The sequence below is a fragment of the Lontra canadensis genome, unplaced genomic scaffold (genome assembly GCF_010015895.1).
Source record: "Lontra canadensis isolate GAN:19392208 unplaced genomic scaffold, GSC_riverotter_1.0 scaffold13, whole genome shotgun sequence".
In the NCBI taxonomy this organism is placed as follows: domain Eukaryota; kingdom Metazoa; phylum Chordata; class Mammalia; order Carnivora; family Mustelidae; genus Lontra; species Lontra canadensis.
Window position 1 is genome coordinate 11,903,939 of NW_022631007.1, and position 287,324 is coordinate 12,191,262.

Below are 287,324 nucleotides of genomic sequence, written 5' to 3' on the forward strand. Positions count from 1 at the left end.
GACATGGGCTCAGTAATCAGCCTGGGCTAGAATGTCCTGGCTGGAATTTAGAGGAAGTAAGGACTTCTTCCAGGTGCCTGGTTGGCTTTCTTAGTGCACCAAAGTGCCATCCTCAGGATTACAAGAGAGAATGAAAGTCAAGCCCTTAATAGGGTGGTTAGCACTTAACGAACATTAGTATTGCTTTCTTTTTTCTTTTTCTTCCTTTCTTTTTAACGATTTTTGTTTATCTATTTGACAGAGAGAGACACAGCGAGAGAAGGAACACAAGCAGGGCAAGTGGGAGAGGGAGAAGCAGGCTTCCAGATGAGCAGAGAGCCTGATGCAGGGCTCAGTCCCAGGACCCTGGGATTATGACCTGAGCCGAAGGCAGACACTTAAGGACTGAGCCACCCAGGTGCCCCAGTATTGCTTTTTTTTTTTTTTTTTCCTTTTTCTTAAAAATAACAGCTCAAGGGGCAAGGTCGGTGGTCTAAGGGAGGGGATTAAAAAAAGCTTCACAGAGGCAATAACATATGATTTAGGCTTTTAAAGATGAGCAGGAATTATGCAGATTGGCAGCAAGCGGGGTAAGTGTTGGGAAAATCATTGTAACAAGAGGGAATAACACAAGCAAAGGTTAAAACAAAATGGCTTGAGGACCTTTTTTTAATTTTTAATTTTTTTGCTTTTTTATACCACTTTATTCCAACCTGAGCACCTCAGTATAAAACTAAACACTGGTGAACTGTTTTCCTTACTAATTCTGAATTACTGTAAATGTACAAGTTCTGCTAGCGGTTCAACACTTAAATAGATTAAATCATTTCTGACACATGGTAGATTTCATATAATGAAAATACCTAAAACAATTAGTGCAATATACTGAACTGATCAAAATAAAATGAACTTTGGAAAACAAGCCTGCAAGATTGTTACTAACATACTGCAATACTTATGTTACAAATTACTGGTACATTGTTTATTATAGTTCTAGCCATGTAGGAACAACTGAAGCCCCTTCCTTTCAAAGGGAGAGAAAAGGAAAAATTGGCTGTTTTAGTAACTGTACATTTTTTATACTTTTAACTAACTCTTAAATATTACAGGAAAGTAATAAACATATATGGAGACTACAGTGCAGTACCCTATTTACAGTACAGCTGAAGATTGAATTTAAAATAATCAAGTTTGAATGTACATAATTGTTAGTGCATTGACTATATTATAGGACCTTTATTTTTAAAAATATTTTATTTATTTATTTGTTTAATTTATTAGAGAGAGAGAGAGCCTGTGAGCGTGGGGGTGAGGGGAAGGAGCAGAGGGACAAACAGATTCAATGCTGGTTTTTTTATACCACTTTATTCCAACCTGAGCACCTCAGTATAAAACTAAACACTGGTGAACTGTTTTCCTTACTAATTCTGAATTACTGTAAATGTACAAGTTCTGCTAGCAGTTCAACACTTAAATAGATTAAATCATTTCTGACACATGGTAGATTTCATATAATGAAAATACCTGAAACAATTAGTGCAATATACTGAACTGATCAAAATAAAATGAACTTTGGAAAACAAGCCAATTGTTGGGTGTCAATCCCATGACCTGAGCTGAAATCAAGAGTGGGATGCCTAGGGCTCCTGGGTGGCTCAGTCAGTTAAGCATCTGCCTTCGGCTCAGGTCATGACCTCAGGGTCCTGGGATGGAGCCCCATGTTGGGCTCCCTGCTTAGCAGGGAGTCTGCTTCTCACTCTCCCTTTGCCCCTCCCCCTGCTCATGTGCTCTCTCTATTTAAATAAATAAATAAAATCTTAAAAGAAAAAAAAAAAAAGAGCAGGACGCCTAACTGACTGAGCCACCCAAGCATCCTTGAGGACCTTTAGATATGGGCATATCTGAAGCAGTAAGTTCAGGAGAAAAAGGAAGGGAAGAGGGGGTGATATGGGTCTAGAGTTCAGCAGAATGAGATTGTGAAGGGTCCTTTTGAGATTCTGCATTTCTAACAAGCTTCCAAGTGATGCTAATGCTACTGGCTTATTGACCACATTTTAAGCATCAAGGACATAAAGATCAAGGGAATAAAGTATTGCAGAAAATAGGGAGTGGCCAGTCACATTGAAGATGGGATAGTACTGTATCATGGTCAGGACTGAAAAACTCCAGAGATCAACTTGTAGGTTGAGGTATCTGAGAGCAAGCAAGAGAATAGAAGCCACAGTGGTGTAGTTGATGATTGCTTGCCGGATATCGAAATTGGGTGAGTATAAACAACTCTTTTTCGGAGTTTGGGTTTGAAAGGGAACAGAGAGGTAGGGAGGCCATTGGTGGGGGAATTGTAGTTTTTACTATTAACTTTCAAGATGGGAGACATTTGAATATTTTATTTTTTACTTTTTTTTAAGATTTTTTTTTTTTTAATTTGAAAGAGAGATCACAAGTAGGCAGAGAGGCAGGCAGAGAGAGTGGGAACCAGGTTCCCTGCTGAGCAGAGAGCCCAACGTGTGGCTTCATCCCAGGACCCTGAGATCATGACCTGAGCAAAAGGCAGAAGCTTAACCCACTGAGTCACACAGGTGCCCCTATTTTCAACTTTTTAGAGTAAGTTCTGTGTCCAAAATGGAGGTTGCATTTACAACCCCAAGATCAAGAGTGGCATGCTCTACCAATTGAGCCAGCCAGGCACCCCAACTTTTGAGTATTTAAAAAAACTGAGCCTAAGGGTGCCTGGGTGGCTCAGTGGTTTAAAGCCTCTGCCTTCCACCGGGGTCATGATCCCAGGGTCCTGGGATGGAGCCCCATATCGGGCTCTCTGCTCAGTGGGGAACCTGGTTCCTCCTCTCTCTCTGCCTACCCGTGATCTGTGTCTGCCAAATAAATAAAATCTTAAAAAAAAAAAAAAAAAGACAAAAACAAAACCGAGCCTGGGTGGCTAAATCAGTTAAGCGAGGGACTCTTGATCTTAGTTAGCTCAGGTCTCAATCCGAGGGTCATGAGTTCAATCACCTTCTTGGGCTCCAATGTGGAGCCTACTTAAAAAAAAAAAAAAAAAGCTGTTGAGAAGGATCCTGTGAAAAAGGGAGAGGGTTGGATACACAAGGAAGAATAGGACAAACTGAGAAAGGTTGTGTTGTCAGATATAGAAGTAAAAATATACGATGCCCAGTTAAATCCGAATTTCAGAAAAACAACGAATTTCTGGTGTCTTGTATCTTATCTGGCAGCCCTCAGAAGGGAGATTTTTAGGCAAAAGGGTTATAGCCCCTAATACAGTACCAGAAGGGGGTTGGAGCTGTATGGTCCTTCTCAGCTGTCATATTTCAAGACTCTAGAATGAGATCCCAGTTCTACCAGAACCGTTAACAAGTAGAGACACTGCTTTCAATTTCAGCTTTCGTCGTTTCCCCCTTTTCCCTATTGGATGGTAAACGGGTAGGAAAATGCTGGGTGAAAAAGCTGTGAAAAAGTTCTAGTGTTGAATATCAGCTCGTAAATGATGAAGAGCTTTTTGAACAGCGAAAGGGCTCTGGATTGGGTGCATAGGCCGGTGAGTCACAGGGCCTCTGGCCTGACTCCAACTCTGGACACCAACTCTACTCAACTCAAGGGCAGGCAGGGAGCCCCATCCCAGGGACCCGCAGGCGCCTGCGCCCTGCCACGGCCCCGCCCTCTCCCAGCCTGGCATCCGGGGCTCGGGCAGGGGCGTGTCCGGGGAATAGGGGCGGGAGGCAGCGGAAAGGAAGGATGTCGTGGGAGGCTGGAAGAGCGGGTAGGGAGGCGAGGCGAGGCGGGGCGGGGGCGGAGCAAGGGGCGTGACGGAACGGGCGCGCTGTCACGTGATGTGCGTGGCGACGTGTCGGCCATCTTGTGTTGTTGAGGCTGAGGACTGACTTGGGTTCTGAGAGACTCCCTGTCCCGGACCGCAGGTAATCAGGCACTCCGTCTTACTCCCTTGCCCGGCTCTGCTCCGCTCCCCAACTCCGCGGTCTCCCGCCACCCCACACGGAGCCGCCAGGGCCTCCCGCCCGCGCTCGCGTCCTCGCCGCTCCGGCCTGACCCGGCCCAGCCGCATGGACACCCACAGGCCGCCCCGGCAGTGGCCGCGGTCGGCTCGGGCGTCAGGCGAGGGGACAGGTCAGGTGCGGGGCCGGAGGGAGCCTCCTCCCTGGCGGGGGACACGCCGGGCCCGGGCGCGTCTCGGCCGTCGAGCCGGGGAGCCCCCTCCTCCTGGGCCCGTTGGCATCGCAGGGGGAGTCGAGGAGGGGAAGAGGGTGGTGGGGTGGGCAGTGTCAGGCCGATTTGCTCAGGGCCAGAGGGTTTGCCTTCTGCTACCTGCTTCTCGGGCCGGCCTCCCGCGCAGCCGGGGGTGTCCGGGGTAACAGCTGTTTCAGCCGGACAGCTGCTTCGGCCGGCCCTCCTCCCCACACCTGGCCTCCGGGAGGTGCGCCTTTGCCTTCCTGACCGAGCGTCTGCACTGGGGAGACTCCTTCCATGGCGAAAAGACTGGGTCTGGACCAGGCCTGAGTTAAGGTGGAGTCATGATCTGAACCTGGGACCGAGGTCGGGAAAGTCGAGCCCGAGGCAGCTTTGGGACTCGAACATTCACGTCAGGTTGAAATGGACATTAGTCTTTACGTATCAGCAGTTTCCCACGAAGCACTTTGAATACTTCAGTTCTGTGACTGAAACATAAATCAGATTTATGTTTTCGACCACAGAAGGGTGTATGAAAGAAGCAGCTTGTATGATCGTGTTGGGAAGCAGTAACGTTGATCTGCATTTATGTAGCACTCTGTTTTTTGTTTTTTTTTTTCCTTTCCCTTAAAGTCAGCGCACTTAAGCACACCTAGTTTTTCTGTAAGGAAGGTAAGTATTCCAATTAAACTTAGAAGAAATTGAGGATGGGGTGAAAAGCTGTGAACAAGTTTCTTATCCAGTGTTCCATATCTTGAATTTTAGGCGGTTTGGATTCCCAGTATTGTGTGCAGGGAAGACATTCTCTCCTGTCGTGTTTCCTTTTTAGAATCTAATGACTTCTTAGATTTAAAACAGTTTTCTCATGTCTTTCGTTTTGGTACATTAACTTTCATCCATCTAATATTTGCAGTTCTAGCCTTACAGAGTTTGTCCATTTTGGTTAGAGCATAAATGTGTTCTGTCATTCATTGATGATTTTATGTGTTTTACCATTTAGTGTACCAGATTTTGGAGTGCTCAAACTGGATGGAATATGTACTTTTCTGTTGCATCAGATGTTGACATCAGTAGAGGACACCAGGAAAAAAATTTAGAAGTTGCGGGTATCTGAAAAAATGTCACACAGTTCTTCCTTTACATTTAACACCAAGAAGTACACTGGTAATGGTGGTGATTTATAGGAAAAGAAATGGTTTTACACCTTATCTATACTTGACAGAGTGTTCTAGAGTTTCGAGGCTGAGGATGCGGAAGGGACTATGTATTTCCATGCATTCATTCATTCATTTATGTATTCATTTATGTGACAACTGTTGAAACTTACACGGTTGGGTGCTGGTAGCAAAACAGACCAAAAATTCCTTTCTCAGTGGAACTGATTTCTACACAAATAAATAAAAGCTTAGGTGAAATATATAGTGTTGTGGTAAATGATGTGGGAAAAAAATGAGACAGGGAAATAAGATTATAGGGATTTGGGGGTTAATTTGGGGGTGGTGGTGTTAATTTTAAGTAGAGTGCTCTGGGAAGGCTGTATAGAGAAGCTTATGTTTGAGGAAGGACCTGATACTGGTTAAGGAGCAATTCCTGTAGCTATATGGAGAAGGAATGCTCCAGGGTAGGAAAGCTAGGGCAAAGATACTGAGGCAAAAACTGAGGTGGGAGCAGGTCAGGTGCTGGGAAGAATATGGAGGCTAGCTTGGCCAGAGAGGCACAAGGGAGAGGGAGGCTAGTAGAATATGTGTACCGTACTCATGGGAACTAAGATGAGAGGGGTTATTCAGTTATTCAGTCAGTGACTTAGAAATTTTTTCTGCACCTCTTGTGACTGTTAGAAAGGGAGATCAGATTCTGGAGATTTAGGCCAGTATGCCCAAATCCTCTTCTTTCTGTATGACACACACTCCACCCCAGTTTGGAAAAATTCGGGCTGCTCATATAACATATCTCAGGAAATTGTCTTGAAATATCTTTGTTAAACCTTTTAAATGAGATGGATGATAAACTGCCTAAAAGAATTGTTTTTAAAGAAGGGACTCTGGAATACTTCTGAATATTTGAAAATGTAGGGAAATTAATTTGCTTTGAAGTTTAGACACACCATTAAGAAATATAACCTGGAAGAATGATTGAATCAGCATATTAATTTACAATAAGAATTGAGAATTTCTCTTAATTCTCTTCTGTCCAGCCTAGTTTTAAATTTCTCAGGGTCTCTTCCACTAATTTGTTTGTATGTCTTTTGTAACATTTTACATGTGTAGAACTTTTTGTGCTGAGTTACTTCTCCACTTTTACTTTTCAGATTCATACTCCAATTCTTTGATACCTAATAGGCTTTTTTCTATGGAAAGGAATTTTTTTCTGATTCCCCTCCAGCTTATCTCCATATGCTTATTACTGAGCTTTCAAAAATGTTTTCTTTCATTTTAATTCACCTGAGGAATTTAATATCTGGGTTTTGAAATGCTTTTGCTGGTGAGTCAAGTTGCATATATGAAAAATAATTTGTCATAGCTTGCTTGAAACTCATGAGAAGAGAGGAATTACAGCTTCAGGGTGTGAGTGGAGCTCCTTGTCTAAAAGGAGACATAGCAGTGATAGGGATGAAGTGGTATCTTAACGAATTGCCTTTTTCCTTCTTGTTCCTTTGTTGAATTTTTGAAATGACATTTCCGTATTCTTTGATGTCGTATCAGCTCATTCGTTCTCATGACTCTGCATTTTCATACTTCATGTGTCTTTTTGTGTGTGTGTGTATGTGTTGACTTTCACACTGGAAGATGACACTGCTGATAGTGATTGTTGTCTGGGAGGACCTTTGGGTGAAAAGATTATTCCTGTCCCTTTTACCCTTGCCATTTTAAAAAAGATCTTTGATTTGTGCAGTTTTCAAAGGCTGACTTGATTTGTAGTTCTCCATTATCTCTTGCTAATTAAATTTCAGTACTTTATGTTTTATTCTATTTCTTATAGATTATAGTGGGACCAGTCTCATTAGGTTGAATCTACAGCCTATGTTGGTGTTAATCCGGGTATCTTAGAGGCAAGTTAAATGTACATTTTCCTTTAGCAGTTTGAATTGCCTTAACGTTATTTGGTCATCGTTGTAAAACTCTGAATCCAAACCTTTTTTTCGCCTTTTGACCCTCCTAGGATTTTATGGTGATAAAGTTCTAGGATTTTCACTCATTTTTAATGTCCTGAAAAGCTACATATTTTTAAATTTAAAAGTAGATTTTCACTCCATAGGCAAGCTTACTTACAGAGTCCTAATATTTCTTTTTTTTTTTTTTTAAGATTTTATTTATTTATTTGACAGAGAGATCACAAGTAGATGGAGAGGCAGGCAGAGAGAGAGAGAGAGAGAGAGAGAGAGAGAAGCAGGCTCCCTGCTGAGCAGAGAGCCCGATGCGGGACTCGATCCCAGGACCCCGAGATCACGACCTGAGCCGAAGGCAGCGGCTTAACCCACTGAGCCACCCAGGCGCCTAAGTCCTAATATTTCTTGACCTGATTAGCATTTTTTCATTTTTTATGAAAAATTTTCATTCTATATGAAGACAACAGAGAAATATAGTAGATGAATTAATTATACAGAAATGCAGAATGATACCTTTGTTGAATTGCCCATGTATATGTGTATACACACACACACGTATATGTGTATACACACACACACACGCATATATATATGCGTGTGTGTGTGTGTATATATATATTTTAAAGATTTTATTTATTTATTTGACAGAGAGAGACACACACACAGAGAGGGAACACAAGTAGGAGGAGTGTGAGAGGGAGAAGCAGACGCCCTACCGAGCAGGGAGCCGGATGTGGGGCTCCATCCCAGGACCCTGAGATCATGACTTGGGCTGAAGGCAGATGCTTAACCGACTAAGCCACCCAGGTGCCCCGTGTGTGTGTATATATTTTTAAGTAAGCTCTGTGCCCAACTTGGGGCTTGAACTCATGACCCCAAGATCAAGAGTCACAGTGTGTTCTACCAGCCAGGCACCCTGAATTGCTCATAATTTTTTGTGTGAGGTTGAGGGAGGAGATGGAGGAGGTTAGAAAAACCTTCCTCAAGTGGCCACAATTAAGTTTATAAAAATATTTTCAATCTGTTATGTACCTATCTGCTTCAAGTAATTAAAGTACACAATATTATATTTTCTTGTTAACCACAGAGTTTCATTAACTACAAAGAATTTGAACTTAATTTATATGTGTAGTAGGGCATACTCTAGAGCTTGTTCTCTTGAGTTAGGCCCAGAGAACTTTATTACCTAGTTCTTACCCTCTTTTCCTTCTGCTTGCCCTTATAAGAATAAACTTAAGTACATAAAGTTGATTGACCTTTTGGACATTATAATAACATGGCTACTTTTTTGCAAAATTAAATCAAAAAGCAGACTCGGCTTACAATGCTTTTTTGCTGTTAATAAAATTATCAACTTTAATTTGTAATTATTGTTTTTTGACTCATAGCAGCATTCAAAGCATTATTTGATTTTATGTGAGAAACCACTTGAAGCTGCTGTTTCAATCCACTCCTTGTCACTTGAAATATCAACGTCCAGTGGATTTTTAAGATGCTGTCTCAGTAGAGCCTTAAAAGAAGTTGTGATTTTTGCATCTGAAAGCACACCTGGAGCTTTCCTCCTTGGGCATTTTGGCAGTGGTTATATTTCTTGGGGTCCCTGATTATTTGCATAAGATACATCCTGTATTACTGTGTTGCTGGCTGTCATTTTTTCTATCAGGTATGCTTAAAAATTAATACCAAAGTCCTGTAATGTGGTTTTGAATGAAAACCCTAAGTAATCACTTTCCTAAACCCTGTATTTCCTAAACCCTCATTTGTTAGCTTCATCCGAATCACAGAACTTTTGTTAAAAACATGTGTTTTTTAGTCCCATTCCAGAGCTACTGAGAGAAACCCTTTAAAAATGTTAGGAAAGTGGCAGTTAGTTTATAAGCACATAATGTTGATTCTAATATTATAACCAGGTTTGGAACTTTTCCTGTAAAACTATTCATGATAAGAAATTATGTTCTTAAAGTTTCCTAAGAGATTGATTCTTGGGTCAATTATTTTAATACTTTTGTTATTTACAGTGTTAAAAGGACCTGACCGAAATCTGCTCACACCTCCTGCTGTGAACCAGCAGAACTTTTGAACAGGTGAGTGTTGAAGGGAAGCACAGAGCTGAGGGCTTATGTAAACATAATTTTTGCATTTAACATTTCAGGGGTTTTTGCCCTATGTATTTTCCTGAGGTTATAGATAGTGATAAAAACAACTTGTCAGGTACTGCTCAGATTTCTTATGAACCGTAAGAATAATCATGCCCTTTCTGCATTGATCCTGGTATGGAATTTTTGTCTTAAACTGTTGTAAGGATTTTCTGATGGCGTGAAACAGGAAAAAGAATCCTTTGGGGTCAGGAATAAGGAGGTATCTTAAAGAACCCTAGGACTGTTGGCTTTCATGAAGGACACAAACCAGAAACTGGAAAACATTGAGGAACCAAGACAGTCCAGATAGTACTTAACTCTGCTGGCTAGTCATTGTCCTCTCTTGTCTCTTTTTAGCCTGCTTTTAATTGTCTTTTCACAAATTGGCCTTTTTCTGCTTTAACACATGGGAAGAAAATCACCACTTTATTCCTGGAGCCACATATGAACTCAAGCTCTAGTGCCACTAGCAAGCTGGTTACTAGTTCATTGCCCATGTTTCAGATTCCTGGGAGAGAAAATTTGATTGGTTGAAGTTTGTTCAATTCTCTGTCATTGGTCCAGTTAGTATGGTCTTAGGGTTGGAGTCTAGAGATACAAATGTAGTTGAAAAATCTCACTTCTATGAGTGGGTGCAGGTCTCAGAGAAGGTGTAGTGCTGGCTCTTCTAGGTAGAAACCCACAAAACCTTCTAGATGTTTTTCCTTTCCTAGAAAAATTTCCTGTAGTTAGGTTGGCAGTTTCAGTTAATATGTCCTGAAGAGTTAAAGTATATGCTTATCTTTTGGTCAATGAGGCCCAGTAGGTCTCACTGAGTATCCTTGTTTGAACTTTCTAGTGCAATATTTTTACAAATGTTCTTGATTTAGGGGGTTCAGAGGAGTGTTTGTGATAAAAGTTTAGCAAATGAACATAAGAAAGTGAGAGGCTTGGTTTGTGGAAAAATTCATTGGTTATTTTTTATTGATTGCTTTTATAAATTTTAATTTCTGGGTACTTTTTATAGTATTAAGCACCCTGGAGTATTAGGAAGCCATGGAGAGTTTGAAGAGTGGGTTTTTCTTTCTTTCCTTCCTTCTTTCCTTTTTCCTTCCTTCCTTCCTTCCCTCCTTCCTTTCTTCTTCCTTGATTCCATTTGTTTATTTGAGAGAGAGAGCATAAGCAGGGGGAACAGCAGAGGGAGAGGGAGAAGCAGACTCCCTGCTGATCAGGGAGCCCGATGTGGGGCTTGATCCCAGGACCCTAGGATCATGACCTGAGTGGAAGGCAGATGCCCAACTGTCTAAGCCATCCAGGCATCCAAGGGTGGGACTTCCTACATGTGAACATGTATTCACATTATTTGAATTATAGCAGGGATTTTTCACTGTTGAGAAAGAATCAGTGAGATACAGTATAAACTTTTGTATTGACATGTTTTTTATTCTAGAATTACTAGGTAATACTGAAGTTTTTTTTAAATGGAGCATTTTGAAGCCCTGTTTTGTTTATAGCTTGTATGTACTTGGTGATACCTAATTTTTTTTATGACTTAAATCTTGTTGGTATATTGGTATATTGAGATTTTTGATGCAAAGCCTAGGGATTACTAATGAAAGTTATGTATTATAGAGTATGTATCCAATGACAGGCCACGGATGTGACTTCCTCTGATACATTTTTTCAGCCAGGGTTTCTTTAGCAGATTGCACCTGAGTTCATTTTTAAGGTAGAATAGTCTTCTCTTATATTGTATGTTTTCTTTAATTTGGATTTTGAGGTAAGGTATATTCAGGCTAATTGAGTTAAGGCTTTGTGAGGTTTAAAAAGATTTCCACACATTCTGTGTAAAACTTCCACAGGCTCTGGGGATCCCTCTCTGAAAAACATTGGCTTGTTGATGAGATTATCATATGACATGGTAATGTTTGTGGCGTTGTAATTTTTTCCAGAATAGTTTACCAGTTGCTAATTTTGTTCTTCTTTCACTAAAAGGGGAAAAACTAGAAATGTTTACATATTGTTCAGAAGCTATGGGGAGAATGACAGTTACAGCTTTTCTTCTTATAGTGATATTGTGGCCAGTATGTTCTTTGGGAACAAAGCTCCTTTTATTCAAGTTGTCCTGGCCCTGGAGAAAGTCTTGGGGACTCTGGTCTCTTCTGTATTGGTTCTTTGGTTGTGGTTACTGACAGGAATTGGCAGAGGTACTGTCCTGGAACTTTCTAATTGGTAAATCATGGCTCAGGCCTTGAAGGCATGGTCACATCCAGGGGCTCTCATGATTAGCTCCTTGAGATTTGAGGTGATACCGTCCAAACCATGGTCAGTTGAGGGACTGGATATGAGGCCATCCTGTAGATCAGTGGGTCAGAGAGCTTTGATTTATGTTTTGTAATCTGACACTATTCTTTAGTCTTTTAAACTATTTCTACCATTTTTTTTTTTTTTTAAGATTTTATTTATTTGACAAAGAGAAAGAGAGAGCGTGTACAAGCAGGGGGAGTGGCAGGCAGAAGGAGAAACTGGCTCCCTGCTGAGCAGGAAGCCCTATACAGGACTCTGTCCATCCCAGAACCCTGGGATCATGAACTGGGCTAGAGGCAGACGCTTAAGGGACTGAGCCATCTCAGGGGTCCCTCCGCCATTGTTAATGAAGTTTCTGATAGTATTTTAGGAGAATCTGTTCTCTTCCCTACCCAGAGGGCTTACTGTATTGCTTAATTGAGTGATGCAGAGGGTTAGAAGTTGAAGGATAGTGGAACAGAGTGGGAGATTGGGAAAAGGAGAAAAAGTGACTTCCACAAAATAAATTCCTCTGAAACTTGAAAATAGAGGAAAAAGGAAAATGTAATTAAGCAGTATCGAGCACTGTATCATTACTTAGTCAAAAGTCTGTGACCTTTTAAAGCAGTGCAATGGGGACGCCTGGGTGGCTCAGTCATTAACATCTGCCTTCAACTACCGTCATGATCCCAGGTGCCTGAGATCAAGCCCCACATCAAAACCCCACATCTGGGTCCCTGTTCAGCGGGAAGCCTGCTTTCTCTCTCTCCCACTCCTCCTGCTTCTGTTCCCTCTCTCGCTGTCTCTCTCTGTCAAATAAATAAATAAAATCTTAAAAAGGGCAGTGAAATGTAGGTTTAATTTTCTGTTAATTATTACTTGTAACTTGAGGTAAATAAGGTAACCTCTTGTAGCCTTATTTCCCTTACCTGTAAAGTATATCCTATAGTGGTTGTGAATTAAGAGTCTAAATGCCCTGTGTAATGCCTGGCACCCAGTAAATGGGCTCTCAATAGATGGTAGCTTTTATGATTGTTATTGCTATGTAAATAGGTACATTTTGATTATAAAATTTCATCTTTGTAATCTGAATAGAGACATCAGCGAGTTTTCTTTGTAAGTCTTTTTTGTTTTGTTCTCCAGCCAACAAATATTTGAATAGCTGCTTTGTGATGAGTCCTGGGCTAGCCATAGTGGTGAGCAAAACGCACGAGGACCTATCTTCATGGAGCTTATAGCCCAGTGGCAGAGTCAATCAGAAAATGATATAAGTAAATTTCAAAATGTGAAAAGTCTCTCTGTCCTTGGAAAAGATACATTTATTTTTATTTTTGGGAGGGGATACATTTTTGAGACCTAGATACTTTTTAAGTAAGTGTTGCATTTTGAATCTTGGTGTTCTTGTTGTCAGTGGTATTTTATGCCCCTTGATAATGCTTTTCAGGATGTGTATGTTTGTCCTAAGTTATGTATTTCTTTTGTCATTTTTTTTTTTTTCTTTTTCTCTGAGATAGGGATTCTCAACTTTTTGCTCTTAGGTCTTCTTTATCCTTTTATTTTTTTATTTTATTTATTTATTTTAAAAAAGATTTTATTTATTTATTTGACAGAGATCACAAGTAGGCAGAGAGGTAGGCAGCGAGAGGAGGAAGCAGGCTCCCCATGGAGCAGAGAGCCCGATTCGGGGCTCAATCCCAGGACCCTGGGATCATGACCTGAGCCGAAGGCAGAGGCTTTAACCCACTGAGCCACCCAGGTGCCCCTCCTTTATCCTTTTAAAAGGTAGAGGACCCCAAAGAGCTTTTCACTTTAGTTTTGCGTGTCTGTATTATATTGAAAAATTTAAAATGATTTCTTCATTTAAAAGTAACGGTAATCTTCTTACATGTTAACATAAATATATATATATATATATTTTTAAAGATTTTATTTATTTATTTGACAGACAGAAATCACAAGTAGACAGAGAGGCAGACAGAGAGAGGAGAAAGCAGGCTTCCCGCTGAGCAGAGAGCCCGACGCGGGGCTCGATCCGAGGACCCTGAGATCACGACTTGAGCTGAAGGCAGAGGCTTTAACCCACTGAGCCACCCAGGCGCCCCAATATATTTTTATTTTTATTAAAGATTTTATTTATTTATTTGACAGAGGGAGACACAGCGAGAGCGGGAACACAAGCAGGGCGTAGAGGCAGAGGGAGAAGCAGGCTTCCTGCCTAGCAGGGAGCCCAGTGTGGGGCTCTAGCTCTATCCCCCTGGGATCACAACCTGAGCTGAAGGCAGGCGCTTAACTGAGCTACCCAGGCGCCCCTATAAATATATTTTTAATGAAAAACACCCATTTTTTTAAAAGAGTATTTATTTATCAGAGAGAGAGAGCGAGAGCGAGCGAGCGCGCGCATGCGCGCGCACAGGCAGGCAGAGTGGCAGGCAGAGGGAGAAGCAGGCTCCCTTAGAGCTAAGAGCCTGATGTGGGACTCTATCCCAGGGCGCTGGGATCATGACCTGAGCTGAAGGCAGCCGCTTAACCGACTGAGCCACTCAGGCATCCCCAAAACACCCATTTTCTAAAATATTTTTTTAAGTTTGGTGAAAAGAGTATCATGGCTTTACAAACTTTTCGCAAAATGCTTTTATGTCTTCATGGAAGGCAGCTGAATTCTTGTATCTGCTTCTGTATTCAGTCAGTTGCTGTTTATTACTTTGGTTGAAGTAGAGGAAGGACATTCATCCTCACAGAAATATGTATTTAGTTGGAAAAGGGGGGAATATTTTAGGAGCTTTTCCAGTAATTGCAGATATTCTTTGTACACCAAAATTGGACAGGTAGTAGTTTTTAAAGGTTAGTTGCAACATGAAATTTGAATTATATCAATGCACCTTTTATATTTTGTTACATTAAAAAGCATTGGTCTGTTTCCCACCTTAAAGGAATATTTTATATAACACAGTATCAAAAAATGCATTCATATAAATCATTACCCATCAGGAAAGCCTTTAATTATTGGGAAAGTCTTCAGTACTGGAAAACCCATCAAACTCATGGTGGTGAATAGTTTTCCAAAATTCTGATTTTGATTGAAAGCTCAAATTTTATTATCGGCAACAAGTACAATTGTTTCTGTTTTTGTTTTGTTTTTGAAGTGATAGTGTCAATTTGTTCATTTTTGAAAAAATACCTGCTAAATACTTGGGTCTGGGTGTCATTTTCTCTTCGACTGCTTTGCATGATCAGTGCAGTGCCAACACTGAAAAGTGCAAATAATATCTTAGTATTGTTAAAATAATAGTTTTGACATCATGAATACCTTGAAAGAGTTTCGGAAGACCTTACCTTGAATTGCTACTCTTAGAAATGGAACAGTTTTCAATGTCCTATTTACATATGTTACATAGGGTTTATTGTTTTTTTTTTTTAATTTTTTTTTTTTTTTTAATTTATTTGACAGAGAGAGTGGGGAAGCAGGCTCCCTGCCAAGCAGAGAGCCTGACTCGGGGCTCGATCCCAGGAACCTGAGATCATGACCTGAGCCGAAGGCAGAGGCCCAACCCAGGCGCCCCTGGTTTTTGTTTTTTAAAGCATTAGAAAAATAAGTAATAGTTTGAAATAGAAACTGGAGTAAACATATCATTGAAGTTTTTTTTAGGAAAGTGAGGGTTTTTCGTGCTGAATAGATAGGGATTTGTTCATAAGTTGTGATTAGTTATAAAATAGCTCTCTGTAGTAGTTCTGTAAAATCAGTCTTCTGTGTCAGCGCTGTCTTAACAACTTTCTACTATGATGGCAATGTTCTGTAAATCTGTACTATCAAATACTTGGAGACATTAGCTGCTTACGACTTTTGAGCACCTGAAATGTGGTTAGTGTGATTGAGGAACAAAGTTGCATTTTTTTAAGACCACAAAACTCTTGAGTTATTACCTTATTTTTATAGTAGTCTTTTAAAAAAAATGATAGTCTTTATTTTATTTTGTAAGTATTTAGGGATGCCTGGGTGGTTAAGTTGGTTAAGCATCTGTCTTTGGCTCAGGTCATGATCCCAGCGTCCTGGGATCAAGTCCCACATCAAATTCCGTAGCCTGCTTCTCCCTCTTCTCTGGCCTTCCCCTTGCTTGTCCCCACCTCTCTCTATCTCTTTCTGACAAATAAAATCTTTATTTTTATTTTATTTTATTTTATTTTTTAAATATATTTTACTTATTTGACAGAGAGAGATCACAAGTAGGCAGAGAGGCAGGCAGAGAGAGAAGGGGAGGCAGGCAGAGAGAGAGGGGGAAGCAGGCTCCCCGCTGAGCAGAGAGCCCGATGTATCCATAGGGTCCTCTTGGCTGTGAAAAATTTTCAGATTTCCCTTTTTTTAACAGTATTGACAGTTTTGAGGTGTTACTGGTTAAGTCTGTTTGTAGAATGCCTCTCCATTGGAATTTAGATGTTTTTTTCATGATAAGAGTGGGGTTAAGGATCTTGGGGAAGAAGACCATAGAAGTAGAATGCCATTTTCTTTTTTTAAAAAAGATTTTATTTATTTATTTGACAGAGAGAGATCACAAGTAGGCAGAGAGGCAGGCAGAGAGAGAGGGGGAAGCCAGCTCCCTGCTGAGCAGAGAGCTTGATGTGGGGCTTGATCCCAGAACCCTGAGATGATAACCTGAGCTGTAGGGAGAGGCTTTACCCACTGAGCCACCCAGGTGCCCCGTAAAGTGCCATTTTCATTGAGTCATTTAAGGGTACATACTATCAGTGTGATTTATCACTGTTAATGTTACCTTGATGTATGGTTGACTTTGATTTCTTGTCAGGTTTGTCCACTATAAAGTCACTCTTTTCTCTTCCCCCTTGAGGAGCTGAATTAAATTTTACTAATTTTATTAAATATAGCCACCTGCAGTGAAAAGGTGCTATGTAAGATAGCACATTTCTAGACATTGTTCCTTAGTTTTAAATTTTTTCCAAAATTTTACTTTATTTTTTTAAGATCTTATTTTTAAGTAATCTCTACACCCAGTGTGGGGCTTGAACTCACAACCCTGGGATCAAGAGTTGCGTGCTCCACTGACTGAGCCAACTAGGTGTCCCTAATGTTTATTTCAATCAATTTAAAGAAGGATGATTTTGGGGGCACCTGGGTGGCTCAGTGGATTAAGCCTCTGCCTTCGGCTCAGGTCATGATCTCAGGGTTCTGGGATCGAGCCCCACATTGGGCTCTCTGCTCAGCAGGGAGCCTGCTTCCCACTCTCCCTCTGCCTGCCTCTCTGCCTACTTGTGATCTCTGACTGTCAAATAAATAAATAAAATCTTTAAAAAAAAAAAAGGATGATTTAATGTAAAAGAAATATAAAATGTTAGTCATGGAATGTATTACTCTCTGAGGGAGGCAGTCTATTTTTAATAAGCTTATTAGTCTTTTTAAAATTCACCTTTTTTTTTTGAAGTATAACTTACGTAGAATAAAATGCCTTCATTTTAAGTATGCTCCATATTAAATGTACATTTTGATGAATATTGATAAACGTATATACCTGTGTAGCCATCACCACAATTAAGATATATAACATTTCCATCACCTGTAGAAGTCTCCTTCTTTTTATAGTCATTTTTCCTCCCCCACTACTGAATCTGTTTTCTGTGACTGTAGATTAATTTTGGTTCTTCTAGGATTTTACATAAATGGAATTATTCAGTATGTATTCTTTTTGGGTCTGGCTTCTTTTGCTCAGCGTAATGTCTGGTTCATTCATGTTGCTGCATGTATGAGTAATTAGCTTTTTGTTGCTGAGGATATTGGGTGTGACTACTACAGGATTTGTTTATCCATTCATCTTTGGATAAACATTTGGGTTGTTTTTGCTTTGGGGCTGTTAGGCATAAAGCTGACTTTAGTTTCATGGCATGGGTAGTGAGTGATTCAGATTGTGCTGGATAACAGTGCTTATCACAACACTGTGTATCAGGAATTTAAATTTCTTTTAGGGTGAGGAGAAAAGTCAGTAGAACATATATAATTTTTTTTGAAGGTGTGCCATAAAAAGAGTAAGAGAAATAAATAGTATTTTGCAAGGTCTCATATATACTGTGTGCTCCAGATAGATGTAGATAATTCTTTTGATTTTTGATGATTTTCTCAGAAAAAAGTTCTTTGTTCCTTTTCCTAGGGTTAACTGTCTAGTAATAAAATGAATAACTGAAATCTAATTTTGCTTCATGAAGTTTTGTCATCAGTAAATGTATTTATACATCAGTAAATGTATATATTTATTTGTTTGTTTATTTATTTGACAGAGATCACAAGTAGTCAGAGAGGCAGGCAGAGAGAGAGAGAGGAGGAAGCAGGATCTCTGCGGAGTAGAGAGTGTGACGTGGAGCTCGATCCCAGGACCCTGGGATCATGACCCAAGCCAAAGGCAGAGGCTTTAACCCACTGAGCCACCCAGGCACCCCAGTAAATGTATATTTTTAAAAAGTTCAAAAATGTTTGCAATTTGGGGTTCCTTGGTGGCTCAGTTAGGTAATAAGCATTTGACTTCAGCTCAGTTTATGATCTTGGGGGCCTGGAATCAGGCCGGGCATTGGGCTCTGTGCTCATCGGGGAGTCTGCTTGTCCCTCTCCCCCTGCTTGTGCTCTCTTGCTATCTCTCTCTCAAATAACTAAATAAGATCTTAAAATGTTTGCATGTTAGGGTACCTGCTGGCTCAATCAGTAGAGCATTTGACTATAGATCTCAGAGTTGTGAATTCAAGCCCATGTTGGGCATGGAGTCCACTTAAAAAAAATTTTGCATGTTTAAAAATGAAGATCAGATGGGTGCAAAAGGAAAAAGTGTTTTCTGTTATAATAGTTGGGAGTAGAGTTTCCTTTTATTTTTGTACCTTAAAAAAATTTTTTTTAAGAAGATTTTATTTATTTGACAGAGACACAGTGAGAGTGGGAACACAAGCAGGGGGAGTGGGAGAGGGAGAAGCAGGCTTCCCGCTGAGCAGAGAGCCTGATGCAGGGCTTGATCCCAGGACCCTGGGATCGTGACCTGAGCTAAAGGCAGACACTTAACGACTGAGCAACCCAGGTGCTCCTAAAATATTTTTTAGGTTTTTTTTTTTTTTAGTAGTGTCTACACCCAACGTGAGGCTTGAATTCACAACCCTGAGATTGAGTTGCATACTTCACTGACTGAGCCCGTCAGGTAGTCCCTTAAAAAAAATTTTTTTTTTTAAGATTTTATTTATTTATTTGACAGAGAGACACGGCGAGAGAGAGGGAACAGAAGCAAGGGGTGTGGGTGAGGGAGAAGCAGTCTTTGCGTTGGGCAGGGAGCCAGATACAGGGCTCAGTTCCAGGGTCCTGGGATTGAGCCCCATGTTGGGCTTTCTGCTTGGCAGGGAGCCTGCTTCTCTATCTCCCCCCCCCACCTCTTTCTCAAATAAATAAAAATCTTAAAGAAAATTAACTTAAAAAAATTGTTTTTGGGGGGCGCCTGGGTGGCTCAGTGGGTTAAAGCCTCTGCCTTTGGCTCAGGTCATGGTCCCAGGGTCCTGGGATCAAGCCCCACATCCGGCTCTCTGCTCCATAGGGATCCTGCTTCCTCCTCTCTGTCTCTGCCTGCTTGTGATCTCTGTCAAATAAATTAAAAAAAAATTTTTTTTTTAATTTAAAGATTTAAAAATTAAAGATTTTATTTACTTATTTGAGAGTGAGAGAATGCATGTGTGAGCATGAACAGGGGAAGAGGGTGAACAGAGGAGAACAGAGAGGGTGAGGGGAGGGCTCCATCCCAGCACACTGGGATCATGCATGATCTGAGCTGAAGGCGTTCAGTGTTATTTTCTGTTTTTCTTTTTTTTTTCTTTTTTAAGATTTTATTTATTTGACAGACAGAGATCACAAGTAGGCAGAGAGGCAGGCAGAGAGAGGAGGAAGCAGGCTCCCCACTGAGCAGAGAGCCTGACATGGGGCTCTATCCCAGGACCCTGAGATCATGACCTGAGCTGAAGGCAGAGGCTTTAACCCACTGAGCCACCCAGGTGCCCTCTGTTTTTCTTTTTAAGATTTTATTTATTTGAGAGAGAGAGCACATGCTCAGGTACGTGCCCAAGTGGTGGGGAGCAAGAGGGAGTGGAAGAAGCAGACTCCCCACTGAGCAGGGAGCCCAGTGTGGTGCTCAACCCCAGGACCCTGCAGTTGCCCCTGAGCCGAAGGCAGACACTGAACCAAGTGAGCCATGCAGGTGCCCCTTCAATGTTATTTTCTAGGAATAAGAATATTTTCCTACATAATCACAGTAAAAATTTCAGAGTCATAATTAACATTAATACAGTACTATTACCTAACCCATGACTCTTATTCAAGTTAATAGTTGTCTCTTTAATGTTTCTTATAGCATAATTTTTCTTGTTTCAAGATGAAGTTAAGAATCATACAGGCACTTGGTCTTTATATCTCTAAGTCTCCCTTAATCTGGGATGATTCTTCAGGGTTTTTTTTTGTTTGCTTTTTTTGTTTTGTTTTGTTTTTTTAAAGATTTTATTTATTTATTTGACAGAGAGAGAGCAAGATCACAAGTAGGCAGAGAGAAATGGGGAAGCAGGCTCCCCGCTGAGCAGAGAGCCCGATGCCGGACTTGATCCCAGGACCCCAAGACCATGACCTGAGCTGAAGGCAGAGGCATAACCCACTGAGCTACCCAGGCGCCCCGTGTTTTTTGGTTTTTTTTTTTGACTCTTATGACTGATATTTTTGGAGAGTATAGTTGATTGATTTTGTGTCTATCAGGTTGGGTATATCTGATGTTTTTTCAAGATGAGCTTCAGTTTATGCATTATTGTCAGGAATGTAACAGATACTGCTGTGTTCTTCTCAGTTGCATCACGTCAGGAGGCACATGGCGTCCATTTGTCTCAGTGTTAATGATGTTACCTAACTTAGTAACAATCAGATGGAAGAGATGCAGAGGGCAGGTATGTGGGAGTGGGTGCAGAGCTTCAGTGCTCCCTTTGCATACCACCTTCTCCTTGAAGCTCCACTGTAGTTTGTTTATTCGTTCATCTGTGGATGATCACTTGTGGTGATGAACATAGTAGCCAAATGTCAGTTTTTAGTAATTATGAATAAGGCTACTGTGAATATCTTATCTTTGTCTTTTGGTAAAAATTTCCCTTGAATATATATCTAGCAGTGGATTATGGGATTATGGGGTAGGCATATATTGAGATTTTATAGATATTGCCAAACTGTGTTCTGAAGTGGTTGAACTAATTTGCACTAATGGAGTTATTAATCTTGTGTTATCTTAATCCAGATCTGAGTAAGGTAAAAATAGCTTGCTGCTGGAATGGGGGTAGAACTATTCATTTATTTGAGACTGTGTGTGAGGAGTGCTAGAAGAGTAGCTCTTTTTTCTGCCTTTGGGAAAATGGAGGTAAGGAAGTATGGGGGGAGTTTTAGTTTCCCATGTGTTCATTCTGGTAGGCTTTATCAGACTGTGGATAGTACTGCCTGGACTTCATCCCAGATTTGCCATAATTTTGGGGGGGCTAAATTTTACATCCAGGAGATGGAGATTTGTAGCAGTGGACAATTTTTATAAGAAAGATTCAGGAGATTTTAAAGGAGTACATGTTTTGAATTGTTAGTAGTGGTAGCTAATCAGGTTTCACGACCTCCAGAAGCGGTATCAGGGAATACTTTCAGAGTCGAGCTGTCAGATGCTATGCTGGGTTCTGATTCTGATTTGACTTCTCCTTGCTCTGTTTCTCCAGTTAGAACTTAAACTACATAGATCTGCAGCTCCTTCATGTTAGTAGTTGTGTGTGCCTAGAAGTTGTCTGGCTTCTTGACACTTTGCCAAATTGTGAGAAAATGGTAGACTTAAGAGCTGAGAGGCCAAGGTCTCCCTTTTCTTTGTTGCATACCCAACAATAAAAAGAGCTGGGTTGATGTCTTCTCTCTCTCCTCTTTTATCTTTTTTTTTTTTTTTAATTTTTAAAGGTTTTTTTTTTTAACATATTTATTTGACAGAGAGATCACAAGTAGGCAGAGAGGCAGGCAGAGAGAGAGTGGGGAAGCAGGCTCCCCGCTGAGCAGAGAGCCCAATGCGGGGCTCAATCCCAGGACCCCGGGATTACGACCTGAACTGAAGGCACAGGCTTTAACCCACTGAGCCACCCAGGCGCCCCTCTCCTCTTTTAAAAATGCACTCACATGCACATAGAGTGATAGATGTCCCAAAGAGGAGCTGAGGAACCCAGGAAAACTAGAAAAATTCATAGAGAAAAAGGAAAATAATTATACTAGTAATCAGAGATAAAATAATTGCTAGTGGGGACTAATTTAGTATAGAGTTGTTAAGATGTTGACAAAAAGGCCAGGTTATATTGTATTGGTTGTTAAGTATAGGATGCGATTTATCAAAGAAGACCAATTTCCTGGTGTTAATCATAGAGGGAGTATATTAGTTGAATTCACTTATAAAGAATTTTGAGTAATGGACAAGGTCTGAAAGAGTGGTTATGTAGGTTATGTAGCTATTTTTAAGTCAACTCTCAAAAATTTGAGGGTAGACCTATGTCTGAGGTCCTTATCCCAGAATTGGAGTAGCTAAAGGAGAGAAAAGGTCAGAGGAGGGAGATGAGAACCTTACCTTCTGTTCTGTCATAGTTGCTTAGGTATGAGAAAGGTATGCTAATTGGGTGGTCTTTGAGCTAACAGTATTTTGCATGCATTCTATCTGAAACACTTTATACCATTATGTCCACTTTATGTCTTTTTCCAGCTCCTTCCTCAAAGGTTTGGGTGCTTCTATATTTCAGAGATGCTAGGACCAGGACTTGTCTCAGAATTCTTGAGGCCTGCTAACTCCACTGTGTCATGTGTTACTGTTATCACTGGTCATGAGAGGAATGAAAATCCCATCTGGTTATTCATCCTTTTTGTTGTTTCATCTCCATAACCACTGAGTTTTTTCCCCCGTTGACCTAGTCTCATGGTTTAATTTCTTTCTAAGAACTTTTATTGAAGTTTCTGAAGTGTCATTTTTGGGGTCGCCTGGGTGGTTCAATTGGTTAAGCGTCTGCCTTCGGCTCAGGTCATGATCCTAGGGTCCCAGGATAGAGTCCCACATCGGATAGAGTCCCACATCAGGCTCAGCGGGGAGTCTGCTTCTTCCTCTGCCTTTCCCCTTGGCTTGTGCATTCTCTTTCTCTCTTAAATAAATAAAATCTTAAAAAAAAAAGTGTCATTTTTGTGTGTTAAACCTTTTCATATGTTAAACTGTTCATAGGCTCTTTTTCAGCTTTATTAAGGTAACTGAAGCCCATCCTGCCTTGATAATTTTGCCTTCTCTTTAGCCCTCTGAGGTTACCAGTACATTCCCCTGCACAGTGGTAGCTGTGTTAGTAGGCACAATCAGGAACTTTATTCTCTTCCATTCATTACCTGTTCTTTTCCTTTGCAAGGGTGACCATTCAGCCTGGTTTACTCTTGTTGTCTCTATATAATTATTAATACCCTGCTTGTACACATGTTTTCTGGTATATGTATGTACATAAACTGTACCCCTCACGTGGGGCTTGAACTCACAACCCTGACATCCAGAGTCCCATGCTCAACCCACTGAGCCAGCTAAGTGCCTCCCCTCACCACATGTCTGTAACTACTCTTCAGATCACCAATGACTTCATTATGGAAGCTAGTGAAGACTTTTCAGTCTTTGTCTTTTTTTGATTTCAGTGTTTGAAACTTTTGAACTTTAGAAACTTTAGAAAAAAAATTGTGTCAGTACTATCTTTGTTGTATAAACAAATTAGAAAGTTACTAGGAGAATTATTATCTATAATTCTACCATTCAGAAGCAAATATTAACATTTTGGGACATCCTTATGTATACCCACTAAGAATATATTTTAGAATGTGTCGAATGTTATATTGTCTGTACTCTATAGCCTGCCTTGAACACTTAATACATTGTTGACATCTTTTTATGTCAGTGAATGTAGTTATTATTTGTTATTATCACCTCTCTATAGGTATGTAAGTCTGGCTTCCACAGTATCTGCTGAATTTCTAACACCCCTCCTTTCCTTTTAGCTCTTGCTAATTCGTTCTCCTCCTGGTATCTTGAATGATCTTCCTAAAGTGCCAGTTTCAAGAAAACAAAAACAACAAAAAAATGAAATACCAGCTTCATCCTAGACATTTTCTTGCCCTAATCTTTTATAGCCTTTCATTGCCCTTGGGATATAGTATACAAAGTCTTCTATGATATGGCCACGAATTTGCCAATCTTCACTTTAGTTTTTAGCTGTATTGAACAAATGGATAATCTCCCCAAAGATCCTGGCTCTTTCTCCTATCTGTTATAAATTCAGTGAATGTAGAGAAAGTGAGAGTCCATGAAATGGTGCAAAGTTAGTGCTAGAGATCTCTAATCTTTCTCTTCTTGCCAGTATTCTCCTGCATTATGTTTGCTGAGCTTTGTTCTTGTCGCAGCTTGTCCCTGCTTGACTTCCGCTTTGGGGTAGTTTCATTCAATTTTTGGTTATAGTTATGTATTTACTTCCAAATTTGTTTTCTCATTCCCCCTGACTCTTTAGTGGAATAAAGTCTATATTAATGGTCTTTTGGGGTGTTTCCCCAGGTGCATTCATTTTGACCAAAATCACTATTGTCTTTCCTCCCAGATTTTATTTTTCTAATTTCTGTTTACTTTCAAGTCTTACATGAAGATTGAAAAAGCATTCCACCTCAGTATGGAATCCTGTAGGTCCCATTCCATTTCTGCATCCTCTGTTTAGATTTTCCTTTCCAAAGGGACCAGTGCTTCTGCTGCTGAGGAAATGGAGTAGAATCTTAAATAGACCTTGGTTTTATGCATGCCATTGTAAGAGAGGGAGGACAAGGCAGTCCTCCTGGGGTGAAGGAATGGCATGAAGAGAAGCATAGATGAAAGAGAATGCTGTGGAGAGTAGAAGGTTCTCATTTGGCCTTGAGTTTGGAGGTGAAACAGTAGGAGATTGAATTGAGGAGGTATGGGTTATCAGATTGCTGGGGACCTAAAATACCAGGAGTTTTGCTATACATGGTAGGTTTATTTACTTACTTATTTTAATTTTAATTTAATTTTATTTTTTAAAGATTTTATTTATTTATTTGACAGAGAGATTACAAGTTGGCAGAGAGGCAGGCAGAGGGGGAGGGGGAAGCCGGCTCCTTGCCAAGCAAGGAGTCCGATGCGGGACTGCATCCCAGGACCCTGGGATCATGACCTGAGCTGAAGGCAGTGGCTTAACCGACTGAGCCACCCAGGTGCCCAATTTATTTATTTTTAAAGCTTTTATTTATTTGAGAGGGAGAAAGAGCCAGAAAGAGAACATAGGCAGGGAGCGAGGCCGGGGGAGAGGGAGAAGCAGGCTTCCCGCTGAGCAGGGAGCCGATGCGGGGCTCCATGCAGGGCTCGATGCAGGGCGCAGATCCCAGGACCTTGGAATTATGACCTGAGCGAAAAGCAGAGGCTTAACTGACTGAGCCACACAGGTGCCGCATACCCACACAGGCGTCAACCATATTGACCGTTTTACAGGGGGGTAGGCATGACCAGAATGGTGCTTTAGGAATAATGATCTTGTTGGTTGTGAGTAGTTAGTGATCAGGAATTAAATTAGAAATTTTATTGTAATAATCCAAACATGAGTTAACAAAGGCTTAACTATAATGAAAGGAGAGTGCAAGAGGAATCTTGAAGGAGGAACTGACCAAATTTGAGACAAAATGACAGGGTATAAGGAAGCAGGGAGGAAGAAGTTGCAGATGATTTTGTGCTTTTAAGTCTAGCTGACTACTGAATTCTGAGAACTAGGGTACCTTGATCAGTTGTTGATGAGGTAGATATCTAGGAGGAGCAGGCAACTGAAAATGCCTTCTAGGTCATGGGAGAAAAAAATCAGATCTGTAATTCACAGCAGGGCGAGGGTGGGGGGGCCCTTCCCAGGGGAAACAATCTGGAAATTTCCTTGCTCTTGTTATGATGACAACCCCAATCTCCATGTGTTCCTTATTCTGTGACTTAGTAGGCAGATTTCTACCATTGTGGTAGAGAATACCATCGTAGATTAAAAAAAGGTTCAAGACAGTATCTAAACAAAATTTATAGTTAAACCATAGGTATGCTGAGGGAAGTCAGAAAAGAGAAACTTTTGGGGAATGGCAACTAAATAGGAAGGAAACACAGGTAGAAAAACAATACCAGTACAGTATTGGTCATGGAAGGAAAAGGAGAAGAGTTTTGAGAAAAGTCAATCTAGAAAGGCAGAAGAGCACAGCATCCAGAGTCTGGTTCAGATCCTGACTTGCTGTAAAAATTCAGGGCTGTTTTCTGATGGTCAAAAGTCTCCTGGGGCTTTGAGTTGACCACATTTAGCTCAAGGTGGAACCTGTGCATTTCAGGACCTCCTTGCATCCTTAGAAAGGACAGTTGAGAAATAGGCCCAGTTTCCATTCTGACTAATTTATAATTCAGAGGCATTGGGTAAGACAATCTCTCTAGTACATATATGAACACATTAGAACTGGGGTCATTTAAATGAATGTGGAAGGAGCAGTCTGAAGTGGGGAATTCAGAATTAAAGATTATAATACTGTAAGCATTTAAATGAGATTTCTTCAATAGTCATGACTCTTAAGATTTCCTGTTCTAATTAATAAAACAGAGCAAGTAGAACACCATTCTGAGTAATATAGGTCTCTTTAGTGATAATTAAATCGCAGATTATTATTCTTGGTTCTTAAGAGTTTTTGAGAAATTTTTACATTAGGAAATAATCTTATGGAAACCATGTTATAAGTGGTAGTTAGGTTTCCAGCTCAGGACTTTAAAAAAATAGCTTTTTTTTTTTTTTTTTTTTTAAGATTTTATTTATTTATTTGACAGAGAGAGATCACAAGTAGGCAGAGAGGCAGGCAGAGAGGAAGGGGAAAGCAGGCTCCCTGCCAAGCAGAGAGCCCGATGTGGGGCTCTATCTCAGGACCCTGAGATCATGACCCAAGCTGAAGGCAGAGGCTTACTCCACTCAGCCACCCAGGCACCCCTAAAAAAATAGCTTTTAATATTTGTGTAGTATGATTAGTTTGGCACTACCTGAAAGGTTTATAGGTGGAATGGTAAAGAGGACCAGAACAGGATTTCCTTGCTTGTTCCTTAGATGCTGCCTAAGTCTAGGGCTTCTCCTGTAATTCAGGACTGCTTTCTGCAGTTGGGAAGGTTAGGCATTACACAGCTCTAGGGACTCCATTTGCATCCTTTATGGTATTAGTGGCCATGGAGCTTTGTGCTTCTGAGGCCTGCGTCTCCTTAAAGTAATAAAGGGGGAATATTTTTTTAAATCTCTTAAGTGATTTTAATATTTTCACAACTATCAAATCAGTTTTTATTTTTTTTAAATATTTTATTAGCGTGTGTGAGAAAGCACAAGTGGTGGGGGGGAGCTGCAGAGGGAGAGGGAGAAACAGGTTTCTGGTGAGTAGGGAGCCCAGTGTGGGGCTTGATGCAGAGCTTGATCCCAGGACCTTGGAGTCATGACCTGAGCTGAAAGCAGACGCTTAACCAACTGAGCCACCCAGGTGCCCCCAAATAATTCAGTTTTTAATGGAGAGTCATTTGCCTTGTAAATTCAGTCTGGTTCAAATCTGACTTGCTTTGTAAATTCAGAGCCGTTTTCCGATGGTCAAAGTCTCACAGGGGTTTGAGTATAAAACATTTGGCTGGGTGGGGTGTAAAATGGTAGTAAAAACACTCCCTCAGGATGTTTTGTCTTACATTGAAGTCTTATGGTTGGTGTAGTCTCTGCAGGTCTTTAAAAGCCAAGTAGGTCCACTTACTTTTTTAAAAGCACACTGAATTGATTTATGCCAAATATGGCCACAGGACTGATGTATAAGCAGAATGCCTGTATTGATTTACAGTGGGCATCTTCTTGGGGTCTGATCATCACTACCTTGGCAAGTCATTTCAGTTGGAATGTACCATAATTTAATTGAATCCAAGTGTGCATCAGTTCTGAGATTCTTTATTACTGAAGAAGAAATCCTCATACTATGACGTAAGCTCTGCCACAGAGTTTTTTAATTACTTAGATATATTTTTTTAAGATTTTATTTATTTGACAGAGATAGAGAGCACAAGTAGGCGGAGCAACAAGCAGAAGGAGAGGGAGAAGCAGGTTTCCTGTTTCGCAGGGAGCCGGTGTGGGACTCAGTCCCAAGACCCTGGGATCATGACCTGTGCTGAAGGCAGATGCTTAACCGACTGAGCCACCCAGGTGCCCCCCCCCTTTAAAAAAGATTTTAATTACTTAAAAATTTTTAATTTTAATTTAATTTAATTTTTTTAAGGTTTTATTTATTTATTTGACAGACAGATCACAAGTAGGCAGAAAGGCAGGCAGAGAGAGGAGGAAGCAGGCTCCCTGCTGAGCAGAGGCTGGACTCTATCCCATGACCTTGGGATCATGACCTGAGCTGAAGGCAGAGACTTTAACCCACTGAGCCACTCAGGTCTGCCTAATTACTTAAAATTTTTATTTTCATTTTTTTCCCTTCAGTTGTCTGCAATGGCTCGCTTATTTTACATTTTCAGATTCAAAAGACATTTTAAAATTAATATTTTTTAAGTTATCTCTACACCCAACGTGGGGCTCCAATGCATGACCAAGATCAGGAGTTAGATGTTCTTTTTTTTTTTTTTTTTTTTTTAAGATTGTATTTATGAGACGGAGCAAGTGTGTGGCACACAAACACGCATGCATGTGGTCATGCATGAGTGAGCAAGCATGAGCTGGGGGTGAGAGGGGTGGTGGGCAGAGAGAGAGGGAGAAGCAGACTTCCTGCTAAGCAGGGAGCCTGACTCAGGGCTGATATCAGGACCCTCAGATCATGACCTGAGCTGAAGTCAGAGCTTCAGGGAGTGAACCACCCAGGAGCTCCAAAACTTGCATGCATGCTCTTCTAACTGAGCCATCCAGGTGTCCATTAGTTTACATTTTTTTAAAAAAAGATTTTATTTATTTATTTGACAGAGATCACAAGTAGGCACTGAAGCAGGCAGAGAGAGAGGCAGGGTCGGGGGGGGGACAGGCTCCCCGCTGAGCAGATAGCCCGATGCGGGACTTGATCCCAGGACCCTGAGATCATGACCTGAGCTGAGGCAGAGGCTTCACCCACTGAGCCACTCAGGCACCCCATTATTTTACATTTTTAAAAAAGTTCTTTTAAATTTATTTAAGTGTAATAGATTATTATTAGATGGTATATATTTTGTGTATATTTTAAAGAGACAATAGAAGTGAAATATATTGGTTAAGGTACTCCTCAAATTTCTGCATGTTATGTCTGACTCTTCTAAATAATGAAAAATTTAGGATTATTGAAGTTTTCTTCCTCCCCTCTCCCCACTATTATAGTGTCTTGTTATTAAGGGTATTAATAATGAAATGTTTCTTAGGGACTGCTCCGTTGTTTTCTCATCAATGTAAAATTCAGTGATTTCTTGCTTCTGAAGTTCTTAAAACCAGTCCAAGTTGTTTAATTTCCCCCTTTAAGTACTTTTGCAGCCGGTGCAGATGGCCGTATGTGGGTTGTGTGTTGTCCAGTCTCTGCAGCAAACCATAACAAGCTTTATCTGTGTGTGGTTTTTTTGGTTCTTTTCCTCAGGTTCTGTAAAGCACTTACAATCACTTCTCTGATGGTGAAAAGTTATTTCACTAATATCCCATTGCTGTGTTTGCTTTCTTTTATATACTACATTTCATTTCAATTTAGAACCATATTATAATCTTTTGGGAGACATTTTAAGCAGCAGTTTAAAATTGGGTACTAACAACAATGCAGTTGAAAGGATGCTAGTGAACAGCTATGACTAAGTTTACTACGGGCAGACAGTGACACCTGTGGCACAACTTTCTTTGGGCTGAGAGCAGTGGTAACAGGACACTGAGATGTATTCCAGTTTTGGAGAAGTTAAAATGTGGGAAACCGTGTGTCTTGTGTTGTTGTTACTGGTTGTTTTTTGTTTTTTGTTTTTTGTTTTTTTTAATAGAATCACCAGTTGCTTTAAGAGATGGGGGAGGGCACTAAATTGATGTCAAGCTTGAGTCTGGTGTGCAAGCTTTTGGGGCCATGTAGCAGTTCAGAGTTAAGTTAGAATATGGGTGACTCCATGGAACCCTCAGGGTTGAACTAGAGGTAGAAATACCTTCCAGAGAAGGGCAGATAAATTATTTTTTATTTACTTTTATGTTTTTCCCCACCCACTGAGCTTTTCCCCCTTTTTCTTTTCTTCCCAGAAGGCAAATAAATTAATAGCTGATTATGGATGTTAACATACTTTTACTTCACCTTTTCTTCATTTTTGACCAATTTCTAGTTAATATATATATATATATATACATATATATATATATATATTATATTTTTATTTATTTATTTATTTGACAGAGATCACAAGTAGGCAGAGAGGCAGGCAGAGAGAGAGGAAGAAGCAGGCTCCCTGCTGAGCAGAGAGCCCAATGCAGGGCTTGATCCCGGGACTCCGGGATCATGACCTGAGCTGAAGGCAGAGGTTTTAACCCACTGAGCCACCCAGGTGCCTCTCAAGATAATTTTTTTAAAGAATCACTAGTGTATAAAATGCTAAGCAGAAAGTGGGTAGAGTTGTGGAAGCTGTGAGATAGGAAGGGGGGATGCTTATTTTAAGAATCTTTAACATACCTCATAGTAATGGGAGAACTGTTGCAAGGGAGTAATATATATTAAAATGTAAATCTGTTACCTTCATTCACTCCCTGTTGCTCAGTGGCTAATGAAGAAGGTCCTTAGTTTGGTCCCTGATGTCCTACCTGGTCTGTTCCCACCTATCTCATTGGGTTCATCTTATACCGTGCCTCCTTTCCCCAGATAAACGTAAGAAGATGGTGAATTGAAATGTAAGGGGATTTATGAATTTTACTTTTCCTGTTATACTGTTACAAATCGGGATTAAAAAATCTTATTCTATTGGCTCTGGTTAAGTGGAGCCAGGGAATAAGTAAAACACCTTAGATAGAGTTTCTGGGCTGGAATTCTGCATTTCCTCTTGATTAACTGAATAGAGATATTTTTCTCATTAACAGGTTTCTCCACATATAAAAATCTATTGTAAAGATACCGGAAAATAATGGCAGCGGAAACGCAGACACTGAACTTTGGGCCTGAATGGTGAGTTTTCAAAATCTCATCCTATCTGATATTGGATGTACAACTAGTATAGTAGTAAGGTATTTGTACAGATACTGGGTGGTTTATAAATGTATATGTTTTTGAGACTTTGATTTTTGTGCCTAATTGAAAACAATGTAGCTTCTCTAGGAATAAATTATGTTTGGTTAGTGACTGCATTCTGTATTTAAGAAAAGCTTTCTTGGTCTGGTTTTGTAATGATAACAAGATTTTCTTGGTCTGGTTTTGCACTGGTGATGGTTATGTGATGATAATGGACTTCTTGCGACCCCACCACTCTAGCAAATTATTTGCCCTTTTTTTTGAGCCCTTGTCTAAGTGCATATAAAATTTTACATATAATCGTAACATTTTTATCTGTATATGTTTTCTGCTACAGTGCTATTTCGTGAGTGCTATTCATAGACTTTTTTGAAAACATAGTTTTTATTGAATTATTATTTGAATTTTATTTTATTGATGGGCTAGGCAGGTGGTCCAGAATTATACTGGCTGTTAACTGTAGCTCATCTAAGATTGGGATAGCATTTGCCATAGTAACAATTAATTGACCTTTGAGTCTCTTACAGATGTGTTTGGACCCTGAATATGGAATTCTCATGGAATTTTGAGATCCATCACATTGTAGTGTGATTCCCCCCCCCTTCCTCCTTTCCCCCCAATGTTGGTGATTGAAGATCCTCTCGTCAGTGGCATGAGTAGTTGCTTTTTCTATTCAAATCTTGGGCCAGAAGCAGTATATAAAATAGATAAATTGGAATAGTGTCTTAAACATTCTTGATTGTTTAGGTGAAAAATGGTGCAGACTTCTGTAGTAACTCTCTGTTTGAAGACACTTATTAACTTATTTTATGCATTTCTTTTTATATGTAATTCCTAAATTTGTTTGGCCCTTATAGCTAGCGTTTGGAAACCGAGGAGAAATCACTACTTGAAGTTCTAAGAACTGAAGCAGCTTTTCTACTTTGAGAATTATTTTGGAAATGTTGACCTAAGTAAGGCTGTACCTGTTTTAGTTCTTAGTTTGTGTTTTAAAAATAGTTTTATTGCCATATCAATATATGTTTCTGAAGAAATTGGAGATTACAAGTAAGCCAGAGGAAGATCTAATCACCATAATTTTACCATCCATGATATAACTACTGTAAATAGGTTAGTTTATCTCTGTGGGTGGTTTTATGTATGCTTATTTGTGTATATGTACATTTATTTTCACAAAAATGTGATCATACTGTACATTCAGCTTTGTAACCTGCTTTTAAAAAATAGCCACATCAAAAGTATCTTTTTTTAAATAAATGTTTTCTTTATCTTAAATGGTTGCATTGTATGATGTACCATCATTTATTTAGCCTTCTAGAATATAGTAGCGTATATAGTCTGTTTTCAGGTTTTCATTATAAAAATATTTTTGATGAACATTCTTGTAGCTAAATCTTAATTCACATCTTATTAGCTTTATAAGGTGGTTTAAATCTATATAGCTCACTTGTTGAACCGTTTTGTGTGTAACTCTTCTGCCTTTGTCCAGAATTTGTAACTGCTTCTCTTTTGTAATTACACACTTTTCTTTGTAAAAACATGATTAAACTTGTCAGCTAATTTAAGGAAGTTGTCTCTCCCGCCTTTTAAGAAAGAGAGACAACACTAGGAATTCAACCTAAAGAAAAAACTGCTGGAGATGTTCTAGACTTAAGTTAGTACACATTTAGCTTGATGCCCTATATCATGGATTGACAGACTATGGCCTGTGAGACTATAAATACAGTTTTTATGAATAAATTTTATTGGAACATAAAACATACCCATTTGTTTCCGTGTTATCTGGCTGCTTTCATACCATAGTGGCAAGGTTGAGTAGTCATAGGTGAGGCCATCTGGCTCTAAAAGCTTACATATTTACTCTCTGGCCTTCTACAGAGAAAAGTTATTTGGCCTCTGCCCTAAACCATGGGTTTCCGGAGTCATTTCAGTGTGTCACTGACCGAGTCTACCAGTAGCACTATACATATTTTTTCATTGGTACTCTGAAGTTTTGTTTGATCAGTCCAGGTTTTATACAAAATTTGAACTGAAGTAGCTTTAGTAGAAGTCCCATGCTTAAACAGTAGTTTTACCGAATTTTTACCGTGCAGGCATTATTAGAGCTTAGGGTCCTTCCCTTAACTCACCTGGAATGCTTTTAAACTGAGGACTGGAGGTCTAAGTAGGCACATTGCCTTTTTGGTACCATATATCAACCTTTCTTTTGGGAAGGGGAATATATGAGACCCTTAAGTAACTCAGATAACCCTGAGCTTAGAAGCTGCAGTATGAGTAGAAGCTGCTGCTGTGTTTCCATGCATGTAACATTGCATTCATTGTGGAACCTGAAGTAAGGAGCTGTGTCCGGAACACTTGAGAATCAAAATTTAGAGTGATTGCATTCCATTAGAGTGTCTCTCTGAACCATACAGAAATGAATTCAGTGATGCTTTATTCTGTTTACTAAGATCATTATTTCTATTATGTAAAAACAAATGTTCAGTAAGAAATGGATGAAATGAGCAGATTTACTGATACTTGGGGAAGTAGTAAAGATGGGAGAATGTTGAAAATTTTGATAGAGACAGACCATGAATGACCATATACATGGACTTTTTAAGGTAGGGATGTGGGGTCATTAAGTCTTAGCTTATCTCTATATTTAGAATAAAAATATGTACTATATAACACTAAAGCAATTTAAAAAGGTGTGATAGATATAATGGAGGAGTAAATAGTTTCTAGGAATAAAACAATAGTCTTTACTCAAATGTTACTGTCTTAGACCTGTTCTGACCCATCTGTATATAATACCTTCTCCTTATTTCCTATCTCCCTACTCTGCTTAATTTTTTCTTAATGGTCTATATCTAAATAGAACATGGCAATTTTACTCACTTATTCTCTTTATTATTTAAATCCCATCCTCCAGCTCCCACTAGACTGTGAGCTCCACAGAGGGCAGGTACTTTGGTCTCAGTTTTTGTACAGTTTGTTCATTGCTGTATCTCTAGTGCCTGCATTATATAGTAGGTGCTCAATAAATATTTGTTCATTGAGTGAATGAGTTGTTGGAAAGTAAAGTTGATTTTAATGTTTTGCTATTATAAATATGTGTGTGTATATATCCTTGAACAGTTTTGTTGGTATTGCTGATTATTTTGGAGTAATTCCTTGGAAGTGGAATTATTAAAACAAAAATTGCAGTTTTAAGGCTTTGGATGATGTGTGGACAGATGGACCACCAGAAGGGTTGTGCGAATTTAATTCCCATCCCATGCCTGTTTACTTCACCCTTGACAAAACACTAAGTACTACCTTATAAAAAAATGAAAAAAAAATTTTGTTTTAAATCTGGTAGATTTAGGGTTTTTGGATTTTTTTTTTTAAATTTTTTGTTTGGTTCAGTAACAAAGTAATTCATGCTTATTCTAGAAAACCTTGGAGGAAATGGTAGTACAAAAAGAAAAAGGAAATATATAAGTTATCCTTAATCCTACCATCTAAAGAACCATTGTGAACATTTTGGTTTGTATCCTATTTTTTTTCCTGCAAATGTTTGTATATATACTTAAAGACATTTAAAAAAAAAAAAAACAAATTCATTATTTACTTGTTTTGGGGGGATTAGTTTTTTTTTTATGTTGAGGATTGTAAATAGATAAATATAGATAATAAAGGAATCTATAGTAGGGGGAATAAGGGCAGATAGTTACCTGGCTTTATGGGGAAGAAGCCAAGGAATCTCCTTCTGGTTTTCTCCTATCTCATCTCCTTGGTCTTAAGGAAATTTTTTCCAGGTCTTTCCTTGCAAGAAAGTGAGGCACTTATTTCCCCCAAAGCATTTTGTTTATACCTGTATTAAAATAGTTACATCTTTGTGTTGTGTCTCTGTGTTTACCTTACTCAGAAAAGAACATAAGAAAGGCACTGTATTTCTCAATTTTGGTAAGCCCATTGTTTACCCTTGTATACTAAACATAGGCACTTAGTAAATATTGGACTCAAGTCTCATGGGGGTGGGGAGAAATGAGGGCAAAGAAGAAAAACTTGTTATTGTTGGGTTACTAAGTATCATCTTATGGGCTTGGGGGGAAAATGAGAGAATTTCTGAAGAATGGGATGCATTAATCATCCCAGTTTTCCAAAAAGAGTGAAAGATATCTGTGTGGTCTGAAGGGATAAGTAATTTGGTATTATCCAGGGGTGTAATTTATTTATTTATTTATTTATATTTTATTTTTATTTATCTGAGAGAGGGTGGGAAAAAGAGGGTGCACACACATGTGAACAGGCACAGGTAAAGAAGGAGAAGCAGATTGCTGTTGCAGGGAGCCTGACGTGGGGCTTGATCCCAGGACCCTGGTATCATGACCTAGGCTGAAGGCAGATGCCTAACTGACTGAGTCTCCCAGGCAACCCCAGGATATATTTTAGAAGAGAATATTAAGATTTGTTTAGAAAACATTTCTCACATGCCTCCTACGTTCTGCGTCTTGTGTTAGGTGCTGAGGCAAAAAGGTTGAAAGGACATGGTACCTGCCTTTGAATTATGTAGTGGGGAAGCTGACAGTAATTTCACTATAATGTTGACGTGTGAAGGAAGTGTAGAGAAGTATAGTGTATTCATCTGCTTATTTGATGCCTATAGACATCTCATCATTCATACTTTTCTGAAACCGAGCTCATGAGTTTTTCTGTTTTAGATTTATTTAATCTTAAATACCACAGTATGCCCATTTGCTTAGTCCCAAAGTCTTGGAGTTATTCTGGATATTTCTTTTACTTCTGTATCTCTACATCTAGTCGATTCCAGTGCCATTTCCGTTTCATCTCCAACGTATCTCAAATCTGTTCATTTCTCTCCACCTGCATTGCTGTCACCCTATTATAAGTCACCACCATCTCTGACATAAACAATTGCAAGAGTGGCGTGATGTTTTCTGGCTTTCATTCTTCTCATTGTTCAGCAGCCAGAGCAGTCTTAAGATATAAATTGGGTCAGGTTTTCTCCAAAATCCTTCAATAGCTTTATGTCTATTTGCATGACTTTTTATTGGCTTTTTCTTCCACTAGCCAGTTAGTTCCATGAAGGCTGAGCTGGTACTTGTGTCTAGCCCAGGTCTTGAGGATTTTTTTTTTTTTCTTTTCTTTAAATACTTTATCTATTTATTCGACACAGACATCACAAGTAGGCAGAGAGGCAGGCAGAGAGAGGAAGGGGGAAGCAGGCTCCCCCTCGAGCAGAGAGCCCGATGTGGGGCTCGATCCCAGGAACCTGAGACCATGACCTGAGCCGAAGGCAGAGGCTTAACCCACTGAGCCACCCAGGCGCCCCCAGGTCTTGAGGATTTTGAGCTCTCTTCCAACTCCTCATCCTCCTCATTCTGACTTGACTCTTCCTTTTCCTCCTTGCACTTATCCTCTCTGTTTCCCCAGCAGTCTTCCCTCCCTACAAGTGAAAATGGCTTGAAAAAATAAAATTTTCCTGATAGCAGAAAAGGCATGTGTAAAGACAAGGGGGCAGGAAACAGCAAGTTTAAGAGAGGAATTCTGAGACACTGTCTTTACTATACTGTGAAGTGTGGGAGAGATGAGCTTGGAGGCATCATTTCTATGTTAAGAAACTCGATTTTATTCGATCATTGTGTGCCAATGAAGAGTTGTTAATCAGGGAACATTTTTATTTGGGTTTGCATTTGAGATATATTTGTAGTAGTGTGGAGGATGAACGATGACTAGTTATATCACTTAGGATGCTGTTGTAGCAGTCCAGGTAAGAAAGAGAAGTGTGGATAGTAAGATTGATAGGATGGCTTGAGAGATTTAGGATCTAAACCTGGTAGGATGTGGTAATTGGATATGGGACATGGTAGAAGGTGAGGAGTAAAGGATGACTCCCAGACTCTTAATCCAGTGGTTGAGTAGATGGTGATGTCCTTACCTGTCTTAAGGTGATGAAGGGGTTTGGGATGAGTAAGCTGATGAGTAGGGTTTGGGGGATATTAAAGCAAAAGCTGAGAGGCTCATATGGAAGACTTAAAAACTCTAGGGAAGAGGTCAGAGCTGGAGTTGAGAATCAGGAGCTTACCCAGAAATGTTTTTTGACTCCTACACACATCTACATGGATACTCCAGATTGCCTTCATAAACTGAAGTTTGGATTTGGAACAATAATAAGTGAAGATTTGGGGATGTCATGGGGTTTTAGAAGGTCTTCTAATGCTACCCATCAGTTACTACTACTCATATTAGAACTGGGCCTTTTGTGTTAAACAGATCTCAGTATGACCAGAAAGAAGAAGGTGACTGATGGGAAATTGTCCCTTGGATTTGTGTGAGGTTATTGATGAACTTCACTGGAGCAGTGGAGTTGTAGGGGAGAAGTCAGATTATGCCAGGGTGTTTTTTTGTTTCTTTTTTGCGCTGGGTTTTGAAGTGACCACAAGTATGGATGTGGAGATGTTTCTGAAATGAAGAGGAATGATGAGCAATAGTGCATAGCTAGAGGGGATGCTGCATTAAAGGGGTTTTAAACAACTCACTGTCAGAAGAGAGGTTAAAAGATCATTGGTGGGTTTTTAGGGAGGGATGTTACCCAGGTGTGTTTTTAGCTTTTACAAATATCTGTAGGTGAAGAGGGACTTGGAACAGGATTTGCCGATTATTGAGTAGAGCACAGATCTCCTCATTGAGGCTACTATCTCAGTTTGAATTACTCTCAGTTTGCCTTAGTTCATTCTCTTCACAGTCCTGGAGGAATCTCTAGAGAATGCACTCTGGTTATGTTACTCTTAGATCTGGGGCTTATAAGAAATACTCAGTCCTCGACATTGGACATTCAGTCCTTGGGCAGTGGGCGTAGGGTCCACTGGAAGGGCCCAGGGTGGTAAGTGGATTTGAAACCTTGTGAGGAGCAAATGAAGAAATTAATGTTGAGCCAGGAGAAGGAAAGTCTCTAAAGAGACATTGTGACTATTTGCTAGTACGGGAATGTTCTTCACTTGAAAGAGCGTCTAAGATGTGCCCTCTAGTGGTTGGAACGAGTGGCAAACATATTGGTTTAGTATAAGAAAGATATTTTAACATAGTTTCTTTAAAAAAAAAAAAGATTTTATTTATTTTAGAGAGTGTGAGTGTATGTGTGTGGGGGGGGAGAGGGAGAAGGAGAATTTCAGGCCAGCTCCCTGCTGAGCATCAGCCTGCCGTGAGGGGCCTGCCCCGAACCCGAGTTCATGACCTGAGCCTAAATCAAGAGTTGGACGCTCAATTGACTGAGCACTCAGGCGCCCCTAAAATAATTTATGATAAAATATATATGTTTTAAAATTAATGTTTGGCAAAGTAAACCTTGCCTATTTGATTGATTGATTTTTTTAAAAGTTTTATTTATTTGAGAGATAGCACAGGCAGAGGGAGAAACAGGCTTCCCACTGAGCAAGGAGCCTGACATTATGACTGGAGCTGAAGGCAGATGCTTAACCAACTGAGCCACTCCCAAACCTTGCCTATTTTAAATAAAGTTTGGGAGTTTTGATCTTTTTAGTCATGAAAACCTAGGTTTGAGACTTTGTTTTGCTGGCTGAGTGTGGGCAAGTTGTTTAACCCTCGTCTGTTCCTGGAGTTGTTGTGAAGCTGAAATGAAATGAAGTGAAGTAATCCATATGTAAAATTCCCAGCTTCAGTTCTCAGTGGCTATTAATTCTACTTTTTCAGGAAAAAGCCCAGCTATACATGAATTTGATGGAGAGCAGTTCGTGGAGGGCCCTCCAGCAGTGGTTCTTCATGTGCATGTTGTTTTCTTCCCTGGTTGTTCCAACCTGTCTTACAGGAGTTGGACTAAATGACCGCTATGTCCAATATTTGGAAAGAAAACAAAAGACCAGCCTAGTAGCAATAAGCACTCCTAGCACCCAGTTTGCATTTTTAATATGCACTAAGGAGAATCAGGCTCCCAGGAGAAATGGTTGATTCTAGGCCTGAGGCAAGAAATACAAGCTATGCCTAGAACATAGAACATATTGACATAACGAAAGAAGCTGTTAAAGACTGCTAGGGTGTGTCAGAAGGATTTAGGAGCATACCTGAAGAGTCTCTCACTGGTCAAAGACTTTTGAGGGGCACCTGGCTGGCTCAGTCAGTGGAACATGTGGCTCTTGATCTCAGGGTCATGAGTTTAAGCCCCTCATTAGGTGTGCAGCCTGCTTGAAAGATGAGAATTTGAATACTGTTAATAATTGCAGTGAAATAACTTAATTAAAATTATTTGTTATCATTGGAAGATGCTAGGGAATTAAGTCCCTATTTGAAAACTAATTAGAAGAATCAAGACTTTTTTCTTTCCTATATGAACTATACTATTGGGTAACAATACTAAATAGTGTAAGAGAGAAATTTCTCCTTCTAGAAATACTCCAGCTAATAAAGAAGGAATAATAGGATAAAATCACTTTGTAACCTTAGTGAATGAACTTAGGCACCTTGGCATTGGTCTTCAGGGACTACTAGACTCAAAAAACGAACCAGGCAGTAAGTGCTTCCAAATGTCCTAACACACCACTACGTGGAAGTAGTCTTTCCAGATCAGATCAGGTCTTTACATCCAGTCACCAATGTACATGAAATGCATAGAACAGAGAAACGTGTTAAGGTATATATATCACAGAGATAAAAATCAGCAAAATCCAGACTAGAATAAATTCTTTTGGAGAGAACATTTCAGAGTATTTACTGATGACAAAACTTGCCTTCAAAAATTTCCCCCAGGGGCGCCTGGGTGGCTCAGTCGAGTTAAGCATCTGCTTTCAGGTCAGGTCACGATCCCTGGGGGCCTAGGATCGAGTCCCGCATGGGGCTCCCTGCTCAGCAGGAAGCCTGCTTCTCCCCCATCCACACTGCCCCTGCTGTGTTTCCTCTCTCCCTGTGTTTCTGTCAAATAAATAAAATCTTAAAAAAAAAGTCCCCCCAAAATCTTGGAAAATTTCCTTCAAAAAGATTTTTGAAAGCATATGATTTCCTTGAAAACGGTATCAGAGGAGGGTTAGATGGAGTGGTACAAGGAGCAGGGTCAGCCTGGTTATTGATTTGGGGGCTGGGTGAATGGTATGTAGGAGTTCATTATGTAATTCTTGGTGTTCTTACGTATGTTCAAAATCGTCCATAAATGTTAAAAAAAGGTAAGTAGAAAGAGAAGATAGAAACATTGAAAAAAGACCCTAGCAATCTTGAGTTTACTAATATATCCCCCCTTTTTTCCTTATTGTACATATAAAGACATTTTTATATTTGTGCACATATAATTTTTGACAAATATACAAGTAATGTTCTGCTTTCCTTCGTATTTTTTTTTAAATGTGTGGATCATTCCCTTTTTTGCGTATGTGAATAAAGCTTAACAATTTGGGGAATATATTTTAATGCTTCAGTTGAATTTTCCTTTAGGCTAACCTACTGAAGTAAAGTACCTTGGTCCCCTTTACCCTTGATAATTAACTGCTTTATAGAATTTCAGGCAGCCCTCAGATAAGGAGCTCCTGCTGGTAGTGGTTTTGCTGCTTGCTGTTTGACACAGTGCTGCAGTGAGATTTTATTATGGCCATTTTTTGCTGAGCTTCACCCACCTTTTTTTTCCCTCTCTAAATAAAAGCATCTTATAAAAATGTTCCTTCTAACCCCAGTTCCATTTCTCTTGGAGTATATTTTTATTTTTTCCTAGAAGGAAATATGGCTTAAAATTTTTTTTTCTTGTATTAACTCTTCAGTGCATTTTCACATTCAACATACTGATCATTGCTTCCAGTAAAAATGAATTGTGAAATACTATAGACATATAAAAGTATAAAATTGTAACAAACATTTCTGTATAGCATGAATGAGAAAATAAATCATTGCAGGTATAATTAAAACAGCCTTTACATTTTCCTTCCCTTTGCAGATAGAACCTTATCTTGAATTTTGTATTGTCAATTCATGTTTGTTTTTATACTTACTATATTTTATATGTATTCTTAAACAGTATAAATTTATTTTCCGGTTTGCTTGTATATCTTTGTTGTAAGCTTCTATGTTTTGCTTTTTCTTTTGTATAGCATACGTTCTTATTTAACAAATATTAATGTTTTGTTAAACATTAGCAGATCATTCTTTGAAGTGGTGGTTCCACTGTAATCCCACAAATACTGCTTGATAATTTCCATTGTTTTACATGCTTACCAACAACTGGTATTCCAGATTTATTAATTGGTATTGTCAGATTTATTAATTCTTACTAATCTAATAGGTTTAAGGTGATATTTCACTTCTGTTTTAATCCTGTTCCTTTTATGATTTGAAATAGTCACCTCTTCACCACCAGACTTCTCAGGGACATGCCATGATAACCTTTTAAGTAAGGAGTTACCACATGGTCGTCTGGTTATTTCTCAATGAACTGTTCTCTTAATGTGCTATGACAACAGGTTGTATTAAAGCTAAAATCTTGGATACCTTGAGAAAATGGGATTTCTTTCTGCTCTTTTAAAGAACTAAAATGAACACTTTTGTAGTATATAAAAATAGAAGTTCTTAGTGCCAGAATATTTGACATTTCATTTTTTATGTCTCTCCTATTCTAGGCTCCGGGCTCTGTCCAGTGGTGGGAGTATCACGTCCCCTCCTCTTTCTCCAGCTTTGCCGAAGTATAAGTTAGCAGACTATCGTTATGGTCGAGAAGAAATGTTAGCACTTTTCCTTAAAGATAACAAGGTAAGAGAAAAGTAAAGAGTTCAGAATTATGAATGAGATTTTAGGGTATGTATAGTGATATATTGATAGATGAAGTACCCATGGTTTTTCTGTTTTTTTTTTCCTGCTTTGATACCTGCAATCATTGACAGAGAATCTTCTAAGTGTAAGGAGCTCAGTATTTTTTAGAGAAGACTTAAGATTTTGTTACAGGAGTAGAAAACTTCATGGAAACAGGGAATATTCAGCACTTAATACTTTGTTTAATTTCCTTTTAATGCCTCCTTCATGTCCATTTCTATCCCAATTTGATGGCTGCACCTCTCTTAGTTGCACCTCTTACTCTTCATTTAGAAGTTAGGAGTGAGGGGCACCTGGGTGGCTCAGTGGGTTAAAGCCTCTGCCTTCGGCTCAGGTCATGATCCCAGGGTCCTGGGATCGAGCCCCGCATCGGGCTCTCTGCTCAGCGGGGAGCCTGCTTCTCCCTCTCTCTCTGTCTGCCTCTCTGCCTACTTGTGATCTCTGTCTGTCAAATAAATAAAAAAAATAAAAAAAAAAAGTTAGGAATGAGAAGAGGAGCATTCTCTTCTTTCCCTTTTTGTATTAAATGTAGACAGTTTTCATTTGAGAAAATGTCTTAAAATATATCATGTTTGTGTCACTTATGAATGATCAAAACTCAAACAGTGTAAAGTACTTACTGTCTGACTAGTGAGAGCTAATATTTTCTATTTTTTAAATATACTTTGTTTTTACTTTTACTAATGGTTTGCAGAATCTCAACTTTTTTTTTTTTAAGATTTTATTTATTTATTTGACAGAGATCACAAGTAGGCAGAGAGAGAGGGGGAAGGAGGCTCCCCGTTGATCAGGGAGCCCGATGCGGGGCTCGATCCCAGGACCCTGGGATTATGACCTGAGCTGAAGGCAGAGACTTGAACCCACTGAGCCACTCAGGCACCCCTGGAATCTCAAATTTTAATGTTGGTTGCTAAGGACAGATAAAATTGTTTATGAAACTCTCATTAGTACCTTGTGGTAAACGTAAGGATTTTTATTCTTCCACTTTGTACTCTGGAATACCAGAGTTAGTGCTATATATCATATCTGAAAGTGGTGGTCTGATGGGAGGAAGAAGAAGGTGACTGGGGTTTTTAATATTTGACCCTCTCAGAATATGTAAGTACTACTGAAGGTAATTGTGGTTGAATAAGCTTTACTCCATATTTATTATAATCACCAAGATGTAGACAAAAGGGTATTTTTTCTTATTTTATAATTTTTGTAGTTGGAGGGATAGCATTAATTTCATGGTCATGTGTTTGGTCATACAGATACCTTCAGACCTACTGGATAAAGAATTTCTGCCTATCCTACAGGAGGAGCCCCTGCCTCCCTTGGCTCTTGTACCCTTTACAGAAGAAGAACAGGTTTGTGCTTACCTTTGAGCCTTAGGTCAAACCCTTGTTCCTTTCCACTGAGTCATGAGAATTGGAAGTTACTACTTACGCCCTAAGGCCTTCTATCCCCACAGATCTATTTTCTTCTTTCTTTTCACTTGAAGTATGGATGCCTCTTATAGTTGGAGAGATTCTGCTTTAGTCCTGAAGCTTTTTGAGTGTTATATAGAGCAAGGAAATGTTTCTAGATCTTTAAGGACAATGGGAATCATCCATTATAATTTATTTGAGTAGAGAGGTATTTTTTGGGAAGTAGGGCCTTCTTTTCAGAATAATAATAGTTTTTCAGAAGTAATTGGTAACCTGAATTCTCACCAATGCATTCTTTTTTTTTTTTTTTTTAAGATTTTATTTATTTACTTGACAAAGAACATAAGCAGGGGGGAGCGGCAGGCAAATGAAGAGGGAGGAAGGAGCCCACTGTGGGGCTCGATCCCAGGACCCTGGGATCATGACCTGAACCAAAGGCAGTTGCTTAACCCACTGAGCCACCTAGGTGCCCCCATTCTTCTTCTTCTTCTTTTTTTTTAATTGAATTAATTAACATGATGCATTACTAGTTTAAGAGGTAGAGTTCAGTAATTCAGTAGTCGTCTAGTGCTCATTACATCGTATGCCCTCCTTAATGTCTGTCCATTACCCAGTTACCCCATCTCCCCACCCCTCTCCCCTCTAGCAGTCCTGTTTGTTTCCTATGATAGAGTCTTATGGTTTATCTCCCTCTCTGATTTCATCTTGTTTTATTTTTTCCTCTCTTCCCCAGGACCCTCTGTTTTGTTTCTTAAATTCCACGCATGAGATCATATGATAATCATCTTTTTTTGATTGACTTATTTTGCTTTGCACAAATACACTCTAGTTCCATCCATGTTGTTGGAAATGGCAAAATTTCTTTTCTTTTCTTTTCTTTTCTTTTTTTTTTTTTGGTAGCTGAGTAGTATTCCATTTTATATACATACCACATCTTTTTTACCCATCTATCTGTTGATGGACAGCTGGGCTCTCTTTCCATACTTTGTCTGCTGTGGACTTTGCTGCTGTAAACATTGGGGTGCAGGTACCCCTTCAGATCATTACATTTGTATCTTTTAAGTAAATACCCAGTAGTGCAATTGCTGGGTTGTAGGGTAGCTCTGTTTTCAACTTTTTGAGGAACCTCCATGCTGTTTTCCAGAGTGGTTGCACCAGCTTGTACTCCCACCAACAGTGTAAAGAGGGTTCCCTTTTCTCCACATCCTCACCAATATTTGTTGTCTCCTAACTTGTTAATTTTAGCCATTCTGATCAGTGTAAGGTGATATCTAATTGTGGTGTTGATTTGTATTTCCCTGATGCCGAGTGATGTTGAGCTTTTTTTCATGTTTCTGTTGGCCATTGGTTGTCTTCCTTTTGGGGGGGGGGAATTATTTATTTATTTATTTATTTATTTATGTTACAGAGAGAGAGACACACACACAGTGAGAGGGAACACAAGCAGGGGGAGTGGGAGAGGTAGAAGCAGGCTTCCCTCTGAGCAGGGAGGCCAGGACCCTGGGATCATGACCTGAGCCACCCAGGCACCCCATTGGTTGTCGTCTTCAGAGAAATGTCTGTTCATGTCTTCTGGCCATTTCTTTTTTTCTTTTTTCTTTTTTTTTTTTTTTTTTTTTAAAGATTTTATTTATTTATTTGACAGAGAGATCACAAGTAGGCAGAGAGGCAGGCAGAGAGAGATAGGGAAACAAGGCTCTGGGCTGAGCAGAGAGCCAGATGTGGGGCATGATCCCAGGACCCTGAGATCATGACCTGAGCCGAAGGCAGAGACTTAACCCACTGAGCCACCCAGGCACCCCTTCGGCCCATTTCTTGATTGGATTATTCATTCTTTGGGTGTTGAGTTTGATAAGTTCTTTGTACATTTTGGATACTAGGCCTTTTCTGATACAACATTTGCAAATATCTCCTCCCACGCTGTTGGTTGTCTTTTGGTTTTGTCAGCTGTTTTCTTTGCTGTGCAAAAGATGTTTATCTTGACGAAGTTCCAGTAGTACATTTCTGCCTTTGTTTCCCTTTGGAGATGTGTCTAGCAAGAAGTTGCTGCAGCCAAGGTGAAGAGGTTACTAGCTATATTCTCTTCTAGGATTTTGATGGATTCCTGTCTCACATTTAGGTCTTTCATTATTTTGAGTCTATTTTTGTGTATGGTGTAAGGAAATGGTCCAGTTTCATTTTTATGCATGTGGTTTAATTTTCCCAACACCGTTTGTTGAAGAGACTGTCTTTTTTCCATTGGATATGCTTTTCCTGCTTTGTGGAAGATTAGTTGACCATGCAGTTGAGGGTCCTTTCTGGGATCTGTCTTCTGTTCCATTCATTGACCTATGTGTCTCTTTGTGTCTGTTTTTGTGCCAGTACCGTACAGTCTTGATTACAGCTTTGTTTGTAATAGAGCTTGAAGTCCGAAATTGTGGTGCCGCCAGTTTTTGTTTTCTTTTTCAATATTCCTTTGGGTATTTGGGGTCTTTTCTGGTCCATACAAATTTTAGGATTATTTGTCCCAGTTCTGTGAAAAAAGTTGATGGTATTTTAATATGGTTTGCATTAAATGTGTAGATTGCTCTAGGTGGCATAGACATTTTCACAATATTTATTTCTCCAGTCCATGAGTATGGAATGTTTTTCCATTTCTTTATGTCTTCCCCAGTTTCTTTCATGAGCATTCTGTAGTTCTCTGAACACAGATCCTTTGCCTCTTTGGTTAGTTTTATTCCTAGGTATCTCATGGTTTTGGATGCAATTGTAAATAAGATTGGCTCTTTAATTCCTCTTTCTTCTGTCTCATTGTTAGTATATAGAAATGCACATGATTTTTGCTCATTGATTTTATATCCTGCCACTTTACTGAATTGCTGTATGAGTTCTAGCAATTTTGGGGTGGAGATTTTGGGTTTTCCACAGAGTATCACGTCTTCTGCGAAGAGTGAGAGTTTGATTTCTTCTTTTCCAATTCAGATGCCTTTTATTTCTTTTTGTTGTCTGATTGCTGAGGCTAGGACTTCTAGTCCTGTGTTGAACAACAGTGGTGATAGTGGACATCCCTGCCATGTTCCTGACCTTAAGGGAAAAGCTCTCAGTTTTTCCCCATTGAGAATGATACTCTCTTTTCATATATGGTGGGCTTTTCATATATGGCTTTTATGATATTGAGGTATGTTCCCTCTATCTTTACACTGTGAGGTGTTTTCATCAAAAAAGGGTGCTGTTCTTTGTCAGATGCTTTTTCTGCATTTATTGAAATGATCTTAGCGTTCTTGTCCTTTCTTTTAGTAGTGTAGTATATCACATTGATTTACAGGTATTGAACTACCCTTGCATCCCAGGAATAAATCCCACTTGGTTGTGCTTACAAATGCATTCTACCACTAAGGGAAAAAATATAGATCTTCAGCTCGAAATGTACTCTTCTGTCACCAATTTTTGTTTGTGATATTGTGAGAAACTTAGATTTTTGGCCGAAAAGTAGGTTTTGTGTTGTCTTTATTTATTCTGATGTGCTATTTCCAAAGATAAATACGAGTTTCTGATTTCAAGAAATGTGTTTATTTTTTATTTATTTATTTTTAAAGATTTAATTTATTTATTTGACAGACTGAGATCACAAGTAGGGAGAGGCAGGCAGAGAGAGAGAGGGGGAAGCAGGCTCCCTGCTGAGCAGAGAGCCCGATGCTGGGCTTGATCCCAGGACCCTGGGATCATGACCTGAGCCAATGGCAGAGGCTTTAACCCACTAAGCCACCCAGGCACCTCTGATTTCAAGAAATTTTAAAGTAATTGTAGTAAAATGGAAAAAATAAGAACTTTTTAGAATGTTCGAATGACACTTTCTTGATTCATTTATATTTTGAGATTTATTCATTTTAAAGAGAGAATGTACGTGCACAAGAGTGGGGGGGGGTCAGAGGGAGAGAGAGAGAATCCCAAGCAGACTCCGCAGAGTGTGGAGCCTCATGTGAGGCTCAATCCTGTGATGGTGAGATTATGACCTGAGCCGAAACCAAGAATCTGATGTTCAACTAACTGATCACTCTGGTGCCTATGGAATGCCACTTTAATAGGAGAATCATCATTGCTTATTTTTTTTTTTTTTGAAGATTTTATTTATTTATTTGTCAGAGAGAGAGAAAGAGCAAGTGAGCACAAGGTGGGAGAGCAGCAGGCAGAGGGAGAAGCAATCTCACTGCTGAGCTGGAAGCCTGATGTGGGACTCAGTCCCAGGACCCTGGGATCATGACCTGAGCCAAAGGCAGCTGTTTAACTGACTGAGCCACCCAGGCGCCCCTGTTTTTGTTTTTTAAAGCAGTTTTTTTGAGACATAATTCATGTCATAATATTCACTCTTTCAAAGTATACAGTTTGGCCGGTTGTATAACCGTCATAACTGTCTAATTCCAGAACATTTCACCATTACTTTTATGACAACCCTCTGCCATTATTTTGCATGAGGAAATCACTCTGTTTAGAAAGAGACGCTTATTAGAAGATCTCTGTTAAAACTGTGTTAAGTTCTAAGAAAGGTGTGATATTAATCCCTTGTGATTTTCATTGCCATAGTATCATAAACGTTTTTTGTTTTGTTTATGATTTCTTCTGAACCAGGCTATTCTGTCTTTATTCATGAAATCCAGTATCATCCAGGATTTTCAGCAGATATTTTCATGGCCAGGAGGTATTTTTTGATATAAAAAGCATGAAATAAAGAAAGGGTACTGTCTCCAGTGATGGCTGAAAAGTTTCTTTTCATAATTTGCCAATTTCCTTTTCAAATAGGTTTGATGTATGGCAGTAGTTTGGTTTAATTTTTCTTTTTCTTTTTTTTTTAAAGATTCTATTTATTTATTTATTTATTTATTTGACAGATGGAGATCATAAGCAGGCAGAGAGCTCTCTGCTGAGCAGAGAGCCTGATTTGGGGCTTGATTCCAGGACCCTGGGATCATGACCTGAGCCGAAGGCAGAGGCTTTAACCCACTGAGCCACCCAGGCGCCCCTGGTTTAATTTTTCTTAAAAATATTTTTACTATGAAGTCTTTCGAATAGACAAGTATATAGAATATTATTATAAATACCAATATATTTATAATTGAGATACATGAATCTTAAAATTATTACACATTTGTGTGGTTTTTTGTTTTAAGAAATAAGACTTCTTTTTTTTTTTTAATTTTTCCATTTTATTTTATTTATTTATTTGACAGACAGAGATCACAAGTAGGCCTAAAGGCAGGCAGAGAGAGAGGAAGGGAAGCAGGTTCCCTACTGAGCAGGGAGCCTGATGCGGGGCTTGATCCCAGGACCCTGGGATCATGACCTGAGCCTAAGGCAGAGGCTTTAACCCATTGAGCCACCCAGGTGCCCCAAGAAATAAGACTTCTCATATTGTGCGTGTACCCCTCCCTTCTTTCCTTCCCAGAGATTACTTTGAATTGGATTATTTTTCTCATTTGTGTTTTAATATTTCCATTATGTGTTTATGTATCCATATGTCATGAAAGTTTCATTTTATAAATTTTTTTTTTAAGGATTGTATTTTATTTGAGAGAGGGAGATAGCACAAGAGACCATAAGCAAGGGGAGCAGCAGAGGCAGAGGGAGAAGCAGACTCCCCACTGAGCAAGGAGCCCGATGTGGGACTTGATCCCAGGACCCTGGGGTTATGACCTGAGCCGAAGGCAGACGCCCAACCTACTGAGCCACTCAGGTGCCTGGGTTTTAAATTTTTTAAAAAATATTTTATTTTATCATTGTTATTTTTTAAAGACTATTTTATTTTTAAAGATTTTATTTATTTATGACAGAGAGATAGCGAGAGAGGGAACCCAAGCACAGGGGAGCTGGAGAGGGAGAAATAGGCTCCCCGCTGAGCAGGGAGCCTGATAAAGGGCTCGATCCCAGGAGCTGGGATCATGACCTGAGCTGAAAGTAGACGTTTAACGACTGAACCGCCCAGGAGCCCCTAAAGATATTTTTTTGAGTAATCTCTACATCCAGTGTGGGACTCAAACCTATAGCCTGGGATCATGAGTCACATGCTCTATTGGCTGAGTCAGCCATGTGCCCCTAAAGATTTTATTTTTAAGTAACTGTGCACCCAACATGAGGCTTGAATCTATAAGCCTGAGATGGAGAGTCATTCACTCTACCTACTGAGCCAGCCAGGTATCCTTGTAGGGTTATGAATTTTATATTGAAGATGGCATACTATAGTTTTTATTCTGCAGCATGTTTTTTTCTTTCAGTAATGATTTTTATTTTTCTAAAGATTTATTTATTTGTCAGAGAGGGGGAGAGAGAGTGAGTATGCACGTGCACGAGCAGGGGGAGCAGCAGGCAGAGGGAGAAGCAGTTTCCCTGCTGAGCAAGAAACCCAATGTGGGACTCTATCCCAGGACCCAGGCATCATGACCTGACCTAGAGGCAGAAGCTCAACTGAGTGAGCCACACAGATGTCCATCAATAATGATTTTTAGATTTATCTGTTTTGATACACATAGCTTTTTTTGTTTTTTGTTCATCCCTGCTGTATAGTATTCCATATGTGAGAAAATCCCTAGATTTTCTACTCTCCTCTGGTTATATATTTAGGTTGTCTTGAAATTTTGCTGTTGCCAATTATGCTGCAATAATCATTCTTAGACCTGTGTTTTGAAATTGAATTTGTTGGATTTGGTTCTTTGTGGGTTTTTTTTTGTTTTTTGATTTTTTAAAAGATTTTATTTAGAGTATGTGTGACTGTGGGGAGTGATAGAGGGAGAGGGAGAGAGAATTTTGAGCAGACCCCACACTGAGCCTGACATGGGGCTTGATCCCACATCCTGAGATCACAACCTGAGCTAAAATCAAGGAACAGAGGCTCAACCAACTGAGCCACCCAGGCACCCCAGTTCTTGGTGTTTTTTTAAATGCACAGATACAGATAATGTAATGTGGGTTTTTTTTTTTTATGATTTTATTTATTTATTTGAGAGAGAGACAGTGAGAGAGAGCATGAGAGGAGAGAAGGTCAGAGGGAGAGGCAGACTCCCCATGGAGCTGGGAACCTGATGTGGGACTTCATCCCAGGACTGTGGGATCATGACCCGAGCCGAAGGCAGTCACTCAACGAACTGAGCCACCCAGACGCCCTGTAACGTGGGTATTGCTACATTTATTTCTATAGTGATTTAAGCCATTTTGCATTCTTACCAGCCACATATGAGAGGTCTCATTTTTTTCCTGTTTTACAGATTTTATTTATTTATTTGGCAGAGACACAGTGAGCGAGGGAACACAAGCTGGGGGAGTGGGAGAGGGAGAAGCTGGCTTCCTGCTGAGCAGGGAGCCTGATGCGGGGCTCAATCCCAGGATCCTGGGATCGTGACCTCAGCCAAAGGCATCCGCTTAACAACTGAGCCACCCCAGGTGCCCCAGGAGGTCTCATTTTTATGCAGCATTCCAGCTCTTGGTTTTTAAAGTTTGGCTGAAACAGTGGTTGTGATAATTGTTTTTTATATTTCACTAGTCACTAGCAGCTTGAGCACCTTTTCATATCCTTATTGCCGTTATGGTTTTTGATTTGCCAATGTTCTTTGTCCATTGTTTTATTGGATTGTTTGACTTTCATGTTGATTTTATGATTTCTTTATATTTCCCTTAACATCAATAAAAATCTTACTGTTATTTTTAATGAAAGGTACTCAGGGGCACCTGGGTTGCATAGGGTACTGGGATTGAGCTCTGCATTGGGCTCCATGCTCAATGTGGAGTCTGCTTGAGATTCATTCTCCCTCTCTCTCTGCCCCTCCCACTCATACTCTCTGTCTCTCAAATAAATTTTTTTTTTTAAAAGACTTTAGTCACTGACAGAGCACAAACAGGCACAGTGGCAGGCAGAAGCAGGCTCCCCACTGAGCAGAGAGCTGGACATGGGGCTTGATCCTAAGGTCCCGGGATCATGACCAGAGCTGAAGGCAGATGCTTAACCAACTGAGCTACCCAGTCGACCCTCAAGTAAATAAATCTTTTATTTTAGAAATCTTTATATTTTGTATAATTATAGAAATCTTTAAAATAAAGATTTATTTCTAAAATAAAAGTACTTGTAGGAAATACAGAAAGGTATAAAGGAGAAAATCTTACCCATAAACTCACCATGTAGGGATAATTACTTGTTAACGTTTAGTATGTTTTATTGCAGTCTGTTTTCCTTGTGTATCTCTAGTTGTGAAAATACAGTAATATAGACTGAGTCCAGTAGCATATTGAAAGGATTATACACCGTGACCAACTGAAATTTATCCCCAGGATGCAAGGGTGGTAGAACATAAATTCATTGTAATAAACCACTTAATAGAATGAAGGAAAAAACCACTTGATCATCTCAGTTGATACAGAAAAAGTATTTGAAAAATGATAAAGAGTGAACTGAGACCTCAGGGACTTCAGTGTACTGAGAACTGAGGGACCTTCATCTGTATGATTAAGGGCATTTATGAAAAACCCACAGCTATTATCATTCTTAGTTGTGGAAGACTGAAAGCTTTTCCCCTAAAATTGAGAACAAGAAAAGGTTACTTGCCTTTACTGATTCCCAGCATTGTGTTGGAAGTTCTAGGCAGAGCAGTTAGGCGAGAAAAAGACATAAAAGGTATCCAAATAGGAAGAGAAGTAGAAATTATTTCTATTTTTGGGTGACATGACCCTACATTTAGAAAATCCAAAACATAAAATCCCACACATAAAAAACTGTTAGCACTGGTAGATGAATTTAGCACAGTTGTAGGGTACAGACAGCATCAACACTCCAAAATCAGTTGTATTTCTATATGCTAAAAATAACAATCCTCAAAGGGAATAAGACAGTTTCATTTACAGTATAATAAAAAATAATAAATTACATAGTAATAAATTTAACCAAAGAGATGCAAGAGTTTTTTTTTTAAGATTTTATTTAATTTTTTGACAGAGGGAGGGAGATCACAAGTAGAGAGGCAGGCAGAGAGAGGGGGGAAGCAGGCTCCCCGCTCAGCAGAGAGCCCGATGTGGGGCTCAATCCCAGGACCCTGAGATCATGACCTGAGCCAAAGGCAGGGACTTAACCCACTGAGCCACCCAGGCGCCCTCATCATATATTTTTGCAAGGAAATATTAAATATGTCTTCCCCCTTTTAAACCATTTTTAAGTTTTTTTTTTTTTTTTTAAGATTTTTCTTTATTTATTTGACAGATCACAGGTAGGCAGAGAGGTAGGTAGGGAGAGAGGGGAAAGTAGGCTCCCTGGAGAGCAGAGAACCCAACTTGGGCTCAATTATAGGACCGAGCTGAAGGCAGAGGCCCAACCCACTGAGCCACCCAGGCTACCCCGTTTTCCCCCTTTTATACAAGTGATAATGTACGTTAAAAGCATTGTTCTGCACTTCCAACATTGAATAATTTTATTGAAAAAATTCTCTGCAAATTTGGCAAAATGTTCTTCTATTGTTTTAGTTTGCATTTCTTTCCCCAGTGTGTAGTGACATTTTTCAGATGTTTGCATTTGTATTTTTTTGTTCTTGTCTTTGTTGATTTTTCTTTGGATATTAGTCTTTTTCTAGTCTATGTATGCATTTATATAAGCTAACCCTAATCCTAGCCTGTTTCCCAATTTTTTAAATTGCACTTAATGCCTTAGTATACCAGTTTCTAATCTTTCGTGATTATCTCGCAACTTTTTAAGGTATTTATATATATTTTTAATAATTTCTCTTTAGTTTCCTTTTAATTATTTCCTAGACTTCTTAGAGATTAAATGGGCCAGAAAAGCTTTTTAATATGTAGGAAGGACTTGCTTCTAGTTACCAAAACGTGATAGATATTTTAATCAATAGAATGAGTAATTGATTCATCCAGAAACATCCTGTAACACTTCTAAGAAATTAGAATTAGTAAGTGCCAAATTTTTTGTAAAATCAGAGATTATTCAGCAGAGTGCTGCTGGGAACTCTTATTTAACAATTTGAAGAAGAGTCAAGTTAGGTTTGCCCTAATACCTACACAACTAAAGTAGCTTTGGAATGACTAAGGAAGTAAAGCTTCATTCTGCTTTTATAATGGAAAGGTTTATTTCAAAGGACTAATAAGGTCTGGATAGATACTGTGATTATGGTAGTTACAGAAGATCATGAGGTCCATTTTTGGACTCATTAAAAATGTATCATTTTGGACTTCTTGACACTTGGTGTTCTTTGTTTATAAAATATGCTGGAATAGGGGCACCTGGGTGGTTCAGTCGATTAAGTTTCAGACTTCGTGATGGTGGGTTAGGTTATGGTCTCATGGGAGGTGTGATTTGCTCTGTGCTCAGTGAGGAATCCTCTTGAGATTATCTCCCTCTCCAGCTGCCCCTCCCCCCACTTGCATGCATGTACCTACTTTCTCTCTCAAATAGATGTTTTTTAAAAAAAAATGCTAAAGTAGAGCAGTGTTTGAAGCTGGCAAAAGATTCATTAACATTTTGATGTTTGTCCTTTGGATGACCAGGCAACCCCATTAGGGATTGTTTCAATATTTGAAGACTAGAATTTTGCATATTTTTTCACCCCATGACCCTTATGGGGGAGGTGAATATTTCTCATAACCTAAAATAGCTTCTTGCTGCATATACTAAGTTTCCTGAAGGAGATATTTTCTCTTTAAAATGCAAGTTAATTTTGTGCTCTTTCTATATATGTGTGTGCTTGCATGTATGTATAAAATAGAACTAAGAAAAACAGGAATTTTTCAAAGTTTATTTGGGTGATCTCTATACCCAACTGGAGGCTCGAACTCACAACCCTGAGATCAAGAGTCATGTGCTCTTTTTTCTGAGCCAGCCAAGCACCCTGGAAAAAAGTTTTCTTAAAATAAAATTGATGCTTAAACATTTTGTCACTGTTTTGGTTTGGCATTTCCCTTGAATATATTTCTCAGTTTGAGAATCATGACATAGCTGCTACCTTATTTAGATGTTGTATTTTATTTATTTGACATCAAAGAAAATTACTTATTTTTTGGATAGATGATACATGTATGTATATAAAAAATTCAAAAAGCGCACATAGTGAAAAGCAATTGTGTGAATCACCCTGATTCTACCTACCTACTGTTCCTCAGGAGTAGCCACTGTTTCAATTTTTTTGTGTTTCCTCCCAGGGATAGTTAATAATTCTGCAACTACTTACATATTTATTCCTATACATGCATAAACATAAATGACAGTATGCTGTGCACATAGTTCTACATTTCACTGTTTTCACCTAAACATGTATTGAGGAGATGATAGCAAATACTTGTTCAGCTTTTAATGTGTCAGACACTGTTGTAAGCCCTTGTCACATCATGTGTTAAGTGCTGGCACCAACCCATGAAGTAGATGTAAATATTTTTCCTATTCACTTTATCTAGATGAGGAAAATAAGCACAGAGAAGTGGAGTAAAGGAACCACAATTCAGTTTCAGACAATCTGGCCTTTCTGTGATCCTTACTACTGCTATGCTTTATAACTTTGTGCATTTGGTTGACCATATGAAATTGCAGTTTTCGTGGATGAGAATTTGGTTGAATATTAGGAATATTAGTGAGTTCAACCCAGTAAATAGAGTTGCCTCATTTTTTAAACAACTGCATAGAATTCCACATGTAGATGGCCTTTTTTTTTTTTTTTTTTTTTTGAAAGTCAGGCGTGTGCCCAAGGTGGGGCGTGAACTCATGACCCCAAGATCAAGAGCAGCATGCTCTTATGGACTGACCAGCCAAGTGCCCCATGATTTTTAAATTAGCTCCCATTGATTGATACTTAGGTGGTTCCTAAATTTGATTTTACAAATCGTTCTGCAGTTTAAGATCGTTCTGCTTTTGTGATTTTTCACATGTGTTACAAGAGAATTGTGTCAAAGGGTATAGACATTTGAATACACTTTGAGAAATTGTCTTCCAGAAATGATAGAAGTTTGCACTTTGAGCTACTTTGTGTGAGGGTATAGGAAAGCATATGCAAGTTTCCCTGCATCCTATTGATAAGTACATTTGAATTTTGTACATGTTTGGTAGTATGTTCACCTGCATGGGATCCTGGCATACATAATGCGGTTAGCTCTGGACTCTTTTTTTCCAGTGTTAGAATATATCAGTCTAGATTTTGGGACTTTGCTTATGACCCTGAGATCATGACATGCGCTGAAATCAAGAATCGATGCTTAACCAGCTGAGCCACGCAGCTGCCCTTCCATCCAACTTTTAAGCCTCACTTCTTGCCCCTCTGCCACGAGGACCCTTAGCTCTAGCCATGCATAAGTTGCATTTTCTTCATGTACTACAGCTCTGCATTTTTACACAGATGGCTGTGAGATCCTAAGGGTACAGAAAGTGTTCAAATAAGCATATATTCCAACATTCTCTGAGTTTAAAATGCTACTGCAGATTTTTCCTTCAAATAGCCAGGATTTTTATATTTTTATAAATCATATTTAAGATTTTAAAAATCACTTCTTACTCTTCTTTTCCTAAGACCTTTGTATTCCATTTATTCAGAAGTGTCAGCTAAACATTTTTGGCTCCCAGGCTTCCTGTGTTCTTGTGTCTTCCTCTTCATATTTGAAGGTTTCCCACTCACTACTGTCTTACTGCATTTGGCCCTATCCAGATTGGCTCTGGATGCAAGTTCAGGCTTATGACTGAGAGATTAGGGTTTTGTTCATTTTTTTCAAGCATTCATTTCCCCGCTCCGTTAAGATGGTTGATCTTATTTATGTAGATTCTTATTTGGCCCTTATTTATTTATGATTCTTGTCATTCTGTTAAATACTACTTGGAGTAGCTAATTCATGTTAGTGAGCAGAATAATGCAAAAATGATGATTTTTCTCCTTACCGTGCTACTCTTGATTCATATTTCTTGTGATCATCTCTTGTTTCCACCTTTCACTAGTTAAAGAATCCTTTCAAACTGGATTTCTTTTACTAAGTTTTCTCTATTGCAGTGCATATTTACCCCATTTGTTTCTAGATACATAGAGCATTTAGAGATTATTTAGTATTTCCTCACAGAATCTAGTATAGTACAATGCATTGGTGGCTTGTGTTTGTTGATCTAAAATGTTAATTTGAGATTTACAGGTAAAATCAGGTTTTGGATCATCTTAGGATGTTTCCCATTGCCTGTATTAATGAGATGCCATTTTATAGTTGAAGTGGGAGATGGGGAAGAGCAACATATGGTTTGATATGTTTCATCCATTTTTTCTTTCTTTTTTCTTTTCTTTCTTCTTTTTTTTTGGCAGAGAAACTTTTCCATGTCTGTAAATAGTGCTGCTGTCCTGCGATTGACAGGACGAGGAGGAGGAGGAACAGTGGTGGGGGCTCCTAGAGGTCGAAGTTCTTCAAGAGGGCGAGGTGAGCTTATTCATGTGGAAAACGTGATAACAGAGGGAGAGAGAAGTCACTTTAAACGTATTTTAATACTTGATTTTTAAAAAACTGTTCTTTGACATTAACTGTATACTAAGTGTCCTGAACATTTGTTTTCTGAACCATTTTTCAGGGTATCTGTTCCACAACCCCTGATTTGGAGGAGAGAAGGGTAATTCTTGAGTGTGAAGGATTTGAGATGGTCCTAGTTAACTTTGGCAGAACTTTATCTGTATTCCTCATGCCCAGGGAACCTTGCACTTTGCCATAGCTCCCAGAAGTGTCTTGGCTGCTGGTGAGGCACTGAAGTCCCTGTTGGCCTCTATGACACAGGATTTCTGTATAAGGCGGTGTGCCAGGAGTATCCCCATCCAGAAGGGAGACTTTAGGAAAAGCTGCCTCATCAGTACTTGGGCTCTTTTAGAGGTAGAGCAGGAAATAATAAGCATTCACTTATTTAACCTATGGTTTTATAGGTTTGTCTCAGAAGAATTATTATTTTGATATTACTTGTTTTTTTTGCTGTCTTGTTCTGTTTCGTGTTCACTGATTTTCTGTAACATAAAGATGTTTGTAATAAAAATATTTAGCATTTTTCTCTTAAGGTGGTTAAGTCATAGCAGTAGCCTAAACGTATCCTGTTAAGTTTTTGAAGAGGTGCTTTAGAAGTGGAAAAATTGGGTACCTACCAAATTAGATGCCATTGTCTCCACATACCACACCACCTAGATTGACATGATCAAGAGTGTGGAATATTTAAATTATTTTTTTTAAGATTTTATTTATTTGACAGAGACACAGCCAAAGAGAGAACACTAGTGGTGGCAGGGAGCGGGGAATGCAGTGGGAGAGGGAGAAGCAGGGAGCTAGCACAGGGCTTGATCCCAGGACTCCGGGATCATGACCTGAACTGAAGGCAGATACTCAGCGACTGAGCCACCCAGGCACCCCTCTAAATTCTTTTTTCTTAAAGTTGTGCCTTATGAGTAGAGTCATTTACATCTAGTCTTTACAGAGACTATATGAGATTATGCATTCCTGTGAAGAGTTTGCTTTCAGTCATCCATTCAGAATGTGGGATTGCAGGTGTGGTGAATAATGAAGAGGCTAATTAAAGTTCTGCACCTGTAGGCCAGGTACTATTACCAAGGTGTCATGGTTTTTCCTTCTGAATTTGTCAGTCTCTAGAACACCAGTTTTTAACCTGAGGAGTTGTTAGAAAATACCTGTACAACAGAATACGGGGTGGTGAGATTTAGGCGTGTGTGTACTTCAGAAGCTCTACATGCAGATTTCCACATATAGTTAGGTTCCATTGGTCCAGAATTCATCTGAGATCTGCATCTTAGTGGTGCGGTGGTGTTTTGGAGATGGCTCTGGCCTGCTACTTTGTCCGGTGGGCTGGCAGCAGAAAGAGAGGTCACACTCAGGCAGTTTTGCCTCTTATGCTCTTTAGGGTCATCAGTCCTACTGAGATGATTACTCAAGAAGTGTGCCCCACAAACCCGCTGTTTTTTTTGATCCTGTATATTTAAAAAAAATTTTTTTTAAGAATTTATTTATTTGAGAGAGAGCATGAGAGGGGAGAAGGTCAGAGGGAGAAGCAGACTCCCTGTGGAGCTGGGAGCCTGATGTGGGACTCCATCCCGGGACTCTGGGATCATGACCTTATCCGAAGGCAGTTACTTAACAAACAGCTACCCAGGAACCCACGCCAGCTGTGGTATGAACTTCAAGGTATCACCAACTTTGTGGGCTGCGAATACTAACCACTCTCTCCAAACAGTCTTTAAAAAGTTCTGTGTTGAGAAACAAAGATTGATACATTTCTCCCTGTTTTGTGATTTCTTTGAAGTAGGGGGCTATCACATATTATCCTGCAATCAGAATTTAAACAGGGCATGTGCAAGATAGATACTGTGACAAAAGTAGTGACTTAATTGACATTGATGTGAACACATGGCATGAAACTAGCTGAATGAATGAACTGACTTTGGGAAAAACAGTTTTTTTTAAAAGATTTTATTTATTTATTTGACAGAGGGATCACAAGTAGGCAGAGAGGCAGGCATAGAGAGGGGGGGAAGCAGGCTGAGCAGAGAGCCGGATGTGGGGCTTGATCCCAGGACCCTGAGATCATGACCTGAGCCACCCAGGCGCCCCCAGGGAAAAACAGTTCTATACCATTGTCCGAACTGTGATTTCTTTTTCTAATGATTGCATAAGACCATTATCTGGTTTTGTTTTTTTCACTTAGTACTTAATTTTAATTTGTTGGTTAAGTAATGATTATTATGGCTTTGTTTAGCATGGGCAGAGCTAAAATTAGATGATTATTTTGGCTCTTTTTAATTTGAGGAACTTTGTGAAAATTCACTGACTTCTAGACTTCTAAATATCATGAACTACTAAAATTTAAACAGACAAATGAGTGAGGAAACAAAGTTGTCATCTTTGTATTTTATCTGGTTAAGATGTTTAATAATACAGCAGATCTACATAGCTGTCAGCCGCTTGTTTTCATCAGCATTAAAATGAAGTGGTGTGTGTATGTGTGTTTATATATTTTTAGAGGAAGAATATTTTATTCTCCCAAAGTAATCTGATAAAATCTTAGACAATAGGGCAGTTCTTTAAATACTTAGCTGTGTGAAAGATTCATCATGTTATGTATACTTGCTTTTTCTTTATCAGAACTTTATTTATAGATGATTTTGGTCCTTGTACTTTGGAGATTTTCTTTATGTTGTACAAACTGGAGAGCTCTAGAATCTGATTATTTTTGTGTGCCCACTCATAAAACTTTAGTCTGATACCTTGAGGACCAGTACCGATGCTAGTTAAAACTGGCAGAAAATATTTTGTCTGTGGTTTGCTTGTTTTTCTGGCAACCTGAAGGCTGTTTTTCCTATTCAAATTTCCAAAATAAAACTTGTTTTCAGGATGTCATGTACTTAATGGTTTACCTGAGAAAATTGTTCTCTTTAGAAGAGGGGACTTTCACCCTAAAAAAATCATCATTGTGGGAGTTCACCACAGTGTTATGTTTGCGTTGTACTGTTTCAGGATTTTAGATAAAATGTATACATATCCTAAGGAGAGAGGTACCGGAACTGGGAGTCAACCTTAAGTTGATGTATATTTAGATTGACAAAACTGGAAGATAACTTTAAGATTATTATAGGTCAAGCCTAGTCCTCACTTCCATTTTATAGATGAAAAAATGGATTATCTGGATTAGTTAAAAGGGTGCCCATTGTTCCTAAGATTACCCACATACAATTGTGTGTGTTTCGTAATAAGGTTGTGTAAAGTACAACTATATTCTGAGGTTTTGATAAACTTTAAGGAAGAAATAGAAATTCTACTGGATATTTGCAATAATTATTTAACTCCATTGTTTTTAGCTTTGGAATGCATTCATGCTTTTGTTCAAGATTCGTCATCATATTTCTTCTTTTTTTTTAAAGATTTTATTTACTTGTTTGACGGAGAGAGACACAGCGAGAGAGTGAACACAAGCAGGGGGAGTGGGAGAGGGAGAAGCAGGCTTCCCACTGAGTAGGAAGCCTGTTGTGGGGCTTGATCCCAGGACCCTGGGATCATGACCTGAGCCGAAGGCAGACGATTAAAGACTGAGCCACCCAGGTGCCCCCATCATCATTTTTCTTTGGGTGGGTTTACACTGTTAAAGAAGTCACGCTACAGATGATGGCTAAGATTTGCTCTAAGTACAGCCCTGAACTCCCCACCCTTTCCCAGTTTTCTGACCTGTGTGTTGAATACAAATGGTGCATGTTAGTTGAGAAAACCTCACATTGCACAGAAAGTATAAAGCTAAAAGTTCATATTTGCTTTCTGTCCCCAGATCAGCAATTGGATGTACATTCTTCCAGACTCTAACTGCAGCTCTATCATTTGTATAAGTGGAGTTATTTATTTATTTATTTTTAAAGATTTTATTTTATTTATTTGATAGAGATTACAAGTAGAGAAGCAGGCAGAGAGAGAGGTGGAAGCAGGTTCCCTGCTGAGCAGAGAGCCCGATGCGGGGCTCCATCCCAGGACCCTGAGACCATGACCTGAGCCGAAGGCAGAGGCTTCAACCCACTGAGCCAACCAGGCGCCCCAAGTGGAGTTATTTATTTAAGTATTGGTCTTTGGCATGCTTTTGTCATTCAACAGGATCGTTGTAGATTTCTTTCAGTGTCAGCGTTTTATCTTCTGTGGCTTCATAGTGTTCTCCCAATTTATTTTATCAGAATTAATTTTTGATTAGGTCGTTTCTGGTGTTTTACATTGCAACAAACTCCTTAATATATATTTATTTGCATATTTGTGTATTTCTGTTAGGATAAGTTGTAGTTAGAATTGTTGAGTTAAATTTTGATAGCTCTAACCACATTGCCTTCAGTAAAAGCCAGTTTGCCCTTGAACACCTAGAGCCTCTCAGTCCCTGCCTTTGGCACATTCTCACCAGCCCTCTGGTTCATATTTGGTCCTGATACTTTTCCTATTTGAAGATTTGAGCAAAGGGGAAAGAGTGCCTTTGTTGCTGTGGAATATCCTTTATGGGTTAGTTCACAAAGTAACAAACCCTATGAAATTAGACTTTCTGTGGAGTTAGATAAATTATTTTAACATTTATGCTTGGCTTTTATACTTTTATCTGCTCTCTTCGCAAGCTCTCTAAATCTTTTAATTTTGTTGAAAACAATCCAATAAATATCCAGTTTGTAGTAATAGTTTATTGATCTTTTTAGAATTTTACTGTTGAACTTTTATGTTAAAGAACTAAATGTTGATACTGTTTCTTGTTCAGGCCTGGGACTGGGACTCTTATATATCCTTTTCTAACTTGTTTCTTTCAACCTCCTGTGTTGTAGCCTCTTCCATGCCATTATTGGTTTCTCAGGTAAAGATCCATCAGGCCTTGATAAATGTTTAAATATAGACCTTCTCTTTGTGTAGAGACAGAACTTCAGAGATTAATATTTGGTGTTGAATATGTTCCAAAGTTGACATCTGAGTATCATTTTTTCTGTTTTCTTATTTTCAGGCAGAGGCAGAGGTGAATGTGGTTTCTACCAAAGAAGCTTTGATGAAGTAGAGGGTGTTTTTGGTCGAGGAGGTGGCAGGGAAATGCATAGGTCACAGAGCTGGGAGGAAAGGTAACTAAAAGATCCAGATCTTGGTATAAAGGTTTCTTTGGTGTAAAAAAACCATGTTTTTCTGCTTTCTACAGAGGAGGTACTTCTGTGTATAGTTACACAGTTTCATTTAAAAAATGCTGTTAATTGAGTATCAAGCTGTATAAATGATCCTTATTTAAAGGAGGAAACATTCTAGGTAAATAGGTTCATGTGTTAGTGCCAGCATGGATATTTCATAGCTAATCAGATTTGCTGTTTGCTTAGCATTCAGTTGGAGGCATTGACAATTGACATTTTATTGTTCATTGCTGTTAGTCAAAGCATCTTCTCTGTTCTTTATGACTTTATGTGATGTCTATTGGATGAGGGAGGGCAGTTGCACAAAGTTATGTATACAAAGATGTCTACTGTGATGATGTTTATAATGTAGTTAGAAACAAGCCAGAGAGCTTAAGAAACCACCAGTGTGGTTTCTTAAATAATGGTACATCCACACAGTGGAATATTTATGTAATCATTAAAGTTAGGATGATTTTGAAAATATTTAATGATATAGGAAAATATATTTTTAAAGCAGTATATAAAACTATGTATAGCGTGTATCTAAAATCATGTATCTAAAAAAATCTCTATAAAAAGAACAGTTCTGGGTCAATAGAAGCTAGCTTTTGGTAAGTGAGATAGTGGATATTTCTGTTTTCATCTTTGTGCTCTTCTGTATTTTCCAAATGTTAGGCAGTAACCATGCATTTGTTCTATAATTTGGAAAAAATAGCAATGCTATTGGACCAAGATAGGGCAGTGGGTGTCATAGATGGGAAATCTATATATTACTCTCAAGTCTTGTTTGAAAACTTATTTTATCTTTTCTAGAGGTGACAGACGTTTTGAAAAACCAGGACGAAAAGATGTAGGTAAGGCTTGCTTACTGTTTTGAAGTATTTTTATCTGGATTTCATTGATAATAGTTGGTAACAAGGCGCAAGGATACATTTATTGAAAATTGACTCTTACCTGCACCTCTCCAGTAGATGGGGTTGTAGCATCACTTGCATTTGTACTTCCATGGTTATTTAAGGGCTTTTCTGTATGAAACCAGGGGTGATGAACATAACCATCAGGATTTACTTGGTTTAACTTTTTAAGTTTGTGTGTTCTTTGTGAGGCATATATTCTTTATTAAGACTATCTTGTGAACTGAAATTCAGTCTCTTAACTCCTCTTTTCCAATGTAGATACATCTCACGGGGTGAGAAGAAAGAAGGAAAATGCTAGAATGCTTGTTTTTGTATCAGAGAGCATTGAAATTCTTACTTTAGTGTTGTTGTTTTTTTTTTTTTTAAGATTATACTTATATGTCAGAGAGAGAGAGAGAGAGAGCGCAAGTAGGGGGAATAGTAGGCAAAGGGAGAACCAGGCTCCCTGCTAAGCAAGGAGTCAGGGTGGGATGTGATCCCAAGACCCTGGGATCATGACCTGAGCCGAAGGCAGAGGCTCAACTGACTGAGCCACCTAGGCATCCCAGTTACTTTCGTTTTTTATTCATCTGATTTTTTTTTTTTATGTATAATCTTTTTGTCTTTTTTTCTTGTTTTGAGATGAGAGCAGTCAAAATAAATTATAGTTAAGGTAGCTGCTGACTTAAAAGATGCATAGTAAGAGAACATGATTTCAGTGATTGTGGTTTATGTTAAAGAATCTAAAGATTAAGACGGGCTTTCTGACTGATTAAAGGTACTACCTTCCAAACTGCCAGTAGGTGTTAATGTCTGAGAGGAAAAAAAAATGCTGATTCACAGTAATGTTGGAGTTATAAAAACCACATGCAAGTTCCAAATTCCCAGAGGTACCAGAAAAGTTCTCCAGAGTATGATTACATCTGACAAGAATAAACATATCTCAAAAATGTGTTAAGTATGTAAATATCACAGAGTGATTTGTGAATTTTTTTAACACTAGTAATTAAAACAGTTAAATTTGCATCCCTGTTTTCATATCAAATTCATTTTAGCATATCAGTAGTTTAAATTCCTCATTAACCTGGCATCGGGAATGGTCAGTTGTATTTACATTGAGTGTAGCACGAAATTTAAAAGTCTGGGTAGATAACTTATTGTTAGTTGAATGGCTTTACATGTATTGTAGACTATTGGATAAATATTATTTTGGGACGGTTTTTAGGACTTCTGCTCCCATCCATGTCTGATACAGTACTTTTGCCAGTGAATAGGAGAGATAATGAGGGGTTGTTTAAAGAGTATAGGGTTTCAGGTCAGAAGATCACCAGTAATCTAAGTTCTCAGATATTCAGTAGTGTCATAATAAATGGAGGTAAGAATGCCTTACAGAATTTTTAGGATTAAGTAAGAGTGTATGGACTCCTCTTTATTTGTTCAACAGTTACTGAATTCCTATTCCTGTGATAGGCCTTGTGCTAGGTGCTATATAAACATTCCTTTTCTTTAGATGACAGTGTTGGTGTGTGATCAGATTTTCAAATCATTCGGTATTTAGAGGGTTAGCTGTAGAGTGGCACAAGTAGCACTTGAGATCAGAATTAAGATGGAACAAGAGATCAGGTCTAATCAAATGACGTTTAGGGGCGCCTGGGTGGCTCAGTGGGTTAAAGCCTCTGCCTTCGGCTCGGGTCATGGTCCCAGGGTCCTGGGATCGAGCACTGCATTGGGCTCTCTGCTTAGCACAGAGCCTGCTTCCCTTCCTCTCTCTCTGCCTGCCTCTCTGCGTACTTGTAATCTCCATTTGTCAAATAAATAAATAAAATCTTAAAAAAATAAAAAACACAAAACAGATGGAAGTTTAACAGCAGAAAATGGCAAGCAGTTCTCGCATAAACTCTAGAAATGAAGATATGGAGTAATGGTGTCATAGCATCCTGATGGCGAAAGGCACAGCCTTCTCAGCTGACTACGGGCTCAGTGTTAAACCAGCAGCAGGATGGTGCCAAGCGCAGCATTTACTAGGACTGAAGTGTCCTCATGAGGCAGGCGCTAGGGACGCCCGCTGTCTTTTATGTTGACACAGGACAGCTTAAGTATTGTGTGCAGTACTGGGGCCACACCTGGAAGGGATCCATATGTTGGAGTAGGATGTTTGGCACATTTGACCTCCTGTGATGGGGGATGCATGAAGGAAGGGGGGGCTGTTTACACAGCAGACAAGACTATGGGCAGGACGGGGTGGGGAGGAGGGTTTTTAGGGCTACTCTCTGCAAATATTTACTTAACAATCATAAAAGAGGAATTAAACTTGATCTGTATGAATATAAAGGGCAGGTTTAAGGAGGCAGAAACTTGACACAATCTTAAGGTCTGATAGAGTTGTCTGAAAATGAATTGCCTGGGAAAGCAGTGTTTTCCCTGTTAAGACAATAGCTTGATTTTAACTGTTTGACACATTGTCATACTTTGGTGGTTTGGATAGAGTATAAAGTTCCTTTTTCATCGTTATTTTAACTATATTTATTCAGTCTGGGTTATTTCCCCAACCACTCTATTAAAAATACAGGTTTTTTTCCTTTCCCTCTGTGGGTGTATCTTTTAAAAGATGAGTTCCATAAAGCCAAGTTGATGTGAAGTGGTTAAGAATATAAAGAAAGTTTTTCTTACTAAAATATCAGGGCGAGTTTCACATACATATATTCAAATAAATCATAGTGGATTTTATTGAATGTTTTTGACAAGATGCTCACTTCAGGTTGTATTAACTGTGCTGATAATTCTGAGACTTTATTTTTATTTTTATTTTATTATATTATTTTATATATAATATAATATATAATTATCTATAATTATATATTATTAAAAAATCTCATAATTGTATTGTGCACTCTTCAAGAATGGCAGTACTAAAGTAATTTGTTGGGACAGGGTGATATATTGGTCATTTGTGAGATGTGCTATGACATCAAATTAAGATAATTTAAGTATTAAATGTTCCAGAATACTAAAGTTTCCAGAATGACTTGTTGGTTTTAAAATTAGAGATGATTCATATTATTTGCTTTTTATTTGGAGAGAAATGGGTGTGTTTACAGACATCTGGGCAAGAATCCTGCATATTTTCTGTGAACACAGTAAGGGAGAATGTGGAGGTGGAGAAGGCCTATAACCTTGGAATTATAATTGCTATTCAGTAGGAATTGATTGCTGGGGAGGGAGACATCAGTTCCGGTGATAATCTTGTAGTATGATTCTGTGAGGATGAAATTGGAAGATCATTAAGAAATAAAAATTGGATCTAGTTGATACCAGTAGGTTCAGCCCAATGTGATACCAATTAGTGCATTTTGGTGTGAAATTCTTTAAAGTAGACATAGCAGCTTTTGGTTATAAGGCTCCTGTTAGCAGTAGGTATTATAGGCTTATACATGCATAGATCTAGGCCTTATGATTTTTAGTAATTACTTGTCTAGTTTGTTGGGATTGTCATGCTATCTATATTGGTTTCCTGAAGCAACCTTTTTTTTTTTTTTTTAAGATTTTATTTATATATTTGACAGAGAGAGAGATCCCAAGTAGGTAGAGAGGCAGGCAGAGAGAGAGAAGGAAGCAGGCTCCCTGCTGAGCAGAGAGCCCGATGCGGGACTCTATCCCAGGACCCTGAGATCATGACCTGAGCTGAAGTCAGAGGCTTAACCCACTAAGCCACCCAGGCGCCCTCCTAAAGCACTTGTAAAGTTAATTCCAACATGGTCTTCCTAGTCATGTGTCCAAGATAGCGTCACTGGGCTCCGAGGTTAGTGAGCTAGAGAACCAGGAGTTAGAGCTGCTGTTCCCACCTCCCAGTACTTACCCCTCTTTGTGTTTGCACTCCCTTCTCCTGAAAGGATAGTGATATCTTAGCAGAAAACTTAATCCTTAATGTAGAAACTGTGATTCTCTGAAGTAAGTGAAAGAATCATGAATAGTGCTTTCAAAAGCTTTCAACTACCTAGACAGAAGTTTTTTATTGCATTTCTTAGTTGTCTACTTGTGAAAAACGTTTATTAAGTAGCATTAGTATATCAACAGAGTTGCTTTGGGTGTGTGTAGAGAAGTCACATCTAATTTTCAGGTGCAGAGCTTATATATACATAGTGTACTTTGGGAGTTCTGTGACTTGGACGGGGAACATGCTGGGTCTGTGGGGAGACTTTTCCTGGTTCTGCTCACTTCCTTCTGTTACTTTGAGCAGCTTCACTTAAGTAGTGGAGTTGTGATCAGTGTAAGTGATGTACAGCTCTTAGGAAAAAACATACCATGTAAATCTTTGATACTACTTTATTTTTACAGGTTAGATGAATCTGGTTCCTTTATTATAGAAATAAGAATTCCTGTTGTCTGTATGTGTTAACGACAGTTCTGGGTTGGAAAAAAAATTCTATTGGTCTGACTAGTGTTTAAGAATGCCTAAAGTTTCTAAACAGCAAAAGTTTACAATTACTAAGTTTCTGTGTTCTTGATTTTTTTTTTTTTTTTTTTTTTTTTTTTTTTTTTTTATTTCTCTTCTTTGTGTCTTCTTGTTTTTTTTTTTTTTTTTTTTTTTTCTGTTACTGCTCTTAGAGCACTCCAGAGTACTTTATTTTCTTTTCCTTTTCGTCAAAGAGTAGAAAAATGTGACTTGCTGCTCTGTCCTACTCTTCACAACTGATTGCCTTTACTAGGCTCGTGTTTATTTCATGGGATGATTCCTGGCTGGATCATTATTAATGGGGAGGGTTAAATCTTTCACTTTTCCTACTAAACCTGAATAAGGGGAATTCAGAAAAGAAGAGCAGCCATGAATCTACTTGAATTCTGATGGGGTAAGCTTTTTTGGTTTTTGTTTACTTTGAGGACAGTCTTTTTTTTTTTTTTTTTTTAAATCAAAATTAGAAGTATGCAGAGAATGGTTATAAATTAAACTGGAGGTAAGGGGAAGAGTTCATCTAACTACATGTAAAATAAAAATTGAAGCAGAGAGAGCATAATTTTCACGGAGTATTAGACTTGGTAAGAAATAATAGAGTTTATCTATTCCAACCTCCTACTGGTGAATAAACACTCATTTTGTGTTTGTAGAAAAAACTATTTGAAGTTGGAAACAGGAATTTGGGTTTGAAAATACTTTGTTGCCCAATTTTTTTGATTTATCTATTGGAGATGTTTTTCCTATTTGATATGTAACTAAACCTTTATAACTACAAAAACTTAAATATATTTGCATTTATGAGTTACTTAGGGTGTCATTTTTTTTATACCATTGTATAGATCATAGGTAAGAAGGGAATGTTTTTACTTAGGTCAGAAGCCATTCAAATGAATTATTGATTATAATTTTTAAATCACTATTTGATTTTTATGCAAGGTTGCTTTACAGTAGATAGAATTTTGCATCTCCTTACAAAAATACCACCTTATTGGTTTCATTCAGGCTGGATCTTTTACTTGATCTGATCAGTTTCTACCACAAATACATGAACATGTGTATGTGTTTGAGTATCATGCTGAAATGCTTTTAGAGCTATGTATAAATCTATACTTTGCTGGGTTTTTTTGTGTGTAAATTTTTGTCCTTAGATGTCAAAAAATTAAGGGGGTAATACTTACTCCAGTTTTGTAGTATGAAGAACCAGAGGAATGATCTTGTTGTCTTGAAAAAATAACAGTTTTAGAAGGATGTTCATTAAATATTGTGAAATCATCATTCTACCCAGGGAGCTAGGTTTAAGACTAGACTGCTGCTTCAACTTGCAGATTTGTGGTTGATTTTAGAGTTTGGCTGTGTTAAACTTAATTGTCCTGTTTTACCTTCATTAGTGGTATCATACCACTTTATTATAAATCCACCAATATTTCTGTATAAATATCTGTCATGTTGAGATGCATCGATTTCAGCAGATAACCACAGATACAAACTTGTAAGGTAGAATGTTATATTTCCAGAATGTGTATTGTTAGCTCAGCCATTTTTATGGGCACAGGCTTGATTACCATGATGTAATCGGAGAGATGTAATCAGCATTGAAAAAAGAGAAAACATGAGATATGAAGGAAAAGTAGCTGCATAACTGGCTGCGTATATTTAATACATTAAAAAATAGGGTGTAATGGAGACATCTTATTCTGTCAGTCCTGTTTCCGAGATCTGAAAATTGTCCATGCTTTGTCCGTTGATACGGATGTCCAGGTCAGTCCTGTTTGGGCTCTTGGAGACTAGAGGAGTTGGAAGTTCAGGAACAGTCTTGTCAAAATTCTCCATCTTGATTTGATATTCACCTTTGGAACCCCGGGTCAACAGAGAGGCAAAACAGTGATGTAACATGATCTCGGAGGGTAGGTAGGACGTCCTCCTTTGGCATATTTCTCCCGTGCCTTCCTGCATTGCTGAGAGGAACACAACTAATTCGAAGTGGGGAGGACTTTCATGCTGGAGCAGAGTAGCCAGAGGACTTGATGGTATAATGGAGTGATAGTAGGTTAGTGGAAAGATAAAGAATGGACATTCCTCAGAACTGATGCCATCAAGATGGAAGTCCACACTGGTCTGGTTGAGTTCACCGTTTTCTCTTTCCTGATAGAGTACAGCTGAGACCCGGACACTGGTCAGAGGGCTAGGTCGAGTGTTGGCCACTTGGAAAATTAGATTAGGTTTGCCATCTATGTGAGCTACTACTGCTAAGTCTGTAAAGCGAATTGAGAAAGCTCGATTTTTTGGCCGGGCAATCTTCGCCACAAAGGCACCTAAATTAGAAATCATTGAGTTTTTTTAGAATGAACACTTAAAATATGAATACCTTTTCTGAGTGAGAAGGATGTATCAAATAGTTATACATTTTTTGATGCCATGCCTTCCAAGTGAGTCAAGAATTGATGAACACATTAATTTGGGTAGTCTCATTTGCCTGAAGAATTTTTCACAGTGTACATACATCCTTATTTAAAAGATGTGATTTCAGAAGGGTTAAGCAGAATTCATTTTGTTACATAGAAGTGTAACTTCGTCTTCTCATTTCTTAAAAAGTGTAAGAATGTTCATTTATTACATTTCTGCCCCCACTTAAAAAAAAGTAACAGAAAATAAATGAAATTCATTTGTAATGAGGTTGTTTCAAATTGAAGTAAAAATTAGATTCAGAATAGGATGATTTTGGGGTAGGGAGGGTACCAGTAGAATGAGTGATACATTTTGAGCAGTTTTTAAACTTTGAAACTTATATAACCTTCCCTCCCCTTTTTATTTTAGAAGGCTCTGGCTCTGTGGTGATTTCAGTGTACTTTTCAAAGTGCATCTTCTGTGTGCCCCCAAGCTGTGGGTCAGGATTTCTTAACTACTTTAGTGCCTCAGATCTTATTGGCAGGCTGGAAAGATCTGTGGACCTCTTCTCAGAATTATGCTTTAAATGCATAAACATAAAATACATACGAAGGTAGCAAAATATACTGAAATTGAGTTGAACATTTAAAAACTTATAGTACTTTATGTGCTTTTTTAATGCATTAAACAATAAAATATAGTGGTGGGTTTAATAGTGTACTTTCAAAAGTACACTATTTTTAAGATTTTAAAAGTACTGTAGTGGGATAGGAAAATATCTGTGATTTCTATTTGTATCAAAGTTACCAGCATTGCTGATACTATTGTTTTTTGTTATCTGTTTATAATAGAAGGACATGACGATTTTCAGTTAGGGGCTAGTGAAAAAAGATTCAAGTTTTTCCTAATTTCATGGATCCCCTAACTATTATCTAATGACTGACCTAGTTTAAGAATTCCTGTAGGGAAGTTAAGTGATTTGTTACAGATTATAGAGCCAGTTGGCAGCACACTGGACTTCATTCCAGATCGCTCTTCATTTGGCCCTTTACTTAACTTTTTCAGAATATTATTGTGCAGTGTGTTAAAGCCAGGTCTTCTTTTTTATTTGTTTTTTGATTTTTAAACTGTATATATATCACTTACAAAAGTGACACTAGCCCCACTTTAATTAGAGGAAAGTCTAATGTGTTATCAGGGTTTATAAATAAGATTTCATAATCTTTGTAACCATATTTCCAGTAAGGATGTGTATACTTACTTGATCTCTAAATATAATGCTGACTATTGTGCTCTGGGATCACTGATGAAGAGTAAATGTTGAACAGATAAACTCAGAGGAGGATATTCTAACCCAGTAAAGGAAAAAAAAAAATCAACATTTCTCTGTTAGGTAAAATGATTGTCAAAATATGCATTTAACATATTTATCCACTTATTTGACAAAGTATTTAGCTTCTCTGAAAAATGCCTTTTAGACCTCTTGTTAATATTTTTTGGTGTAAGATGTTGCTGCAAGTTAGTGTCATAATGGTCCTTTTTTTTTCTTAAGGAGTTCCAACAGGTAAAATTTAAGTGTAGTCAGGTTTCTTATAATGTCACCTCATTTGGCCCTAGACTTTCCTTCTTCAATCTTTGACATTACCTGCTAATAATGCAAATTAAATTATTCTACAACATGGATGCTTATAACTGACGATCCCCTCCCCAAACCACTTGTAATTTTTTTTTTTTTTAAAGAACAAAAACAATTACCTGTGATAAAAGCCTCTAGCATGAGGCCTAGGAGCATTTGTATGGCAAGTAAGGCGATTGCACTTGGACAGTCACCACTGGGGAACATGGTACCATAACCAATTGTGAGTTGTGTCTCCAGGGAGAAGGAGAATGCAGCTGTGAAACTGGTGATGTACTTCACACAGATAGTGTGGTTTTCAGGTGGGGCATCATGATCTAGTTCCAGATCACCATTCATCTCAGCTAGAACATACCAGAGCACTGCAAAAACAAGCCAATGAACAACAAAAGAAGCAGAAAAGACCAACATCATCCAGCGCCAGCGCATGTCCATTAGGATTCCCCAAGCATCTCGCAGATATGCAAGACCTCTTTGAGCACCATCCATTTGAAGTGTGCTATGGCCGTCCTTGGTGACCATCCTCCGGTAGCTCTGAGTTAGAAGAGGAGCAATAACTTTGCAGTTACTGCCATCCATTTCAGGCTGTAATTTTCTGAAACCAAGAATAAATTAGTAAGCTCTTAACTGTTTTACAGTTAATACTAATAAATTCTGAGACCTCATTCACTTTCTGCTCTTTTTGAAATGCTTCCCTGGCTACTGGGCAGACTTTCCCAGTCTGACAGCTCTCTCTCTTTTCTCTTCACGGAAGGGGGCATTTATTGACTAAGCCATTCAGTTGCTACCAAATCATGGCTTGCCTTAGGCTGTCTGTTATTGTTTCCTTAGAATGACTGTTAAAATATTGTTTGGCATTTTAATATTTCCAAGTATATTTCAAAATCACTGAAGGTTGGTGTTATGGTTTGTGTCTCTTTGACATCTTTGTCTCTTTCTTGCGCAATTCCAGACAAAGTATTTATTGGTTTGACTAAACATATTTGTGTAAATAACAATTTTTCATAATTAATAATTATGGATAATTCATGACTAAAAGAAATAAGTTAAACATATGTGCTCTTCTGTGTAAATAACTAGAAATCATTTGAAAATGTAGTGTTAAACTGCCTGCAGATGTTTTGAAGCTGAACTCTGCCCTAGGACAGGACTAAACTTTTAGAGATCCATAGTTCTAATGTATGCTTTTTAATTAGCCTATTCAAAGTTTTATGAATAGGCTTTGTTTTTGTCACTTTGCAGCCATTTTCATGGATTCTTTCCGTGTCTAATGGATTGCCATCCTCTGAATATTCTAGATTCTGATTAGATTGTGGGGTGAGGAGAAAATTATTTTCTTGGAAAAGTACGAGATTCTAGGTGGAGATTCCTAGGTAATACTAGGTTTTTTTGTTGTTTTTTTTTTTTTTTTTAAGATTTTATTTATTTATTTGAGAGAGAGACAGCACAAGCTGGGACAGATTGGGGAGAAAGCAAGCAGACTCCCTGCTGAGCAGGGAGTCTGATGTGGGGCTTGATCCCAGGAGCCTGGGATCATGACCTAAGTGGAAGGCAGATGCTTCACCGATTTAGCCACCCAGATGTCCCAATAACACTAATTTTGAGAGTAAGTAAGCCAGAAAAAAAAGCTTCAAGTTTAATGAACTAAAATAACCATTAAGGCACCAAATGGCAATTTTTAAACATTTTTAAAGATTTTATTTATTCATTGGAGAGAGCAAGAGAGAGAGAGCATGTGCGTGCGTGTGCACACAATAAATGGGGAGGGGCAGAGGGAGAAACAAGCTCCCTGAGCCTGATCTGCGGCTTGATTCCAGGACTCTGGGATTATGACTTGAACCACCCAGGCATCCCCCAGATGGCAAGGTTGTTTGTTTGTTTGTTTAAGATTTTATTTATTTATTTGAGAAAGAAAGGGAGAGTGAGAAGAGAGCATGAGAGGGAAGAAGGTCAGAGGGAGAAGCCGACTCCCCATGGAGCTGGGAGCTCCATACGGGACTTGATCCTGGGACTCCAGGATCAAAACCCAGAGCTGAAGGCAGTCGCTTAACCAGCTGAGCCAACCAGGTGCCCCCAAATGGCAATTTTTTTTTTTTAAGATTTAGTTCATTTATTTGACAGAGTGATCACAAGTAGGCAGAGAGGTAGGCTGAGAGAGAGGGAGAAGCAGGCTCCCTGATGGGGCTCAATCCCAGGACCCTGAGATCATGACCTGAGCCAAAGGCAGAGGCTTAACCCACTGAGCCACCCAGGCACCCCCCCCAAATGGCAATTTTTAAAAGGTAATTAATGTAATTAGTTTTTAGCTGTAAACAGTTAAACTATAAAACAGTAGGTATGCTTTTCTCTGTGTGTTGAGAAGAAGTCTAAGGTATGCTTTCTGTGTGTTGATGCTTGCTTATATCAAAGCTGTCTTAAGACTTTTATGTGGAGCCTCACAGGAACAGAATGGGAGATGCAGCTATGCTTTCCCTTTCTTTTTGCCACAGGACAGTGCTAGGAATTTACATTTGACTCTGCCTAGCTGCTTCTCTCAAAAGTAGATGCTCTGGAGAGTATTGTGTATTCTCTTCCTTACCTTTTGCATGACAATGGCACTTAAAGACTAGAGGCTTTTGGAGCAGCTTGTTGCTTGGGCTTGCTGGGTCCTTCCCATTCTAGAGACTTTGGGGCTGTTGGCCTTCTTGTGATACTGGTATTGGACATTGGCCAGCTGGGTATATACTTTCCCTCCTCCCCTGAGGCTAATTTAACACGTATTGTGATATTAGAGACATTCTCTTGTATTTTCTTCAGATTGTATTACTCATGGAACACTGGGATAATGGTTAAAATTTATTTAGAGTAACCATAGAGATAACCATTTTATTTTCATAAGTTAAAGTCATTAATGCTTTATAATTCATTATTCTAACAAGTGGTCATTATCTTTTGTGTATTTTTTTTCTCAGCACAGCTATTTAATGACTCATTTTGTTAGATTCTTAAGTGTTTTAGGAGACCTTATCTGCTGTTTTGAAAGTAAACAACAATAGCAATAATAAAATTTTCATAGGCACTGTGCTAGGTACCTTCTATATTGCATTATCTCTAATTCTTTGGTATCTTGGCAAGATAGATTTTTTTTTTTTAATATTTATTGAGAGAGGATGAGAGTGGGGGGAGGGATAAAGGGAGATGGAGAGAGAATCCTCAAGCATACCCCACCCCCTCCCCTGCCATGGTTGCAGAGCCCCACACCAGAGGTGAATCTCAGTAGAGAGATCTCATCCTAAGATCATGACCTGAGCCAAAATCAAGATTCAGAAATCTAACTGACTGAGCTACCCAGGTGCCCCAGCAAGATAGACATTATTGTCCCGTTTTCTAGATGATGTCACCAAGGATTGGAAACATACACTAGGCAGATGGGGGCCTTAGATTATTTGTATTATTATCCACATCTGGCTAACTTTACAGGTTAATTTTCTTACTACAAGAAGCTATTTAGAAAGTTTGGTGAAAAAATCTTTCCCAAGATGACTGGCATTGTATTCATAAGATAGTCTTTGACAGCCATGTTTTTAGCACTGCTAGTAGATGTTCTTCTGGTCCCCATAACTATCTCAGGTATCTGTCTTAAATCTTTGTTAACCCCATACATGATTCTTAATGACAGTAATGAGTAAAAATATTAGCCAGTATGTATTACTTATTATGTGGCAGGAATTATACCAATTACTTGTGTTAACTCATGTGAAGCCCATAGGCAATGCCTGGTGCAAAGTAACCTTTCAGTCTTGGTTGCTTTATTATTATGAATGTTCCTTAACTTTTGAAGTAGTAAGTACCGTTTTAATTCCCATTTTACAGATAAAGAAACTGAAGCATAGTGAGTTTCCTAGGATCCCAAAGGTAGTAAGTGTTAATGAATTCCATACCAAGTCCAGAGTTCAGAGTCAGTAGTGTATTGCTTCAAAAATAGACATTTTGATCCTGGTTAGCCTTTGTGAATAATACTACATTCCATTTGACTAGTTAATTGTTTAAGAGTCATTACAGAATATTTGGTCTTTAGGAGTGTTTAGGTTTAGACCTGTGATTTGTAGATGAGAAATGGATTTTCAGTTAAAGAAGACATAAAATTTGAAGATCGGCACAACTACAATTATTACATAGTCTAATCTTTTGGATATTATAAACCAGTACAAATTAAAGCAAAATGTGGAGAGGAGACTTCTTACAAAGCATTTCCAAATTTGTATTTTGCCAGGTGAGAAAGTAATTTTTAGAACGTATCATACTAATTTTATAAAAGAAAATGCATTTTGACACTTGAAGAAGATATAATAAGGATATAATAAGGAATGATAATAGTCTGCGTTCAAAAGATTGTAAACCACTGCACTGTCCTCTATGGTTTTTTTTTTCTTCTTTTGAGGTGAAATTGGTATGTAACATTATATCAGTTTCACCTTTGTTGTTTGTTGCTTCCTGCCTGTGTGAAAATGCCCATCATTTACCTTGTACCCTAGTGCTTACTGCAATTAGGGAACCACTGTCCTGGTGAATGCTACTAATTGCTGATTGTTTCACGGTAGTTTTTTATGGGAGGGAAAGCTCCATGACTCTTGATTTTCAACCTACTTTATTAAGTTCTAAAACTCATTACTCAGGGAGATAGCCTTTCTGTATATATTATAGCTAACATAAGTATTATCATTTGGGCTGTTTGAGGATTATTACTTGTTACCTACAGCTTTGTGTAACAGTCACTCTAGGCTTCAACAATTTCTTTTTTTCTCTTGCAGCTAACTAAATACATGGAAAAGCCTGTGAACAGGAATGTCAAGGCTAATATCAAAACAGTGAAGCAATCTCCTTTTTATGTATATGCCAATCTTGTTCAGGTTGTGTGGTGGGGTGGAGTAGTTGAGAGAATAAGATTTGATCTCCACTTAATGGATTACCCTGAATAAGTCCATCTTTGCATTCATGTAAGCGGTATGGGTTAGTAAATGAACATCATGTGGGGAATCTAGCCGACCCTGCTCTGGCTCTGTTGGTTCCACAGCCATGTCAGCTGGGCAAGCCACCCAATCTCCTTGGCCAGCCTTCTTATATTAAAAAAAGAGAGAGACGAAAGGGAATTAAATAACATGCTCTCTTAAAACTCTGTAAGTTTTAAAATTTATTTCCATTTCCCTCAACTGACAGAGGTCTTTTAGATGATTTTTTTTCTTTTTTCTCCTATGTCGTTTTACATCTGCTTGTATGGTATTTTAAAATTACATTATTGTTGCCTGATACATGTAGATTTTCTCTCCAAGTAATTTTCATATCTTTATAGGTGTACAAATACCCGTTGAATGTGTTTTTGTTTTGGTTTGTATTTATATGGTTCTCACAAACTGATCCCAGTAGAAAATAAAATTGAAGCTTGGGAAGGTTTGTTTGTATCTCTGTGTGTGGGCTGTAAAGTATTTCCTCATTTACAGACTTTGGTGGAAAAAAATAATACTTTATAAAAATGATAGTTTGGCTGCTTCAGTGGCTGTGAAAATTAGGATTCATTTTACTCATTTGGTTTGTAGCACTTAAAATTGCGTATTTTCTATTGCCATGTTGTAAGGTGGTATTGTAGTTCATATTAAACAGTTAAGATAATAGGCTATAAATACAAATGTTAAATGATCACAGTATTACTATGTATTTGCTTATAACTGGTGTAAAAACTGATTGTATAGAGTCTTAGAATCATCTCTCTTACCATCTATAATTGGGGCAAACAGTGTGAGTTCTAACTCTCTTATATAAGCTCAGAGATTCTTTTCTATTTTAATTTCTTCTAGCACTACTAATTTCGGTAGTAGTTCTGGCTTTAAAAAGACATTTAAAATTAAGTATTTATCACTTTTCATGTCTTAAAAATATCTTTTGGGGGGGGCTCATTTGTTCTTGTACACTCATGTTGGTTTTTTTAATCCCTTCCAAAAGAAAGATATCTATATATATATTTAAAAGCCAAGGAAAGTGGATAAAAACAAAAAAGCCACTGAATTTTTTCTGGGGCCTTTCCTTTCTACTGATTTCCATATTATAATGTGGAATTAGTATTCATTTAATAAAACAGGAAAATTTCTAGTAATGCTCTCAAATGGGCTATTATTCCATTTTCAAAATTTAAGGAAAAAGCATAAAGTATCTTAATGTATGACTCTAGAGGTAATATCTTTGTTTTAAAAATCTATTGGCGATGTCTGGCTCTGTCCCTATTTGCCACTCAATTTCTTTCTCTGTTCCCCTTAAGGAAAGAAATAAAAATGAATATTATTTCATGTACTCACCAGTTCTTTTGCTGGGTCAGCCTGTGTTTTGCACAGGTAGGTCTTGAGGAAACTTGCAGAGTCTGTCTTTTTGATAAGGTAACTTTAATCTACAAGTCTAGCTTGTAGGTTCTCTTCTTGGACTGGGTTTACAGTTCACATTCCTCTGTTTATAATGTCGTGGGGGCTAGTTTCAGCTGAAGCTGATGTGATTGGTCACTTAGTCTGCAGGGGGGCCAATTAGCTCTGATCATGTGGAAAAGAATGCTGGTTTGTTAGAAGTCTTTCTTTACCCAACACAAACCTTAACAATTCTGGAGAAAGCCTCCAGAACTGACTTGGAGAAGGGGTGCATTTTTTCCCTCTAATCAGGACCGGTCTTTAGTAAGTTTGCATAATCTTACTTAAGAGTTTATTTGAAAGTTCAAAGGGATAAAATTCCCTGCAAGATTTCCTTTCAGCCGTCTTTCCTTATATAGCATGTTGAAGTGTGAGATACTGCCTTTACTATTCTTTTTTACATTTTTTTCTCCATTTCTTTGGGGAAGATTTCCTTGGGTGAGGACTTCTAGGCATGAATTAATTAATTGATTTTATTAGTTTTCTTTTCATATTCCACCTCACTAGAATGACTGCCATTAATTCTAGAACTGGTAATATATGTAATTTAGTTACCTGAATTTTGGGGAGGAGGGGCAAGGAGGCAGGCTTTTTTTTTTTTTTTAAAGGCTATGTGCAGAGATCTCAAGTAAGAATAAAAATTGTTTTGTGCCTTGCACTTATCTTTGAAAAACACACATATATGAATAATTTTCTTAAGGCATGCTTTAGTAACGTTTAGGGGATGATTTCCTGAGAAGCATATGTTTATGTGCAGTAAGATGAAGTGTTCAGGGTACAGAAAATTTAACTTAACATCTAAATGGTGTTTAGCTAGAAAATGTCTGTGATCCATCTTGTAGCAACCTTGAAATGAGCTGTGGGATGGCTTTGTGTAATGCCTTTACTGAGCAGTACTTTTCTCCACCTCCGTTAGTTGCTGATTTTAAAACTTTGATCAAATGTCACATGTAAGAGGATCTGAGAAACAAAGGCTGTGATTGTTCAAAGTAAAATCATGGAAGAAGGCCTGCTGGGAAAATTATTAATGTAGACCAATATAATGCTACTTAGAAGGTGAAATCCGCCTTTGTAGATTCCTTCCCCTCCCCCACAATTAAGAAAAATATTAATTCCTTCTTTGTTTTATGAATGCCAAACATCTTAGTACAAGTTCAGACATAACATTGGAAACTTTGACCTTCAGAACTAGAGAAGGTAAAAGCATAAAATAGGGACTTGTGATGTGATGCTTATTGCCTACACACACTGTTAGGGAATTATACTTTATATCAATTGACAGTTGATGGATTGCGGGGGTAAAAAAGTCAGAGTGTGACACCGCCTTTAAGAAAGTATGGGAGTGTATTTGCCATGTGTCCTGCATCACCATTATAATTAGCCAAGATGGTGAAGGATTTTACCAAACTTAGAAGCCTCTTTCCATAATATACTCTGTTTCAGAATATGTTAAGGGAAGAATGATTTGGCAAAACGATTGTCAAGAAAGAAATGTCTTAAGGGAAGAAGGGTTCTGGTTTCTTGATTTCTACAATATGAAAGTCTTGCTATGGTCTATAGACTGGTTCCTAGTTGCTAATTATATGGATATTGTAGACTGGTTTTAGAGTGTCCAGTCAGGAGCATAGTACTCCCATTTTAATAGCCTGAGCAGTTCAGTTTCTTTCTGGTTGAAACCTCAACCAGGTTAGTTGAGATGGAACTGATATTGGCATAGATGGTATGTAAACTTCACCTTAAAATACATGGGCCCTTTTATCTAAACAGAGTTACTGATTTCAGTTGGAGATGGTTCTAAAACATTTCTTCTGTGAATGAACATAAACACTAGGTATCTGTTCTCTGATTTATTTTTTATTAAAAATTTTGATTAAGCAAGGTGCCAAGACTAGATATATTATTCTTTATTAAATTCAAATCTCTGTCCCTAAAGGTGTTTGATTTTCTCTCTGGCTAAAGTAATCTAGTATATAGACCGTAACTATACCAACTTGTACTTGAGAATAACAAATGCTGTAGCTGGAGTGTAGTGTCCTGCTGTGTGCATGAATAATCTCCCAACTTTGCAACTTTAGCCCTGTCTCCTCTGCTCTTTCTTACATGGTGTACTTCGCTTTCTTTAGAAGGTGCCTAGTCCCTTTCCGGTTCTGCATCAAGCCCATCTATTGATCATCTTCTTCCCCAGAGATCTGAGGCAGTGCCTGGGTGTATACCATCAGATGACTGTACATGAGGCTTGTAGGGTATGGGGTATATTCAAAGCACAAGAGGTATTTTTTCAAGGAGATTTTGATACGCTGCAGCCCCTCCAGTGTGTCTCCCAGCCAGGAACTGTTGTGTTTTCGGGAACAATGTTAATGAGTGGAGCAGTTTCTAACCTCTTAGGAATTAGGATGGGAAAAAAGCTACAAATCTCTGGATAAAAGATTTAAACTTCTTCCTAGCCATGGTGAGTTTTGTTTACAATTGATTATAGGGAAAGAAAGTAAATATCAACACCTGGATGGGATTTCCTTTCACTACTTTCTCTGGTGTTAGAAAATATTTTTAGTGTTGATCAGAGACTATATATTTGAATAGAGAAATAAAAAGTTTCTTCCTAGAAAAATTTGCACATAAACAAGCTTCAAAGTCTGTCCCATAATTCCACTTTTGCTTTTGGAGTTTGGGCACTTGTAAGTTCCAAGTCTCACAGCTGTAGATTTTATTGGCTGAGTGCCTCTTTGCTCCATCTGAAGTTTTCCATAAACACCGTTTTTGGCTGTGAGTCAGACATGCACACAGGTGCCCTTTTACTGCTCTTTCTCCTTAGGAAGTCTACTCAATTAGACCAGACTTGGTCCAAATGTAACCAATATTCCATTTTAATTTTATTTTATTTTTAGAAGAATCCTATTCATACTTAATACATTAAGTCAGAAACAACCAAGTATTTACTGCCATTGGGAAAATGTTTATGTATGTTGTACATTTGCATTTTAGCACCTTTTATACATTTTCAGTTACTGTTGATATAAGAACATAACATATATAGATATAGTTTGATTATAAAACGGTCATGTTTGCTACATTGAAAAGAAGAAAATACATTTTAAATTTGTGTTTCTTTATCTTTTGAAGGTTATAGATACCTTTAGGACTCTACAAAAACCTTAGACCCTTTTCCCTGATAAAAGAAAATATGCCAGCGTAATATGTGCTTCTAGTTCAAGGATTCATTACCCCTGAGTTCATTTATGGACTGTAGGTTAGGAATATTTGGGTCAGGCATTACATTTGTAAATTGTTCAATTACATTTACTTTCAGTCTTGTTTACAAGTTATTCTGTTAAGAATTTAAGAAGAAGTAAACTAAAGTACTTGGTTACTCAACTTTATTATCGTGCTGGTATTATGGAAGGAGGAGGACTTTGGTTTGAAATGCTGAGAAGGGCCTTTTGGGTGTTCCTCATGGGCCACTGTGGAATTCTGGAGTTTGTAGACATGAGAGGAACTTTAGGTAGCATCCTCTAATAGCCTGGGAATGACTTCTGGTATTTAGCTTTTATATTAAATTATATTTGTAATACACGAATGTATGTATTTTTTTTTTTAAAACAAGTCTTATAGATCTAATTCTTTCTGACGTTTTCACTCCCCACTCAGATCTACATAGATACAAATATACTGTAATCGTTTAGGTAGTAAAAGATGTACTTTGATGTTTTAGAGCAGTTCTTGCATGCAGTATAAGTTTTAGTTATATTAATAGTAGTTGGAAATGTTTATTTTATTAGATGGTGCTTGAAGTCATTTTTCCCCTCAAAATAATTCTAGAATAAAATTTTTATAGTGAAGTAAAATTTTTTCAGAGGTATATATTTTGACATAATTTTATTTATTTGGGAGAGAACACACAAGCAGGGGGAAAGGGCAGAGGGAGAGGGAGACTCAGACTCTCCACTGAGGAGGGAGCCTGATTCGGGTCTCAATCCCAGGACCCTGAGATCATGATCTGAACTGAAGACAAACTGTTAACTGACTGAGCCACCCAAGTGCCCCTTGACATGATTTCTGTTGGGATATTAATACCTTTAGTCCCATCGTCCCCTTATAGAGATGTTGGTAGTCTTTGTCTATAAGCTGTGCCATGTGTAGTATGTCTGTTGCCATTTTAGAGTTTGTTAGACTTTGATTCCAGAGCTGCTTCCTTCTCCATTAGTTTTTCTGGAATTTTTGCTCTTCCAGTGGGTTAAATTTGTGAGTAAACCCAGGATTAGGAGTTTAATACTTTTTTTTTTTTGGTAAAGATTTTATTTATTTGACAGACGCAGCAAGAGAGGGAACACAAGCAGGGGCTGTGGGAGAGGGAGAAGCAGATTCCCCACTGAACAGGGAGCCCCATGTGGGGTTCCATCCCAGGACCCTGGGATCATGACCCAATCTGAAGGCAGATGCCTAATGACTGAACCACCCAGGTGCTCTGAACACCCATGTTCTATTTCTGATTTGGTCACTACTCAACTGTGTGATCTTAGGAAACCCCCTCTACAGGTATCCTTTTCCTTACAGGAACAATAGAGATGATAATGTTAAATTTAATTTTTGTGGTTAAAATGATGATTAGATGAGATAAATGGATGCATTTGTTTACATGTTTGTCTCTGAGCTATGGACCTGGAGGGTAGATGCTGTGTCTAAGTCTCCTTTATTTTTAATCCTTCATTTTTAATTGTGTTTGTCTATAGAGGAAGCACTCATGTTAATGTTTCATAGAGGTCTGAGTAAAACAGGTAAAAATGGTAAAGTTAGTACTGTTTTTATGGGAAGATATTTGGTAGTGCTTACTGAAGTTGAATATACCTTATTTTATTCCTGGCAATTTCACTGCTAGGCATAGACCAACAGAAATAGAACCTTTTACTAAATTTCATATCCAGGAACGCTCATAGCAGCACAATTCATACAGCAGAGAACTAGAAACAAACTAAATCAGCAACAGAATAATATATTGTGATCTGTCCATACAGTGAGATCCCATTAGCAGTGTAAAAGAACAAGCTGTGGTTCTCTGTAGCATTGTGGATGAGTCTCCCATATTGTTCAGTGAAAGAAGCCAGACATAAAGGATTCTTTCATTTGCATAAAAGGTTAAAAAAAGCAGAACTAATCTTCGGAGATGAAAGTCAGAAATAGTGCTTACTTTGGGAAGGGTTGACTGGAAGGACAGCAAGAATTTTGAGCGCTCTTGATATATTTTTTTTAATTTTTATTTCTGTTAATTTTTTATTTTTTAAGTAGGCTCCATGCCGAGTGTGGAGCCCAGTGCAGGGTTTGAACCCACAGCCCTGAGATTAAGACCTGAGCTAAAATCAAGAGTTGGAAGTTTAATCAACTGAGCCACCCAGGCGCCCTAGATACTTTCTTTTTTAAAAATATTGGTTATGTGAATATATTTGCTTTATGGAAACTCTTGGAATTGTACATTTGTGATTTATGTACTTTTTGGCAAGAATGTTATACTTCAGGAAAAGGTTTTCATAAAGGGAATGGGGAGAGTCGTTGAGTGAAGTCCACTTAAAAGTTGGGGAATTAGTTGCGTCCTTCTCTTGTGAAAATGAGTGAGAGGCGCCTAGGTGGCTCAGTCAGGTGGGCGTCTGCCTATACCTCCGGTCGTGGTCTCAGGGGCCTGGGATCAAACCCCACATTGGGCTCTGTGCTCAGCTGGGAGTCTGCTTCTCCCTCTCCCTCTCCCTCTCCCTCTGTGCTCTCTCTCAAATAAACAAATAAAATCTTTAAAAAAAGAGAGAAAAAGAAAATGACACTGACCCTCCTGAGGTGGAACCTCCACATACCTTGCACTTCTATATGGGATGTTTGGCATGTTAGAATTATGTTATTCTGGCTTTTCTTGGTTTACTGGAGAAGTTGTCATTTCAATCTTCTTTTTTTTTTTTTTTTTTTTTTAAGATTTTTATTTGACACAGCGAGAAACAGAGAGAGAGAGAGAGAACACAAGCAGGGGGAGTTGGAGAGGGAGAAGCAGGCTTCCTACTGAGCCGCTGAGCAGGGAGCCTGATGTGTGGCCCGAAGCAGGGGTGGATCCTGGGGCACTGGGATCATGACCTGAGCTAAAGGCAGATGCTTAACAAGCCTGGAGAACCTTGTTACCTTAATATTTCTATTATAGTTATTAATTATGTAATATGTGACATATCAAAAACTATATTGCAGCTGAGGAAATAAGCACTCGGTAACAAAATTTGAACTACTTTGTTAACGATTTTTGAGCTAGAGAGGCAGGCAGAGAGAGATGGGGAGGCAGGCTCCCTGCCGAGCAGAGAGCCCAACTCGGGGCTCGATCCCAGGACCCTGGGATCATGACCTGAGCCGAAGGCAGAGGCTTTAACCCACTGAGCCACCCAGGCGCGTCTTGGATCTTTTCTTTCTTTCTTTTTTTTAAAGCCAGGGTGTATAAATCAGAATTGGGGCCAGAAGTAAAATCAGGTGTAGTGAATGCAAGATTTTTATTCTTTGTTTAGTACTGTGCTCTTCTTTATCTTCAAAATACCAGTCTCAAATCATTTTTGGAACAAGGTATGGCATAGTCATTCAAACATTATGAAAATTGTTGAAAATTACAAGATGGTTTTCAATAAGTAGAAAAGCCAGATTTTGTTTCTTCCTGTATTTTCCCTATTTTTGCCCTGTTCTTTTTTCCTGTTTTTCTTTTTCCTTAAGATCTTATTTTTAAGTAATCTCTACATTCAGTGTGGGGTTTAAACCTACAGCCCTGAGATCAAGAGTCACATGCTCTTCCAACTGAGCCAGCAAAGTGTCCCTACCCCATTGTGTTTTTTATTTTTTTATTAGGTACTAATATGTTTTTTATTTTTTTATTAGGTACTAATATGTAGGACTGATAGGTCCAAAGGTAAAGAAGCTGTTAGTTTAAAAGATATATAAACAGTTTACACAAAGGGACATAAAGTCAGTAAACAACAGGAAATATCTTTGATATGAAAAATTCATATTTGAGCTGTGTTAATTTACCACTTTACAACTATTAAAGTAGTAAAAAGGTTTTGAAAGGATATCAGTACTTAGTATCAATAATGTGAAATGGTGTGTTGATTTGACCCTTTTTTTTTTTCAGGGAAAGAGGCAGTGGACAAAGTCTGTCTTTTGACCTAGTAATTGCACTCTTTTGAGGTTTTTTTTTTTTTTTAGAAGACATAATTCAGAAAAGTATTTCTTGTCTATCTATATAGTTCATAAAAAATTGGTTATAAAGTAAATGTCCAGTGGGAAATAATCTAGTGGATTACACTATGGCTGCAAAGTATACCTGGTATGTACCCATTTGTATGATTGGGAAGATGTATAATCACAGAGAAGTACTTGCTATGAAAATAGTAGGTATACTGATTGCAACTATAAAAAATATAAAGTTAAATAAAAGCTAACTACAGATAGAGTTCTGTTTCTAAGATTGAGGGATTACTAGTATTTTTTTAAAGATTTTTTATGTATTTATTTGACAGAGATCACAAGTAGGCAGAGAGGCAGGCAGAGAGAGAGGGAAGCAGGCTCCCCTCCGAGCAGAGAGCCCGATGCGGGGCTCGATCCCAGGACCCTGAGATCATGACCTGAGCCGAAGGGAAGGCAGAGGCTTTAACCCCCTGAGCCACCCAGGTGCCCCGGGATTACTAGTATTTTTATTTTTAATAATTTTAATGTTTTGTAGTGTATCATCTGTTAGAAAAAAATTATAGTGATCAGTTTTTGATGAGTTAAGCATTTTGCAATTTCTGCTCTTTCTCTTGCTTTGCTATGTTCGTTAGTTTTTCAAAGGCTTAGTGTAAAAGTAGGTGAAAGAAAGTGAATGTTTCGTCTAGTGCATCCATCATGTGATTACTACTGTATTCCCAAATCATTGCATGGTACCTGGCACATACTGCTTGTGATTGATTATGTGGGTTAAAAGCCATTTCCCATCATTTATCTATATATGTTTCTATTTATCTATCTATGTATTAGGGATTTTTTTTTTTAAAGATTTATTTTAGAGAGCAGAGAGCATGGTGTGGGTAGGGGCAGAGGAAGAGGGAGAGAGAGAGAGAATTTCAAAGACTCCCTGCTGAACATGGATCCTGATGTGGAGTGATCTCAGAACTCTGAGATCATGACCTAAGCCAAAATCAAGAGTTGTGTGTTTAACTGAGCCACCCAGGTGTCCCCGTATTAGGGGTTTCCTTAAGTTTGCTTCTTTTTTGTTAGTATAGCTACATATTTCACCAAGTCATATAGTAGATGTGGTACTTTGTAAAGCTGGTTGCCTTTCTTAATCTGAGCAAGAGAACCTAGAATCTGAACCCAAGGGCAGATATATATCTGTATTTGATTTCCTAAAACTTGGCACTTAATGTGCAATAAATGTTTGTTGAATGAGAAGATTAACATTTGAGTCCTGTCTATACCATTTAAATAGTGTGTTGGACAATTCTCTTTTGTTGTTCTTTTGAGCCTCAGTATTCTCAGTTACAAAATAGGAAAAATAATTTCAAATATTTTTAAAAAATTATTTGTTTATTTCAGAGAGAGAGAATGAATGAGCAGGAGGAGGGGCAGTGGGAGAGGGAAAAGCAGGCTCTGCCTGAATAGGGAGCCCCACATGAGGCTTAATCCCAGGATCCTGGGATCATGACCCAGGCTGAAGGCAGATTCTTAACCATCTGAGCCACCCAGGTCCCCCAAATAATTTCTTTTTTAAAGATTTTATTTGTTTATTTATTTGACAGAGAGAGAGAGAGAGAGAGAGCATGCACAAAGGAGGGGGTAGCAAGAGAAGGAAAAGCAGGCTCCTTGCTCAGCTTGGGAAGCAGGGAGCCTGATGGCAGGGCTCAATCCCAGGACCCTAGGATCATGACCTGAGCTGAAGGCAGCCACTTAACCACCCAGGCGCCCCAAGATAACTTCAAATATTGAGGATTGTTGGGGTGCCTGGGTGGCTCAGTTGGTTAAGTGACTGCCTTCAGCTCAGCTCATGATCCTGGAGTCCCGATATCAAGTCCCGCATCAGGCTCCCTGCTCAGCAGGGAGTTTGCTTTTCCCTCTGACCCTCTCCCCTCTCATGCTTTCTCTCTCTCTCAAGTAAATATATAAGATCTTTTAAAATAAATTAAATATTGAGGATTGTTATGAAGAATAAACCGGATGGATGAATGTTTTTTTAGATGAGTGTTTTTATTATCTATGGCTTTGTAACAAAATATCTCAGAACTTATTAGCTGAAAACAACAAGCATTATCTCAGTTTCTGTGGGATAGGAAGGAGCAGTGTAGTTGATTGACTCTGACCTGGGTCTCTTATGACTGCAGGGCTGCAGTCAAGGTGTCAGCTGTAGTCATCTGAAGGCTTGACTGGGGTTGGATCCACTTGGATGCTTACTGATGTGGCTGTTGGCAGGCCTCAGTTCTGTGCCATAAGAGCTTTTCCATAGGGCTGCCTCATGACATGGCAGTTGGATTGCTACGGAGAGAGCATCCCATCTGGAAGTCACAGTTGTTTTTAACTTAATATTGGCAGTGATATCTCTATCACTTCTGCTGTGTTCAGTTCGTTGGGAGCTAGCCAGTAAGTGCAGTCCACACTTCAGGTGTAGGGATTCCACAATAGCCAGGAGGCAGGGCTTGTTGGGGACTATCTTAGAGGCTGCCTGCTGTAATAAGAAAGCAGGTAGCATTTTGCCCAGCAGATTTCCAGATATTTTATCTTTCAATAGAATAATTTGTGGTAATAACCTAATAAGTGTTTGGGCAAAAAGGATATTGAATCTTAATACATATGAAATTCGAATTTAAGAGGATGACCAGAAATTAGAATTTCCTCATTTTCAGATGCAACTGTACAACTTTTTTTCACTTTTTTTGGTGGCTTAGCCCAAGGAATTGAGGTTGTCACTGAAGTATAGTTAACTTTAGGTCATAAATGGAAGATATCAGTGTATGTTCTGGGTTTTCAACTAATTTAATGTGAGATTTTATATAATCTGTTTTAATTGTTTATGTTAGCACATGGGATGGTGAGTAAAGAAATAATTTGTTTGCACAGTTCGGAATTATCTTATCTTTTGAAAGTACCAATTTAGTTCACTTAGTATACCAGGCTTTCTTTCATCATTAATGGAACCCTTGACTGGCATTAGGTTACACATAGCTTAGTTTTGCATTCTGTTCAGAAGCAATTTGTTGTATGCCTATAATGTAATAGAGTAAATGAAAATGAAAAAATTATAGTTCACATTGTCTACTTTTGAGTTTACAGTGTTTTTTATAATAAAAGATAGGTTGAATTTTATAGATATTCTCTTTGGGCGGAATTGCCAGTAGAAGTTAATGAAATAAGTAAAGATGCATCCTATAATTGAAAATTCTTGTATGACTTTTTAAAAAGTAGTATGTGCTGGTAAGGTAGGTTGGTTAACTTTTCATTGCATCCCCTTTTTATAATGCACATATTATTTGTTTAAAAAATAATTGCCCAGGTATGTCTGGGTGGCTCAGTCGGTTAAACATCTGCCTTTGGCTCAGGTCATGATCCCAGAGCTCTGGGACCCTGCATCAGCTCCCTGCTCCATGGAGAGCCTGCTTCTCCCTCTCCCTTTGCCTGCCGCTCTGCCTACTTGTGTCACTCTCTCTCTCTGTGTCAAATAAATAAATAAAATCTTAAAAAAAAAAATAAAACAAGATAAAAAAATAAAAAGTAATTGCCCAGTCTGTGACTGTTGCACTTTAAGAAGTATGGCTAGTACTAGATGCGTATGTCCGCAGCAGTTCTGTTACTCATGCTTCCTGAGCATTGGGGTAGGCACGTCTGCACAAAAGCGTGATCTGAGCCTTCTGGTCTGCTTTCAGAATCCGTATTGGCTGAAGCACGTTTCCTTATTTTCATTACAGGGAGACCAAATTTTGAGGAAGGTGGACCAACATCTGTGGGAAGAAAGCATGAATTTATACGATCAGAAAGTGAAAACTGGCGTATTTTTAGAGAGGAACAAAATGGAGAAGATGAAGATGGAGGTTGGCGACTAGCTGGACCGAGACGTGACGGAGAGAGGTGGCGGCCCCACAGCCCTGGTAAGGCTCCTACTGAGTGAGTGCAGGGACCAAAATAAGGGAGTATTTAAGGACATTGTTACCAATCAAGTGAGAAAGATGAATAGGTAAAGTAAAAAAAAAGAGGACTCAATTTTTTATGTCCTCACACTTGTATCATCACATCACACTCTTATCACTACAAAGAGATTTCAGCACGAAGATTCCCCCATATCTCTTCAGTTGATGAAAATCATTTTTATTTTTCTGGAGCAAATAGTGTGGTTTAATGGAAAGCACCTGTCTTTGCAAAACCGTGAGAGGGTCTCCTTCAGTTTTGTGACACTGAATTGTTGTATTTTTTTAGCATGCTTTAAAACTTACAAATGTGTAATTATATGCTCACTAAGGAATATGTGCTTTCCCTAAAGTGGGTACTTTTCCTGTATAATAAAAGATGTATTTTTTCAGGGTTTTTTGGTCCCGAATAAGTGATTTATGCTCATTTGAAGGATAAACTCTAAGCCCAGGTCAAAAACATAATCATAAGTTCATTCTTTTGTCCTAACTTTAGAAGAGAGAGAGAGAATAGTAGTGATTAGTCGTTTTCTAAGTTCTTCTGTTTGACTCTTAAGAATGCTTCAAACTGTTCTTCCCTGACATTAGATATGCTGGTAATTGAAGACACTGGTGCTTTGTGTCAAAGTTCATCCCCTACCAAAGTGCTGATTCCATGCCTCATGATAATCAGATGCCACTGTAGTTTGAATCGTGGGGTCATGCAGAACCAGAGTGCACAAAGAGTGTATATTTGCCTTATGAATTTCATGTGCATAACATTATTTTAGCTATCGACCATATGCCAGAGAAGCTCACTTTTAGTAGAAAAAATCATAATCAAACTGTTTTCATTTACATTTTAAAATCAAGTTACTAGCAAAATCACTTATCTCAGCCCAAGTAAACATTATAAAAGCATTCAGAGTGCTTTAGGTAGTTATGGATAGGTGGACACATAGTGAAGTTAATCTTTGTATATAGTTTTGATGCTTTTATGCCAACTCCTCATGGCTGACCCCTGGGTGAGTTTTCTGTCATAAGTGGGCATTGTTTACATCACAGTTATCTAGGCAATTCTCATGAGTCTGTGTGCTGGGCAACCAGATGTTACAGTTCTCTTCAAGGCATCACGGCATTTTGTGCTGAGCTTGCCTGTAAGCAAAAGGGTTTGTAGACTATGTTTCCAACAAGCATTCAGTGAAAGAATGGACAGGGTCCGAGCTGAGCGAGAAGAGAAATTCCAACGGATCAAAAACAAACAAGGTGAATGTTTTGGAAGACCAACAGTGTTTGTGAGGCCAAATGTCTGATGTCGATTCTATTAAAGGGAGTTAGTTAAACAAAGTAAAATTTTAATGCATTTTCTACCACTGACCCTCCTTACCCCAACTTAGATTTGGACATACGTTGTCTTTTTAAAAAATCTTTGTCTCTGATTTGATTTCCATGTCCGATTTATTTGTCATTAACTTAATTTCCCCCAATTTTTCACTGTTATATTTTTAAAAACAGTTTGGGGTATATAATATACAGGGCTGGCTGAAAAAACACTGGAAATAAGCATTTTTAAAAAAGAATACCATCTATTTTTTCAACCCAGCATTCTTAAAAGTTGTCTGATTATATCAGTTGTTTTACTCTTAACATTTCTTAGATTATAGTTATTTTATGATTTGATTAAAAGTTTAAATACTTTTTTGACTAATTTTTATAGTATAAAAATTGTAGCAGACTTTTATTCTGGTATTGGAGGACGTTAAAAAGCAGTGGTTAGTCTTTATAAGCTAGGGATTTCTACATTTGGTTAAAGTAGGGCTAAAAACTGGAGATGTATGGGAGATGGGACGATTAAGGACAGCAAAGCATCCACTCTGGGAGCTGAACTTAAGAAACTCAGTAAGAGGAAAACATGAGCCAGATGCCTAGAAGGATAGATTCCTATCATGGTGCATACTTAACAGACGGTTTAGAAATGATAGTAATAGAGAGAATACTCTGGAATTCAACATTTGGTCATGAGTACTTCTTTTGAGTAATGATTCTAGGTTTGCATTTAAGCAGCCTGGGTGTAAAGTTCTTTAGTTTTCACAATGTAATAGTTCTAAGTGAAGGATGGGGGAGCATGGGAATAATGTTTTCTTAACTCTTTTGTGAGTAATTTGTAAGTAGGTACCTCTACTGGGCATTTTAATGTTTTGCCTCCTTATTTTCGGTTTGTTTTAGATTGCTGGCTTTAGCAAATTTGGCCTCAGTAGTAAGAACATTGAACTTTTTGTCTCATTTCTTTTGTGTATCTCCCACAGAGAAAGCCGAAAACCTCCTTCTTTTTTAAAGACTCTCTTAGACTCGGGTTTGTCAGATATTAACAAGAGTTCCCCTTTCTTAAAAAAACAAAATACCTCAACTGGCATCCTTCATTCTTAGGCAGTCTTTCTTCTGTTGGAAAGTAGATGTAATAAACAGTTTGGTAGGGTGGATTTAGGAATGTCCCTGGGGGTATTACACAGAAATAAAAACACCCTAGGGAGACTTAAGAGATGAGAGTAAAGGGAAAGGAAGGTAAGCATGCTGTTGTGGAAAAAGCAGTAGAGGATGCAGAATTAGATTCTTGTTCTGCTTTGCCACTATGCAAGTTACTTCTGTCAGAGTTTGTGTTTCTTAAACTATAAAATTAGGATAGTGGGGCTATATAAAATCTCTGACATCTGTCAGTGCTATAATTCCATGCCTTTTTTTGGGGAATCAGAATTACAAATGGAATCTTGGCCCTTGCAAGTAGGCATGATAAATTTGACATTAGGATTTGCCACAGGGAGTTCATTGTATACATCATTTTTATGAGAAGAAAGAAACGTGTTAAGGCCTGCCAGAGGGAAGGCATAGACTTTAGTATGGGAAGATGACCAGCGTTATAAACCTGGGCTAAGAGTATGCCATGTGAATGGCTAATCGACATTTCAGTCAGATACCTAAAGCTTATCCAAAGTGTATACTTCAAATCAGGTGTCCTTTAACAGTAATTTGTTTAAAATTTATTTTTCAGAGCTTTAGAGTACATTGTGTGGCTCAGTACTCACCAAAGATAACTCCTGTTGCTACTTAGTGATGTCATATGTATGCTGAACTCTGAATTTCATTTACTTTGCCTAATTTTCTCTTTAGTAGGTTGATCATTTGAATTCACAGCCAGTCATAGTTTTCTTCTTTATTTCCTACTTTGATTTTTTTTTCCTCAAGTACTGTCCTAAAAATTTTCTAAGGTTTGTATCCTCCTCCTCATCCCAGATGGCCCTCGTTCTGCAGGCTGGCGGGAACACATGGAACGACGGCGAAGGTTTGAGTTTGATTTTCGAGATCGGGATGATGAACGAGGTTACCGAAGGGTGCGTTCTGGCAGTGGAAGCATAGATGATGACCGGGATAGCTTGCCTGAGTGGTGCTTAGAGGATGCTGAAGAAGAGATGGGCACATTTGACTCCTCTGGAGCATTCCTCTCTCTAAAGGTAAGAAATTTGTTTTAAATATTTAAACAACAAAATTTGTTTTAAATATTTAAACAATAGGCATTGACCTGCCACCAGAGCCAAATGTATTATTGACCTTTGGCTTTATTTTCTTAACACAGAAAGTGCAGAAAGAGCCGATTCCAGAAGAGCAGGAAATGGACTTCCGGCCTGTAGAGGAAGGTGGGGAGTGCTCTGACTCTGAGAGCAGCCATAATGAAGAAGCCAAAGAACCCGATAAGACAAATAGGAAAGAGGGAGAGAAGACAGATAGAGTGGGAGTTGGTAAGGCTCATTTTTGTCTTTTACCTTCTTGTTTTCATCAGACTCAGAATTTCCCAAGTTGTTAACTTAAGAATGCTTCATGTTACAGAAGCCAGTGAGGAAATATCCCAGACCTCCTCATCATCTGCTAGACCAGGTACTCCTTCAGACCATCAGCCTCAGGAAGCACCACAGTTTGAGAGGAAAGAGGAACCCCAAACTGAGCAAACAGAAAAAGCTGAGGAAGAGAATCAGACAGAAACTAGCCTACCAACCAAAGTGCCCAGCAGAGGGGATGGTATGTATTTATGAGAGTAGACAAGCTAAAACAGGATTCTGCTCAGGCAGGCCAGTGATCACTGATAAGATAGGATTCTGTTTATGCCTTGTAGAACCTCTCCCAGTGGTAAATTACTGGAATAGATTATTTTACCAGTAAACCCCGTCAAACGCTGCTTCCCACATTTTGTCGTTCCCCAAATTCACCAAAACAGAGTTAGAAGAAGCAAGGGTGCAACTCGGGAATCTTACTTTCTAGGGTGTTATGACATAGCCACCTTGATATTGGTTGAGCGGACAGGGTTTAGGATCCTCTGCAGTAATTTGATCCCCACATCAGACCGGTACCTTCCTTTCATATAGTGGTTGGATGTGTGTCTAGAAGGCACACCAAATTGCTGCTGTTCCAAGAGAGGCCAGAAAGAACATGGATGGATCTGTGGAAGTCCTACCACCTTTGCTAAAGAATAAGTTTAAAGTATATCCCCTTTTCCAGTGTTACTGTTTTAATTTGCTCGTATATCTTAGTAGGCAGTTTTAATGTTTACTTCCATGTTTCTTCTTGTGCATACTTAAAAATGACATTGTAGTACTTGACGTTGAAGGGTTAATTGGTTGAGTCACCATAGGAACATGCCTTTAACATGGCATGTGAGTCCTTGCATGACCTGGCATATGCCTGCTTCTGTACAGTTTCAGTGCATCTCTGTCTCCTTCATACTCTGTTCCCCCCCCTCACAGACCCTTAGGTCCACCCCGTATAAGGCCTTGTTCTTTTGTCTCCTTGCCTTAGCACATGCTCCTCTCTGTGCCTGGAACTCTGTTCCACCCCAAGTTCCTGAGCTGATTAGCGATCTTCTTTCTCTTGGTTCTTAAACAACCAGCACTATTCTTGACATGGCAGTACAATATGATAAAGATCTGTGTATTATCCTTTTTGCCTAATAGACCATGTATTATCTTTTTTGCCTAATAGACTAATATTTATAGGGCTTAAACCAAGGGTATCTTTTCAGAGTTCTATGTTTAGGACAAAGCTTAGTGAGTGATTTCAAATATTTGAATCTCTGTCAGGCACTGTGGGACTTGTCCATTTTGAGACCTGTTTGATATGTAGTAGTCATTTTTCAGTTATGATGTGCCCCCAAATTACCTGTGGTTCATTCTCTTGAATGTAGATGACTGGGACCTTATTCTAGGAGATTTTAGGACGGAATCCAGACATGTTTATTTTGAGAAAGCTTCGTAGATACCCATTAAAGATGAAACTCCAGATTGATAGTCTATAAGGGAGATAAAGCATATGTATATTAGTCATCTAGGGCAAAATTCCCATTTTTAGAGGATAGGTGAAGAGTAGCCAGAGAAAATCTTCAGAGGCAAGAGTGGCCTATAGTGAAGGACAGTAAGGAAGGGGAGAAGGTTTCGATTTAGGATTGGGCTGCTGAGGTCAGATGGAGAGGACTAGGAAAAGCCATTGGGTTTGGGGACTTTGAGTCACTGCTTCTTTGTGGGAGAGAAGCTGTATTGGAGGGTGGAAGTGGAAGTCACAGTGTAGCGGGGGTGGTGGTGGTTGTGGTGGATCAACTGTTCTTTTAAGAAGTTTGGCAGAGAGAGGAAAGTGTTCCTGAGAGGGGCAGGGATTTGGAGAAGCTGTAATTGAGCAAACAAGGTTTCAAAGGAGAAACTGCATTTGTATCTAATTACTCCCATCCCCCTCCCTTCTTAAGAGCCTGCATACTGAGAGGCTAGAAATAGGGACCAACATAGAACCTCTTTTGCAGTCTGTGTTTATATTGAGAAGAACTTCCTGACCTATCTAGGTAGACTCCCAGATGCTCTTCATTATCCTAAAGAGTAATGTATTGAATTACAGTAATTATCACCTGAAATAGGTATTTATTCAAGATAATTGCAAATGCACTTAATCAAAGTTTTGATGATGAGTTACGATATTTTTGAGAAGATTTGCAATGCTTTGTTAATCATCTGCTAGTGGAGACATGTTATAAAGAAGGGATTGGACTGATAGTTTGCTCTCAAGAGGAAATTGTATAGCTATTGGGCAGTTGCTCTAGTGACCCAGTCAGGCACTGTAAAAGGACTTTCTAGATACCTTTTTTAATCCTTATATTGTGTCATTCTGTAGAGGTACTTCTGTCATCGTAGGGAGAAATACTATACTTCTCCATAAGAAGTAGCTGCAGTGTTCCTGATCCACATTTCTCTTGAGCCCATTTAGTGAGTGGCCCAACTTGATGATAACATTCTTCATAAGACTCTACTGGGCTCCCTGCACAGCGCGGAGCCTGCTTCTCCCTATGCCTCTGCCCTTCCCCCTGCTCGCTCGCTCTCTCTAAAAAAGAAAATCTCAAAAAGAGTCTCTATATTCCGTTTTTTTTTTCCTTCAGAAATAGTTTCTGATGTCCAGCAGCCCCTGTCACAGATTCCTTCAGATACAGCCTCTCCTCTTCTCATACTTCCACCGCCTGTTCCCAATCCAAGTCCTGCCCTCCGGCCAGTTGAAACGCCGGTCGTAGGTGCTCCTGGGATGGGCAGTGTTTCCACAGAGCCAGATGATGAAGAGGGTCTCAAACATTTGGAGCAGGTAAAAATCATGTAATCCTTTTTTTATTTCTCAGACTACTGTAAAATTTTGGAGGCATTAAATGAATATTTAGAAATGGAACTTCTGTGCACTAGATTTTATGTACTGGAGAAGTTGTTTGTAAATCTCATATTGTTTTGTATGAGTAATTGTCTTTCAAATCATTTCATGCTTATAAGTTTCTGTTATGTAGTAGTCATTGTGTCAGGTTATTTTTTCTCTTCTGAGGTTGCCCTTAGCTGTTTGCTTTTCTTTTTTCTTTTTGGAAATTAATGGAATGCCAAAAATGGCAAATACAAGCAGCTGTGGACGGGCGTAGCGTAGCGTAGCGTCTTCTGTATTTTTTGCCTAAAGTATAACTGGGGAAATAGTTAAGCTCAGGATTTTAACATTTTATTTATGTCTCTAGATTTTCCTAAGATTAGATGTACCTTTGTTGTATATAAAGTAAATGATAGCTTGTTTTCTGTAGAAGAATTTCTCTTTCAGGGTGGGGTAGTTTTTGGTGGCAGGAAATGCTCAAAGAGAGGAAGAAAGGGCAGTGTCTTAGTAAAACTTATACAAAATTTTATTTGTAATCATATTAATTGAGTCTTTGTTGTAGTAATACCCATGTTTTTACAGGTTTAGTTTATATGCTTCAGGATTGACCAGTGGCTTATTAGTTTAAAAAGTAATCTTATTAGTGTGTTGATTAGAAGCCTGGATTTTCATCCATACCAGTTTGTGTTTTAATCTGTTTGGTTTGCTTAAAAGTTTTGAGACTTTGAGCAAGATTTGACCTCTCTGGGCCTTAGTTACCCCTCCATAAAATGGGGGTAGTACATACTATATGACCTTGTTGGAAGAAGTAAATGGTTGCCTGCTGTGTTTCTTGCATTGTAATAACTTTCACTTGACCTTTCACAGGTCAAGTCTTTGAAAAAAAGGTAGGCATTTTTATTATATGTTCTAGTATTAATTTGGGATCATTTGTTTCCTCAATCCTTTTTTTTTTTTTTTTTTTTTTTTTTTTCCTATTAGCAAGCTGAGAAGATGGTGGCTTATCTCCAAGACAGTGCACTAGATGATGAGAGACTGGCGTCGAAACTGCAAGAGCACAGAGCTAAGGGAGTATCTGTTCCGCTTATGCACGAAGCAATGCAGAAGTGGTATTACAAAGATCCTCAGGGAGAAATTCAAGGTAGCTCGTTCCATTCTACTTGAAGCCATTATCTCCAGATTCTGTACGATGGTCATTATTTAATGTCAATTTGCATAATAGTAGAAAACAATCCATTTTTACAGGACATACACACACACATACACGAAGTAGAAAACAATCCATTTTTACAGGACATATATACACACACACCCATATATTTTTTATATATATATATATATATATATATATATATGCATGTATGTATGTATGTATGTATGTATATGGCATTTTTGTAGGTTCCTCCCATAGTACTTTATAATTCCAATGTGTGGGAGGGCAGTCCAATGAAAATTGTTTGACTACAAGGCAGAATGTGATTACTAATATGATAGGGATGTAAACAAAATGCTCAAGACCCCCTCAGTTCTAGCTACCCAGCTGGTTAACTAGGCAGGTGAATTCTTTATCATCTTTGTACTTCAGTTTCTCTCCCATAAAAAGGTGATGGCAGTAGTCTTGGAAGACCGTACTTCAATGTTTTGCTGAAGTGGAGTTGATTCCATAAATGATAAAGATCTGTTAAAAATGTGTGAGAAAAGGTCATACCATATTATACGTTAATCCCTTAAAAATCTGGGTGGTGCACAAGTTAGATTAGAATGGGGAGAGAATGCTATAAAAGATATTTGTTGATTCTTCATTTCTGCTTTTGAAATCTTTGTTTATAACTTGAAATTGGTTGACTGTGTTAGTGTTGGTTTCATGATAGTGTTTTGCCAAGTGCACCCTGTGACCTCTTTCCAGCATACTAACTCCTTTTCCACACTCAGTCCCCTTACCCTTTCCCTTTATTCTCCTTCACAGCATCTGTTGATGCCTGGCTCTGTATATATTTGTTAATGATCTGTTTACATCCCTGTAGAATGTAAGGTACATGGGATCAGGACTGTGCATTTGTGGGGTTTTTGTTTGCTTGTTTGTTTTGTTTTTGGTAAAACAATCAGAAGCATTTATTCGATGTTTCAGGGATTGCAGCTGAGAGACAAAGTGTGCTTCCAAGTTGAGGACTCTGTGTTTTAATTAAAACACATGGTTTTAAAAACCAAAAAAAAAAAAAACCCAAAAAAAAACCCCACCCCAAAACACACGGATGTGTGTTTTAATTAAATTTACTTTAAGATAATTGTAGCGTCACATGCAGTTGTAAGATATAATAGAGATTTTATGTATTCCTTATCCAGTTTCCCAGTACTGGTAATGCAAAACTGTAGTACGGTATCCAGCCAGGATATTGCCTTTGATATAGTCAAGATTCAAAACATTTCTATTTCATGTTGCCCTTGGATAGACACATGCATTTCCTTCCCATTGGTACCTATTCCTTAACACTTGACAACCACTACCCTTATTTCTATAGTTTGTCATTTCAAGAATGTTACATAAATGGAATCCATTTCCAGCTAATTTTTTTTTCACTTAGCATCATGCTCAGGAGATTGATACAGGTTGTTACATGGTGTCAGTGGGTGGTGTTTTTTGTTTTTTTAACTGAGAGTACATCAGTGATGTGGATATATCATAGTGTAGCCATTCATCCATGAAAGGTGTCTGGGTTGTTCCCATTTTTTACTATTATTATTATTTTTTTAAAGATTTATTTGGGCACCTGGGTGGCTCAGTCATTAGGTGTCTGCCTTCAGCTTGGTCTTGATCAAATCCCGCATCAGGCTCCCTGCTCAGTGGGATGCCTGCTTTGCCCTCTCCCACTCCCCATGCTGTGTTCCCTCTCTTACTGTCTTTTTCTGTCAAATAAATAAAATCTTTAAAAAAAAGATTTATTTATTTTAGAGAGAGTATGTGCAGTGGGGGTGGGGAGAGGGAGGAAGAATTTCAAGCAGACTCTTCACTGAGCTCAGAGCCCGATGTGGGGTTCGATCTTATAATCCTGAGATGATAATGTGAGCTGAAATCAAGACTTGAACCCTTAGCTGACTGTGCCACCCAGGCACCCCCTATTTTGGCTATTATAATAAAGCTGTTAAACATTTATGGGTAGGCTTTTGTTATAACAAACCTTCATTCCTCTTGAGATACAAATGTCCAGGAGTGCAACTGCTAAATTGTATGGTAACGCCACATTTAGTTTTTTAAAGAAACTGCCAAACTTTTCCAGAGGGCTGTACCATTTTGTATTTCTGCAGCAATCTATGAGTGATTTGGTTTCTCCATATTCTTGACAGTATTTGATGTTGTTGCTATTTTTTATTTTAGCCACTTGACATGTTGTGTAGTGTATAGAGTATACAATATCTCATTGTAGTATTTGGTTTGCATTTCCCTAATGGGTAAAGATGATGAACATTTTTTTATATGTTTATTGGCTGTTTGTTCTCTTAAGTGAACTATCTCTTCATGTTTTTTTACCCATGTTCTGATTAGACTGTTTGCTTTTTTTTTTTAACCTTTTGAGTTTTGAGATTTCTTTATATATAGATACTAGTCTTTTGTTAGATAGGTGGTTTGCAAATACTTTATCCCAGTCTGTTTTTATCTTTTTATCACAGATGAAAAGTTTTAAATACTGATGAAGTCCAGTTGGTTAATTTTTCCCTTTTATGGATTGTGTTTTTAGTATTAAGTCTGAGACAGAAGAACTCTTTTCCTAGCTTCAGATCCCAAAATGTCCTTTCCAAAATGATTTATAGTTTTTTGTTTTATATTTAAGTCTTGTGATTTTTTTAAAAGGTTAATTTATTTATTATTTAGTTTAGAGAGAGAGTGTGGGGAGGGGCAGAAGGAGAGAGAGTCTCAAGTAGACTCCACACGGAGCAGGGAGCCTGATGTGGGGCTTGATCCCATGAGTCCCAAGATCATGCCCTGAGCCAAAATCAAGACTGCTCAACTGACTGCGGCACCCCGGAGCCCCAACTCTGTGATCTATTAATTTTTGTATAGCGAATGGGACTTAGATCAAAGTTTATTTTTTTGCTGATGGATGTCCAGTTGCTCTGGAACATTTTGTTGAAAAGCCATCTTTCCTCTTTTGAATTACCTTTCTCAAAATTCAGTTGGGTGTATTTATGTTGGTCTGTTTTCTGTGTTTTTTTTTTCTGTTCCACTGATCTGTGTGTCTGTCTTTGCGCCAGTATCACAGTCTTGATTACTGTAGCTGTATGGTTATATATGTCTTGAAGTTGGATAGACTGGTTCCTCCCGTTTTTTTTTTTTTCTCCCAGTTTATTTTTATCAAAACAGTTTTTAACTTTTCTAGTTCCTTTGTCTTTCCATATAAATTTTAGAATAATCTTATCTATATTTACCATATAAATATTCAAAAATCTGTACTTAAATATCTTGCTGAGATTTTAATAGGAACTATGTTAAACCTTTATATCATTTTGAAGAGAATTGATAGCTTTCTCATGTTGAGTCTTCCAATCTATGAACTTGTAGTTTTCAGCATATATTCTATGCATGCTTTAATCGATTTGTATCTCCTTGATTTTTTTTGAGTAATTGTAAATTTCATTTCAATGTCTTTGTGTTCATTGTTACTATATAGAATTGAATTTTGGATGTTTGTCTTTAGTCTGTGACCTTGCTGAGCTCATTATTAAGTGTAATGTTAGCTTCTGGCTTTTTATAGATGCTCTTTATGAAGTTGAGGAAGTACCTTAGTTTTTGAGAGTTTCATTGGGTATTGGATTTTGTCAAATGCTTTTTCTGCATTTGTTGAAATGATCCTATGATTTTTCTTCTATAGCAACTCTGATATGGTGGATTAAATCGATTGCATTTTGAATATTGAACCAGCTTTGTACTCTTGGCGTTAACCCCATTTGGTCATGGTTTATAACTTTTTATATATTGCTGGCTCCTTTTTGGTAATGTTTAATTTAGTTAAGGATTTTTGTGTCTGTCTTTATGAGGGATGTTGTTTTGTAGTTTTTGGTATCCTCATTGTCTGATTTTAGTATTAGGATATAATTAGCTTCATAAAATGAACTGGGAATTATTCCCTCTCCTATTTTCTGGAAGATTGTTTAGAATTGATGTTAATTCTTCTTCAAATGTTTTGTTGAATTCTCCAGTGAAACCATCTGGGGACTTCTTTTAGGGATTATTTTTAAAGTAGGCTCTATGCCCAGCATGGGCAGGCTTGAACTCATGACCTTGAGATCTAGAGTCACATGCTCTACCAACTGAGTCAGCCAGATGCCCCGTTTTTTTTTTTTGTTTTTTTTTAATTTTAAAATTAAAATTCAGTATCCCTAATAGTACAGGGGCTATTTAAATTACTGATTTGATACGGGTTGATTTGGTAGGTTTTGTTTTGTTTTGTTTTTTATGAATTCATCCATTTCAGCTAAGATGTCAAATCTGTGTGGGTAGAGTTACTTGGAGTATTCCCTTACTCTCTTTTTGATGTTTGCGAGTTCTATAGTGATAGCCCCTGTTTTATTCCTCATGTTGGTAATTTGTTCATTTCTCTTTTGTCATTGTCAGTCTTGCTACAGATTTGTTAATTTTATTCATCTCTTCAAGGAATCAGCTTTGTTTCATTGATTTTTTTTCACTACTGTTTTTTGTTTTCAGTTTCATTGAGTTCTTTTCTTATTTCTTTCCTTCTTAGGGTTTATTTTGCTTTCCTTTTTCTAGGGTCTTGAGGTTGGGTGCTTATAGTATTGATTTGAGACTTTTCTAATGTAAGCATTTAATACCATAAATTTCTCTTTCAACACTTCTTTAACAAATTGGAGACATACCTTTTCATTTTCATTCAGTTTAGTATGCTTTTTTTTTTTTTTTAAAGATTTGTTAGAGGAGGAGAAAGAGTGCACATGCGGGGGGAGCTGCAGGCAGAGACAGAAACAGGCTCCCCGCTGAGCAAGGAGCCCAATGTGGAGCTCAATCCCAGAATCCTGGGATCATGACTTGAGCCAAAGGGGCAGCTGCTTAACTGACTGAGCCACCCAGGTGCCCCTCCCCCTGCCCCCCCCTTTTTTTTTCTTTTTTAACTTGACAGAGATCACAAGTGGCAGAGAGAGAGAGAGGAGGAAGCAGGCTCCCTGTGGAGCAGAGAGCCCAATGCGGGGCTGGATCCCAGGACTCTGAGATCATGACCTGAGCCAAAGACAGAGACTTTAACCCACTGAGCCACCCAGGCGCCCCCCCCCCCCTTTTTTTAAGAGGTGAGGAAGCTGCAGAGGAAGAGGTAGAGAGAATCTTAAGTAGGTTCCACGCATAGCATGTGATCCTGGCATGGGGATTGATCTCACAGCCCTGAGATCATGACCTGAGCCAAAATCAAGAGTTGGACGCTGGAGTGCCTGGGTGGCTCAATGGGTTAAGCCTCTGCCTTCGTCCCAGGTCATGATCTCAGGATTCTGGGATCAAGCCCCTCTTTGGGCTCTCTGCTTGGCAGGGAGCCTGCTTATCCCTCTCTCTCTGCTGCCTCTCTGCCTACTTGTGATCTCTCTCTCTCTCGCTCTCTCTGTCAAATAAATAAAATCTTTAAAAAAAAAAAAAAAGAGTTGGACTCTTAACTGACTGAACCACCCAGGCACCCTCCAGTCCAGTGTATTTTGTTTTTTTCTTGTTGAGACCTCCACTTTTGAAAAAAATATATTTAAGTAATCTTTACACCCAAGTGGGGCTCGAGCTCATGATCCTGAGATCAAGAGTCGTATGCTCTTCTGACTGAGCCAGCCAGGCCCCCAGGAGACTTCCACTTTTACTCGTGGATAATTTGCAAATGTGTTGTTCAGTTTCTGAGTGCTTGGAGATTTTCCTGTTACCTTTCTATTAATGATTTCTGGCTTGATTTTATTGTGGTTGAAAAACACACCATATATAATTTCAGTTCTTAAAAATTTATTGAGATTTATATATTGCCCAGACTATAGTTCTTTTTGTTGTATGTTCTGTGGGTACTTGAAAAGACTGTGTATTTTGCTGTCTTTGGAGCATTCTATAAATTAATCAGTTGGACCTTGTTGATTGATGGTTTTGTTGAGCTCTATAATCTTGTTCGTTTTCTGTCTAGTTCTGTCACTTGTCATGAGAATGGTGTTGAAGTCTTCAGGTATAATTGGGTATTTCTCTGTCTTTTCAATTTTTTTAGATTCTGCTTCACATATTTTTGCAGTTTGGTGTATGCATTTATGATTGCTATGTCTTCTTAGTCTTCTTGATGGATTGACCCTGTACTGATACATAATAACCCTCTGTCTCTGGTAATTTTCTTTGCTCTGAAGTCTACTTCTTTCTACGCTTCAGAGTCTTCTCTGGTATATAATATGTAGGGCTTTTGTTGGATTTAGCAGGAGGAGAAGGGACAAGTACCATCTATTCCATTTTCCCAGAATTGGATGTTCTAGGGATTTGTTTTATTTACTATTGTGTTCACACTGCCTAGACCCATGTAATTGGTATTCATGGTTAGGGATCAGAGTGTATTTATTAGTTTTATGTATAAAATGTTTGATTTTTAATTGTAAAAACATCTAGAGAATGTCATCGTGCCCCCACCCTCAGCTAGATTTAGTTGAACCTGGGTACATCAATTGTAAGTTATCTTAATTTAATAGATTATTATTTATACTTTGCTAACCTTTAATAATCTGGCAGAAAATGAAAATTAGAGGAAATCATATTTAGCCTTACATATTTATATTCCTTATGCCTTAGTGATGCAAAGTGTAACAAAAATATTCTTCAGTATTATTATACTTTTCTGACAAATGAATTTGTAGAGGTTGAGTGAGATGGAGATAGTTATGTTCCTTAAAATTTTGGGATGTATAGACAGAAGTCTTACTTCTTTCTTCCCCTCCCCCCAACCAAGAATTTATTTATTTATTTATTTGTCAGAGAGAGAGAGAGAGCGCAAGCGTGCACGCACAAGCAGGGAGAGCAGTGGGTAGAAGGAAAAGCAGGCTCCCTGCTGAGCAAGGAGCCCGATGTGGGACTCAGTCCCAGGACCCTGGGGATCATTACCTGAACTCTGAAGGCAGACACTTAACCAATGGAGCCACCCAGCCGTCCCCAGAAGTCTTATTTCAAAATCATTTCTGTTGTATTTTACTAGTTAGAAGCCTATTTACTAACTTTGCAGATGGATTACATTAAAATATCATAAAAAATATTTGATGGGTATCACCTGAAATAAGTTGTACCTCTGGATAAGGATCAGATTCAGGAAATAATTTTTTTTCCTCTTCAGTCTGAAAGGATTTTTATTGCCCTTCTGTTTAATTGGTGCTATTATAGGTCCCTTCAATAATCAGGAGATGGCGGAATGGTTTCAGGCGGGCTATTTTACTATGTCTTTATTGGTGAAGAGAGCATGTGATGAAAGCTTCCAGCCTCTTGGTGATATCATGAAAATGTGGGGAAGGGTTCCCTTCTCTCCCGGTCCAGCTCCCCCTCCTCATATGGTAAGTACCTTACAGCTCACCCAGAATCCATACTAGCTGCAGAAACCCTTGCTTCTCTCTGTAAACACTACCCAGATGTTGGATCTGATGAGGAAGAAACTGCACTTTTGAGAGTAATCGAAACAGCAGTGGGCAGTCTGAATTGCAGACTGCATACCCAGCTGTAACATCTTTCCAAAACTCAGATACCTGTGTTCACCCCCTCTCCCCCCACCTCTCCATTCTCCCTACCCCCGCCCAAATTCTAAAGAAACAAAATCCTTTATTTAGTAGCTTTCCAGCAGGTGTGGAATAAAAAACAACATCTACCCTGTTTTGCCTACCAGGTCCTCTATGTTCTGGCTTCTCCTTTTTCTCTTTTTTTTTTTTTATTTTTAATTTTATTCATTTGTCAGAGAGAGAGAGTGTGCACAAGCAGGGTGAGCAGTAAGTAGAGGGAGAAGCAGGCTCCCCCCCTGAGCCAGGAGCCCAATGTGGGACTTGATCCTAGGACCCTGGGGTCATGACCTGAGCTGAAGGCAGACACTTAACCAACTGAGCCACCCAGGCATCCCAGGCTCCTTATTTTTGTAAGCTCACCTCAGAGCTTTTACCTTTATCTACTGTGTTTCAATTCAGTTGACTTTTTAGAGGTGCGTTTTTTTTGTGTTTTTTTTTTTTGCTTCTAATTAGAATGCACATTCTCCTCTCTTCCTCTTCCCTTACCTCTGTTTGCTTTTTGCTTTCTGACTCAAAAAGTTCCTAAATTTTAGGTTTACCTTAAAGCAAATAAATGTTGCTAACAAAAAATTCTAGTGCTTTGGAATAATTTGAATTGGACACTTTTTTTTTTTAATATAAGTTACTAGTATTTTTTTTAATTTTTATTTATTTATTTGACAGAGAGAGAGATCGCAAGTAGGCAGAGAGGAGGAAGCAGGCCCCCTGCTGAGCAGAGAGCCCAATGCGGGGCTTGATCCCAGGACCCTGAGATCATGACCTGAGCCGAAGGCAGAGGCTTTAACCCACTGAGCCACCCAGGCGCCCCAAGTTACTAGTATTTTTTTTTTTAATATTTTATTTATTTATATGACAGAGATCACAAGTAGGCAGAGAGGCAGGCAGAGAGAAAGAGGAGGAAGCAGGCTCCCTGCAGGGCCCTAAGTTACTAGTATTTTTAACGAAAAATTGGATCATAATGTAACCTCCCTTGTATACTGGCACTGGAATGCATTTGAATGGGAAATCTTACTTCTCTGCAGCTGTCTCTGGGCCTCTCCCTGTAGAGTTCCTTTTGGAGGGCCTCGGATCTGTACCTTGCTTTTCTTCTCTAGGATGGAGTCTTGGGTGGCTGCCACAGTCAGAAGTGGCCATAGTCAAACAGCTTTAGTGTGAATCCTGGATCACTGCAGTAACATATACCTTTGATTTATTCAGCAGCTACATAGTTAGGGCCTGTGCTAGCCTTGCGGTAGGTTCTTGCGAGGTGAAGATAAATGGGACACAAACTCTCTTATGGTCATAGGGATTCTTAGGTGAGAACAATGGCCAATAAAATTGTTTGTCCACAGCCCATAGTAAAATAAGTGGTTTTACATCAGTACTCTGTACATTCATAACTGTACATGGATATTTGTGAAACAAGTTTGATGAAACATTTTGTGCCATGCACATATTTTCTTCCCTCTCTTCCTCCCTCCTTTTCATATAAATATTGATCTTGATCCAGTAATTGATGTCACTGCCACTGATGGGTTGAGACCACCTGTAATTTGGAGAACAGTGATGATTCCTAGGTGAGGGGAATTATTTCTGACATTTCTGTTATAAATCCAAAGAAAAATTGTGTATTATTGTATAAACATTTTACTTTTATACCAAGTTTGTGCTTTATTTCCCTTTTCTGAAATTGGGATGAGTTATCGTGCATGTTTCAGAGCTAGAAGTGCATACCTTGGAGCTTGGCATGTTTGCCCTAACCCATTTCCTGACTTCTATTTAGGGGAAGAACCATGGCAAACTCTGCTTCTGTCAGCTGTTACTGCTGTTGCCCTGAGTAACGCTGATAAGAGAGTTCACATTGATGATGAATATACCTTGAAATGTAGGTTTTAATGTAGAAAGTTTAGATTAACCTAGTGTAGCTTCCATCCTCCAGTATTTAATTGGAAAGAAAAATGTCTCTGAATTTCAAATAATCTCCACCCCAAGAAATTGTATATCCAGTATTTTATTCCAAAGCATAATCTATGTACGGTAAAGATACAGACTATTCACTAATGATTTGCCCTAATCTATGTCACCCCCCCCACACCTTTTTAAAAAAGATTTTATTTATTTATTTGACAGAGACACAGTGAGAAAGGGAACACAAGCAGGGGGAGTGGGAGAGGGAGAAGCGGGTTTCCTGCTGAGCAGGGAGCCCAATGCAGGGCCTGATGCCAGGCCTCTGGGATCATGACCTGAGCCGAAGGCTTAAAATTTCCCAATTTTAACTTTTCAGAATTTATATTCCAGCTTTGTTATTTGAAACACAAACAAAAAACAATTTTTCCTACTCATTATATATATATACACATACATATATGTTTTAAGATCTATTTATTTATTTGACAGTGAGAGAATGAGAGCACAAGTAGGCAGAATGGCAGGGAGAGGGAGAAGCAGGCTCCCTACTGAGCAGAGAGGCTAATGTGGGGCTGGATCCCAGCCATGGACCCACCTCATGACCTAAGCTAAAGGCCATCACTTAACTGAGCCACCCAGGCACCCGTCTAACTCACGGTATATTAGTAGCAGTAGAAACACCTAGTTTTGGGGTGGGGAGTTAAAATTTTGCAAGCTCTTTCGTATTCTGTTAATGTAAAACTTGTCAGCATCTTTAACAAAATATACTTCTACACTGCTCTATTCATTATGGGCCCTTGTCATATTCCTACCACATTAACTTCAGATAATTTTACTCCTTTCTGCAAGTTTTATCCCATTTCTCTAATTTCTACATGATCTCCAGGTTTACAGATCACTTTTAACATTGGGAAATAATATATTTTTTAGTTATAGTAATGACTCTTGGGTACAGTACAACATTCAGCTTCAAGGGTAGGAGGAGAGAACAGCCACTGAAGTAAGGACCCCTTTGCCACCATAGGGAATCTCTTATAATGCAGACACCATCTTTTCCCACTAGATGGCATTGTTTAGCTCTTTAAGAGTTTTTGTAATAGTTGAGCATTTGGGGCATAAAGGTAGAGTGAGAAGTCAAGGTCTGAGATTCAGTTTGCTTTCAGATAATATGTAGTAAATGGCTTTTAAGCTTTTTGCAATTTGTTCAGTGGTATTTCTTCCCCTACCTCTTCACTAGGGAGAGTTGGACCAGGAACGACTGACCAGACAGCAGGAGCTCACGGCCTTGTACCAGATGCAGCACCTTCAGTACCAGCAGTTCTTAATACAGTAAGAGCAGTAATACAGTAGTGTGCACTGCAAAATGCCTTAACTTAAAAAAATTTTTTTGAAGATTTTATTTATTTGAGAGAGAGTGCACATGAGTGGGGGGAGGGCCAGAAGGAGAGGGACAAACAGAATCACCCTTGAGTGCAGAGTTGGGGAGGGGGAGTGTAGGGGTGAGGGGGAGTGTAGGGGTGAGGGGTGGGTGGGTGGGGATTGAAACCAGGAGTCTGATGCTCCACCAGCTAAGCCTCCCAGGAGCTCCCCAGGTGCCTTTAGATATAATCTCCTCTAAGTTTTACCTTTTATAGCAGAAGACTACAAGTTTCTCTGATACTTGAGTCACCTAGCCAGTGGCATGTTACCAATATATATTTGGAGTTTGGTCTTTTTAAATACCAGAAATATGCAGGAAATGACACATAACTATAATTTCACAAGCTCTTTAGCTCCTAAAGCAAGAAAAAACAAGCATCTTAAGAACTTAAATGCCTCCTAAATGGCTCAACTTTGAATGCCACAGAGGAAAAAAACATAGATGAGAGGGCAAGAAAGAAGTAAAAATTTATGCTGTTAGCATTGCTGTGAAACGATGGCAGAATCACGTAGATTATGTGTCACTTTGGTAGAAGAAGTAAGATTTGCTGTCATCTGGTGCAAAGATCGGCAAACCAGTTTGATCCCTGTTGTCATTAGCAAGATTTTATTAGAACATAGCCACAGGTGTTTGTTGGTGTGTTGTCTACAGCTCCTTTTGCAGTGCAGTGGCAGAATTAAATAATTGCATGTGGCCTGCAAGGCTGAAAATACTTACTGTCTGGCTCTTTTTTTTTTTTTTCTGTCTGGCTCTTAATAGATATTTGTCTACCTCTGATCCAGTAGAAAAAAATCTTAACCTAAAATTTTCCAAGTTGAAACATAAATTTTGAGAATTTGTATACAAGTGATTTTATTTTTGCAAAAAGTGTTTCATGTGAAAGTAACTATTAGTTCAAATCTCTTTTTTCACTTGCTTTCTGATATTTTCGGAGAGTTCAACAGTTTTTGACATTTTATAATTTTTTTTGCTGTCCTCTTTGAGCATGTTATCTAGAAGTTCACAGTTCTTTTTAGAATGAAGTAGAGAATTTTCTGTGTAACTATTCTTATCATGAAGTGTTGTTAAAACTTATTTGATATCTATTTCTAATGGTACTTTTGGGGGGTGGTGGACCGACCTTTGTCTTTCGGTATCTTTGTAAAGTGTACTAAATGTACATAGACAGGTTACATTTTATTTTACTTTTTGAAGACAACAATATGCCCAGGTTTTGGCTCAACAACAGAAAGCAGCCCTGTCCTCGCAGCAGCAGCAGCAGTTGGCACTTCTTCTCCAACAGTTCCAGGCTCTGAAAATGAGGTTGGTGGTTAGTCCATGATGTGTCACATTGCATATGTGTGTGCGTATTAAAGAAAAGAAAGGAAATTTTGGTATAATGTGTGAAACTCTGGTATCAAAATACCCACACACAACACATACGTGTGTATTGTGTGTAAAACCAGAATATAGCTTTTAAAAATCGTAATTAAGCTGGCAGTAAAGCATTTTTGGTCTTTTTACTCATAGAGGATACATTTGGATAAGAACCACAGAATAATGAGAACATTGGAAAAGCAGCATATTCTTACAGAACCAGCAACAAAAAAACTGTAGTCTAGAAGTTTTAATTTCCTTTCACCCGTGAGATCTCAAGAAAGATAGTCACACTGCCACACAGAGTAAAAGTCCCAGAACCCAAAAGCCATTAAGATAAGTCTGAGGAAAAGGAAATTATGCCTAAAAGTCTTAAATTTCTGTAGTTTCAGATTATCATTTAGGGTAATACATGTTGTATTTCCTTCAGAGTTATCAGTGACTCTCTTAAAAAACCTTACTGTCCAATTTAACTGAAACCTTTCACATTTCTCTTTTGAGTCCTAACCCATCAAGTGAGGTGGGCAGGTTAGGTGGTGAGATGCCAGTTTACAAATGGATAAACTGATACACCGAGAGGCTAAAGAACTCCGTTGACATAATACACAGAAAACTTCAGAGCTAGAACTAAAATGAAGACCTTTAGACTTATGGTCTGTGGGTCTTTGATTATAACAGGCTGTCTCTTTTGCTCTTGTGGACATATTCTGAGTTTTTTTTTTAGGACCATTAGTATATGCATTATCTAGAAATCAACATTTGTTAATACCTTGATTCCAGAAGTGTGATGCCTGGGCCTCTATCTTGGTTCCTCTTCTAATAAACAAATACTACATTTTGGTTAAAACAGTGAAGGAGTTTTCTGGCCAAATAGCCTGGAAAACCTGCCAATCATGTAGAAATTCCTCCTTATCTGTTTTTGCAAATGACAAGAACAAGTTGATTTTTTTATTTCCCTTTTGCAGAATATCTGATCAGAACATCATTCCTTCAGTAACTAGGTCTGTGTCGGTGCCAGATACTGGTTCTATCTGGGAGCTTCAGCCAACAGCCTCACAGCCTACAGGTAAAAATTTAGATTGGCTTTCAGTGTAGACTCTTAAGTTATAATACAATTTTTAAAAAATGTGTCCCATTTTTGAGCCATTTTATATTGAATATTAACAAATTGTCTCATTTTTTAAAAGATCGCAGCAAAGGATTGAACATATCATTGAAAATATACTGTTAAGGATTTGCTAGAAGTGTTTATTAGATAAATTTCATGAAATTGAATCAACCACTCTTTTTATGTTGCTCTCACCAATGTGGAAGAGTCCTATGAATTGTTTTTTGACTTCTTCTGCCAGCCAGAGTGGGGGGGAAAAAAAAAAAAAGCTTAAGTAAAAACATCTATTCTTTTGAGTGAAGGGTTAATATGTAGCTTAACACTGCAGGTACCCAGAAGTTTTGGGATGAGAAAAGCCTGCTTTAAAGTGAATATCCTGCCTCATTCATTCTCTGATGTTTTTGCATCAAACTAGAAGATTTGGATCTGGGATTTTTTTTTTTTTTTTTTAAGTCTTGATATTGGTAGAACACTTAAGGTTTTTAAGGTTTGATACCTGCAGGTAGTTTGAACTGTGGATAGTCCTTACAAGAGGTTATAGTTGGTACTGACAGTTCTCAGGAACCATAGGCACTGATGGATTTTTTCTTACAGCCTTGAGCTTTTCTTTTCTTTATCTTTTTTTTTTTTTTTAAGATTTTATTTACTTATTTGACAGACAGAGATCACAAGTAGGCAGGGAGGCAGGCAGAGAGAGAGGGGGAAGCAGGCTCCCCGCGGAGCAGAGAGCCCAATGCGGGGCTCCATCCCAGGAGCCTGGGATCATGACCCAATGCTAGCCGAAGGCAGAGGCTTTAACCCACTGAGCCACCCAGGCGCCCCACCCTTGAGCTTTTCAGGTGGTAGTTCTCTTGCTAACACTCATCCTGGGGATTCTAGCAGGGAAAGGACTGGTAATCATCCCTTGTCAACTTCCTCTGCTCTGTGGCCGTGTTTTTCTTGGCAGCCGTTTACGGTTAGGATGTGAAAATATTCTCCAGTTCGGGGGCGGGGGGGACTAGTTATAAGTACCTTATTAAATGATTTCTTTCTTTCGGTGTGATATGATCCAGGCCCTTTACAAATAGTGCATTTGTTTTATTTAGCCAGTGATTTACAATGTGGAAATAGGAGTGTAGGGAATAGAGAATGCGGACAAGTGGCATCAGCAAACCTTTTGCTGGCAGTAGGAAAACAAACTCAGAAGCCTTTACCTATTTGTTTACTTTTGCATCTGACCTTGTGGTGCCTTGTGGGTCAGCAGGACCCATTGTCATTTGTGAGACCTGCTCAGCCTTTCCAGAGGCCTCCCCAACTCCAGCTGTACCTCTTTCTTTATCTTTGAAGTGAAATTCACATAACATAATATTAACCACTTTTAGATGAGCAATTCAGTGGCTTTTAACATATTCAGAATATCATGCAACTACTTAGTGCTCTCGAGTTTCATAGTTATATACCTCTCTTAACCCCACTCTCTACTGGGTGTGCAGTAAGAGGTTGTATAGCTACTGGAAATACTGTGGGCTTTGGGATCTAACACACTGGGATTTAAATCCTAGCGTGGCCATGTGCTTGGTGTGTCTCCTTGGGAATGTTATGAAACTGTGTCTGACCCTTAGCTTATTCATCTGTAAAGATGGGGGATATTAACAAATACCTTTCTTTGTTTTAAGAGAGGGAGAGGGAAAGCGGGCAGTGGAGGGGGCAGCGGGAGGAGGAGAGAGGGAATCTAAGCAGGTTGCATGCCCAGTGTGCAGACGGAGACAGGGCTCAATCTCATGACCCTGAGATCATTACCTGAGCTGAAATCAAGAGTTGGATGCCACCCAGGTGCCTCCTTAAAGAGTTTTTGAGGATGAAATTAGTTTCCCAGCAAATGTCTGGTAATTTCTTTCCTTCTAGATGTGTTGAAGGATATTGATTTAAACCAGAGCCCACTGGCAGTTTAGTCTACCTAAAAGCAGCACAGACACATATGATGGAGCTCATTCGGGGACAGGGAAACAGCTCTTTTCATTAATGCTTGTGGATATGTGATCATGTATGTAAGCTCCAATATCCTTCATGTTTCCCCTTATTGTCTTATAGTTTGGGAAGGTGGTAGTGTATGGGATCTTCCCCTTGACACCACGACTCCAGGACCTGCCCTTGAACAGCTTCAGCAGATGGAGAAGGCCAAAGCTGCAAAGGTCTGAAATGCTTTTTTCCATTGCAGTGCGTGCTTTCCATCTGTAGGATATAGACATTTGTTTACTGATGTCTCTCTCTGGCTAGCTCTACTTTTTCCTATTAGTTTATGGTTACTTAGCTGGAGAAGCACATTCATTTCATATTCTATTCTTACTGTTCCCTCTTCTGCCAAAAAAGACCTCAAACAAAGAAAATGAAAAAGTTTAAATTAAATCACTTAAAATTGGTTCGCTGACACATTATTGATTATGATTATAATTGATAATTAATAATAATAATAATTAATATAATTTATACCATAATTGATTATGAATTACATCATTCATGGTATAAACACTTACTACAAATTCTAAGACCTACGAAAACATGCTACATTATTTATCAAACCCTTGATCTGTGGCTTGAGTTCCCACATTGAATCTTTATAGTGATGTCAGTTTACATTTCTTACTTCCCCAGACATGTGGTTGAAAAGCTCAACATTAACATTAGATCCCATGTTCCATTCACATCTTCTGGAGGAGCAGGGAATCTTGAATTCTGGTTTTTAGTACTTTCCAGGTACAGATGTCTTATCAGCACTTAGTGTCATTGTAATGATTCTGGATTCTTACACCTCCGGGAGAATCTGGTTCCTATTTTATACCTAATGTGTTCTTATCCTCTCAGTTAGTGACCATCTCCTTAGAGTGCCCAGAAAGGGTTCATGGTCACGGTCAGTCTCCATAAATGAGTGAGAGACCATAATTCAGCTAATTCTTGAGAGTGTTCTAATACTGTAGTGGTTTGTGCTAGAAATGCATAGATAATGAGGGAGGAATAGGAACTTGCAGTCTTTTGTGTCTGGAGTGTATGAGTGTGTGTGTGCGCTCACGTGCGTGGAAGTGAGTAGTGGGGCTGTGTAACACTTTGGCAGGTAACACTTAGAGTTACAGGTTAGTCAGGAAAGCACATTGGGCTAGCTGTTCTCATGCAGTTGGAGAGGTGGGCATCAGCAACTGAATGACACTGTTGATGGACTGTAGTACCTGCACTCATTTTCACTTGAAGAATAGTAGACTTTATCCCAGCTGAAGGAAACAGCTCCTATAAAGGCTCAGAAATGCATGAGAATGTACTGGGTCAGGAAGCAGCTAGTTTGGTCTGGCCTGGAGTCTCTGTGCGTCTGAGGGATAAGTGATGAGCAAGGAGGCCAAGATGAGGCAAGCTGGTCACGAGTTCCCTTACACATGTCCTGTTAGAGGCTTAGAATTTATTTCAGGGTGAAGGATGGTGTTATAAGTAAGCCGGGAAGGATTTTTTTTGGTGGAACTTAAGATGTGCTGGGGAGTGTGGGCAGAATGGATGCTGGAAAACCAAGTAAGAGACTTTCAGAGATATGCATGAGAGAGTGAAAGCCTGAACTCTGCTTGTGGCAGTGAGAACGGACACGAGGTGCTAGAATGGACTAGTAACTAGGAACTACAGATGATACAATTTGTTAAGTGGTTGGTCTTCAAATTTTAAAGAATTCTGTAATTTTTCACACTAGCAGCTTTATAGCATTGCTACAGACACTTTGTAGACACAGATCTCGAATCAGAAAATCCTTTTAGGGTTGAACAAAAGTGCCACCCCAAGAAAATTCTGATGTTACTCTCCTGGTGGTCACTTTCTCCCATGTCTAAGAGATGGGGTGTGGTAGTGAGGAGGTAGGTAAATGTTGGGGGAGAGTCCATGCAGTTTTGAAGAGCATGACACTGTTCTGCTGCGACATACCAGAGCCGAGTCCTTCCAGAGCTGGTTTCATCCCTCACTCGCAGGACAAGCAACTGTGAATGGTGTAGTGTCTGCATCTTCTAGCTACTCCTGATGGTACTGGTCAGTGATGCTGGAGTGTTTTTGTGCTTGGCTTCAGGTTTCTAAGAGTATTTTCTTATAATCACAGCTAGAACAGGAGAGGAGAGAGGCAGAAATGAGGGCAAAACGGGAAGAGGAGGAACGAAAGAGGCAAGAAGAACTGCGGAGACAACAGGAGGAAATTCTTCGGAGGCAGCAGGAGGAAGAAAGGAAGAGGCGAGAGGAAGAAGAGCTTGCCCGAAGGAAACAGGTATACCTCGGAGAACACGGACCCCAGATTTAGCCCTGACTGCGTTCATGGTTCTCGGGAGATGGTCTGTCTGAGTTTGAGAGGGAATTAATAGCAGGATTGGGATTAGAGCATTAGGAGATTCATTTCTTTAGAAGAAATATCTGTGACCCAGTAGCAGCCCCTGGGGGTAGTAGCTTCAGTCCTGATAAATTACTAGAGTTGATTTCTTTTGAATATTTTCAAGTTAAATTTTGGAAGTAACTAGGTTTTTGCTTAAGTATTTATAACCAGTGACGATGAATAGTTTTCATGCATTTTGGCTATTTATATTAGTTTTTGGAATTCTCTGTTAATGTGCTGGACCCACTTTTCTGTTGGAATTTTTATAAATCCCAGTTGAAACAGTCCGCTCTGTAATAGCCCCAAAGTTCATCTCACATTTTATACCCATTGTTGGCCCTGAGAAGTACTCTGAAAAGCAAAAAGGTCTGTGCTGAGATTAGGTTTGAGCTACTAATGTTTCTTAGAGTTGCTCTCTCTACACTAGCATGTAAGGGCTCTAAGAAGTAGTACAGTGAAGAAATCAGTTTAATTCTGTATTGCTCAGTATTTCCTAAATTATTTTGACAGTGACACACTCCTCCCTTCTGTAAGATTTTACTCATTTGAGGGAGGGAGGGAGGGAGAGAGAGAGAGAGAGATCACAAGCAGTGGGGAGGGGCAGAGGGAGAAGCAGGCTCCCTGCCAAGCAGGGAGCCCGATGAGGTGCTCCATCCCAGGACCCTGAGCTCATGACCTGAGCCAAAGGTAGCCACTTAACCGACTGAAACACCCCAGCAGCCAAGACCCTTTTCTTTATACTTGACATGTGAGACTTTGTTTTTCAGAACACATTCTAGAATACACAGCTTTGCTCAGTACTTTTGACTAGAGAACTTACTTCTATCACACCAGGCATTTCTGGTTGCTGTGTTGATTTGACCTATTTTCTGGGTTCTCAGTTGATTTTGGTGGGGTGGCGTGGGGGGAAGGGGTGATAAGGACTAATGGTACCAAAGTGAAACCAAGCCTCAGGCCTCATGTAGCCCTTTGTTGGGTTAATTAGTAAGTGCAATAGCTAATGTAGAAACTAGGATAGACTCATTGTAGTGCTATTTAACTGCTACTATTTTATTTTATTTGGTTTTTTTTTTTAGAGAAAAGAGTGTGTGCATTAGTAGGGGAGTGGCAGGGATGGGGCAGAGGGAGAGGGAGAATCTTATTTATTATTATTATTATTTTTAGAGAGAGGGAGGAGGAAGGGAAGGGGGAGAGAGAGACTCTCAGGTGGACTCCACACCCAGCATGGCCCCCAGCATGGGGCTTAATCTCTCAACCCTGAGATCATGACCTGGGCCAAAATCAAGAGTCCGACAACTGAACACCCAGGTGCCCCACTACTAATACTTTAAATACAATTATTTTAATTGTTGATATGTCTACTTCCCAACTCTCTTTACTTTTTACTCTAGATCCTTGGTTGTATTCTTTTTATATTTAAAAAGAATAAGGCTCTATTATAGAGCCTTAGCAGCACAATCTGTTTCTTTTCAAATTATAATGAGATATATTAATCAGGATCCAGAGTTTGTTTCTTTCTCCCCCCCTCCCCACACTTCTTTTTTCTTTTTTAATTTAGGAGGAAGCTCTGCGACGCCAAAGGGAGCAAGAAATTGCATTAAGGCGACAGCGAGAAGAGGAAGAAAGACAACAGCAAGAAGAAGCTCTTAGGAGACTGGAGGAGAGGAGGAGAGAAGAGGAAGAAAGGCGGAAGCAGGAGGAGTTATTACGCAAGCAGGTGACCACAGATGGTTTGCTCTTTTCATTTCTTCTTTGAAGCTAGGGATTTGTGATTAGAAAGTTTTTGGATATGAGGATAACCTCTTTACTGAAAATTATTAGAAGAGACCCAACTGACTCTTACGACTTTTGTAATGACTGTCAAACAGGTAATTATAAAAGCCAGACAAAATATCAAAGAACCAAAAACCCCCCAGAATACCAGAGAGAAATCTAAAGAAGGTCTACCCTTTAAAAAACCAAATGTGAGACCTGCAAGTTGACTACTTTTGCCTCAGGGTACTCGCACTTTCCTAAAGTGCCAGTCAGTACCGCTTCATGTTTTCACAGGCTGTGTGACAGTGGGCACTATGCAATTCGAGTCCAGCCAGGTCATTCTGCCACTATAGGCAGCCAGAACCCCTAAAGCATTTCCTTGTAATGTTTAAGAACTTAGATTTTTTTTTTATTAGTAGACTTTATTTTTAGGGCAATATTAGATTTTCAGAAAAATCTGGATGATAATATGGTTTCCTCTGTTGTTATCTTACATTAATGTGGTATATTTGTCACATTAAACCATTACTGATGCATTTTTAACTAAAATCCATAGTTATTTCACATTTCCTCAACTTTTTCCTCATGTCCTTTTTCTGTTCCCAGATCCTAAATCCACAGTATTATATTTAGTTGTCTCCTCAGCTTCTTCGAATGACAGTCTCTCAGGTCTTTGGCAGTTTTAAGGTATAATGGTCCATATGTTATAGGGTAACTCTCTATTGGAATTCATCTGATGTTTTTCTCACAATTAAACTGGAGTTATGGGTGTTTGGAAAGTAGATCACAAAGAGGCAAAGTGCCATTTTCATCACACTCTATCAAGAATACATATTATCAACAGGACTGATGACTGCTGGTGTAGACCTTGGTCACTTGGCTGAAGCAGTGCCTGTCACTGTAAACATTGCTCTTCTCCCCACACACTGTACTCTTTGTGTGAAATCAATCACTGTGGTCAGTCCACACTTTCACATGTAGATTGACACAAGCTAGACATTACCTGCTTTTGCCTAAATTCTTGATTGAAACTCTTTGAGCAACCTCAGTACTGTTAGAGGTAGATAGGCCTCAAGGGTAGATTGTATGACAGCTCATCATTGGGCTTATTCATTTGACAATTGACATATCTAGTTAAGGCATACTATATGCCAGTTACGGTACTTATTTCTGGGTGAACTATGAAAGTTTTAAATTGTTTCTGTCCTTAAGCTCACAGCCTATGTTGGTAATGATTGTACAAGAAATAAATGCCACAGTTAGGATGCTTTGAGCTCCAAAACGAAAATAGTCACCTAAAAATAGTTTAAATAACAGATGCCATGTCAAGGAGATAAGGCAGTAACTCAGCGATGTCATTAGGGATCCAGGTCCTCTGCAGAATTCTAGCCTACTGTTTCTGGTGGGTCTACTTTGACTTCAGATTTTTCACCTCATGATTAGGAGTTTTGGGAACCATGCCCTATGCAGCCTGCAAGGGAATGAACCTTCTCTTGTGCTGCTTTTGTTTCAGAAGAATACCTTCTCTGGAAGCCTCCCAGCAGACATCCCTTTGGCCTAAATCCTATCACGTGGGTGCCCCTCGTTATATTGGAAGCTTAAAAAATGAAATGTGGCAGTGTAGACGTCGAAGGTGACAGAGCCTCTGACCACAAGGGAGAAGCCTGAAAGGAATGGTTTTTGGATGGGAAATAGTTGTTGCTATGGGTGGACTAGGAGCAAACAGAGAAGGATGAGGTATTAATTGGACATAATGAAATGGCAGAGGGGAAGACTACCTCCTAAAGGCTAGGAAAGTCCTGATAGAGTGGTTGATACTGCCCTGAGTTTTGGAAAATGAGGGGAATGGGCTGTCTGGATAAAAACACAACATTGTAGGTAGAGTAAGCAGACTCTGTGAAGGAGGGTGAGGAGAGTTCCGGAGGGCGCATTGGAATGGTTTTGAAGAAGGAAAGCAGAAGGACAATGAGCTGAAGTACAGGACTGAGTAGTAGAGGGATGGACGATAGGTTGAGGAGAGATGTTCCAAAGGACCCAGGGGCCACAAGAGGGTATGAATCAGCAATGGAATTAAGTGGTCTTATAAGGTTGCTCTGGTTCCAGGACTGGTTGACACTTTCCTGCTAATCTGTAATCTGTCCTTTCAAGGTCCTGGTAGCTTTTCAAGCTGAGCTCCCTGAAAAGCTAGCTCTCCCTCAATATAGGAACGGTTTCCAGAAGATTGTGCTGCAGTTGGTGGTTGTCTCTTAGAGAGATCAGTGCTTACCACATATGTTCAAAATGGCATTACTTTCATGAAGAAATTAGCAAATAAACTGAAATGTTATCCAGTAAGCATGCCAAGCCTTTGTAGCTACTATAAATACCTTTTGAAGGAAAACTTACCTCTGCCTTATGTCATCATAAACAGTTTCTGCTTTCTGTGTTACTTCTATAGCTTTTTGATAGAAACCTTCAGAACTGACTTGGACTTTTTTTAAACACAATTAAATTTTATTCTCTTTTATTTTTCCTTCTGGGAAGGAAGAGGAGGCTGCAAAATGGGCCCGGGAAGAAGAAGAAGCCCAGCGTCGATTAGAGGAGAACCGGCTGCGAATGGAAGAGGAGGCAGCCCGACTCCGGCACGAAGAGGAGGAGCGGAAGAGGAAAGAGCTGGAGCTCCAGCGGCAGAAGGAGTTATTGCGCCAGAGGCAGCAGCAGCAAGAGGCTCTCCGGAGGTTGCAGCAGCAGCAACAGCAGCAGCAGCTGGCTCAGATGAAGGTAAAGCCTTGACGCCAGCCAGAGGAGCTACTTGCTGGTGTTTTTAGGTGGATACTGGCTGGATCAGTAGCAGTAAAGCAGTGTACTCTCTTTAGTACTGAATGTGACTACTATTTTCTTTTTTTTTTTTTTCCTCCTAAGTAAGCTCCATGCCTAGTGTGGGGCTTGAACTTACAACCCAGGTATCAAGAGTCACGTGCTCTACTGACTGACCAAGCCAGGCAACCAGCAAGACTTAGTGATTGTCTGGATCTGAGGGACAAAGGCAGAGCTGGTGGCTGCTAGATAGTAAGCCTTTGGTGACCATAAAGTCATGGCATTAATGATGGAATAGGAGTAATTAGGTAATGGCAGGGTCCAAGTAACTCTACATGGGATCTGTGGTCAACAGTGTGTTCTAGTATCCCCTGTCTTCAGGGAGCTCATGGGATAGCAACATATAAATAGGAATTGTGAATACAGAGGTGAGTGTAGTGAGAGAAGTAAAGGTTCTCATGGTGCGAGCACAGGGGAATTTGTTAGGAATGCAGATTCTTAGGTCCCACCCCAGACTTCCTAAATCAGAACCTTTTGGAGATGACCTTTTGTTCAAACACAGTTATCTGTGTTTGAACAAAGCCTCCAGTGGATTCTTCTGCTTGTGAGAATCACCATCCACATGGGAAGTATGGAAAAGCTTTCTAGAAAAAGATAACTTTTTTAAACTCAGTCATTAGGGAGGGAAAATTAAAAACAAGGGAAAGCTTGTTTGGAGTTTGGAGACTGGAGGGGTTTTTTGAGAGAGGAGACACGGTGTAAGCAGAGGACTGAAATGCAGAAACACTGTGGTATGTTTGGGGGAATTTAAAAAGTGGTATGAGGTATGAGAGAAGCATGGGTAGGGTCTGTGTCATTTTGGGTTGTATAAACTCTTATTAAAGATTAGGACTTAGAGGTGTGTAAAACAGAGTGGGACACTGAAGTGTTTTCATCTATAGTACACTGTCCGATTTGCAGGAGCAAATATTAGTCACTTTGAGAACTAAACAGAAGATGGACTTGTAAGGAACAGAACTGGAGGTCAGCAGGGTACTTGTGAGGGGCTGATGGAGTGGTCCAGGTGAAGGAGAGGAAGGTGGTAGCAGGATTGGAAAGGTAGAGTTGAAGATAGCACTAATGATTGAGTGTGCTTTGTGTCAAGCACCAGACCACAGTTTTTCGTGTGTTACATCATTTTATCTTCACAACCATTGTTAAAAGCTTAGGTGTGGATAGCTATGTTCTTCCAAAGAGGAAAAATGTTCAGGAACTAAGTTTTAGCTTGCTTTGGGTCCAGCTGAGAGTTGAAAGTAGAGTCGTGTATTAGAACCCATGGATCTTTGGCTCCAGGGCCCTGAAAAAACTGTCAAAAGACTGTTCTTAGAGTCCACATCATAGAATGTGGTGACTGATAAGAATATGGGGATAAAGGGAAAAACAAAGGCACAGATGACTTCCAGATCTCTAACTTCTCTGGCTTTCTTTTGTGTGTTTGGTTTTGGCCTCTTATCTTCCAATAAAGACTGTAGAGTTTTGTTTGTTTGTTTGTTTGTTTTAAGATTAATAATCCTATGCAGGCATCAAAAGAAACAAAATCTTGCCAATGGCAACGACGTGGATAGAACTAGAGGATATTACTCTAAGCGAAATAAATCATTAGAGAAAGTCAGTTATCGTATGAGGAATTTGAGAGGCAGGGCAGGGGGGCCATGGGGGGAGGGAGGGAAAAAACGAAACAAGATGGGACTTGGGAGGGAGACAAACCATAAGACACTCTTAATCTCAGAAAACAAATTGAGGGTTGCAGGGAGTGGGGGCAGGGATAGGGTGGCTGGTTATGGACGTTGGGGAGGGTATGTGCTACAGTGAGTGCTATGAATTGTATGAGACTGATGGTTCACAGACGTGTACCCCTGAAACAAATAATACATTATATGTTAATAAAATAAGTAAATCTTAATGTTACATGAACTGTCAAAAAAAAAAAAAAGATTTTATTTATTTGAGAGAGAGAAAGTGAGAGACAGAGTAGGAGTGGAAGGGAAGGGGCAGAGGGAGAAGAGGACAGGGAGCCCGATATGGGGCTTGATCCCAGGACTCTGGGATCATGACCTGAGCTGAAGGCAGCCTCTCAATTGACTGAGCCACCCAGGCGCCCCAAAAAAAAGTTTTTTAAAGAGGGCTTTATTGAAACACAACTGACATACCATGCAATTGAACCAGTTAAAGTAGATAATTCAGTAATTTCTGTATTTCAGATATGTGCAGCTGTCACCATGCAGATTTTAACATTTTCAGTACCACCCTAGGCCCCCCAAAATACTCTCTGGCTGTCACACCCTATGCCCTGTTCTTCCAGCCCCAAGTAACCCCTAATCTACTTTCTGTCTTTATAGATTTGCATATTCTAGACATTTCAGATACATATAATCTCATGATATGTGGTGTTTTGTGACTGGCTTCTTTGAATTAGCATAGTTTAAAGGTTCATTCATACTGTAATATGAATCAGTACTTTATTCCTTTTTATGGCTGAATAATATTCCACTGTGTGGACATGCCAGCGTTTGTGTATCCATTCCTCAGTTGATGGACATTTGAGCTGTTTTCGCTATTAGGAATATTGCTGTTATAGATAAATATTCATGTACAAGCTTTTATGAAGATGTATAAACCTAAGAGTGGAATTGGTGGACCATATGAGAGCTATGTGTTTAATGGTTTGAAAAACTACCAGACTTTTCCAAAGTGGCTGTACTATTTTACATTACCACCAGAAATATATGGGAATTCAAATTTTCCCACACCTTCATTAATCCTTATTATCTGATGTTTTGATTGTAGCCACCCTTGTAGGTGTGAAGTGATAGCTTGTGGTTTTGGTTTGCATTTCCCTGGTGACAAACGATGTCAAGTATCTTTTCATATGTTTATTGGCCATTTGTTTATCTTTGGAGAAATGTCTTTTCAAATCCTTTGCCTGCTTTTAGTCTAGGTTGTTTGTCTTACTGAGTTATAAGAGTTCTTTATTCTAGATATTATAAGTCCCTTATCAGATACATGATTTTAAAATATTTTTCCTATTATTTGGGTGGTCTTTTTACTTCCTTGATGCAAACTTCCTTGATTACATTCCTTTGATGCAAAAAGTTTTTCCTTTTTGTGAAGCTCATTTTTTTCTTTTGTTGTTTGTGCTTTTGGTATCATATCTAAGAAACTATTGCCAAATCTGAGGCCATGAAGATTTATTCCAATGTTTTCTTCCAATACTTTTGTGATTTTAGCTGCTGCATTTAGGTCTTTGATCCATTTTGAGTTAGTTTTTGTTAATTGTATGAGGTATTAATTTGACTTCAATTCTTTTGCTTGTGACTAACTATCCAGTTGTCCTATGCCATTTGTTGAAAAGACTATTCTTTGTCTGCTGAATGGCCTTGACATTCTAGTTGAAAATCCGTTAACCATGAACATGTGGTTTCATTTCTGGACTCTGAATTCTATTCAGCGGTCTATACATCTGTCATTATGCTAGTAATACACCATCTTGGTATTTTATTGCTTTAAGTTTTGAAATTAGGAAGTGTGAGTCCTCCAGCTTTGTTCTTTTTCCAGATTGTTTGGCTCTTCTGGGTCTCTTTCATTTCCATATGGATTGTAGAATGATCTTAAAGTTTCCACAAAGAAGCCAGCTTGGATTTTGAAAGAGATTGCCTTGACTCTTTAGATCAATTTGAGGAGCTTTGCCAGCATAACAGTATTAAGTCTTCTGATCCATAAACATGGGGTGATTTTTATTTAGATCCTCTTGAATTTCTTTCAGTATTTTCTAGTTTTTAGAGTATAACTTTTGTATTACTTCTGTTAAACTTACTAAGTATTTTGATTTTTTTTTGTTTTTTAATCAAAAAGTTCTTAAGTCCTTTCCAGCACGAGCCCAGTGTCACCTAGAAAGCTCTCTATGAGCTTTCTCATAGAGAAATGGAATTAAAATGGAATTTTCAAAATTTCATTTTCAGATTGTTGATTGCAAGTATATAGATATTGATATTTGTATATTGAGCTTATATCCTGCAATCTTGCTGAACTGCTTTATTATTAATATTTCTTAACAGATTCATTAGGATTTTCTGTACACAAAATTTCATCATCTGCAAATAGAGATGGTTTTACTTCATCCTTTCTAATCTTTTATTTCATTTTCTTACCTAGTTGTCCTGGCTAGAACCTCTAGTACAATGTTGAATAGAAATAGCTAATTAAATATCTTTTTCTTGTATCTGATCTTGGGGGCGGAAGCATCCAGTCTTTCACTGTTAAATTTAATGTTACCTGTGGGTTTTGTTTTTTTTTTTTTTTTAAGATTTTATTTATTTATTTGACAGAGAACAAACAAGTAGGCCCAGTGGCAGGCAGAGGGAGAGGAAGAAGCAGACTCTCCGCTGAATAGGGAGCCCCATGCAGGGCCCAATCCCAGGGAGATCCGAACTTAAGGCAGCTGCTTTAACAAACTTTAACTGAGCCACCCAAGCGCCCCATCTGTGGGTTTTTATTTTTGTTTTTGTTTGCAGATGTTCTTCATCAGGCTGAGGAAGTTTCCTTCTGTTCCTTCTTTGTTGAGCATTTTTATCCTGAAAGGATGTTGGATTTTGTCAGATGCTTTATGTCTGTTGAGATGATCATTTTTCTATTTTGTTTCATTTCTATCAATATAGTATATTACATTAATTGATTTTCAGATGTGGAACCACTGTTGGATTCCTGGCATAAATCCTACTTGGCATATAATTCCATTTTTATATGTTGCTGGACTTGTTTTGCTGGTATTTTTGTCAGGATTTTTGTGTTCATATTCATAAGAGATTTTGGTCTGTAAGTTATTTTTTCTTTCTTGTGATATCTTTGTCTTATTTTGGTGTCAGAGTAATGTTTGGCCTTGAAGAATGAGTTCGGAAATGTTTCCTCTTCTATATTTTGGAAGAGTTTGTGAAAAAGTAGTATTACTACTTTTTTTAAAAAATATATTTTATTTATTTATTTGACAGATCACAAGTAGGCAGAGAGGCAGGCAGAGAGAGAGGGGGAAGCAGTCTCCCTGCTGAGTAGGGATCATGACCTGAGTGAAGGCAGACACTTGACAGACAACCTCACAGGTGCTCCAAAGTGGTATTACTTTTTTAAATATATTGGTAAGATTCAGTGGTTAAACCACCTAGGCTTTTCTTTGTGGATGGTTTTTTGATTAGTATTTCTGTGTCTTCACCTTTTTTTTTTTTTAAGATTTTTATGTATTTATTTGATAGAGAGGGACAAAGCGAGAGGGAACACAAGCAGGGGAATGGGAGAGGGAGAACTGGCTTCCCCCAGAGCAGGGAGACCGATGTAGGGCTCTATCCTAGGACTCTAGGATCATGACCGGAGCTGAAGGCAGACACTTAATGACTGATTAATGACTGATTCACCCAGGCGCCCCTACTTTTTCTTTTTTATTTCAACTGCAAAGAAAATTTATTTTACATATCAATAGCCATGAATTTTTGTCATTTGGTTTTACATAAATACTGCTTAGTGCCATTATCCAAATGGCAGGACCATTTTTTTTTTTTTTTAAGATTTTTAAAATTTATTTGACAGAGAGAGATCATAAGTAGGCAGAGAGGCAGGCTCCCCCCCAGCAGAGAGCCCAACTCAGGGCTTGATCCCAGGACCCTGAGACCACAACACCCCTGGCAGGACCATTTTATGTCCACACTTCACTTCTGTATTTACAAAGAGAATTTGTATGACTTACATAATTGTAACTATCAGGGCTGCCTGGGTTGCTCAGTCAGTTGAGCATTAGACTCTTGACTTTGGCTAAGGTCATGATCTCGGTTGGAGTCATGGGATCTCCTAGCATCAGGCTCCACGCTCAGTACAGAGTCTGCCTGTCCCTTTTCCTCCCTCCCTGCCCCTCTCCCGGTGTGCACACTTGTGCTTTCTAGCTCTCTCAAATAAATAAATAAAATCTTAAAAAAATTAATAATGTAACTGTCAGTGAAGGCTTAACAGTGGAGATGCAGTCTAACATCCATAGTATCTAATGTTTTGCAGATAACAATGTAGGGGAGATGTATTTTTAATTATTTTAATTACCTTTCATTTGAGTGATCTTATTTAGCTTCCTAAGGAGATTTTCAAAAGCAGGTAATAGATGGGGCGCCTGGGTGGCTCAGTGAGTTAAGCCTCTGCCTTCTGCTCAGGTCATGATTCCCGGGTCCTGGGATAGAGCCCTACATCAGGCTCTCTGCTCAGCCGGGAGCCTGTTTCTTCCCCCTCTGCCTGCCTTTCTTCCTACTTGTGATCTGTGTCTGTCAAATACATAAATCTTTTTTTTTTTTTTTTTAAGCAGGTAATAGAAATGGTTAGTGAGATTTTTAAGAAATATCTTCCATGTCCACATCCTGTTGTAATTTCTGCACCATTTTTTCTTCCAGCTGATTTCCTTTGCCTGCAAAAAGGGCCGGGATAATGATGTTTTGCTTGACTTCTTTGATGTCCTGAGCATTCTATAATTCTTTATTTTTCTTTAATCTGTTCATTTTAAATTTAGCTTTTTTGTTTTCTGTTTGATCTCTTCAACTCTTTTCATTGCATCAGTAGTTTTATACCATAGCTCTCATATTTGACAGGTTCATTTGTACATTTTTCAAATTCAAATGAATTATCTACTATAAGCTTTTTACCACCTGCTATATAGAATGCTTTAGTCCATCTGACCTTGTGATGATTGTACTTCTTTTTAAAGTTTTTAATGAGACTTGGATTTATAGAATCTGAGTACCTTACAATTGTTGCAGACAAACGTCATGCCATGGCTGGAGTAAATGAGCCCTGAACAGAAAGAAATAGCACTTCTCAATACACTTGTTGAAACCGTGTGGGTTCCCACTAACCAAATGCCAATATTGAGTGGAATTTTCAGTGTCTTCTTACAGGTCTGTTAGCTTGTCTATTTCTTCTTGAGTAAGTTTTTGATAGATTGTCTCTTTATAGGAATCTTCTTCATCTAGGTTATCTATAGGTTATCAAATTGATTGGCAGACAGTTGGTCAGTATTCCTTTATATTCCTTTTTGTTTCTGTAACATCAGTAGTGATGTCCTCCTTTCTTTCCTATTGTAGTAATTTGAGTCTTCTCTCCTTTTCTCTTGGACAGTCAAGCTAAGTCAATTTTGTTGGTCTTTTTAAAGAATCAGCTTTTGGTTTTATTGATCTTTTTGTATTTTATCTGTTTCATTAATTTCTTCTCTAATTTTATTATTTCTTTCTGCTTGCTTTAAGTTTATTTTGCTCTCTTTTTCTAGTATTTTAAGGTAGAAGTTTAGTCTGTTGATTTGATCTTTCTTCCTTCTCTATAGACATTTGCAGTTAGAAATTTCCCTCTAAGTATTGCTTTAGTTGCTACCCATAAGTTTTGACTTGTTTTTGGACTCATTGGTTATAGAGAAGTGTTTTGTTTAATTTCCACTTATTTGTGAGTTTCCAAAATTTGTTACTTTCATTTCATTGTGATCAGAGAACATACTTTATATTCTCTTTTCTTTTACTTTATTCTTTTTTTTTTTTTTAAATTTTAAGTAGGCTCCTCACGCATTGTAGGGCTTGAACTCGTGACCCTGAGCTTGAGTTACATGCTATACCAAATGAACCAGCCAGGTGCCCCTATTTTTCCCTTTAAATGAATTATTGAAGTTGGTTTTGTGTCCTATTTTACCTTCCTTAGGTCTGTCCTGGAGAATGTTCCATATTTCTTTGAGAAGAATGTGTATTCTACTGTTGTTGGCTGGAGTGTTCTATATAGAGGTCTTTTAGGTCCAGTCAGTTTATAGTGTTATTCAAGTCACCTAGATCTTTGCTGATCTCCACCTAATTGTCTATTACTGAAAGTGGAGTATTAAGTTAATGAAGTCTTTTAAGTATTATTGTCTAAATATTGTCAAGGTACTGAATTGTCTGTATCTTCTATAATTTCTGTCATTTCTTCATGTATTTCAGTGCTCTGTTGTATGGCAAATATATATTTATGTATGGATTTATTACACGAATCTTCCTGCTGAATTGATTCTTTACTATACTTAAATGTCTCTCTTTATCTCTAATAGCATTTATTTTAAAGTACATTCCGTGCCCACAATGAACCCAACATGGGACTTGAACTCATGACCCTGAAAGACCTGAGCTAAGATTAAGAGTCAGCTGCCACTTGACTGAGCCACCCAGGCACCCCAGTATATTTTTGTTTTAAAGTATATTTTATCTGATTCTGATATAGAAACTCCAGCTTTCTTATGTTTGCTGTTTGCCTGATATATCTTTATCCATCCTTTGACTTTCAACCTGTTTATACCTTTGAATGTAAAGTGTCTCTTATTTTTGTCGGATAATCACTGCCTTTGATTGGATTCTTTAATCTTTTTACATTTAGTGATATTATTGATATAATTGTATTTATGTCTGCCATTTTACTTTGTTTTTTTATGCCTGTCTTTTTTGTTCCTCTATTCTTCCTTTATTGTTACTGCTTTTTTTTACATTAATATTTCCTGTTGTAATATTTTAATTCTTTTTTTTTTTAAGATTTTATTTATTTATTTGATAGATAGAGATCACAAGTATGCAGAGAGGCAGGCAGAGACAAAGAGGAGGAAGCAGGCTCCCTACTCAGCAGAGAGCCCGACGTGGGGCTTGATCCCAGGACCCTGAGATCATGACCTGAGCTGAAGGCAGAGGCTTAACCCACTAAGCCACCCAGGCGCCCCATATTTTAATTCTTTAATGGTTTAAATCACTATATATTTATTAAATAATCTTATTTATTCTCTCTTCTCTACTTCATTTGTACCTGTGAATTCATGTTAACATAGGAAGTCATTTACTTAGCCCAGTACTGCTTCTTTCCCACTCACCTCCTTTGTACTGTTTTTGACAATCATAATAGATTTCTGTTACAAACCCAACTGTCTGTCCTATCTATTTATTTAGACACACACACCAATTTTATATTTATATACACATGCACTCTACACACACCACACGTTTGTTTTGTGCATTTGCTTTGTATTTTTATTGGATTTGTATTACTTTCTGGGGTCACTTATTTTCAGCCTGAAGAACTTCCCGTTAATATTTCTTGTAAGGGAGGTCTGCTAGCAACAGATTCTCTGAATTTATCTGGGAATGTCTTTATTTCACCTTTATTTTTGAAAGAGTTTTAGTGGATATAGAATTCCTTGTTGATAATTTCATTCTGTGAAGACTTTGGGTATCTTATCCCACTGCTCTCTGGCTTCCATTATTCCGGATGAGAAGTCAGCTGTTAATTTTATGCTGATTCCCTTGTAAGTGACAATTTATTTTTCTTCTTTCTGCTTTCAAGATTTTCTCTTTTTTGACTTTTAGCATTTTTAAGATTTTTTATTTATTTATTTGACAGAGATCACAAATAGGCAGAGAGGTGGCAGGGTGGGGTGGGGAGCGGGTTGGGCAGGCCCCTGGCTGAGCAAAGAGCCTGATGCAGGGCTTGATCCTAGAACCCTGGGATCATGACCTGAGCTGAAGGCAGAGGCTTTAACCCACTGAGCCACCCAGGTGCCCTGACTTTCAGCATTTTTATCATGATAATGTATGTTTGTGGATCTGTGTTTATCATGTCATAGTTAGGCTTCCTGGATGTGTAGATTAATGTTTTTAAGTAAATACCGGCCATTATATTTACTTAAAATATCATGGTTCTGTTCATATATTTTTCTTTATATATTTTTCTTTTCCTTTCTCTCCTCCTGGTATTTGCATTGTGCACATACTGGCACACTCAGTGGTATTTCTCTCTGTTTCTTAGATTGTGTAATCTCTGTTGATAACACGAGTTTCACTAATTTCTTTGGCCAGTTCAGATATACTTTGAGCTCCTCTAGTGATTTTTCGTCTTAGTTATTGGGCTTTTAAACTCCAGGATTTCCTTCTGGTCTAAAAATAATCTCTATCTCTTTATTGATATTCTTCATTTGGTGTGACATTGTCATCATGCCTTCCTTTACTTCTACTTCCTTTAGTAATCATGGTTTTATTTATTTCTCTGAACATATTTATAATCTTAGACGTTTTGTTAAATCTGATACCTGGTCACTCTCATAGGTGGTTGCCAGCTTTTTTCCTGGTGTATAATCCATTCTTTGTTGTTACTTTACATGTCTCCTAATATTTTGTTGGAAACTGGAATTTTTTGATAACACATGGTAGTTACTGGTCATGCATGCCCCATCATTATTTGTCTTATGACTGATTGGATTAGTTTAGTGAAGTCCCAGTGTATCCCTCCCTCCCTTACAGGGAGCCCTCTGCTGCTGCTTGCTGCTTGGCTGCAAGGCGCATCACTGGGTTTGCCCACAGTCACTCTCAGATCACTGTTTTTGGCAGGACTGTCTTTGATTATCTTTTTTTACGTGTTGCTATTAACTTCCACTAGTTGCTGCTTGAATTGCTCTACTGTTCTCAGAAGTGCCCTGGAGCACAGATTGCTTCACAGACTGATCCCATCAAATTCAGGCTTCTTTGAAGAGATGATTCCTGAAGTCTGTTTTTGAGATTGGTTCTGACCCTAGAACTTCTTTCAGCTCTTTTCTTGGTTCTCTGAGACCAAGTTGGGGCCTGCAGTTTACCCTCTTCTGAGGTTAATCTACCAATCTCCTAATTGCTTTTCACCCAGGCTGCACTGTTTTTAAAAGTGCCCTTTGGCTTGGACTCCTCATTTTCCATACGCTGTCACAAATAAATTCAGTTCCTTTAGGAACCATAGTCCAATCTGTTTCCCTCACCTCTACCCCAAGGCAAAAACCTCTGAGTCACAGCTCTGGCACTGGCAACAGTGGTGTGCTTTTCTCAGTGGCACTCCTGCTTAGAAATTGAGCCCTCGAGGGAGGAGCAGTAGCCTCAGATTTTCTTGGCTTGCCTCTCCTGGTGGCATGGTGACCTTTTAAGCTAGGGCAGTGGCACCCAGGGCCCTAGTAGTCCCAGTAGTACTGTGCTCAGGGTAGTTTTCACCCCACAAGTTGGAGGCTAGGCATAAGAAGGGATCCCTCACTTCTCAGCAGTACTTGCCTGGAACTTAACCTTTGCAACAGGTGGCTGTAGCCAGCATGGGAAATGCTGGTGTTGTGCTCTTTGCGGGAAGCCAGCCCACTGACTGGTAGCTGACAGGGAGAGGGAGGCCTCTGTTCTTAGCTACGCTCTTCTGGAGTGAAGTTTTGTTCTGGTTGAATTGGGAGTTGAGAGTAGATCTTGGTACAAGTACCACAGACTCTCAGTTCTTACAGAGTTTTAGCAGGTTTTCTTAAAGAAAATTTCTGCATTTGCTATATTCCCTTCTGTTCATTTCCAGAGGCTTGAAGTAATTTTTTGAAAAATAATTTTCACCAGTTTCGCTGGGGAGAGGGACGTACAGAGCACCTCGTGCTGTCATATTAGTGTAACAGTTGTTTTTCAAAATAAAAAATAGTGTTGAAAAGTAAGGTAGCAATATGATGGCTACCTTAAAATAGTAAATTTTCTTAAATCACTGAAGGATATTAGGCATTCAAGGGATAGAGAATGTGCCAAACTCCCTATTTGTTTCTGACTTGGGAGTGAGTTGTTCTAAAAAGTATGATTGATAAACTGCAGTTCTCTGGGCAGTACAGGATGTTGGTTGAATTGGAAAATGTCCTGAGGCAGTATTTACGGAATGATGGGATATTATTTTCTATGTACAAATAAGACTTAAGGAAAATGATAGCTATCTGCAGACATTTGTCTGTCACGTGAGGAAAACAGATTTGTTCTGGATTATTCCAAAGAGCAGTCCTGTGAGTCATGAGCATAGAATACTTTGAAGTATATTTTGGCATAGCAGTGGGGAGGATCTCTGAGGTGCCTGAAAGAGGAAGGAGTCATTTTCAGGAGAGAAAGGTGCATCTCTTCCTGCTCCTGACTAAGGTTCTGAAGAGGACTGGAGGTTGTTTCCTGGGGTAGTCTAGGGTGAGACATCTACTGGGTATTTAGACAACATTGGGAGCTCCTGGCTGAATGTTTGTGTCAGAATTAAAAAGCGTACAAATTCTCTGGCCTCACCTTTGGATCTTCTGATTCACCAAGTGAGCGGCCAACACACATATGTTTTTACAGGTCCTCCCAGGTGATGCTTCCAGGTTTGAGATCTGCTGCCTTATTTGATCTTGACAGCGCCTTCCAGTGTGTCATTTCCTGTGGATAGTATGAGTTCATTCATGCTCGACTTTGCCTACCTAGTCCCTAGTCTTTCTCTCTCAGCTTCCCTTCTTACCTCTCCCCCATTATAGCAGGGGTGCATTTTGAAAGAAATGCACCTGCTTATTGTATTAGCCCCCAGGTGTTAAGGATTGATGATGTTCTCTAGTGCTGTAGATAATATCAGTAGTCATTTTGGTAATATCGGTGACAGTTTAAACTGTTTGTGCCCTTATCTAGTCCGCTCTAGGTTTAGAGATTTCAGCTGTAGAGCCATTCTTCTTTGGGCTTCTTTGGCATTTTGTTCGATCCATGTTCGTTTATTTTTTTTTATTAAACATATTTCAAGTTGTGTTAGATTTGGGTTTGTTCTTTTTGTAAGGGCCACAGGATGTTTCAGAAATAAAGTGTATCTTTTTCTGGCCTGAAAGACCAAAAGATTCCATTAGAATAATCAGGCATTTGAGAACTTAAAAGTATTCAGGACCCAAATATTTATACTTTATTTTAGTCAATAATTTTAAAGGGTAGGAAAAAAATAGAATTTATTGATTAAAAACAGCTTAGTCCTCATGACTAGAAGCTACAGCCTGGTGAACGGTGACTCTTTTTCATTAAAGACTGATTAAGAACTATGCCTGGCATCTTCCATTAGCTCCCCACCTTGACTTTGCCTTTAGAAATCTTATCCTTCAACCTTTCACTAGAAAGGAGCATATCATGTCCTTTATTGCCTCCTTGGATTAAGAATTTAGTGATTCTTCTGTTTACTTCTTTCTCTTTATGTCTGTATATTGCTGTATATGTTGGTGCTGGATGTAACAAATTTGTAATCCCAAAATGGTAGATCAAATAAAAGTGTATTGTGTGTGTGTGTGTGTGTGTTATATATATATATATTTAATATTTTATTTATTTATTTGACAAAGAGAGAAAGAGAGATCACAAGTAGGCAGAGAGGGGGAAGCAGGATTCCTGCTGAGCAGAGAGCCCTATGCGGGGCTCTCTGCTCCCAGGATCCCAGGACCCTGAGATCATGACCTGAGCAGAAGACAGAGGCTTAACCCACTGAGCCACCCAGGTGCCCCATATTGTGTATATTTTAAATTCCAAAATAATCTTAGGTTTGGGAGAGTGACCAAAAAATCATTTATTTATTCATTTATTTTTTTTAAAAGATTTATTTATTTATTCGAGAGAGAGAGGTTGAACACAAGTGAGGGGAGGGGCAGAGGGAGAATGCAGTCTCCCCGCTGGGCAGAGAGCCCAGTGTGGGACTCTGTCCCAAGACCCTGGAATCATGACCTGAGCTGAAGGCAGATGCTTAACCAACAGAGCCACCTAGGTGCCCTAAAAGTTTTATTTTACTTCTTTTAAGATTTTATTTATTTAGTTGAGAGACAGTGAGAGCACGAGTGGGTAGGAGGAACAGAGGGAGAGGGAGAAGCACGCTCACTGTGAGCAGGGAGCCTTATGTTGGGCTTGATCCCAGGACCCTGGGATCATGACCTGGGCCAAAGGCAGACGCTTAACCAACTGAGCCACCCAGGCGCCTCTAGTGACAAAAAAGTTTTAAAAACAAACTGGGAGAATTCTAAAATGCAAAGGATTGCAGGAGGAAATTTGAATGTTGTTAGCGGAGTTGAAGGAAACATGAATGTTCTGCCTGTACATAAATGTGCAGTATTGCCTCTGTTTCCTGAGCACATTTCCTCACAAGCTCTTCTGCCTTCCTTTTTTGTTAGCTTCCCTCTTCTTCCACGTGGGGCCAGCAGTCCAATACAACCGCGTGTCAGTCCCAGGCAACGCTGTCATTGGCTGAAATCCAAAAACTAGAAGAGGAACGAGAACGGCAGCTTCGAGAAGAGGTAAATTTTAAAATTTTAAAAGTGGTCTCGTTAAACAGTCTTCCAGAACGGTTGGTGTACATTATGGGTGAGGGTTAGTAAAGATCATGGTTATTGTCAGAATTGCTGTGTATCTGAATTGGGTGTTCATTATTAAACTCTTGAGCGTATAATAGGAATAACATTAAGATAAGGTAACATGAATGTTCATTTACCTTAAACATTTTGTTGTAGCTCTTGAGGAAGTAGCTCATAAGTAAAAGTATTAAGGGTTTTTCAGAATTTTGCTTTTTATGCAGATATCCTTCTTATAAATTTTATTTTAGAGTGCCGAATACATTTTTTTTTCCTAAGGATATTGGGTTTTCTGACCAGGTAAAAAAAACTTAAATATGACGGAAATAAAGTCTCTCTGCTTGTAAGTCTATATCCTGTAATTTATCATTAGGATAAGAAGGATATAAAAGAGTAGAATAAAGGGGGGAAAGGAAGAATACAGTTTTTTTTGTTTTGTTTTGTTTTGTTTTGTTTTTTTAAAGATTTTATTTATTTATTTGACAGAGACCACAAGTAGGCAGAGGCAGGCAGAGAGAGAGAGGAAGGGAAGCAGGCTCCCTGCTGAGCAGAAAGCCCGATGCAGGGCTCGATCCCAGGACCCTAGGATCATGACCTGAGCTGAAGGCAGAGGCTTTAACCCACTGAGCCACTCAGGTGCCCCCCCCCCTTTTTTTTTAAGATTTTATTTATTTATTTGACAGAGATCACAAGTAGGCAGAGGCAAGCAGAGAGAGAGAGGAAGGGAAGGAAGAATACAGTTCTTGACAGAAAAGAAATGAATAAGTAAAATGGTTTGGTTCAACATGCCAATAAGGTACCATATTAATTCATCTGTCCATCTATCCAACACATACTTGCTAACACCTGCTCAATTACAGTCAGAGGATATGGCTGAGTCTAAGACAGATGAAATTCTCTGCTTTTATAAAGTGTGCCCTTGGGTTGAGGCGAGATGGATAAAAATTGCTGGTAGTGATTGATTGTCTAGCTTTAGGTAGTGTGATCTGGGAAGGTCTCTTGAAAAGATTTCATGAGGTAGCAGAGTCCTGCAGAAAGTGTGTTATGTGGCTGTGAGTTGAGGCAGAGCGGTTTGTTAGAGAATGCAAGTTGTCATTTTTGGATCTGGGTGGTGTGGTTCACTGAAGGTCATGGTTACACAAACAGAAGGGGGAGTTGTCTGTACATCTTCACCGTGTGGTGTGCTGGACCTTACCAGTGGGTGATACTGTTTCTTCACCTTAATCACCTTATTTCCCACCCTCTAAAAAGAGCGCTTTCTCTGAAATCATTTCTTTTCTAAAAGATTATCAACAAGTAGATGCAGAGAAGGGTGTATCTGCTCCCTTCAAGACTAAAAATTGTTCCAATGTTTCTGGTGTCTGCTGTTTGAAAAACATACTAGTGGTCATGAGTTGGAATCCCGGGTCTTGTCTGGTTCATGTTTGTCAGAAGTGAATGATCACCTCAGGGTACCTGGGTGGCTCAGTCAATTGTGTGCTCTTAGCTCAGGTCATGATCCCAGGGTCCTGGGACAGAGCCCTGTGCAGGGCTTCCCTGCTCCCATCCCTCTCCCTCTGCCTGCTGCTCCCCCTGCTGGTGCTTGCTCTGGAGCATGTGCACGTGCGCTCTTTCTCTCTCTCTCTAATAAATAAATGAAATCTTTTTAAAAAAGTGAATGATCACCTCATTTGTATTTTCATTAGATTCTCTTTGAACTGTTAGGTTTTTCCTACACTCTTCAAAAGGTAGAAAATGCTACTCAGTAGATATTTCTCATGTAGGGAAACCTAAAATAATTGTGTTTCATTCTTTTCCTGGAAGTACCGTTTTCATGACTGCCTAACCTGTTCAAGTCTAGATGGTCTTAGTTTGCTGCACAGCTGTTCTGTTTTCTCAAATTACTGCCATATGCATGATGCCCTCGTGGACTGATTTTTATTTTTTTCATGCTTTCTCCTATTTTTAATCTCTGTCATTTTACTTTTTTTTTTTCTTTTTACCTTTTTTGCTGGAAGCATTTTCTCAATCTTCTGTTTTAATTTTTCTGTTGAACTGTGATGTATGTGATCTTATTTGAAATTTCTCTGAGTCCTTTGTTAGTGTTTCTTTGTATTGCCTCTTTTTCATTGAATTCACATCTTACCTCTCTAAAATTAGTAATTTTTAAAAGAAGATTTTATTTATTTATTTGACAGAGATCACAAGTAGGCAGAGAGACAGGCAGAGAAAGAGGGAAACAGGCTCCCCACTGAGCAGAGAGCCCCATGAGGGGCTCAATCCCAGGACCCTGAGATCATGACCTGCGCCGAAGGCAGAGGCTTAACCCACTGAGCCACCCAGGAGCCCCTACTTACTAATATATTTTTTGAAAGCTAGTCACCATTTTCCCTTCTCTTGTTTCTTTCTCCAGTGAATTTCATTTTTTTAATTTGGTCTTTGGCTTTCATCTTAGAAGTTCAGGTCAAATGTTTGTTGATCTTGGGCTGTTGTTCATATATAGGATTAGAAGTTCTGTATATACAACACCTTGATGGGCTTCGCTGTAATGGTCTCTGGCAGGGCTATTGCGTTGGGGAGTCCTCCCATCTTTTCACATCTGTAGGTGTATTCTTCTGTGCTGGGGGGTCAGCTTCCCCACAGAATGATCACCAATCTGGCTCAGTCTCTCTAAAGAGGAATGTTTGAGTTTCCTGTTAGGGAGAGGAAGAGATAGCTGCCCAACTGCGTCGGGTTGCAGAGGCAGTCTGGGGTCTTCCTGCTACTTTTAGACTTTTGGGCAGTTTATCCTCTATTACCCATACTTCTAATTATGGAGTTTTCTAGATGAATTTGCCTCTTTCTGAGCTTCCTCTACTTAGGTTTCAACTTACTGGTATCCATTGGGTATCAATATTTGTGTGCTTTTCAGCTTTTAGGATCTATTCTATTCCTTTTGTCCTTATGGGTGTCTCCTTTTAAACAGTGTGTATATATATATATTTTTTTTTCCCTGTCATTTTGGTAGGGCTTTAGGAAATTCATATGTATTTCATTTCTATGCCTAACCAAAAGTCCTACTTAATTTTTAAAAAGTAATTCTGTGTTTGATCTTTTTAGTTTCCTTTTAGTACCTCTGGCAGTTGACATCCTTATTTGCAGCAAAGTGGCTAACCCTGCAGAGTGTTTTAATTTTGTGTAGCTCTTATGTATTTGCATTCCATTTACTATACCAGACAGGAGTAACTAATGCTTTTGAAAACCAGAATCTTAAGCTAGCTCCTGTTGTTGTGCAACAGCAAAGGCGCCAGCAGAGGGAACTGATGAAAGCTCTCCAGCAGCAGCAGCAGCAGCAACAGCAGAAGCTCTCTGGCTGGGGGAATGTTAGCAAACCTGCAGGCACCGCGAAGTCTCTCCTGGAGATCCAGCAGGAAGAAGCTAGGCAGATGCAGAAGCAGCAGCAGCAGCACCAGCAACCAAACAGAGCCCGGAATAATACGGTGGGTCCATCTTCCTAAGCACTCACAGTATGGATTGGTGTAAGAAATTCTCTTTTCTGACTTTGGTGGACTCTCTTTTTCTCTTTTCAGTATTGTTAACTGAGTCATTTGTCTCTTTAACAGCATTCCAACCTGCACACCAGCATTGGGAATTCTGTTTGGGGCTCTATAAATACTGGTCCCCCTAACCAGTGGGCATCTGACCTAGTCAGTAGTATCTGGAGTAATGCTGACACTAAAAACTCCAACATGGGATTCTGGGATGATGCAGTGAAAGAGGTGGGACCTAGGAATTCTACAAATAAAAATAAAAACAACGCCAGTCTCAGGTAGGGCTCAAATGATAAAACCTATGCTTCTTGGAGGGTTGGGGGACAGGGCATGTGGGGAGTGGGATACTGGGTGGGAGGAAAAGATAGTTATTTAGTTTTTGCTATTTTCATCTGTGTCTAAGCATGAGAGGTTGTAGTTTGGTGATTATTTTCTTCCCCATGGAAACATATCTGTGCTATTACTAGGGGCTCTTTGTACTGCTGGGCACTTAGTCCATTGCCTGTCACATGGTAACCACTTAATAAATATTAGGAATAGTATATTTTTGTTGTTTTTGAAAATTTCTCCAAGATACTCTCTAGATCTTAGCATTTTTCTTTATAAATTTATATTTTTAAGTTAGCTAGACTATAGTGAGTATTATAAACACCTCTCTAATGACCCTAAACCTATTTTTTTATGATAAATTAGTTACACTTCACCTTTGTCTTTTCTTTCTTCAGTATGCAGTGTTAATGAATGAACATGGGTTTTAATGATAAATATGTGAACTCAGTTCCCAGCACTGCCACTTATTAGCTGTGTGACCTGTGTGACCTTGGGCAAGAGGGAACCTCTTTGAGCCTCAGTTCCCTCATCTGTAAAATGAAGATAATGATGACTTCATGGGTGTAGTTGTACAGATTAAATGAATGCAGACGGAGTAGTTAGTGAAGTGCCTGGCACATAGTAACTACTTAATAAATGGTAGTATTGTCAGATTGTTTCTTCTTGTTTGAGGGTCTAAAGTATTAAGAATAGGACTCAGTAAACAACCGTTAGGTTACTGAGCATCTTTGCCAGGCACTGTGCTCTAGGCTTTTGCATACAGTATTTTTATTCCTTGTGATAACCCAAAGAAGTATTAGTACCATTTTACAGATGAGTAAACTGAGGCTTAGCAAAATTTAAAAACTCCCCAAAGGGCACATAGGAAGAATTTAATCATTTCTCTGGCAAGAAGCCCTGTCTTCACAAATGAGAATGTGTTAGCTGAGATTAGATTATAAGAGGGTATTGAGTTCCCCGTCCCCAATCCAAATATTTGAAGGTTTTATTTATTTATTTTTTAATTCGTTTTTGGACCCAAGCATTGGATAACTGGACAGCCATCCAGTGTTGCCAAGACGTTATCTGTTTATGGTGTTGTAGTATAATCATATAGTAACAGTTTCTGGGAATATAATATCGCCCTATTGTTTTGCTTTAGTAAATCTGTAGGTGTGTCTAACCGGCAGAATAAGAAAGTAGAAGAAGAAGAAAAGTTGCTGAAGCTCTTTCAGGGAGTAAATAAAGCCCAAGATGGATTTACCCAGTGGTGTGAACAGATGCTTCATGCCCTTAATACGGCAAATAACTTGGATGGTAAGAATTGGGGAGGGAAACCCAGCATGTGAAATGGCAGAGCAGGACCCACAAAGAGGTCGACAAATTGGAATGATGGGCCAAAACTCAGGAGGTGAAAGCTAATGGAGGTCAAATCCTATATCTGCTATAAGAACTTGACCCTTCAATAGTATTATAAGTACTACTTGTGAGAAAAGTCCTGTAATATTGTGTTCAAATAGGTTCTCAGTCGTTGCCAAAAAGTAAATGGTGTCTGGTGTCTCAGGCTATCATAATAATGTTCAGGACAGAGGAGTTCATAGTTCCATACAGGTCATTTTATGGGGGACTTTGCCAGCCAGGCCAAGTCCAAAGACAGGTAACTCATGGTGGAGACAGAGGTCATCCTGGACAAGAGAAGGCTAAGCTGATGTGAGATCGTTCCCATCCTGCCTTTGAGGGTGGGTGGGAATCATGTGCCAGAGCAAGTAGACTTATTTTATGCACAATGAAACTAGGACCAGTGAGTGGAAGTGAAAAGGTTTCAGCACAATTTGAAGAGAAACTTGCTAGTTATTACTTGATCACAAAGAGAATTCTCTGCCTTTGATGGAAGTGAACCCCTGCCCTGACCCCAAATGTTTGAACTAGAGGCCAGTAAGCTTAGTGTGGAAGATCCAGATTTCCTATAACTGATAGGCTAATTTGAATTCATCCACCTACAGTGTCTTAACTAAAACCAAGGATCTTTTCAAAATGGAATAGTAAAGGAATAGAAGAATTCCTTTGCAGCATTATAACAATATCGTACGGTCCGAAAGAGCCAGGGGAAATATAATAAATAATAGTAAATAATGGCCAGCTACCATTCATTAAGCAGCTGTTGTGTGCTAGGCACTTTCCAGCAGTTAGCATATGTTACTCCAGTTCTTTAATTTTTGCGGTGACTTCATAAGATACCTTTACAATGTAGGTGCTATTATCCCCATTTTATAAATTAGGAAACAGAGGCTCAGAATGGTTAAATAACTCATCAAGGTCACACAGCGAGCAAATTTCAGAGTCAGTATTTTAACCCATGTCTGTCTAATTCCGATACTTGTGCTTTTTCTGCTGCACCACACTGCTTGCACGTTCCACTTGATTCCTCTCTGAACATTAGCTCAGTGAAGTGAAAGTTCCTGGAGGGTGTGGCTGTATTGTTAGTATCTGTCATGGTGCCTGACACACATCATGGCACTTAATAAATATTGACTGAATTTAAGGAAAGAAAGAATGAATTTCCAGATAAGTCTTAGACAAGCAGTTGTTCTAGTCTCAACGTAACATATGGCTTTTACCAACATAACATTTAGTGAAACTAAACATGAATGATATATCTTTGTTTGACTCTGTGCTACTTGAGGTAATTTGGGGCATTACAATGACAGTGCTTCCACCCCACCCCGCAGAGTAGATTAAAGAGTATTTAACACAGTAGCTGCATACCTTCCCCATTTGCATCAGTACAGTCAGCAGTAGGCGTCACAGTGTATTAAAAACTGACACTGATTCTTTGCTTGTGATGTTTCATTGTTACTCTTTATGTCTTCTCTCCCTCATATTGCAGTTCCTACTTTTGTTTCTTTCCTGAAAGAAGTAGAATCTCCTTATGAGGTCCATGATTATATTAGGGCCTATTTAGGAGATACCTCTGAGGCCAAGGAGTTTGCCAAGCAGTTCCTCGAGCGCCGTGCCAAACAGAAAGCCAGCCAGCGGCAGCAGCAGCAGCAGCAACAGCAGCAGCAGCAGCAGCAGCAGCAGCAGCAGCAGCAGGTATGAGGCAGTGGTTGGCGCCGTGCCCCTGCGAGTGTGTAGTAAGACCTTGCAGTACTGGGCAGCCAAAGAAATGAAAATTAAAACAAAAGATACCATTTTTCTACATCAGATGACCATAGCTTCTTAAAATGTGGTATATTTGATATTTTCACATGGCAGGTCCAGAGACCTTTGTGAATTTCCCAGATAGCAAACATAATCATTCTCTGTTAGGCATACTAGTTGCATTTTCCTTGGTTTATGTATGTGCCTCAGTCAGATTGCTAATTCCAACTTGTCACAGACCCGTACATTTTTTTGAAAAGTTAACACCTACAAATATTAAATCTCCAGTGCTCAGGATGAGCTGTACCCAATATTGACCATACCATAGCATGCCAGACATGTCATATGTTGTTGATGGGCAGTGAACGGTACCATCAGTTCTCATTATTTGTGGTAGTTATGTTTTGTAAAGTCATCGCTACAGCTGAATTAGCAAATACTGAACTATTGCTCCAGGGAAAACACCCAATTAGATTTCTGGAACCTCTGATCACAACATTTTTGTCAGCTGGTCAGTATATTACTTTGTTTTATGTGTGTTTCTCTTTAAGATGCCTTATTTAATATATTGTTGATTCCTTAACATTGAACTCATGGCCAGCAGCACTAGAGCCTAGAGCCGACCCCTGAGTGAAGCTTATCTAGCACATGCATTTTCTCCCTAAGGCATGTTACAGCCTTTTTGGAACACCAGACAACACTTAATACTTGGGAACCATTTTATTTTTTAGATTTTGTTTATTTATTAGAGAGAGCTTACGCACGAGACAGCAGAGGTGAGGCAGAGGGAGAAGCAGACTCCACTCTGAGCAGGGAGCCCAACTCAGGGCTTGATCCCAGGACCCTGAGATCATGACCTGAGCCAAAAACAGATGCTTAACTGACCGAGCGACCCAGGCGCCCCTCTTGGGGGCTATTTTAAACAGTGACAACACCAACAAGCATAAAATGTGAACATCAGGGGTGCCTGGGTGGCTCAGTGGGTTAAAGCCTCTGCCTTCGGCTCAGGTCATGATCTCGGGGTCCTGGGATCAAGCCCCACATCAGGCTTTCTGCTCAATGGAGAGCCTGCTTCCTCCTCTCTTTCTCTCTGCCTGCCTCTCTGCCTACTTGTGATCTCTGTCAAATAAATAGATAAAATATTAAAAAAAAAAAAATAAGTGAACATCAGGACACTACGGGAGAATGAAAAAGATGCTCCTTTACTGTATGAGAACTGAGACAAGAAGGCAAAATACTCCCCTGTTCCACCTCAGCTGAGAATGTGTTCCTTAGGCAACTCACATTTTAGCAGCTGGGTGTTCAGGAGAGCCATAAATGCATCACAAGTTTTGATTTTGGGGTTACATGTAAATTCCAGCCAGTAAGTGAATTTGCATATGTGGAATTGTGAATAATGAGGATCAGTTGTACAAGTTTTCTGAAGGATAAAGTGGCAAGGCTTACAAAGAGCCTAAGATGATTTATATCCTTTAGTTCTATAATTCTGCTAGAGATAATTTTTGTTATATCAGTCATTTCTGGGGATATAAAAGATACAGCGAAGTACATGGCATTTAAAATCCATTTGGGAAGATGGACTAATAGGGATTAAGTGAAAGATGTCAATAGAAACAGTACTAGGAAAAATAATGAGAAGGGAAGACATTGTATAGTAATATAGAAAGTTCTTTACGTTTGTGAAATGACTGCCCTGTGTGCTGAAATTGGAAGTTGGGGCCCACTGTGCATGCACATGCACATGTAGCCAGCCTCGTCCTTCCACAGTGCTTTCTCTACTCTTCCTCCTCATCCCCCACTGCCACTACCTGTGCCTTCAACCAGCTCATTGAATCAGATCTCAGTTTAAAATGAATTGCTCTAATAAGAGCAGCAGGTAAGTGTGAATGCTGGTAGACTGTTTCATAGTTGGACCAGTTGGTAGAAAGTGTATGGATATTTGGGGACCAGATCTCTTCTAGGATTGCCAATAGGAATAAAGTACATGATTGTGATTTTGTTTGGTAACATGCTGCCAGCTAGTCTGCGTCCTGTCCTTTGTGTAGTGGAGCTCAGAGACAGAGGAACCAAATGCTTTGGTAGGTGAGGGGTGTGGATTGCTGGAGAATAGAGGTCTGTTTGTGATTATTTGCTGTATATCTAATTTCCTAGTGGATGGTATGGGCTCTCTGTATACCAGAGAGGGTTTTTTGTTTTGTTTTTTTTTTAAGATTTTATTTATTTATTTGACAGAGATCACAATCTGGCAGAGAGGCAGACAGAGAGAGAGGAGGAAGCAGGCTCCCTGCTGAGCAGAGAGCCTGATGCGGAGCTCTGTCCCAGCATCCTGGGACCATGACCTGAACCGAAGGCAGAGGCCTTAACCCACTGAGCCACCCAGGCGCCCCTACCAGAGAGGTTTTGACAGCTGTGTTGCCACTGGAGCTACCAGGATGGGCCTTTTGGAGGCCCAGAGCTTAAATGTGATATCTGAATCTAAATGAAGGGAAAGGGTGGCTCGGGGGACTCTTCATGTTTTCATTATTACCAGAATCCATGGTGGGACTTCTGTTTTTAATCTCATACTTGGTAAGGTGAGGGCCAATCAATCATTTTCTTAGAGTGGGCCACACTTGCATCCTCTGTGTAACCTCAGTTGTAACATCTTATCTCACAGGACTCTGTGTGGGGAATGAACCACAGTGCACTCCATTCAGTATTTCAGACCAATCAAAGCAACAACCAACAATCCAATTTTGAGGCTGTACAAAGTGGCAAGAAGAAGAAAAAACAGAAGATGGTCCGAGCAGATCCCAGTTTATTAGGTGAGCAAAGCCTAAAGTCTCAGCTGGGTGTTAGAGGGGTGCAGGTTATAGCAGTATTATATGTGAGTCTCCTGGTGGAATGTTTTTGATAAAGGGAAATATTTCTTATACAAAACTAATTTTTAAAACCACTTAAATAAGTAATATTTACTGGGCACATCAGTGCAAGAGCGATGCTGCATATTGCTGTAGGGAACAAGAAAAGTAATGACTTATATTGTGTGGCGCTTTAAAACTTTGAAGAGTTGCTTCAGATATAATACAAATTTCCCTAGAAGGCCTTTTAGTTTAATTGGAAAATAATGCTAATGGAGAAAAGGAAAAGTTGTAAAAATTTAAATGCTGATTTGTATAGAAACTGATCATAAACCACTAATACTTGCTGATATCAATTATATATATGTATATATACTTATGATTTTCAGAGTCACTCTGCATTATGAGATCATGTTTCAGTTTACCAAAGAGTAAACCAAAGCCCTGAGGGTTTAGAACATTTTCCAAAGTTTCCAACATAGCTGTTCAGCAGTGGGGCTGGGATTTCAGAGGAGGCCTGTTTTTTTTTTTGCACTCTTCTGTTAGCCACAACTATTCTCGTCTAGCATTGAGAACCAGAGTCTTCACACAAGACAGCTTCATGGAAATGGTGACACCAGAATTGGGGCTTTGAAAGACTGGCGGGAAGGACAGTGGTATTTCTGGAATAATAAACAAAACAGTCTAGGCAAAGCAGTTGCAGGCTGTTTGTGTTTCTTCAATTGGCCTAACAGCCTCACAGACAATGATGAAATTAAAATGATTCTCTGTTTATGAAGGTAGAGTATTAAAAACCATGCTGTCTGGAGTAGAATGATTATATTGGCGAAGACGGCAGGTTGGGATGTTGGCCCAGGCAGGAGGAAGAGTGGTTAGGAGCCTGAAGTATAGACCAGGTAAAAGATCCTGGTGGCCTGGAGAACAGGGATTTGGGCAGTAGAGATGGAGAGGAGTTAGATGGGGTTCAGAAACTTAGGGGACTGAATTGCCAGGGCAAGGGGAATGGAAGGGTTTGGACAGAAAGATGGGTGGTGTTTCCATTTGCTTAAAGGATGAGCCCTGGAAAATGGAACAGGCTTATGGGGTGATGATACGGAATTTAGGTGTGTTGGGTGGGTCAGTGTGAAATGCCTATGAAACTTAAAGTGGAGATACCCTCGTGAAAGAGGAGAGAGCACAGCAAGAGGGGGATTGCCATCCTGCCCTGCCCTCAGGAGGGTCCCTGCTTTCCCTCCTGGGTTTCCTACTCTGGAGAAAACAAAATGTCAGTAATAGAAACCTAACTTTGGGGCCACCTGGATGGCTCAGTCGTTAGGCATCTGCCTTCAGCTAGGGTCGTGTTCTCAGGGTCCTGGGATTGAGCCCCGCATCGGGCTCCCTGCTCGTCGGGGAGCCTCTTTCTGCCTCTCCCATTCCCCCAGTTTGTGTTCCCTCTCTCGCTGTCTCTGTCTGTCAAATAAATAAATCTTAAAAACAAACAAACAAAAACCTAACTTTGAGGATTGCCCTTTGGAACTGGGGCCTGAAAGCTGGCTTGGGAACAGAGAACAATCTGGTGAAATTCTGTTTTCTTCTGCCTCAGAATTGTATTTTATTTATTTATTTATTTGTTTGTTTATTTTGCCTGTCTCTGAAATTTATGTTACGAGTAGATGAAACAGTCTAACATTTTATCCAGTTTTGACAGAAGTGGGTGAATATAGATTCAGAAGTGTCCCTGAAATTCTGGGTGTGGGTTCTAGCCAAAAAGCCCTTGTTGCTCTTCAGTTGTGACTCTGGAAGGGTAGGCTGTCACTGAAAGTGAGGTGTGAAGCTCTTTGAATTCAATATTCAATCTGACTCCACCCCTGTTGCAGACACCAGAAAGAAAGGAACACTCTTCAGGGGGCATCTGAGTGGCTCAGTCTTTCGGCGTCTACCTTAGGCTCAGATCATGATCCCAGCATCCTGGGATTGAGCCCCGCATCCGGCTCCCTGCTCAGCCGGAAGCCTGCTTCTCCCTTTCCCACTTGCCCTGCTTATGTTCCCTCTCTCGCTGTGTCTATCTCTGTCAAATAAATAAATAAAATCTTAAAAAAAAAAAAAAGAAAAAGAAAACACTCTTCAGGGAAATGAGAACTTATTTTAGGAATAGAGTTTAAGAAATTTATATATGTTGAAGGAGCAGAAAAAAATGCATATATGGGAAAGGGGAGTAAAAGTTCAACAGTGTTCAGAAAGCTCTCTTGTGTAGGCATGGACTTTTTTATGAAAATTTCTACTCAGCCAAATCTCTCTTTGAAAATTCCTCTGGTAATTACTAACTTCTTTTTTTTTCTTTTTAAAGATTTTATTTATTTGACAGAGATCATAAGTAGGCAGAGAGGCAGGCAGAGAGAGAGAGGGAAGCAGGCTCCCTGCTGAGCAGAAAGCCCGATGCAGGCCTCAATCCCAGGACCCTGAGATCATGACCTGAGCCGAAGGCAGAGGCTTTAACCCACTGAGGCACCCAGGCGCCCCTGATAATTACTAACTTCTGCCCCTTACCTACTCATTTCCACTTACTACTATTTTTAATTGATTTACAGATTGAGAAAAATTAGTAAATGTCTGCATCAGTCACAGTTCACCGTGCACAGAATGAGACAGTTCTAATTTGACCCAAAAGCATCCATTGAGAAGGTAGTCACTGATCAAGGGAGAACTTTGCGTCTAGAACAGAGCATCAGAGAGGCCCAGGCTTGTTTTAATGATCCATCACCTCCATTGTGCTGTGTCTTCTGTAGTTTTTAGAGCTGCGAGGTGTCCTTGTGAACCAGGATCTGTTACTTGGATATGATAATGGTCCACACACAATGGCATTTTCCCCAGTCGTACTTTACAGTCTCTCAACCTTAAGAAATCATGCAAGTGAGTTGTAGTCAGTTCTGATCCTAACAGAATGTAGTCTTTAGAGCCAGGCAGAGTGGGCTTAAATCCTCCTTTGTATTGCTTTGGACTTTGTGGTATCCCAGAGCTTTCCCTTCTGTCAAATGTGGAGTAGATGTGTCTACCTTTCTGGGTTTTATGACCCGTCAGTGAGACGGTGTCTGCTTAAAAACTTAGCCCGGTAAGCAACATACTGTAGTCATGAACAAGTACCTTTTTCCCCCTTTTTTGGCCCCAGGCTGCTGGTTTTTTCCTGTCTTTCCATGATTAAAATTAAATGTGTGTGTGTGTGTGTGTGTGTGTGTGTGTGTTTAAGGTTTTATTTATTTGCGAGAGCATGAGCAGCGGGGAAGGAGCAGAGGGCGAGGGAGAAGCAGATTCTTCTGAGCAGGGAGCCTGGGGCTCAGTCCCAGGATCCTGGGTTCATGACCTGAGCAGAAGGCAGATTCTTAACCAGCTGAGCCACCCAGGTGCCCCCTGTGTGTGTGTTTATTACATTTCTGCTTTTATCACATAATATCTCGTTTTTATCATAGTTCATCTATTCCTGAGATACATGTGAAGTCAAAACCCTGCCTCAGAAGAGTAATAGCTCATTTCATAGGCTGTTTGGTCTTTAAGTTTTAATACTTACCTAATTAAATTGTTATTTACAAATAGGGACACTAAGCCTTTTGTTATTTTCAAGGGAAAAGTTCTTGTGGGTTGTGGCAGTACTGTGGATGGGCAGAGCTGAGGCTGGGGTTTGGAGCCCTGGCCTCTCCTCGTCTGAGGCCTTGTAAGCAGCTTGAACCACAGCTTCCTTGGTTAATAAATAGTCATGTTTATGTTTTCAAATCATGATATTTTGAGTCAAGAATATAATATAATTAAGCTATTTTTATTATGTAAGACTTTTTTATTATTGGTACATTTAAAATGTGTCTTTGTTTGAAAACTTGAACATTAAAGAACAAAAAGAGGGGACCGAACACAAGTAATATTAACTGCTTTCAGATAGGAGAGCTTTGTCTGTTTACTTTTTTGATATTCAAATAGCAGTTGAAACAGTTTGAGATTTTGTTCAGGGTGGGTGAACTGAAAGCTCTTTTTCCTCATTCCAAGGAAGCCCTGTTAATACTTTTTATCAGTCTTTGATTGTGGAGTTAGAAAAACTGCATACACGGGGCTGATGGGATTAGGTTTTCAGACCGTTAGTAGTGTTTGTGATTACTGCTCTTGCCTTCAGTGGGGGTGCTAAACCTGCTTTCTCTAAGCTAGATTCCATTTTGGTTTATCAGTATGGCTAACTGAAATCTTTTCCTTTTGCAAGCCTACTTAACAATAGGCTGAGTTGAACAAAGTACTTTAATCTTTTTGTGCGGTCTTCCCTGTGAGAAAACATCTGAGGGCTGTGAGGATCTTCCCTGAAGCCTTCTGCCCTCGAATAGCAAAAGCTTTTGGCTGAAACTTTGAAAAGGTTTTTAACCCCGGGGGGTGGGGTGGGGAGGTAGTCCCAGTAGTGAGGGGGACTGAAGTGGTGTTACTCCCACTTAGATTTCACAGTCATCTGGTCAGGTAGTTACAGAGTATTTGGTATGTGTTATTCCTGCCCTCGCCTGTCCCCATCTCTGTTAAGATTCACCTCCCGAATGAACTTTCCCCACTAGCCAGCCTCACTTGGCCTTAACATGCGCTCACAGCCCAGATTCTTCTCAGGAATCTCTAACGTACTAGTTTGGAATTCTTTTTTTCCCCTCCCTTCTTAAATTATACCAGAACCCTAAGAAATAAATAAAAATGAAGAATCTCTCATTAGAAGAACAGAATACTGCTCTCTGACCTTTATCCTTCCTTCCTTCTTCCTTTCTTTAGTGTATCTGTGGCATGCTAAAACATGAGAGACTTCTCTTCCAGCCCAGTGTCCGGAATTGGAGCCCCATGGTTGTCTGGATGTGGTCACTTATTTGCCAATTTTTCCCTGCAGGGTTTTCAGTCAATGCTTCATCGGAGCGACTCAATATGGGTGAAATCGAGACTTTGGATGACTACTGAGCACCTGCCAGTGGACTGGCCTTCCTTCTCCTCTCTGCTGACCATGGATTCTCCACCTTTGGACACAACACTTACTCACCATTTACTCTTTATCACTCTGCAACAAATCACAGAACCGATCATCTCAGGCTTTTTCTTCTAGCCCTTTGTGTCCAAGATTCTTTAAACTGTTTTTGTTGGTGAGCATCTCAGACTGTAGATAAGTGGACCGGACCCTGTGTCTTGGGGGTGGCAGTTGGGATCACTCCCCAACAAGGCTGATTTTGGGCAGCACCTGTTTACTGTGCCGTGATTTCATCTACTGTGTCCCAGAAAGTATGTTGGGATCTGCCAATAGCTATTTACTTTCTTATGTCACTTTTTCCCCTTCTATGTTGTTGTTCTTTTTAACCCCCCATAAGGGTAAGGGGTCTAACTGGTGCAATCATGAAGAGAGTTAATGGTAACAGACATTGGCCAGCAACACCATGCCATGGACTGTGACTTGAATATCCAACAAGACAGTCAGAGCGCCCCCAGTCTGACGGCTGCATTGCCACTGCTAACTTTGGGATTGCATCAAAGAGGCCCTGAGTGGGGTGGAGTTTAGATTGGATTGGTTTGATGTTGCACACCCCTCGCCTGTTCTTTCTGAGCATCCTTTCGGAGAAAGGATTCATTTTTTTTCTTCATTAGATAGTGACTTCCAAGCAAGCTGACTTCTCCCCTGGCATTCTCCAACCTGATTGGACAAAGGAAACCCTATGTCCTGGGAGAAGGACTTACTCTTTAATTTTTCCTTTCTTACAAAAACTGATTTTTCCCATTAATATTTTTACTTCAGAGGACTAGGACCAGTTTGTTTTGGGCCTTTCTGCTGAAAATTTGTCTCGTTTAAGAGGCAGCTAGGATCTTTACCATATGTATGAATTTGTATAATTTCATTTTGGATAGGGATAAACTTTTGCTTCTGATAAAAGCCCGGAATTTCATCTGGTTCCTCAGAGCATTGCGTGTGTATCTTGCTGTGGCCCCAAAAGGTTTTGTTTAAAGATTCTAGAATGGCAAGTTGCTTGCCTTTTCTGAAAAGAAAACATACAAAACCTAACCATCTTTAAGACCTTCATCCATGGAAACCACTACACAGGAGAATGCAGTGGGATGGAGGGGATGGGAGAGAATGGGGGAGAGAAGCCTGGTTCTGGCTTCTGATCATGGCCTCCTAATACCCCTTCACTTCAGTTATAAATGTATTCAAGCCCTATTTATAAACCAGTACTCTTCCTGCCTCCTCCAACCCTTGCAGAACATCACCTGGAATTGCCAATCACACTTTGGTCTGGAGCCATTGGACCATCCGTCCCTGTGTGAGAAGTGTTGTGGTTCGGGTGGCTCCTGGTAGAGCACCTTTCCTTTCTGTCATCACTGCCTGAAGAAGGCTGGAGTTGCTCTGAGAGCATTTTGGTTTTGGCTGATTATATTTGGTTTCTATTTTTATTCTTTTGGATCTCCATTCTCCCTATCCCTTCTTGCCTCCCTTCCTCCCAAACATGTACAATAACTATACAGAGACTGCTACAAACTTGTATATAGTTTTTGGATCAAATAGCATGAGGAGATGGGGAACCATTAAAAGTTGGGACTCCTGCTCTCCTTTGCTTTGTAAATTCAAAAGTGGGGGGTGGGAAAAGAGGGATAGTTAAAATGTTTACAAAACTTTAAGCTCCCTCGGAACTTTTGCCAGTGTGGAGGAAAATAAAAAAGAACTTAAATAAAACATGGTGGTATTCTGTCTGAGCACCTCTTGTAGCTTTTGTCAAGGCTGAAGTCTTGCACTAAACCGTTCTCTTGGCACCTTGAAGACGCTCCCAATACGTGAGCACCCGAGACATGAAGGCAGCATGGCTTTTCCTGCCAGGCTATGGAACACTGGCTGGCTCTGTATTTAGGACTGTAGAGGTCAAGATAAACACAGGTAAGTTTGACCAAATGTCTTTATTCCTTTCACTGTCCCTTTCTGCTGATTCGTGGATGGTCTTCTGCCCTCATACCACAGACACACCCTCTGAATGGGCCTGTCAGAGCCTGCCCACACCTTCCAAACTAGACTCCACTGTGTGCTTGTTCAGGGAAAATAAAAATAAATAAAAAATTAAAGGACAAACATTTGGGGTGGGGTAGGTGGATTTGGGGTAGCAAAGTCATTTTTATCACAGAACATTCCATTTACTTAACCAGGAACCTTGCTTCTACTTGAGGAATTTCCCACTTAGTGGAAAGAAACCGCTGTTCCCTAGGAATGTTCCTCTGTCTCAGTTCTGCTCTTTTTCACACTCTCATCTGTCCAGTGACTTCCAACTACCATGTTATATCCCTTTCTATAAATTTAACTTGCAAATTATCTTAACTTTTTCTGAGTTTTTCTATATATATACATATATATACATATACATATACATATACATATATATATATATATATATAATTTATTTATTTATTTATTTTTAAGATTTTATTTGGGAGAAAGAGAGCATGAGAGGGGAGAAGGTCAAGAGGGAGAAGTAGACTCCCTATGGAGCTGGGAGCCTGACACAGGGCTCGATCCTTGGATTCTGCGATCCTGACCTGAGCCAAAGGCAGTCGCTTAACCAACTGAGCCACCTAGGCACCCTTTTTCTGAGTTTCGAAGTATTTCTTTTGTACATAGTTTGTTTTTACTTAGTTTAATTTGGAGGCTTAAAAAACATACCCAGACAAGATAGTTTTATTATGGAGACTTTCCCCTAGATAGTTGGTGTTCTGGTTACTGTTGCTGCCTAACAAATTACTCCATACTTACTTAAAACAACCCTTCCATTTTGTTGGTAGTTTTATGAGTCATGATTTTGGGGAAGGGCTCATCTGGACAGTTCTCCTGTGGGGCCGCCTCTGATTGTGGTCAGATGTCAGCTGGGCTTCAATCTTGGGAAGGTTCGATAAGGTTGGCTGGCCAAGATTGATCACTCGTGACTGGCAGCTGATTCTGGCTGATTCTGGCTGTTGGCTAGGAGGAGCTCAGTTGGGTTCATGGTCATGGGTCCTCTTCACGATGTTTTCAGAGTAGGTGGGCTGCTTAGGTGACAGTTGGCTCCCCACCAAAGGAGAACCAAGCAGAGTTTGTATCATCTGTGACCTGAACTCAGAGGTTACATAGTGTCACTTCTGTGGTACTTTTATTCTGTCAAAGTCCCCACACACCCACTGAGACTCAGGAGGCTGGGAACATGGGACCCTCTCTATCGTTGATGGAAGAAATAAGGTCACATTGTAGGAAGAGCATGTGGGGTGCGAGATGTTGCCACTTAGGGTAATTATCTGCATAAGAGGAATCTATGCCATATACATCAAGGAACTTGAACTCTTCATTGGCTCTAAATTGAGGGATCATTTTTAAATTTCAGGGTAGTCACACCTCTGGCTTTATCTTAGTTATTTCTCTCCTAGGCAATCATTTTATAAATATGTAATAAGTGTGTCCTTTCATAAACACTTTTTTTCAAATTGATCAGGTAAAGAATTTGACATTTATTTTATACAAAATGCCCTCTGCGTTATTAATAAAAATAAAAAGTCTGTAGGACTGACAGAAATGCCACTGTGAAATGAAGCTATTTCTCTCTTGTGCTTCCAGTCTGGGAAGTAGAATTTCCTCACAAGAGCATCAGGCATGCACATTCCAAACAGTTAAGTTATAACCAAACAAGAGCACATTCCAGATGGAAGTTGGGCTCCTAGTTGATAGGTTTCATGGAGCAAAAAGAAACAGCCTGGCTCTGGAGATGGATTTGGCCCTGCTTGAGTGCAGGCAATTCCTAATGAGGAAGCTGTGCTGCTTGCTGGGACAGTAGGGAGCCTGGGAACCTTGAAGCAATCAGATGTGTGATGTTTCTTTTAGGGATGTCATTAGATGTCCTGGGAATGATGAACCTATACAGCTTTTGGTAGTGCCAGTTCCAGACCGGGAGCCTTCGAGAATAGAGTTTCCCTCCAAGGATTAATAAGGGGGAATGTTTTGCAACTAAAACAGCATTGCTGTGCTTCACGGTATGGGAGGAACAGCACATAGATGCCAGGAAGCAAGAGAAGAGAAGTGGGCTCTTTCCCTCATTGTTGCTCTGTAGGCTAAAATCTATAACTTGCACCCATTTCGTTGCTGGCAAACGGATGACAGCATGAGGATGAAATTCAGAATAGCTTCAATACTCAGTTCAGTCCCACTGGTCTTCAGCAGAGCCATTGTTTATTTCCTAAAGTTTGTTTACTTGTCCCCCCAAGTGTCGGAGTGGTGGACTAGTGTCCCTTGACCAAAAATCATTTTTTCCTTTGAATTTCCCTTTTAGTATGAGAAATGGTCCTGAAAATTGTCAGTGGGTCAGTATTAGGTTTGGCTGCGTATAAGAAAAAAAAGCAAACAAAGTGACATAAACAGATGGTTTATTTCTCAAGTAAAGTTCGGAGGCTGGCATGTTGTTCAGGGACCTGGGTTCTTTTTTTTTTTTTTTTTTTTTTTAAAAAACCATCCTGACTGTGGCTTTCATACTCACGGACATTCATGGTCCAAGGTGACAGAGCACCAATCATCAAATCCTGTATTCCAGGCAGGAGGAAGGACTGGGGTGGGGCAAAAGGAGTGCTCCTTCTGGCTTACTCAGCTCTTTATAAAGGGCTTTTTTGGGAGCTCCACCCAATATCTTAAGTCTTAATTGGAACATAAATACGTAATTATTGCAAGAAAGACTGAAAATTTCAGGATTTTAGTTGACTGCTTTACCTCCCCAAATACCACTGGGGTTCTGTTTCTAAGAACTGAGGAGAATGGATATTGCATTGGTAATTAGCAGTTTCTAATACTAATTTTCTCTACTATTTTGAAGTTGCAAGGGTTTGGGATAGTTTGTGCACGCTGACCATGGGAAAAGAATCTTAGCAACTACCCCAATTTGGCCTGAGGACTGAGGATCTGTCTTTTCCAATGAGGAGGCTCAGAACAGGTTGTTTCCATTCTCGTGCAGAGCTGGGAACCCAGAGCAGTTTCCAAAGGCCCAGCCTTGCTGTGTCTGGCATCTCCCAGTTTGTTTGTTTGTTTAAGGTGCTGTGTGGAGCGAAACTGCAAGTGGTTTTGTGAATGGAGTTCCTGGGGTCAAGCTGTCAGATTTGAATGCTGGTCCTACGACCTACCTTGGACAAGCATTTTTTTCCTCATCTGCAAAATGGAAACTGTCAAGTCGTTGTGATCAGTAACTTAAAACGCAAGTGCTGAGTTTAGTGCCCACTGCATAAATGCTTGATAAACACGATTTGTAAGCCATTGTGCCAGGGAGAAGGGCATTTTGGGGTTCATGTAGGTGCAGTAGAGCGTTAATAGGGGTAAAGTTTCTGTTGGACACCTTGAAATTAGTGCAAAGAAGTTGCCCTTAGGCAGTGTGGGTTCTGGGAGGCTGTGTGTGAGCTAGCGCCAGATCACCTGTGGAACTTGGAGTCCAAATCAGCCCTTGATCTCCATGACCCAGAGTTTCTAATTTGGAGTGGGACCCAGCACTGGACATTCTTTTGAAGTTCTGAGTGGGGAACCATCGCCTGCCTGAGGATCTGTGAGGTTTCATTCAGCTCTCACCTCCAGAGTGTGTGAGTGCGACCTGCACATGTGTCTCTGCCCGTCCTTGCAGCACGCTGCTGACCGGGGTGTCTTCAGAGTCAGCACCTGGGTTCCAGCGTGGTCTGGATGATGCCTGATAATCATCCTTCGCAGTTTCGCTGAAGCCGGCTGAAGCTGAAATACAAGTATGGTGAGCCGCGGCCACTTAACCTGACTCTTCGGTAACATGGAATTAAGCTGTAAGAGGGTCAGGGTTCCGGTCAACACTCAGTCAAATGAAAAAAAAAAAAAAAAGTTGGTGTTGAAAAGGTTGGTAGCAAAATAGGGAAAGTTAAGGTTACTGAAGGATCAACCAGTAATTGTAGGGAAGCCATTAACACCATATCCAGTGATCCCATCGTTCTGTCCTTTCAGGGGAACCTAATGTTTCTCCAGTTCACTTAAATCTCGTCTAGATACTGTGTGTGTGTGTGTGTGTGTGTGTGTGTGTGTGTGTGTGAATACAAATATGGAAAAATAGAAAAATTGGTTTATATCTACAAATGTATATAAAAGAAGCAAGGAGACGGGTCTCTGGCTAGCTCAGTTGAGGGAGCGCGCAACTCTTGATCTCGGGGTTGTGAATTTGAACTCCATGTCGGATGTAGAAAAACTTGAATATAAAATCTTGAGAAGAGGGTAATACCACCCGAAATAAGCTGAGAATAGAATAGAATATACATAACAGTTCTTATTCTGTACCATCTCCCAACGCTATGGGTGATACTTGTACAGCTTCTTTCCTTACTACCTGTTCCATGTTCTTTTGCCCCCTACCAGCCTCTCAGGTGGGGGGGTCACCTGAACCATCATTCCTGAGGGGTCTGAGTCCTTAACAGTCCTGAGGTTATTTTAACTTTTGTCTTTAATTAGCTTTCCCCCACCAGGTTCAGTTTTTTGTTTTGTTTTTTAATGAAAGTTTTCAAGCATACAGAGAAGTAGACTAGTATCTTAGAAGAGTCTGGGAAGTCTCTGGATCTAAGTGCCAGCAGATTCTGTGTCTAGTGAGGGCCCTCTTCCTGGTTTGGAGACAGCTATCTTCTTGCTGTGTCCTTGGGTGGCAGAGAGATCTCCTGTCTCTTTTTCTTTTTATCCACCTTTTGATTTTATTTACAAAGAAGAATTTATTTTGGGAATGCCTGGGTGGCTCAGTGGGTTAAGCCTCTGCCTTCGGCTCAGGTCAGGATCTCAGGGTCATGGGATCGAGCCCCGCATCAGGTTCTCTGCTCAGTGGGAAGCCCGCTTCCCCCTCTCTCTCTGCCTGCCTCTCTGCCTACTTGTGATTTCTGCCTGTCAAATAAATGAAAAAGTTAAAAAAGAAGAATTTATTTTTTATTAAGATTTTAATTTTAATTCCAGTATAGTTAACATGCAGTGTTATAGTAGTTTCAGGGGTACAATATAGTGATTCAACAGTTCTATACATTTAGTGTTCAGAGTGAGTGTACTCTTAATCCCCTTCACTTATTTCATCCATCCTCCGACCCACCTCCCTCTGGTAACCATCTGTTTGTTCTTTAGTTAAGAGCCTGTTTCTTAGTTTGTCTCTCTTTTTTTTTTTTCTTTTTCTCATTTGTTTTTTCTTTGTTTTGTTTCTTAAATTCTACATATGAGTGAAATCATAAGGTATTTGTCTTTCTCTGACTTCACTTAGCATTATACTCTGGTTCCATCCACATTATTGCAAATGGCAAGATTTCGTTTTTCATAGCTGAATAATACTCCATTGTATGTATTTTTTTTTTTAAGATTTTACTTACTTATTTGACAGAGATCACAAGTAGGCAGAGAGGCAGACAGGGGTGGGGGGAGCGGACAGGCTCCCTGCTGAGTAGAGATCCGGATGCGGGGCTCCATCCCAGGACCCTGAGATCATGACCTGAGCCGAAGGCTTAACCTACTGAGCAACCCAGGCGCCCCCATTGTATATATTTTTACAACATCTGTATCCATTCATGTATTGATGGATGCTTGGGTTGCTTTCATAATTTGACTATTGTAGATAATGCTACTGTAAACAGATGTGCACATATCCCTTTAAATTAGTGCTTTTGTATTTGGGTAAATACCCAGTAGCAATCACTGGGTCATAGGATAGTTCTAGTTTTCATTTTTGGAGGGCTCCATCCTGTTCTCTGCAGTGGCTGCACCAGTTTGCATCCCCACCAACAATGCAAGAGGGTTCCTTTTTCTAATTGCATCCTTACCAACACCTGTTGTTTCTTGTGTTCTCATTCTAGCCCTTCTGACAGGTATGAGGTATCTCATTGTGGTTTTGATTTGCAGTTCCTTGATGAGTGATTTTGAGTATCTTTTCATGTGTCTGTTGGCTATCTTACTTGGAGAAATGTCCGTTCATGTCTTCTGCTCATTTGTTGAGTTGTATCAGTTCTTTATACATTTTGGATACTAATCCTTTATTATCTTTTACTCTTCTAAAAATCATCTTTCTTTCCCTTTGTCAGGGCCCCACCCCCATTACCTAATCTAACCCTAATCACCTCCCAAAGGCCCCATTTCCAAGCACCATCATTAGAGGGCGAGTGCTTCAACTTACGAACTTTGGGGGACACAAATAGTTAAAGCAACTAGTGTAATAAACTTCTACCTAATATAACCTAGCTTCAACAGTTTACCAATTTTTATTTATTTTATCTCTTTTTCTTATACTTTTTTTTTTTTTTTTTTTTTAGGGAGGGTGGGGAAAGGAAGAGAGAGAATCTTAAGCCCAGGGCGGACCCTAATCTGCACTGGGCTTAAGTGGCTTGATCACACAAGCTTAAGGGGCTTGATCACACAACCCTGAGAACATGACCGAGCAAAAATCAAGAGTCAGACGCTTAACTGACTGAGCCACCCAGGTGCCCCCACCTTTTTAAAAAGATTTATTTATTTGTTTATTAGAGGGAACACAAGCGGGGGATGGGGGGAGAGAAAGACCCGCTGAACAGGGAGCCTGATGTGGGCCTCGATCCCAGGATCCTGGGATCATGACCTGAACCAAAGAGCACAAGCAGGGGGAGCAGCAGGCAGAAGGAGAGGGAGAAGCAGCCTCCTTGATGAGCAGAGAGCCGGATAATTCAGGGCTCAGTCCCAGGACCCCAGAATCATGACCTGAGCTGAGCCAAAGGCAGCTGCTTAACCAATTGAGCCACCCAGGCACTCCCCAACTTTCTTTAGACTATTTTTTTTTTTAAAGGTTTTATTTATTTGAGAGAGAGAAAGAGAGAGAGAGCATGAGAAGGGGGAGGGTCAGAGGGAGAATCAGACTCCCTGCCATGCAGGGAGCCCGATGCGGGAGTCGTTCGATCCCGGGACTCCAGGATCATGACCTGAGCCAAAGGCAGTCGCTTAACCAACTGAGCCACCCAGGTGCCCTCTTTAGACTATTTTAAGAGAAGTCCTAGCTACATCACTCACATATTTTAATGTGCATGGTAATGGATAAGGATGTCTTTTTTTTTTTTTTTTTTTTAATTTTATTTAGGTTAGCTCTATATCCAGCATGGGGCTCAAACTCAAAACTCCAAGATCAAGAGAGGCATGCTCTTCTGACTAAGGCAGCCAGGCACCTTGATAAGGATGCCTTTTACATGAAATCGTCACATTAACAGTGTTGATTAATAATATCTAAACCCAGTCCATACATGATTTTCTCAGATTGTCTTAAAGGTGTCCTTTTACAAAAGTTTGAATCAAAATCCAAATGAGCTCATGGATTGCATTTGGTGCAATCTAGTTCCTCCTCAAAAACAAAGTTGGAAAAACTGGATTATTTATCCATGGAATCCCGTATTTTTGGTTCAGCAAGGAGCATCCTTTTTTTTTTTTTTAAGATTTTATTTATTTATTTGACAGAGATCACAAGTAGGCAGAGAGGCAGGCAGAGAGAGAGGAAGGGAAGCAGGCTCCCTGCTGAGCAGAGAGCCCGATGCGGGGCTCGATCCCAGGACCCTGGGAACATGACCTGAGCCGAAGGCAGAGGCCTTAACCCACTGAGCCACCCAGGCGCCCCAAGGAGCATCTTTATAGTGCAGTTTGTTCATCTCTCTCACATTTTCTGTAAATTAGGAGTCAGAGATAGAGGCTTGACTACATTCAGTTCTCCCCTCCCCGTCCAGGAAGACTTAACTACGGGCATTGTGTGCGTCCTGTCATGTCCCATCAGTCTCATCCGCAGACAGGATTGGCTGGCTGGCCTGTTTTCACTCACCCATTAATACCACTCTGTTGACCATTCATGCGGCAGTTTTAACATTCCTCCGTGGTCATTATCTACGTCCTATTATAGCATTTGTCATTGAAAAGGAGTGACTTTGGGGGGAAGAGGGGACCTTAATTTTGAATAATTCAAGACTTAGAACTTGCAAGAATGTAGAAAGAACTCCAACATGACTTTCACTCCCACCTACTAACATCTTGCCACATCTGCTTTATCAGTTTTTCTGGGTAATCAGTTTTTCTCAATCATGACTCTCCATAACTATATTTTTTTAAATGAACCAATTGGAAGCAAACTGAAGACATTATATTCTTTACCCCTAAACATTTCAGGATGTGTTTCCTTGAAATAAGGACATTTTCTTATATAACCACAGTGTAATTATTAAAATTAGGAAGTAAATGATAGAATAATTAATATCTAGGTTCCATTCATATTTCACCAATTGTTCCACTAATATTGTTTATAAAAAGGAAACCAAAAGGTGCAGGATGCCATCAATGATCACTTTTTGTATTTGGTTGTCATGTTCTTGAGCCTCCTCTCATCTGGAACAGTTCCTCTGTCTGTCTTTGTCTTTCGTATCTTGACAATGATGCAGGACAGTGTTTTTGTAGAATGCCCTCAATTTGGGGTGGTCTGGTGTTTTCTCAGGATTTGGTTGAGATTATGCAATTGGGCAGGAATAATACAGAAGTGATGTTCTGTCCTTGATGTATCATATCATTGATGATGTTGGTTTGAACCATTACTGGTGATGTTAATTTTAATCCCTTGGGAGCGCCTGGAAGGCTCAGTCGTTAAGCCTCTGCCTTCGACTCAGGTCATGATCCCAGGGTTCTGGGATCGAGCCCCGCATTGGGGTCCCTGCTTGGCGGGAAGCCTGCTTCTCCCTCTCCCACTCCCCCTGCTTGTGTTCCTTCTCTCACTGTGTGTGTGTCTCTCTCTGTCAAATAAATAAATAAAATCTTAAAAAAAAAATAATCCCTTAACTAATGATTCTTTTTTATGGGAGATCCTTTGAGACTTTATAAACATCTAATTCCTTATCAAAATTTTTAAAAAGATTTTATTTATTTGAAAGAGAGAGGGCATGAGTAGGGAGGAGGGGCAGAGGGAGAGCGTGAGGTTAGAAGCAGGTTCCCGACTGAGCAGGGAGCCCAATATGGGGCTCGATCCCAGGACGCTGGGTTAATAACCTGAGCCAAAGACAGATGCTCAACTGACGGAGCCTCCCCAGGTGCCCCTCCTCATCAGACTTTTATCCACTAAGTTGTAGCAGCAGTTGATTCTTGCTTGAACAATTAATGCTTGCCCAACTTTCCTTTTGTATTTATCCGCACTCTAAGGAAGCACCTTCCACATACACATGCATGTGCACACACTATATGTTACAACCTGATAACATCTTTTGTGTGTGCACATGTTCATTTGGTGCCCTCCACGTTGGCTTTTGTGTCCTTTCACTACGCCCCCATCATTTTGTTAGCACTTCCTTACTTAGGCATGAGATGTTCTAGGCTCTTCCTCTACTTTTCCTTTCCCAGATTTGGAATTAGCCATTTCTCTAAGGAGTCTGCTGCTCTTGCAAGGGAGGCCGAAGGATTTGTGAGTGGAAGAGTCTCAGACTGTTTGAGTCTGTCTACCCAGCTATCTCCGTTCCAAATCTCAGTGTCTCACTCCTTTCCAGTTAGTGCCATAAGTTTCACCTAAGAGAATGGGCACGGCTGTGAATTCAAGACTGTGTTTCTGCAACTCACACAAACCTGAGGCCTGGTTTGCAGCCAGTTATGCCCTGTAGCCACAAGAAATAAGATATTTCTTTAAGACTGCCACAGAAGAGCTCTAGTTTTCTGATCCTGACGTGACTTTCAAAGTGAGAGCCTGAACCTGTCGTTTTCTGCGAGCGCCCAAATGCAGTAAAAAGTAGCCGGTCCATTGCACTGTTCTGTTGATCATCATACCACTGTAAGCGTCAAGTGCATATCTACTTGGTCTTTTAAGCCTTGTCTTCAATAGCCATTTCATGCAAAAACAACCCAATAGTCTTAACACACAGTATGCCATACGTTACCGGATCAGATTTTCCACTGACGGTGAGGTCTCCCTGCAATTCAAACTCCAACATGGTGGTGAGTCAAAACTCAGAAACACATCTTCGAGGGCCTGTTTCTCAGGACCATTCCAGGTGCAAAGCTCTGTATGGGTCAAGGTCTGACTTAGAAACAGAGTTCGCTCGAGGTATTTCAGAGAGAAGAGATTTAGTGCAGGGATCTGTTTTAGGATGTCTGAAGGGCTGAAGGAGCAAAGAAGGGAAGTTTGCACATAAATTGACAACCACACCTAGGCAATTGACGTCAGCCAGGGCTGGAGAAAGATTCCCCAGAGGCTGTAGTGCTGTCGACTGAGGCTCCTGGCAAGGACACAGAGCCTAGACTTTCAACTCGATCTGGCTGCACATGAAGCCACCACCCCGTGACCCTGAGTCCCTGATGCTCTTAGCTGTCAGAAAGGGTCACTTCTCCCCTTGCCCTTGCATCTCACAAAAGTGCCTCCCATTGGCAGGTGCTAACAGGAAGTCAGCTAGGAAGGAAGTTTCAAGTGTCACGTGGGGACGCGACTACCTTCTGTTGGTACATTACGTTGCAGGGCACAGAAAGTTGAGGGTGGGAGACTCGGAGCAAAAAACCAACACAAATGAATAAACACATGAGAAGATACTCCCTGTTAACTCTATCCCAGAAACCCCAGGTGACTGAAACCAAATACTGAGTTCCTGTTGCGTGCTAGGCACGGTGGTGCTAGGTTTTAGAAGCGCACTGGTGAACAAAACACAGCTGCTGCCTTCCTGGGATTTACAGTCACAGGATGGGGAGAGAAAACCCACGAACGCTTCATCTAGTGGTACCATTACCCACATCTGACAAAGGATGTTTATCTTGGATACACACATCAAACAAAAATAAAGAGGTAGACCCCTCTAAAAAATGGGCAAAGAAAATTGAGCAGACCATTCAAAAAAGAGGATATTCCTTTGGTCACAAAACATGAAAAGCTGCTCAACTGTGTTAGTCATGCACATGCAACCACAGTAAGACACTGTTACAGACCTCTCAGGATGCATAGAAAATAAAAGACTAGCAATGACCGGTGTCGGAGAGGATGTAGGGCAACCGGAACACTCATACTGCTCCTCAGAGTAGGAACTGGAACGAACCTTTGGGAAGACGGCTCAGCAGCATCTCCAGAAGCTAGCATCTGCCACCCCTCTGACCTCACAATTCTGTTGTCGAATTTATAACCAAGAGAAGCTAGCGGGTCTGTTCACCAAACAACACACTCAAGAATATTCACAGGAGCCAGATTCATAGAAGTTCTAGAAATAACGCCAACAGACACAGATAAATGGCAAAATGGACAGCAGAATGGTTGAGTGTGCTAAAACAAAACAAAATAAAGCAATAAAACAAATGAGCTGCCACATGCAGCAACGTGGACGAAATCTCCTGGAATGTGGAACAGCAACAAAAGCCAGAAGCAGGAGTTCATATCCTATGATTCCGTTTATTTGAAGTTCAGGAGTAGACCAAACTCCTCCACGGTGACGGAAGACAGAATCGTGCTTTGGAGGTACTAATGCGGGGTGGGGGACAGGCACATCCTGCTGGTGTGCTGGAAATGTCCCATATTGATTTGGGTGACGTTTGCCCTGGTGTACACATGCATAAAATCTCCTCAAGCTGTAAACCTAAGATTTGTGCTTTTCATGGTATAGATGTTATTCCTCAGAAAATTCACCTAAATAAATAAATAAATAAATGTGAACAAAATGAGAGTTTTTTGTAAATGTAAGTGCTGAGAAGAAATTAAGTGATGTGTTGGGTAGATCGGAGGCTGACTGATCAGAGCTGAGACCTGAATGGTGATAAGGAGATAGCCACATAATGAGCTGAGGGACTCCTTTCTGGGAGATGGGACAGCAAGTGCAAAGGCCCTGTGACAGGGCCCTATCTGGTGTGTTGGAGAAACCTAGTCAAAACCAGTGGACTGGAACACTGTGAGCAGGGCCAAGGCAAGCCTTTAAGGTGGCTTTTCTAAGAACGGGGGGAAAGCACGAAGGGTGTGAGGTAAGGGATGTTGGCAGTACTTTCTGAGAGATTAGATAAAAATAAGGGAGAGAGAAACTTTTGATGACTTTTAATTACGTGGCCAGGACATCTGGAAGGTCAGCAGCTGGGGTTCCACTGACTGAGCAGGACTGGGGAGGCACTGGAGTCAAGGTCAGTTTGGACACATTAAAGTGGACATACTTTTTGGATACTCATGGAGCTGCTGGGGAGGCTGTGGGCGGTGGGGCTGAAGTTCTGCCCCAGACCCGGGCTGGACATAGAAGCCAGGAGCACACAGGTGGTGTTCCGAGTCTCAGGCATCCGGGAGAAGAGACAGCAAGAAGAAACAGGGCGTCTAATGACATCAGCTTTTCTGGAAAGAGACTAGAGCTGCTGAGGGTTTGGATTGAAACTGCTTTAGAAGTGCTTCTGTTGTTAAGAAGGTCTTGTTGAGTGCTGTCTCCCCACCAGGCATCGGGAGCCCAAAAGTGAGCAGACTGTGTAGTGCTGACCGCCTGGGCTTCAGTCTCTCAAGCCAAAGCCATAGGCACTAAACTGCAGATCCCTGCCCCACCCATGACCCTCTGGAACAGAGTGCTGGAGGTATCTGTCTTTTCCAAGTTCCCTGGGTGATTGTTTTTGCACACCGAAGTTTGAGAATCTTACTTCCAGTGGCTGAGGAGTGTGTGTGTGTGTGTGTGTGTGTGTGTGTGTGTGACAGAGAAAGAGAGAGAGAGAGAGGGAGAGAGGGAGAACTGGGGGGAGGGAAAGAGAGCAATTTCCTCTTTCTTTCCCTCTCGGAGGGTGGGGCTACTTTGGCGTTCAGGAAAGCAGTCCGTTCTGTAAGCTCTGCTGTGTGTGTGTGCATGTGTGTGTGTGTATGCGTGGGGGGCGGGCACGGTGTCCCAGGAGGACAGAGTTTGCATTGATGAAAACCCTTCCCAGCCTTTTGATACCTCTTTCCCGCCGCTGTGAAGTTAAGGAACTCAGTCCTCGGTGTGTCCCGCTCTCCGGCCGCGCTCCCTCACGGGCCAGGATGGCATTCTGTCTGGTTCTGCGCATGGCGCTGCTGCTGCTCTCCGGGGTCCTGGCCCCAGCAGTGCTCACAGGTAAGGGTGCTCCCTTGACTCTGCTGCCACCAGCCGCCCAGGGCCAAGAAGCACTGTGGGCCAGATTCTCCGTTGCCCACTAGGCAGAAGCCCTGCCCGAGAGACAGGCCACCGTTTGGGGTGATTCTGCAGAAGGCTTCTGTGAGATCGCCTGCCAGGAGCCGAGTCAATGTCCTGGGAATTGCTAGCCATGGACACGATGGCCCCTGAAGCAGGGGGGTGATTTAGGGAGCAAGGCCAGGGACTTCAGCAGACTGAGGGACATGGGGATTACCCCAGCATGCTGAAATCTGAAGGCTTCCAGATCTGGGAGTCAGGACAGGGCACCAGGCACAGGACAAGCAGCTGAGGGACTAGAGACCCTGGCTCCTAGGCAGAAAACCCCAGAACCCTGCTGGTTCACTTTTCAACCCTGCAAACCGTTCTTCTGCTGGCTTTCTGAAACATCCTTCCAGAGTGAGGACCCAAGTACTATTCCCAGCCCAGGGAAGTTTTCAGAAAGAACACAGAGCCTGAGACTTCTTAGCAAAACCATGCTGAGGACACTGGACTTAGGCTCAATACTGAGGTCAAAATGGCCGGGTCTGGGGTGCGGTGAGAAGGAAGGTCCCAGTAGACTCAGGGTGCTGGCTCCCCAGACCTCAGCCCCAGTCCTGGGCATAGCTCTAGGGCCCTCTGCTGGGAGGGGCTGGCCCAGGCCAGCTTCAAAGCCTGAGAGAGAAAAAGCACAGACAGGTTCTGGATGGTTTTTTTTCAGAAGAAAGCAGTCTCTGTTGACCGTGAGGTGGGCCAAAGGAGAAATATTTCAGGCCCCTGTGTGTATGTGTGTGTGTGTGTCGGGGGGGGGGTCCTGGGGCTGGAGAAAGGAGTGGGTGGGGAGAGCCCTGGAGACCTTCTCTGTGGCATGGGCTTTGGGGGGAATGTCTGTGCATCTACAGGGGTGGCACCTGGCTGCCAGCCACCTAAGTAAGCATGGCCCTGGGGAGAATTGCTGGGGGGTGGGAGGTCTGGGGGGGACAGCTACATACTCAGACACACACACCAGGAAGAAATGATGGTGAGTCACCTGTGGGGGCGCAGGCCTCTAGATGCCCTGGGAGAAGCCCGGCTTTGCTTCCGGCTCTGTCTACCAACCGCTCTTTGGCCTCTTGGTACCTCTCCTCATCTGTAGCATGGGTGTAACCGCAGGCAGCAGTTCTGCCTCCCGTGCAGGGGACGGGAGGCCTGCCCAGTCCGACACACGAGCTTTCAGGATGGGCCAGGCGCCCTGTAACACTCAGGAAGTGTTGGGGAATGTGAATCAATGTCCCCAGCGCCCCCTCTGGGTACAGGGTGGTCTTGGGGCAGAACCGCCTCTTCGAATAGGCTGGGAAAGTGCCAGCCTCCCTTTATGTGGGAGATGTGCTGGCTGGGCAAGACAGGGGCCCGGTGTGACACCCCGGGAACTGGGAAAGTGACCTGAGTATCGGGTGGCATCTTCCATGGACTAGATCTTAGGACTGCGGTCTTTGCAGATCCCCCACACCCCACCCCAAACCCCACTCCACCCCGGCCTGGTGGTCAAACTGGGTAGAGGTGAAGGTGTTGGCGCCGGCCTGCCCAGGTTCTGGGGCCACCAGGGGAGCTCCTGTCCAGTTTCTTGTTCCCTGAGTAGCCCAGCTCTTCCAGCCCAGGATGCTGGCTGGAGGCCCTGGATCAGACTGTGCATACACAGCCTGGGTGGGTGGGCTTTGTCCGCTGCCACAGGAATGTTTGGGGACGTGTTTGGCATCTCTAGGACCTCACCTGGCCTCACCTCCCTCCACGTGTCCTACCAGGAACAGGCAGGCCCACTCCACCCCCCAGTCTTTGGGGTTTGGGCTGGCTGTCGTTCTTCCTGCCAGTCTGGAGGGAGGATGTTTGGGAAGCTCTCAGCCACCCCACTCTGGGCTGGAAGCTCTGAGCAGGTGTGTACAAGGCCTAGCAGGCCCCTGCCTTTGCTCGGTGGGCAGGGGTCCTGTACAGGAGGGCAGGGAAGGAGTGGCCCTGTGGCTGAGGTCCAGACCCAGCCTGCTGCCCTCCCTGGTGGCTGCCCGTACAGCTACTGGAGTAGGGGGAGCAGGCCAGGCTGAGCAGGCAGGAGGCCAGGGAAGGGATGAAAAGGCCCTTCATGGCGGGCACAAAGGCTGTCTGTGAGCACGGGTGCCTGGCCTCGGGGTTCTGCGGTCAGAGCGAGTGTTAAACAAACCTATTTACTGAAAGGCAGGGCGGCTGGAGGCGGTGGGGCTGGGGGAGAGCCCACCATGCCCGGGCCTGTGTCAGTGTCACAAGGTCCCCTACTTCTCTGGGTTCCCTTGGTCAGAGTCGCAGGACGTTGCTAACTCTGGTCCTTGGTGTTTAGGTCTATCACAGGCCCCCCTCAGTCCTACCTGCCTCTCTGTCCTCACCTAACATCCCCCTTGGGGCTCACAGCTCAGCTTCCATGGCCATGGGCTCCGTCCTACATGACTTTGCTTGTGCCGGTCCCTCTGCCTGGCTTTCTCTCCCTCATCTTCACACCTCTTTGGATGGGTCCTCCTGCTGGCAAGCCCCCTGACAATAGCTTCCGCTTAGGCGTCCCCAAGGTGGATTTGGGGGGAAGGCGGATTATTGCCTTTAAACTCTGTTTTCCCCTTTTATTACAGCAAATTGAGAAAATACAGAGACATGTAGATGAGGATGGGCCTCTTCCTGGCCCCTGTGCCTCCTTCGCTGGGAGGGGGCAGCTGACTCCTGGCTGCAGTTCTGGGCTGCAGAAGCTGCAGGGAGCTGGCCGCCCTTTGGGGCCCCAGCTTCTTGGGTGCCGATGAGCCTCTGGGGTCTCCCATGATGGCCAGTGACAGCAAATGCAGAGCACACAGACCCAGCCGACCCGAGTCCGGCCGGGGAGGCCCTGGGGCCAAGGCAGCAGCTCAGGACAGCAGGACAGCATGGTTAGCTACTTGTGTGAGCTCAGAGAGACGCGATCCAACGCCCATTTCACAGGGTGGGAAGTGCCGTCGGGGAGGGGGAGTGAAGTCAGTCTGCTGGGGCCCCAGGGTGGGTGACAGCATGACAGAGCCAAGCTTGGGACCCAGACTCTTTGATCTGGAGGCCTGTGGTTTCAGCCCCTCAAGCTTTAGGGCCTGGGTGAGTGTTACAGGGGTAGGAGCAGGGATAAGGCAGCCTGAGCCAGTGTGTCTGGCAGGGAAGATCCAGACTCCCGTGGGGAGAAGCCAAGTAAGGCCGGCTCTTTGGGGGGTGGAAGGGGAGAAGACCTGGGCGCACCCCCAACCGCCCTGCTCAGAGGGAGGCCCCCTCTCCCCCAGAGCTGGCTCCTGGGCTCTGGCAAAGGGCAGAGGTAGAGGCTTTCCTGGGCACTGCTAGCTCCAGCCTGCTGATTCCCCCGTGGCTGCCCGGGTCGCTGGGCCTGGTACCCCGCAGCCCTGTGGAGGCCTCCCTGCTGTGGGGGCCAGAAGTGTGTCCACTTAACTGGGAAGACAGGCAGTCTGTCAGACCTCAGGGCCTAGCCACGGACATACTCGGACTCTTTCTCTGGCCCAGCCCCTGGGAGCCTAAGGCAAGCATGCCCGGGGCCTGGTACCTTCCATAGCAGCTATGAGGCTTGCATACCCCTGCCCCTCCAGGCAGTGATGACAGAGACCTGGCAGGGTTATCGCCCCCCTCCTCACAGGGTGATCTTCGCAGTTGGTGGGGGGCCAGGGAGCACCCAGACACCGGCATTTGGGTTTGGCTTCAGTCCCTGCAAGCAGGAAGCTTCTTCCCCCACACTGTGTGTCAGGGGCCTTTTGCCCCTGGGAGATCTCCTTGGCAGGGCTGTTTTCTGAAAACGGATGCCGGCTTGGGGAACCCTTGAGGACTAGGACAGAGGTTCCCGCCTGCAAGCTGAGCCTCAGAACTAATCCAGCCCAGGCCTGGGAGAGGCTGCAGCGGCAGGGCCTGGGGAGTCCTGTACAGCTGGATTGGGAAGAGATTTTGAGTTTACCTCCAAGTGGCAAGAACAATCCTAGGGAACGCCTTCGCCACATTTGTTCTTCTTCCTGTCTCTGCCTACCCACTTGAGCTATCTGAATGCTGACCACTGAGGAGTAAGCTGTAGACATCATGCCTTTTGTCCCCTCAATGCTTCTAAGAACAAGGATCTTTACATCACCAGTCAGTTATCTCAATGAGGACCCGGACATTGATATGGTACTGTTATCCAAGCTGCAAATTCCTACTTCCCCACTAAACCCCATAGCGCCCCCCTCCCCAGCCAGGAGTACAAGCTGCATTCAACCTCCTGGGTCTCTAATCTGGAACAGTCCCTCAGCCTTCCTTTGTCTTTCTTGACCTGGATGTTTTTGAAAGCAGTTATTTTAAGACTGACCCTGAATTTGGGTTTCGCTGATGTTTCCTCGTGATTTGCCCCAGGTGGGCACTGTTAGCACGAGAGATCCAAAAGTCCCTTTGTTTCCTCCCAGCACAGCCCTTCTCTGGAAGCTGGTGAGTTTTCAAGCAGCTTGGCTTGGGCTTGTCTGTGCCAGAGGGAGCTCTCAGGGGTTGGTGAAGCCTGCGGAGAGAAAGGTGCCCCAGGGACCTGCAGGCAGGCTGGCTGGGGCTTCAGGAATGACACAACTTCCCTGGTGGTTTCTGGAGGAGTGTATCCTGATACTTCATCATCTGGGGGCTTCTGAGTCCCAGCAGCTCTCCTCCCTGGGCTCCCCTAAGCCTTGGTTTTCTCAAAGAGAGTTCCTAGCAGCTGGAGTCAACGAGATGGTGTCGTGATGCCTGCGGAGCCCTTTCTAGGGACTGCATGGGGGCTGAGCATCCTCGGATCACAATTCAGATTAGGCACTGGGGAGCTCTGACTCTGCTAAAGCCAATGGCCAGGAGTAGGGGGTGGTGGGAGCCTGGAGACTCTGTCATTCTGGTCTTGAACTTTAACTGGGGGGCTGGGGCCTCCTCTCTGGGAAGGATGGGTGGGTCTGGGGTTGGGGTAGTGCTGTGGGGCCCCTCAGACGAGGATCCTTGGTAGGGAGGGGAGTGAAACTGGCATGGGCCGATATGGTGGAGGTGGGGCTATGGGGCTGGGGTTTTCACACATGCCTCTCAGTGTCAGCCTGTCCCGTTCCCTGAGGCCCCTGGGTACTCCAAACCTTGCCAACTCCCAACTCATGAGCAGAGAGAGGCCTCTGCACAAAAGCTGCACCGGGACTGATGGACTGATTGAGCCCCAGCCTGTGGGGGTGGGGGGGCATCGTCCCTTTCTTGGGGCTTCCCTTACACTGACCATACACCTCTGGCCGTCCCTCTGGCCCTGTCCTGTCTGGAGATAACAATATGCTGGCATCACAGTTTCTTAGGATACAGAGTCCCCTTGGGGTTTAAGCCTTCAAACACGGGGTACGTGTGGGCACTAGACCCCATGTCCTGTGGGCTGTGTGGCTCTGCCCAGGTCAGGGCAAAGGAGGGGAAGCAAAGGAGGGGTTTGCCTCTCCTCCCCACCTCCTGCAGCAGCAGCCCCCTCATGGGGCTCTGGGTAGGCAGGGACCCCCCTTTCCTGAAGGGAGAGTTGCCTCACCTTCCTGGCCTTTTCTCCAGGGTGAAGGCTGCCCTGCCCTGCCTTGCCGGGGCCTCTCTCAAGGGTCAGTTATCTCACCCAGGCCCACAGAGCCCAGCAGTTCAGATGAGGGTCCGCGGGCTGTGCTGGGAGGGGTGAGTGACCCGCTCAGGTCTTCTGGAAGCTGGGCGGCCAGCTCCGAGCGGGTGCTCACCGCTGTTCACTAGGAGAACCTGTTGGGCCCCTCCCCCTCTCCCTTATTCCCCCCAATCCCCCATCAGTCTGTCTTCACTGGGCTCAGAAGCAGCCTGGCCCCAGCAGAGGTCCTGGAGCCCCGGTGAAACTGAACGGTTGGTTCAGCGCTGACCCCAGAGTCCCGCGCACAGCGCCACCTCCGCAGTCTGTTCCCTGCGGGGGGCCTCGTCCCTGTCGGCCCTGCCGCCGGCTCCCCAGCGCCTGTCCTTGGCCTTGCAGCCGAAGGTCCGCAGGAGCCCGCGCCCACCCTGTGGAACGAGCCCGCTGAGCTGCCGTCGGGAGAGGGCCCCGTGGAGAGCACCAGCCCCGCCCGGGAGCCCGCGGCCACCGGGCCCCCGGCCCCCACCGCCGCGCGGGGCCCCGAGGACAGCACGGCGCGGGAGCCGCTGGACCCGGGCAGCGGTAGGCGCGGCCGGCCGGGCGGGGGAGGCGGGGCGCAGGGCGGGCGCGGGCGGCGGGGGCTGACCGGCCCTCCGTCCTCCGCAGGCTCGCTGGGGCCCGGCGCCATCGCCGCCATCGTCATCGCCGCCCTGCTGGCCACCTGCGTGGTGCTAGCGCTCGTCGTCGTCGCGCTGAGAAAGTTTTCCGCCTCCTGAAGCGAATAAAGGGGCCGCGCCCCCGCCGCACGGCGCGACTCGGCTGCAACCCCGGTGGCGCTCCCGTGTCTCGAGTGTGTCCGCGCGTGCGTGTGGGGGCGAGCGGGGCGGGTGACAACTCTCAACACGTGCGTGCCAAGACCCCGCTCGGCTGCCCGAGCCCCTGGCTCCCGCCGCCCCGGCCCTGCTCCTGTCCCCGAAGTGCCCAAGGCCCGCCGCCAGCGCTCGGGCGCAGACTGACGCGCGGCCCGGAGCTCGGGGCAGGCGGGCAGGGCAGGGATCCCAAGCAGAGCCTGCGTTGTTCGGAGGGTGGGGGCGTCTTCTGACCTGGTCATTAGGCCATCTGCGGCTCTGAGCGCCAGACCTGTCCCTCCAGCGTCCCTGGGAACCCCTCCACCCCTGGGAGTCCCAGGAGCAACCCGACCACAGTCCCAAGCAGCCTCCCTCTAACTCCCCGTCTGGCCCTGGCTCTCCTTTCTTGGTCACATCCTTGGTTTTGCACACTTCCCGGGAAGGCTGGCTTTTGTGATTGAGAGAAGGGATTTAAAATAGTGGCTGAGCTGCCCAGGGCTTGGCAGGAAAGAGGCCTGAACTGGAAAAAAAGAAGACCGGAGGCTTGAAGGAGGGACCGTCTGCACACTCTGTGATGGTTTGATACCTTGGGCTGAGGTGTAGGTGTTGGTGGAGGGAAGCTGTTCCTCCTCTACTTTCACTGTTTCTAGCAACGCTTTTGGCCTCCTTCGCTTCCCTGAGCTCCTGACCACTCCTGCTCCAGCTAAGACCAGTTTTTCCCTCCTGGATACTCCAGATGAGCTCTTGCCCAAGACACATGGCGAAGTTTCCATTTGTGAAAGACTGTTCTAAAACTGACCAGTTCTCATGAAGCTGTTTAAATGACTTCATCCCACGTAACCTCTGGTAACCAAAGCCCTAGTTAAAGCAGATGATCCAAATCAGCATGCTCTTTACCAGCCTCAAAAAGATAAGATGGCCAAGGGCCAGGACCAATGGTCACCCCTCCCCTTTGTCCCAGTTTTTCCCTCCCCCCACTCAAGAGCCGCATAGGGCTCAAAACTGGCCCCTCTCTCCCTGCCCCCACTGCTGGGAGCCTTAAGTGTGGGTAATCCCCCTGGGGGCATAGCCCAGAGGCCCCATGAACATCAGCCCCTCAAAACCAGAGTGTTGCACATGTATGCATGTTCCAGAAATCCATCCAATTCTCACAGGCTCTCAGTCTCAAGAATGCTAGGAGCCATGTTGTGGCCTGTGGGAAGATCCTACGAAGTCCCACTTGACCCAAATCCTGGGCTTCTAAGGGAGGGCCTGTTCTGGCGTGGAGGAAGGAGTGTCCTGGCAGAAAGAGGGTGGTCCCAGGCATGCAGGGCTGGGCAGGGTCAGATTCCAGGCCTTCCACGCTCCAGGACAGAATCAAGGATGGCGGTGGAGCACCTGTGAGGGTTACCTGGGCTGGGCGAGGAGCCGCGGCCTTTGGGTAACTTGCTAGCACCAAAGTGGGACGAAGTGCCCAAGGTGGGAAGTGACTGGTCAGGTAGGAAGCCCCAGCCCCGTGCCTGGTGTTAGATCCCCTTTGGGATCACCAGCCACTGGTACCTCAGCTGCCCTGTGCTCTTCCAAACCTGCATTCTCACTTCCACTGCAGCAGAAGGGCACCCCCAAATCCCTCAAATAGCATCTTTGGTTTCTGAAATCCTTCCACAGGTCGAGGCCCAAATCTTCCACCCTGAGGTCCTGACCCTGGTTGCTTCTTCCTGTCCTGGAAGCCACCTCAACCTCCTCCTTCAGGACATGCTACTCCATTGGCCTTGAAAGGAGTTCTTCTTTCCCTGCCCAGAACCGAACACCTCATTCCTGTGTGCAGCAGAGCAATAAAGAACAGCGCGTCACCTCCATTATTTTATACATGATGCTTCTTTTAATGCAGCCAGAAATGATATTTGCTTTTCTCGAAACCAAAATCGATACAGGATGCAGTGACCAATTCATTCCTCACAACACCTGGGCTCCTGAAGGGGCCGGAAGACACAAGTTACATCAGCTTGTCAGGGAGCCAGAGGTTGCATGGGCCCTCAGCCAAGCTCTGGTAGGCCTGCCATGAAGCGGGGCCTAGCCGTGCAGCCAGAGGCTGGCAGAGGCTTGGGGAGGGGAGGACAGAGGCATTTGGTCTCTCAGTCCTTTGGATCGGAGACCACAGGCTGCTCATCAAGCTCAGGCAAGGGTGGTCCGTCTGCTCCCCTGGTGGCTTCTAATGGCTTCCAGGGTCGAGAAGGATGTGTGCAGGGGGTCATGACAATCCTTCCAGCCTGCCCTCGGCCAGGGACCCCCCCGGGGTTGGGGGCCTCTCCCAGTGCCTGGGAAGGCCCCTGGAGCATGCCGGGTCCACATCCACCCCCTCCAGGAGACAAGAGGGAGAGATAGCAGAATACTGTTTAAAATACGCTTTCTCGTTTATAAATGCAGCAGAGGAAAGACATGGCACCCTTTCTCCAGTTTGCAAGCGAGGGGGCCGAGACAGGCGATCACTCAGCCCGGGGCAGCGAGAGGGGTGGGGGGGCTCCTGTATGAGGCGCCTGCCTGCCCCCGGAGCCCCTCCGCTGTCCGCCAGGCTTTGCCTATCCAGCGCTGCTCCGGCCCGCCCTCGTCCTCCCGCCAGGCTAGTGACCCGGCCGGGGGTCACTGCCGGTTTCGGCTGCCCAGCTTCCTGCGATCCTTGTTCTGGCTGCGCTGTGGGTCGTCCATCTTGTGGACTCGGAAACATTCCTTGAGGTTCTGGGACCGGATCTTGGGATTCAAGATCTCCTCAGTCATGGAGCTGGGGAACCAGCCTCTCTCCTGGTCGTGCAGACGCTCGCCAAAGATCCACCCTGTGCAGGGACGGGTCGGGGAGGGTCAGGCTGTGGGGGTGAGGGATGAGTCTCCTTCCCAGCCGGGGCTCCCTTCTGTTTGGGCGGCAGCGGCGAGGGAGGTGCGAGAGCCCTTTCTGAGAGCACCTGCTCGACGGCTGCTGCTGGAGACCCTCGGTTGGGTTTCTCCCCAGAAGCCGGGAAAGCACTGCCCTGACCCCCTCCGGGGGAACGCGGTCCTGGGATGCCATGGTGTGTCTCAAATGTACTGACTCTGGACCCCATTCCTGAGCCCTCAGCAACCGTCTGCCGCTCAGCATGAAGCCAGGAGACCCCAAGGGCACCACCATCACCCTTGTCAGGCAGCCTGTCTCTGAGCCTCAGCCCTGTGATGTCTGCTTCTGCACATGGGGCTCAGACTACCCCCCCATCCTTCAGACTGGTGCAGAGTCTGGGGCACCAGTGGGGCGGGGAGGGGGTGCGTGTGTGGGAGGTGTGCGGGCACCAGGCCTCACCGTCTTCGGTCTTCTCCAGAATGTTCAGGATGTCCGCCAGCTCCAGTGTCAGTTCATCTGGCTGCTGGGCCACATACGGGTGCACGCACTGCACCTGGGGGCAGTCTGAAGGCGGGAGGGAGGGAGACGGTTCGTCCCCGTCACCATGCCCCCGGTCCCACTCTGTACCCGGCAGACCCTGGACACCCCCTCCCCCCCTGGTTAACAGGACAGGCGCGCCTAACAGAGCAGTGCAAACTCCCCCAGCAACTGGAGAGGGTCTGTCCGGGCGAGAGGAGGATTTGGCTCCAGAGAAAACACTGTGAAAACGGCCAGGGGCTCTCACAGTCTGTGGATAAAGGGAGGAAGAGGCCGGGAGGGGGGTTATTCTGGACTTTGGAAGGAGCTTCTTGGCCCTGGGATGTGGTGCTGGGAGCAGCTGTGGGAGGGCCGGGACTTGGAGAGCAGTCAGGGCTAGAAGTTTCTCTGGGAGGCAGGTGGGCCGTCACTAAGGTTTCACAGAGCTGGCAACCCCAAATCACATTGGCGTTTGCCTTCTGGGCCCAGATTCCTCTTGGTTTCCCTGTGGGACCTGTCACCTAAGATCCAGTGACTTATCGCATTATCAACCATCCATGTGTCTGTGAAGTCGGTTACACCAATGTCCTCCCTTGGGGTCGGTGCACAGGCCCCTCCGGCCGTGGAAGCCATGCTGACGTCTGGAACAGCGGGCTCGCAGGCACTGGCCCGTCCCAACAGTGCAGACAGCACCTGCCCACACCTGCTGGGGCCTCCTTCTCCCTCAGGGCACTTACCCAGCAGCCGGGAAGTGAAGGAAACAAACTTGGTTCTCCGGTTGGGGGCCAGGGAGGTCATCCAGCGCTTCATCTCACTCCTGGGACATGGAGGAGGACATGCTGAAACCATGGAGCAACGCCCCCCCCACCCGGCACCATGCCAGGCCCCCCACGAGGCCACAGCAGGACGGCGGGGCGGGGTGCCCAGAATCCAGGGGAGAAGCGTGGGGAGCCCTACAGAATTTCCCTGACACGTGTGAAGGTCAGCAGGTGAGGGAGAGTCCCCCCCAGACACCCCAGACATCCCTGATGCCACAGGCTCTCAGACACGGAACCAGGGAAGGCTGCCGTTGGTCTGGGTGGTAGGAACTGGGCCAAGATGGGGGGCCGTGCCCTGTGAGCTCCGTCCGGTGGGGACAAGTGCAGGGCAGCACATGGGGCTCACAGAACGGTTTCCACCTGACCTTGGCTGTCCCTCCCAGAGCCCTAGGGCCGCAGGGCAGGTGGTCCGGCTGCTCAGAGGGGTGAGAAGATGGCCCTGGGACCACCCAGTGACATGGGGTGCTGGTCAGCGAGACCCGAGGGTTCTACATCTCATCAGGAAAGAGAGGCCTTTCCAGAACCCGAGACCCAGAGGGGACACACGCGTGCACACACACACACACACACACACACACACACCACGCCCGACATACGGCATCTGGGGGCCACCAAGCACATGCCGAGCCCCAGAGTCTTGCTTGCTCCACCTGGAGGGAGACTCGGGAGGCCCCGTGGGTGTCCGGGGCAGGGCTGGCGGCACGGGGCACTCACTGAGAGGTCGCTTTCAGCATGTAGGTGGCCTCCCGGTCATCCGCGTTCTCCAGCAGCCGTAGGATGAACACGTTGGCCAGTGTCTGACCCTGGTCCTCCAGCTCTTCCACGCGGAGGAGGCCCCGCGGGGCCGAGTCAAACACTTGGTACTTGTCTCTGGGGACCCAGGGTGACAGGGTGGGTGTGTTGGTCCCAAGGAGGCCCCAAGGTCCCAGGGAACCCTCCATCCCCGGTCCTGCAGGCTCTACTGTCCTGACCACTCCTCACCTCATTCTGGAAGCCCCTCACCTGAACACTGGTCCCCCTCTCCCCAGACTGCCGCCTCCCACGGCGACCGAGGGGTGACCTGTTGGTGTTGGCCCAAGCCGAAGCTGTCCCTGCCCCACCCACGGCCCCCCGGGGTCAGGGGCCCCATGGCTCACCCGGGTATCTGCCGGCAGATCACCAGCAGGTCGTTGAAGAGGAAGAGGTAAATCTCCCGGAAGAGTTTCTTGGTCCTCAGGGTTCGGGATGTTTTGGGGCCTGACATCTGCTGCAGCTCACCCTGCTTCAGCAGCCAGCGGGAGTGGGAGATGATGGGCACCGACTGCGTAGGTGGGGGCATGGCATCAGGACGGCGGTGTCCCTCCAGCTGCCCCCCAGGCTCTCCCCGCCTCATTGGAGTGCTAACCCGAGGAACAGCACGGGGTGCTGTACAGGGAGAGTGGCGGATGGAGCAGTCCTGGGCAAATGCAGGAAGGACAGTGTGTGCGTGCGTGTGTGTGCATGAAGGTGCTCGCTCCCGTTTACACAAGCATGTGTGCCTCTGTGCATTTGTCTGCTGTGTCTGTGCTTGTGTCTAAGCGTGCCTATGCGCACTTGTGTCTACGAGTGTGTGTGTGTGTGTGTGTTTGTACATGTGCGCACCTGCAGAATCAAAGGGGGAGCCCGGTTCACAGGGGAGAAGAGAGAACTGCATGTCACGGCACAAGCAGGCCAGGTCTGCAGGCCCCCACGCCACAGCTGTGGGGAGGCTCCCAGCACCCAGTGGTTGACCCGGCAGGTGGAGACATGGGGGGAGCGCAGAAGGCCGTGTCTCCATCCTCAGCGGGTGCTCAGTTCCTGAACACAGGAAGAGCTCAGGGACCCTCAGTGGGCATGGTGTGCTCATGTGCCCATGTCACCAGAAACCAGTCCCCAGAAACCCTTTGGGCTCACGGATGCCTGAAGCCTGACACAGAGGCGGGGGAGGTTGGTAACTGCAGTCAGATTTTCAGTGTCACCCCCACCCCGGCTCCCCACTATAAGAATTCCTGGAATGGTCCCTGTGACATGCTTCATGTCAACTAACTGCTCAAGGTCTCACAGCCAAGAAATGAGGACAGGCAGCTCCCAGGCCCTGGCACGGCGTCTCTCAGAAGGTAAGCACAGGCCAGTGCAATGGTATGGTCGCGGGTGGCAGGCAGGGGCAGCTGGGGGGTGCCAAGGGAGATGTCCACGAAAGGTGCCACCGCACTGAGACGCAAGGGTGGCCTATCACTGAACCCGTCTGGGGACAGATGCCCTAGGCCAGCCCAGCTGGGCTGGGGACACATGGCCCGGTGAAGGCTCACCTTGATCTTAAACTCCATCTTCTTCTGAATACTGATCATCTGCTCCGTGCGGCTCATTTTCCTGACACCCTCATTGCACGCTTTCACCACCTGGCATAAGAAGGGGGACACGTGAGGCCAGGGGCAGCCAGCTGTTCCCAGCCACTGCCTCTGTCCTCTCAGGTGCCGGAACGCACGCAGACACCACCTCCAGCTGAAACCGGCTGGTCCACGCCACGTTATGGCGTTAATGATTAAAAACTGCAATAATTTTATATGCACTAAAATGGAGAGCAAAGCCAGCTTGGAAACCACAAGCCCCTTTAGCAAAGATTACAGCTGTACAAGCAGGTTTGCAAGGGTGGCGCCCCACGTCAGCAGCCAGGGGCCGGATAACCGACCATCTTTACCCTCCTTCTACTTATGGGCACTCGCTCAATTTTTTTTTTTTTTTTTGGTACTTAACATTAGTTACTTTTATAAATTTAAAAAAATCCACCTTTATTTTTATTTATTTTCTATGGATTTTACTTTCTAAAATTTTTTTCATTTTTAAAAATTTCATTTATTAATTCAACAGAGAGAGACACAGCGAGAGAGGGAACACAGCAGAGGGAGTGGGAGAGGGAGAAGCAGGCGTCCTGCAGGGCAGGGAGCCCAATGTGGGGCTCGATCCCAGGACTCCGGGATCATGACCCGAGCCAAAGGCAGACGCCCCAACAAATAAGCCACCCGTGCCCCTGGATTTTATTTTTTAAATAGTCTCTACACCCAAACAGGGGCTCAAACCCACAACCCTGAGATCAAGAATTGCATGCTCTACCGACTGAGCCAGACAGGCGACCCTAAAAATCCACCTTTAAGGAAAAGGTAAACTATGGGAAGCACAAGTATAGCTTTCATTGGATAAGAAAGAAAGGGAGGTGACAGCAGAGGAACTTAAGAAACAGAGAGCCTGGCCCCTGGCACACAGGCCTCTCCGGGAGCAGACGGTCACTGGACTTACCCCCCGGGGCCCAGTGGTGGCTGGGATGAGCCCCCGCCTGACAGGTGTGTGAGTCCTGGTCGGTGGGAGGCAGGCAGAGGGCCCTGAGAGATGCCCCCCAGCTCCCGGGTCATTCACCCTCCCTGACCAGCCTCACAGGTGGCCAACTGGTAAGGGACAGGAGGAGGGGCCAGCCAGAGGAGAGGATGCCCGGCGGCCACCCATGCCAGGAGGGACATACGTGCTGAGCACCGCCCCCCCACGTCTCCTCCTCTGAGGTCAACTCCCAGGAGGAACCGCTTCTCCAAGGGTGAGGAATGCACATGGTGTCTTCCCTCCTGGGTGGGAAAAGCCCAGGGCTTGGCAAGACCGTGAGTCCCCCCAGTAGACAGGAGGGGAGTGGCCTGGGGATAGGACGAAGCGTGAGGAGAAAAGGATGGGGCAGGGCTATGTCAGGGCACAAGGAGAGCCAGATCCTTGGAGTGGCACAGGAGGGAAGACACTGGAAGCCAGCAAGGACAAGTGTGGGGCCTGGGAGAGAGAAGGCCGGTGGGGGGCAGCAGAGGTCACCGCGGCTGCAGTCTGGGCGCTCAGCAGGGGCCACACCTATCTGTTTTGGGGACTTCAACGGTGTTTCCTTCCCAGCCTCCCTCCCTCCTTCCTTTTCTTAAAGTTATCTTTATGCCCAACGTGGGGCTTGAACTCGTGACCCTGAGCTCAAGTCACTTGCTCTCCCCCCACTGAACTAGCCAGGCACCCCTCAAATGACCTTTTTTGATTGCAAAAGCGTATACTAAAATGCACTTGTGATTTCCAAAGACACAGTGACAGAGGAGGCAGCAGGACCACAAGGTGGGGGTCCGGCCAAGGGAAATGGTTCACTGGGGACAAAGGGAGGAGGGAGCCCAGCTCACCATTTCCAGTTCTTTGTGGGCGTCCAATGCTGTGCACTCCCGCTCAGACCTTTCTTCCACTCTCTTCAGAATGTTCTGAGCACAGGAAAATCTGCATTAATTTGATCCCAGGTGGCCTTTCCTCCCCGCCCCGCCCCCATGCAGCAGTGGCACAATGAAGAGCCCAGTGGGGCGCAGGAGACCACGCGGCAGGCCCAGGCCCGCGCATTCTGACCCACGAGTCAGGATCCTGCCAGGGGTTGACCATGAAGGCCAAGCTGCAGCCCCAGATGCCCCCCATCCCCGAGGGTGGGGAGGTGCTCAACAAGGACACCAGAGTAAAGCCAGCAACCTCCTGCTGGTGGGGTGGCTGGGGCAGTGAGGGGACAGCCCTGCTCAGGCCAACCCGGGCCCCACACTGCGCGATGCTCGGGGCAGGCATGGGGGACTTCCCTGCCCTGCCCCTAGGACCAGTCTGTGGCCAAGTCCCAGTGACCCTGAGACTTCGTTAACTCTGGTCTTACTGAAGAAAAGGTCTTTCTTCCAACTGTTTGATTTTCTTGACTTAACAAAATGAGGCTCCCATGGCTTTTGCCTCGGATGCTTCCTGAGGGCTCCAGGCTGCCATTGGCTGCCATTGCCATTGCCACGCTCCCGCAGCACATTAAGATAGGTCTTGATCTTACTTCTGTTGGTTTTCATCGTATAAAAATTAAGATTTTTATATATCCATATATGCTCTTTCCCTATGATTTCTTAAAAATGTTCCCCCTCTATCTTCTGATTCGGTTTTCCCAAGTTAAGAAAAAAAAAAATCTCACATGTAACCCTTTGTTGACCCATGTCCTGTGACTCGGGTTCGTGCTCCCTGAGTTGTCACATGGCGCTCTCTTGGGCCATCCTGGGGGTGGGGGGAGTTGCTTCCTCTGATGCCCCCTCTTTGGTCCCAGGTCCCTGGGCCCTGTCCTCTCATGCTCCCCCCAACCCCGGCTGCAGCCTCTCCTCCTTACTACTGCTCACTCCATGATGTCTGACCTCTCAGCTACCCTAACTGTGGCTCACAGGTCACCCTCTCAGCCCATCGCCCTCTGAAGCCACTCCCCCTACCAGCTGCACCAAACACCCCAGCAGCCCATGGCAGGCATGGGGTCCTCTTTCAGGAAATGCCCCTCTCCAGGCTTCCCCGGCCCCAGCCTCCTAGGGCTTCCTTCTTCCCTCTATTTGTCCTGGAGCACTGTGTCCCAGGGCTGGTTCTTGGGACCCATCTCTCCTTCCTTAATGATGTCTTTCCCTAAACGCCACCTTGATGCCCAGAGGCCTGCACTGACTTCTCCCTTTAACTCTGCACTTGGAGATTCCTTGGAACCCTGACGTCCCCCCCCCGCCCCCCTCTGCCCATCTCCCCACCTCAGGAAGGGCTGCACCATCACTCCTGCGGGTCCAGCTCTGACTCTTCCTTCCTCTTCCCTGGAGTAGCAAGTGGGCATCTCAATTCTGATTTCCCTCCAGGATCTCCCCCTCTTCCCCCGACCCTCACCTCCCCACCTGTCCTCCAACCCAGGCTGCCTTTCTCCCATAGCTTCCTGACCCCTTCTCCCATTTGCACCCCTGCTCTCCTGCCCCTCACTCAGCATAGGCAGTGTTGTGGGCACTCAGTTGGATCAGGCAACTCTCTTGTCCTGCGGAAGCATGAAGCCAGCATGTTGCCTGGTCCCTTAGGGCCTCAACTGGCCTCACAACGTCTCTGCAGTTACTCCTGTCAAATCCCCTCAGCTCACCACTGGCCTTCCCTCCTATGAGCCTCACTGCCCCAGGGCCTTTGCACAAGCAGTTATCTGTCACTTGAATGGCTCCTGTCAGCCACGTCTCAGCACAGATGTCACTTGTCTAAGAGTCTTTCTTGACATTCCCAACTGGCGGTGACCAGGCAGTGACCCCCCAATCATGTGCCCTCCGTTTCACTGTCCTCACAGCCATGACCACTTCCTGCTTATGTGTGCCTGTTGATCTCGTTCCCAGACTGTGGCTCACTGGGAAGAGGGGCTGACTCCCCCACTGCGTGGCACCCAGTAGTAGCTTCATTAGGATTTGTGGAGCAAATGGACTTCCTGGAAAGCTAGCAGAGACCTGGAACGACTGAAGGAAACAGTCTGCAGCGGGAGAAGCACACGCAAGCCCAGTCCACACGTTGGGGCAGGGGCTGGGGGGAGAGGCTGGTACCTGGACCAAGAGCTTGAGGCGTGTGATCCTCTGGAATGGCAGGATAAGGAAGGAGGACAGGGGCAGCCCCCGGCACTTGGGGTCCAGCTCCAGCTGCGCAATCAGCTCCCGAAAGGCTGCCTTCTCCTGGCTGGGGTACACAGACATGAGAGTCGGTCTCTGGCTTACAGGAGGCGCGAGTCAGAAGCGCATCCACGGCCTCGGAGGAAGCAGACAGCCCACGGGCACGGGACACACGCTGATTTCTTTTAACGGAAGATAAACAGCTCATGTATAAGCCAAATGACAACAGTGGCTTCACATGCCTGGGCCGTGAAAACTTCACAGGATGTATTCCGTGTGGGAAGGTAAGAATTCCTCACATGGCGAAGTCCATGACTCAGACGCAGGATTTGGTGATTTACCCAGTAGGGAACTGTGGCAAGGTGAACCCACGTAGTGACAGGAACAGCGGCAGGCCGGGGACAATGGCCGCGGGGACATCCTGTCTGCAGTTGGCTCGGCAGTGGGGAACAGGGTGCTGCCCTGACGTGAGCTCCAGGGACCCTGGGTGGCACGTCAACAGGGACCCCGGCTCACGGCCTTCCCCTCGGGCCCAGACACCCTGTGCCTCCAGGGACGCACTGTGTACCTGCAGCCCTGCAAGGCCAGGACCCCGTTCTCCTGTCTGCTTGTCACCTCCACGTCTGTTCTCGAACTAGCATCCTGACTCCCTCGAGTCCCAGTTTTCAACCCCCAAACGTCAAACACCAAACCCCCGAATGCTCAAGTTTGAAACCCTCCACAGTTAGCCTCGACAGCAAGGCCCAGGGGAGTGGAATGGCCGGAGGGGACCTCTCAGGGGGACCTCTGGTGCTCCCCAGTGAAGCTAAGAACACATCACGGTTCAGGTGTAACCAAAGCGCGGCACCAAAGTGTGAGGGAGTCAAAAGAGGCAAATCGACTGGAAAAATCACCTCATCATCTGAAACCCCCGGGAAGCTGAGAAGTGGACAGATGAGTGACAAAGTCAAGGGCACTGTTGGAAGGCCACAAAGGCACCCCCTGCTGCCCCATCCCTGCCTTTGGCTCTAGTTCAAACCATCTTCCCAACCTCCTGGGCCACAAGGGGCCCTCCCGGCCTCAAACCCCCTTTTCTAAGCCCCGCAGAGCTCAGCCCAGCCATTCCAGACACGGTCAGATGGGCACCATGTTTGATGGTCTTGGGGTTGACATTTCTCCAGTGACCCTGCAGCCCCCGGAACGTGCCGGCCTTGGAAAGCAGGGGTCCCAGGGCCGTGGCTCGGTGTCCCGGTGGGAGGAGCGACAGCCTGCACGGGGGCACGGGGAAGGGAGGGGGGACACACACTCACAGCAGCTGCTTGTAGGTCCTCTCCTGGTAGGTCTGGTTGCTGACATAGGTGATGTACACCGAAAAGTGGTTGGCCGCATAATGATACACGATGTCGCACACGTCCGAGATGACAATGTTCTCCTCCATCCGGCGCTCCAGCTCCAGGAGAAACCTGCGGTGGGGGAGGGGGCAGTGGGCAGCGGCTCGGGTGAAAGGCGCCTGCACTGGGACGCTCAGGACACATGGCTGCCCCCGGGCCCGGCTCGGGCAAGGCCACAGACACGGCAGGACATGAGCCCCACACCGATGGCACCTTTGGTCCCAGTAGGTAGTCAGTCATCCCGTGTTTTTAGGTGCCTAATAGCATCAGGAGAGTTTTCAGAGAGAAAGAGGCCTTATGTTTAACAGATATACTGATGTGCCCACAGACGAGGTGACAATGGGGATTTGCCGCAGCGGGATCCCTTGGGTGGTGAGGAGGGTTGGGGACGCAGACCAACCCAGGTGCCGGGCTGGGGGGCTGCGCTCATCGCACTGGCGTGTCTGTTTCTGCATGTTTGGAATTCTCCACAGCAAAGTGTAAGTAAACACATAAAAAGTCGCCCTTTCCCCAGTGGGGTGAAGTGGCAGAGGCCAGCGGGTTTCTCAGCAGCGGTGTGTCTGAGCCCCCGGGGCGGGGCCTGCCAGGAGGAGGTGGGTGTCCCAGTGGGGGAGGAGGGAATGCCCAGGGCGCCCCGGGGATGGAGGGGCCCCTCCGGCCACAAGGCAGCTTGGCATCTGAACATGCGTTGTTGGACCCGAAAGCTGAGTTTTGCTCTTCGAGCCGTGGACTCCATGGCCCAGCGGGAAATGGTCGCCAGATGTTCTAACCCAACAATGAAATTGGCGCCCTTTCCTTCTTTACAAGAATCAGTGAATGGATGTTCATTCCCCCTCCAGTTAAGCTCCTCCCATCCTTCCCAGGCAAAACGGAAGCACAGTTCCAAAGCCTCCTTCACAAATCAGCACAAACACCATCTGACTGGAGGGAGGAGGTCTGGGACACGTCAAACCGGGGTTTTAGGACACCAGCTCCCACGGACGCCCCTGGACCCGGTCAGGACACCTGCCGCAAACCTGCCTGACAGCGGGGGACACGAGGAGAACATGCGTGGAACGGGAAGGGATCTAGAGGCAGCAGGCCTGTTCAGGGGGGTGCAACCGGCCGCCCTGCTGGGGGGGGGGTGGTCATGTTTATGTATTTATTTCTTTCTCATTACAGATAATTCCAAACACTCAAAAGCAGAGATGCCGGGCACTCGCTGCCAGCTTTGGCCACGCCCCAGGTTAGGGGAAGTTTCTGGAAGCCAGACCCCACGAGGCCCAGAGCAGGGGGCTCACCGCTCACTGACGGCCATGACGTCCAGGACATTGGAGAAGAGGATGTGCGCCTCTGACGGGTGCAGGATCTTCTTCAGACGCTCATTCTCCATGAAGTGAGACACGAGCAGGCTCAGGCTTTTGTAGTAGGAGGCCTCGGATGTGACCAGCTCGAACATGGCCTGTGTTGGGACAAACAGGCAAGAGGAGGGCCTGGGTCACCTCCGGAGCCTCACCTTGCAGGGGGGGGCATCCCAGTTAGGGACTCAGAGAGAGGTGGGTGTGTGGAGGGAGGGTGCCTCCACGGGCCGGCAGAGAGCCCCCCACCCCACCCCGCACTAAAGAAAAAGAAATCCATAATCTAATAAGGTTTTTTGGAGACACCCTTATTCCGTAGCATGACTGTTACCTGGTCGCTGAGACTTTGCCCGCGACAACATGAGGCTCTGTGCTCTCCAGCAAGGAGCTTCTCCAGAGTGAGGGCTCTCGCTCCTGGCTCAGCTCCACCCCCCCAACCAGCTCACAAGCCAACTGAGGACCCTTCCTGAGGGCGGGGTCAGGCCCCACAATGGCTGCCCAGAAAGGATGTGTAGTGGGGTGAACTGTGGACCCCCCACAAGCTGTGTCCATGTCCTAAGCTCTGATGCCTGTGAATACGAACTTATTTGGTGATAAGTTCTGTACAGAAGGATGTCAAGGATGTCAAGGACTCTGGATCGAGAGCCTAAATCCAACAACAGGTGTCTTTATGAGAGAGGTATGGGACACAGGAAGGTTGTCTGACACGGAGGCATGGGGAGGAGGCCGTGTGAACACAGGCAGAGCTGGACAGGTTGCCCTGTGAGGCCACAGGCAGAGTGGGGGTTAAAAGAAGGGATGTGTTGGGACACCTGGGCGGCTCAGTGGGTTAAGCCTCTGCCTTTGGCTCAGGTCATGATCTCAGGGTCTTGGGATGGAGCCCCCCATCAGGCTCTCTGCTCAGCAGGGAGCCTGCTTCTCCCTCTCTCTCTGCCTGCCTGCCTACTTGTGATCTCTCTGTCAAATAAATAAATAAAAATCTAAAAAAAAAAAAAAGAAGGGACGTGTTTATAAGTTGGGTACACACAGTGGCATACACCTGCCCAACAGCAGGGACAAAGTTCGTAAGGAAGTCACTCCAGGGGTCATGCTATCACAGAGCCTGGCATGAGAGCCCCCCAGGCGCCCTGGGGTTTGCCCCTGACCCAGGCTGACCAGAGCTGGGCCGTAGCCTCTCCGGACTCATCCCTGAGTCATGGTGGCCTATATTCAGCAGACAAAGCCACAGAAGGCACATCCCCCTCATCCTCCAGGGATGCAGGGGGCTTCTCGGCAAGCGCCACTGACATGGAACTGCGTCCCGCTGCTAAGTCTTAAGTTTCCTAAGAAAATGTCAGGCGGTTGAAGCTTGAGAGTTCTAGGTAAATAGAACTAAAAACGCCCCCAGCTGACACGGACGAATATTGCAGAGAGGAAACAACACGGTGTCCCACCCGCAGCCCCACAGAGGAAGGCACGACTCCTGGGAGGACGCACGTGAGGCCCACCTGGGGTCCCACCCACAGCCCCAGGCCCACTGCATCTAGTCTGCTGGGCTGGGGGCTGGGGGGCCGGGGCCGGGGTCCTCCGGCGGCTGGACCTGACCTGCTGGTCATGGACACCAGCTGTGCCCACCACCCACTCTGCCTCCTCCACCGACAGGCCATTAGTCGCCCGTGAAGTCTGTGTTTCTCTTCATTTTATGTCACGTTATCTGCCACAGCAATATGGCTGTTTTTCCTCATCGATACAGTTTTACTCTCATTCAAGCCGCGTGGTGGCAGTGCGGGGTTGACGGGGATCTGGGCCCTGTCCGCTCTCCAGACGCCCTCGCTCACTCATTCATTCACTCACGTACTCATTCACTCATTCACTTATTCACTCATTCGTTCACTTATTCTCACACTCGTTCACTCATTCATTCACTCACTCACTTGCTGGCTCTCCCATTTGCTCCCATGTTTACTGAGCACCTGTCTAGGCCCCAGGCATTCAGGGGTGAGCACGGCCAACTCCCTGACACCAAAGGGTTTGTGTCCCAGGGGGTGGGGACCGAGCAGACAGGAGTACGACTGTCCCAGTCAGGCAGTGAGGAAGGCCACGGAGCAAACGGGGAGAGGTGTGTGTGAGTGTGTGAGAGACTGCATATACGACTGAGGGTAAGAACGTGTACGTGTGCGTACGAGAGCATATACATATGAACAAGCGTGTGTATGAATGAGCATAAGAATGTGCATGTGCAAGCATGTGCGTGTGTTGCTTCCCACAGGGCACGCCTTCCTGAGAATACCACTGCTCCGCAGCCGGGCTGTTGAGGCCACACCTTGCCCACCACCCCGCTGAGACCCTGGGCCTCAGGGAACACTCAGGTAGACTGACCTGAATTTTCCGAATCGCGGCTCGTCTCTCAGTAGTGCTCTTAGTGCTCAGTTGGATTCGTATTAGGTTTGATTTCTGCCAATACTCATGCTATGTTTCCAGTTTTTCCAGCCCTGCCACTACCAAGCCCGCTCCTACCTGGGTTCTTTCCAAGGGGCAGGAGCCACTCAGCTCTGTACGCCACGTGGGAGGGGCTGGGCTAGGCGGTTCTGCAGCTGCGGGGATGGTGGTGGGCAGCGGAGCAGCGGAACCGTCAAGGCTTCTGCCTCGGAGTTAGCTAGACCTCGGCCATGAATGAGAATTGCTTTATCCAGCTAAGCCAGATTGCAGGTGCACAAAATGGGAACAGTCCCCAGCGGACAGTCCGCAGCCTGGAGCCCGCCCATCTCAAAGCACCTGCTGGATGCCCAGGGTCATTACCAAACCGGCATCAGGGCGCTGCCCTCACAGGACTGAGCTTCGCGGGATGGAGCTCCGGCCAGAGGGGTCAGGAGGAGTCTGTACTAGAAGGTGACCCTGGACATGACAGCAAGCCCATTCCCAGAGGCGCAAATGCTCATGTGGAGAAAGGATGCGGGCGCCTGGTGGGACAGTGGGGGCTGGTGGCCAGGCCATGAGAGAGGGCCACGGAGGGAACAGCAGGCTCCTGTTTACATTTTTGAGTCTGTCCCCCTGCCCGCTGTGTGGGCCAGAACCATGCAGCCCTGTTTTCCAGAGTCTGAGACGGCTGCTCCTGACCTCAGAACGTGTTCACCTCACTTCCCACACTGGCCTGTGGAGAAGCCGTGTCTGGCTCCCTGCAGGGTTACCCTACCGGGCCTGGAAGGCGCTGGATCCTACCTTTCTCAGTAAATTTAGATTTTTCTCCAAAGAAAGGAAACAACAGAGAGAAATCACTGATTGGTGTCCCATCTGGGACCATCACTGCTCCATGTCCCACGAGCCGGCCCAGTTTAGCTTCAGCCCGCGGCATCTCCCCCTCCCTGGGGCCGTCCAGACACATGTGAGACTGCGGACCCTGGACCAGCACTGCACCCCTCGAACACAAGATACTCCAGAGACACACAAAGCCAGGACCCCTCATTCATGCAGTACGGGCCACGGGGGCTGCTTGTGGGAGTCGCTGGGATGCGTCAGGCCATCTCCACACGGGAGAGGTGGGGGTGCCCAGAGTTAGGACCACCTGGCCACGCTGTTCGAGCAATGAATTTGGAGAAACAAATGAGACTCCAGCCCATTAGCAACGCAGATAAAAGAGGAGGCGGGGACACCAAGAAAATCTGGAGGCACCCAGATCTGCTTCTGGGCCCAGAGAACACTGCTTGTTAAGAAAGTTTCCTGACCCACAGTTGGGGTGACTGCAGATGGTTCAACCTGTGTCATCCTCCATCGTCCACAAGGGTCTTCAGGGTCCGGCCACCTCCTCTGTCCTCCACACCCCACTCCCAGGGGGCTACGGGCATCGGCCCTTCATTCTTCCACTGGCAAAGCTCGGGCTGGGTGATTCCCTACCCTGGTCTTCACCTGCACCAGCTCCTTGTAACTCAGGGTGGCCTAGAGAAGCCCCCCCAACCCCCCGTGGGGCGTTGTGTCCCGCTCTGGATTGTTTGCGGCTTCCCGGACCTCAGTGCTCATGAATCACAGTTGTCTGATGCCCTCACCTTCCCTTTATCACAATGTGGTCCCGGGGCCTGAGTCACCAGGGTAACCTCTGTGGGGGTTGGTGTGGCATTGGCACAGCCAGGAAGCAAAAGCGCCCCCCTCCCCCACAGTCCCAGGTTACGGGGGAGGGGCGCGCCTCTTCCCAAGTCCCAGGCTCTTCCCAGGACAGGCTATCCATGGTGGCCAGGTCTGAGCTCCCATTTAGGTGGATGAAAGGAGCAAAATGGATCTTCTTAGGTAGCCTGCATTTTCCCACCTGTTATGGACTGAACTGTGTCCCTCAAAACTTGTATGCTGAAGTTCTAGCCCCCAGTATGATGCATTTGGAGATGGGGCCGAGGAAGACGTCATTAAGGTTTACTGTAAGAACTGGTGTCCTTACAAGAAGAGACAGACCCCAGGGATGCAAGCCAAGGACGGGGGTCCCACCAGACACCAACGCTGCTGGCACCTTGATCTCGGACTTCCAGCCCAGGAGCTGTGCAAAATCTATGCATGCTGTCCAGCGACCTGGTCTGGGGCAGTCAGTGAGGGCAGCCCAAGCCGGCCAAGGCACCACCAATTTCCCATGCAGCTCCAGAAATTCTGGCACTCTCCATCCTCCCGGCCGCCCTCGCTCGCCAGCTGAGCCCACATGGACTGGAGGCTGAGGCCACAAGCCCCCTCCAGATACCAGACACACACCTCTCAGGGAGCCAGGAAAAGTCAGGCATTATTCCCAATCACCGGAGTGAGGCCTGGGACCACAGTCAAGAGAAAGGAGACGACCTCTGCGTCACCAGGGCCACTCAGACCCGAGAGATGACTCCTCACTGATTTTCTGTCAAACAGCATGTGCTGCTTCCCAAAAGTCACACCAAGAAAGTTCATTCTGCAAGAACTCGGGATCTTCCTGCTGCCCCTCCCTTGCCAAAATGAGGCATCTTTCTCTCTAGATCCAGAAAATGCTTGGCCACGCTCCTCCCTTAGTGACTATGCTCCTGCTCAGACAGGCGGGGGCAGCCCTCACCTGGTGGATGGAGGTCTCGAGTGTCCTTGTTCTCTCCACCTTGTCTGTGCAGGATTAGCACAGACAAATGGCCCCAGGGCGATCGTCCAACACCCAACAGGTGAATAACCCCTCACTCGGTCCTTAATATAGCCCCGGAGGTCTCCCAGATTGTCCCCACCGGGCAGAGGTGGGCACTAAGGTCATACGAAGGTTCTGCTCCCCAGGCTCCCTGCTCCCCACAACTCAGGGCAGCCTGTATCTGTTTACAAGGACACCATTAGCTGCGTCTTATGTTCATCCTTCTTTCTGCTGACCTGGACGGCCAATGTCCTGTCTCCTTTCCTGGATGGTTTCCTAAAGCAGCTCATACAGAAAACTCAATGTTCCAGAGGTTTCTTGCCCACCTGCTAAGAGCTGGGGACCACCAGACACTGGGGACCCCGAGATGACCAAGACCCACCCCCCCTACCCCTTGGAGACCCTCTGCCCAGGACACCTCAACCACAGGGGAGCCCAGCACCTTGGCTCACTGGTTCCACAAACATGTCTCAAGAACCACCTCTAGGATGTGACGGGGCTTGATGCTGGGGACACAGAGGGACAGAGGCATGCTGTCACCAAGAATGCAGCTGGGACATGGCCGATGACAGTTCAGCAGTGGTCCCGACAGTGAAGTGGGAACACAGAGGAGGGGGCCTCACCTCGTAAGTGGTGAGGGTTCTGGAAGGGGCTGAGTCAGAGAACTAGAAGAGTTAGCTAGGCAAAAGTGGGGAAACACCAATGTTTTTCAACCTGGTCCCCTGACTACAGGCATTTATGAAAATGCAGATCCCCAGGCTTCGCCCCAAACCCACACACAACCTGTCTTTGAACAAGATGCATAGGTCCTCACGAGGCATGGCAGGGACCGAGGACCTGGCCCCCAAAGCTTCCACAAGTACCTTTCTTTCTTCCTTGTCCCTCGGAGTCCAAAGTGTTAGGGTACCTGCCTGATGCCTATATTTCCTGTTAGTACATTTGCTTTTAGCTGGAGGGTGGGAAGGGACAGAGGGAAAGTCGGGCCCTAAGGCCAAGGGTTTGGGGCGTCCTTCCTGGAGCACCAGACTGCCTCAGAGGCTGTGGGGATGCAACCCACAGACAGCTTGGTTCGGACCCCGCGGTCCAGGCTGCACGCCCCACACCATGCCAGAAGGAGTGATGGGACCTTGTTCTGCCGAAGGCGCGACCTCATGCTCCAGATGCTCGGTCCCTGTGCACAGATGGCCACACCTCTCTCTCCTCTGGGGGTGTCACAGAAACCAGGGAAGAGGTGACCAGGCCCTTCCATCAGAGGCCGCACCTGCTCTTGGCTTTGGGGCCTTCAGAGTAGCCCCCCCTCGGGGCAGATTCACGTCCACGCTCCCCGCTGGTCCCCCTCCCTTCGTAATGGCACAAGGCTGGGCTCACTTCTGTGCCTAGTACAATAATCCACATGTCACAGGCATTCAGGCGGCCAGAAGTGACTCGAAAAAGCTCTTAGTAACAAACAAGTTCCTAAGAGTGCCTCTTTCTTCCACAAATGATGATGAAGTCAGATTCCAGAGCCCATGCTTTGACCAGCCAGCCAAGGCTGCTGCACGTCTGGTCCACGTGGGAAACGCAAGGGCGGGGACAAGGCTGAGCGAGTTCACAGGGCCTGAGCGTCACAGGGCGCAGTGACAATGACCCCACCTTGTTGCAGAAGGCCTAGAGCTCACGTATGAAATTCGAGCTTGCCGGCAGCCCCTCGGGGCCCAGTGCCGCCCACACCACCAGCAGTCCAAACCCAATCCTCTGCAAGGGCCACACATCACAAACACCCACTGTTACATTTCCTCCAGATGACCTGGTTTAGTAAGATGATTTATGAAGAAATTTACACTTAGGGATGCCTGGGTGGCTCAGTCGGTTAAGCAACTGCCTTCGGCTCAAGTCGTGATCCCAGGGTCCTGGGACTGAGCACCTCACTGGGCTCCCTGCTCTGCAGGAAGCCTGCTTCTCCCTCTGCCTCCCCCTGATTGTGTTCCCTCTCTCTCTCTCTCTCTCAAAGAAATAAATAGAATCTTAGAAAAAAAAAAAGAAAAAGAAAAAATTTACACTAAAGTGGGTTAAAATTTAAAAGTTGAAACTAGGGGCGCCTGGGTGGCTCAGTGGGTTAAAGCCTCTGCCTTCGGCTCAGGTCATGATCTCAGGGTCCTGGGATCGAGCCCCACATCGGGCTCTCTGCTCAGCAGGGAGCCTGCTTCCTCCTCTCTCTCTCTCCCTGCCTCTCTCTGTCAAATAAATAAATAAAATCTTAAAAAAAAAATAAAATAAATAAAAGTTGAAATTATGTTCAGCCTCACTCATGGGTAAGAGAAATGCAAATTAAAACCACAAAATATTACTCATGATCTAGCTCATTGCTCAAGACAAAATGATTGGCTAACATACAATGGTGGTGCTGAGCCCACACCCTCAAACCGAACTGTGAAGACGCTATCTTCACCAGATTTAGAAGAGCAGGTAACTTTTAACTCCACAGTTCCACTGGCAATTCCCATGGAACTCCACCGTGTGGGTTTCAGTCTTAAATAATGCTGCACGCAAAGTCCTTGATCCATAACATTTAAAAAAAAAATTTTTTTTTAATTTATTTGAGAGAGAGAGATCACAAGCAGGGGGAGAGGCGGGGCGTGGGGGGTGGGAAGCAGGTTCCCGGCTGAGCAGAGAGCCCTATGCGGGGGTGGATCCCAGGACCCTGAGATCATGACCTGAGCTGAAGGCAGAGATTTAACTGACTGAGCCACCTAGGCACCCTGATCCACAATATTTCTAATTGGAAATGCCCATCAATGGGGGGTTGGTTAAATAAATTATGGAACATCAAATACAAGAGAGATCTATTAAACTAACAAAAAAGAAAAAAGAAAAAAGAATGGGCATCCATTTGGGCTGGTGCAGAAAAGATTTTCAAAATGTTCTACCAAGTTAAAAAAGAAAGCAGGGGGCAGAACAATCTAATAGCAGGTTCACTGTTTGTGTGACATGCAGACGCTGGCCCCGGGGTGTCAGGCGCAGGGGAGACTTTTTCACTGTAAACCCATTTACTTTTTTTGCACTTTATATCAGATACATATATCATTTATCCAAAGGATTCCTTTTCAAATGCTGGGGCGCCTGGATGGCTCAGTGGGTAAAGTCTCTGCCTTCAGCTCAGGTCATGATCCCAGGGTCTGGGGATCGATCCCCGCATCGGGCTCTCTGCTCAGCAGGGAGTCTGCTTCTCCCTCTCTCTCTGCCTGCCTCTCTGCCTGCTTGTGGTCTCTATCAAATAAATAAATAAATAAATAAATAATCTTAAAAAAAATAAAAAAGACAAATGCTAACATCTCATTGTTAGAAGAAGTTACAGGTGTCTGTCATAGGACAGGAGCTGTCTGGTGTTCTGTGTGATGGCTCCTGTCTGTGCTAAATCACAGGCAGAGTCCCTGCCTGACCAGAGACTCATTTGCGGAATGGTTAAGCTTTATCCTAAAGAGACAAGGACGTGGTTCCACTCAGGCTGGTGAGCTAAATAACAATCATGATTGAATTTCTTGATAGAAGTACATCATATGGGGATGCCTGGGTGGCTCAGTGGGTTAAAGCCTCTGCCTTCGGCTCAGGTCATGATCCCAGGGTCCTGGGATTGAGCCCCGAATCGAACCCCGCATCGAGCCCCACGTCAGGCTCTCTGCTCAGCAGGGAGCCTGCTTCTTCCTCTCTCTCTGCCTGCCTTTCTGCCTACTTGTGATCTCTGTCAAATAAATAAAATCTTAAAAAAAAAAAAAAAAAGAAGTACACCATATGAAGGGCACCTGGGTGGCTCAGTCCTTAAGGGTCTGCCCTTAGGCTCAGGTCACCATCCCAGGGTCCTGGGATCGGGCTGCATCAGCTTCTCCTTCTCCTACTCCCTCGCTTGTGTTCCCTCTCTGTCTGTGACTCTCCCTGTCAAATAAATAAATAAAAATCTTCAAAAAAAAACAAATTTTAAAAGTACATCATATTAAAAACCCATAATTTTTTTCTAAAATGGATAGTTTTCTTAAAAAAAAAAAAAAGTACTGGGGCTCCTTGGTGGCTCAGTGGGTTAAGCCTCTACCTTGGGCTCAGGTCATGATCTCAGGGTCCTGGAATCGAGCTCTGCATCGGCCTCTCTGCTCAGAAGGGAGCCTGCTCCTCCCCCCCGCCCCCAGCTCTGCCTGCCTCTCTGCCTACTTGTGACCTCTGTCAAATAAATAAATAAAATCTTTAAAAAAAAAAAAAAGTACCTTAAAATTTGAAGTTGTGAAAACGGGTTGAAAAACAAAGCAAAAAAAAAAAAAACCTGTCCCGTTCTGGGGGCTGAGCAGACTTAGACTGTAGGAGATCCTGACAGATCCCTCAGCTGGCCTGCGCCAGATAACGATGGGTTCCCTGACAGGACAAAGCTGGAGGTCCTGTCTGGGCATGTCAGGGCTGTCCTGCTGCAGGTAAGGACGAGCCTGTGCAGGCTGCCCCGCAGGAGCGTCTGTGTGACCCTGTCTCCTTGGAGATACTCAAACTAGCCTTCCCGGCTCACTTTTCCAGCACACCCAGCTCACCAGGGTCAGGGACCAGAGAGCAAGTCTGTCTGTTCTATCCTGTTTGCCTCGACAGGTTCCAGGCGCTCGCTGGGGACGCAAGCCACGCCAGAAGCAGGAGTGACCACTCCTGGGGCCTGCTGGGGATGGCCCCTGCAGGTTTTCCATTAGCTCTCAGGACCCCGGCATTAGCTGGTGAGAATCAAGTACTGTCTGATGCTTCTTCCAGGGAGATGCCTGACTCCTCCCCCAGTCCTGGTCCCTCCTCTTTGCTTTTCAGTCTCTTTTCAGGATCATTCCCTGGTCCACCGCTTTGGTGGGGAGGAGGCCCTGCATCCCCCCCCAACCCCCCGGCCTCACTGAATGCCCTACTCCCTCTACCACCGCTTCCTGCCTAACCTTGTCCTTTGAATGTATGTCTGGTTATTTTTCAAACTTTTGTGTTCTCAGACAGTAACTCCAACACCATTCCAAATAGGGGGGTGGGAACCAAGAGCTTCAGAGTAAGTATAAAAAACAAAAATGAAACCAAGAAAATCCTACCCGATGTCTAAGACAACATGTTCCGATATTAGCTACATAATTTTTACTTAGAAAAGGAGGGAAACATACAATTTTATTCTTCAATCCTGATTCTTCAATGACTGACTAGTCATTGGGCCTACCAAAAGGCCATCATTTGGGGGTATTTTCCTCGTGTGAACAGTAGTTCACTGCAACCTGCTGCTTTTGTAGCTCAGGAGAAAGAGATGTTCCAACAACAGATTGAGCTTGGGGAACAAGTTGCCTGACTTGCTTTGATAAATGAGATCTAATGCAAAAGTCAGATTTTTTGGGAACAAAAAAATCTGAAGATCTCACTGTTGTGTCCCTTGCCAAATATTAACAAAATAGACACTCACGTTAAGCTTTTAGAAAAATAAACATGAAAATCAGACCTAGGGCACCTGGGTGGCTCAGTGGGTTAAATGTCCGATTCCTGGTTTTCGCTCAGGTCATGATCTCAGGGTCATGGGGTCCAGCCCTGTGACCAGGTCTGCACTCGGCAGTCTGTTTGAGATGCTCTCCCTCCCATTCTGCTTCCCCCCCCACCCCACCCCCACCGAGCTCACGTGGGTGTTGGGGGTGGGGAGTGTGCATATGTGTGCTCTCTCTCTCTCTCATAAATAAATCTTAAAAAAAAAAAAAAAGTGAGACCATAAAGACTTAGAGCAAGACACATGGAAGCCTGTGTGTCCTTGTGACTTGTTATTGCATATGACTCTATTTATTGTTAGGTAACCCTAGTTATTGAAATTTCTCTATCAGATCCGTTGGAAATGACAAAAACGTAATTTATTACATCTATTTCCCATGCCAATTCTACTATAGATGGAACGTTCTAGCCTGCCTTTAAAAAAAAAAAAAAGATTTTATTTATTTTAGAGAGAGGGAGTAAGCACAAGCAGGGGGAGGGACAGAGGAGGAGGGAGAGGGACAAAGTAGACTGTGTAGCCCAGAGCCCGCCACCATAGAGCTCAGCCTACTACCAAGCCAGAGATCATGACCTGAGCGGAAAGCAAGAGTCAGAAGCCCAGCCAGTCCCCCATCCAGATGGCCCTCTAGCCTGCCTTTTTAAAAATTCAATGTGTTGTACATATACACCCAGTGTATTCTTTGAAAACATGTTTATTTCATGTCTTGCCTTTGTACACTGTCCTACTAAATAATTGCCCCATCATTGCACATTTCAGGTTCTTCCTGCCATTTTCCCCCCGATTTCTGCTGGAATGAACATCCTTTTTTTTTTTTTTTTAAGATTTTATTTATTTATTTGACAGAGCACAAGTAGGCAGAGAGGCAGGCAGAGAGAGAGAGGAGGAAGCAGGCTCCCCGCTGAGCAGAGAGCCCAATGCGGGGCTCGATCCCAAGACCCTGGGATCATGACCTGAGCCGAAGGCAGAGGCTTTAACCCACTGAGCCACCCAGGCGCCCCTGAACATCCTTATAAATAAGTACTTGTGCACTTTTCTGATTATTTTTCAAAATAAATTTCTAGGAATCGTAACACTAGACAGTGGGCAAACATACCCTCGTAAGGGTTTGGTGCACATTTTGCTATTTTTTTCCTATCAGTTGTTTGAGAATACTCATTGAGAAAATCCCCCAACGCCACGTTTTAAATATAGTTACATTTAAAAGTCTCTGCCACGTGAAATGCTTGTACCTTAATGTTGTTTTAATTTGGACCTCTTTGATTAAACCGGTGAGTTTGATTTCCCCCCACCTTTTTTTAAAATTTAATCACTGGCCACTTGCAGTTCTCCTGAGTATTGTTTTGTCCATTTTTCTTTGGGATACTCATCTTTCTTGTCGACAGAGCTCACTAATTGATCAAGACCTGGGTTTGCGGACACCTGCTAAAACAACTAAGTTTTGCAAGTTTATCTTAGAATCAGCCATCTCCCCGAAATGCCTAATAAAGATCCAATACTTCTGACCCCCTCCAGATTTTTAAGTAGGCAGCCATCCCTGGAAGGTAAGGAGGTCTCTGACTGCCCTTTTTAATGGTTATCTCTTATTTCTTTCCTTGTTTTGCTGGACTGGCTAGAACTTCTAGACCAACATCAGCCTTTAGCAAGCTTCCCTGTCCTGCCTTTATTGCCACCAACAATTCTTCATGAAATGTGATCTTGAGATGAGGACCTAAAACACTCCTTATAAATCTCAGAGAGTATCCTGAGTTTTGTTTGGATGGAAATAAATGTGCTACTTCCCTTTTCGAGGTCTTTGAGAAGGAGAAGCTCAGGATATTCTTCTCCACTGGCCTATTGATATGATACATTTTGGCCCCAAACTTTATACCGTCTTTGCATTCCTGCGTAGGTGCTCAAAGCACGTTATTCTTTTTTTTTTTTCTTCTTCTTCTTTTTTTAAAAGATTTTATTTATTTATTGGAGAGAGTGAGAGAGGACGAGCGTGGGGGAGGAGGAGAAAGGGCAGAGGGAGAAGCAGACTCCAAGCTGGGCAGGCAGCCCAACACAGGGCTTGATCCCACGACGCTGGGATCATGACCTGAGCTGAAGGCAGACGCTTAACTGCTTAACTGCCCGAGCCACCCAGGAGCTTCTCAATGTACGTTATTCTTCTAATGTACCTCCAGATTTGATTTTCTTGTGTTTTATGTAAATTTTTGCCTTAAACGTCACAGTGAGACAGATCTAGGTTTTATTTTGGGGGTTGTGTGGGAAAGAGTGCTTACTCAATTAGGTTGAACAGAATGAGGACCGTCAACCTGTTTCTTTTCCTTGCCCTTCCCCTTTTATAATGTTTTAGTTTTTAAATAAAAATGCAGTAAAACTGACATTTGGATGCACAGCTCTATGCATTTTAACACAGGTATAGATCCTTATAATCACACTGTCACCAGGACACATGACGTAGGTCTATCACTCTAAAAAAGTCCCCTGTGCTATCCTGTTCCAGGCACACCCTCCCCACCCTCCTCCCTGGTGACCCTGGATCTGGTCTCTGTCACTGTAACTTTGTCTGTTCAGAAGGTCCTACAGATGCGAACACATAGTGTGTAACCTTTCTGCTTTCTTTCGCTCAGCAACATGGCTTTGAAATTGAACTTCGCTGCGTACATCCATAGATCTTCTTTCCAGTACTAAGTCTCGGGCCATTGTACGGACCTTCTAGTGTCTGGTTATCTGTCTATTAAAGGATATTTGGGTTGTTCCCAGTTTGGGGCTATGATGAATACAGCTACTATAAATATTCTTGTCCAGGTTTCTGTATAAATTTTTATTTCTATAGGATAGTGGTTCTCCATCAGGAACTACTTTTGCTCCCCAGAGGACGGCCAGCTAGGTCTAGTAACATTTTCGGCTGTCACAACTGGGGATAGGGTTCTACTGGCATCTATTAGCAGGGATGTTGCTAAACCTCTTACAATGCACAGGAGACCCCCTACCCACCCTGCAACAAAGAATGATTCTGTCCCAGATGTCATAATGTTGTTCTTGAGACGCTGTGCTAGGTTCTTTAAGAAGGGATGATCCCTGCTCTAGATATTTCTTGACCAACATAGTAGCCACCTGTGGCTCCTGAAATGGAAGTTAGTTTAAATTACATAGAATTAAACGTTCTGTTCCTCAACTGCACCAACCATATTTCAAACACTCGACAGTCACATGTGGCTGGTGACTTTGGGGGACGCAGATACAAAACATGCCCAATGTTGCTCTAGACTACTCCAAGGGACAAGGGACTCCTCTGTGCTTTGACGGCTTGGCACAACTCAGCAATCTGGGTACAACATCTCTTTTGTAAATCTTTCTGGTTACCTGGTATATATTTTGGTGTTTAGAACATTTTTAGTTTTGAGTCAATTTTTGGTAGCTTCTATTTTCCTAGGAAGGCATGCATTTCATCACCACTTTACGTGGTGTCTTTTGATCTCCACCCTAACTGCTTTCCTTAGGACTGTGTTTGTGTATTTCCCCCCTGAATGTCTCAGAGCGGACCTCTGAGTTCAATTAATTTTGTACTTACTCCTTATTTAAATAATTAAAGCACGTAAGTCAGTCTGTCCTGCTCTTTATCTTCTTAACTCATTTATCTTCATGACCCTGGGATGCAGGTGCTAGGATTATCCCGGTTTTACAGATAAGGAAACAAAAGCACAGAGAGGTTAAGTAACTCACCCAAGGTCATACAGCTAAGAAGTAGCAGAACTGGCATTCAAACCCTTGCTACATCACTTCTCCTATACTATTGGAGGAAAGAAAACATTTTAAACATATTAAAAGAATGTAATAGCCAGAATTTATAAAAAGCTGCCATCCACCAAGAAGAGAAATATAAACAATCCTTTAGAAAAAGGGCAAATGATAAGAACAGGCTATTCATAGTGGAAGTGGAAGTGGAAACAGCCAATATACATATGAAAAGACGCCCAATTTACAAGTCCTCAAGGACCGGCAGGATAAAACGAGATAGGTTATTTCATCCAACAGTTGGGCAGATGGGAGTAAACGTGAAATCAACTAACTGGGCTGGGACGCTTTGTTGTCGTATGAAATCTGTCCTGCCTTTTTGAACGGCAACTTGGCAGCGTCCACCACCATGCATTTATTTATTTTTTAAAGATTGATTTATTTATCTGAGGGAGAGGGAGAACACAGGCAGGACCGGGAGGGACAAAGGGAGAGAATCTCAAGCTGACTACACACTGAGCTTGGAGCCTTAAGTGGGGCTCGATCTCACGATCCTAAGATCATGACCTTAGCCCAACCGACTGCATCCCCCAGGTGCCCCGTCCACCAATTAAACTGCACTTCCCGCTGGACCAGCCAGTTTCCCGTGGGCACACCGAAGCTGTCCCTAATCAGGCTCCCCGCGTGGCCACTGGCTGAGTCAAGGGCACGGTTTCCCAGCAAAGCCGTGCGGGATCCGCAGAGCACCCTGGGCAGCGGTTACCCTCCAGGCAGCACCCACACACGCTTCTCTCCCCACCTGGGAGCTGCCCGTGTTGTCCTTGCTCTTACTCGAGCCCCTTGTGCTCAGGGTACACTAGTTCTCATGAAAACTAAGCTGAAGGCTCTATGGCGCTACAAACCAAAATAAAAATCAAAGGGCTGTTGAGCAGAACAAGTGTAAATACAGGGGGAAGCCTCGTAAAGACCTATAAGGATTTCGTATCTTAGAGTCTTCCTAAATGTCTGAACCCCAAAACCAGATGGTGCATTATGACTATCCTTTCTCAGGAGAGATAAGCCGGACTTGGCGAGTCCTCTGGTCAGAAGCCAGGAGCCAAGAGAAGGCCAGCAGCACAAGTTTGCACTGCATTTTTAATTTTTAATTTAATTTAATTTACTGCACTGCACTTAAATAATGAAAACCTATTAACGAGTAGCTTAATTTTAAAACATTTACAAATAAAATGATACCTTTATCAATTTAAAGGATACCTTTAATAACACAAAACGACCCGTTCCCTTCGTTAACTTATCCCGGATTCCCCCCACAATATAATGGGTCTAGATTTCCAATCAGTTAGAGGATTTCTATCTTTCCATGGAGGATTCAAGCAGTTTACACTCATTACAACTGATACATTTGCTATTGACTCTGCCGCCTTACTTTACGCGATTTTTCAGGGGCTTTTTTACTGTTTGCTTTTATTACAAAGGCCCTGCTCTCTCTGCTTTTAGCCTTGTATATGTCACAGAAGGCATATACCATGTTTTAAGCTTACGGTTTATCTCTAAACTTTCCAAAGGACTTAAAATCTTTACGTCTCTAATTAGCAAGGTAAAAAAGAGGTATTCCTTCAGAAACTAGTCTTTTTCCCTTGTTCTGGGGACCAAAAAAAAAAAAAAAGATCTTGTAATGGTAATACTGTGTGAAGGAAGCCAGATACAAAACAGTATTGTCTAATTCCTCGTAAAGGAAAGTCAAGGTTAGGGGCGGCTGTCCTGTCACCAGCTGGGGGTGCCCCTTGGCAGGAGGGACGGACAACTGCACGGGGACTTCTAAATCCATGCATCTGGCACCTTCCACACAGTTGCTTTTCTCAGTTCGGCTCCCCCTGCCTCTGTGGAGATATGCCCCACATGCGTCTTTCCACTTGGGGGCAAATGGCTTCTTTGTGTCTCCTCCAGGGTTTTTGTACAAAACTAGGAGAAGCCACATTGGGAACAGGTGACTACACATTATTCCCTCAGATGTTTCATGAGAAACGCCTGACACAGCCATTTACAAATCCCTGCTCCCGAGTCCCAGGGAAGTCAAGTCGCCACGGATCCCTCCTGACCCTCCCAGACAGGAGGCATGCAGGCAGCTCTACACAAATCCAGCCACCCCACCCCCCCCAAGTCTTCCCCAACAGCCAACACTCGCACCCTGGTCAGCAGTAGCCTCAGTCCTGGTCGTGAGCAGTGGGCGCCGGTTACTCTGACTTTTAAATACAGGAGAGGAGCAAATGTTCCTATAGATGGCAGTGCAGGAGGGACGAGGGCAGAGAGGTGTTAAAGGAAGGCAGGACACCTGGGGCTAGAAGTTCGAGGACAGCTCTGAAGGGGTGTGTGAGTATGGGGGACAGGACATGGATGAGGACATGGCACTGAACCAAATCTCTTCATTTCCCGCTCTATCTCCGCTGTTGGAATTTCACGGGGAACATGCATGTGCACAGTCACCATTCCTCCCCACCGTTCTCTCCCTTCCCCTGGATCCGCGGCGCTCCCGCCGCTCTAGACCCAAGCAAACTATGCCCCATGGGAATGCGCACGCAGATTTCTGAGCTCCCCCTTTCCATTACTGTAACCTTCTCATGGATCATTCCTCCCGCTAGCAATAAACCGCTGGGCAACCCAGTGCTCTTGCCTCAGCTGAGCTGATGGGCAGGGTCCACCGGGACCATCGAGAGAAGCAGGGAAGTTCCGCACCATTTCTCTGGGTCCCCGTGCCCAGGTTTTACGGGCCTCCGGAAGAAAGCGCTGAATGTGAACCTCAGGGGACCGACTTCCTTCACAGGCTCCTTGAGCCGGCGTCACCGAGGGCCCCAGGCTCGCGTGTGCCCGCTGCAAACACTAGCAACTGGGCTGAGCTCCCTTACAAGGTAACGAGCTATTTTTTGTCGCCTGTAAAATAATGTGAATTTCCCTGTGCGTTCTGGAAGGCTAAACCTTGCCAGGAATTCTGGTGAGGCAGCGGGGGTGGGGGGGGGCGCCTCCCCTCCCAGAGGAAGCCTCGCCTCCGTTGGTTGGAACACCTGCCCCTTCTGAAGGGAGCTCCCACCCGGGGCAGCCCTTTACCTCCTGCAGTTTGATCTCCTCGGGCTGGAGGATTTCCAGCACCCCGCTGCTCTGGATCTCTGGGAGATCCTGCCAGAGGTTAAACCGTGAGTGGGGGTTACTGAGCAGGCAGATCTGGGGCAGAGCCTTCCTCTCGGGTGGGCTTGCTGGCTCGTCCTCCTCCTCTTCCTCCTCCTCGTCCTCATCCTCCTCTGGAGTCTCCTCGCTGGCTGGGGAGCCATGAGCGTTGGTGTGTATCTCTGCGTCCAGCTGCCTCCTGGTTTCAATTTCTTGGAGTGTCGATTTATCTCGGTATTCCTGATACAGGAGCCCTGAAATCAGATAGAGTTGTGATGAAGAAAAGGGAAAGATTTCAGGGGAAGATCTTTCCCACTCTCTAGGTCAAGATTTGGTGCTGCGCCTCTGAGAACAGAAAGCCTGGGTGGCTAGTGGTTAAAGCCTCTGCCTTTGGCTCAGGTCATGATCCCAGGGTCCTGGGATCGAGCCTCACATCGGGCTCTCTGCTCAGCAGGGAGCCTGCCTCCTCCCCTCTCTCTCTCTCTCTCTCTCTCTCTCTGCCTGCCTCTCTGCCTACTTGTGATCTGTCAAAAAAAAAAAAAAAAAAAAAAAAAAGCCAACCCCTCGCCTGGCCCAGTGAACTGCCACTGTCTTCTTTCTTGGGAATGATCAGCAGATGGAAGTTCTTTCCAACAAATAGAGAAATCCCTGAATGCATCCAGAATCCGGTCACACAAATATACACTTTCCCCACACATACTTGGCAAACTTGTTAGCAAGAATCTAGAACCTGATGTGTTAATAACCAGTGTGCACAGTTGACGGAAATGTCCTGATTATGTTTCGACGTCCCAACGGGATGCTTTCCCTAGCCTTAAATGCTTCAGTATTAAAATTCGAGTACGTTCATTTGTGAAATGGGAGTACTTGTAAATTCTCATTTTGAAGGAGAAACCAATAGTTCATCAGCCTTATGATTCAAAAGGGAAACATTCCTTTTTTGCTTTTACAGTTTCAAACTTACTTTCCTGACCAAATGTACTTAAAATAAATGCGTTCTAAGTCTCCAAGGAGACTTGGGGGTACATATGAATCAGCACAAATGTAGCATCTCCGGAGGGAAAACCCATTTCAGACATCCTGGTTTTGGGGTGGAGGGACTGCCTTTTCACAACAGAGAAGCCTCAGGGGCAAGCGGGGGGATCCAGGCCCAGGCAGTGGGGGAAGGGGAGCGGGGGGACCAGGTGGGAAGGGGGTCAGGCCCCTAAGGTCTTATCTGACTGCCATGCCACGGAGGTGGCAGTCTATCCCATGGGCAAGACGGAGGCCCCGAGAGACCTCAGACAAGCAGTTCTGGTCTCCATCTTTGGGTGGGTGTGGATAGGAAGAGAGATCCTGTGTTAATTCCCTAGGGGGTGATGATGGAGGGCTGAACAGCATGTGGGGGCGGGGGTGGGTGTGGAGGGATAGAGCCACGCGCCTGGTTCAGGGAACATGGTTATGGTAGAAGTCGGGTCCCAGGGACTGCCTGGTGCTGGGGGGTGGGGGGGTGGAGAGATCCAGGTACTCCCAAGGTGCCCCCAGCTGCAGAGGTCCAGCAGGCAGCTAGCTAAACATACCGGTTTGGACAGTAGTCGGGGCCCCTGGACATGTCTGCCTAAAAAAACAAAGATAATTTTCCTAGGAAAATTCTAATTGGGATAAATGTACCCTTTGTAAAGCACGTTCGCTTACAACGCAGTCCAAAGGTCAGCAACCCAACCGTTCCTTTCTTGCCTCCTTGTTGAATATATCTAAACAGGAGACAAAGGGAGAATAGAAAAACAGACTAGCTTTGATGTCCTGAATGTGGCCAGATCAACCGTATTCATGAACGGGAGCCCCCTAAATCTGCCCCGGGGCACTCATCAGTGGGCTTCCTGTGCTCCATAAACCAAATTATAAAGCCTTTATGGTAAGCACAGCATTTCCTTTAAAAAACTAAGATCCCGCGATTTTGCAATGTTTCAGTCCGGCAGAATACAACATGAAGGTAATCTGTTAAGTGCAATAATCCAGACTGAAGATCTATAAAGACAGAGGTTTAATACGACACAACCGTTGAGCTGATGGTGAACCAACTGTTCTCCTGTGATTCTGATCCTCAGTGTTTACAGAGGTTTAAAGAAACCAAGTTTCCCCGCATCGACTTGGATTCACTTTACAGTGTGAATGAGCCTCCCCCCTAGCAGGTATGCAAATATTTGTTGACTTGAACCCCTTTTAAAAATGCAGCTTCAGGGCACCTGGATGGCTCAGTGGAGAGAGCATCCACCTCTTGATCTCAGGGTCACATGTTCAAGCCCCACCTTGGGTGTGAAGCCTGCTTTAGGAAAAGGTGCTGTTTCTAAACTTCACCAAAGTGTCTAATTTGGCATCTTTTTGACGGTTCAAAAGTATGTCTTTTTTTTTTTTAAGATTTTATTTATTTATTTGACACAGAGAGATCACAAGTAGGCAGAGAGGCAGGCAGAGAGAGAGAGGGAGAAGGAAGCAGGCTCCCTGCTAAGCAGAGAGTCCGATGCAGGGCTCAATCCCAGGACCCTGAGATCATGACCTGAGCCAAAGGCAGAGGCCCAATGACTGAGCCACCCGGACACTCCTCAAAAATGTCTTAAACATGCTATCGTGGGCATATATCATGGGTAAATACTATCTCCAGCATCTCAGTGTGATCCATATGGTGACAAGAGACAAAAATATCAGCATTGAGCGTAGCCGGCTTGAAAATATTAATTCTGAAATCACACTGTGGCAGACACTGTTGACTGCCTCTCCTCTGTCCCCTCACACCCCGGGTTCCCAGTTTGCAGGGGAGGGGTTTTCTCCGGGCACTGACCCATTGGGTGCTCAGGGATGCGGGTGAACAATGACTGATCAAAAGTTACTGCGACACTGTATTGTACACCGGAAGCTAACATTACATTGTACGGTAACCACATGGAATTAAAATAAAAATACACAAAAAATAAACAAAAACTTTCTCCAAAGGGAAAACAGAAAACAAAAAACAAAACAAATGAACAAGAAAGAAACTGTTCTTTAGAGATCTTGCCATTGTCTCAGTAGCATAATGGCTTAGCCTTAGGGACTTCCTTGACAAGAGAAAAATCACAGAAATTAGGCTCAAGGTGTAGGAAATAAATGTTCACATCCAATATAAATTTCCCTTAAAATCTGGCCTCCTCTGCCCTGTAAGATTTACAGAGAGTACTTAGCCCTAATCTCTGGGTTCAAAGTGTACAGGTTGCTCACGTATATGCTGAAAGCCAGGAAATAAATTTTACAAAAGTACTTGGAAAAAACAACAACATACCATGATACTTCCCTCCCTCTTGCCAATGGTGTGTTTAGACATGAGCATGATAAAATCAGGCCAGGGAGAGTAAGGGGACATTTTACATCTTTGAGAAGGGCTTCTCAGGGTGCCTGCGTGGCTCAGTCTGTTAAGCATCTGACTCTTAGCTCAGGTCTTGATCTCAGGGCTGTAAGTTCAAGCCCCACATTGCGCTCCACACTGGGTGTGGAGAGAGAGAGAAGGGCTTCCCAAAAAGATGTCCCTCCTCAGTAGACACTTGAAGAAAAACCTTTCTTTCTTGCATTTACATGTGGCTGCTTGGGGATGTGATGCCTGGAGCTGTGGCAGCCATTTCGTGACATGAAGCACAAATGTGGAGAACAGTGGGGGATAAGGAGCTGGGTCACTGCTTGGCTGAATGAACCAATTCCAGAATTTTCTACCTCTAAATGAGAAAAAATACTGCCATAGTTTACAGTCAATTTTTGCTGGATATTCTGTTACTTTTAGCCAAAGATTCCCAATGCCAGTAATTTTAGAATTTTCTTAAAACTCTATACTTCTTTCTGAAGTATTTAGAATATGGATTTAAATACCAGTTTTCCTGGCATTACTGTGACTACAAAGAGTTATCTGACACACTGTGTAATCATTTTCCATAGCCTGTTTATTTTTATTGGTCTTGAATTTCAGACTAATACTTTACCCGAGGAACTAATACTTTAAACTTTATATACTTTATAAAGTATATTATTATATTAAATAGTATTATTTATATATTAGATATTAAATTATATATTAAATAAATACTTTAATACTTTAAACTAATACTTTACTAATAGCTTTACCTGAGGAACTACATGTTAGCTGATTAAAATTCTGTACTCACTGTTCTCTTAATATGTTTTTCTACCTTATATTTTGTACGTTCGGCAAGCACAACTTTATATGAAAATGAACTTGACCGGTGAAGTCTTGCACCTGGTATAGTACCTTCATGCAGATATACAAGGTCAAGTTCCCATCTTTCCTACTTAAAATGTTTTGTACCGCGCTGGCTGCGATGCCTTGCAGAAGAGGGTAAGTTCCCCAGCTCCTCTGGCCAAAGCCCCCGGAGTCACTAAAAAATCTCACTTTCTAAGGAGAATCATTTTTTTCTTTGAATCCCTCAAATGCAAGCTTGTAAAGGGTAGGGGAGTCATTTATTTTCTAGTGAGCACCTTCTATGTGCCAAGCAGTTATTAGGTCAGAGACAATAAGAGCGTGCATGTGCACACGAAACCCACAGCCGGGGCTCAAGGCCTGTGGTCTATAATGACAGTTGTGCACTGTCCCATCCCCATCTCCGTGGGAGGCCCTGCACACTCGAACACGGGGGTATGCAAACATGCCCGTACGTGTTTTCTGCTTTCTTCCCCTCTTCATTCTCCTGTGGTTGTAGGAATTGGTTCTTTCCGGATAACCTGACAAAGAATTCACTTCCTTCCTAGAGCTAAAGCAGGGAGGGCTGTTGTGGGACTCTGGCACCGGCCCCAAGTCTGTGACAAGGGAAGTGAGAAGGTGCGGACAGCTCTGGGCTGTCATCCGTCTATCACAGCTACCCAGCAACTACTCCGGGTTGAGCCCAGAAGCCCGGAAGAGATATTCACCAATCACACCAGCAGATACTGGAAGGGGGCAGTGGGAAAAAAGACTCAGAAGGTCAGTCTCTACGCTTGGCCACATGGGGGACATGACGGCTGGCATGAGTGCAGGTTGGAGCCCTGAGTCCCTGACTACCAGCTTCATTCCTGTGCTTGGAGCCTACCAAGACCAGCCGCCTCCAGGAGCCCTGTCTCCACATGCCCAACGCAGAGGGGAGCCTCTGGAGGCAGGGAGCTCTCCACCCACACTCCACGGCCTTCCCAGTTACGACACCGACGTGAGCCACACAAGATCCCTTTCAAGAGGTTGGAAGTCAAGGTTTTCAGCATCTGCCACGGCAGAGGTGGCTTTCCTCCCCACAGAGGACGATGCACCAGACAGGTGGGACAGAAAGGTTTTGAGGAGTCTCTGTCTTCAGCTCAGCCCCTCTCTGTTCCCCCAGCAAATAAAGGACAAATCTGCCACCATCACCACCGCCAGCCAGCCTGATACCAACGAAATTCCTGGAATCAGCACAGTGCTGTGTGCTCAGCCCACTTGGCTGTGCAAGGGGCTCAGCTCCCCTCGGGGTTCAGTTCGGAAATACCCTTCCAGGAAAGAACGGGCTGGCCCCAGAAGTCTCCCGAAGGCCGGATCCCCTGGGGCAACAGAAGCTCCACTTCCACTCAAGACAATTCCGTCCACCTGAACGTCTAGGGTAGAGGACAACAGTGATGTATTCAGGGAAGGGAATTTCCAAACCCAGAATTTTAATTCAATGAATATACCATCGGCTGCTCTGACAACACTGAAGAACAAAAAGATTTTCTAAGCAGCCGGTACCATTTCCCAAAGAATGGAACCCATGTTACCCATTCGCGGCCACCTCTGGTGACTGTGATGGGAACGAGTTGGATGTCATCATTAGCAATTTTTTATTTTTAAATCCAAGTGCTTAGGTTCTTGGGACACCTTCTCGATCCGATTTCTGCGTTCACACAGTCCTTTGGCCGCAGCTGTGCGGAAGGGGTACACACACAGGCTGGGCCCCACACCTCAGGCCCCATTCCTGGAAGAGCAGGTGAAACTAAGCTTGCCTTCCTAACCTAGGGGCCTCTTGGGCACCAGCCTCCTCTCTGCTTTACCCTTCCTTCCCCTGTGCCAAGTCCCCCAGGCCTCTTCCTGAGCCTGGGTCTCTGCGCAAACCATTCTCAAGACTTTGCTGTCTCTCCAGGTCTTCCCCAGGCCCCTCCCCCCGGGGGGGGGGGCTCAGGCAGCACCCTCTCCTGCAAGGTCCAGCAGCACCTCACCCCTGGCCTTTTGGGCAAAAATGCCAAAGGACAGAGGACCCTTCCCTAGGAAAGGGCTGGGCAGGTAGACCTGGCAGAGCAGGACAGAAACCCATCTGCTGAAGCCCAATTATGCAGCACTAGTGAAATGTGACGGTTTTGCCTATAGAACCATTTACAGCCAAATATGTCAAAAACCTTCCTCAGTCACATCAGCTACCTTTGCTCACGGAAATGCAAGGACATCCCGGGAGCAGGGGGCCCCTCAGAGTCCACCAGGAACCCGCATTTCCCCAGTGAGGGCCTGGGCCGCCAGGAACACCCACCTATTTGTTCGATGAGGTTTCTCCAGGAGTCGGCGGGAATGGGGTGGATCGTCTGCAGGGCCTCGGTGAGCGTGGTGGGGCTGTCGGCGAGCGCCGGGCACTCCTCGGGTGTGGCCCCATTTCCAGGGGTGGAGGACGACTCACTGCCAGAAAGAAGGCGGGGCACGGCTGGTTATTTTTAAGCAACGACGCACCTTGGCCAGCTCGCGAGTGGCGTCCGCACAAGGGGCCCCGGCCAACTGAACCCTACCCGGGACGGTCCAGGCCGAGCGGCCGCCTCCCCTCCAGGCCAGGCGGGCCCCACAGGCCCCTTCTGTCACCGCACCAGGGCGCAACCGGGTGATTCATTCCCACACCAGCCCGCCCCAAACCTTCATGTTTTCGGAGCTCGCGAGCAGGCGTCGGAAACTTGGCGTGCCCTGCCCGCTCCCTGGCGCCGACCGGCCGCCCCGACGGGTCCGGCGGTCGGGATCCCAGCCGGCGCTGCTCAGCCCGCGCCGTTCGCTGTCACACGACCCCGCGGCCCCCGACGCCCTGCAGGCTCCGATCCTCGCGTCCCAGGGCCACGCGGCGCAGGGAGGGGGCGCCGAGAGGAAAGCGCGCGGCCAGGGCGCCTCGGGAGAGGGCGCGGGAGGAGCCCGGGGACAGGAGATCCCGGCGTCGGCGGTCGGAGCCGGGGCGCACCCCTGACCCCCGGGCGCCCAGGCTGCACGATCCGCGCCCGGGTGGGAGTGGGGGGCGGCGGGGCCCGCGGAGGAGGGGGCGGGCGCTAGGCCGCGGGGGTCGGTGTCCCCCGCCGTGGGGGTGGGGGGAACGCAGAGGCGCGCGGGGGCGGCGCGCGGGGCTGCGACGGCCGCTCGTCCTCACCTGCCCGGCAGGTGTCCCGACGCCGAGTCGCGCGCGTCGCTCTCCGAGGTGGAGCTGTCGTGGTCCACGGCGCAGGCGGCACTGAAAGCTGCGGCCAGCAGCTCCATGGGGGCCGGCGGCCGGGAGGGCGCTGGGGCCGGATCGCGGGCCGTGCCGGGGGCTCGGAGCCGGGCCAGGGGCGACGAGTGGGCTCCAGAACCGGGTCGCACCGCGCGCCGCTAGAGCCGGAGCTGTCGCCGCCGCCGCCACCGCTGCCGAGCGCTCCCGCAGGCAGGCGGGCGGGCCGGCGGGCGCGCGCCTGGAGGCTCCGGGTTGCCACGGCAACGGGGGGAGGCGGGAAGGGTGCGCGCGCGGCGGGGGCGAGGCCGGGCGGCGGCGGGGCGGGAGAGCCCCGACTGGGCGCGACCTGGGCCCCGCGGGCGCCGACTGCAGACCGGACCTCCTTTCCCAGCCGCGGCCGCGCCCGGCCTTGGGAGAGGGGCAGGCGGGATGGGTGGGGGTCGGCGACCTGCGCCGTCACCTCCCGCCCTCTCTTCGTCCTCTGGCGTCCCCCAGCCACCAGCTCGCACCGCGAACTTGGAAGGTACGGGGCACGTGATTCCTGCCCCACGCCGCCTCGAACCTCCGCCCGGCCCACGCAGCGCATCCTCTGCTGCCCCCACAGGCACCGGCCGGGGGACCCCCGCCTCGGTGGAATGCGTCCTCACTAGAGGTGCCGCTGTCTAAAGGCGCCCGAGTTAGAGATTGGGGTCTTAGAGAGAACCTGCACTCCTCCTCCTGACAGAAACTATGGAGAGGGGGCCCGCTGGGGGCCTCTTCCCTGCGGGTCTGGTCGACCTCGGAGACCCTGAGGGCCTGGTGGCCGGGGCTGGGCCTGGAGGAGCGAGAAGAGGAGACACAAAGTGCCCCCAAACGTCCATCCGGTTTCCCTGCCTGGTCACATTGACGCTTGCCATCTGCACCTTTGAGTTAGCTAGTTCAGTCCACTTCTGGATACGCAAAACCAGCAAAAAAGGGTAACTGGAATCGAGTGGAATGTGAGTGATCCGGTGTGACAGGGAAATCTAGAGGGATTTTCATCCAGTAGGACGACTGGCCTAGTCCTTGGTGTCCTTGTCTGAAGTCAGCCTGCCTGCTGCCCCAGATGGGGCAGTGGAGTGTCCAGCAAAGTGGAAAATCCTCCTCTAAATAGTGTTGGGCACCTTCCATCCACTGGGCATTTAAATTAAATTAAATTCTTCCTTTTGGGATGCAAACATTTCTGGAGGGAGGGGCTTTAGTTACTGGGTGGTAAGTTGGCTCTTTTGGGTTCCTTAGCCAGCCATCTTGAACACTGATATTGTGGTAAAAGGGAGAGTTTGGGGGGGGAGGAAAGAAAGCAGCTGGAGGAGAGAGGCTTGTTGCCTGGAAGGGAACCGCTCCTCCCCAGACACTAGCAGGAGAATCCCCGTGGACCCTCCCCCAGTTCTGACTCAAGGAAAAGGGGCTCAGGTTGAATCCCAATCCCTAAAGCAGCTGCTTTGCCCTTGGTCGCTTCCTGGGGCCACAATGGACAGGTCTGATGTCTTGCTCCTAAGACCTCAGATTATTTGCATGACAACCACCTGGTCATTTTCCAAGCCTAAATCCTTCCTTCCTTGACTCATTCCACAGAGCCCAGACAACCCTTTCCTTAGCTCCACATTTTCATCTGCTCTCTGTCCATATTTGCTGGGATGTGTCCTACACATTCCACTAGGGCACACACATGTCCCCCGCTGCCCCCAGCAGCCAAGCAGGAAACCAGGCAGAACCCCAGAGCTGGCCTCAACCTTCTTCCTGTCATCCCAGAGCTCAGGGCCTTACTGAGCCCCCTGGATCCTTAAAGTCCTTCAAAGAAGTACCCTCCACCCCCCACCCCTTGCATTTGGACCTCTCCCAGTCCATCCTTTTCTCTGCCCCTTTTCTAAATTATCGGTCAGTGTTGGTCCCTTTCCTGCTTAGTAACCTGCATGGCAGTCCCATCACCACCGGCCCCTGGCACTGTACCAGGCTCTTCACCGGCAGGCCACTCCTTTTCGGTTTCCTCCGGGCTACTGCCTTTGCGGGCTTCTCTGAGGCTTTAGCTTCACCATGTACTTTCCCAGGCTCTGGGCTTTGCTGTTCCCTCTGCTAGATCTCAGCTCCCCTGGTCAAGTCCTCACTCCTGCAGGACAGGTTGTAGGTCAAGGCGCAGTGGGGTGGGAGGTAGCGTCCCCACCAGCCCCTTCCCCTGAATAACCAGCATTATCTGGCACTGTAATTCTTGGTGAACAGGCCATCCTTACAATAAGCCATGGGCCCCTCCAGGGTGGGCTCATCTTTCATCAGGGCCCAAGGACGAGCGCTGTGTGGACAGTCTCTAGGACCTACCTCTTTGGATGGTTTCCCCAGCCCTTAAATTTGAGGTAGCACTAAGTTAGAAGCTGTTACTTTCACACTTTGCTTCACCAAGGGGAGAAGATTTTGTGTGTGTGTGTGTGTTTAAATCAGAAAATACTCAAGTGAAATTACATATATTAAGATGAGAAAAATAAAACCTTCCAATTGAAAAAGAAGCTAAAAATATCCTTCTAATTATAAAATCGGTTTAGAAAGTCACTGATTTCTGAAGGCCTATAACTTTAAGCTAAATCCTGCACATTCTCTTTCCTGTCAGATTTAATGCTTATTGGGCTATTACTAAAAATCTCCGTTTTAACCAACATTTGTTCAGGATCATTCACAAAACAGATAGATCAATATTTCAAATATTTATACCTGATTAGCCTATGGTAGGTGCCCCATTCGATTTGCTAAGACATTAATGGTGTATTTTGAAAAATATTCAGTTATTTTATATTATGTGGCCTCAACATTCTTTATTGCTTCCTTTGGGTTATAATAGGGAAATATTGGAAATAAAGGGGATTCTTATTTATGTAGCAATCTCTGCTTTGAGGAGCCCTCATTTAGATTTACAAAGTGGTACTTTATTCTGAGGAAGAATAGGGAGAACCAGAGGAAATTTAGAAATGATCTCATCCAACGCTTTTGTTTTACAGAAAAAGCCGCTGAACCGGAGGGTTACAGTGACAAGCCCAAGATCACCCAGAGTTTTAAAGTGTATGCTGGTAAGTAGGCTGTATTGTGTGGGACAAAGGAACTGCAAATTTCTATTCACTTATGCTAAGTGTTTTTTAGGGTCATGTGGTCCATCACCGGGCTCTCAAATGTTAAGACACATTTGTATTTTTAAATCTAGTAGGAAATCAACTTGGACTTTTTTTTTTTTTTGGTAATAAAAGGATAATCCTTACGTATACATTAGAAACTCTAAGATATCCTTACATATACATTAGAAACGGGCTTGATAGCTTTTAATGAAATTACCTGTATCTTCTAAAACCATAAAGACAGTAGCTTATTTGTGTCCCTCTCCAAAGACTTTTTAGTTGCTTTGAAAATCAGCACTTTTAAGTCATGTAGGCAGGTCCAACAAGGGACTATAGCCTCAAGGTTAACTGAACCCCCGAAATTCAGGGAGAGAGTTAGGAAAAGGACAAGATGTACCTCTCTCACTGCAGGGCAGCTCCAAGATACCAGGAAATCCATACCTGATGGATAGAATTATTTCTCAGCAAGGAAACTTCCAGAAGTAGATTATTCTGTTGGGCGAATGGAAGTATTTTACTGGTGAGGTGGAGGTGGAGTTCTTGCCTTCCTTTTGATCATGAAGATAAATTGCAAATGTGGGGTTGTAAATGTTAAGGAAATAAGTTAAAAGCAATCAAGTTAGCTCTTTGGAGTGAAGAATTAACCTTATCCAAAGAGAGGTTTAGGCTTTGCCTTGGGCTCCTGGGAGGTGATCTCTACCACTGGAGTGAGTTATCTGATAAGAATGTCTCTGTATTTCTGGAGACCTGGGACCAGATAAGCAGGGCTATCGGCCAGGTGACAATAGCTCAGCCTCCGGGGTCCTGAAGACTGGTGACCGACCTGGTCTAGGTGACTGAGCCCCAAGGAAAACTCTGGACACCAAGACTCAGGTGAGCTTTCCTGGCTGTCACACATTGCTGCCCGGGGGTATGAGCTCTAGTCATAGCTCTGCTGGGGGAAGACAACTGGAATTCCAAGTAGAACTTTTCTGGATGTTTCTATCCTTTTCTGCCCATGCATCTCTTCCCTTGGCTGATTGAAATCCATAGCCTTTCGCGGATGAAGCTATAACTGTACGTATTTTAGCTCTCAGTGAGTTCTGAGTCCTTCCACCGAATTTAGGGGTGGGTTTGGGGACCCTCAAACTCTGCAGCTGGTGTGAGAAGTGCGGGTGGACTTGTAAGCTGTCCCCAAATGTCACCAGGCTCTACTCGGATTGAGAGGCCAATGGCCATGTTCCCTAAACAGCCTTCCTCTCCATGATGCCTTGTTCTCTCCCTCATGGCGGCCAGGTTAGTTTTCCTCAGACACATCTGAGATTTGAGTGGGGGAATCTAGGAAGATGTCACTTATCTTCACGTCCTCAGCATCCAGCACCTCCAGGAGGCATCAGGGAATGGTTGATGAAGGAGTAACTGTGGGGAGGTTGGTGGATGCTACATTGGTATATCCTTGGTTCCCAGCCTTCTAGAGTCATTGAGTGTAATGTTGGCATTCTCTTGGGGTTACATCTTGTCCTTCTTTGGCCAATGAAGGTATTTCTCTAACTGACCTCTTTGGGAACTAGTGGGCTTCTGGAGTTGCTGCCTCAAGCTTGGGGGAGGTCGTGGGGACCTGTTCCGGTGAGTCAAAAACAAAAACAAAAACAAAAACAAAAACACCCCCCACTTAGGCTGGATTTACTGTTTTGGTAAAGTGGCGAGTGTGTTTTGTGTGTTTTGTGTTTTGTGTTTGTTCTTCTTTTTCTTTGCTATGGTTGCCATGGTGGACAGTTGTTACAGTGTTGGTTAAATAGGGAAAAGCTCAGAGGGACGAAGAGGTGTGTATAAACGCTGGGCTGGTTTAAGGAGCTAGGCCAACGCAGGCTTACTAGCCGCAGAATGCTATTGCTGGGCTCAGTTACATTTTCAGAGTCCAAAATAGGTGGCCAAGCTTTGCTCCACTGTCCAGGTGTGGGAGACAGCCTAGGTGCTGTTGCCTGGCTCAGGAAATATTGGAATTTCCAAAGCATTCTGATGGTTGATGTGTCCTTATAGTGTCCTTAAAGGCTGGGACAGATGCTGGCCCTGTCTTCAACGATGAGATGCAGACAGTCGTACGGCCTTGATAGAAATGTATTTCTCAAAGCTAGCTCCCTAAAATAACTCATGGAGAAGAAGCTGTAACACTTGTGTCTTTATCTGGAACTGTGGGAAATGAGAGAAGACCTGCGCGGTGAATTTCTTTGAAATATTCCTAACCAAGGAGGCTGGGACATATAGGGTCCAGGAATTTGGGCTCTGGGTGATGTCATGGACTTTTGACCAATAGGAACATCCTGAATAAGGGGGAATGTAAGGAAAAATGCTGTTATTTTCAAGGTAGTGGAGGCTGAAATTTAGAGTAAATAGGGAGCTGCCCCAGTACTCGTAATTTACATTTTAGGCTGTGGCCGTGGGGGTCTATACACACTTCCTTGAAACTCAAAATGTAAAGGGATGACTAACCCACCTCCTTCCACTTCAGTTTATTCATTTTAAATTACCTTATAAACTATATAGTTAGATCTAATTTAGTCCTATATATAGTGAGTATAGCGTTCTATACAAATAGGAATTATTATTAGTGTTATTAGCACTTAGGAAGCCTACATTTAGCACTAAGATACATTCACTGCTGTAATGGAGAATTTATAACCTTAACCATTAACCAAATGTAACAAAATCGTGTAGGTACAAAATGAGAAAGAAAAAGATGTCCATTCCTAGACAAAGTAGCCTTGAAGGAATGGCACATAGTTAACAAAATTAATAACGAGAAATTGTTCACAGACTGTTCCTTGAAAATTGCACATAACAGGATTTTAGAGAAGTATTTTCCATAACAAGAAATAAGGAGCACAGCAACTTTTCATTTTCTGCTGAAATCAGTCACCTTACCCTTAACATCCAGGAGAGAGAATGTTCTTTGTTGTCTCCAGGAGTAAGCATAAGGATTTAGAGTCTCATGAAAAGGCCAATATGTGTTTGGTGGGGATCGATCACTTTGCAAAAGCTGTTTAAGGGATGAGAACAAGATATCCTATCGGACCAACCGCCTGGTCCTCCAGTGCCCATCGTCATGCCACAGATAGCCCAATCCCCACTGAAATTCAAAGGTTTTGACTACTTTTGATATTTCGTTCTTTTTTTAATAATTTTTTTTATTTTTTACTTTTTTGACAGAGAGATTGAGAGAGCGAGCACAAGTAGGCAGAGCAGCAGTCAGAGGGAGAGGGAGAAGCAGTTTCTTTGCTGAGCAGGGAGCCTGATGTAGGGCTTGATCCCAGGACCCTGGGATCATGACCTGAGTCGAAGGCAGCCGCTTAACTGACTGAGCCACCCAGGCGCCCCTACTTTAGATATTTCTGTTTTGAGGACTCTAATAAGGGAACTGGTGACCACAGTGTATAAATTAGATCCAAACAAGAGGATGCTAGCATAAAGAGAAAGCAGATATTCCCAAAACCTATCTGATTCACAGCAATCAAATCATTTTAAAAATGAACAGCCAGTGTTAGCCAAGGCTTGGAAACTGTCGTTTGCTTCTGGGGGTGGGAGTGTGAATGGGTACAACCTTTCTGGAGGGCAACCCAGCAGCCCGGATCATAAACCTGCAAATGTTCATACTCTTTGGCGAAGAGATTCTATTTCTAGGAATATATCCTAATAAGCTATAAAAATCTGTGTGGGAAAAATGGCTATGAGAATGTTTATTGTCGTGTTATTTTAATTTTTAATTTTTTTAAAAGATTTTATTTATTTATCTGTCATAGAGAGCACAAGCAGGGAGAGCAGCAGGCAGAGGGAGAAGCAGGCTTCCTCCTGAGCAAGGAACCTGAAGCGGGCTGGATCCCAGAACCCTGGGATCTCAACCGAGCCAAAGGACGACACTCAACCGAGCCACCCAGGCATCCCTGTCATGTTACTTTTAATAGTGACACATTTTTAGCAACCTAAATGTCCAATGACAGGAGACTGACTATTTAAATTAGGACCTATCTCTAAAATGGAGTATCATGAAAAACGATTTAGAAAATATTTAATCTGGAAAGATGCCCGCAATATATTGAATGGAAAAGCAGATTCCAAAATTGGATGGTAGTGTGATCTTATTTTGTTTGTAAGTAGACTTCTGGACATGGAATTTTAGGCTTCCATAGATGTTTTGAAAAAGGACTGGGAGAATGATCACAAAATCATTTCACAGCCCTTGTAGTTGGTTGGATTCTCAGGGAATTTTCCTGTTTTTCTATTCTCGTGCTTGAAATTATTTCTACAATAAATGTGTCACTTATGTAACAAGGGGAAAAAAAGTTACTTTCAAAAACAACATCAGTCCCTTAATGTGCATAAATTTAGAGCACGGGTTTGAAGCTTTCACATAACTGTGGAGAATCCTGATGAACTTGAAAAAGAGGGCCGAGCCGTTGTGTATTCTCTAGATTTCCATGGTCGGGGGTGGGGGGAAACACCTCAATTCATTACATAGATCTTGTAAAAAGCTCTTCGGTTTCTAAGGAATCATGAATTCAGATTTTACAGTAGATCACCTCCTGCTGTCTCTAAAACTAAAGCACTTACCTGAGAGTCTAATCCACCTGGTTATAAAAATAGTCCCTTACCCAGAAATTTCCCTCCCCTTCTATAATCCCACATGTACGACTTCTAACCAGGATATTTTTCTGCCTTTTCAGTTGAAGTCATAAAGAAGTCATTAAAGAAATCACTGCTTCCCATCAAAGACAGGTCTCCCTAACGCCCCAAGCCCTTCCCTTCCCCTGCTTTGTGGCTACATCTCAAATCAAATCAAGTCAAATCAAATAAAAATCAAATTCCACCTCCTCCATGAAGCCCTCCCCCTCATCCCACCCCATAGCTGGCTGTATCCCCTCACTCTTAGGATCTCCTGTAGCACTTCACCAGAGCTTCTCTTAAAGCTTGATTACTTTCTTAAAGATTCTCTGTCCTATGGGGCTGTGCAAGGAGACAAGAGTCAGCCTGATCGATGTCACCTCCCTTGCTGTGTGGGCAGAGACCTTGTATACATCCTAGAGGCCCTGGACATATTTGCTGAATGGAGCTGGAGTTGGGGGGGCGGGCTGGAAAGCACACAGACAGCCTTTGTGATCATCCCAGTGCACCTGAGTAAGGTACAGTCTTAGAAACATCTCATGGACCCATGTCCTTTACCCACTAACTGTAGACCTTCCCTTGCTACTCCCTAGAAAGTTAAGTGCACTTTGAGTGGGAGGACCATTAAGACCTGGGGGGAGGGGGCCATCAGTTTAGCAACAAAGAAATGAAATCTCCCTTTTGTTTCTTTCCCTGTTTACTGTTTACCCTTCCCCTGGAGCTGACCAGCTGATGCTTCCTTTCTTAATTTTAATCCCATGTCTCATTTTTTCTGTGCAGTGAAGATTGGATGCTAAATTATCGTTGCTAAAATGTTGTTCAGCCCTTGGAGTGGCTTTTATTTGTCCCGGAGTCAGCAGGGTCTCCTGCCTGTTGCTCTGTTAGGCTCAGATTAAAAAGACAGTCTTTAGGCTGCCTGGGTGGTTCACTTGGTTAAGTGACTGCCTTCAGCTCAGGTCATGATCCTGGAGTCCCAGGATCAAGTCCTGCACTGGGCTCCCTGCTCAGCGGGGAGCCTGCTTCTCCCTCTCCCTCTGCTCCTTCTCATGCTCTCTCTCTCTCTCTCAAATAAATAAAATCCTTAAAAAAAGAAAAGACAGTCTTTAATAGTCTCTCTTTTCTTCTTAACCATGAAGGTCTACGACCCTCAGAGGAGGGTCGTAGGCTCGCCTGAAAGACATTCTTCCATTTGAAATTAGCATTCGTTCTTAAAAAAGAAAGACTCTAACCTGTCATCAGTTGAATGTTTTCTCTTAAAAGTGATGGATTCTTACCAGGAGCGAGGAAAGCCTCCTTGACATGGTGAGTCAGAGAAATGACAGAACAGAGTGGAAAAATTCCTTCCCCTTGAGAATACCTTCAAATACAAGATGTCCCTTTCTTAACCCAAGGCCCTCCTTTTCAGCACTCTCTCTCCTGTGACTCTCCATCCATGACGCACTTGTCTTAAAGACAGGGCACTCTGAGTTTTCTGGGTTGAAATCCACTGTTATTATCAAACTGAAGATCTTCAGGGGAAACAGGCATTCACATACGTTGCTGATGAGAAAACAAAACTGTCCAACCTCGTGGGGAAGGGAATTTGCCCGGAACTTACAGAAGCACACGTGGGCAGTGCACAGAATGTTTATGGTCCCTCCAGTTCAGAGGCTGAGATCCCGGTCCTAAGGTGGTGGCCTTTGGAGGAGGGGCCTTTGGGAGATGATTGCGTCATAAGGATGGGGTCCTCGAAAATGGGATCGGTGTCTTTATAAAAGAAACCCAGAGAGATCCCTTGTTTTGGGTTTGGATTTCCCGGTTTCCAGAACTGTGGAAACAAAATGTTCTTTCGTCTTCTGTCACAGCAGCCTGATGGTGCCAAGACAATTTGCCCTTTGCTCTAGCAATCGCATTTCTAAGAATTTACCCTGAACTGTGAAGCAAGATAAGCACAAGGTCATTCACTGTGTCTTTTTTTTTTTTTTATAGAAAAATATTGGAAAGAACCTACATACCCATTTACTGGGTAAATGCGTTATGAGGAAGACACACAACAGAGTACCATGCAGCTGGAGACACGATCGTAGGGAGGCATTCCGGACCAGACAGTGGGTGATTTCCATTACACAGGCACATGCACAATTTTCTTTTTCTCATCTCAAGTGAGAAGTACAAGAAGGAAAACAGAGAAACTGGTAAAGTTGGTTACTTCCTAAGGTGGGGCGAGGGTAAGACTTTTCTGGGCGTACTTTTTTATCCAGTTTTGACTTATAAACCTTATAGATGCTTTGCATATTCAATGAATAAAGAGAAATCTACAAGTCTGGGGAAAAACCAGACTCTGGAATTGAAAATAAACCGACATGGATGAACTTAAGTAATTATCAGATGGATAACATACCCACACAGAAAAAAAAATTAATTCAAGGAATTTTTGAATTTCATTTCTATATCATCACTGAGATCTATCTATTCTGGGACTATAAAAAGCAAAGAAATTCTAAACTTTACTCAGTAGACGGTGTGGGTTGAATTGTGTCCCCTGAAAAGATGTGCAGAAGTCCTAGCCTCTGGTATGAAGGGGACGTGACTTGCGAAGAGGGTCTTTGCAGATGTAACAAATTTAAGATGATGTCATACTAGATTAGGGTGGGCCCTAATCCAATAACGGGCATCTTAGTAAGGAGAGAGAAATTTGGACACAGAGATACAGAAACACACAGATAGGAGAATGCCATATGAAAACATTGGCGGAGATCAGAATGATGCATATATTAAGATAAGGAAAGTCAAGGGTTGCCAGTAGCCCGCAGACCCTTCCTAGGGTGCTCTGAGGGAGCATGGCCTTGCCATTGCTTTGATTTTGGACTTCTGGTCTCCAGAACGGAGAGAGAACAAATGTCTATTGTTTTGAAGTCGCTCCCTTTGTTGTCGGTGATGGTGCAGAGTCATTGTGAAATTCTGTAATTGTGGAAAAGAGAAATATCATACAGTGTACTGATGTTGTCAGCCAGGGTCCACACTTTTAGCAAAGGGAGATGCCAATACAGAATGGGGTGAGTAAAAAGGAAGGCCCTGTGTTGGATTGGAGTGGAAGGCTTCCATGTGAGCACGCGTGCACACACAGATTTCCTAGCTGTCAGTTCTGCGAAGGCCTCTCAGAGGCATTGACCTGCCTGTAGTAATGAGCACACAGAGTCCCCAGATGTTGGTTTCTAAGTACTGTTCCACACTAACAGGAACCAGACCTCTTTGGAGAAGTAGCTGACTACTATAGAAAAGTATAAGAAAGTATATAAGGTATTTTGCTGTGCCAGAAAGGAAGGAAATGCTCAAAGAGGGAAGGGATATATCTAAAGAAACATAGTAGCCAACTTAAAGGGGCTCCTACTGGTTACATTTGTGACAGTCTGAGCATCCAGAGGAATAGGACAAAAACAAATAGTTCTAAATTAATAGAACTGAAACAAAACAAAAAACAGACCGAAAACAAACCCATCATGAATCCATACTGATACTCAAAAACCGAGCAAAATGAATAAAAAAAACAAAGGAGGAGGCTTCTTTATAGAAGAATATCACCTCATGTAAGCAGAAGGAACACTAGAACATTCCCATTTTGCAATTCCAAGGTAATGGTTCATTCAGGAAGGATCATTAACGGAGGTAAAAAGCCAGGTTATTAGAAAGAGGATGTTTACATGGTTTCACAGGTAACTTAACAGTTGCCAAAGGAAAAATGGTACTTTTCCTTCAGAACAATCTGGCAGCTCCCAAATTAACTAAACGATCAAACTCAGCAACAGGAAGAATGGGCCAGCTGACATTAGTGCCTCCCGATGCGATGCAGTTGGAAACGAGCATCACCTGGATGGCATTCTTGCTAAGAATGGTTCAGCTGAATCCAATGAAGCGTCTAGCCCCGACTTCGCCTTGAAGGAACATACAGGCGGAAAAGGAACAAGTTAAAACACCGAAAAAGGAGGCAATCACCCAAATCCGCAGTGGGGGCCGTGCTGCCGTCAACAAGGCTGGATTCAGCCAAGGTCAGTCAGAAACACAAAGTGGGGAGATGTTTTAGATGACAGGAATCTGAAGAGAGCAAAGCGACAAAGCGACTTATTGGAACTTAGTGAAATCTTGGTTCACAGATCCCAGCCGTGAAAGCCATTTTGGGGGACCATCAGGAGAAATGAGAACAGAGATCGGATTTTAGACAGATTATGGAGCGATTGTGAATTTTCTTAGCTGTGATAATGGCATTCCGATGACGTAGAGGAACAGCCTTATTCTTAGAAGCTGTACTCTGGGCTTTTTAAATGTGAAGTGTTATGATGCCTGCAGTTTGCTTTCATATGGTTTTAGTAGAAATGGAGGAGGGAGAGAGAAAGCACAGGTGTGCAGGTTGTTAGGTTTTTTGAGTCTAGGCTGAGGATATATAGAAATTCGTTGTCTTTCATTTACTCTGGATGTTCAAATTTTTTCTTTATAAAAAGTTGGGGGAAAGGAAAAATATTTAGAGAAACGGCACATTTGGTTTAGAGAAACATGGGAATGATCAAGTTTAAATGTAGTCCGATGTGAGGTGTAGAATATTGAGTTTGGGGTGGTACAAGAGCCAAGGGAAAGAAGTGGCATTTGCAGTCACCTTGGCAAACTCGGGAGCTCTGGGGTGTGGGGACCCACTGGAAAGTGAGCCCCATAAAGGCAGAGTTTTTGGTCCCTTGTGTTCACTGCTAGACCCCCAGTTCCTAGAGCAAAGCTGGATCATGGTAAAGGCCCAAAAAACACGCACCTGCTGGAAATGAAATGTAAATAGCTCAGAGAAAAACATCTTTGTCTGATGTCTGAGGATTTTTTCACGATAGACTCTTGGTCAAAGATTAAAGCATTTTTAGTGCCTTTCACATATATTGTGAAATTCCAAATGGTTATATTGGTTTACGCCCAACTAGTGTCTCCCTCTGCATTCTTTCTAACAGTATTAGAATTTTAAGCAATTTGACAATCTGATACGTGAAAAACAGCGTATTCTAGTTTCCATTTCTTTCTTTCCTAGAGAAGTTTTGGTTTGTTTGTTTGTTTGGTGGGGTTGTGTTTTTTTTTTTTTTGTATTTTGATTGTTTTGCATTGTTCTTTTGTGAATAATCTTTTCATGTCTTTTGCTTGTTTGCATTTGAGGATGTATATGTTTTCCTAACTGATTTAAATATAGTGTGCCATGTGGTTTATATGAACTTTAAAAAAAATGGCCCATTTTGTGGGAAAGCTCAAAGAATCAGTGAAAGCCGATGGAGGCTGAGTGGAGGTCTGTGGAGTCAGCCCTGCAGCCCCCCTCCCCAGCCCCCCTGGAAATCCTCCCTCCACTCTCCCACTGAAGATGAGCCGGGGGACAGAGAGGAGCCTCACAGGGTCTTCTAGGCCAGCCCCTGCCTTCAGGCCGGCAAGACAGTTGTATCATGATTTTATAAAAAGACACAGAAAAGACAGCCAAGGGGGAGCCATCCCTCCCCCCCAGGACCCTGTGGGTAGGGTAGGGCTCAGGGGAGGCTCCTCAGTCCCAAACTGTTGCTGAGACTACCCCACCTCCCCGTCACTATCCCCCTACCTCTGTCTGAGGCACTTTGATCTGAAATAGTCACCAGCAAAGCCAGACTTGCCTTGTCTATCGGTTCATTCTTTTTCTCACTAACATATGATCGATTTCACCACATGCTTCCGAAAAAAATGCAAGGAAGAATAGCTGACAAATTTGTGTCAACTGCCAACTGTTCAGTAATTTATTTATTCCACAAGTGACTGTTGAGCAGCCACTATCTACAAAGCCCTAAAGACAGTCAGGCCTCAGCACCCGCTGTGACACCCAGCATGTGCGTGGCTGGCTGTTACCTACTTTAATGACCGCTGCGTGAAATCCCAAAACATTGCACAAGAAAATACTGAGAATGTGACCACCCTCCCAGGACGCATGATTTCATCTTTATGGTCTCCAAAGGATTTATTTCATTGTCTTTCACAGAATAGAGGCCTTGTATAATTTTTGAAAAAATTGCTGGGTAGGGACACCTGGGTGGCTCAGTGGGTTAAAGCCTCTGCCTTTGGCTCAGGTCATGATCTCAAGGTCCTGGGATCAAGTCCCACCTTGGGCTCTCTGCTCAGTGGGGAGCCTGCTTCCTCCTCTCTCTCTCTGCCTCCTTCCTCCTCTCTCTGCCTGCCTTTCTGCCTACTTGTGATCACCGTCTGTCAAATAAATAAATAAAATCTTTTAAAAAAAATTGCTGGGTAAATGATGTATTTAAAGCTGTAAACTTATAGTTTCTTGGTTTGAAAGTTAATGAATTATGGGCATGGAAGAATGTCTGTTAGAGTCTGATCACTTTAAGGGGAAAGTTCAGTAAGAGGTGACGTCTTTAATTTTCTTTTTTCGAGGAGGCTAGGTTTTAACGAGGGGTATCTCAGGTCAGGTTTCCTGGAGGCAAAGACTGGTGCAGATGATTTGTTAAGGAAGAGCTCCCCAGGGAGAGTGTGCTGGACCAGGGAGGCAAAACAGGGAGAAGAGAGTGCCAAGCAAGGATGTGCCTTCAGGCAGAGCTCGGGTCCAGCTGCCCCACAGGGGCTCTGGATCATACACGGCCCCTCGGTTTGTCTCCACTGTGCCAAGGAAGGTGGAGTTCTATGTTTTGGCAGCAGTCATCGTCTAAGAGCTGTGTGTGTGTGTGTGTGTGTGTGTGTGTGTGTGTGTGTGTATGTGTTGGGGAGGCAGGTAAACCATCAGGTATAGGGCACATGAGAAAGTCAGGTGGGCTTAGAAGAACTGGATCCCAAGCATTTTACCCAGCATCTGATGTGTTTGTGTAGAATTTACTTCTGATCCCAGTTTATAGAATGTTCTCAGTGAAGTAGTTATCTATTGCTGTGTAACAAACAGCCCCGAGACTTTGCAGCTTCCAACAATGTTTATTCTCTCATGTGGCTTCTAAGTTTCAGGAAGCCCAGGGCTCGGACTCAGGGTCTCTTATGAGGCTGCAGTCCAGCTGTTGGCCAGGCCGGGAGGCTCCCCTTCCAAGCTCATTTACATGCTGTCGGCAGGAAGCCTCTGTTTCTTGCCCCATGGGCTCTTCCCTGGGCTGCCACTCATAACACGGAGTGAGCGATCCCCAAGAGGGAGAGACTGATGCTCATTGCCCTCTGTGACCTTGGCTTCGATTCACAACCATTATGTCCACCTGTCAGTTAGAAATGGTCATTCAGCGGGAGGGTGAATACTGGGTGCTGGGGTTTGGGGGCTACCTTGGAGGTGGGCTCCCTCACGCTCCTTCAGCTTTTTGCTAGAAAAGTTCTGAGGACAAGCATTGCCGCCACTCCATTTCATGCATTTGACACTCGCCAGAGCAGAAACTCCAAAGTGGAAGGAGACACGGGGTCCTTCCTGCCTCCCCCAGGGGCCAGCTGTGCAGGATGTCCACACGTGCGTCAGCCCAGCTACTTCCTGTGACCCTCATCAGGTGGAGCAGGGTCTGTACAAGGAGCCACCTGGGATTCGTTCTTCTACCTCGACCCCCTCCCCCCCACACATCCAGCCATCTCCTCTCTTTTGCCCGCACATGGGGTCTTAGCTCTCTGACCCCAGTCGGGGGGTGACGGGCCTTCTCTTGGTAGACACGTGACTTTGCAACCTGGGAAGTTCAGACTCCTGGCATGATAATTAAACTTGGCCCAAATCAAGCTTGCTTTTATTCCTGGTGCAGAGTCAAGATCTTAATTTGGAGGTTTTATAGTTGCCTGACAGGCAGTGTCAGGATCGAGGAGACCCACAGCGCCAATTACCCTTGTGGGAGAGAAGAAAGGCAGCAGATGCTGTAACGCTCCTGTTCAGGGCGCGCGCGTGTACCCACAGGGTGCCGAAGGCCACATACCTCGCTCTTTGCTCTCTCTGTAGCCCGCAACCCCCCCACCCCCATCCGATTCCCTGTGTGCAGTGGGAATCCCAGCAAATCACTTCTGGACAGAACAAGCCATCTCTCCCATGGATTCTCATGCTGTGCGAAGGACGGCGTGCTCCGTGGTATTGCTCTAGTCCATGTAACAGGAAATTTTTAACACCAGTTTTTTTTTTTTTTTTTAAGCACCAGGGTTTGTTTTTTTTTACAGCATCGCTTAAAGTGAGCCCAAGGTGTGACTGGAAGAAGTGTCCACAGAGGTTTTGCTGCCAGAGCAGAAGGGTGGAAGGAAAGCACCCCAGAAGGGCTTGGCTGGAGACAGCATAGGACTCAAGCAGAGGACAGGGATCTGGGCTGTGTGTGTGCTCTGTGTGGTGATTAAAGCAGACCTTGAACAATAGAGCTGAGTTGATGTTCTGAAAACCAGAAATAGGAATGTTAAGTCCAAGGACAACACACAGGAATTGTGCTGTGTCAGAGTTGCCGAGTGACCTCGAGCTTTCCAAACTCCCATAGGCGTTTATTTACCAAGTACCTACTTTTCACCAGCACTGTTTTAAGTGTTATCTGTACATTTTCCTATGTATTTCACACAATGCTGCGGACGTGGATCATACTTCTAAATTCGGAAACGTTTTAAAAATCAGTGGCATTCAGTGTGTTGTCTGGAACGCCGCTTTCTCCGTCAGTAGGTATAAGTCCTAGGACTTTTGGAAGATGACCTGTCAGAACATCTAGTACCTTTTAATGGAGCTATTGATTGCTTTCACAGTGATCACTATGTTTTTCTAGTTGTAAATTACATGAAATAATGTAATTTGCCAGATCACGTTTCAGGAGTTTTTGTTTTCTTACTTTGGCATCTTTTTGTCAGAAAGTCTCAGAAACATGATGAATTGCTTTGATCAGTCTATTTTTGAAAAGGGATTAGTGTATTTGCCTTTTGATATTGATAATTTAAATTTGAGACAGCTACTCCTATACAACCAACATGCTTAAAATGAGTGAACAAACGAGTGAATAAATAAGTACAGAGGATGGCTGACATAGACCCTTTCATGAAAATTAGGAAATGGGACAAAATTCTCAGTATCCCTGCCCTCTGCTGGGGATGATCTGCCCAGAGCCAGCATCTTCTCTAAAAGAGCTGTTTTGAGTTCACCCCAGGACATATGTGGTCAAGGCCACAGTCTCCTCTATGTAGCATGACTAAGGGGATTGGGGTCTGGAAGCCTTTCCAGGCAAGAATGCATCAGAACTACACAACCAAGGCCCAACAATGGGCTCCTGGACCATGGGTTTTAGGATGTTGGGGCTTTCTGGGAAGCTGCCAGGGAAAATGGTTGCTAAATGTTCTCCTGACTCACCAAATATGGAGTTTTCTGCTAGAAATCAACACTCAGAACAGTGAAGGTACTCAATAAATATTCATTAAATGAACGTATAAATGAATGTGTTCCTGCACTTTGCATGGGTGAAACATCTACCAAAATGAATGATTTTTGTTTTAGAGCAGCTAACCACAAAAGCAATTCATTCTTCCTATCAATATATGGATAACAGAACAGATCATCTATGATGGCAACTATGTTCATTTGTGATCAGGCTGTGCACTGCTCCACTCCAGACTACCTTTTACAGAGATGGCAGTGGGAATGGTGCTCTCTGGAAGTGGGCCCTGGAATAACATCCACAACTTCAAAAGGGGTACCTCATTCTATATTCTCTGACCGGGGAGGCATGAATCCAAGTCATTCATTCATTTATTTTTTAACTGTCTTAGGCCTGGGGATATGACAGTGAACAAAGGTATCAGCCCAGCTTTCGAGCTAGTCATCATCTAAAAGACTAGACAAATAAGTTGTGGGGAAATTATAAATTAGGACCTATGATGGGGATATTATATGGTGCTATGAGAGCTCAAGAGAGGAGCTTCTAATACAGCCTAAAGCAGGAAGTGTGAGGGTGGGTGTGGTGGATCAGAAGAAGCTGAGACCTCAAGGATGAATAGAACTATCCAGGCAACATTGCAGAGAATGAGGGGGAGGGGCTGGAGTGCAGCAGGTACAAATCATTGAGATGTAATAACAGGTAATATGTATGTTGGGTAGCAATCATTGTTCTTGGCACTTAATAGGCATTAACTATATAGGTATTAACCTGGAATGAGTTAAGCATTATTATCCCCAATATAAAGATGAGTAAACTGAGGGAAAGCAAGACTAAGTAACTTGCCTTATAAATGATGGAGCTAGAGTCAAGCCTCGGTGTCTAGATGTAGAACCTGGGGATCTTTATTTTCCCTTAGGGTATTTAAATTATTTTCTTTTTTATACTCTGAAAGAATCTCAGAAGTTACAAGCCCAGTGGACCCTTGAACAACATGGGATTGAACCCATGTAGGTCTGCTTGTCTGTGGATATCTTTTATTACAATATAACAATGTGAATGTATTTTCTCTTCCTTATGATTTTCTTAGTAACATATTCTTTTTTCTAGCCTATTTGGTTGTAAGAATACAGTAGATAGTATGTATACAAAATATGTGATAATCAACTATGTTATTGATAAGACATCCAGCCAACGGTAGGCTATTTGTAGTTAATTTGGGGGGAGTCAAAAGTTAGATGCTAATTTTTGACTGCATGGGGGTTGGTGTCCTTAACTCCTGTCTTTTTCCAGGGCCAACAGTACAGTACAAAGAACTTTTTTTGTACTTTTGGACCATTGGAGAGTCTGTTGCTGACCTAATGTGTCATTGTCCTTAAATGCTTCTTAGTGTGTGTTTTCCACAACCAAAGACTAGTTCCTCTGTAACCAAAATATAAACACCCAAATCAGGAAGTCAGCTTGGATACATTAGTGGCAACTGATGTTCAGATTCCATTCAGATTTTGTCTGTTGTCCCAATAATGTCCTTTATGGCAAGAAGATCCAATCTAGTGTTAGTCGTTGCATTTTGGTGTCTGCCCTCCTTGGGTTCCATCAGTCTGGAAGTCTTGGCTCAGTTTTTGTAACCCTGACACAAAGATTTCAAGCCAGTTATTTTGTAGAATGTTTTCTTGATTTGGATTTCTCTGACGTTTTCTGTATTAGATTAGATTAGACTCGGGTTTTGCATTTTGGACAACTTACCTTGTTTCGTTTGGCAGCTTCTGAATCTTACAAAAACAAAATCACATTGTCTGTATTCTTCTATGACCTTCTATGACCTGTCCCAGGTTCAGAGGGAGTTGGTCACATGCTTGTATGTGCTTGACCTGTCCTTGATTTTTCTCTTTGATGGTAGAAGGTGACTGAGGTGTGGGGAGAGGAAGAATTGATTTACCCAGCACCACATGCTGATATGAGGGTGACCCGGGACTCAAATTCTGCTCTGAGTTTCTCTGATCTTGCCTGTGTGGGGACCCTTTTGGGCATCTGAAGGTTAGAGAGGTCGGGTCTTGAAACTCAGAGAAACAGCTTCCTGGGTCCTGCCCCCCCCCCCCCCCCCAACTTTCTGTATCTTCCCTAGAGCCAGCCCGTAAGGTGAAAAATTTTAAATTAAGAATTCAAAAGAATTAGAAGAAAATCCACAACCAATAAGATACAGGATCATGACTAACAAAAGAAACGGAATAATTAACATTTATGCATGAAGGATAGATTGAACCAATAAAATAATTTAAGAACCAAAATTAGGTTGCTGAAAAGTTGAGGTTATAATCAGTCAAGCAAACAAAAGGGCATTATGAAGGATTATAGTTAAAATGAAATTGGAAGTAAAACAAGTTAAAGCTAACAAACCCGCAGAGGCTTAGGGATTTAAATAGTAATATAAAAACAAAATGAAGGGGAAAAAAAGGATTTGGCGTTGAAGCAGATCCAGAAGCCTTGAATTTGAAAAGTGGTAATAATTATAAAAGTACAATGTCAAAGGAAAACATTTAAAGGTGATTAAAATAGGGGGAAATTAGAAGGAAGATAAAAGGGCAAAGTAAGGAAGTTTAAAAATGAAAAAAAAATGATAGCTAAAATAAACCAGAATAACCAAAATAAAGCAAAATTAACCCAAATGGGCAATTTAAGGAGGAGCGGGTCTGCAGCTTAAAACACTAAAGATGTAATTATGAGTTGGTAAAACCCATGCTCCAAGCACAGCCCAAAGGCCATTATTATTATTGTTATTATTATTTTAAATATTAAAGGAATCAGCAAGTCCAAAAGGCTGCCCACTTGACCCTTTAAGAACTTAGCTCCTTACTGGATCCTGAGCCTGTCCGTCACCTCTAGGCGGGGCAGAAGGAGAGAAGGGGCCATGCCCATATCTAGCTCCGCCCCCACTACTTGCCCGGCAACTCACACCCACGAGGTCTTGTGGGGAGGTAGAGGAACACGCCCCTTCAACTGCTTAACGGAGGAAAAAAGTTTAGAACAGCTGAGAATAAGATATATCTGTCAGAAGTCTATGAAATTAGCTGCATAAACTGTGAAACATAAGCCACAGTTATATTTGTTCTGAGACAGGGTAAAAATAGGAACAATTTCAGAGATAGAAAATTCAAACCTCTTCAGTCGCCCGGTGCAAGTGGCCTGAGATCCTTCAAAGGCTCTCCTGTCCTTTGTTTATGCGCCGCAGACCGGGTGGGCCACCCCGGGGCCAGTGCCCAGGTTGGGGAAAGCCAAGGAGGAAATTAATTACGAAGCTCTATTTGCATTTTTTTTAGTGCTGAGGGCGCTGGGCCTCCTCTCTTACTGGGGGAGGTGGGAAAGTGGGTTATTTCCAAAAGGCAGCTGGGCAGGCAAACCCCTCTGTGCTGTGCAAGAGCCTTAGTCTGCATGTCCCTGGGCTCCTGCTGCACCCGTCTGCACAGATGTGTCTTCAAGCTCTGGGTAGAAACCTCTGCCCAGGACATCGACATTCATTCGTTCGTTCATCAGTCTCATCAGTCTTCTGCAAATACTGAGTGCTTCTGGTGTGTCAGAGAAGTGCTAGGTACTCAGGAGGGAACAAAACTTGGCATCTCCTGCCTGCAAGGACCCTGCAGTTAATGTCCCCTGGGCCACCGTGACCAGCAGTGAGCGCTGATGATTCTGCCCCACCTTCTGGAAGACAGGACGTTGGTAGAGGGTGGGGTGGGGCTGAAGGGTCTCTTTACTTCAGCTCCTGCCTTTTTATTAAAAAAAAAAAAAAAAAGCTTTCAGAAAATGAACATAATAAAAATTAAACTTTTTATTATGGGAAATTTCAAACACATACTAAAGTAGACAGAAAGTAGAATGACCTCCCCCAAGTGGGGCTCCCTGCTCAGTGGGGCATCTGCTTCTCCCTCTCCCTCTGCTCCTTCTCCTGTGCTCTCTCTTGGTCACTCTCTCTCTCTCAAATAAATAAATAAAATCTTTAAAAAAGATCTAGAAAAAAAAACAAACCTCAATACCGTTAACACACCTTTAAAAATTAACAGTAATTTCTTAGCATCGCCCAATATCTGATCTGTGTTCAAATTCACATGATTGTTTTTGAAACTTTCCTTCCCAGAGTGTTTGTTTGAAACTGGATTCCAATGAGGTCTGTTGCAGCTGGTTAATACCTCTTTCTTGTTTTCTCTTTGCACTTTGTTGAGAAACTGGGTCATTTGTCCCATTTCCCTGTTTGGATTTTGCTGAATGTATGTGCAATGCGTTCTTGTACCTGTTTCTGTTTTTCCTGTGTTTGTCGTAGTTCGGTAGATCTAGAAGCTGGTTACAGTGAGGCTGCCTCTATTCAGTGCCTGTATTGCCCCAAATGACTGACTAATGGCAATCCTTGAAAATAGTTTCTTTCAATAAAGGAAACCGCCCCAAACCTGCAGTGACTCAATATTTACATCTTGCACTTACAGATTTTGTAAGGACTCTGAGACTCTCCTAGTAACAACCCAAACTAGCATTTATGAACATCCGACAAACTGCCCCCAGGATTATGGTACGTGGGACTTATACATTTCCCTGGAAACAGGTATAGTTCCCAATATGGAAGTCGTTCCTTGCCCTACATCAGCATTCAAAGACTCACAGGGCCATGCCTGAGTCTTTGGGGTCAACGACGGGTTTCATGGCAATGACTATTCTGGAGAAGGATCCAGGATTGATAATCACAGTATTTAATGGTCAGGAGGGTCTGGCTGAACCAGCTGGAGCAGAGTTGTTTAACCAGTGAGGCTACCCCTGTCTTCTCTCTGAGTGTCAGTCCTTGGGTGATTCTAATGTTTAATGCAGGTCGACAATCCATGGAATAATGAACTCCTGCAGTTCCCCCAGCACTGCTAGGAAAAGCAAAGGTCTTTTCAGCTGGATGTTCAGTGGACAAATATTTTACGCATCAGCCTGCTCAGTTCATGCAGAAAAATTGTCCATGAAATTTTATAATGTAGTTTAATTTTATGCAGAAATGTCCATTTATAAAAGCCCATGTTTGAGTTTTATTTTTGCATTCGTGTATATATACATAGTTATCAATTTGGTTTTTTTTTTTAAAGAGTTTATTTATTTATTTGACAGAGAGAGAAAGAGCACAAGCAGGGGAGTGGCAGGCAGAGGGAGAGGGAGAAGCAGGCTCCCTGCTGAGCAAGGAGTCCTCTGCAGGACTCCATCCCAGGACCCTGGGATCATGACCTGAACCCAAGGTAGACGCTTAACAGACTGAGCCACCCAGGTGCCCCTCAATTTGTTTTTTTATGATATGGAATGATTTCTGGGACTAGAACCCTGACTTACGACACTGCATCTATAGTAAAGACCCAATGTGCAACACCTTGACTTGAGACTCCAAAGGGACCCATCTGACAACGGACTGGGGTAGGAGGCTCCCTGTGCCTCCAGGCTCTGCCTCCTGTGAGCAGCTTAACAAGAACACTCTCCTTCTCACAGCCAAGTTTACTCTAGGAACACCTTCATCTTGGGCAGCCTGGGGAGTGCTCATGGGGTGTGGAGTTGGAGCCCCTGGATTCATGGTCTAGTTGTCTCACTAGCTGTGCAACCTCAAGCAACCTAGTTACCAACTTTTGCCGAGTCTTAGTTTTCTTGTCTGTGAAATAGGGATAACCATAAGAGAATTTAAAGAGATAGAACACGTTAAGGCCCTCAACAGTTATAGTTCCCTTTTTGTACCCCTCTGTATAGCACATCTGTCTGTGGTAATTGTAATTCCCTCTTGTCCAGCAGCACTGTGACACCCCTGTTGCTGGCATATGGAAGAAGATTTTGCAGAACACCCTTGGGTATGTTGTGGACAATTCTAGAATCTCTGGGGGTGGACACTGACTACTAAGAAGAAGATTACAAACTCCAAAGCAGCACCACTCAAGCTGCTTATAAACTGGAGGACTGGTTCCTGGGTCGTTCGAGTTTTGGGGGGACCTCAGTCTTTTAATCTACTCCAGTCTCTACAGCTCCTGCTTGCATTCTGCTGCTTCTTATCTTACACGTGTCCCCTTTGGCATTCTCTTGTGCAGGAGACCCAGACTCTACCATACTAGATATGTTTTTGAGTGCCTGGCTATCCTTCACATACATCTCACAGATAACCCGAAACATGGCTCCCACCAATGAAGTGGGGATGGCCCCATTAATCCTACCTTCTATTCTTTTAACCACTTGGCCCAGAGATAAACACCTACCAGATTATTTTCTTTAGAAATTCTTTCTCTGTTAGAGACCCAAAAGGAAGTATCCATTTGCTGTGGAAAACCAACCTGAAGGGTCATTCTATCTATGGCTGCCATTTTGGGTTATGTATAAGCTGAAAGGCAGTGAGAAGAAGCTGCTCTGAGGAGAAAGCAGGAGAATAGAACAGTCCATAGAGAGAAGTAGAGAGGAGTAGAGCCCACACCCTTCAAGGAAATGAGAAAGTGGCTCTGGTTCCTGATGGTTTTTCCATCCCTGTCAAGCCGGGCTTCATCTCTTTTATTTGAATTCTTTGGGATTTCAGCATCCTTACAATATCCCTCTTTCACTTGAACAAGTTGAAGTAGGCTTCTGATCTTTGCAATCAAAGTGTTCTTGACCAGGAACTAAAACAAAGATATCTACTCACAGCACTTCTATTCAACCCTGTAATGGAAGTCTTTGCCAGTGCAATAAGGCAAGAAAAAAACAAGTAGAAGGATGAAGATTGGGGAAAAAAGAACTAAAACTATCTTTACTCACAGATGGCAGGATTGTGTGCATAGAAGAAAATCAAAGAAATATACAAGTAATTAGAACTAATAAGTGAATGTATCAAGGACATAGGATACTAGGTGGCCATGCAAAAATTAATTGTGTTTTAAACATACTACGAATAAACAATTGAAAAGTGAACTTAAAAAGCACTGGAATTTAAAATAGGATAAAAAGCATGAGATACCTAGGGACAAATATAATTAAAATATATGTAAATCCTCTGTACTAAATACTACAGATCATTGCTAGGTTAATTTAAGGAATATCTAAATAAAAAGAAGGTTAGGACATGTTATAGATTGAACAATTTATTTTTTTTTTTAATGTCCAAGCTTCTTTTTTTTTTTAATTTTATTTATTTATTTGATAGAGAGAGAGAGAGAGAGCACACACATATGGGGAGCAGCAGAGAGAGAGGGGGAAGCAGACTCTCTGCTAAGCAGGGAGCCTGATGTGGGGCTCGATCCCTGGGATCATGACCTGAGTCAAAGGCAGACGCTTAACCAGCTGAGCCGCCCAGGTGCCCCTACATTGAGCAATTTAATGTGTTAATATTAAGCTGTCAGTGATATCCAAATTTACCTATAGAGATGATGAAATCTTAACCCAAATCCTAGCAGACATTTTTTTGGAGTAGAAATTGACAAACTGATTCTAAAATTTATATGGAAATGCAAAGGACTTAAAATAGCCAAGACAATCTTTAAAAAGAACAAAGTAGGAGAGCTTGCATTACCAGATTTTAAGACTTAGCATAGAGCTACAGTATTTAAGTCAGTGTGATATTGGCATAAGGAAAGACACTTAGATCAATGAAATAGGATAAAAGTCCAGAAAAGACCCACATGTCTGCAGTCAGTGGACTGGGGGGGGGGGAGGGGAAGCACCAAGGCAATTCACTGGGGGAAGTGCAGATCTTTTAATAAATGATGATAGAAAAAATGATAAATGATGATAGAGCAACTTCTATGTGTATAGACCCTAGACCTAAATGGGAAAGCTAAAAGTATAAAGTTCTTATAAGAAAAACATAGGAGGGGCACATGGGTGGCTCAGTGGGTTAAGCCTCTGCCTTTGGCTAGGGTCATGATCTCAGGGTCCTGGGATCGAGCCCTGCATCGGGCTCTCTGCTCAATGGTGAGGCTGCTTCCTCCTCTCTCTGCCTGCCTCTCTGCCTACTTGTGGTCTCTCTCTCTCTGTCAATAAATAAAATCTGAAAAAAAAAATAGGAGAATATCTTTAGGACTAGTCTTCATCAAAATAAACATTTCTGATCATTAAAAGACAGGAAGATTTAAAAAGAAGCCACACTGGTAGGAGATATTTGCAATAGATATATTTGATCATGGACTTTTAGTCAAGATATGTAAAGAACTCCTACAAGTTAAAAAAAAATGTTAAAAATAGGGAAAAGACTTGAACAGGAACTTCACAAGAGAAGAAACATGAAGGGCCAATAAATGTTTGAAAAGGTACTCAATGTCATTAGTCATCAAGAAAGTACAAATGAAAACCATAGGGAGAAACCACAGTATGTTAGAACAGAGGCAGTACAAAGCCTGACATTTCCCAACACTGGCCAGGACCTGGAGTGACTGGCACTTTGATATCTTGCTGGTAGGGGTGTGGAATAATACAACTGTTGTGAGAAATTATTTGGCCCTTCCTAGATACTGTCAGGCATATACCTATCATAAGACTCAGCCCTTCCACTCCTGGGTACACACTTGGAGAAAGAATGGGACACACCCACAGAAAGACTGTCTAAGAACGCTTGTAGTGACTTTATTTATGATGGTTGAAAACTGGAAATAGTCCAAATATCCAACAGAAAGATAAACAAATTGTGGTACTTTTCCCAGCAATAAAAAGAGCAATCTGATATACATATATCAGAAATATTATGTTCAGAAAACTAAGTCAGATACCAGAGTGCACACTGTGGGCTTGATCCCACTTTACACATAGTTCAAGAACCAGCAACACTAAGCTAATGGTGACAGAAGCAGAGGATAATGACGTCTGAGAGGGTTTATACTGACCGAAAAAAAAGGGGTCTCAGGGAGCCTCTTGGGGCAATGGAAATGTTTTGTTTCTTGGTCTGGTTAATAGTGTTAAAAAGAAAACCACAGGCCCAAGATGGCATCACTTAGGGTAAAGCACCAAGTCAGTAAACCAGTTCTCAACACCTCACCTAAGTACCATTTCAACAGCCCAGGAAAATAAACTATACCCAGTCAGTCAGGAATGTTTGGATCAGCATGGATGAGGTGATCTGTCACAGGGACCCTCTTGGTCCCCTAATGGAAGATGAGGTCCTCCACCAACTAAAATCCTTGTGTCCCCAAATAAGGTGACCTCCTCTGAAGTCAACATTTTTTTTTCCTGTTTATGATACTATGCTGCCTTGGAAAACCTCTTCCCTTTGGGTCTCCCTTTGGAGCTCCCCTCTACCTGCTGGACTGGGTGCTACCCAATTCAGGAATGGATGAATAAAACCAGTTAGATCTTTAAAATTATTCAGTTAAAATGTTTGTTATGTAACAATGCTCAGGTGGGTGTATATAGAGATACAGATTTATTGCTGTGGACAGAATTATGCCCCCCCCCCATTAACATATCGGAGCCCCAACCCCCACATGATGGTATTTGCAGGTAGGACCTTCAGAAGAGAATGGGTTTAGTTAGATGAGGTTGTGAGGGTCTGGCCCCTGGGAGGAGGAAGAGATGGGTGCTTGCTTTCTCTCTCTATCTGAGGATAACTGAGAAGGAGGCTGTCTGCAAGCCAGGCAGGGAGCCCAGGCAGGGAGCCCTCCCAGCGCCTGACCGTGCTGACGTCCTGATCACCAATGTCCAGTTTCCAGAATGAGGAGAAAATAAAGGTCTGCTGCTTGAGCACCCAGACTGTGGTATTTGTTATGGCTGCTGAGCTGACTAATACATTTGTCCTGCCCAAAATGTGTACGTTTTGTTGTCATGTAAAATTTCCTTCAGTGAGTCCTTTTCAAATGACCTTGATGAAAACTGACTAGAGGGACAATGACAAAAAAGAGGGAGAGGTTCTTTGGGGCCTGCGCGAGAGGGACACTCTACGTCGTTCTCAGCTGCTCCCAGTCTTTGTACCATGTACTTTCTTTTTCTGTCTCTTTTCTGTTCTGTTCCATTTGGCTCATGGAGCCTGCTTTTCCACACACAAATCTAGCAGACAGAATTATTTTCCCTACTTAGAGCAAAAGAGGAATTTCCAACAGGAGTGGAGGGCTATGGGCCCTGGGAAAGTGACGATGGAAACTTAGCAAGAGACGCTAGGACTCAGCCCCCAAAGGTGGGGACACAGGATGGGGGCCAGAACAGGGATTACATTTCTCTACACAAATAGAGGTCTGAGACTCCGAATGCCAAGGTGCTAATGATATGAAGCGTGAGCAGGGCAAGAGAGAGAATGGATGCTTTGCATGAATGGGACACACTAATGCTACCCCAGATGGGTCACATCAAACACCCTGATGTACCGTGGCTCCTGCGTTCCCCAGATAAATTAATATTTTGGTTTTTACCTTTAAAAGCAATAGCTCGAAGCCCTGGGAGCCTGATTCGCCATTGGGAGGAGGTTTTTTTCTCTAGAAAACTTGTCTATAACAGGTGTGTTGCGACTTACCCCGCCATGGAAGTCCAGTTCAGAAGACGTAATAGAAACAATGATCACAATGGGGATCCTGAGATTGACCTAAAGAAGTTTTCTAGAACCTCTGTCCTTGCTAGGCCATAAGACCAAAGTTAAGCGCAGGGCTGGCTGGCCTGGGGAGGGTGCAGACAGGAAGGGACTCCAGCCGTCCTCTCCTCTCCCCACCTGCACCTGCCTGTAGCTGACGCCAGCTGCCTGGGCTGTGCTTTGATATCAGGATCTCAGGCAGACCACACACAGCACTCTTCTGGTGACTCTTAGTTACAAGCAGACAGTCTCTTTTGCTAAGTATTTAGAAAAGCACCCTGAACTTGCTGCAGAGTACCAGCACCCCTCTTCTCCCAGCACAGGCCTGCCACAGCTGGGAAGCCTCTACCTACCCCCTGCTCCATATCTCCTGCCCTCTGAGCTGTTTGGGTCCCAGAGTGGGGCACCTGTGGGGTTCTCTGACCAGAGTTCTGTGGAATGTACAAAGCTCTCAAGCCACTTTATGACTCCCCAAGTTTCTCAGCCACTTTCTGCCAAGGTCCCCCTGCCCCTAGCAGGAAGCCATCTTGGGTGGTTCATAGCCCGTTCCCTTCCTTGAGGTCCACACTGGGCTCCAAGAGAACATGTGCCTCTGCCTTGCCTTTGGTGTGGTTGCCCCGCACCCCCGGCTCCACCCTTACCCCTCCCCTCCCATGAAGCGGTCAGCCAGCTCATATCTAGATGTTTCCAGGAGCAAGCCAGGTTCTGGTCTGTGTGTCCCCCAGATTTCAGAGATTTCCAAGTGGATCTCTTGACCCCCCGGAGAGGGGGGATATGACGTTAATTTCAGATGTCAACTTGGTTGGGCCATGATGCCTTGACATGTGGTCAAATTATTCTGGCTGTTTCTGTGAAGATGTTTTTTGAGACTGTTTAATTGAAGGACTTTGAATACACTTTATCCTGTGGGTGGGCCTCATCCAAACTGTTGAAGGTCTTGCTAGAGCAAAGTGTAAGCTCACTGAGCAGAACAGAATTATGCAGCAATTCCCTGAGTGTCCAGCCACAAGCCCATCCAGAGGATTCTACACTCGCCAAGCTGCCACAGTTGTGAACCGGTTCTTTACAATGAGCTCCCCACACCTGTTCCATGTCCTGCTGGTTTTGTCTTTCTGGGGAACCCCCCTGGGAAGGAGTGGGCAGGTCACAGTTGGCCAGTCTCCATCCACTTACCCTCTTTTTTATATGAAAACATTTGTGTACTGGTTGGGAAATGACCACTGTCCTGAGTCCTTTCCCTTTCCCTGCTCCCAGGGCCCTTCCTCTACCTCTCTGGGACCCTTAGTAGAATGTTGGGTCCTGCTTGTCAAATATTTGTCCTGTCACTCCTGCTGATCCCTGGATGTGAGGGGTGAGCTAAGGCTGACCTCTCACCCACTGTCTCTTGGAGCTCCCAGTATAGGTGGGCAGATTTTTACAGTGGTGATTTTTGGCTCTTAAGCCAGAACAGAGGCGACAGGAAGCAGCTGACTTTAATATATAATTCCACGTAAGTGAACAAGGGCCTTGTTTGTTTGTATATATAAATTCATTTTATTATTATGAAATTATATTACATATTTAAACTATTAAATTCTATATGTAAGTATATCATATGTATAAAAATTATATATATAAATATATAAAATCAATGACCAATGGTCAAAGTAGTGTCAGGAAGTAACAGGCTACCTGTCACCTGGGTCTGGGTCGAGATGCCTAGCCCGTACTTTCCCCGTACAAATACAGGAATGCTATTTCCCTGCAACCATCCAGGGATTTGTAGAAAGTATGAAGTTTCTAGGAACTTAAGGAAATAGGGAGAGACGGGTGTCCGGATTTTGCCACAGCGAGACTTCCTCATAGTGTGGCTTACAAACCAGCAAAAATTGAAACTCCCTTGGGTCAGAGATTGCTGTTGCCTCCCCGTATCCATTCTCCTTTATTTCTTAGTATGGCACCCATTCACCAGGGGGTGGAAACAGACCTGGTTTGAAAGAGACCTACATTTCCTAGCTTCTCTTGCAAGTATAGGTGGCCACGTGACTCAGTTAATTTGGGCCAATGAGATATAAGCCCCAGTTATTGAGTGGGCTTCAGGAAGCTCCTTAAAAGGAGAGCAGAATAGACTGGTATGTGCCCCCACTACCCTCTGCTTTCCTCCTTCCCACTACCTGAACCGTGGCTGTGATGGCCGGAGCTCTGGCAATCACCTTGACAGCTGGATAGGAGGAGACTGGGTTCCTGGAGGTACGAAGGAGCTGCTGTCGCAACCCCCCAAGCTTTTTTCACTCAAGACCCAAATAGATCTCGGTCTTGTTATGCTGTGTCATTTGGGTTTTTTTGTTACAAGCAGCTAAATTTAGTCCTAGCTGATATAATACCCAAATGTCCAACAACAGTAGCATGATTAATGAATTATAATTCAATCATACTACATAGTTTATTTTATAGCCATTGAACGATTGTGTAGAAAAATATTTGGTAACATACGGAAGTGTTTGTGTGACATACTATTAAGTCTGAAGACAGGATATATAGTACGATCCCATTTTATGAAGAGAAAATGGGCATAAACCATACAGGAAAAAAAAACTTTGCAACGGTTACATTAAAACCTTTCTGGTGGTGGTGCAATATAGAGATTTTCCTTTTCTACTTCTTGAAATCTGTAATATCTACAATTTCCTAGTTTTGGATGAAAGAGTAGCAATGGGTTGTTATTATTATTTTTTTTTAGAAAGGAGATGGTGGAGTTTTGCTTTTTTTTTTTTTTTTTTAACATGGGCAACAAAAAGTGACTTTTTTTTAAAGAACCATGAGACACGCTTGCAGCCCTGTCAAAACTTTGCCGCAGGGATCCCTGCCACTTCTGGTGGTGAACCGCCCCTCCTGCCCGTTTGTTTTCTCTTACCTTGTTCTCTTGGCTCCTGGGTGTGGCTGTATTGGGATTTTCCACCGAGACCTTCTGTTCTGGGGGGAATTCAAGGTCAGGGGCTCATTTACAGACTGTCCATTTTCCAGTGAGCCTGTGACATTTAAGAAAGGCAGAGAGTTAGAAAATGTGCATCTCCCCCCTTTCGGGCGGGCAGTTCTCTTGGTGACAGGGACAGCAGCAAGTTCCCCCAGGGGGGAAGGGAGAGGAATGAAGAGGGGTGCTTTTCCTGTCATGCCCCCTTGAGGGGAATTTGCCACGGCTTGCACGAATTTGGTGACCTGGGATGCCATCTCTACAAAAATTATGATTACCATGTAAGAAACTTCACTTGCTTACACACACACACACACACACACACACACACAGTGGGAAAAGAATATTAGAAATGAGATTGCAACTTAGATAAAAAAAAAAAAAACTGGCCAATGTCTTAGAGGCCAATAAAAGCAGAACTACCAGTGTTATTGTTCCTACTGGACTAAAATCATTCGCAATTTATCAAAATTTTAACATCTAACTTGACAATGTCCGAGTCCTAAACGCTGTTAAATAATAAGCCAAACTCCCTCCCCTGGGACGTTAATCCATGTTGTAGTGTGACCTTGAAAAGGCAGTCCTTTAGCAGAGAGAAGTCAGAGCATAAATCTCCTTTTGTCTGGGAGCCGGGCCAAGGAAGCCAGCTGATCTGTTTTGTCTGCCCCTTCAGGGACAGAGCTGGGGGAGAGTTTTCTCCTTGGACTCTGGAGCAGGAAGCTTGGGTCTGTCGAGGGAGTTACCTCCAGGGAAGTGAAACAGGGAGTCACTTTAAAAATAAAACTCTGAGTCTGATGAAAGTATTTATGGTCTGGACATCAATGGCATCTTTGAGGATGGCAAGAAGTGAAGTGACCCTTGTTCTAGTCTACACTGGCGTCGGCATTCTTGGCTTGGCTTGGGAAGCCACGCACTCTTTCCCCCTTGACTCAGTTTCCCTCTCCAGGCTCATCTCCAACTAGTCCCACACCTGCCTTTGCTCAGGATCAAAAAGATCTCCAACCCCTGACCCCTGGGCAGCTGTATCTCCTTTTCCTTCTGCTTGCAATGCTCAACCCTGAGAGATTCGATAGGGCCCTGCTAGCCACCTGCGGCTTAGTCCGCCCTTGAAATGCGGCTGATAGGACTCAGGAAGTGAATTCTTCATTTCTTTTCAACTTACATTAATTTAAATTTAAATGTAAAAACCAATACTCAGTTTAGTTACCGGAAGACTCTTAAGGCTACATGGAACAGTCTGGGCATGCAAATCTGCTTTTCTGACTGCACATTTTATGAATCCTAAATCCAGATCAAATATTTCCAACAAAAATATTCCACAGCTTTCAAAGACATCCTGCAAAAAAAAATTGCAAAATGTCTCATGATGACCTTTTTATATCAATTATTGACTATATGATGGTACAATCATATTTTGGAGGCTTTGTGTTCAATAACACATGTTATTAGAGTGAATTTTACCTATTTCTTTTTACTTTTGTTAATGTGGCTGCTGGGAAATTTGAAACAACATATGTGGTTTGCATTATATTTCTGTTAGAAAGAGCCTCCCTAACTCCCTTCTCCATCTGCATGGGCTTTGGACTAGAAGGATCTGAACTCCAGGCCACTCACTAGCTGTGTGATTTAAGGTAAGTGACTCAATCTCTTTGTTTCAGTTGTTGTTTTTAATCTGTAAAATGGGTATAGTAAGAACACCCATAACACTGAATACCTCCAAGCGCTCAGCCAGGTTAGCTCCTGTTCTTTCTCTGGCCATGTCCCCCTCAAGACGCCACTAGAGCTTCATCTCCTTTGGGGAATCTTTCCCAACCACACCTGAAGGGTCTTGTTCTTCGCCTTTATCTTTCCTGTAAACTTCGAGGCATTGCTGGCCATCGATGACATCATTACAATACTGCTGGGTCCCTCAAGGGCAGAGACTCCAACTTTCTTTGTGTAGGATTGTGTTTCTCACTTTTCATTTCATAAGATTTTCAAACATAGCCAAAAGTTGAGAGGGTCATATGACAGACATTCCCCCAGCTTCCACAAGTATAGCATTTCCATTGTATTTCTCTTGCTCTTAATTTGGTCCTTGATGCGTAATTTTGGTAGTGTTTGTAGATAGCAAACACCCACAGATTGCCACCTCTCCCATCAAGTAGGGGGGGTCTTGACCTCTGGGAGCCCTGCTGCGATGGGAACAAGTCCGAGCCAGCCTGCTGGAGGTTGAGCAGAGACTAACCCACCTTGATCAACCAGCTCACTAGCCCCCAGCGAGCGCAGCGAGACTTCCTTGACCTTCTAAGCCCACATGAGCCACCAGAGGACTGCAGAGGTGAGACAAAGCAGTTCAGACAGAAAAACCACCCGATCAACCCCCAGAAACACAAGAAATAATAAATATTATAGTTTTATCTTTATATATTGAGGGTGATTTCCTATGTGGCAAAAGGCTCCCCGATACAGAGTTCAGTGAATGTCTTGAATGAGTTCATGGGTTCATGCCACATCCAGCAAATGGAGGATTACAGACTGTCTCGTGGCAGGTGCCATACCCCAGGGGCTAAGAAACTAGCACCTAGTCCACACCCCCAGCGTACTGCCCACTCAGGCATGTGGGCAAGTCACAGAGAAAGGAATTTGCAGCTCTGACAGCCCCCCACCAATTGTAAAAGTTTCTGAACCATATTCTGCTCAAGGAATATACTTTAAGCAGGTAAGATGTGCTAGGGACTCACTGAAAAGATTAAGGGACCCAGCTGCAAAGCTCTTATTGCCAAGGTATTTATCTCAGATACTTCCAGTGCAGCAGAAACTCTCCCCATCCCAGCAACCATGAGAGAGAACAAAGATAGGACCTTGGCATTCAGGAAACTCCTGTTCCCAGATATTCCCAAATGTGGACAGCTCCAAGCCTCCCTGCTAGAAGGCATGGACGTCTGGGGGTGTTTTGTTGAGTCCTGGAACAAGATGTTTCTTTTAAATAGAAGCCAGTCTTACTGTACAGTTTGGGTCGACACTTTCTCCTGAAGTGCCCACATTGTCATATTGCGGGAATTGAATCCTTTAGATAACAGCTTCAAAGTGTTTCTTTTACTAGACCTGTCCTTGATAGTCTTCAAGGCCTTTTACTCTTCTTTTATTTAGTTGGGGCCTTTCAGTCCTGATGACTCCACCTGGCTAGCAGGGGACAGCGGTGCCAGCTGTCCCTGGTACTCACCTGCCTGCTGGGGGGTATTTTGTTCTGGAGCATCTCTGGCTTGGCCTTTGCTTTTGCGTTTCACAGTGCGGTTGAAGATGGAGTTTCTCTGAATTGGGGTGTAGTGGCCAGGTTCTCTGTCTCGAGTCCCTCGGTTGACGTGGCATGTTTTCTCATCTTCTGAGAGTAACTCAGGTCTCCCCTTGTCCCACGCATTGTCAGTCTCCTGGGAACCACTCACCAATTCCTTCCAGGGCTTTTCCAAACCTTCAGATCCCCTGGTCTCCATGGAAATCGGTCCAGGTGTTTCTCAGCAGAGCGGCTGGAGATGGGTAACCTCTCCAGCTTCACCAGCCTGAATGATTTGGAATAGAAAGAGAACAATTTTCTGTTAAGGTCATCAGGCTAAATGTGCCATTCAGAGTCTGGTCTTCCACTCCCAATGAGATCTGATGATATTTGGAAGAGTCTGCACATCTGGGTGACCGCGTCTTTCTCAATGGAAATTACAGTTTAACCACTGCAATTTGGATGCATTCATGTATCATTTTATAATTGAAGTTTGTTTATTCTATTCATAGGACACACTTTTGGGGAAAATGCTTAAAGTGGCTTCTATAACTAGCTTTCAAGTAAACATCTTCTGAGTCATTCAAGAGAAGGAGTAGCAAAAACAGTAAGGAGAATGCCGGGAAACCAAAGTAAAGAAAGGGATGATGTACAGACATACCCAAAAGTAAAGTCTTGGGGAGACTCAAAGGTGCTAGCAGTGAGAGACGGTCATACAACAGTAAATTCAGAAGTGGGAAGATTTGAATCCTCTGGGGACATACCTCTCACCACCTACTGGTGGCTAGGTTGAGTTGGTAGATTTGTGGCCTCTCTGATAGGGTGATTTTTTACAGAAGCTGTGGGAACGAGCCCTCCCCCACCCCACCAGCTGGGGTAACAGAATGGTTGCCTCCCTCTGGGGTGACCATAGTGGATAGCATCGGAACCCAGGCACTCTTCACAGGAAAAGGGGTGTAATCGAATTATACCAGCACTGTCCAGGCAAACCCCATTTCCTTCCCAACAAGAGCCTTCCAGTGTAGGGGCTCTTGGAGTGGTGAGGGACAGGATGGACCTTGAGTAGAGCGTAAGCTGGGCAGGATGGTGTGCTAGACTGGAGAGCCATGCTAGGCTCTCTGTGGCTTCCCATCCATCTGAGGGTTCGGAACCTGGGCTCCTAAGGACTCTATGTAAGGGGTACATACATTGTATTCAGAGGTTGTATCTATGTGGATATATCTTTCTTGATTACAGCTGCAGAACTTCCATTATGTTTTCAAAGAGTTTAGAGACTTAGGGAAGATTTTCTTATCTGGTTCTGTTTTCTTCTGTAAAAAAAATGTGAGGGATGGTGCTGGACTTGAGGCACTCCTCCCCCTTTCCCACCGCACCCCTCTGCTTACAGCAGGTGCCCTAGCGACCCCAGGTGCTGCCCTCAGGTTCTCATGGGTGAGTTCCCAACCCCCTCTTCTTCCCCTCACCCCCATCCAAAAACATTTCAGGGCAGTTGGGCAGGTGACCTTAGAACATTCAGAAAGGGTGGCTTCCCTTGCTCCAGGCAGTTATCTTTGTTTACCTAAGGCAGGAATTTGGACTTTCTGGTCAGGGAGATTTGAGGACTGAGGACTGCTCTGGTTCCTGGAACTAGCTACCTAATGACACAGAAACAGAAAGTTTGTCCTGGGGTGTTGCCTCCTTTCCTACCTGCCTGCAGGTCTGGTGGTAGTCCATTGATGACCCTGCCTATAAATAATCAGCCAAGCAGAAACAAGTGTTAAAGTATTAGAGGTTAGGGAGCAATAAGACAAGGGCCTGCCCTGGGGCAGCTAGGCCCAGCTTGTGAGGAACTGAGGAGCTCCTTCAGCACCATGGCCAGCTCTAGGACCCCAGCAAGCTCTGGTAGTCCCAGCATCCATGTCCTGGTCCATAAATGCTGGGGTGTGCCCTGTGGGATCTACTGGAGAGGCCCTGTCCTCCTGGGTAATGCTTTGCTTCAGAGAGTAAAGCTGTGATTTCAGGAGGCCAGGGAAGACCACATAGAGGCCAAGAGGTCACATCTGGGGGGAATCCCTCACAGGACTACCTGGCAAGGCAAAGTTTATTATAAACGTGGCAAGAAATGCACAGCTTGCAGGCAGGAGGGGCCGTTTCCATTCATACCAAATTGAACTCCAGTCAGCAAGGGGATGAGAACCAGAGAGAGAATGAGAGGTTTCTATCCCGGCCAGATGGAGAGGGGACCCTCTGCCCTGCACTCTGGTTGGGAACGGGGAGGGAAGACCCAGGAGGGCCAAGGTCAAGGTCATCATAAATCTGCTCTCTGGGGCCTGGGGCATGGAGGGGGTGGATTAAGACCATAGGCAAGGATAGATTTCAGCTTTGGGGTTCAGAGCTGGCCAAAGGCAGAGCAACTGCTCTGGGAGGCAGTGAATTCCCTGTCACTGACAGCAGACAGAGTCTTGATTTTAAGAACCAGTGACTACCTACCTACCAACATCCCCTTCTCTCCTGTTTCACTTGCCTTTGTGCCTTCGAAGGGTATATCTTTGATCTGGGGGCAGAGGGCAGGTGGGCAGATGTCCCGTGGGTGCAGGGTGGGGCAGGGAAGTCAGGAATTAATTGTGTGTTGGGACCAGTCTGCGGAGGTCTGTGAACTGGTTCAGAGAGTCCCAGCCACATCCTTGATGATGGTGAGTGAGGAGGTGGCAGGATCCTAGAAGCTCTGGGAGGGCCACTGGGCTGGGGCCCCCAAGACCAGAGGGCAGGTATCACCCACGTATGGCAGGTAGGGGCTGGGGCAGGGAAGATGTGCAAGCAGAATGACAGGATCAGTGACACACGGTGGTTTGGGGCTGAGCAGGAAGGGGCCGTCCCCGCCACAGGCCAGGGTGGCAGTCAGGCCATTGCCTGTCATTGCCTGTCAGGTAGTCTGCTCTGGGTTGGAACAGGCTGATTTGAGGATGTACACTTGAAGCACCTCCCAGGAGGAGTGTGTGCTCCTTTGACCGAAGCTGACTCTTAGGAACAAGGCATCTCCCTGCTCTGACCAAGGGCATCTTGAAGGCCTCCATATTGTGGCCCTGAACACAGACTGGGTTTTGGCATTAAAGGTGATTATTATTATCATCACCATGGATTATTTTAGGTTGCTTTTTTAAAAATTGAGGTACAGTTTACATATAGTGCAATTTGCTCTTGTTGCCGTGTGGTTCTGAGTTTTGGCGAACGCAGTTTGACGTAACCACCACCCTAATCAACATACAGGCCACTCCAGCACCCCAGAAGTTCCCTGTGTCCCACTGTCATCAGCCCCTCCCGCACCATCTGCTGACTATCACTCTGTACACATTCCTTGTTTGCCTTTTCTGGGGCGTCCTACAGATGGGATGACACAACATCTGGTTCCCTTTGGTTGGCGGGATCCACTTGACATTCAGCCCGGTTGGGTGAGTGCTGATCGCCAGCGTTGACTGCACATTGTTGTGAGATCATGGAAGCCTGCGTGATGTATGGTGAAGGGCATTCGGCTGGGAGGCAGGGGACTTGGGTTTGAATATCCACTTTCTGCTACCTGTAATCACCTACTCATGCTGGGAGAGTATGGGCCTCAGTGTCTCATGCAGAAAACATGGCGGTAGGTGGGTGTTCATGGGGTGCTTAGCTAGCTCTCAAAATCTGAGATCTAGGGCCGTGGGAAGAGACCCTCAGAGGGAACCTCGTGGCCTGATGAGAGCCCCGAGGTTGCTCTCAAACCATCCCTATCATTTTCTTTACACGAAGGTTCTCTGAAACCCTGAGAAAATGCATTCCAACTTTAAGACAGCACGCACACACACACAATTTGTGAAACTCTCAGAACAACAATTCTAATTCCACCTCAATTATTGCCTATTTCAGGCAACTGTGCTCTACATCTGAAATATTTTATAATCACTTGAATTCTTCTAGATCCATTAACTGTTGGAGAGCCCGGCAGCCCTCCTCCCATCTCCTCATGTTTTTCTTATACTCTTCAGTAGCGTGAAGCCCACGTGTTTCCATTCCACGTGGCTTTGGGGTGGAAAGGCACGGGGCACGTGTGTGGTTGGAAGCTGTGTTTGCACGCCATCCGTTCACTCACTCAGTGAGCACCGCCAGGGTGCTCTCCATGCCTGGCCCCTGTGGGTGCGGCGGACACATCTCTGCCACATCTGCCCCCAGTTCTCCCTCCAGAAGTTTCTGAAGGGCAGGACTGGGTCTCTTGTTTGGAGCTCTCTCTGGTGCTGGGCACACGAAGGCCACTGGCTGTTTGAAACAATGGACTAATGGATGAATGGTTCCCCGAGGTCCATATGATAATCACCACTATTTTCTAGATAAAGAAGCTTCAAGTCAGAGAGCCCTGGCAGCTTGCCTGGGATCACACAGCTGGTCAATGGTTTGGTGAGGCCCACACCCTACCTGTTGGATTTGTTTGTTGGGGAAAACCTGAAATCCCTGTGATGTGGTCGAAAGATGCCATTGTAAAGATTGGTTGAAGGCTGGCAAGGATGAATCAGAGGCAGGAGTGGGGGGGGTGGGGTGGATCTAGACTGTTCTCTGTGCTAGCTGTGTGGCTTCAGGCCTATGAGCCAAGGGTGACTATTAAAGCTCCTGGCTTTTGGCTGAGGCCCAGGGGACCTCCCTGCATGAGTCAGCAGCCTGGGAGGTCAGGGCACATGGGAGAAGCTGGTGAGGAGGGGAGGGAGAAGCTGGCTGCAAGCCCAGCTGTGGCGACTCAAGCCAGCTGCTGGGGCGGGGGGGCTGATGGTAGGGTGGACATGAGGAGGTGTATCCCCTAGACCAGGGCTTTTCAGATGTGTGTGCGAGGAGTCGCCTGGGGCTCTTGTGAAGACACAGATTCTGACTCGAGACATCCAGGGTGAGCCCGGGGATGCCAATCCTGTGAGTCTGTGGACCAGCCTCGAGCAAGAGCCTTACGGAGCTAGGCCACAGCACCTTTAGCAGTTGTGGGAACAGGAGCCTCCAGGGACCTCAGCCCCAGGCTGCCCCTTGCTTTGGCCAAGGTGGGTCATGTCCGCTGCTAGTCTGAGACAGTCGTGATGGAAAGCAGAGCTGGGGCAGGCGGGAGGTGGGGGTGCCAGGAGATAGGCAAGGGGGCTGAAGCAAGTGCTGGAGGGAAGAATCTTCCAGGGCATGTAGTGAATCTATGTGAGCCATCTGGGCACCTGCTCTGAAGCAGACCCCTGGGGGTACCGGGGACAGCCTGTAAGACCAGGCCTGGCCTTCACACGGCTAATAGGGGCCGCAGGAGGAAGACACTACTGCAGAGCAGAGAGGCAAATGGTGGAGAGGGAGGACAGTGGAGGGTATGTGCCGGGAAGGGTTGGGGTGAGCAGCAGATCATGGGGAACCCTGGGTGGGGAAGCTTCCCTCCCTGGTCACTCAGAACCTCCCAGAGGGAAGTTCAAGGTCACTTCCCAGAGGTGGGGACAGAGCATGGGTTATCCAGCAGAAGGCTCTAGCGACTCCAGACAGGAACCCTTGGGGAGGATTTGTCACAGGACCACACTGAAGTCTCCACCTTGTCTTCAGGGAGGAGCCCGGCACACTGGTGGCCGCGGGGCGCGTCAGCTGTCCAGACAGGGGGCAGGGGGATGTGGCCTCAAGGGAACAATGAAGGAGCCTTAGCTGTGACCTGATGACAGGAAGGGCTTGGACGCTGTCACAGGGCGCAGGTGGCCCTCTGTGAGAAGGTGGGGCCCTGAGGAGGGAGGCAGGCCTGGCCTATCCCAGGTCACCCGCATCATTTCAGCTGTCATTCCAGGTCCTGCAACTGGGTCCCTTAGACTCCCAGGTACCTGGCGGTATTTGCCTTGATCAATAAATGCTCCCCAAGCCCCACCCCCACCCCCGCAAAGTGGGAAACCTGGAGAGGAAGGTTTTAGGTTGTAGAGGGAAAACGAGGAAGTTTATGGTTTGGCAGAAAAGCCCTAGCAAGGGAAGAACCTTGTAAAGCTGCTCTAGAAGATGCTGTGTGGTCGGCATGGTCTGAGGCCCCGTGCTCCCTGGAGAAAATGTAGAAAAAGCAGATGAACACAAGGAAGACAGCTGTGGCCCTGCCCTGAACATTTTCGTGTTCTCAGTGGGAACAAAAGACAAAGGAGAGGAAAGGAATGGAACAGCTGAACGGGAGAGAAGGATCCTAGCATGTTTTAAAGGAGAAATTCAGAAATTGGGGCGTGAGTGGTATGAAGGGCGGGATCAGAAAGGTGGCAGGAGAAGGAGAGTTCAGGGCAAGGCGCAGGTGCCAGCTGGCTTGGCACATGGTGAAGCCCTGGTGCCTCGTGGCCACGAGGGGCAGCACTAGCTCTACGATGTGGCTTGGAGTGGGAGCTCCCTGGGGGAAGGGAGGGGACTGTGGTCCTTGTGGAACCCAGACCATGGCTGAATAGGAAATATAACTGTATAAAAGTAACTGAGGGGGAGGGCATAGAAGCAACTGAGGGGGGAGGGGGATAGAGGGAGAGGGGTAGAAGTAACTGGGGGGGGATAGAAGTGACTGAGTGGGGAGGGGGAGAGAAGCAACTGAGGCGGGGACAGAAACAACAAAGGGGGAGGGGTAGAAGCAACTGACAGGGAGGGGTAGAAGTAACGGGGATAGAAGTAACTGAGAGGAGGGGGATAGAAATAACTGAAAGGAGAGGGGATAGAAGTAACTGAGCGGGGAGGGAGATAGAAGTAACGGAGGAGGAAACCAAAACAGTCTGGTACTGGCACAAAAACAGACACATAGATCAATGAAACAGAATAGAGATTCCAGAAACAAACCCATGCTTTTTTTTTTTTTTAAAGATTTTATTTATTTATTTGACAGACAGAGATCTCAAGTAGGCAGAGAGGCAGGCTCCCTGCCGAGCAGTGAGCCCCATGTGGGGCTAGATCCCAGGACTCTGGGATCATGACCTGAGCTGAAGGCAGAGGCTTTAACCCACTGAGCCACCCAGGCGCCCCCAAACCCATGCTTTTATGGTAATTAATCCTCGACAAAGGAGGCAAGAATACACATGGGGAAAAGACAGTCTCTTCAACAAATGGTGCTGGGAAAACTGGACAGCTATGTGCAAAAGAATGAAACTGGACCACTTCATTTCACCGTACACAAAAATAAACTCAAAATGGATTAAGGATCTAACTATGAGACCTGAAACCCTAAAACTCCTAGAAGAAAACATAGGCAGTAATTTCTTTGATGTTGGCCATAGGAACATTTTTCTAGATATGTCTCTTGAGGCAAGGGAAATAAAAGAAAAAATAAACAATTGGGACTACACCAAAATAAAAAGCTTTTGCATAGCAAAGTAAAATGTCAAAAAAAGGACAAGGCAATCTACTGAATGAGAGAAGATATTTTCAAATGATATACCTGAAAAAGGGTTAGTATCCAAAATACATAGAGAACTTATACACAGCTCAGCACCAAAAAAAAGGACATAATCTGATTAGCATGGGCAGAAGACAAATAGACATTGCTCCAAAGAAGACATCTGGATGACCTGTAACAGACACAAGAAAAGATGCTCAACATGGCTTATCATCAAGGAAATGCAAATCAAAACCACGGCGTGATATCCCCTCACACCTGTCAGAAAAGTGAGATACAAGCATTGGCGATGATGTGGAGGAAAAGGCACCCTTGTGCCCCGTTGGCAGGAATGCCCACTGGGGCAGCCCCTGTGGATAACACAATGGAGGGTTCTTTAAAAATGGAAGCTAGAACTACCCTCTGGTCCAGTAATTCTGTGACTGGGTATTTACCCGAAGAAAATGAGAACACTACTTTGAAAAGAGATAAGCACTTCTGTTAGTGCCACGTGATGTACGCTGGGTGTTCTCTCTGAGAGGAAGGCCAGCGAGCAAGGCCCTGAGGCTAACAGGAGGGCAGAGCTTCCAAAATGGACTTGTTGGCTTGCTTTTGGCTCAAGAGGGAGAAAAGTAAAGATGAACCCCGGTTATCTGCTAGGGCTGTTGAACTGATACAGTGGGAAAGGAAGCAGGCCTGAGGTCAGAGACAGGAACACGGTCTGATGCAGCAGGGTCTGAAGCTACCAGAACCTGGAAGCTTAGCTCCTTGTTCCAGTAATGGCTCCCTGAGCATCAACCGACACTAAGTTTCTAATCCGAGCAGCATCTCTTCAGGGGCCAGAACATGGCGAGACAGGGAACGTTCTCTAGGGTGCACAGCTGCTGAGTGCCAGCCGGGCCCTGAGTCCTCTGGAGCCACCCTCAGAGGTACAGCCTGGTGGCCTGGGACACTCATGCGGAAGACAGGGAGGGGGTAGACACAGTGTCAGAATTCATGCGCAAGATGGAGTTGACCGTGGTAGATCGAGTGTGAACAGCACCCCTTTCCTGAGGAGGCAACAGAAATGAGTGAAATTCATTGTCAACCTGGGAACTAGACAGTGGTATAGCTGGCTTCAGCTTGTTCCTTTCTCACAGGAAAGTATAATGCCAAAGAGTGTGGGATACAGCTATCTATCCATCTATCTACGCACCTGTGATCCATCTGTCTGTCTGTCTGTCTGTCTATCTACATAATCCACAACATGAAGAAAGTCCATGAAAGGAGAAGAAAGCCAGAGGCCAGAAGGACAAACCGGACATTCCTGTTGGCCGAAAACCAGTTCATGACAAGCACCAGGCAGGACCACGAGTGGAGCCCAGATGGCGGAGACCACAGCACGACTGAGCTCTGGCAGTGGGGATGACAGAGGACAGGGGAGGTCGTCTGCAAGGACCCCACATGAAGGAGGCTGCAGGTGATGGCAGGCACGAGGGAGGGCGGAAAAACCTCAGATATGGCAAATTTAAAAGCAATAAATAAAGCTTGGACTTTAGATTGCGGGACAAGTTGTGGGTGGTGGAATTTTTAAAGCCGCTCTTCAAGGAACCAGAGGGCTCCAAGAACAAGAGTAAGTGTTCCGTCATTGGGAGGGGCTCCCCATTTCAGCAGGCGGCAGGTGTTCGGTGTGAGCAGGCAGCAAGGAACCAGGATATGAGAGTCAGGGAGAGTAGGTGGGGGAGGATTGAAAAGGCGCCCGGGTTCCCCCAGCCTGGCCCCACTTGCTAGAGGGGCGGGGAGCTTGCTGGGGTCACAGAATGTACACAGCTGGGGGGTCAGTTGGCAACCCCAAGGGATTACTGAGGGAGGCATACCCCCTCCCTGCACCCCACTTGGATAAAAGAAGAGGAGGAAGTGGGGAGGCGCTTGGATTTTAGGGGTGCTATGTTCTGGGCAAAGAGGGCAGTGGCTCCCAGGGAGCCTTGGAGAAGCTCTGGGATCCTGCAAAGATGGGAGGCTCCAAGCCAGGAGTCACAGTGCTGTGGAACCCAGAGGCCCACTCCCAAGTCTCCCGGGAGAGAGTTCTGAGAGCGGAGGCTTACGGAGCCTTGTCCTTTTTGTTGCTGCTCTCCCCCTTGCTTCCTAAGGCTCAGGGATACAAACATGGCACCAGCTCTGGCTTCATGTGGGAGGATTTCCGAAGGCAGGGGCCTGCTGGGGGACCTCGTGCTGTGCGGCTTGAAGGGACTGTGGCCTGGTGGGCCCTAGAAGATGAGGCACCGCCCACTTTATCTTTGCTCTCTGTGGCCTTCAGAGCAGCCCTTGCAAAGAAGACCCTAGAATTCCCTGAGGTTCCCTGGGGCTCAGAGGTTAACAAGTGTTAGGGGTAGGGGGCTGCCCAGGTGGCCATATAGTCAAGCCACGGGCCACCCAACCTGGAGAAAGGGTTGGGAGCCTGTACTTCCTCTAGGAACAGAGGGAGCTGTGGTGCCCTCTCTGGGAGGGGTAGTCTGGGGCAGGGGTTAGAGGGAAAGGAGAAGAGGTGCAGACAAATGCTAGCCTGGGACAACCTTAAATACCCATCAGAGAAGGCAGCCAAGCAAGGCAGGCTGAGCCAGAGGGATGCCTCCTACCATGGACACAGAGCCAGCCATGAAAGGACAGCTCAGCTTGCTGACCCTTGCTCCCTCCCCCACCCAGAGGAAGGGGAGGAGGGGGAGGCTTCTCCAGGCCAAGCCTCCCACCCATCCCCCAAATATTCTGTCCTGCACCAGAGGAAGAGGAGAGGAACTTTGATTAGTGTGAGGTTGGACTTGGGAAGATTTAAACCTGACAAATGGGCAAAGGCTAAGAATAGTTCACAGAAAATGAAATAGAGATTACTCTCAAACACCTGCGAAAGGTGTTCGACCTCATGTCTCAGGAGAGGAAAGGAAATCCAAACCACGCTGGGATCCTTTTTTTTTTTTTTTTTTTTTTTAACTTATTACGTTGGTAAAAAATCCAAAGTTTGGTAAGTGATCGGTGAAGCGGAGAGGCGAGCCCCCATCGTTGCTGGCAGTGTCTATCGAAGTAAAACACAAATGTGCTCTAGCTCAGCTGTCCCACCTGCAGGAATTCGGCCCACAGATGTGCTTGCAGGTGTAAGGACTGGTCCGTGTGATTGAGAACAAGCGGTTGAAGACACCACAGTGTCTCTCCATCAGGAACGTGTCATACCAACTAGAAACTCCCAAACACTTGGGGCCCCTGGGTGGCTCAGTCTGTTGGGCATCCAGCTGTTGCTTGCGGCTCAGGTCATGATCTCAGGATCATGAGATCAAGCCCCTCTTTGGGCTGGGCACTGAGCATGGACCCACTTGGGAGTCTCTCTCCCTCTGCCGCCTTCCCACTAGCATGCATGGGTGTGTGTTCTCTCCCTTAAAAAAAAAAAAAAAAAGTCCTACACATTTCCATCAGTGAAATAAGATTCAGTGGCAAAAGCAAGAAAAAGTTCTAAATTCTGATCAAGAAAGGATCTTGGCATAGCTCAAGAAAACAAAAAGAAGGTCAGAAGAGTGTATATTGAGTTTTCATCAGGGTAAAAGGGGGGAACAGATTCAAATTTATTTGGACATGCCTAAAAACTTCTGGAAGAAACCATGAGAAATGAGCATCAATAATCAGTTAGAGGAAGGGCCCGGGGCAGGTGGAGAATGGGAGTGGGAGGGAAGGAGACTCTAGTGTACCTACCTTTCCATATTTATTTTTTTAAAGCTATGTCAATGTATTCACCTATTCAGAAATTAAATAGATAAATCTTTTGAGAAAAAAATGAGGATAGATCTTAAATGTAGAAACAAATCACTCTTAAAAATGAAGAAGGCAGAGAAGTTATGGGATTTGCCTAAGTGACTTCCAAGAGCCCTGCTATACGGCAGGGTAGTGGGTTTGGAGAGAGGTTACCCTGATGCAGAAGAAAAAGCTGTTTATGTTTCTACCTTCAAAACAATCCAGATTTTCCACCCAGTAAATTAAGTACAAAAGAAGAATGAATTGTTAAGTGAGATGTTTTAATTCTCTGATTAAAATGCTCTTGAAAAAAAAATGCTCTTAGTGATTTAGAAACAATCTCATAATCAGTAAGGAATCTTAATACAATGTAGCACATCAGTAGGTTTGTGACAAAATTAAATACCAATCTCCAGGAAAGACCTTTAAAAGTGAGATGAGAAGGAAAACTTATCGTGATAAAGAGTACTGTGCACATCAAAAATAGAGTGATGCTGGAAAATCAGGCAGAATCCTGTTCTCATCATTTTAACATGTTTGGTGGGTGTTGGCCAATATGAGACTTAAAACAAACGGTATCAGAAAGGAAAACTGAATAATCATAATTTGCAGGTGAACTGATTTGTGTGCCTAGAAAACCCAAAAGAACCAATTGGAATTACAGAGAATTCAGCGTAGGACCAGAACAAGATAGATTCACCACATGTCATCTACGGCCATAGCACCCTGAACACGCCGATCTCGTCTGATCTCGGAAGCTAAGCAGGGTCGGGCCTGGTTAGTGCTTGGATGGGAGGTTCACCTCATGTCAACAATAGCAAGAAAGTAGAGAGATTTCAAGCATGGGAGTAACAAAACCAGAAAACAAAGGATATAAATGTGAACAACTTATGTGAAAGAAAAACCTGAGAAATGAAAGGAGACTCACATCTTTAGCAAACTATGGGTTTTTCTTGGATTGGAAAACTAAAAATATGTCAATTCCCATCAAGTTAATATATAGTTTTAGTGACATCCTAATTAAAAGATCCTATCAAAAAATTCATCTGAATGTTTTGGTAAAATGATTATGAGGTTCATCTGTAGGATAGATAAGGAGGATTATCTCAAACTTTTTGAGTAATATATGTAAGGTAGAGTCTACTTTTCCTAAATATCATGAAATACTACAGTAATACAAGGAATGTGGTACTACTCCAAGGCAGTCAATCTGTGAGATAGAATGGTCAGCCCAGAAATGGATTCTTATCTATAAAAATGTTATGTTCTGGAAGAGGCATCACAAACATAAAAAAATGGAGGGGTAACAAAACCAGACAAAAACATCACAAGAATACTGTATGCTAATATCTCTTATTAATATAAATGAAAAAGACCTTAACAAAATACTAGGAAACTGATCTATATTTTTATTTTTTTTTATTTTTCAAATTTATTTATTTGACAGAGAGAGAGATCACAAGTAGGTGGAGAGGCAAGCAGAGAAAGAGAGAGGAAGAAGCATGCTCCCCACTGAGCAGATAGCCCGATGCGGGGCTCAATCCCAGGACCCTGAGATCATGACCTGAGCCGAAGGCAGAGGCTTTTACCCACTGAGCCACCCAGGCTCAGTGTATAAATCTATAAACAGAATTATACACCATGACCAGGCAGATTTTCCTCAGGAATGCAAGGTTGGTTTAACATTCAAAAGTGAATTCATGTGGGGTTCCTGGTGGCTCAGTCAGTTAAGTGTCTAACTCTTGATTTCAGCTCAGGTCATGATCTCAGGATCATAGGATTGAGCTCCGTGTCAGGCTCTGGGCTGCGAGGAGTCTGCTTGGGATTCTCTCTCTCCCTCTCCCTATGCCTCTCCCCACCCATCACTTCCTTGCATGCATGAGTTCTCTCTCTCTCTAAAAAATAATTAATATAATGCACTATATCAATGAAATAAAGAAGAAAATTATGTGATCACCTCAATAGACATTTGACATTAACATTTGGCAAAATTCAACATTCCTTCATGATAAAAGTATTCAACAAGCCAGGTACAGAAGAAAACTTCTCAAACTAAATTAAATACAACTATGAAAACTCCTTAGCTAATATTGTACTTAATTATGAAAGACTGGATATTTTCCTATAAAATCAGGGAGAAGGATGCCTACTCTCACTAGTACTATTCAACATTATAATGGAGGTTCTAGCCAGGGCAATTAATAAAGAAAAAGAAATAAAAGATGGAAAGGAAGGAGTTAAACTATTTGCAGATGACATGATCTTGTATTTAAAAATCCTAGGGAATCCCCTAAAAAACTGTTGGAAATAAACAAGTTCAGTAAGGCTTCAAGATGTAAGATCAATATACAAAAATCAATTGTATTTCTACATGGTAGGAAGGAGCGTAGGAGAAGTGAAATTAAGAAAAGAATTCCATTTATAATGTCAAAAAATAGGGATATAATTTTAACCAAAAAGAGCACAAAACTTATATTCTGAAAACTATAAAATAGTACTGAAAGAAATTTAAGAAGACCTAAATAAATGGAAAGACATTCCATTTTCATGGATCAGAAGAGTTAATATTGTAAAGATGGTGTTACTTCTCAAATCGATCTGCATACTGAACACCATCCAAATCAAGATCCCAGCTGGCGTCTTTGCAGAAATTAATAAACACATCATAAAATTCATATGGAAATTCTAGGGACCCATGCCAAAACAACCCAAAAAAGAATAAAGTTAGACTCACATCTCCTGATTTCAAAACTCCCTATAAAGCCACAGTAATCAAGACTGACACAAGGTCAGACGTATAGGTCAATGGGATAGAACTGAGAATCTGTAAATCAACCCATACATCTATGGTCAATTGATTTTTGACAATAGGTCCCAAGGGTGCCAAGGCTATTAAGATAAGAATAATCTTTTCAACAAATGGTACTGGGGCAACTGAATATTCACATGTGAAAGAATGCATTTGGATCTCTACCTCACACCATACACAAAAATTAACTCAACATGGATCAAAGACCTAATTCTAAGAGCTAAAACTATAAAACTCATAGCAGAAAACATAGGTGTAAATGTTCTTGACATCAGACTAGAAGATGGTTTTTTAGATGACACCAAAATACGGCAAAGGATCTGAGTAGACATTTCTCCAAAGAAGTTATACAAATGGCACATGAAGATGTGCTCAACACCACTACTAATTAAAACAACAGTAAGATTTGGTTTGATATCCACTAGGATGGTGGTAAGAATAAAGACAGATAATAACAAGCTTTGGTTTTTGGAACCCTCCTACACTGCTGATGGGAATGTAAAATGGTTCAGGCATTTTTAAAAAGATTTTATTTTTTATTTGAGAGGGAGTGAGAGCAAGAGAGATCACAGAGGGAGAGGGAGAAGCACTGAGTGGAGAGCCCAATGTGGGCTCGATCCCAGGACCCGGAGATCATGACCTGAGCCAAAGGCAGACCTTAACCAACTGAGCCACCCAGGCACCCGGTGCAGGCATTTTAGAAAACAGTGTGGCAGTTCCTGAAAAGGCTAAACATGGAATTACCATATGACCTAGCAATTCCATTCCTGAGTGTATTCCCAAGAGAAATGAAACATATGTCCTCACAAAAAGTTGTACACAAATGTTCCCAGCAACGTTACTCATAACTGGCAAAAGGTGGAAACAATCCAAATGTCTACCAACTGATGAATAGATAAATAAAACATGGTATATCCATACAATGGAATGTTATTCAGCCCTAGAAAGAAATTAAATACTGACATATGCTCTAACATGAATGAACCATGAGATCATTGTGCTAAGTGAAAAAAGCCAGTCATGAAAGACCACATACTGTCTGATTTCATGCATAAGAACTACCCAGAACAGGCAAGTGCATAGAGGTGGGAAAAAGATCAGTGGATTCCTAAGGCTAGAAGGATTGAAGAATGGGGGGTGAGGAACAGCTAGGATTTCTCTGGGGGGAAATGACGCAAATGTTCTAAAATTGGTTGGGGTGATGGTCGCACAACTCTGTGAGTATATTGAGAACCATTGAATTGCATATTCTAAAAAAGGTGAATTGTGTGTAAGGTGAATTACATCTCAATGAAATTGTTATTAAAAAAAGGAGGGGACATCAATAAAAGTTTGGAATGCTGGTAAGCAGCTTGGGAAAAATATTTGCTTTCAGAGCCTCAGAATAAATTCCCTCAATAAACAACAAAAGAATTAAAGCATTAAATATTTTCTTCAAACTCTAGAACACTAATAAAAAAAAAACTTATGTATGGTTTTATTACTTTTTCCTCCCCTTAAAAAATGTGTTTTGGAAAATGTTGTATTTCGATGAACTAGGCATATACACCCCACTTTAATATTTGCATAATATTCTCTAATACATTATTTATATTCCTTTATTTTATTATTATTTAATTTGTTTTCATCATTTTCTTTTAACGTTTAAGTTAGGCTCTTTTTTGGTTAGAGAAAGAGACATTCAGGTTACTTGAAGAAAAAGATACACAAGGCCGAAACTGGGCCAAGGCGTTGTGAGGATCTGCCCCTCCACCTCTGTCAGGGGTCAGAAAACAGAACATTTTGGAAAGGAATTCCATGGTTTAAAAGGTATCCCCACCTTTTTTGTACTTTCTGGTGTCCTCTTTTTAAATTCCCATGACAAAGACTTTCACTATGGATGTGGTCAAATTATGCCTGAGCTTCCTAGTAACCAGTGTGAAAAGGGGACATGTGTCAGTGACTCATTCTACTGCAATCAGGGATAAAAACTGACCAAGTGCTCAGGAGAATTTGCACCAGGACTAGGACTAGCTAAGTGCTTTCTCTTGAGGGCTTTTATGGAAGAAGGAGCTTTAGTGTGGTGATTTTTAAATTTTCAAGAGCTTGTTAACTATATGAATTCCCAGGCCCCATGCCCAGATTTTGGACTGAGTAAGGCTGAGGTGGATCCCAGGAATGTGCATGGCAGAGAAAGCTCCACGTGATGCATGGACTCCAGTCTATCCAATCCAGCAGAGTGGCCTTTCTCCCAGCCCCACAAAGCTCGTGCGTGTGCACCATACAAACACACATGCGTGAACAGATTTCTTAAGCCTCGTCCTCTGTGCCTCCTTCAATGTAGGCTGATGGCATCACACAAAAACACAACCAAACACCAGTCATTCTGCAGGGTGATGCAGTGCAGGCAGAAGCCTGATCTGGGGAGGTCCTAGAGGGGTTTTAGAAGGAGACCTGGCCTGTCCATTTTCTTCTGAGTGGAGAGATTGGTGAAGTTTTTGTGGGATCATCTTGAGATGGAGCTCCATAGTTGTGGCTGGTCTGTGTTGCCTATTAGCTACTATCCACTTGGAGTAAACTGGGGGTTGGGGAGAGTGGATGTACTGCCCTCCAGGCAGGCAAAGATGTTCCTCATTGGGAATGTTGTTATGAATATTCTCTAGCCCAGAGGAAGGTAGGCAAGTGGAGCCACAAGGCTCCATTCTGTTGTGTCAAGGCCTTGAAACCTCCGGCCTGGAAAATTCCTTGGCAGGTGAGATGCAATTCTTCCTTCAACTCCCTGCCCATCCCCAACACTGGAGTCAGACATCCACAGAATGTCTTCTCCTTGCACAACATGACTTCCTGGTATCCCCTCCAAGATCAACCCTTTGTGAAAGACCCACCAAGGTAATTGGAAGAGGTGGCTTGTTCTCTGGAAACATTCTCTCTAAACCCAAGAGAAGGTGGGAGCCATAGCATTTACCAAAAATGGTAGCATCCGTTGGGATACGTTCTTTCTGGTTTTAATTAGCCTGCCTGTCCTGACGTCTGTTGAATTCATAAAAGTTGAATTCATAAAACCTTTTTGGCCAAGGATCCAAGAATACCCGACTTTATACTCTTCAGAGCCAAGGGACAGACCTTCCGGCCATCCCCAAGTGATTCCAACCAAGTGTTAGGCTAGACAGTGAGGAAGAAGGTGGCATTTCTATTTTGCCCTTGAATAGAGTTAAAACAAAATTTTTAATATAAGTATAGTAGAATGCAGATAGCACCCATATCTTCAGTGTACAGATTGCCAGATGTTTACACCTTGTGTGACCAGCGCCCAGATCCAGAAGGAGAAGGTCACTGCGGCTCTGGAGAGTCTCCTCCGCCCCTTCCCATGCCCTGCCCCTGAGGGTCACCTCTGACCTCACAGCATGGGTGACTCTTGGCCTATTTTGGGGCTTTGTGGAATAGTTCAGAATGTTCTCTTCTGTGTCTGACTTCTTCCCGTGACATCGGCTTGTGAGAGCCATCCACGCTGTTCCACATTGTTCTACCTGGTCACTGGAGTGTTTGTTCTCACGGCTGTGAAGCAATGGTTCTCGCCTGGGAGCGGGCCTTAGGGAGTTAAAGCACAGATTGCTGGTTCCCACCTTCAAAGTGTCTGTGGCAGGAGGTCAGGGGCAGTGCAAGAATTTGTATTTCTAGCAGGTTCTCAGCTGCTGCTGCTGCTCCTGGTGGTCTGGAGAGCAAGCCTTGAGAACAACCTCTTTGGCCCATTTCCTTTCCTCTGGAAAAGGAGTCCGGGCTTGTCATTATTGTGGCTTCCAGAAATCCGCTGAGGGGCAACACTGACCTGCCGGCAGAGTGGGGGGAATGGGGCAGTGTGGAGGCCTGAACTTGTTTCCAGGACCAGGGTGGAACCCAGGCCAGTGTCCTGAGCTGACGCCGGCCTCCATGGTGAGTCGGTGGCCAGGGTCAGAGAGGAGTTAGCTTCTCTGCTGTCCTGCTCCTGACAGGGGCTGCTGCGATTTGAGTCCTTGTGGCCTGGCCAGGGCTTTCTGGCTCCCTCAGAAGTGGGCAGGAGATGGTGGGGATTTCCAGAACACACACTGATCAGACACTGGCATCTAGCGCAGTTGCACATGGCACCAGGGGGCTCACATTTTCCCCCCTTCTTTCCAATGTCTGACAACCTTCTGGCTTCAGACTCATGCAGGAGAGGCCCCCCAGCGCCCCACATCTGTGTTGCCCCCCAGCCCCCGACCCGCTGGTCTTTCAGCCTGGGTCTTGCACCGGGCCTTCCTGCTCCCTCTCTCGGGGCCTCATTGGCTTCCAGGGTCTAACAGGTTGCCCTTCTTGTCCATGCCCTCCTCAGAGAAACTCAGTCACTTGCCTGAGGTCATACAGCCAGTAAGCAGCTGAGGCAGAATTCGAACCCAGGTCTTACAGGCCTCAGGGCCCTGCCCTGCTGCTGAGAGGAGAGGAACGTCTTCAGTGGATACAGGGGAAGGCCAAGCACCTCCTTACAAAGCAGTGAGCAGAGATCAGACAGAGCACATAGCAGGGGACAAAACCAGTAGCAAGGCCAGACCAGCCCTGTTTCCTCTGGGGGCTGATCCTGTTCAGCAAGCCCCACCATTCCCCTTCATGGGGTCCCCGGGGCAGTTAGGGGAAAGGGGGTCACCCAGGGGCAGGGGTCCTCCCTCAAGTGGCTGTGGCCCTCGGTTACCCTGGTGAGAACGATGGCCAGGCCCAGGCATATTAGTGAGAGGGGGTGAGTGGCCTCCTAGCAACTCACTTCCCCGGGGCAGCCCGACAAATGCTGGGTGGCCTTCTCCCTTCCCTGAAGTCCAAGTCAGGCTGAAGCCATGGGACCCGGGAGCAGAGAGGACGACAGGGTGTGCTCTCCCAGCTTGCCCTGTCAGAGCTCTTGGGATAGGTCTCCATGGGCCCTGGACACAGCCTGGGTCCTCAGCCTCCCATCTTCGGAGAGGAGGGCCGTACCCAGCTGACGCAGGGTTGAACGGGTCGGTCGTGGCCTCGGTGGCCTCCTTTTACTCGCTTGTGGAGGGCGGCTCTGTCTGACTCTCAGCGGGGCCCAGGGTCCAGAGACAGACATGCCCCTTTGCTTGGAGTCCCAGCAGAGCAAACAAGGTCCATTTCTGACATCTCCCATCATCCCAGCCATGAGAGCTTCTCTTTCCCTCGAATCATCTCTCGTTTGTGCAGTGCGAAGGCAAGAATTGAATGGGATAAGGGTGCCTGGCATCCCTTGAGCACCCCAGGAGAGATGGTCCCTACTCATTTTACTCTCTGCAAGTCAGTAAAGATCCACTTGCTTAAATTGTTTCTACCTTTGATTTTTTATTTTAAAAAATTTTATTTATGTATGTATTTATTTGAGAGAGAGACAGAGAGGGAGAGAGAGAGCATGAGTAGGGGAGGAGCAGAGGGACAGGGACAAGCAGGCTCCCCATTGAGCAAGGGTCCTGTTCCACAACCTTGAGATCATGACCTGAGCCCAAATCAAGAGTCAAAGTCTTAACTGACTGACCCATCCAGGCGCCCCTGTTTTTACTCTTTAATGTAAAATGAATCCAAGGATATAAAGTGTGTATAATGCTCAATGTAAAAAAGTCGGCATAAGGTTTGAAACAGACCTGTACCCCTGGGGCTAATAATACATTATATGTTAATAAAAAAATAATAGGTTTGAAACAAAGGAGTCAAGGGTTATGAGAGAGCCTTGGCTCCATCCTAGCGAGAGAAATCTATGCCTTGTCCTCGGGAACTGGCTGGTGGCAGTTCCTGAGCGCCCTGTCCGCTCTGGGCACATTGGTGACAGCCATCACTCTCAGCTGGATGGGGGAGGAGAGGGCTCAACCTACTTTCTCCAAGTGAAGCCCGAGGTTCTGAGGTTCTGTCATTCAGAGAAGTTTTACAGAATTAATGAAAGCTGCCCTCTTTCAGTTTTGCAAACCCAGGCACCAGACAGGCTGGGAGCGGTAGGAGGGAGTGAGCTGGGGACAAGGGCCACTCCTTCTGGGTGAGTGGCCTCAGCTGGCCACCGCCCTTGGCAAGCTCCCGCCTGCCTATGGGCCAAGGTCTGCTGGACCCAGCCAGAGGGAGGCCAGCCAGGGCAGCCCGGCTCCCAGTCCCAGGGCAGAACAGACACTACCCAAAAGCCGGCATGTCGTTTCCAGAGCCAAATAGGGATATTTATACACAGGAAGTTGCACACTCAACACTGGGTCTTTGTGGAGTTCTAGCTGTGGGGCCATTAGCTGTCGGAGTTGCTGTGAACTCATCTATCAAGCCCACATTCTAGAGCGTTTATAAAAAGTCCTGCTAAAAATGACAAGACCAGTGCTGGTGTCTTAGTCAGCTCGGGCTGCCTTCACAAAATACCACAGAGCGGGTGGCTTCAACCACCGAGATTTATTTTCCCACAGTTCTGGAGGCTGGAGGTGTGAGATCAGGGGGGCAGCATGGTGGTGTTCTGGTGAGGGCCCTCTTCCTGGCCTGCAGACAGCCACCTTCCACGTGTGTCCTCGCACGGCCTTTCCTGGGGTGTGCACAGGAGAGCGAGCAGGAGGGGGGAAGAGGGAGGGCGAGAGAGGTTTTCCTCTTCTCAAAAGGTCACTAATCCCATCATGAGGACCCCTACTTCTTGACCTCATCTGCCCTTACTCCCCTCCCAGAGGCCCCATCTCCAAATGCCTTTACATTGGGGGTTTGACCTTTTACACATGAATTTAACGGGGAACATAATATTGCGTTCATAACAACCGGCGAAGGAATGAAAGGGTTCTTGCACTGGTGGTTGGGAATGTTCCAATCCCAACCTGATTTCTCAAAATGGCTCTGGGGAACAAGTTCTTTTTTTTTTTTTTAAAGATTTTATTTATTTATTTGACAGAGATAGATCTCAAGTAGGCAGAGAGGCAGGCAGAGAGAGAGAAAGGAAGGGAAGCAGGCTCCCTGCTGAGCAGAGAGCCCGATGCAGGACTTGATCCCAGGACCCTGAGATCGTGACCTGAGCCGAAGGCAGAGGCTTTAACCCACTGAGCCACCCAGGTGCCCGGAACCAGTCCTTTTACCAGAAAGCAGCCATCCTTCCCTCCAGTTCTGGAGCCCCCTGCTAGGGACTTTGCTCCATCCTCAGCCCTGGAAGAGGAGGACCCGAAAGGCCCCTGGCCCCAGCCCTGTGGCCACAGCTGGCCAGAAGAGAGTGGATCTTTGACCCAGGAGGAGTCAAGCTGGAGGCTGGGCTGAGCCAACCGGATTCACTCTCCCAAGGATGACTGAGGTGAGGACCAGGCCAGTTAGCAGGGAGATCTGAACTGGACGGCTGTGGGGGGAGGAGAGATGTAGCTTTCGTCTCTCATTTCTGGTTCTCAGTCCTCTTCAGGATGTGTGTTAGTTTTGCCCTTCAGTTCCTTGTATTTTTCCAATAACATTTCTTAAAATCTTTTTCTTATTCTAGCTTGAAGGGGTTTGTAGGCATCACTTCTTAGTGGTCCAATGCTGGCATCCCTTGTTTGTGGTGTCTCTAGGCTGTCACCTCTCTGGGTTAGGACATGAGGCTGACCTGGTCAGTTCTGTCCTCATGTTCTGGGTGGCTTCTGTCCACCCACATGTTGAGCACAGATGCATCTGTTCTGTGCTAGGCCCCCGGGCCCCCACGGAGCAGACAGGAAGGAATTCCCTGACGTGGCTCCTCATCCCAAATATGACTCCTCTGGCTTCTCTTATCCTTCTAGAAACTTCTCAAATCTGTGCAGTGTTAGAAGCATTCCAAGTACCTCTGCATGCTTCCTGGTGAGATCCTGTGATCTCCCCAGGGAACTGTGGGTGGAAGGGAGGTGACTCAGGCCTTGAGGAAGGTTTACCAAGGAGGTTAGGTAAACTGGGGTTTATTGAGGCATGCAGCGGAGTCAAGCTCAAGGCCCGTAGTGTGTGCCCGGCAGAGAGGGGACTAGAATAGCCAAGGAGAACAGAATGCTGGAGGACTGTGGAAGATGGTAGAGCTGTGAGCTAATGGGCAGAAAGGCTAGGATTTCTGTGTTGCTTTTGGTGAGTGAGTTATTCAAAAGGAAGATTTTTTTTTTTTTACTTTTTTAAAAAAGATTTTATTTATTTGAGAGAGAGAGAATGCTTGCAAGCAGGGGGAGGGGTATGGGGAGAGGGAGAGAGAACCTCAAGCAGACTCCACACTGAGCACAGAGCTGGACATGGGGCTCGATCTGACAACCCTGAGATCATGACCTGAGCTGAAATCAAGGGTCAGACACTTAACCAACTGAACCACCCAGGTGCCACAAGAGGGAGATTAAAAAAAAAACAAAAAAGACAGCAATAATGGCAGAGAAGTTTAGGGGTATTGGTTTCTTTCAAATATCTCCCACCTAAAGTATCCAGAAGATTGGGATGAATCTGGATAGTGCCCTGTTCTCCTTCCAGCAGCATGGGATTTGGACAGTCTGTGAACTGATTTTTTTTAAAGATTTTATTTATTTATTTGACAGAGAGAGATCACAAATAGGCAGAGAGGCAGGCAGAGGGAGAGAGAAAGCAGGAGAGTGAAAGCAGGCTCCCCGCTGAGCAGAGAGCCCAATTCGGGGCTCGATCCCAGGACCCTGAGATCACGACCTGAGCCGAAGGCCGAGGCTTAATCAACTGAGCCACCCAGGTGCCCCTGTGAACTGATTTTTGGAAGCACATCAAACATCAAAAAAATTAATAGTTACATAGTTTATGGACTTCAGAAAAATTCCAATTAGCGCAGCAAACCTGCGATTTCGTAGGTATTAATGTTTAGGGTGAAAATAAGTGGAGAATTTCATGTGATGCCAATTTATAGCACCAGTGGTACATGGAAATGTCAAAAATTGTACATGTACACTGTCCGTGATCGACATTCCAGAAATGCTGAGTTAAAATAACCTGGATGAACCAGATAATTCATTTCTCTTCTGCGCTCAAGCTTTCTTCCCTCTCTATGTGCCGGGAGTTCCCAGACCGTGCCTCACTTTGAGCAGCAGCCATATCTGGGGGCTTTTAAGAAACACGGAATCTTGGGCTCTCCCCCAGAGCCACTCAGCCAGCAGCCCTGGGCAGCTTGGGGTGGAGACAGTGTCGTGTGACCAGCCCTCCAAGTCTGACAAATCCAGCTCAGCCTTCTGAGGCTGAACCCCAGGGAGGCAGAAAGTCTCCTGGAACCCTGTGCCGGGGGGTGGGCACGTTTCTGGGGGGATGGTGCCATCCACAGCTTGTATCAGCCCCTAAGAGGGTGAAGGTCACTGCTCTCTGAGGCTCTTGCCACCCCGCTTCTCTGCCACCTGTCGCTGTGTTCATGAATCTGTGGGCTTTAACCATAAATAACCCAAACCTTGCTGGGCCATCGGCGGGGCATATCTAGTATGTACGGAATGGCTGGTGGGTATCTGGGACCTTCCCGTACCAATGAGACCCTCAAGGACCCCCAAATCACAGCAGCACTGGGCTCTGTATCCCCAGAGCCTAGATCTCTACATATTTCTGACCTTTCCCAAGTCTGGGCTCTCTGCCCAGCTCGGCTTCTCCTTTCATTTCTCCTGACAGCTGTGGCTTCTGGCTTAGAGTGACCCTTGGGTCTGTGCCGGTGTCCCACCTGGTGCCACCCTCCTGCTCCCTGGAGGGCTGGGCCCACTCAGTCCACAGTGAAGTCCACAGAGACTTGTGTTCATCCACTGACCCCTTCCTCTATCCAGCAAATACCAAGCATCCGAATGCCCTTGGCCCTGGGGTGATTGACAAGTGGTTCTGATGGTCACAGCACCTGCCTATGTGACAAGCTGAGATGTCCTTGGGCAGCAGCTGGCCAGCCCCCACTCCAAGCCCCACCTGGTGGGGTTCTTGGATCCTGCAGAGCCTGGTGCTCACCACAGATGCTCAAATCACAAGGTCAGGCCAGGGACTGCTCTCTAACTTGGCCACTGCTTTGTGACCACCCCACCAATGCAATCACCAGGGTCCTTTTAAGAGGGAGGCAAGAGGGTCAGAGAGATCCGAAGGTGCTACCGTTGCTGGCTTTGAAGATGGAAGAGGAGGTCACAAGGCAAGGAATGTGGGTGGCCCCTGGAAGCTGGAAAAGGCAAGGAAATATTCTCCCCTGGGGATTTCAGAAGAAAAGTGGCCCCAGCTAATACCTGAGCACAGAGAGACCCATTTTGGACTCTTGTCTTCCAGAACTGGGAGACGAGACCTCTGTGCGGTTTGAAGTCACTAAGCACGTGCTCATTGGTTAGAGCAGCGACAAAAAGCTAATACACTCCCCTTACAGACGGAGGCCTGCTTCTGGTTCACCCTTCGTTGATTTCCTCAGGGTCTTCCCATGCCAGCAGGGATCAGACTTGGTTTTAAAAACTGGAGCACTGTGGTTTTGCCACAAAAAAAATGCCTTCACTTATCGAGAAATATTCACCGGAGGGACATAATCATTGGGTCCAATGTGCAGAGACCTTGAGCGGGCGTGCAGTGTCCCCGAGCCTAGATGGCACCGTGCAGGGAAGGGAGTTTCCCCAAAACTGGCCAGGCTCAGAGCGCTTGGAGCCAGTTAGATGAATTATTCTGCGGACACCTATTCTCTGTACATTTGAGGGTTCTATGTACATGTTCGTGCTTAGTGCTCAGCTTTCGATGCGAGCTGCTAAATTTTCTACTGCTTAAAGTCAGCATTTATGGGGCGCCTGGGTGGCTCAGTGGGTTAAGCCTCTGCCTTTGACTCAGGTCATGATCTCAGGGTCCTGGGATCGAGCCCCGCATTGGGCTCTCTGCTCAGCGGGAAGCCTGCTTCCCCCTCTCTCTCTGCCTGCTGCTCTGCCTACTTGTGATTTCGCTCTGTGTGTCAAATAAATAAATAAAATCTTTAAAAAAAATTTTTTTTAAAAAGTCAGCATTTATACTGGAAAGGAACATCTTTTTTTTTTTTTTTTTTTCCTCTCTAGCCCTGTTGAGATAATAACAGTGAAAGCCAAGCCCTTTATATTCATCATCTCACGGAACACTCAGGGCAATCCTAACAGATCGTTACTGCCCTCGTTTATATGATAGAGGACGTAGGGGTTCAGAGAGGTTAACTGACTCAGCTCAGGCCACACAGCAGCACGTGGTGGAGGCAGCCTATGCCTGGCAGACAGCATGATCTCTAAACTCGTCCTCACCACCTTGAATTTAGGACATTTCTGACTGAAAGCCAACAGCCTCTCCTGAGAAAACATCCTAAGAAGATCACAGAGAATTCAGAGAGAGAGAAAGAGTAGACAGTGACTGGGCCTGGGGCCCGCAGTTAGAAGATGTGTGCCCATCTTCCCAGGCTCCTTTATTTTGACAACTTCTGTGATATTTCTCCAGTGAAGACACAAATCAGCTGTAATAATATTTTCCCAAACATGACCTAGGTGGGTCAGTCTATCTCAGATTGAGCATCAAGATGGCTTCATCGTGACCCCAAGCTAGAATCTCTCCATGTCTCATCCTTGACTTGGAACCCAAGTTCGCAAACTTCGAGTGACTTTGATCTTGACTCTGAACAGGTTCCAAAGAGGCCAGAACCCCGTGGAAAGCACGTTCCCGGGAGCGGCTCTGATATCTCAGGCACCAAGAAAAATTGTCTGTGTGCCAGATGCTTTTTCACTCCAGAAACAGAAAACCTTACAATCGTTTTAAAGTTCAAAGCTGACTTCCTAAAAAGGAACTTAGAGATGAGAAGGTTTTCCTCCAGCATTCAGGAATCCACCGAGGAATGTTTTGTCACACAGATGAGAGCAAAAAAGATATATGTATCTTTATAGATAGATATACTCATTTTCATGAGTGGATTTAGGTCTATAGAACATCATGGAAAATAAAGCTCATTATGTCAAGGTTTTATAAAGCTAAAATACTTGAAAGTTTTTTGTCCCATTAGTGGGTTTTCATGGGAATCTGTTTGGGCTCATGGATGTCAAGTGAATCAGCTATGAGTGAGAAATTGGGTTTTCCTAACCTTCCTATTTGGACAGCGATATGGGGGGCGGAGGGAATGAAGGGCCTTGGGAAAGGGGCAAAAGTTTCTCCATCTCATCACATCTTACCACTGCTGGCCCAGGGCAGGCGTGCAGCAAACACTGACTGGCTAGACGAGGTGCAAAGGGGTCAGCACGCCAGGAACTCAGCACTGTGATGGACTGAAACCCTGGCACAAGAAGGTCGGATGAACTTGTACTTGGGATTGAGCAGTGCTTCCCGAGTCAATGCCAGGGAAAGACCCTTGCCGCTTCCAGACAAGACCTAGTGGTCAAGGTCCTCAGGCCAGCTTTCCTTCCTCCCTTCTCCCTGCTGGTCCCTGCCGCAGAGGCTCCCAAGCATCTCTGAGCCTTGGAAGGCATCATCCAAGTTGCTTGTTCTCTGGAGAGCCTATTCTAGAGGGTTGGTCTCTGGAGGAAACATACTCATTAAATAATAATGAGTCAGCGGCCCATTTTTAAACTCATCAAAGATCTGGATAATAAATGGGCGGAGCTTCTAGCCATGGGAGCCGCTGGTGCTGGGGCATGAACCTCCAGCCCAAAGTGAGGGTAACTGGGGCAAAGACAGCTAGTGCTGGAGTGCAGGAGTGTGGGGTGAGTTCCCCGAGAGGCGGGTTGGCAATACAGACCTCCACTGGGATTTCCAGGAGGCTTTGGGGTCTAGGCATCACAGGCTGCAGGCCACCTCCCTCTCCCTTCCTTCTGCTCCAGCAAACCCATCCCATCAGCAGCCTTTATACCAGCCTCATGCTTCGCCTGGTCCTTGCCTCTGCCTCTTCCGTGCCCTGCGGGGTTCCCACCCCACCTGAAAATGCGCTCTCTGCCAAAGTGTGCTCTTCGAAGGACTTGGATCATTCAAATAGGGTAAGTGTGAAAATACTACCTTATTTTCAAGTTAGAGAGCCTTGCTTTATAATACATAAAGCCATACCCATTAGTTCTTCTCCTCTTGTAAACAATTAAGTGATGTAAGACCGCTTAATGATGCTCAGCTCAAAGGCCACTTCCTCCACGCAGGCCTCCTTGATGCCCCTTTGATGATCCCCACTCCCCCTTCATTCCAACATGTGATGTTTTTCCCCATCCCAGAGGCAAGGCCAGTGGAGGTAGAAAGATTGTGAGACGCCCTGACTTAGGTTCCCAGACACCTAGGTTCTTATTTTGCTACCTGAGTTCTTCTCCCAAAGAAACCCACTAAGAAATGTTCCAGACACACGCCCCCTCTTTAGTGCTCAGTCTTTTGCCCAGGGACACTCAAGCAAGGACTGCTGCCAGCCAGGGAAAGGGGTGCAGACTGCTAGTCTTCCTATGGGTGTTTCCTCTGCATCCAAAAGACTACGGCTCCAAACATGGGGTAAGGTGAACCCAAGGGGTGGAGAAAAATAATTCCTCCTGAGGCCCAGGCTGCTCTGCCTCCGCAGCTCCCTGAGACGCCCTGGGGGAGCTCTGGAAAGTAATGGGTGGGAGGCTCAGAGATAGAACCTTGTGGCTCAGCCCGCCAAAATGCCTCTTGGTCCCACAGTCCATAACCATCCTTGGAGTGAGGAGGGGATTCTGTGCCCCCCCTCATGTAGGTGGAGAAAGGGCCCTGAGGTAGGCGATATTTGGAGTTGAGCTGGTAGGCTCGCCGTGGGCTGTTAGAACTCGCCTCCTCTTAGCCTCTGGGCTGGTCTGTCCACTGGTGGAAGGCCCCTGGGCTGCACCCCTGAGGCCAGAGGGGCCTCCCACAGGAAAGGAGGAGTTCTTTAAGCAATTGTCTCCCTCCATCTCTGGTCCCTGCCTCCCACTGCCTTGCTGTCACTGTGCCTCTCCCGTGGGGGTCTCTCTAAGGGAGGGATTTGCAAGCCCCGACACTTTGGACTCCAGGAAGCAGTGGGGTTGAGAGTGTGGTTGGGGAGATTATCTGTTGTCTGATTTCCCAGAAAGCTTAAGACAGCCATGGAGATGCTGGTTCCTACTGGTACCAGGCTGTATGAGGCCAAGGTCACCGGAGAAGGCACGGGAGTGAACACGGAAGAGAAACTCTGAGTAGAAGAGAGGACAGAGGTGTGACGGGCTTGGGACACTACCACCAATGGTCTTACTGACTTAACCTGAGCATTTTTCCAAAAGGCAAAACTGGGTGGGTCATCGGCAGAACATGACAGAATAGTCACAAATCTAGGAGTCCCAAGTCCTACTTCTGCTTTGCTGGTAACTGTGCAAACAATCCAAGTTTCAAATCAAGATAGAAAAGAAGAGCCTGCCCACCACATCCACGAGTAGCACGTCCCCCATGTGTGAGTCATACCAGGCTTTGGCTTGATGCCAGGCAGGTGTACTCGTCTGGAAGGTTCCAAGGGGGCAGGCTTTTTGTGCTTTTGAGATGGGACGCTGAGCCTCAGGGGCAGCGGGAGGGGGCAGCTCTGCGATGTATGCTTCCTGACGTGGAGATTGGGACCGTGACACATAGTGATCACGGTTTGTTTGGCAGGTCACAGTTTACACACACAGTTTTCATTATGGCTCGGGCCATGGGCAGGTGACCTATGTGGTCACCCAGAACTCCACATGCAGAAGGGCCCCTCGCTTGGTTTAACGCTCTGCTGTTCCATTCTTAATACTTTTGAAATTCTACTTTCTTAAAATTCTTAACCAATTTCAAAGGGCCTCACGTGTTTAGTTTGCATGGGGCCCTGCCAATGACACAGCCAGTCCTGGGTGCAATCTCACTGGTCCCCATAATTATGACAGGAGAGGGGCCTGGATGGGATCATTACCCCATGGCACAGATGGGGAAATTGAGTCCTGGCAGGGAATGGTGAAGCCACGACTAGACTCAGGTCTCCACAGTGAAATTCTCTCTTGGAACTCTTTCTCAATGAGTGGATGCATGGTGGCCTCCTTCCCCGCCACACACCCACCTGGAGTCTTTCCAATCTGGCTGCAACCCCCGTTTCATCTCTTATTTCATCTTGTTTTATTAAGAATACCAAAACTGCTCACCTGCCTGTGAGGTGCTCCTGGGGGTTGCCCGCCCCCCGGATGATGGCTCTTCTCCTGTCTTTTGTCCTGTCCAGGGCTCCCCTGAGCAGGTTGCCGTGTCCCCAGCAAGATCTGTGCACCCTCTACTCCATCCCAGGGAGCCTCGAGCCAGCGCTTTGTCCTCTCCCAGAAAAGGCTCCTGGGGAAGCTTTCCTGACTTTCAGACCCGTCTCAGCCCATAGCTGGCCCCATGCCCATGACAGTCACTTCCTGCCTGGGTGTTTACCTTCCTGGGCCCTGTGGGCCAGACCGGGAGGAAGCTGCACACACCTGACCCAGAGGCCATGCAGAAGTGAAGGAGCCACCCACGGTCAAGGCCGGAAACAGCTGTTACCACGCCCTGGGGCAAGGTAGCCCCGATGTTCCCTCAGCACATCTGACCCCTCGCCCCTCGGCACCAGCCAGACAGCTGCACAGCCCCTGATTCTGAGACTTGGGAATGGGCTTGAGCTCCTCTAGGGCTCCATTTACTCCTCACACCTTGCCATCATGCCTCAACTTGGTCACTTGCAGGTGTGCAACCCCGGCTGCTTTGTGAGGGAGTCTGCTCTGTTACCATGATCATTATTATTGTTAACAGCCACCTTCTATTTGGTGGCAGGTACTGGGCTAAGTACTTTATCTAAGCACTTTATGTAATCCTATGTAATCTCTATGAGCAGAGGATTATACCCATTTTAAGAATACAGGAACAGGGGCGCCTGGGTGGCTCAGTGGGTTAAAGCCTCTGCCTTTGGCTCAGGTCATGATCTCAGGGTTCTGGGATCCAGTCCCACATTGGGCTCTCTGCTCAGCAGGGAGCCTGCTTCCCCCTCTCTTCTCTGCCTGCCACTCTGCCTACTTGTGATCTCTCTCTCTCTCTTTCTGTCAAATAAGTAAAGTAAAAAAAAGAAAAAAAAGAATACAGGAACAGAGGCTCAGAGAAGTTGACCGTCTTGCCCAAGGTCACACAGCTAGTATATTGGGGACCCAGGATTCAAACTAGGCCAATGGGTATCAGAACCTGGGTTCTTAACCACTACAACTATTTGCCAAGTTTAATTACCAGAATGTTCCCATTTTTTTAAGCTCAAATCGGCCATTGTATTGGCTCTCTCTCTTGCTGGCCACAAATTAAGACCAGACGTGGTAACTTGAAAGAGCATGCATTTACCATCTCACAGTTTCTGTGGGTCAGGAATCGGGGCATGGCTTCGATGGGTTCTCTGTTCAGGGTCTCACAGGGGCTGTAATCCAGGGTCTCTTTCCATGCTTATGAGGTTGTTGACATCATTCAGTTCCTTGTGGGCTGTTGGACTGAGCGCCTCACCCCCTCTCTGACTGTTGGCCACCACATGGGCCTCTCTACTGTGACACCTTGTCACCAGGAAGATGGAAGTCATCGTCTTTTGTAGTCTATTCACAAAAGTAACAGCCTATCACTTTTGTTCCTTCAACTTGCTGGGAGAAAGTCATCAGGTATGGCCTACACTCAAAGCTAGGGGATTACATAAAGGCATGAATGCCAGTAGGTAGGGATTGCTGAGGGCCATCTCTGAAGAACTATATACCACAGCCACCTGATTGCCACAAAGCACTGGTTTCAGTTTTGCCTCTGAAAGCCAGGTGGAAGTAGTCTTTTATTCATCTGTCATCCATCCATCCAACCAACCAACCAACCATCCATCTATCCATCCATCTGTCCATCCAGCCATCCATCCAACCAACCAACCATCCTTCCTATCATCCATTGAAACATCCCTTCATTCATTTAACAAACATTTGAGCAGGACATTATAAGCCAGACCCCATATTAGGCTCAGAAGATACCAAAATAAATACAGTTATCCCTACTTGCCCTCCTTGTCCCCCATCACCAAAGGCTCCCCATTGAGCTTTCATAGATACAGATGTTGCAGGGAGGGTCTGCCGAATGAGCGGCTCTTCAGGAGCACCTTCCCTTCAATTGGTCCTCATACATTACACTTCTGCAACTACTTTTCCTCCTGCTCACTCTCCTTTCTTTGTTGCACTCATGTAAAACCCATACTTTAAGCAAGCCCTGAGTGCAAAGTGTCATGTTAGCTGGGACATGCGTGTGTGCGTGTACACGAATGCATGTGTGTAGGGTTATAGCTGATTTTCTTGGCATGCTTTCCCCCTTCCTCTTTAGCAATTTTCTTGTCTTCCCTTAGTTCCCAAAGGAAGTGGGCCCGAAGCTTTTTGGAGACACCTTTCCTGCCACATATGCCCAGCGCCCGCTCAGAGCTGTGCCTGCGGTAAAGGAGACTGCTGGTGGAGTGCCTGGTGGAGTGGGAGCAGGGGCGGAGCAGAACAGGTTCCATGCTTCTGGATGGGCAGGGCCAGAGGAAAACAAGGGAAATGTGGGCCCCAGCCATACCTGCCTATAGAACCCCTCTCCTGACCCCAGGACCGAGTGAGTGAGCTCTGAAGAGAGTTGATGAGGTCTGTGGGATTTACACCTTGAGGTGGCCAGTGGATATCTTGGGAGAGGAATGGTCAAATGTTCCATATGGGAGACCATTTATTTCATAGCTTTGGTAAGCACCTGGTAGGTATAGATACCGTGCTAGGCCCCAGGGGTGTCATTGGGAGCATCTCAAAGGTGAATCTAATTTCTTTTTTCCTCCTCCACTCTATGTCACTGCTTTGGAATAGCCCTCCAGCAGCTCTTACCCTGACTAGCGCAACGGCCTGTGAACAGGTCTCCTGGCTCAATTGCTTCCAGTCCTTCCCACTCCATCCCACTCAGTACGCCATGTGAGTCTGCTAACAGCCTTGATCTTGTCACTTTCTTGCTCAAAAACATTTTATATAACCTCTATGAACAGTTTCATGAGTATTGGTCTAGAAATGTTCTCTCTGTACCTAACCTCTCTGTCTCTGTGTCTCACACACACACGGCCGCACACACGCCCATACACACATACACAGCCCTGTATTTTCCTCAGATGGGGTCGCAGCATGTATACACTGTTCTGTGTTGTCTTGATAGTTTTCCAATTCTGCACACATTGGAGTCCTGCACTCTTTAATGACCATCTACTGCTCTGCTGTGAGAATATTCTGGGATGATACTGACAGCCATGGACTGGATGTTTGTATCCCTCAAAATTCGTATGTTGAAAACTAACCCCTAAAATGATGATATTAGGAGGAGGGGATCTGTGGAAGATGATTAGGTCATGAGGATTCTGCCTATGAGAGACCTATAGAGTCTTATGTAAGGAGACTTGCCCTTCCACTATGGCCGTCAACGAACCAGGTAGAGAGCTGTCCCCAGTGAATCTGCCAGTGCCATGATCTTGAACTTCCCAGCCTCCCCAACTGTGAGAAAAATATTTCTGTTGCTTATAAGCCTGCCAGCCTATGGTATTTTGTTATAGGAGTCCAAATGGATTAAGACAGAGAAGTCAAGGTGCCTGGGTGGCTCAGTGGGTTAAGCCTCTGCCTTGGGCTCAGGTCATGATCTCAGGGTCCTGGGATTGAGCCCCTCATCGGGCTCTCTGCTTCGCCAGGGAGCCTGCTTCCTCCTCTCTCTCTCTGCCTGCCTCTCTGCCTACTTGTGATCTCTCTCTGTCAGATAAATAAATAAAATCTTAAAAAAAAAAAAAAGAAAGAGACACAAAGAAATCCCTTTCAAGACCTGGGATGTCCTTGACCAGAAGCTTTTGTGATGTTTTCTGGATGATCATTTTTGATAGTTCACTAATGGACTTAATAATAAAACAAGCATTTTAAAGTGACAATTATAAATGTGCATTGGAATTGAATATTAAAGTGTAGTAAGTTTAACTCCTACAAGAGAATTTCTTTTAAGATTATCTGATAACTTCTTGTGTTAAGCTTGCTATTGGGAGTGGGGAGAGGAGAAGAATGTCAATGTTTTAAATTTAAGAAAAATTATAGTGGTTTTTAAAAAAATACATTTGATATTTTTTTAAGTTGGCTCCATGCACAGCATGGATCTCAATGTGGGGGTTGAACTCATGATCCTGAGATCAAGACCTGAGGTGAGATAAAGAGTTGGACACTTAACCAAGTGAGCCACCCTGGTGCCCCCCCAAAAACATTTGAAATATATAAAGGTCTGATCAAGAAAAACAACTGAGTGGAAGCATGAATAATTACCATGATATTTATGGTATCTATCTGTCTATATCTATGGCCCATCTCTGGGCCAGGATTAGTTCTAAGCACTTTACACGAATTAGCTTGTTTAATCATTACTATGGTCTTATGATGAAAGAACACGGTATAGAGAGGTTCAGTAGCTTGCCCAAGGTCACATGAAATTTCCAGAACACACAGAAATGCTGAAAAAATATGTTACATATATCACCTAGTGTATATATATATATATATATATATGATCTTAAAAGAAGACAGGAAAATCTCCAGGATGCCATAATTCTATATCTACCCTGGTGAGCTAGTTTATTAGGGATTATACACACATGGCCAGAGGATAAGTTTAAGTTCACAGCAATGGGGCAACAAGAATAAAAACTTTGGACCTGAACACAGCAGGAAGTTTGGAGAGGAATTAAAAGGCTCAGAAGTGAAACAAGTGTCCCAGGCAATGGGCAGAAGCAGAATCACCAGTAAGAAAATAGAGAACAAGCTGGGTTTGTACATGGGCTCCAAAATTTGCTGCTCAGGAAGCACAGAAACTCTAAGATAGAAATTGAGGGAAAAATTTGAGAAACTGTGTTAGGGTCCGTAATCAAAGGAGCGAGACTGATACAAAGCGAAGGTCAAGCAAAGCTTTATTTCGCGCCAAGCATCGAGAATCAAACTGACCGGTCAGGGCGTCTCTTGCAAAGAGGCGACCCCTCCCAGCCTCACAGACTAACTTTTATAGAGGTAGTTTAGTCGGGCTATACACAGGTGGCCAATGAGATTGCAGTACAGAGAAAACTGCACAGTTATGCTAAGTCTGCCACACACAGAAAAAAAAACTGCTAGGTAACACAGGGGTGGCCAATTGAATTTCAATTCACCCTAGTGAATATACTCGAGCCCCACTGATTGAATGTCTTTATCCAGCCTTCCCCGCCCACACACAGGTGGCCGATTGAGTTTCAATTCACCCTAGTGGATATACGCTCGCCCCACTGATTGGATGTCCTCATCCGGCCTGCCCTACCCTTGTATCTAGGCTTTGCAAGCAAATTCCTCTGGAAGGGGCAGGGTCAATACAAGTTCACCACAACAAAATGGCTCCTTCTGGCCAACCAGGCCCTTACACTGTGGACTTTTAAGATTGAGGTAGAAACAACTATGTGGGAGTCCACCATCTGGGGCACTACTCAGGGCATCTCCACCACCAAACCCTAAAGTTTATTCCAATGAGGATGAGCTCACACAAAAAAATTATAAAACATTTGGGGAAGACAAATATGAAGGATATACATGAATGTAAATGATTAAAACATTAGTATTACAAATCAAAACATCTGAGGAAGTCCAACATGAAGAAAAGCATCCCGCAAAAATGGGAGAGTTGACATATGAGGAGATAGAAACAATAGGATAATATAGAAAGACATTTAAAAAATGTCTGTTTCCGGTGCTTAAAGAGGTAAAGTAGTAAAATATATGAAACAAGAATAGGAAACTAAGTTTTAAAATTAACACTTTATTTTTTAGAGCAGTTTTAGATTCATAACAAAACTGAGAAGAAGGTACAGAGGCTTATCATTTACTCGCTGACCCAACCCATGCATAGCCTCCCCCACTATCAACATCTCCCACCAGAGTGTGATGCTTGTTACAAAAAAAAAGAAACCTTCATCGATAGATCATTATCATCCAAAGTCCATAATTTACATGGGAGGGTCACTCCTGGTGGGTTTGGGTAAAGATATAATGATATATCCATTATTATGGTATATTACAGAGTACTTTCACTGTACTAAAAATCATTTATGTTTCCCCTTCTTGCTCACCCCACCTCTATAACCCCTGGCAACTGCTGATCTTTGTACTGTTCTCCATTGTTCTGCCTTTTCCAGAATGTCATAGAATTGGAATCATACAGTATGGAGCTTTTCGGTTTGGTTCCTTTCACTTAGTAATATGCACCATGTCTTTTCATGGCTTGATAGCTCATTTGTTTTTAGGGCCGAGGAAAATAATTTTTTTAAAAAAGTAGTTTCAAAGAGAACTAAATAAAAACGTAGAAATAAAAAAATGTTGCATTAAAAAAAAACTTAGCGAGAGGGGTGCCTGGCTGGCTCAGTCAGTAGAGTGAGCAATCCTTGGTCTTCAGGTTGTGATTTTGAGCCCCATGTTGGGTGTAGCGATTACTTAAAAGTAAAATCTTTCCAAAAAAAAAATGCTTAACTAGACACAACTTTAAATTTGGTCATTTGGACAATATGTCTGCCTTCTCTGGCCTCTGTAGCTCATGTGCTTGTCTTCCCCCCGCCGCCCAACCCCATGGAAATAATCAGCTCTTGGAGTTCTGGGAACTCATCTATGATCTCTCTCCATCTCCTCCCCAAGTTAGTATGGATATTCAGTGAGTATTTCTGAAGAGTTAACCAATGGATCCCTTGGAGTCAAATATAAGTTAAATTTGCATGCTGACTCAAGACCACTTCTATAAGCTTTTTAGGCCCTATTGAAACCATATTTCCCTGTATTTCAGTGATCTGGCCAGGATAGAGTTAATAGGTACCCTTAAGTCACATTTTAAAGCCTTTCATTGTATTACTTACCATTATTTTTAAAATAATACCTTTTAAACTAATAATATTCATGTACACCTAGACGAATACAAAGAAGTCCGTAAATACCACTTGTAATCACACTAGTTAAAAGTAATTAAAATTGGGGGGTCTGGGTGGCACAGTCCGTGGTTAAGCTTCTGACTCTTGGTTTCAGCTCAGGTGGTGATCTCAGGGACATGAGACTGAGCCCTGCACTGGGCTTTGCAATCAGTGTGGAGTCTGCTTAAGATTCTCTCTCCCTGGGGCACCTGGGTGGCTTAGTCGGCTGAGCCTCTGCCTCTTGGTTTCCACTCAGGTCCTAATCTCGGGGTGGTGGGTTAGAGCCCCTGAGTCAGGCTCCTCGCTCAGCACCGAGTCTGCTTGGGACTCTCTCTCCCTCTGTCCTCCCTCCCCTGAATAAGTAAATAAACACTAAAATATTTTTCTCTCTCCTGAGGCACTTGGGTGACTCAGTTGGTTAAGTGTTGGACTCTTGGTTTCAGCTCAAGTCAATCTCAGGGTTGTGAGATTGAGTCCTGCACAGGGCTCTGCCCTGAGCATGGAACCTGCCTGGGATTTTCTTTCTCCCTCTCCCTCTGCTCAATCCCCACCTTGCATGCTCTCTCTCTAAAAAAGAATAATAAAATTAAATTAATTAAAATTAATTAATTTTGTTCCATACACTGTGCTAAGTTTTGGGGGTGTAGCAATGCATATTTTGATATAACTTTTGTTTATTTTTTAATTTTTAATTTTAATTTTTTATTTTTAAAAAAGATTTTATTTATTTATTTGACACAGAGAGAGAACACAAGAAGGGGGAGGGGCAGGCAGAGGGAAAGGGAGAGGCAAGTTCCCCGAGGAACAGGGAGCCTGATGGGGGGCTTGACCCCAGGACCTCAGGATCATAACCTGAGCCAAATGCGGTTACTTAACCAACTGAACCACCCTGATGCCCCTAATTTTTGCTTATTTTTATGTAGTTTTTGTTTGTTTGTTTGTTTGTTTGTTTTAATTTGAGAGAGAGAGACAGTGAAAGAGAGCATGAGAGAGGAGAAGCAGACTCCCTGTGGAGCTGGGAGCCCCATGCGGGACTCAATCCTGGTACTCCAGGATCATGACCTGAGCCAAAGGCAGCCACTCAACCAACTGAGCCACCCAGGTGCCCCGATTTTTATATAGATTTTTGAGTGTATAATATACACATTTACAAAAGTGGGATCCTACCTTGTGTGCCATAATGTATCTGCTTTCTAAACTTCAAACCATCCCAGCATTTTCTTGCATATTATCTAATCTTTGAAACATTATTTTAATTAATTGGTGCCTAATATCCCATTTTATGGATGGCTCACAATTTCTTTAACCAGCCACTACCACTACACTTAACTCACTTTATTTTTTTTTTAAGATTTATTTATTTATTTGAGAGAGAGATAGCAAGTGCACACAAGAGCTAGGGGATGGGACAGAGGGAGAGGGAGAGTCTTGAGCAAACTTCACACGGAGTTTGGAGCCTCATGCGGGGCTCAGTCTCATGACCCTGAGACCCCCCCCGCCAATGGAGCCAACACCGAGAGTTGAACACCTAACCAACTGTGCCACTCAAGGGGCCCTAGGAGACCCGCTTTTGGAAACCTTTTCTGTGACCCAGTGAGTTAGCTAGAAGACAGGAAGAGTTTAGTCAAGGTATCAGCTTCAAGGTAATTCCCAAACCTCCCACCAGGGGGTGTGGGTCAGAGCTGGGGGGCTGGGTTAACCGGGCCTTTTCACGTAGGCTGGCCTTCCGGTGGGGCTTTCAGAGAAAAGTCTGTCAAGGGCTGACTGTGACCGTCTCTCTGAGAACAGTGAGAGGGCTCTAGACCAGAGCAGGACAGGGAACCTAGAACCAACCATCCAGGGGACACTCCACTGGGAGGCAGCCAGAGAGACCGCGGGGACAGAGGTGCCAAGGCGCTTCTATACCTGCCTCTTAGCTACCGGATCTGATCAGTCTGGAGCTGAAGGTCCTTTGAAACGACTTTGTCCAGCGGAGGGTAAAGGAACGAATGAGGAAGGCCTCCCTCACTCCGTGGTCTTGGACGATGACAGGAAGGGCACTTTCAGCTGAATCGGACTGCCTTTTGATCTTTCCAGCTCATTCAGCTTCACCCACAGTCTGATGGTGGACTGCGGTGACGTGGGGGGGGGGTCCCCAATTTACCATGGTTCAACTTGGGATTTTTCAGCATTAAGAGGGTGTGAGAGCAGTACACATTCAGTAAAAACCATCTTTCGACTTGGGAATTTGGATCTTGTCCCAGGCTAGCGCTGCTCAGTCTGTCCTCTCTTGGGACCAGCAGCAGCTTCCAGGGTCAACACCTGATACACAGACAACCCGTCCGTGTCCCAATGTCCATTCTGTCAATCATTTCAGCACAGTATTCGGTTCATCCCATGAGATAATCAACCATTTATTATAAAATAGGCTTTGTGTTAGATGATTAGCCCAACCTGAAGGCTAATGCCAGTGTTCGGAGTACATACAAGGTGGGCTAGGCCCAGCTATGATGTTCAGTAGGTTAGAGGTATTAAATGCCTTTTCAACTTATGATATTTTCAACCTATGATGTGTTTGTCAGGATATAACTTCACCAAAAGTCAAGGAAGCTCTGTATTTTCTGGCTATGTGCCAGCCAGTGTCTTCTCCTCCTGGGAACAAACTCTGGCCTAATGGAGCCTTAGGTATGGTTCTGGTAGGTGCAGAAGAAAAGGGCTCTTTGCCAGGTATGAGCGTCTAGTGAGTCCCTGCCACGTGCCAGAGGCTGAGTTGAGAGATTTCTATGGGATTATCTTGTGTGATCTTCACGGCATTGCCTCTGCCTGAAAAGGCAGCCTTACCCATTCACTCAATTGTTGAACACTGATGGAGCGCCAGTGAGGCACCAGAAACCGCTCTTGATACTGGTTGTAGGAGCAGATGAGACGGAGGGTCTCTGCTCTCCTGCAGCTTGGAGTCTACTGTGATATTTTTTCTCCCATTTTTTCAGAGGAGGAAACTGGGGTCTAAGAGATCAAGAGAGTGGCCCTCCTTTCCCAGCTGGTCCCGGCAGAGCCAGGAAAGGAGCTGAGCCCGGCATGCCTCTCACCCTTGCCCTTACCCTCCCTCCCTCCCTCCACTTCTGGTTTGTCCCAGGCCCCCGGAATCTTGTTCCCTGCCCTGCACATCTTTTGCTCACTGCATCATTTGAGAAGCAGGCTTGACTCAGGCTGCCAATGGCTCATTCTGATTCACTATGACTGTACAGAGCTGGACAGACTTCCTCCCGGTTAATGAGCACCAGCATCCTAACTGAGCCAGGGCTGGGCTTGTACACCGGCCTCACCCTGGAGCACATTGGCAGATGAGTGAGTGGAGGAATTCAGGGCCCCCCTGAGAGGTATTTAGGCGCTAGAGTGATGGAGGAGGGCCCTGGGACCCAAGGCTAGCCCAGAAGAATGCAGGAGCCCCACTGTTCTTCCAGAAGCTGGATTCCTGTAACTGTCCCTCAGAACAATGTATTACTTATAATATAACCCATGGGAAATTTTACTAGTTACCAAGCATGTTTAGATAGAGCCTCAAGAAAAACACAGACTGGCAACAGGCCTCTGGGGGAGAGGACGATATACGGCCTTGAAGCCGAGCAGCTGGGCATGCCCGGCTCGCTCAGGGTGAAACCCCGCCCGCTTCAGGTTTCCATAATCTACCCCCTCCAGAGCACCTATAGCTAATTAGATAAGTCCTTTGAATGCGCTTGCTCAACTATAAACTTCATAATGCTTGACCAGGCGTATTTTGCCTTCCTTCTTGTTTATCTACAAGCATATGATTAATGCTTACTTAGCCTTCTTCGCTCTTCTGTTGATTACTGTCTAATATCTAATTAAAGCGGGACTGAGGAGTTGTTCAGGGCAGCAGCCTCTTGCAACTGACTTGTTTGTGCCTCATTCTTCTCCCGTGCGCCGTCAGGAAGTGGCAGGTTCCCATGCCTCTGCCACGAACCCTGACTCCCCGCCCCCTGCCCCAGGAGCCAGGATCCCACTGGGAACACGCTCCGTGACGAACTTCTTCTCTTGGAATTGACCAGCTTGTCCCTTCGTTAACAAGAGCTCTTCTGTACAAGGTAATTATGAAGCGATGGGGCGATATTGGGAATGTCTTAGACTTCGTGGTTCTAAAAAGGGTGACAGGGCACCCAGTCTTTTCTTGGGGTGCCCAGAGTACCTGCCGGATGGGGAGAGATGTGGAATGGAGAAGGTTCCGGTCGGTCAGCTCAGGAAAAATGCTCATTCTGCTCTCACGTTATTGCTGGTCTGAACTTCCCGGAGGCAGGTCCTTGGTTCTGTACTGGTAGGGGGATCAAGATAGCTCCTCGCACCCTGGGGTAGCAATCCCCGCAAAGCCCTGGCCGCAAACTGAGTGATTGAGCCCATTGGAAATAGGGTTTTCCTGGGAAAAGAAGCTGGCTAAGCTTCAGGCTTGCATGCTTGCTTGGCTGCTCTTTGGAGAGGTGGCATTTCAACATGGTACCCTACAGGCCAATGTTCCACCTAAAACTAACCCCAAGAGCAAGGGCTAGTTCTCTCAGAAAACTGCCAGATGTGCCTCTTCCCCTCCTTTCCGATCTGAGTCTCAGCTGTGGGTCCCGCAACAGGAGAGCCCAGTGGTGAGGGGTGGGGGTTCTGGAATCTGGCAGCTCCGGGCTCACACCACCCCATTTCCACCATCCACTCAAGGCGGTCACCTCCTGCCTCCATGACCTACTTCTCCGTTTCCATACATCTGAGATGGCAGCATGCCGGTCAGCCTCATGCACTGGGGCGGGAGAAGTGAGCTTCCTTGCGGAAAACACTTTGCCCTGGGCCTGGGCCCCATAAGACCAGCTGCTTGTCGCCTGAGGGGGACCGTCTGAAGCTGTGGCTCTTCAGCCATTTTTGACCTACATAAGGGTGGCCTCTCACGGTTCAACCTGACAGCGTCACCCCGGAGACCGCCTGGATGCTGGCGCCCAAGGTGGGCTTGCAGTGAGGCCCCTGCCCAGCCCTCCCCCAAGGGGTCACCCCGCACTGGAGACAGGTGCCTGCACGGTCACCCCCTACAGCTCCCTGCTTGCTTGGTGGGGAGATGGAAACCGGGGATGTGGGTTCCTGCCTGAAGACACATAAAGAGGGGACCTGGGACTAGAATCTGATTTTTGGACTCCTAATTCGGTTTTCTTCCTCCTGTGTTGGTCTCAAGCCACTGCCACGGTGGGAGGCGGGCCTGGGTGCAGACGGAGCAGCCACCTGCACGAGGTGCTCGGGGCTACCAGAAATGTAACAAGGGCGGGAAGATGGCATTTCCCAGAACTCGTCCCAGAGCCAGTACCGCAGGGAGATAGAAGGTGCCTTGAGTCCCAGCTCTGATACATAAGGGTTCGTGAACTCAGTTGCCTCATCGGTACCATGGGCTAAAAACAGTGCCTGTTTCGTGGGGGTGTCGTGGATATTAAATGAATGTGTATTTGTAATTTGTATTATAAACATCAAAATGTATGAATGCAATTTACAAAAAACCTTTAGAGATACTGTAGAAGAGGGCTGGCCCTTCATAAAGGCCATGGGTGTTGGTTGTGATGATCACGAAGACAGTCAGGGACGGTGTTGTCACCTGGCGGCCCAGTCTGAGCTGGTGCTAAGTTGCTGAGATTAGAGAGGAGCCCTCGAGCTCACATAGGGGTTCCTCTTCCTCTGCACCTGCCCTCCTGTGCCCATGTTCGCTCTGCATACACGTGTGACAAATACTTAGACAAGCAGCGCATGTGGGACTGGGTTAGCACGTGTCCATGGCCTCCCCCTGCATGCCGGCCTCTCTTCCCCAGGGCCCCGGCTCTCAGCCCCACGGGTTTTCAGAAGGCAGGGCATTTGCGAGGTCAAATAAGACCGTCCCTGTCAAGCGCTTAGACAAGGTCCTGGTCCTAGTGATCACTGTTTGGTATGCAACCATAAACTTAACTAGAATACAAACTCCCCAAGTCCAGGGATCTTTCACTTATTTACAAAGCATCCCGACTATCTAGAACAAGGCAGGGCACAAGGGAGGAACGTAATAAACATTTGCTGTATGAATGACCACGTTTGCCTGCACCCCAGAGGAGAGCAGCGTCTCGGGAAAGAATCTGGAGACCAGCCACAGACGCTCTAGAAATCAATTCAGAAAGAATCTTTTAAACTGGGCATTCCCAGCTCCTCCCTAATTTGCCCTCCACATTCAATTAATTTTGCTGTTTCCCCATTTCTTTTTTTTTTTTTTAAGATTTTATTTATTTATTTGACAAACAGAGATCACAAGTAGGAAGAGAGGCAGGCAGACAGAGAGGAGGAAGCAGGCTCCCCGGGGAGCAGAGAGCCCGATGTGGGGCTTGATCCCAGGTGCGGGGCTCGGGGCTCGATCCCAGGACGCTGGGATCATGGTCTGAGCCGAAGGCAGGGGCTTTTAACCCACTGAGCCACCCAAGCTCCCCTGTTTCCCCATTGCTTTCTTTTTCTTTTTTTTTTTTTTTTAAGATTTTATTTATTTATTTGACACAGAGAGAGAGAGACCACAAGTAGGCAAAGAGGCAGGCAGAGAGAGAGGAGGGAAGCAGGCACTCGCTGAGAAGAGAGCCCGACCACGACCACGCGGGGCTCGATCCCAGGACCCTCCCAGGACCCTCCCAAGACCCTGGGATCATGACAGAGGCAGAGGCTTTAACTCACAGAGCCACCCAGGCGCCCCCTTGTTTCCCCATTTCTAAGAGCCTGGGTCCTCTTTCAATTATTCTGTCTTTGCTGCCCCCTCCCCCGCCCCCCACTACTTCCCTGGAGCCAGAAGAGGGACTTCCTAAAAGAATAAATCAGGTTACATCACTCCCTTGCCTAAACAAATGTGAAACCTTCCCATTGCCTCCAGGCTAACATCCGCCTCCGACTGCCAGCGTTAGTCATCTGGAAATGCAAGTCAAAACCCCACTGAGATAGCACTTGACTCCTGGTAGGACGGCTGTTACCAAAAAGACACAGCAGGCAGTGCTGTCACTGAGAGATTGGAACCTTTCTACGTATGGGGCTGGCAAGAATGTAACATGTTGCCACTGATGGAGAAAACAAGTCTAGCAGCAGCTCAAAAAGTTAAACTTGGAGGTACCATGTGACCCAGGAACTCCGCTCCTAGATAAATACCCACAAGCTTAAATAAACCCTTAAACTGTTTTCTAGGGAACACTGTTAAACGGCCTCTTCCCCCATTTCATTTTTATTTTTAATCATACTTAATTTTTTCCCATCTTCATTTCATAACAAAATTTCAACCTCGCTACCCTTATGTCCGCTAACCTCTGCGTTCTTGGAGTCCAGCTAGTGGGTCCAGATCTTGCCACGAAGACTTAGTTCCTCCACTCGCATTGAGGCAATCACACATTTTTACCCTGTGCAGCCCTTCTTAGCTGTATTTTGTCAGATTGGCCTAACAATAATACTCATTATGGATTGCATAGAATACTGATAGATTGCACAATGTCTCTAAAATGTTAAATTAAGTTTTAGGTAGGTAATACATATCCATGGTAGGAAGAGATGCAAGAAGGAGGAAGGGGATACAGAGGAGTGGTGGGTGTGGTTCTTACTGCTCACTCCACTTCCCACTTCCCCTCCCTGAAAGCGTGTTGCAGGCGGGGTTCCCCAGGAACCGGGGTCGGGAACCAGGACAGGAGATTGATGGTGGTGTGCCCTGGGGTCAGCTCCATGGAAGGGAGCAGAGGGTGGTAGGAGTGGGCAGAGGGGGTCTCTGGGAAACCTCAGCTGAGCCCACAGGAGCTCTGGAGCTGGGCCAGCCCTGGAGAGTGTCCCAGTAGGACAAGAGAACCAGAGTCTTGGTGCTTTTCAGATGGCAGTCCTGTCCCTCCTCGTGTGCAGCTAGCACTCCCTGCAGTGGGAACCAGGTGGCCCGGCACGGAGACCACTGTCATCCACAGTTCCCAAGTCTTCTCCAGCTCTCTCTGCCCTTGTTGGTCAAATATTTCTTTTTTCTTTTTCTTTTCTTTTTTTTTTAAGATTTTATTTATTTATTTGAGAGAGAGGCAGTGAGAGAGAGCTTGAGAGGCGAGAAGGTCAGAGGTAGAAGCAGACTCCCTGTGGAGATGGGAGCTCCATGCAGGACTTGATCCCGGGACTCTGGGATCGTGACCTGAGCTGAAGGCAGTTGCTTAGCTAGCTGAGCCACCCAGGTGCCCTTTTTATTTTCTTACACGTTGGGAAGACCCTACCAGCCCTCATGAGCTGCAAGGAGTTCCTCTCTTCCATCCCCAATGTCCCCTCACTGCCCCAGGGATGGAGCCCACAGGGTGGGTGCAGCTGGGCCTTAGCTCCAAGCAGCCTGGGGAGGAGAGCCTTGAAAATCAAGGCTTTTTTTTCCCCACCTTTTTTTCTTTTTTCTAAGGCAACTTTCTAGGGCTCTGCGATTATAAAAAAAACAAAACAAAACAAAACAAAAACCAATCCCTCTCATGTGTCATCTTCTGGCAGCTGGACAACAGCAGAGCACTGCTCAGCAAGCACTCCTTTCCTACCCAAGTTTAAGCATTTGATTGATGACTTGGGTTGGGAAAAAGCAGTTGAAGGTTATCGCAAGTCTGTCGTAAGAAGGTTTGTTAATTTATAATAAGAATACAGCACAAAATACTCCTTTCCAAATACCTTCTCTCTGATGTCTCATGGACAGATTTCTGCCAGAATCCCTGGGAGGTGTGCACACAATTGGTAGACAGGCTCTTGGAATGTAATCACAGGGGGTGAACCCCATGAGGCAAGAAGACAGGCCACCCCAACGCTGGGTGGCTTGCCCATGGGGTGAGCAGCACCTGCCTGGGAGGATGGCTGTGGCCCCATGCCAGGATGTGACTGCAAGAGACTCATGTTCTTATCCTTTTCGCCCCCCCCCCCAAGCCCCATGGCATCCTTCCCTGTCCTGCAGAAAGAGAGAATGTTCCAGTCCGGAGCCCATGCCTACAGAATTCCAGCTCTGCTCTACCTGCCTCAGCACAAGACACTACTGGCCTTTGTGGAAAAGCGGATGAGCAAGAAGGATGAGCACGCAGAGCTGATTGTCCTGCGAAGAGGAAGCTATGATGCATCCACCCACCATGTTCAGGTAAGGTAGGGTGGGGCTACAAGTGCTCCTGGGAGTAGTACAGGGACCATTCCATCCTTAAATGGCTGAGGCCTGGAGAACAGAGGGGTGAGATACACTGAATCCCAAGAGGGACCCAGAGACCTATCAGGGATCACGCAGAGAAAGTGTCCCCAGGTGATCACCTAGATTTCACATGGGATCACTGTGAACAAGTCCAGTTGTCATGGCAACATCTGCTTTATTGCATGAAGGGACAAGTCAACCAGGAAATTAATGTTTGGAAAACTTCCTATATCCCTGAAAACCTAAGGGAGGGGAGTTTAGTATTACCTAACTGGGGAAGGGGGGATTGTATCCTTTTAGTAAAATTAACCTGGGGAGCAGGGTGAAGGTCAGAGTGATTGTGTCTTGAGTTTCCAGCATGCAGACCAAGTAGTTAATTTTGATGAAGACATTCAAGGCTGGCTTATCACATTTGAAGGGATTAATGTTATTATTATCATTACCTTGTGGTCATTATTATACAGTAGCTATCCAGAGCATGGGGTTTAAAGCAGATGGACTTGGGGTCAAGTCCTGGTTCCAGCACTTACCAGGGTAGAGTGTTGGGCAACTTATCGACCCCATCTAAGCCTCTCTGTCCCCCAGAAGTTAGGGGTTAGCATGAGATGAGACAACAGACATCATGCACTCAGCACAGTTACCTACCCCTAGGATCATCCATTGGTAGAGAGCTGTTAATGGATAGGGATAGACTACAGAGCCTCAGTGTATATGACTCAGACTCAGGGACTATGGAAGCTCAGTGTGAGTCCTTGGTGCTATGGTGCTGCCCTTCCCTGGCTGCATTAATAGACTCTGATGTGTAGAAACAGGAGGTGATTGTCTTCTTCTGCCCTGCACTGGTGAAACAGTTGTACTTACTCCAGGGCTTTATTTATCAAGAATGCGAAGCTGGACTGGGCTGGTAGGTTGAGGGATGAAGCTGGGAATGGCTCATGTCTGAATCATCTTTGCACACTGGGGTCTAGCCCACGGCAGATGCCCTGTAATGTGTGTTGCTCTTCAAATGAAGAGGGCACTGCCATAGAGGGAGTGAGGGGGAACCTGGCTCCTGCTGCTCAGTGGAGGCGTTGTGCAGATGAATGAGTGCT

At 43.9% G+C, this 287,324-nt stretch overlaps 5 protein-coding genes and 1 pseudogene across 14 annotated transcripts in view; 3 read left to right on the forward strand and 3 right to left on the reverse strand.

Annotated features, from left to right (window-relative positions):
• Positions 1–3,812: 3,812 nt before the first annotated feature.
• GIGYF2 (GRB10 interacting GYF protein 2) lies at positions 3,813–149,566 on the forward strand. Of its 9 annotated transcripts, none has more exons than XM_032857500.1 (29): positions 3,813–3,908; positions 9,301–9,366; positions 30,835–30,919; positions 41,578–41,707; positions 43,021–43,116; positions 56,457–56,568; positions 61,643–61,754; positions 62,610–62,650; positions 88,529–88,708; positions 92,012–92,229; positions 92,352–92,514; positions 92,603–92,791; positions 95,184–95,380; positions 96,404–96,563; positions 103,797–103,963; positions 107,307–107,398; positions 108,684–108,791; positions 109,811–109,911; positions 112,024–112,124; positions 114,053–114,214; positions 115,875–116,033; positions 118,595–118,831; positions 132,873–132,995; positions 136,307–136,507; positions 136,631–136,836; positions 138,030–138,184; positions 139,755–139,960; positions 142,665–142,812; positions 147,722–149,566. In XM_032857500.1, exons 3-29 carry the CDS (start codon positions 30,879–30,881, stop codon positions 147,787–147,789), a joined length of 3,873 nt encoding a protein of 1,290 aa, XP_032713391.1. In that variant the 5' UTR covers positions 3,813–3,908; positions 9,301–9,366; positions 30,835–30,878; the 3' UTR covers positions 147,790–149,566. The 9 variants fall into 9 exon arrangements, with proteins under 9 accessions (XP_032713391.1, XP_032713393.1, XP_032713395.1 ...); XM_032857502.1 differs by having other exon boundaries at positions 139,755–139,951; positions 142,662–142,812; XM_032857504.1 differs by having other exon boundaries at positions 139,755–139,936; positions 142,662–142,812.
• On the reverse strand, positions 68,475–77,606 carry KCNJ13 (potassium inwardly rectifying channel subfamily J member 13). The gene is made up of 3 exons (XM_032857510.1): positions 77,493–77,606; positions 71,286–71,761; positions 68,475–69,457 (listed from the first exon to the last, which is right to left on the reverse strand). The coding sequence occupies exons 2-3, from the start codon at positions 71,743–71,745 to the stop codon at positions 68,835–68,837; spliced, it is 1,083 nt and encodes a 360-aa protein (XP_032713401.1). The 5' UTR covers positions 71,746–71,761; positions 77,493–77,606; the 3' UTR covers positions 68,475–68,834.
• LOC116867912 lies at positions 125,263–129,056 on the reverse strand (annotated as a pseudogene).
• A 13,161-nt stretch (positions 149,567–162,727) lies between the features above and the next one.
• On the forward strand, positions 162,728–169,341 carry SNORC (secondary ossification center associated regulator of chondrocyte maturation). The gene is made up of 3 exons (XM_032857974.1): positions 162,728–162,882; positions 168,917–169,099; positions 169,184–169,341. Exons 1-3 carry the CDS (start codon positions 162,810–162,812, stop codon positions 169,291–169,293), a joined length of 366 nt encoding a protein of 121 aa, XP_032713865.1. The 5' UTR covers positions 162,728–162,809; the 3' UTR covers positions 169,294–169,341.
• Positions 169,342–171,933: 2,592 nt separating this feature from the next.
• NGEF (neuronal guanine nucleotide exchange factor) lies at positions 171,934–241,656 on the reverse strand. Of its 2 annotated transcripts, XM_032857512.1 has the most exons (14): positions 241,326–241,656; positions 238,064–238,178; positions 206,684–206,826; positions 200,112–200,422; positions 182,641–182,801; positions 181,280–181,432; positions 179,928–180,057; positions 177,729–177,803; positions 175,851–175,940; positions 174,681–174,844; positions 174,259–174,414; positions 173,464–173,543; positions 172,670–172,774; positions 171,934–172,175 (listed from the first exon to the last, which is right to left on the reverse strand). In XM_032857512.1, the coding sequence occupies exons 1-14, from the start codon at positions 241,591–241,593 to the stop codon at positions 171,985–171,987; spliced, it is 2,142 nt and encodes a 713-aa protein (XP_032713403.1). In that variant the 5' UTR covers positions 241,594–241,656; the 3' UTR covers positions 171,934–171,984. The 2 variants fall into 2 exon arrangements, with proteins under 2 accessions (XP_032713403.1, XP_032713404.1); XM_032857513.1 differs by lacking the exons at positions 238,064–238,178; positions 241,326–241,656 and adding an exon at positions 207,551–207,815.
• A 39,474-nt stretch (positions 241,657–281,130) lies between these two features.
• The window catches only part of NEU2 (neuraminidase 2), a 7,303-nt gene continuing 1,109 nt past the window's right edge, over positions 281,131–287,324 (forward strand). The window contains 2 exon segments of the mRNA XM_032857514.1: positions 281,131–281,146; positions 285,984–286,188. Of these exon segments, the coding sequence (XP_032713405.1) occupies positions 285,988–286,188 (201 nt within the window). The 5' untranslated portion in view covers positions 281,131–281,146; positions 285,984–285,987.

What these genes read in the sequence shown, in the direction of transcription:
- KCNJ13 (XM_032857510.1), bottom strand. Translation starts at nt 71,745, where the DNA reads ATGGATGGCAGTAACTGCAAAGTTATTGCTCCTCTTCTAACTCAGAGC. An exon ending in GCTAGAGGCTTTTATCACAG is followed by an intron (nt 69,458 to 71,285) that starts GTAATTGTTTTT and finishes TTTCTAATTTAG; the next exon opens with GTGCCTTTGTGGCGAAGATT.
- GIGYF2 (XM_032857500.1), top strand. Translation starts at nt 30,879, where the DNA reads ATGGCAGCGGAAACGCAGACACTGAACTTTGGGCCTGAATG. An exon ending in TTCCAGGCTCTGAAAATGAG is followed by an intron (nt 108,792 to 109,810) that starts GTTGGTGGTTAG and finishes TCCCTTTTGCAG; the next exon opens with AATATCTGATCAGAACATCA. An exon ending in ACAGAGCCCGGAATAATACG is followed by an intron (nt 136,508 to 136,630) that starts GTGGGTCCATCT and finishes TCTCTTTAACAG; the next exon opens with CATTCCAACCTGCACACCAG.
- NGEF (XM_032857512.1), bottom strand. Translation starts at nt 241,593, where the DNA reads ATGGAGACCAGGGGATCTGAAGGTTTGGAAAAGCCCTGGAAGGAATTG. An exon ending in AAACCTCATCGAACAAATAG is followed by an intron (nt 200,423 to 206,683) that starts GTGGGTGTTCCT and finishes ATCTGATTTCAG; the next exon opens with GGCTCCTGTATCAGGAATAC. An exon ending in AGGAGATCAAACTGCAGGAG is followed by an intron (nt 182,802 to 200,111) that starts GTAAAGGGCTGC and finishes GTCCCAACACAG; the next exon opens with GCCATGTTCGAGCTGGTCAC.
- SNORC (XM_032857974.1), top strand. Translation starts at nt 162,810, where the DNA reads ATGGCATTCTGTCTGGTTCTGCGCATGGCGCTGCTGCTGCTCTCCGGG. An exon ending in GGCCCCAGCAGTGCTCACAG is followed by an intron (nt 162,883 to 168,916) that starts GTAAGGGTGCTC and finishes TTGGCCTTGCAG; the next exon opens with CCGAAGGTCCGCAGGAGCCC. An exon ending in GCCGCTGGACCCGGGCAGCG is followed by an intron (nt 169,100 to 169,183) that starts GTAGGCGCGGCC and finishes CGTCCTCCGCAG; the next exon opens with GCTCGCTGGGGCCCGGCGCC.